Genomic DNA, 261,543 nt, shown 5'->3' with positions numbered 1-261,543 from the left:
TATAATTAAATTGTGTTCTATTTATGTCAGATTACAATAAAGAGCTCATATTGTTGAGTATGTATTAACGTAGTTTGACCCTTAATTGGATATATGGAAACAGTTTATTGCAATAAACCTCTTGGTCTTTGAGCAGTCGTAATAACATAAATATAAATACAAACGCATGCATATAATTATACATAGAGATTTATACAGGATTAATCGCACAAACTACATCATAAATGAATAAAATAACACGAAAATAAAACAAAGAAAATCATTCGCATGTATGAGGAAGGCACAACTCCAAAATACCCTTTAAAGACGGATGATTGTTATACAAAGTTTACTGTAAAAATAATAATAATAAAAATTTTAAAAAATAAAATATTTTAGACAGATAGGAGGCATCATTTATTTAGTTGACAATGTGATACTCACATACGGACACCGATCCGTGAGCGGCGGCGACCTGTCTCCGTGCAGTCACCGGTACAGCTGTCAGCCACCTTTCTCACGACCTTTAAAACTCGGTCTCCAATGAAGTGCCAGATGATTAGAATCACCCCAAACACACTGGCACCGAGAAGTCTCTTCGAGCCCTCGCCGCCGTAGTGGTAGTAGAGGGCGTAGCCGAAGTAGGCCCAGTAGAGGAGAAACAGGACGACTTTGATGACGATCCAGATCTGTTTGTTATAGGAGGTCGCACAAGAGCTGATGCCCTGTTGGACGACCAGAATGCCTCTAGCGCAGCAGTTACCCTCATCCTCATCCTCATCCTCACCCTTATCCTCAGCCGGGTTCACATGCACGTTGTCAGGGTCTGACATCTGAAACATAATTCATCTCTTAGATGAAATTTCATGTATTTCATTCATAGAACACCGTAATCTTCTAGTTTTAATATTCAGAGTATATTCTCCGAACATAGTTTACGTGTCATAACAGTTTGAGAACTCTTAACTTTCCATCATGATGTTCATGGTAGGAATGTCTCCCTCCCTTTTAGTGATTTAATTAATTAGTTATCGCGACCTGTAAATTGACGATCATATGTTGTGGCATGTTCGATTTTGATGATATATGCTACTTACAGTCTTGATATTGACATACGGACTTGATTTTGATAATGTATGCTACTTATGGTCTTGATTTTGATAATGTATACTACTTATGGTCTTGATTTTGATAATGTATGCTACTTACGGACGTGTACATCGACACTTCCAAATAAACATTTGCCATGGGTTTACTTCACAATGAAGAACATTAAAATATTAGTTTAAATAGCACAAATAATAATAATAATAATAATAATAATAATATGTATGTATGTATATATGTGTGTGTATATATATATATATATATATATATATATATATATATATATATGTGTGTGTGTGTGTGTGTGTGTGTGTGTGTGTGTGTGTGTGTGTGTGTGTGTGTGTGTGTGTGTGTGTGTGTGTGTCTACTATGCTAAATACATTTACAAAATAAACATTTAAAGGGATACCACAAACAATAATTAAAAACAACAACCAACCTCGTATTTGCTACCGCCGATATCTGGGACATACGCCGTGTTTTCACAACCATCATTTCCATCAGGGCCGTATCCAATACTGTTTCCAAATTTCGTCATCTCCATGTCTCAATCTACTGGTCCTCTGCGTGTTTTTCTAGATTTGTGGGATCCTCAATAATCTTTGAATTTTATTTTTGAAAAAAATTTAATGTTTTGATTAAATAAAAGTGAAAAGCCATTATAACTTATCCATCCAATATACTTTATATATATATATATATATATATATATATATTTATTTATTTATTTTATTTTTATTTTTTATTTGTTTGGGGGGAAGGGGGGGGGGCTTAAAATGTCACCTGTTTTTATCGCAAGGCCGCCACTGAACGCTGAAAACACTACATGCTATACATGTTCAGAGCTATTTAAAAACGTTCAATTTTTGTATTGGTTGACGTAAATTCTAACAAACTACAAAACGTTCGCCGTGCTATTTTTCGTTAGGTAATGCTCGACTACTTTATTCAATACGACGTTCGAGCTGTTAGCTTATAAATGGATCTTTACTTAGAGTCTTTAGTTCAAAACGGATGACAAACTGTGTTTCGAGGCGTCCCCAGTCCGACATCCATGTTGTTTGCTGGTGCGTCTTTGCACAAATAAAACTGTTATCTTCAAATGGAGTGTTTATTTTAACAACGTCTTGTACCTCTGTTATCTGAAATTCTTTAATATCTAAGTAACAGCTAACTGAACATCATGTTATAACATCGACCCATCCATAAAGTACGTACGCTCAGAGAGAGGGGGTGGGGGTGGTCGGGCATAAGTACGCGGAGTTCGCTGACGACGTAGCCCAGTGATAAAGCGTTCGCCTGATGCGCGGTCGGTTTGGGATCGATCCCCGTCGGTGGACCCATTGACCTATTTCTCGTTTCAGCCAGTGCACTACGACTGGTATATCAAAAGCCGTGATATGTGCTGTCCTGTTTGTGGGATGGTGCATATAAAATATCCCTTGCTACTAATGGAAAAATGTAGCGGGTTTATATTTAGATTATATATGTCGACACTACCAAATGTTTGACATCCAATAGCCGATGATAAATAAATCAATGTGCTCTAGTGGTGTCGTTAAACAAAAACAAACTGACAGAATACATACCCTAAAATCAATTACTGGTGTTTCATTCATTTCATTTCAACTTATTTTCGTGCTTATATCCAATTAAGGTTCAAGCACGCTGTCCTGGGCACACACACCTCAGCTATCTGGGCTGTCTGTCCAGGACAGTAGGTTAGTTGTTAGTTGGTTAGTGGTTAGTAAGAGAGAAGAGGGTGTAGTGGTCTTACACCTACCCTGTGAGCTCTTAAGAACTCGTTCTGGGTAGGAGCCTGTACCGGGCTGCGAACTCTGTACCTACCAGCCTGTAGTCCGATGGCTTAACCACTGCGCCACCGAGGTCAGTATTACTGGGGTAAAGTGTATGCAATCCAAGCTCCTAATCGTATCCGATGTACTCCTCGGAGTGGAAGATAGACGTACACCTGTATGCCATGGGGGATGGGGGTGGTAATGATCAAATGTACAAAAGGTGTACATGGGTGAAGGGGGATACAAACCAAATCCTCGTTTTTGTGCACACATATGCGTACGGGCTCTCATTTTTGTAGGGGTGGGGTGGGGGAGACTGGCTTTTGCCCGAATTAAACGAAAATGCATGAATCTGGACAACATTTATTTATATTACCAATGGTTCATTACTACTACCAAACAGCTATAGACGATTGCAAACAAATCTCTACACATTTTTACATGGATGACAACTAAGTTTAAGAGTAGAATGATAGAAATACATGGTAAAAAGGTCTGAGGTTAGCAAATTTTGCCCAAATATCCGCATCATTTTTGCCCGAATTTGAGGTTTTGATTCAGTACTGGTGGGGACAGTTTCCACCCCACTCCCTGTCTCGTACGCTTATGTGCGTACACACTTTATGGCAAGCCCGTAGCCAGGGGAGTTCGTAGGGTTCGAACGAACCCCCCCTTTTTCTGAAGTGCCCTTTCAAACTAGGCTAGAGCCCCCCCCCCCCCCCCCCCCCCCCCCCGAGTCATGTCCTGCCACTCTGAAACATGCTGAAACCGACAATGTGCTCGCAAGTGCCCTTTTAATACTAAAAAGAACCCCCCTTCAAAAATCCTGGCTACGGGCTTGTATGGATGGCCCCTTGCGTCCAGGAGAGTCTTTAGGCTGGGTTTAGGAGTTTGCCTAAAGTAGTTGTTACCCAATAGCCGATGATTAATAAATCAATGTGCTCTAGTGGTGTTGCTAAACAAAATAAACTTTAACTTTAGCAGTTGTCAGGCTACAGTCATCATTCAGCCCATACAATCGACTGATATAATATTAAACATTAACTTTAGCAGTTGTCAGGCTACAGTCATCATTCAGCCCATACAATCGACTGGTATAATATTAAACATTAACTTTAGCAGTTGTCAGGCTACAGTCATCATTCAGCCCATACAATCGACTGGTATAATATTAAACATTAACTTTAGCAGTTGTCAGGCTACAGTCATCATTCAGCCCATACAATCGACTGGTATAATATTAAACATTAACTTTAGCAGTTGTCAGGCTACAGTCATCATTCAGCCCATACAATCGACTGGTATAATATTAAAAACGTGTGTTTGTTGCAAATTAGTTTTAACTTTGAAGACGTTGACCGCATGATACCGTCATTGGCGTAGTCAGAGTGTATATTTGGGGATACCGGAATGAGAAGGTTGCACACACGCCAACTACGAGCCGTGTTATGCCGTGACAGGCACATTTAAAAGGTGGTAGATAACATCGTTCAAAACGTTCATTATTTCTCTTAATCCATTTTTCATTAAACTTTTAACTTGTCAGCAGTGAATGGTTGGCATTCAGAGGACCCCTGCCACCACCACCCCTAAATTTTGCGATAGTTATAATTTTATTATATATTAATTTTCTCTCTTTTTTTACAATCACCCTCCAAACCTCCTCTAAAGTTCCCCTGGCATTCCACCTCATGTCACTGGGGCCCCCCATTTTCTGGATCCGCCACTGGCATTAAATATAATACGCATGCTAAACGTGCAATCTCAGATTCCAGGTTTAGTATTCGACAATCGTGGTTGTATTCCATCTGAATACATGAAGTTGCAGGGGTGTAGGCTGGGGGGGGGTCGGACCCCCCTGCCCCCCCCCCCCCCCCCCACACACACACACACCCGCTGAAGCAAATGGTCCGTTTTCAGAACTAAAACATACAGGTTTATACATATGGAGTTTCTGGTGGTGCAAAAACAAAATAGAAAAGGTCCACTTGGTTCATATTCGAACACCCCCACCCCCCACCCCCCACCCCCCAGGTCCAGCTCACGCTACGCCCCTGAGTTGCGTACTTTCACTAGGCTACTACCAAGTTTATACGGCTCAGATTACACGTTTATTCAATGATGGTCTCGTGGTCTAAAGCGTTGTATTTGTTTATAATGTGCAAAGGTTAGTCAGTTGAGGGGTTGAACCGTTGACCCGAAGTTCATATTGCATTGTTTGCATCCGTAGATTCTTGATAAATAATCTACTGTTAGAACAATATTGTGACGTCAGTACGACTCAGTAGTCAAAAGGTGTGTTGTCAACTTAGTGCATTTTCTGGTCGTAGTAGTGGGAGTGGACTGCTTATTTTAGCATGAACATCCTGGCTAATCTGAACGACAAAACCGTAATCCGCGATCAAGACTGTATATCTGCACAATGCAGAGTCGAATGGGCATTTGGCAAAATAGTGGTTGATTCCATGAATCTCTATCTAGTGTTTCGTCTATAGGAGGACTGTCATTTCTAATATCCTTTACTGGAGTTTTCATCATTCTTGCACCGCTACAAAGAGGACTGCCACTAATATAATTTTGTACTAAATCAAAACTAGCTCAAGTCAGAGTTCATTGGAATAAATACAGCTGTGATGATATGCACTCATGAATCACTGTAAAACTATTTGTTATATCAGGTGTTGGTGAAAAGTGAGGATATCCTGCCACATAATTTATTTCCGTATGCATGTATGCAGTACCCTATATTAACAAACTTACCAAATGATTGACATCCAATAGTTGATGATTAATAAATCAATGTGCTCTAGTGGTATCGTTAAACAAAACAAACTTTTAACTTTGTATACAGTCCCTATCAATGCTATAACATTGGGCACATTCACAGATGTGGCAGCTACTTCTCTAAACAATGTTAAGAAGAAGAAAAAAGTAACTGTCCTGGTCTTTTGGATCAAAGGTCATTTCCAGTTCCCCTCGTGTCTCAGGAGGTGGTCAAAATATGGACTTTTGATACAGTCTGGTGCAAATTGTCTGTTGTCGGTCTGCGAGGGGGTAACTGGGATATCGATATATTTAATTTTAACCACTTACTAGGGACTAGTATATATACTAAGACCACCCCCACCCCACCCACCCCCCCCCAAAAAAAAAAAACAATTAATTTTTTTTTTTTAAATTAAAAACCAGCCAACCCAACAAAACAAAACAATGTTTAGCAATTTCGTAAATGTGCTTAAATGAAAGACAACTCGTGACTTTCAAAGTGAAATCAGATCCTGGATTTAATTCATGCATCATTTATCAGTATAAGTAACAGGAGATTTTCAATACAGAATGAAATGCTTAACTGTCACGTCCTTGAATGTAGCTTGGTGATTAGTATACAATGTTGTGGTACCAAATTGCCGATCGTTTTGTTTGTCGGTTGTTGGGGAATTTTGGTGTGGGTTTTTGGGGAGATTGGGGGGTTGGGTGGTGTGGGGGGAGTTGTGGGGAGGGTCTTAGTTTAGTTTTTGGATACTTTCAGTTCTCGAATCTGGGTCTCACTACTGGAATGCAGTTACTTACGTCAAAAAGGTGTTACAATAACAACAATAATGGAACTAAAACTAACCCGTATAAAATATGTAGTATTTAGATTGTCAGTTTAATTTGTTGGCCATCTTAGACGTCATCATGAAAAACAGAAAATGGTCATCTAGACATTCAAAGTTTGATCCTATCATACTAACTTTACCAAAATCAATAATATCTTCGTTTGAGGTTTGAAAGACTTTTAAAAAGTCTTCTTGCCTTCTGGACTAATAGACACATCATACTTATATCATTGGTGATTGCTCTTTTGCTGTCTTCATATTTGTTTGTGACCGTCCTTTCGTCGTGTTTACATGATCATCTAGAGGTCTATAGTGTCAGCAAATATGTGTCCGTGTTCCCGAATCCATTAAACTAGACCTACAGGCGAGACTCATTTATGTTTTATTATCGTTATCACAGAACGCTATCGATAACAGTAAACATTGACAATTGGGTTTCGTTTCTTTTTTGAAGTAGGTGAGGGGTTGGTTGGTGCGATAATGTAGTGGAAACCATACCAAGCAAGATAAATGACTACTAACCGGGATGGAAGCATTCGTGGTAAGGTCATAGAAAGAAATATTAATAATAAAGTATACATTATTATGCTTTCCTTTCTGGGGTTTTTCTCTTTTTTTTTTTTAAATCAGACATTAAAAACTTTTCAGTTAGTTTACAGGCTTCAGTATCTTAACCAAACTGCAATTATATTTGTCATTAAAACTGTTTTACTAACAACTGTATTCTGCATCTTGTAATGAATGAATGAATGAAAGAATAATGAATGAATGAATGAACAGATAAAAAGCGCGAATAATATATCGCCTATTGGGTGTGACACGTTGTAACTCATTGATGTTTGTTTTACGACCGTCTATTGGACGTCTAACATTTGGTCAATCTGACATGTAGTCTTGAGGGGGATTGCCGCTACGTATGCCCATTAGCAGCAAGGGATCGTTCATATCCTTCTATAACATGTCACAACATGGGTATTGCAGTACTTATTTCTGGTGTATGTCATAACCTTACACTCACCACACTCCTGACAAATATCTCGACGCCATATAACCGTAAATTAAAATGTTTTGAATGCGTGCGTCCTAACACCTTAACTAAAATATTTCTTTCTTGACAAATGGTTAAAGAATGTCGAATATTTAACCTACATTTAACTACGAGATAACTGTCAACAAAGACATGAAGTACACGATGACTATTAACCGGGATGGAAGTATTCGTGGTACGGTCATGGAAAGAAATATTAATAATAAAGTATGCATTCTCATACGTTCCTTTTTTTTTCCTTTTCTTTTTTTTCTTTTTTTCTTTTTTTTTTAATTCAGACATTAAAACCTTTTCAATTAGTTTACAGGCTTCAGTATCTTAACCAAACTGCAATTATATTTGTCATTAAAACTGTTTTACTAACAACTGTCTTCTGCATCTTGTAATGAATGAATGAATGAATGAATGAATGTTTAACGACACCCCAGCACGAAAAATACATCGGCTATTGGGTGTCAAACTATGGTAATGTAATGAATGAATGAATGAAAGAATACTGAATGAATGAATGAATGAATGAATGAATGAACAGATAAAGAGCGCGAATAATATATCGCCTATTGGGTGTGACACGTTGTAACTCATTGACGTTTGTTTTACGACCGTCTATTGGACGTATAACATTTGGCGTACGTTTCGTAGATAACCTTTACAGACGAATTCGACTGGGTATTAAAATATTCATAAGACAAACCAATACGTGCTGACGCATGTGTCAATAATTAGGCCTACCTCCGATGCATTCATTGTCAGAAAGTTTACATTTTGTCTTTACTTCATACACTGAACACAAAAAGCAATCCGGGTTGCAGACGTCTGTGATAATTGCACTGCATAAGATGTTAGAAGATATAATTTTGAAGTCCTTACCTTGGTAAAGAATGAATGAATTAATGTTTAACGACACCCCAGCACGAAAGATACATCGTCTATTGGGTGTCAAACTGTGGCAGTACCTTGGTAAAGAGAAAGATAAAGGTTCCAGTGACGACATGAAGTGTGACGCGGCCTACGTGCTTAGATAGCTGGGTTCAAATACCCTGCAGCGCCGAGCACCATACGGATATGAACGAGGTTACAGTTTACCTCCAGTTTGACGATTTAATTAAAGGGACATTCCTGACTTTGCTACATTGTAAGATTACTCTTATATATTAAATATATTTTCTTGTTTAGAATATCAGTGTCTGTATATTCAATGTGTTTCTGGCCGTCTTAATATTTGTAAGAAGCCCAAACTGGATTTTGTCTTCAAATAGTTTCGTACGTACGAAAAAATATATTTTAGGAAATAAAATGAAATTTAACCTCGTACAAATATCAGAACGATCAGAAACATATTTAAAGTACAGACCCTAATATTTTATGCAGAAAAATATATCTGACATGTAATTACAATCGTTAAAAAGTCTCTGTTAGTCGATAACTTCTTAAAAATTGCAGCAAACTCGGGAATGTCCCTTTAAAGGTGCTAGGCTGGAGCAAGGGCCGAATAACTATTTGTGTCATCTACGCCATGGAGCAAGGGTTTAGGTCATTTATTCATGGTGTCCGTATTTAAGTCAGAATATAGTCCGATACATTTGCCGTCAACAGTTTGTAATTTAGCTCAGTTCAGGACAGATGTATCGGACTAGTATAACAAGTGATCGATTCATCCACTAGTTCTCACAGTCATTTTACTGACAACCTGAACACCAAAACCATAAAGCATTCAAGTTCGTATCCCTGCTTAAAGTAACCTAAAGGTTGTGACGGTATGCGCCTATGGATGACTGCCAGGCGTTTCGTGTATAGGAGAGTGACTGAGAGTCACTTTATAGAACGAGAGATGTTGCCTACTTCATCTTGTCGAAGATTGCCACTACCATAACTAATTCAACAATCTCAACCTCACTGTATTTAAGGTATTCCATATCCGTTACGTCTGATACGTCATCTTGTGGAAGATTGTCACTACCATGGCTAATTTAACAATATCAACCTCATTGTATTCATGGTAGTCCATATCCGTTACGTTTGGTACTTAATCTTGTGGAAGACTATCATTACCATGTCTAGTTCAACAATCTCAACCTCACTGTATTTAAGGTAGTCCACCTCCGTTACGTTTGATACGTCATCTTGTGGAAGACTGTCACTACCATGACTAGTTCAACAATCCCAACCTCATTGTATTCAAGGTAGTCCACATCCGTTACGTTTGATACGTCATCTTGTGGAAGACTGTCACTACCATGACTAGTTCAACAATCTCAACCTCATTGTATTCAAGGTAGTCCACCTCCGTTACGTTTGATACTTCATCTTGTGGAAGACTGTCACTACCATGACTAGTTCAACCATCTCAACCTCACTGTATTTAAGGTAGTCCATCTCCGTTATGTTTGATACTTCATCTTGTGGAAGACTGTCACTACCATGACTAGTTCAACAATCTCAACCTCATTGTATTCAAGGTACTAGATATCCGTTACGTTTGATACGTCATCTTGTGGAAGATTGTCACTACCATGACTAGTTCAACAATCTCAACCTCATTATATTCAAGGTAGTCCATCTCCGTTACCTTTGATACTTCATCTTGTGGAAGATTGTCACTACCATGACTAGTTCAACAATCTCAACCTCATTGTATTCAAGGTAGTCCATCTCCGTTACATTTGATACTTCATCTTGTGAAAGACTGTCACTACCACTAGTTCGACAATCTCAACCTCACTGTATTCAAGGTACTCGATATCCGTTACGTTTGACACCAGTTCTGGTGTTTGATTGCGGTTGTGGCGAGATTTTACTTTCGACAGGACAAAAGAAATAGCAGCGCATGTCACAGCATGGGTATTGCAATACATGTACTTATTTTTGGTGCATCTCATAACCTTACACTCACCACACTCCTGACAAATACCTCGACGCCATATAACAGTAAATAAAAATGTGTTGAGTGCGTACGTCCTTAACTAAAATATTTCTTTCTTGACAAATGGTTAAATAAGGAACGTCGAATATTTAACCTAATTACGAAATAACTGTCAACAAAGACACGAAGTACACGATATTAACATCATTTGAACCATATTATTTATATTTATTGTTGTATTAACAGCATCAATCGTGTTTACAATGCAAAGTGTTGCGATATGAATATGAAGCGATTCTACTGTAAATCTTACTCAAGAGCATGTCTGTAGTAAAGCATCTGGAACTGTTCTTAATCTGGAGTGTATTGCCTTTTTATCCAGTTTGGCCCTGAGAGTTGAGACTAGAGATCAGTCTGTAGACATGTTGCTTGGTAGTTCACCCTCAATTACATTAGCAATATTCCATTGATTTAATAAATTAGAATAATATTCACCTTCAGTAAAATAACGTTTTATCCCTTATTGATTTTCTGACGGGGAGGGGGGGGGGGGGGTCTAAGCTGACAACAATACGAAAATCAGGCGCGTGTGCAGACAATATTGGTGGGCGGGGAGGGGGTAGGGGAGAAATCAAGGTTCTCGTGAGCCACGTTTCTAGGGAGGTCCGAATCATGCCACCCCGGATAAAATTCCCTTGAGAGCCTATATATCTGTAATAAAATGTTTTCAAACAGTAATGTAATAAATCGCTTTGAAACTGATCAGCCCTCGTTCCCTACTTCACAGGGTATTTCAAATTGCCTACACTGTTCAGATATCGTTTATCATTCAGGAAGAAAATATATGACAACCAAACACATTATGTAACCAAACAATCAATATAAGCTAGAGATAAAACTTACTGTCAGTTAAGGTTAGGTTGGGGTTTTTTTTAACCACACCACTAGAGCACATTGACTTATAAATCATCGGCCATTGGATGTCAAACATTTCTCAGTCATATAATTCAAGTATTAGAGCCTACAGGTGACTTGTGAAGCCTCTAATAAAGATCAAAGAAGAAATCCGACTGTAAAATTTTTTATATATATATATATATATATATATATTAAACGAATTAAAGTAGGGCAACTGCTTGTAAACAAAATGTCATATGGAATGGAATGTATTTATAACCCGATAGTCATGTTTGTGCATGTGGCCTCAGACCACAATTAATTTCGCTATATGTTTCTATATAGCCTTAGTGGCTATAACATTTTTATTAATATCAGCAGGCCCGTGAAGTTTTGTATGTACCTTTGCCTGCATGGGGGACACATACCCTGAAAAGGACAACCCCTGTTGTCCAGCTCTTTCTCCCAGCATATTGGTTTAAACAGACACACCCTCTCTACCAGGCCGGAGTACACCCATTTTACACAAAAAGCACTACTTTTGCATGGGCCGGAATTACCACAAACAAGTCTTCAATGTCAGCAAGTTACACATGTTTACAAACTACATGCTATCCACTGTCACTTCAGTCAAACAGTTGCCACTTCATAGCTGTCTGCCATGAAATAATCACAGTCAAACAGCAGACTACTTGTGCGGTAAAAATTCCGGATTTTGGACAACCAAATGGGAAGATAACTGTAATCTGAGGCCATGTGTTGTTTTTACTGTTCTTTGTTTTGTTTTTGGGTTGGTGGTGGTGTTTTTCTTTATCAAATCATAATTTATTATTTGTTTTACTCTTAACCATAATATAAAGGAGGAAATATTTTATTTAACGACGCACTCAACATATTTTTTATTTACGGTTATATGGCATGAGACATATGGTTAAGGACCACACAGATATTGAGAGAGGAAACCTGCTGTCGCCACTTCATGGGCTACTCTTCGATTAGCAGCAAGGGATCTTTTATATGCACCATCCCACAGACAGGGTAGTACATACCATGGCCTTTGATATGCTAGTCGTGGTGCACTGGCTGGAACGAAAAATAGCCCAATGGGCCCACTGACGGGGATCGATCCCAGACTGACCGCTTTACCACTGGGCTAAGTCCCGCCCCTACAATATAAAGTGTATCTGACTATCTCGGCGAGTAGCTCATCAGAAATGAGTGCGAGTTTGTGAATAACAATGAGATTATCAGACGATTCATTTATAGCACTAGATGAAGATAGCCTTGTCTTCCGTGTAGATATGTCGTTATGAGATGCCTGGGTAGTCAGGCCGGACACTCACAAACTGCCATGTCATGCACGTGCCAGCCGTCCTTATCTCAAACAAGAACTAGTTCACTAGTGTCGGGGTCGTATATCTAAAAACAGATTCATTTTGCGGCTGGGGTGGACATGATCCTTCGACTTCACACGGACGAATAACTGTTTTATTCCTGTCTAAAGATAAGTCAAATACATTATTGGTCTACTCTGGGACGTAGCCCAGTGATAAAGCGCTCACTTTAATGCGTGGCCGGTCTAGGATCGATTCCCGTCGGTGAGCCCATTGAGCTATTTTTCGTTCCATCCAATGCACCAAAGGCCATAGTAAGTGCTATCCTGTCTCAGGATGGTGCATATAAAAACAAAGTTGCTATTAATGAAAAAATGTAGCAGGTTTCCTCTTTAAGACAATATGTCAAAATTACCAAATGTTTGACGCCATATAGCCGATGATTAAAAAATCAATGTGCTTTAGAATGTCGTTAAACATAATAAACTAAAATTTTGATCACTGTTTTATTAGAGGGGTGGTAGAATGCTCGCATGAGGTGCATGGGTTGTAGGATCAAACCTGCCCAGCAGATATATTGTTATATTAACGGCTGTTGTATGTGTTGTCCTGTCAGATCTAGAAGTGGATATAAAAGATCCTTTGCTGCTAATAGAAAAATATAGCAGGTTTTTCTAAGACTATGTAAAATTTATCAAACGTTTTGTCATCCAACAGCCAATGATTAATAAATCAATAAGCTCTAGTTGTGGTGTTAAACTAAAACTTTACAAAAAATGACAAGAGATCTTTTATAGCCCACAGAAGTGATAGTACATACCACAGCATTTGTTACATCAGCCATGGTGCACTGGCTGAAACGAGGTTGAAATAAATGAAAAGGTTTGTTTGTTTTGTTTAACACCACCACTAGAGCACATTAATTTATTTATCAAACATCTGGTTATTCTCATACACAATTATCAGAGACAACCCGCTAGATTTTTCCATTAGTAGCAAGGGATCTTTTATATAGACCATCTCACAGACAGGACAACACATACCACAGCCGTTGATATACCAGTCATGGTGCACTGGCTGGAACAAGAATTGAATGAAAAAAAAGAGGTTTTTTTTTTTACCAACATCACTAGAGTACATTGATTAATTAATCATCAGCTATTGGACGTCAAACATTTGGCAATTTCTGACTCGTAGTCATCAGGGTGTATACTACCAAATCAAATCCCATAGACGACAATAGTAACATATGTGGCTAAAACTCCTACCTGCAGCGTATCAATCGACATAAACGCCACGGATATAAATACTACCACCCCTCACCCTTAAAGTGAATCAGAAAAAACTGGGGGTCAATTTGCTCGTTTCTGAGATAACGGGTAGCGTCTATGACTACCCTAGTTCCACACAAAATTTGAGTACTTTTTTTTACAGGTACCCCATACATGTTTCAAGCACAAGGCTACTTGACACATTGGTACTAGATGAAATAAAATTGCATTTTTTTTTTTACCCAGATGAAACCATTATTTTTTACAACCAACACACTCACATTTATAACCAATGACAGGACTTGTGGTGTTCACTTCTCTATCAAAAGTTCGGTGCACCTCGAACTTTGACCCAGCCGGAAGTTATTTGGTTTAGTACTACCATCAGAGGAAAGCCACTACATTTTTCCTAATGCAGCAAGGGATCTTTTATATGCACTTTCCCATAGAAAGAAATGTTTTATTTAACAACGCACTCAACACATTATTTACGGTTATATGACATCAGACATATGGTTAAGGACCAGACAGATTTTGAGAGGAAACTCGCTGTCGCCACTACATGGGCTACTCTTTCCGATTAGCAGCAAGGGATTTATTTGCACTTCCCACAGGCAGGATGGCACAAACCATGGCCTTTGTTGAACCAGTTATGGATCACTGGTCGATTCAAGTGGTTTATACTTACCCATTGAGCCTTGCGGAGCACTCACTCAGTTTGGAGTCGGTATCTGGATTAAAAATCCCATGCCTCGACTGGGATCCGAACCCAGTACCTACCAGCCTGTAGACCGATGGCCTAACCACGACGCCGGTTTTCCCATAGAAAGAAAGGCACATACCATGGCCTTTGACCAGTTATGGTGCACTGGTTGGAACGAGAAAAAAAAATTCACTTGAATGGATCCACAGAGGTGGTTCGATCCTGCAATACAAGCACCTCAGGCGAGCACTCAGTCAAGCTAAATCCCGTCCCTGATTGAATGAAGACACAAAGCTAATACAGTAAAATTAATTAACACAAAATGAAAGCATCTACATTTATTACTAGCTTACAGAAAGATACAATGTCTGCAATAACCCGTATAGCTAAAAGAAATCAAACTATCCTTTCTACAAAGACAAGTGAATTCACCTGTTACATACAAGTTATATAAAACACATCATAAAAAAAATACACAGAGTGTTCATCGCAGACAGGCATTGTGTTTAGCTACACTTTACCGACAGTTATGTCAGGGGTATTTTCATTGGTCCAGTCAAATGTCAGTTGGTCACATGATAACATTGTCTTTGGTTAGATCTACTGACTGACACTAAGTATCACTGACCAGTATGATCCGATTCCACTGGATTGACAGAAAAACAAATTTCTGTATATATCTACTTTTGGTATCGCAAGCAGAAGCATACATTTAAAAAAAGAAGAAGAAGAAACAGACATCTCCTCAAGTCATTATACAAAGTGGAATCAATCTATAGTCCCTCCCACAGGGAACACCCTTTTTCATGCTATGGAATTTACTACAAGTTATTTATTTCTGAGCTATTTGTTTTCTAAATTGCACACAAAACAATTGTAAGCTTTTGTTATTTCAAAAACACTTTTACTTTTCTTCTTATGCCAAGCCAAACTAAAATTATTTACAGAAAACATTTTTGTAGGATGGGACAGAAGAAGTTTGTTTTATTTAATGACACCACTAGAGCACATTAATTAATCATCTGCTACTGAATATCAAACATTTGGTCATTCCGACTTGCAGTCATCAGAGGAAATCGGCTACAATTTTCCATTAGCAGCATGAGATCTTTTATATGCACTTTTCCACAAACAGAAAAGCAAGTACCAGAGCCTTTGACCATTTGTGGTGCACTGGTTGGAACAAGAAAAAACACAGTTGAATTGATCCACCAAGGTGGTTCGATCCTGTGACACAAGCACCTCAGGAATGGACAGACTGTAATGTGGCTTCCAGGAAGCCTAATGAAATGCATCAGTATACAGTCCCGGTTTAGACAGATTTCACTCGAGCACGACTGTCTAATCATTCCCGTTTACACAGAAGCTGGTTTGTTTAACTGTAGTTGATTATCATAGGCAAACCTTGGTGCTTGTAGTCCAAGAGCCTCGTTATGCATACAACCAATATCTATAGTCCGTCCCACAGGCAACATCTTTTTTCATGCTATGGAATTAATTCAAGTTATTTATTTCTCAGCCGACTGTTTTCTAAATTGGACATAAAAACAGCTACGGCTCTTTTATATGCACCATCCCACAGACAGGATAACACATACCACAACCTTTGATACACCCGTTGTGGTGCACTGGTTGGAGCGAGAAATAGCCCAATGGGCCCACTGACGGGGATCGATCCAAGACCGACCACACATCAAGCGAACACTTTACCACTGGGCTACATCCCGCCCCTACCATCCTTCAGAGCAATCAAACATCTTCCTGTATTTGTCCCTTTGAAATTGCCTTGCTTTAGGCTGATCATTAAGATATCGGTGAATCTGTATTTCAGCTTTTAAAATACATTGAACACAAACAGGGTAAAAAGAAAAACAGGAAAAGAAATTATGTCTGACTCCCAACCAATGCCCCTCAAAATCCACTTAAAAAAAACAAAAAACAAAACACATTACAAAAAAAAAAAACAGTTAAGCATGACTCATGTTTGCAAGTTGGTCAGATAACAGTAAGTACTATATTTTTGAAGGATGACTTTAGCAATTACACATGGCTCAGCATTCGTACACATACTTAAGTCAACGTTTGCTACTTATCTACATACATGTGCTTTAAGTATATAGATAAAAAGAGCACACTGATTAATTAATCATCAGCTATTGGATGTCAAACATTTGACAATTATGACAGTCAGAGAGGAAACATGGTACATTTTCCCCATTAAGTTCAGGTCAGGTCAGGTCATAGGTTTTAACGTGCACATTCAGACAAGCTGTTGGAGCACACGGCTGTCATGGACGCAGGTGTTGACTTTCACCGGCTCCTCTGTCTAAGAGGAATTTTTTCAATTAGTAGCAAGGGATCTTTTATATGCAACATCCCAGACAGGATATCACATACCATGGCCTTTGATATATCAGTCGTGGCTGGAATGAGAAATAGCCTAATTCATTTCTAGACCGACTGCACATCAGGTGAGCACTTTACCAGTAGGCTATGTGATGCCTCACATATAGAGATAAGTATCATATTACATTCACTCAAGTACATTGATGAATACAGAGACAATGGTCTGAATGTTCACAGCGATCTTAATAAATATTAAAATCATACAATGATAAATTGGTGGTCAAAATACAAATGTAATACGACTGTACATGCTAAAATTGAAAAGAAAGAATACAATTTAGAAGCCATATAAAACATTATGGGTTCACTTCAAAAATACAATTTTTGTGCTGCATTAATTTGTAAATTAAATTATACCGTTTACAATGTATTTTCATACATGTACATCTTTTAAAGCATGAGACAAATGTTTGCACTATCAGCTAGATAAAGCAAAATAATAATTAAAAAACGCACACAAAATTTTATTTCAATAACAATAAATATATATACACAAGTTATGTCTATAACTTTATAAAAATAAAGAAGAAAAGAAGAAAAAAAAGAAGAAAAGAAGAAACAAAAGAAGAAAAAAAGAAAGAAAATGAAACACTGTGATTTACAAGTATATGTACACAGTCTCTACATTATTTTAAACCATTCTCTGGCTCTACATCAGTAAATGTTTCATACGGGTATTTAAACAAAGAACACTGGACAAGAATGGACCATTTCGTATATATTATAACAGTTTGTACACTGATGAACTGGAAGGAATTCTGAAGGACTAGTACATTTTGGTTGGTACTAGACAGACGGACTAAGAGAAATATTTTCCATTTCTACACCACTGCTAACAATGTACTAGTGATGGGTATTGCCAAAATTTTCGTATTGAGATATATTGCAAAACAAGAACCCTGAATTTCAATACATACCACAATATATTGCGAAGACCTATTCTTAATAATTTGAATTTATAAAGTGCTCAACTTTCATTTACATTTTCTATAACTTAATAAAATGATGCACCAGTCAATCAAGATTTATTTTGTGAGAGAAAAAATAACATGGAACGAAACAACTTGGCATAGATCATGTGTGGCACTAAATTAGAAATGACCAAATGGTTAAAATAAAAATATCCAGTAAGCATTGTCATTGGCAATTATTATTAAATCTTCAAATACTAGCTTATATATAATGTATATATAACATGAGACTAGACTGTAGACAGAATCAACGTAAAGCATGGCCCCTTACCCCAGTTCATGACCTTCTTATAAGGGTTTTCTCTCTCTTAAATTGGGGAAGCGCAAATAAAAGATCCCTTGCTGCTAATCGGAAGAGTAGCCCATGTAGTGGCGACAGCGGGTTTCCTCTCAAAATCTGTGTGGTCCTTAACCATATGTCTGACGCCATATAACCGTAAATAAAATGTGTTGAGTGCGTCGTTAAATAAAAAACACTTCTTTCTTCTTCTTTCTCTCTTAAATTGGTTGTTTTTCTTTGAAAATGTATGTGTTACTAATACACATACAAAATAATTAAGTGCAATATACATGTACCAGTATGCTAGGAAAATATTGCGTTATGTATTGTTAAAAATGCATATTGCGGTAGATCAGTATACCAGTTATACTACACATTTCTACACTGTACACAAAATTGAAAATAGTAATGTATGAACAGTATGGACAGGTACAGGTATGCATGAAGATAAATATATGAATGTATGCATGAAGACGGGTATATGCATGAAGATAAATATATGAATGTGTTCAAGACAAACATATGAATATTCATTAAAAATGTGCAGAGAAAAAATGTCTACATAAAGACAAATGTATGCATGGAGACCTGTACAAATATATACATGAAAAATCTATGTACATGTAATATGTCTGTATGTGTGTGCACATGCATGCATGTACAGATGTCTGGACAAACATCAATAAATATGGTGACACAATGTCATTTCTTTGAAGCTGCTAATTAAAAGAGGAAAAAAAAGAAGAAGAAAAAGACTACATTCATAATATAGTGAAATATCAAGGCCATTTTAACTTCAATGCATATATGACATTTTAGTGAATTAAATGTCTGGTGTTGTAAACAATAAATGAGTATTCTTTCAGCTTGTAAATACACCCAATCGCTTCCCCCACCCACACCATGATTTAACACTAAGCACAATCTCCCCTCCTCCACCATCATAAGTGTTAAATGATTTAACACTACCCACCCCCTCCATCATAATTATTTAACACTAAGACCAACCTCCCTTCAAATATTATTGAATGCTTTAATCCCAAACATACTTTCAGTGTGAACATAACATAATTTTGCCAGCATTATTTTTTTAAAAAGGTGTTTGTTTTGTGTTCCCTCATATAATTTGGAAAACATCCCCTGACACCCCCAGTCCCACGTGTTAAGTACTTTGTGAACCACTTTGATATATTATAGTTCATATCAGTATATGTGTCAGCATAATCTTACTCCTTTCACGAGATGGACACAGAGATTTCTAAACAGAACTGATATAAAGTTCAATATTCCATGAATCCACACCAAGAAAGCCCACATATACAGTAAACTCTGTGTACGTGAGACGCACTTTTCCTTTCTTCGTTTACTCATATCTTCATCACGACGTGTTCGTCACATCAACCATGGGTTTATGCTGCACTGTAACACCTGGAACCAAATAGGAACAGCTTTTATACATGTACAACAAATAAATAGTAGAACATATAATTTTGACATTAACTAAGTATAAACTGTATTACATTGATGAATAGTGTGAACATGGTCAATCTCACCACCTGATTTCCTTATCAATGTTAGACACATGGTCTTCAGTTTTAGAAAACAAAATAACTGCTACATGTAGCATGAGAATTATTCCTTTTTAGCATTTCTTTTATTTACTTTATTTTCGTGCTTGTCACCAGTTAAGGTTCAAGTGCAAGGCCCAAGGCAAACCCATCAGCTATCTGAGCCATTTATCCTGGATAGTGGGTTAACAGTTAATTCATGTTAATGGCTGGTGAGAGAGATGTCGGTTTAATGGCCTTACCTCTCTTCAATGCGCCATTAAAACTAGCCCTGGGTGTGAGCCAGTACTGGACTATGAACCTCATACCTATTAGCCTTAAGATTCATCGACTGGTTCATGTTTTCCCAACTGCAGTACTTTGACATGTAAAGTCAGCAAACACCACTGTCTTAATAACATACAGCAATTTAAGACCTATTTCTACTTAAGTGTTTCAGGCCATTATTGACATCACATAAAATGTGTTGGCAAAACACTGCATTTGATATATTGGGTGTGGCATTAAAAACACACACACACACACACACCCCACCCCGTCACTGCTGCATAAAAAGCCGTGAATGTAAAAACCCATTTTGGTGTGTTTTGTGTATAAAGCCAATGATAGAACATCATGATGGATGGACAGCAAGTGCCATCTACCAGAGTTTATTGCCAAGATGGAAATAGTTCAGAAGAGAACTGAACACCTCATTTGCTGGTCAGTTAACTGCAAATAAAATGGGGGCATAAAAACATAACCAAAATGCGTAAGTGGAACCAATGAACGAATGAATGTTTAAGTGTTTAACGACACCGCAGCACAAAGAATACATTGTCTGTTGGGCATCAAACAAAAGTAAGTGCATCATAAAAGTTCAAAACTTAAAATACAGCGTAAATCACAAGTATATTAAAATTTAGAGTAAAATTATGGATATTTTAAAAATTAATAATACTTGAGGATGGAATCAAAGTGATTTTATGACATTTCTACTAGAAAATATATCTTTTCTAGTTTGCTTAAGATGATTGCACTCTACCAAAATGTTACACACTGCCAGAGCTCACACCCAGGTGGAGGATCCTTCTTCAGAATACATATTTATGACCAATGCGAGCACAACACAAGACAATTTGATCCTTCCTGCACTGCCTATAGGAAGGCGGATTGCCACTCTTCCAGGACTGGCTTGACAATATGAAGTTTTTCTCAACTGTTCCAATCTGAAACATCCTGCTAAAGATTGACTAACTAACCCAGTGGGAACCTGTTACATCTCAGAGGGCTCAAAAGACCGAGCTACATCTCAATACCCTGATCCTTAGCTAGAGATGACCTCTATATTTAACAGTAAAACACCCATCACTTTGTTACATGAAGGGCTCGAAACGGCCTGTGTCCAGGTCGCCAAATGCGACCAATGTCCTGTTTGGGCGACTTAAATATTAAAAAAATAATGGCGTTAGTCACCCAAATATTATTGTTTTTTTAGAGCTATAACACACAAGCCACTATTAATATTTGTATTCCACATTACAATCTTGCTCGTGATTCGTTTACTATAATTTGCCAACATGCATTATTATTTTTTGGTTCACCATATTTTTGGGTGAGTTTCGAACTCTGTACATGTATAACAAAGATGAGTATCACCTACCAGTTTTTGTTGGTGAAATTTTGAAAACTGATTTTGAGACACCATCATACAGAGAGGATGTTCCGCGATCACCTTGCCTCATCTTACTGAAAGACAGACAAAAAACAACTCATGTCAAGTGGCAGTGACGTAAAATATAAGAAAAACACAACACAGCTTTCATACAACAGATATAGCTCTTTTAAATAACATTTCCCACTCACAGGCAGCTCATAGGCGGCCAGTGAATGAAAGACCGTCTTTATAAAAATGAACAACAAAAGTCTATACACCCAGTGATTGACTGGTAGTTCAATAATATAATCATCCAGCTACAATCTGTGAAGTCACTACGCTCAGTGATTGCCTGGTAGGGCAATAATATGATCATCCAGTTACAATCTGTAACGTCATTTATTAACAAATAGAATTACGAAAGCCACATAAAAGTACTACTGATATAGCTATACATACACAGTTAAACTTGGCATCTTGTAATTAACAACCACAGCTGCAGCACGTCGACTTCGCTTGGCATCTTCATTACTGAAACAAATTTAGCGATATAAAAGAATAAGGAAACATTTAAATAGTAACAGCAATTATTACCCATATGGTTAAAAATATCTTGGTGACACATCCCACTAGAATGCCAAGTGGGACATAACACTTCGACATCACACGATGCCGTCATCGATTGGTGCATTACAATCTTACAGGAACGTCAACTAAATGCAGGGCTCGGACTTAAGAATTTGTCTCCTGAATGAGTTCTAGTTCAGATGAATATATGCATGGAACTCACAGTGCCACATACTTATTTTAATGAATCATAAGGAAATGTTTACAGATGGATACTCATGGGACTTACAGTGCCACATGATAATTATTTGTGAACATTAAAAAAATGTCACCCGTACTTTTCAGAATTATTTTCCTCATTCGTGTGGTTCTTCATTTGCGCCAACTTCCGCTTCAGAATCTCAAGGCTGGAACTCTGGAATAAAAACATTTTAATTAGTGATAACCTACAGAATCTCAAGGCTGAAACTGGAACAAAAACATTTTAATTAGTGATAACCTTCAGAATCTCAAGACTGGAACTCTGGAACAAAAACATTTTAATTAGTGATAACCTTCAGAATCTCAAGGCTGGAACTCTGGAACAAAAACATTTTAATTAGTGATAACCTTCAGAATCTCAAGGCTGGAACTCTGGAACAAAAACATTTTAATTAGTGATAACCTACAGAATCTCAAGGCTGGATCTCTGAAACAAAAACTTTTTAATTAGAGATAACAACAGTTCAAATAAATAATGCCAATTTTGATAATGAAAATCTATTTTAAAAATCAGGTATAGAAATTCTGTAGAATTAAATGTCTCTACACCATCTGGAGAACCCAGTCGATTTCCCGTCTAACCCAGTGCCTCGCAAAGCATGCGTATGCTGTTCTGTCTGTGGGAAAAGCACATATTATAAAAGATCACTTGCTGCCAGTGATGTTGCAATTATCAATTATAATAAAAAACATTTAATCGGTTTGTCTCTACCAATGTGATGATTGATTATAAAAATCCATAATTGATTGTGTGGAACATTTTTTTAACTGTATTGTTCCTCCAGTTTAGACAAAACTGATGGAAATATGTTACAGTTTGCTTTCATGTGTAAAAAAAGATTTTTTTTTTTTTTTTTTTTTGATTAAAGGTAAAATTAGCACTTTGTAGGTTGAACACGACAATAGGTCCTTATACTTCACGTCCTTCATATGTTCATATATTTCTAATCGAAGGTGTAATCAAAAGTTGATTGGTTGGTGAAAACCTTATTAAAACCGATGACTGATGATGAAATTCCAAAAATTTGGCCTGCTAAGAGAAAATATGGCCTGCCAGAAATAACACAGCACCGGATGATTTGAGGGTTGGGGACAGTGTGTGAAAATTAGGACCTCTGAGCTGTATTTTAGAGTATCATAAAATTCAAATATAACAGAATCATGAGCTCGGTCTCAGCTAAATATTAGACGAATTGATCATACATACACCTGTCTCATGAAAAATGACCTGCGACTTTTTGATAATTATAGCAGTTGAATCTTTATTTCACTCGCTGGCTCTAAAAAATGGCCTGCTTTTCATAGACCGCTATATGGAAGCTATGTAGTGGCAACAGGTTTCCTCTCCCACTACATAGACCAAGTGTAAATTACACATGTTCAGATAGCAAATAGCTGCAGTTAAAAAATGTGCTATTAAACATTACTGTCCTTTCCTGCTTAGGATGAAAGAGAAACAAAGTATCCGAGTAACGGCACAGAAAGTTACCGGACACCTGCCACAAAACGCATTTATTCTTACCTGTCGAACTTGGTTGTCCCTAATACCGGAGCTGCTGTCTTTGTGCGTTTCCCCAGCCTGTGGAGAAGCTGTGGCCCGAGGACTGACCCGCAGAGAAGCTGTGGCCCGAGGACTGACCCGTAGAGACACTGTGGCCCGAGGACTGACCTGCGGCGTCCATCTGAACGGAACCCCGCGACTTGGCTGTTTCATGCACTTACTCGGGGAATCCAATGACTGCTTGGCTTTCTTCGAGCCTTTCACTGCAGTCATCTTCACATTCTTTTGTCTGTCAGAAGTATCAGCTACACCTTTTGTTTTAACTTTATTACCAGGACTATCAGAGTTGGAGAGTGAGTCTGTATTTGAGTTTTCGTCTTTGTCAAGAACTGTCAAAAAGTTCATCACCGATCTCTTCTTGGCAAAACTGTCAGAGTGCTTGGCCAAAATTTCTTGAGATTCCTTCGAAGTGGTCTTCCTGCAAGCCAGGGCTTCAGGTTTCTTCTTTATGACATACGCCTTTGGTCTTCTCTTATTTTCTTTACTCTTGTTACCTTCAGCTTCCGAACAAGCACTTTCTTCTACACCTCCACACACTGAAGTAAGTGTTGTTTCCAAAGAGGCGTCATTACCCTTGGTATCACTGACAAGTCTCTTTTTGCTCTTACTACGAGTCTTCGACAAACTTCGTCTTTTCACCGACCTGCCACGAGACCTAGCCTTGGATTTCTCTGCACCTTTTGGTGACCCAGCTACACTGCTTGGCTGTGAACACTTGCTACTCTCGTCATCAGAGGTGGTGTCTGTGGTTTGAGGAGGGACAGCATGTTTACCACTTCGACTGCGACTTCTGTAGGCTTCATCAACGTGCGACTTTTTTCTGCTCCGACTTGCTGATCTGGATACAGCGCCGCAACCTCTTGACCGTCTGCCTGAAGCTGTTGAGCCGACTGAACCCTCTGGACTACCCTTCAGTGGCAGACTGTAAACCGAGCTGGTAAATGGAACACTCATCTTCAGTTCATCTGTCACCAGTTCATCAGTCTTGCCTGATTCTGTGTCTGTCACAGTTCTTGGCCTGTTGTTCTGTTCAGAATCTGTTGTATTCACCACCTCTGAGGACTCTTCATTCTGCGATGATGTGTTGTCATCATTTACTCTTACTCCACCTCGAGTCAAGCTTTTTTTTCTCCGTGACCTCCCATGAGAACGAGCTTTAGATCTGTCTGCTGCAGGACCTTGTGGTGATGCATCTACATTGCCTGGTTGTGAACTGTTGTCGGTATCTTCATCAGACAGTGTATGTTCAAGCGGGACAGCCCGTTTACGACTCTGACTACGAGTGCGTCTCGTTACCAAACTGTGTAAAGATCTGCTCCGATTTCTCAGTCGTCCTGGACCGTCCTTCAGTGGTGAACTGCAAACTTCTGGATCGGGAAGCAGCATGATTTCAGTTCCCCCAGTTTCCGTGCCAGGCTGTTTACAGGTGGAACTAGATTCGATGTCTACCCTTGAAAGATTTGACCTGCTTTTCACATGCAATTCAGTGTTCTGTTCTCCGCATTCATCATTTACCCTTTCACTCTGTGCCGACTCAACATCACTGCCATCGACCATGGTCCCGCTTTCACTGCGTACTTTTGACAAGCTTTTCTTCAGGGTCCTGCCACGAGACCGAGGCCTGCGTTTTTTCTCCGGACTTTGTTTTGGTCTCACTGCACTGCTGGACTGAAACTCCTCGTCAGAACTTACTTCCGTGTAATCCACTCGTTTGCGGCTACGGCTTCGCGTACGTCTAGTGTCGCCGCCTGTCGCTTTTGAAGACTCGGCCGTACTCTTTCTTCTCTTACTAACTGACTGAGATGAATCTTTCAGAGCTGGGCTACCCTTCAATGGTAAACTGTAAACAGGGCATGCATCAGAAAGGAGTTTAACCGTTGCCACAGTCAATGATGTTGCCGGTTTCGTTGCCTGTGGTTTTCTCGTGATGAGCTCCTTGTTCCCATCCTTTGTGTTATATCGAGAACCAGCTTTATCCTCCTCAGATACACACTTATCATTGCTGTCCAACATGTCTCCAGAAAGAGCTTGTTCAGACAGACTATTCTTATGTGAAGACTTTCTGTTGGAAGAGCTAACTTCTGTATGACTCGTATCGTCAGTAGATTCTACAGTCTGCGTCTTTGTTTTTGTTTGAGATTTCCTGCTCCTCTCCTTTACTGGCGGGTCTGAGTCTCCGTTTCGCTCAGTGTCGTCTGCCGAGTCCTTGGTGTGTGTCTGGTTACTGTTCTTCTGACTACCAGACTGTAATCCACCGCCATCGGTTTCCTCTGTACCTGTGAGGCTGACTTTCACCGTCGACTTTCTGCTGGAACTGCCATCATTCTCAGGTTTTTCCACATCTTCAAGTGCTTCAATCTGCACCTTCTTTTTGGTCCGTAGCTTCTTAACCTTCTCTTTGCTTTTATTGTCATCATCATTTTGAGAACCATCCTCAATCGTGATTCGACTCACACCTTCAGAGTCCTTGCTTTTACTGTTAATGTGTGTTGCTTTTGTTTCTGCATCACTTGACTTCCTACTGGTAGCTTTAGCCTTAAGTTTCAGTAGTCTTTCTTTATATCCGTCAACAGTGGTCTGCGTGGCTGTTACAGACTCGTTCAAAGAAACGTCAAACACGGATGACTTCTCTTGAAGATGACTGGGCGTCTTGTCGTGAAAATCAAATATATTCTTTGGATTTGACATGTCCGTAGCGATGGCTTGCTTGAGCAGTCGTAACTTAGACTTCGACCGGACCTTAGATGGTAATTTGGATGGGATAATCTTTCTTGTGCCATCGTTTTCCTTCCTAGATGCTGCAAAGGTGATCTTCCCCGGTTTAGACAGTCTTAAACAAACTGGGGGTTTGCTTTTCTTTTCTGCCGGATTGTTCATCTCGGAATTAGACTGAGACAGCGCGGTAACATCAATAACTCCAGTCAACTCCATGTCACTGTTAAAATATATCGTATTTTCATCTGCCCCATCTGGGCCGTTACCAACAGAACATTCGTCACTAACAACACTTGGTTGTTTGAAAATGGCTTTGTCGTTAAGTGATGGTTGGAAAGTAGCAGATGCGATAGGCAGTTTAGTACTGGATTTGCCCTTACATGGTGCTTTAGAAACGCTGAATGCATTGGGCTGTTTAAAAACACCTTCGTCAGAACACACTGATTGAGAAACAACTGTGTTGGGCTGTTTAAAAACCGATTGGTCATCACACAATGTCTCAGATGTATCTATTCCCCTCTCATCACTTTCCAAATGTTTTGCATCATTGCCGTTAGAGCGCACTTTACGTACACAGAAAGTTTCTCTTTTGTTGTTGGGGACATCTACAGATGCAGTATTACAGGATAACTTCTTGTTGTCATCAGTAGTTTCAGCGGTAGATGCCGGTAGAATAAAAGTCCCTCGTCTGTCAATATTCTTTTCCGTACCAGATACAGTAGCATGACAAGTTGGTGATGATAAGATAAATGTTCCCCGTCGGAGTTTCTGTTGAGTCTCGCCGTCTGTCAATGGAGTTGGGTTTTTTACAATTGATTCTTGTGCATTCCTCTTATCTGTGCACAAGGTGTCTGCAATTTTGACAGCTGTTTCCGCATTCGTAGTCAGTTCCATCTGCTCTACTGTTTCCTTTAGCACATCACTACTGCGTGGAACAACCATTTCCATATCTGCCTTGTGGACATCTTGTTTGGAAGATGTGTCAGTCATTTGTTTATGATCCGACTTTAACACTCGCTTGGGAATGCCGTAGTCTCGTTTTTCCTTGGCTATTATCCCAGTTACACTTTCATTAACACCAGACTCCAAAACTGTTCAAAAAAGATTTTTAAATCATATATATATTCATATATAAACACACAAGTATAATGTGCAGAATTATGTCTTACTGATTTCCTTTCTTTTGAACCCCTCAAAACCTGACACTCTGTAAACCAGACATTTTTAGTTCCTTTTTAAAGATCACTATAGATCGAAACCCCTGTAAACCTGACTTTTTACTTGGTGACATGGTTGTCCCATTTAGATGTGTTTCAATGTATATTTAATGGAAGAACAAGCATTTTGATCACATTACAAGTTATGACTAAGCATTCAGGGCTTTAGATCTCACTAATATGGGCACACCAGGTTTGTTCTGACAACAGTGAGGTCTTTTTGATGCAGTGGTGTTATTAACAGAAATATATTTCAAGTCAATGTTATTTAATTCTTTAAGCTTAACAATGCAGTGATTTTAAGGACAAATATTTTAAGATTTGGGCTCGATTATTTTGGTCACTTTACTTTGGTGCAATCTAAAATCTAAATCTCTGGCATTCTTTTCATTCTTTTAAGTTTTTTTTAAATTGCAAAGTAACAATTAGATCATCACTGATTAGGTTAACTTTAATTTTTTGAAGAAAAAAAATGGTAATAATAAATTTATTTCCTGTCAAGTATATTAAAAATTGGTGTATCATAAATAAATACTGATGGTGATGATCTATCCCAAGGGGTTAACTAAAACATTATGTATACTCAAGCTTGCAATGATATACGAACGAACGAACCAGCAGGCAGGGAACTTGCGAGACACCGAAGAGGTGAAGCGTTTATCATGGACTGCTCCAAGATCATACTCATTTCAACCCGGCTCACGCTGTCGGTTTCAACAGTGTCCAAGTCCTTTTCTGCTGTGCTGCTCACGTCCTCCCTTGAAGGAGGACTGCTGTTCATGAGAGAGGGTCGATAGACCACTTCCCTGACAAATGAGAAGAGAACATTTGTTCTGTAATAACAGATAGCAACAACAAATAATAACTGCATCAAAAATCAATTCATATTGTCAGAAGTTGACTGGGAACATACAGGCAGCACATTCAACACAAAACATTCAATCCCACATTACAACTTGGTATGAAATACAGACATTACTACGCTAGTAGTGCATTAAATTTGGTCTATAATTTGATGTGTTCCCTTATTTCTTTCCATCAGTATATATGAAAAATAGTAGACTCCATCTGGCTCCTAGATGGAAACGTTAATGTTGAGGGCTGTGGCGTTCACATAAATTCCTAACATTTCATGCCTTCATTTGAATTTCTAGATTAGAATTCTATTTACAGGTTTTATAGACTTTCCTGAGCCAGCTGGCCTTCTTTCAGTCTTTAAAAATATGAGACATGCAGACATTTTACTGAAAACTGCATATTCTGTAACCTTAAATAATACTGAAAGAAAGAAAAAAAAAAAAAAAAAAAAATATAGTAAAATATTTCAAGGTTAGATAACTCTTGTGACAGAAAGGCTAAGCAACAAAACTATTCTATATGAAGGCTATTTCTTTAGCATTTATATAGACTGCAGGCCTTTGAGAATTGAAAATTTGGGAAATCTATGCAAAAATAAATTTAGGAAACATATCTCCTTGCATAACTTATTAGGTCCATGTACATGATGTCCTACATTTAATAGGTTATGCAAATTTTTAAAAAACTTGAGGCATTTTGTCTTTTATGAAGGAAGTTAGTCATGTGACTGGAACATGAAGGAGGATACAGTAGAAGAATTTTAGGCCATCCCATTGGCTGTTGAAACCGGACTACTCCTTAGGGGAATATGCATTTAGCTTGAGGATAGGTGAAGTCGAAACGAAATAGATTTGCCTGTGTGACACACAAATGAAACAATTGTTCTCGCAATTTCCAGAGGCATGTGTTCAATGGCCTGTCAAACATTATAAAACCACCTTGGCCCCATTCCATGAAACAATCTTAGTGCTAAGATCACCGTAGTGCATAATGTGATCTTACCACCAAGATTGCTTCAAGGAACAGGGCCCAGGAAAATAAATCTTGATATAAAGTTTGTGTTTAACGACACCACTAGAGCATTGATTTATTAATCATCAGCTACTGGATGTTAAACATAGTAATTTTGACAGTCGTAGAGATGACACCTGCTACATTTTTCTAGTGCAGCAAGGGATCTTTTATATGCACCATCCCATAGACAGGATAGCACATACCACGGCCTTTGATATACCAGTCGTGGTGCACTGGCTGGAACAAGAAATAGCCCAATGAGAAATCTTGATATTAGCTCTACATAAAGCTACACACAAGGTATCATGAAAAAAAAGGCTGAAAAAACAATGCATGGGCCGCACTGACAGAGACAGAACCTAATATTCCCTCCAGATGGACTGGTTGGGGACGAATAAAACAAACCACAGTGACGTTGTTGTTGGTGTCATTAAAGAGCAATCTCTTTTTCAACATGAATGTCTATAAATAGAATTCAATGTGTACCTTTTGCTTCGACTGGGCATTGGTGACCGATCATCGTCGGATGCTATGAAGCCAACTGATGAACCTCTGGGCTCTGAGCCATTGGAAAGTCGCGAAGAGAAGCAGTCTTCCATGGCTTGTTGGATACACATCCCACCATCAAACAGGTGCTGGCTCGTCTGGTGTAGCAGAGATTTCAGATGCTGCAGCTTGGCCTAAAACACACAAAATTAATATAGTTTGTCAAATGTAAATATTGAAACTGGTAATTGATGGGGTGAGGGTAGAGAGAATTCAAAGTTAAAGTTTATTTTGTTTAAAGACATCACAAGTGCCGATTGATAATTCATCATTGGCAAATGGATGTCAAACATTTGTAATTCTGATATACTACCTCATAGAAAACCTGCAACATTTTCCATTTGTACATAAAATTTGTATTCCTTGTCCACATAAACAACTTATGCTTACCATACGGCAAGAACTGTCTTTGTATTAAAAGAACTTGAAAAAACTGAATAAATTAACTCATCAAAGTTAGTTTGTTTTATTTAATGACACACCACTAAAGCACACTGATTGTTAATCATCAACCATTGGATGTCAAACATTTGGTAATTCTGACATATAGTCTTAGAGAGGAAAAACGCCATATTTTCCCCATAAGTAGCAAGAGATCTTTAATATGCACCATCCCACAGGCCATAGGATTTAAAATTTCATAGAAATACTTTTTTGGTTCTGTGCCTTGTGATCATGGGAACCCATCGGAAATTGTTTTTAAAAAATAATTATATATATATATTATATTTTGTTGAATAGTTGTACTCTACAATAATCATGGGAAACGAAATTTCGGTTCTGTGATTTTACTGACACACTACCAACACAATAGTTTCCGTGAAATCCGAAGGCCTAAAACAGGCAGCGTTTGACAAATGTTTCATAAAGTCACTAGCTCTTACATAAACCTTGGCTAGTGCCCTATGTATTATAGTAATGCAGTTAATACTAGCCCAGACCAAAACTTCACTAGCCGGGACGCGAGGGCGAGTGGATTTGTCCAACCCTGGACAGGACAACATATACCACAGCATTTGATAAACCAGACGTGGTGCACTAGTTGGAATGAGAAACGACGCAATGGGACATCCAACGGCAGTGTTCGAAATAAACACTTGTCCGTTTCTCTCGACAAGTGAAAATGTTCAGTGCAGTTTCATTTTAAGCAGTCAAAAACATTGTGCTTGCACTTGAATAAAACTAAACACTTATTTGGACAAGTTTAAATATTGGCAGACAAGCCGATTTCTACATGTACTTGTTCGGTGGACTAGTGAAAATTTCTACTTATTTCTATCGCTGAACGGGGATTGATCGTAGACCAACACCAATCAGACAAGTGCCTTACCACTGGGCAACATCGCGCCCCATTTACCCCATCTCCTAATATCGAGTATTAATAAAAAAAGGAAATGTTTAACGACGCACTCAACACATTTTATTTACGGTTATATGGCGTCTGACATATGGTTAACAACCACACAGATATTGAGGGAGGAAACCTGCTGTCGCCACTTCATCGGCTACTCTTTTCGATTAGCAGCAAGGAATATTTTATATGCACCATCTCATAGACAGGATAGCACATACCACGGCCTTTGATGTACCAGTCGTGGTGCACTGGGTGGAGCATGAAATAGCTCAATGGGCCCAATGATGGGGATCGATCCCAAGAGTATTAATAAGGCTTATTAAGCACCTCAATCCTGCGATTGGCTTCGATCTCGAACTGTTCATCTTTGAGCCCGGCCACCCTGGACAGTGTGGCCACTCGCTGCTGTAGCTCCTGCTTCTCCTTCTTCTCCATCATGATTATCTCATTGGCCATCCGCAGGTCAAGGCGCACCTTCTCCAGAGACTGGGCCAGCGCCTTGTTGTTGGCACGCAGGGTAGCCTTGACAACCGATGTGTTCACTGAATAAACAACAAAATAACACATTTAGCCCAAAACGAAACAGCCAAACAAATACAACAAAGTGTTCCAAGTGCTCAACCAATGCATTTACAGCTAAACACATTTTTAAAATAATAAAAAAAACCTCTCTGATCTGAACCTTTCTATAGACGTGTAACTAGTTGTTTTTCTTAAATACATTTTTATAACAACTCATTTAAAAATTAAGTAAATAAAATGCTATGTTGCTAAAGTAACTACTCAAATGGTGGAGCAAAGTCAAAGCAAAATAAATACTTTTTTTTTTAGAATTACCGTATCACCAAAATGAACACTAATTATACAATTCAATACTGTTACTGCAATTCAAAAACAAAACACCCAAAAAACTTAATATTCACATATATGTATATATATGTGTGTACATATTCAAAAAATACAACTTTACAACAAAATATTACTATATATTCAGGTATATACATATGATGTACCTTTATGTATATTAAGAAAGAAAGAAGTGTTTTATTTAACGACGCACTCAACACATTTTATTTACGGTTATATGGCGTCAGACATATGGTTAAGGACCACACAGATTTTTTTAGAGGAAACCCGCTGTCACCACATAGGCTACTCTTTTACGACAGGCAGCAAGGGATCTTTTATTTGCGCTTCCCACAGGCAGGATAGCACAAACCATGGCCTTTGTTGAACCAGTTATGGATCACTGGTCGGTGCAAGTGGTTTACACCTACCCATTGAGCCTTGCGGAGCACCCACTCAGGGTTTGGAGTCGGTATCTGGATTAAAAATTCCATGGGATCCGAACCCAGTACCTACCAGCCTGTAGACCGATGGCCTGCCATGACGCCACCGAGGCCGGTCTTATGTATATTAAAAAGTCAATTTCAGGTATGGGGCCTAAACCCCACCCAACTTCTAAGTAATTGATTTTGCATTTGCGTAAGGTGAGGAGTGTGTTCATTAACAAATTAATGTAATGAGGCACCTGTTCATAAATCCTAGATCAGCTCCTGAATTCAAACAGACACATGAATACATGTGGTAGTCTGTCCAAACCACATCCCATACAAAATAATTTGTCCACAAAACAGAATCCATTTTATGAAATGTATTTGCATGTGCTGAAAAGTGTACTGCCTACCCCAACCACTTGGGGGTTATAATGCATACTTACTGATACTGTTTTTATGCATGGTAATATTTTTGGCATAAACACTCGAGTTTATTGATGAATTAAGATGAAACTTTGGCTTCTTCTTCACAATTCTTTTCAGCTTGGGTTTCTTCTTACTTCCAACATCATCTGCAATCTTTGTGACTTCATCCATTTCATCCTGCAAATATCAAAGAAAGTTTGGCGACAAAAGAATAATACAAGTAGCAATGTTCCTATTTCAAACTACTTCTTTATCATCAATTTGCACCACCTGATAATAGATCAATATAATAATACACAATTAAATATTCATTACATGTACAAGTGTATGTTTTAGTAACTTTATGTTGGGGAATAGTTTATCACTGATTTTTCAACCAACATTTGTATGGGACGTTCATTTTAAACAGGATAAGTAAATAGAGAGCCATTGTTATGTAGCATAACAAGGTATAGGGGAAGTGGAAATTAATGCAGAGACCTGCAACCCTTGCTCAGTTATCCAGGACTGTATGAGGAATAGCATGTGTGGTCGGGAATGCTGGTCAACTCGCCACAAAAAGGTTACCAACTCGCCCCCAGTGTTTGCAATTGTGAGAACGATAGCTTCGTTCGTGTGTTGCTTGAGCAAATCTAATTTTGCATAACCTATTTTTTGTTCATGAAAAATTTTGGGCACCATTTACTTAGATATAACAGGTTACGCAAAAAGGAAATGGGTTACTGGATTTATTTCTGCATAACCGATAAATGGTTATGCAGATTTTCAATTCTCAGAGACCTGTTTGGTCAACTCGCCCCAAATTTTAACTTTACTGTCTGTAAATAAGTTTGACTATATCATTAAAAATGGACATCTACAACTTTGGTGTATCATTTTATTAATTAATATTACAGTGAAACTCTGGCATAACAAACCCTTTTTTCTCTCTTATTAAAACTGGTCTTATATTGGGGAGGTCCTAATATCGGATAAACAATAACATTATTAATAATGACGATGTAGTTTGATAGGGTACGTATCTTATAATTATTCTCCCAGTTTGTCTTCAACTATTGGCATTTACAAACTTAAGGTTTTGCAATGAACTGTAAAGGCTCCTTTAAAGTTGTCAGTCTGTACCCTCAACTATTTCCTTAATGCACAAAAGAGATTGAAAGCAGTCTCGACGGACAACACTGTCTTGAGGATCATGTATGCTTATCATATTGCACAAAAATAGTAGAAATATGCGACTTCTTGGTCACGCAAGAGAAGCAAGACAGTTGTGAACAAGTAGTGGCTCTTTTTCCTTTTGTCGTTCTAATGTTTTGTCAAAAGACCAATTAGTAAACTACACATTGCGTATATGTCATCCATGCAGTTTTAGTAGCTTCAGCTTATCTGTTCTGGTCTGGTTACAGCAAACAACAGCAGTTTAATATGATTGTCCATTGCTCCTGTTACTATTGTGACATTGACAACTTTGAACTCAGTGAATGTTCTGGCGTGAAGCATGTTGCAGTTCCGTCAAAAGTAATTAATTTAAGTTTACTTTGAATGCAATAAGGAAGGAAGGAAATGTTTTATTTAATGATGCACTCAACACATTTTATTTACGGTTATATGGTGTCAGATATATGGTTATGGACCACAGATATTGAGAGAGGAAACACGCTGTCGCCACTTCATGGGCAACTCTTTTCGATTGGCAATAAGGGATCTTTTATATGCACCATCCCAGACAGGGTAGTCATACCACAGCCTTTGATATACCAGTCGTGGTGCACTGGCTGGAACGAGAAATAGCCCAATGGGCCCACCGACAGTGATCGATCCCAGACCAACCATGCGCTGTACCACTGGGCTACGTCTTGTCCCCTTGAAGGTGATGAAGTGGAGCCAGTTGACCAATGTGAGTTTCTTCTTTCAGCATTTGGACCATGTGCCAAAATAACCATGTTAGAATCAATATACCAAGTTTAATATGTGTGGTCAAACAAATATGCCGCTTTCCACAAATCATTTAAGTTGAAATTACGGAAGGAAATGTGCAATCCATCCTTTCAGCCTCAGGTCAGGTCATAGAATCAGTCACTTCGCACCATCCTGCCCGGTCATTTCGTACCAGTATATAGCAAGTGAATATATTACTTGCATATACCTGTATAAGAAAATATATATCTACAAGGGAAGCAGTTTATTTACTTTAGCAAGTCATCATTAAACCAACTGACCAAAGTGTGCTTTTTGTATTTACCTTTTAATAATTATAATAATAAATTAATTTGGGAAAGAGTTCAACCCGTACCCTAGCCCGAGTACTCTGACTGTAAGAGAGCTAGACGGACATTTGGACATAAACACGCTCTCATTACAGTCAGAGACCAACCTATGTCTTTTTTTGGCAATTCCTGACTACCAAACGGTAGGCAACGAGTCCCGCTCTAATACCACAACAATCCTATGTTTGACGTCAAATACCTTTACATCAATCATTTTCGAGTTAAGTGATAAAAAAAAATCCACATATTAATCACTAATACACATACTACAGAAAGAAACCCGACAGCACCCACATTCAGCTATGCTTCGTGACACTCCGTCGCAACAATTGCAAAGCTCGGCGATCTATTTCGAGACGTAGACAACGTGATCGCACACTGGGCGATTCCGCCTTGTGCAGCAGTTACAGGGGCCGTCTCATATCAAGCAAAGTTACAACATGGAAGAGTTGGCTAATGCCGTTTTGGATGAATTTGGATTTCATTACGTCATTAAACCAAAACAATTACACATTATTGATTCCATTTTGAATTTGAAGGATACATTTGGGGTGTTATCGACAGGATACGGCAAAAGTATGTGCTACGTACTGCCTTCTCTTATGAGACGACCCCTGTAACTGCTGCACAAGGCGGAATCGCCCAGTCTCGAAATAAATAGCCGAGCTTTGTAATTGTTGCGACGGAGTGTCACGAAGCGTAGCTGAATGTGGGTGCTGTCGGGTTTCTTTCTGTAGTATGTGTATTAGTGATTAATATGTGGATTTTTTTTTATCACTTAACTCGAAAATGATTGATGTAAAGGTATTTGACGTCAAACATAGGATTGTTGTGGTATTAGAGTGGGACTCGTTGCCTACCGTTTGGTAGTCAGGAATTGCCAAAAAAAGACATAGATTGGTCTCTGACTGTAATGAGAGCGTGTTTATGTCCAAATGTCCGTCTAGCTCTTACAGTCAAGAGTACTCGGGCTACCCATACCCCTCTATATCAAGGCTTTAAAGACTAACCCGGGCGGATATTATACCACAGGTGGTGTTTGCATCGTATAGATTTGTAATGTAATGTTATTTTACAAAATAAATTACCAGGGTGATAGTACGTCTGACATTACACATTTTTGTTATGGTACGAAATGACTTTTTGCAATCGTACGAAATGACTTTTTGCAATCGTACGAAATGACCAGGGACGGTGGGGTACGTAACGACTATGGTAGGAAAGAACTAGCAACCAGGTCATACTAGGGTTCAACGTGTACATCCAGAGCAAGCTGTTGTAGCGCACGCCTGTCACGGACGTAGGTGTCGACTTACGCCGGCCCCTTCGTCCAAGGCTCTTATCTACTATCCCTCCCCCATCCCTTTCCCAACTCGTCTCATGCGCTTCTGAACTTATGAGCAACGTCGATTAAATTGTGCTCTTAATAATTAATTCTAGGTTTTTAGATGTGGTTATTATTGTATACTATTACCATATATGTATTGCAATATGTAGTTTTAGTACATAACACTGTAATGTAAACACATTACTCTTCAACACCTGTAAACAAAATTTGGTAGGTCTAGTTTATAAATGACCGCTATTACGCGCAATGCATAACGGGAGCTTACATCCGGTTATGTTTTTTTTCAAAATCTCGGTCTTACTAATTATCGGAAAGTGCATGTGGATTTGGTGTTGAGTTTAAAGCGACAGACCCAAGTTTTTAAACACTACACGTATTGACACTATTAAAGCCGTTTGTTGATAATTGAAATTAGAAGTACTTACATTTTATTATTTAGAATATTTATTTTCGTACACCTGAAGGTTTTTGCAATACCCAAAGTGCATTTCTAATAATTCTAAAAACGTACGTTCGCCTAAAAAGTAATGGGTATCGAGACAAGCTCTTGTTGGCTTGCGGTGAACTCGTATGGAAAACGTACTCGTATGGGGGGATATGCAGTGAACTCGTATGGAAATCCACAAGTGAACTGGTATGGAAGACAAATTACTTGTATGGAAATTACAAACTGATATATCCAATACTGTATAGCAACTTGTGTGTAGTTTTTATGCAGAGTTCGACAAATCCGCTAGCCCAACGTCCGTGGCTAGTGGTTTTTAAGTTTGGGCTAGTGAGAAACGCAAAACATGCATGGATTGTTTACGGTTTCTGTCGCAGGAAATAAGTCTAATGACATGCGTGTTTTGATTATAGGTGACTGCCGTTGACACACAAGAAGCATGTAGGGCCTATACAAAACAAGTGTCAAAATACACATTTAAGAGAAATATCAAAGTATATCTGCATATCCATACATCCCCTTCGAGTTCACCGTTATTTTTTCTATACGAGTTCGTTTTCCATACAAGTTTTCCATTCATACGAGTTAGTTTCCATACGAGTTCACCGCATCCCCTCTTGTTAGGCCTACTTTTTAGATGGTATTTCCCTGTTTAAACATCACAGACTTTAGCTTCTCACTGTTATAGCCTTATCCAAATATGTGTTGCAATTAAGTTTGTAGATTAACTAAACTTAATTAGTGTCCATTTTCACAGTCTGGCACTAGGGTCTGCGCCATTATATAGGCCACCAAAGTATTCGTCCGATATATTTTGCAGTCAAACCGAATCTAATAATTCAGTTTGTCAAAAAATATATCGGATTACCTATAAGTCTGGGATTGGCACTGGCGTAGGAAGCGGGGCAAGGGATAATATGCCCCCCCCCCCCTCCCCCTCCCCCCGATCCAGTAGCAGCAGCGTTGGTTTATATAGAGAATAATACATGAATTGTCGTTAGATACCATTTATCTCACGAGTTGTTTTAAAAGGTATATCTAACGAGCGAAAGCGAGTTTGATACGTTTTATTTTAAACAACGAGTTGTGAGATAAATGGTAGCTAGGCTATCTAACGGATACAAATGTATTATTCTCTAGACCTACATACCCTCAAAACAAAACAGGTTTTAAGTAAATGTTAACATCTTTTTCGAGTACAAATCATTTACAGCCGTTGCACTTGTAGCTAACTTACGCGTCACAGACCCATGATTGTCAGGTTAATTATACGTCACAATGTAATCGATTTCCATCGTGTACGTAGTTTTTCATTGGATGTATGGCAGCTAGTGGTGATCTGGTCATCACCTAGGAGCAGCCAGTCGTATGTCTATACATTTTTATCGCGCGTACGTGTGTAAACAACTCATGGTGCTTTCACCAACCGGTGTCTAAGCAACATATATGTGTCTGCGTGCGTGCGTGCGTGTGTGTGTGTGTGTGTCCCACACACACACATGTATACACTTTTTGGCACCTTCCTACGCAACTGATTTGTTTTAAAAGTCATCGCACGGCCGGTTGATACTTGGTTCGCACTCCAGGTACCGCGCGCCTACCACCCAGGATGATTTTTAACGACTCAGTGGGTAGTCACTTTTATATTTCTCTAACATAATTTTTTTAACCTATAGGCCTACATTATAAACGCAAAAATACGTGTGTAATGTGGTTCTGTGGTTCATACTGTACTTCAATGTACGAATTTTTAAACTTTAACAAAATGTTCTATGCCTTCTAAGCTGTAAACGTTTAAAACATAATTTATTTACTTTCTTCTTATTATTTTTTATACAAACTAATTATAGCGTGTGTCCTAAGAAATAATAACACACACACACACACACACACACACACACACACACACACACACACACACACATATACATATACATATATATATATATATATTATGTTAGAGACTTTGCAATATTAACATATTTTTTTAAACATAATAATAGTAATGTAAAAACAACAACCCCACGGTGTTTATTTATTAATTTTAATTGTGTAGAAAACAAATTGTTGATACTTATGTTAATCATAGACCATAAAAAAAAAAAATCATACATTATGATTAGGGCCTACATGGTTACAATGAACAGTTCTAAGCCAAAGACAAAAATCTAAAATGTAAATACGATTTAGTTTAAACGCCGGTAATATGTAAATGAGAAAATGTATCTGGTTTATAGTGTACTATATAATAATGCGTAGCATACCGATTTTGTTCAAAATGTTATATGTTTACTTGGAGTTTTAATTTTTGAATGGGCTAAGGAAGTCTGCCTTTAGATCCAGTGTAATAAAAATTTGAAAGTTATAATTGAATTTTAGTTTTAATAAAAAGAAACACTTTCATTTTTATAACAGCACTTGTTTGTCTACTAGCACAATACAACTGCATGCAAAATGTGTTTGGGTTAATGACGCTGACACCAACCAGAATCTTTAAATTAATTTAGTGACCGTCAGTCGCAGTCACCGATTCCACGATCCAAAACCGAACCGAGGTTGCAAGACGAAGAGTTCCGAGTAAAATGAACCTTCCGAATAATTCAAAGCACTCTCGGCGATTAGTTCCGATTGGTTCCGCGTGTGACAGGTGCGTAATCACGTGGTATCAACTCGGCAACTGCAAAGATGGTGTAATTTAGCGTAAACAAAGTTATTTTCTGACTTTTTATGCTAACCATAAGTTTTCGAAAACGTCTCTGACTTTTGCATACGATTTTATGTGATTTGAAATACACAACTATGACTTTTACGTCCAGGGATGTCAAGGACGTTGCAGACCTTGTAGCTAGGAAGCTGTGAGTTTAATACACTATGAACACTATGTGACTATCTGAATGAATCCGGGTCGTTCGCCCTTATTCCTATTCGACCCCGAGTCGTTTCGCCCTTATTCCCGTTCGCCCCGAGTCATTTCGCCCTTAGAAAGAGACGTTTCGTCCTTAGAAAGAGACGTTTCGTCCTCCATTATGAGTCGTTTCGCCCCTATGTATTGGGAGTGGTACTAGTATGTAATATTTGGTATATACAAATAATTTTACCCATAATTTTGTCGTAATAGTCACCAAACAGGCAACAAGGTTGTAGACTTAAAGTAAATTCCGAAACAAAATGTTGACAACTACAATAAATTGTTTCTACTTTTATTTTTCGTTAGATTTTACCAACATTTTGTCCAGACAGAAATCTTGAAAAAAACAATTACAATGACATGGATTCCACATACTAGATGCTAACCATGTCATCTGTATTGACTTCGCTGAGATCGCAATGGATATCAATGGATATTACAGAGGCCAATTTCGCAAATTTGCAAAAAAGTGGTCACCCCCCACCACACGCACGCGCACGCGCACACATACACACACCAAAGCACTTTATAACTAATATGTCCTATCGACAATATTAATGTGTAGGCTAGTCTTTGTACTTATTAATATAAAATACATCAGGCCCGTAGGAACTGGGATGGTGTGAGGGGAGGGGTTCTTTAAAATATTGCACATAATAACATATACATATAAATGGTGTTTTAGGTTGATAAAGGGTTACAAATTGATAACCTATACTGATTTGCAACTAGAGTCAATGTTTACAAACATAAACATGAGGGCGAAACGACAGGGCGATTGGGAATGAGGGTGAAACGACCTGATACCATCTGAATCCGCACATCACATATTTTCGTACATCTCGCCGTTAAGCTAGTTCGCCCCCCTCCCCCGGTCACCGTCAGTTTGCACCATACTAGCTCTCTCCCAAACAAAACGTCAGAGTGTTCGCAATGTATTGTCTGTTTGCCCCAAGTAATATATGGTATTAGATTTTATATTGTTTTTGCTCTGCCCATGCAAATAAATAATTCTTATTCTTCTTATTGTTGGCTAGCCCATAACAAAAAACCATTTACCCCCCCCCCCCCCCCTTTCCTTTAGGATTTCTGCAATTAAAACAAACAAAAAGTGTTACAAAAATTTGTCCTTTAGGCAATTTGTTGCAATTAAAACAAACAAAAAGTGTTACAAAAATTTAACAATAAATTTTTTTTTTATATTTACTGAGTAACTGTTAATTACCATACACTTGGTCTCATTTGTCCCACTATTATGAAAAAAAAAAAAAAAGAGGAAAATGTGTTGTAAATACCACTTACACATACATTGAATTTCAGGATATATTTTTTAGGCTCCTGCCAGAATTGTAAAGTGTTGCAGTACAGATATTTTAGGATTTCATCTGGGGTGTCGTTAAACATTCATTCATTCATTCATTCTGATAATCTTGGATTTTCAAAAACATTGAATCCTGCTAAATTTGCAGCCTGCACATGTCTTGAACATAAAGAAACCACATTACAACCCCAATAATTTAGAAAATGTACACAGCAAAAAGACATGCCAATGAAAAAAAAACCTGAATATAGTCCCAAGACAAAAGAGTGCCGTGGTGAATTAAAAAGTCCAAGGCATTGCCGATTTTTGTGGGCAATATTACAGTGGTTGCATTCTATTGTGGTTATATATTTGTGTGCACTCTTATTAGGTGCTAACTATTATGTTATTTGTTATGGGGTATCTAATGCAATCAAGAAGGAAACAGGTAGACACTAAGCACAAGGTTTATTCTCACTTCGAACTCGTGGTAACCAGACCTGTCAACCCTCCCGGATTCCGCGGGAGTCTCCCGGTATTTGATCAAATCTCCTTTCTCCTGTGCGGGAGACAGTTTCTCCTGTTAAATGACATTTTTGTAAGCATAAAAAAAAATCGATCCTCTTTCGTCAAAATAACAGAAGGGAAGTAACTCTGCCTTTTTTTTCTCATTCGAAAAATGTCGACTACTTTCGGTTTCCGAGAATGTAACAGGCCGAATTGTCCCGACTGTTTAACCTTTGCCGAAGTGAGAATTGTGGGATAGCCTATTTATATTGTTAAAAAAGCACATGGAGTTTATAAAATGACGTGTTATTATAATGTTTGTTGTCATCGTAATGGCTACGAAGCGTGTTGCCGCTAATTCAACAGGCTGTGTATTGACATTCAGTGTTGCTATATAAAAAAAAAAAACTATCCAATTTAGTTCTAATAACACCTCTGAATTGTAAAATGTCTTCCCACTGGATTACATAATGCAACTATGACGAATCTGAACTGCCAGACTCACGAGTTGACAGCGATACACACGATGCATGTTAAAATCACATGTCACAGCAAGACAACGAAAAGACCAATTAGCTGTATAAACATACTTGTGTCAGTTAATTTTGTATGTTTGTGCGGTAAAATGTTGGTTATAAGGGTACACTTCAAGAAATTATTTTTGTACAATTAAAAAATGTTGTGTTTGACATTGACATAAAGTTACTCATGGAAATGGGTATAATTCCGGTATATTTCACACGATGTCCGTAATGAGGTTTTACTTATGATTAATGAAAATAAAATGTTTATTGCATCATTATAATGATTTTAAATAAGTACCACGCCACCGTTCCTCATTATAGTAAAAACTGAATATTAATTTATAAGATTTATATAAATTTGTTTTTGGTACTTAGGTACACTAACCACAAATGATAATGTAACGCAACCTGTAAGGCTAAGTGTAATACCGTAAATGTACTAATTAATTTTTTTTTTTCTTGTTCATGTTCTTAACATTTTTGGATAAAATATTTTTTTTTTTTTAAATATGTTTTAAATTATAATATTTAAACTTAAAAAAAAAAAAAAAAATTTTTAATATATATATATATATATATTTTTTTTAATGCCAAGATCTAAGGTTAAGAAGTATATATGACATTATAAAGTATTCATATAACTTATTGTAATAATGTTTTTTTTAAATCTTGCGATTTTGGGTTAAATTGTGTGAATTTAAAAAATCTCCTGCTTTTTGACAAAATCTCCTGCTTTTTCAACACACACCTCCTGCTTTCTCTTGACTAAAGGTTGACAGGTCTGGTGGTAACCGGCCTCGGTGGCGGCGTGGCAGGCCATCGGTCTACAGGCTGGTAGGTACTGGGTTCGGATCCCAGTCGAGGCATGGAATTTTTAATCCAGATACCGACTCCAAACCCTGCGTGAGTGCTCCGCAAGGCTCAATGGGTAGGTGTAAACCACTTGCACCGACCAGTGATCCATAACTGGTTCAACAAAGGCCATGGTTTGTGCTATCCTGCCTGTGGGAAGCGCAAATAAAAGATCCCTTGCTGCCTGTCATAAAAGAGTAGCCTATGTGGCGACAGCGGGTTTCCTCTAAAAAAAATCTGTGTGGTCTTTAACCATATGTCTGACGCCATATAACCGTAAATAACATGTGTTGAGTGCGTCGTTAAATAAAACACTTCATTCTTTCTTTCGAACTCATGGTGACAACAAGATTTCACAAGATTACAATCTCTAAATCACTAACATATAATTTTACATATCGATATACTAACCTACCAGTGTTATACCACCATTAGTAATGCATCACTCTGGATAAGTTAATTGACAGGGTATGCACTTGGGATTTTCTTTGACTGGCCAATCGGGCCACTCACAGCAACATTTTGACTCGCCCGTACAACTTTTGAATGGCCCATGGCCGAATTTCGTTAAAACCCCCCCAGAAAAAACTTGGAATTATTGTCATTGGCATCGTTCACAGTGACGATTGAGTGTTTGGAAAAGGTGACTCGGTATATTCTGTAAGAATCTAAAACGTTTGTAAACAAAATCTTTTCGAAACATAGCGTAGCGGAATGTGACAAGTTGTTCCGATTGAACCTTTAGGTGACCGAGGTTTTCCGAATACATAATCAAAAATGGTCACTATTATGTCCTAAATGGGTTTGGTTGCGCAGATACTAATAAGAAACCAGTTGAAAACAATAAATAAAAAACCACTTTCCGATCTCATACAAACATTAGTTATTTGCATTTTGATACATATTACAACATGCGGAAATTTTTGGTCGCCTAGCAGGCGACACGTGATAAGGTTTTAACTTGCCCGACGTTATTTTGACTCGTCATGGGCGATCGGGCGACCGACCGTAAGTGCACAGCCTGAATTGACTTGTACTTATTACAATCAATTAGTTGACAAAATATTATGTCAGCCTCCACATTAAAATATAAAAAAATTATTTCCAAAAGTTTTCCTTCTTTTTTTAATGTTAGATGAATCTGAAGTAATTGACTAAAAGCACTTAGGGTGTATAAGCATTTTCTCATTTTAATATGTTTTGTTGTTAGAATTTCTACCTTTATTGTTTTAGTTTTTTTGTATCTTTGTCTTCTGTTTTTTTCAGGGAAATTTATATGAATTTGGAAAGACGTGAATCTCGATTCAAGCCTGAAGGTTACTATAGAACCACACCAAAAATGGTTAGTACGCATGTATTCGTATACAACAGGGCTTGAACCGAAGACTTTGTTACCTACATGTATGGCAATTTTAGGCAAAATGCTCACCTATAGTAATTTTGTTGTATGTTGTATTAACTGAGAGCATATTTCTTCCTCGGAGAAGTATTACCTATTTAGAGTAGATGACACATATCTTGCATGTTCTGTTACGTAAGAATGTGTTTCTTCCTAGGAAGAGTATGACCTACTGTTCCGAGTGGATGACAGTTTGGCTAAGAATGACAAGACTCGACTTCTGCTGGCCAGCGGAGGAAAAGGTCATCATAACCGAAGTCCAGGAGGACCCAAAGCCAAGGTTGTTATCTCTTCTGGATTAATGACGTGATCATTGGTGTTAAACTCATGCTTATGTTTTGTTATTTGCTGCACTCCAAAACAAATATTGTTTTAAAAATTCCAATATTTATTATATGGCATCCAGTGGCATACACATGTATGTGAAAATATCAGTGAAATCAGGGCTAGCTCTGGATGTGTAGAAATTTCACCAAATTATCAATTAAACTTTAAAAATTGCAGAAACCCATGATTATTTTGAATAAAATATCAATCATTACATGAAATAATTTTGCCAAATTAAAATCAAATTCGCCAGATGTGTTTAAAATTCACAATGGGTGAATTTGGCAAGTGCCAGAGCTTGCCCTGGAATAGTAATTATGCTATCAATCACAAACAAAAAATACAAATGGAAGTTGCTACCTTCATAGTAATGTACACCATGTAACGGACTAATAGACTTTTAATAAGCAGCCATATTTCTAAAGAGCATTTCTAATGAACCAAGGTGCAGGGATGACAACATTCTCTATACTGTGTAATTAGAAGCTTTGGATATTTAAAATTTGGTAACATTTGTATATATATAAAATATATATATAGATATATATATATATATATATATATATATATATATATATATATATATATATATATATATATATATATATATATATATTATTTTATATTATATATATATATTTATATATATATATATATATATATATATCCTCCAGAGATAAAAATTGTTCTGGATTAATAATCATCTGTACAGTTTTACTGGGTTTTCCACTGCATACATTCTAAATTGGGGGGGGGGGGGGGGGGACACCATTTTGGACCATTGTACAACCCTAACCCTAGAGCCAATTTCAGTATCGGACGTTCAGTATTAAAATTTGAACAGTTTGTTTTCTAACCCACTTTAATCTCTTCTTTTAAATAAGCATGAGGTGACCACTGGTATATTTCTCAACATAAAATATATAAAATTATGTTTCAGAAATCCAAAGCATTAGCTGGCCAGAAAAAGAAAGGTGGCACGGAAAAGAAGACCTCGAAGACGAAAGACTCGAGCAAGAAGACGGAGAGTGAGACAGTGCATGACGAAGCTGAGCCAAGTGAAAGCCATGGTTTAGTGGTGGCAAATGGTGATGCAGAAAGTGAACGAGGTTCCTCTTCATATTATCTTCGTATTCGTATATCTTTATTATAGATAATACTACAGTATAGGACACTGAGCTGAAAATATCAATACTCATTTACCTTTTACAATTTAATATTGTATTACAAATAGGTCAAATTTACAAAGTTTGTTTTTGTAATCCCATTTACATGCATAACAATGAATAACATTATTTTGTTTGTACGTGCCAAATTTAATTATGCTAATCATGATCTAACTCATTTGGTAGAGTGCTCGTCTGAGCTACTCCAGCCAGTACACAATATTTGACATCTAGGTAATCAATGTACCCTAGTGGAAACTTTACTTTACCTTGTTGAAGATTTACTTTACTAGTGAAAACTTTACTTTACCTAGTGGAAACTTTACTTTACATAGTGGAAACTTTATTTTACCCAAGTGGAAACTTTACTTTATCCTAGTGGAAACTTTACTTTACCCTAGTGGGAACTTTACTTTACCCTAGTGGGAACTTTACTTTACATAGTGGAAACTTGACTTTACATAGTGGAAACTTTATTTTACCCAAGTGGGAACTTTACTTTACCCTAGTGGAAACTTTACTTTACCCTCGTAGAAACTTCACTTTATCCTAGTGGAAACGAACTTTACTTTATCCTAGTGGAAACTTTACTTTACCCTAGTGGAAACTTTACTTTACCCTAGTAGAAACTTCACTTTATCCTAGTGGAAACTTTACTTTACCCTAGTGGAAATGTTACTTTACCTAAAGGAAACTTTTCTTTGCCCTAGTACTATTGAGTCAACTTCCTTGAATAGTGATAGTTTGTGGGATTTTCTCTGACTAACTGTGTGAATATATGAAGAACAGTGTCATCCTTGTTTTTGAATAAAGTTGGGTACATTTAGTGTTGGTATTTTGTAAGACCCTTTCCTTGGCTTATGTGAAAGCAAAAGTAGGACTACCGTATATCTTCGCCTGTAAGTCGATCTCGGCTATAAGTCAAGTCCCTAATTTCAAGCCCTGAAAACTTTTTTTTTTATTGACCCGTTTATAAGTCGACCCATGAATAACAACTTATAAATATTGAAGTATTTCTTATTTTCAGCACATGAGAAGAATAATGTACAATATTTGAACAAAAGAAAATTATTTTACAAACTTCGATTTTCACGTTTTGTACATAAATACGCTCTCATTACAGTCAGAGACCAACCTATGTATATTTTTGGCAATTCCTGACTACCAAACGGTAGGCAAAGATTCCCGCTCTAATACCACAACAATCCTATGTTTGACGTCAAATACCTTTACATTGATCATTTTCGAGTTAACTGATACAAAAAAATCCACATATTAATCACTAATACACATACTACAGAAAGAAATCCGACAGCACCCACATTCAGCTATGCTTCGCAGACGTAGAATCACGTGATCGCACACTGGGCGATTCTGCCTTGTGCAGCAGTTACAGGGGCCGTCTCATACCAAGCGACGTTACAACATGGAAGATTTGGATAATGCTGTGTACTAATTCCTGTTCTACGCAGCCGTCCACTTTTATCCTCGAAACGTTCTTTACAGCATGCACATTCCATCGCAGAAACACAAAAAGAAACTAATCCATGTTGTAACGTCGCTTAGTATGAGACGGCCCCTGTAACTGCTGCACAAGGCGGAATCGCCCAGTGGCGATCACGTGATCTACGTCTCGAAATACCCCCAAGTTATAAAATAATGTTTGACTTATAGGCGAAGATATACGGTAGCACTTTTTATTCATTATTGGGAATACAGTAAAATACATTTAGACGCTCATGGTTAATAATTTTATTATAAACTTTAAATGAATGTCAGTGTAAACTGCGATGTAATCTTGTTGTGTTAGGAAAGAATGAGGAGAACTGTAAAAGTGAGGATGGTGCTATAGAACTGAAGGAGGAAACAAAGGATCATACACATTATAATCGAGAACGGGATAAGGAAACGACGGGTCAGAAAGCTGATGATGATGTAGGCAAGGACGGTGAAGCTAAGGATGAGATGTCAGATAATCCAGGAACAGATAAGAAATCCAAGGATCAGTCCGGGAATACTAAAACTAAAGGCAAGGGCTCGCAGAAAGAGAACAGAATTAGCCAGAAACAAAAAAGGTACATGTTTGTTTGTACACAGAAATGTTTTATGGTCTAAAATTTTAACCTTCTGACTACTGAGATTTTTTGCCGGACGTCACGCCAGTCGACATACTGTACACTGTATACAGTGCATTCTTCAATTCATGGTTCTCGCCGTTTTGCACACGACACTCACCGGAAATGAATTATACAGTTTCCTGTAAACATTACTTTACACAATGGCTGCTTTAGTTTTCTCTTTTTTTCGGCAAGCATTTTCGCTTGACAACAATGGTGGCACGTGGCAGTGATTTTCAGGGATTGATAGCTGATTGTGACAGCTGATTTGATAATAAATTTGATTTGTTTTACCAACAACAAAAATCACCAAATATTGGGGATATGAATCGTAGTTCTTTAAAAAATAATAAAAAATGCGGGTCAAAAACCCACTGTTATTGGGAACAATTGGACATAAATACTGGACAGCTGGCCACAAATGCTTGTAAGTAAATCAGGCATTGAAATAAGCATTGTGTCTGGTAACCCATTTACAGGTTACCATACAATATAGCCTGGTAACCTATAGGTTACCACAACTATATGAAAGTTAGAATTGAATTCCTGTTATCGGTACGACTAACAAAATCTGGTAGTAAATTTATCTAGTAGGTGCTGCTTAAATGCGGATTGCCGAAATTGCTTTGCAATTGCACAAGTGCACACGAACATGAGTGCAATTTCGTACGAGAAAACGAAATGCGGAAGTATATCCATCTAGTGGACGCTGCTTAAACGCCGAATGACTATAATTGCTTGCAAGTGCACGTGAACATCGATGCAATTCCTTACAAGAAAATAAAACACGGAAGTCCAGAATGCATTGCCTGGTTTACATTCGGAAACGCAACTACTGTTACATTGAAACTTTTGTCGAGAACGAATCACCGTTCTCGAATTTCCTTACATGTTGTAACATCCCGGTAACCTGAACGACCGTTCTCGACTTATTTCGATGCCTGTAAATGCAACTTTTAAGATTTTTTGCCTCATTTTAATCAGCATTAACTGATCTAAAATATAAAAATTACAAAAAGCCACGAAAATAATACTTACCAATTCAGATATGAACTTTATTTTATGTATTTATAAAACATTTAAGTGAATATATGTGAGTAAAAATTATAAACTTGTACCCACTCAACGTGGTTTTTGTCAAAAATTAATCCAGTAGTCTAAAGGTTAATCACTTTTCCTGTTATGTGCTGACTGTAATATTGGTACTAAGTGTGGTAAAAAGATGGCAAATACATTGCAGGCACGGCGGAAGCAATAAGACTGAGATCGAGGGCGCAAAGCAAAGTTTCCAGTGGGTTCGGGGGTACACTTGTTTCAGCCAGTGCACCACGACTGGTATATCAAAGGCCATTGTATGTGATATCCTGTTTGTTAGATGGTGTATATAAAAGATCCCTTGCTACTAATGGAAAAATGTACCGTAGCGGGTTTCCTCTCGAAGACTATATGTCAGAATTACCATATGTTTAACATCCAATAGCTGATGATTAATAAATCAGTGTGCTCTTGTGGTGTTAAACAAAAGAAACTTGAACTTTTTTCATATATTAGGTTTTATCAATGTTGAAAAGAGTACTACCAAATTTAAAAACATGTTTAGAACATATTAGGATTCATAATGAAATAGAACTATATTCCTTGTATTTATCCCCTCCAACAAAGGCTTCCAGAAGACGAAAAAGATGGAAAAACATTGGTCGGGCTTTACAGCCATAATTATAATGTATCTTGTATATGTACGTTATTTACTTTCATTACAATCAGACTTTATGTGTGTGTATTTCTTGTATTTAATTATTATGTGGATGTAAGATCAAATAGAAATGAAAATGAAACAAAAAAGAAGAAAAAGGTTTTATCTGTGTTCACATTTGTTACAGAAATGCTAACACCTATAACTTTAACACATACTGTCTTTGCCATAAGCAAAATCAAGGTAAGCTGCAGATCACTCTTCTGAATTGGTGCTAGGCGAGCAATCATACAAAGTTTCAAATAAAATGCATCAAATCTTTTATTGTAAGACGATCAATTTGTCACTATCTAAAACTTTCTAGGTGAGTGGAGGGGAGTGGGAGTCGTCACTGGTCTTTCCTGGTGAAGATGGGGCGAGACATAGCCCAGTGGTAACGCGCTCGCTTGATGAGCGGCCTGTTTGGGATCGATCCCTGTTAGTGGCCCATTGTGCTATTTCTCGTTCCAGCCAGTGCACCACAACTGGTATATCAATGGCTGTGGTATGTGCTATCCTGTCTATGGGATGGTGCATGTAAAAGATCCCTCTTTGCCAATTGAAAAGAGTAGCCCATGAAGTGGCGACAGCGAGTTTCTTCTTTCAATATCTGTGTGGTCCGTAACCATATGTCTGATGCCATATAACCGTAAATAAAATGTGTTGAGTGAGTCGTTAAATAAAACGTTCCTTTCCTTCCTTCCTGGTGAAGACTGATATACATGTTTGATGTGTGTTTTATTGGCAGAAAGAAGAAACCACTGATTAATCCGAAGCTGACCGACCCCGCCCTTCATGTCGTGCCTATCCGTGAGGTTGGCAGACTTACCAGTTTTGCCAATAACCTTTTTGTAAGTGACATTTGTGAATTACTTACATAAATTGTAAGTCACACTTGAAACAGTTTATTACCCCAGTGGTCACTCATAACAGGGAAAATAATTTCCATATTTCAGTGGAAAATATTCTACATTGGTCTAACGAACAATACTATTGGAGGATTTGACACTTACAAACAAATTATCTCATCAGTACTAAATATGACGTCATCACGATTTGGCAAACACACGATGTCATGTAGTTTAAAGAGTTTGCATTTACAGCTCTATGTTTTTGGTGTTAAATTTATAACAAAATATCATTTTATATCATACTCAGAACAGTGCATAAAGTGGTTTACATTGTTTCTATACATGTACGTTCATGTGTGTCTAAAATAAAAGCTTTTAGAGAAAAAATAGCTGAGGTAATAAATAGAATAACAAACTCAGTACCAGTTATTATCAGATTTATGTCCCTCATAAAATAATTTTCATTTGTGACTCGCTAAAGCTTGTGACAATTGAAAATTATTTCACTCGGGACAAATTTGATAATAACTGGTAACTTGTTTATTATCCTCTATTTAAGCATTAGACCAGATGAATCAGTTAAAAACTAGAGTTAAAGTGTTTTGGGGTGTTTTTTTAAAGGAGTGTTATCTTAAGTTTCAGTGTTTTAGTTGAAAGTTGTACTTTGTTCTTCTATTTTGAGAATTGGTGACTTGAAACATTGAATAAATTTAATATAGCTTATATTAACGGTTAACACTGATCCAGGTCGAAATGTAATTGTAGGAAAATTCAACCTTGTACTGTTCTTTTGATTTATCCTACTACATATATGCACAAAATTTCTAAATATATTCATGTAAGTTAAATTTGGTGAATTTGTTGTATATTTTGTAAAAAAAGAAAGAAAAAAAAGGTTAATTCAAAATGCAGGTTTTCTCCAAACTATTTTTGCCAGGCAAACTGTGATGTAATCAAAACATTTATTGACTGAGCAAGCCTGTTATTGTTTGCTTGTTTTGTTTTTGGTTCTAAGAGTGAGCAGCCAATTGAAAAGCTACACGTCATCCACCGGTACCGCCCCAACAGTGACGACATCCCCCACCTGACAGAGAACGGCAGGGTGCAGAACTACACAGACCATGTGGGGGCGGCTCTCCACTCTGTGAAATACATTGATTATTACCTGAAACAAGGTGAGAGATTTACCTGTATTTTCCTGTTTGACATCCCCCACCTGACAGAGAACGGCAGGGTGCAGAACTACACAGACCATGTGGGGGCGGCTCTCCACTCTGTGAAATATACTACTCAAAAGAATTTAAGGGTCAGACGATATTTTCGACATTATTTTCTGAATGTCAATTATATTAGCTAGACCATAATGTCACGCATGGTATTGTTCCATTTTGACGAAAGTGGGTCTAAGCAACCCATAAATGAATTAAAATCCACTGTCATTGACACTGTCGACTAGTTCTAATGGCGAAAACATGCTTACATTTGCACGTAAATTAGGGCGAAAGCGAAAGGTCTGCTAAGTGCCCATAACTTGCTTTTTCACAAAGCGCTTCATTTGCACGCTTTGCACGTGTATTCCATGTTCCCAATGCTGAATTTCCGTATAATTGGAGCTTGCGTTCGTGTACGGTGCACCCTCCAAATTCGACAATGGTACGACTTCAACTGACTATCAAAGATCGAGGAAGGGCTATTGCTTGGCTTCAGGATGGCAATACGCAAAGAAATGTTGCTCTGAGACTTGGTGTCAGTCAGAGTGTCGTTGGCCGACTGTGGCAACGGTACCAAGCAACGAATTCTGTTCGAAATCGTTCACGTTCGGGAAGACCCCGAAGCACTACAAATAGAGAGGACCGCTACATCACCAATATGGCTCTACGTCAACGCACAACCACTGCACGCCGATTACGTGACAATCTGCGGACTGCGACTGGAACTCGAGTGATCAAACCATACGCAATCGTCTGAGAGCCAATAATCTACGCTGCCGTCGCCAGGCTGTTCGACCACCACTCCTACCACGTCACAGAACGGCCAGACGTCACTGGTGCACGCTTCATCTGCGATGGCAACGTGTTCAGTGGGGTCGAGTGATGTTCACTGATGAGTCCAGGTTTAGTCTCCAGTTCAACGACGGTCGGGTTCGTGTCTACAGACGTCCTGGGGAGCGCTTCGCTGACGTTAACGTTAGACAACGTCACCGGTTCGGTGGTGGCAGCGTCATGGTGTGGGGCGGCATCTCTATCCACCACAGGACCCCCGTCTATGTGGTGGATGGCAATCTGAATGGAATCCGCTATCTGAATGAGATTATCCGGCCGTTGGTTCTCCCAGGCCTTCAGCAGATTGGCGGCGGGGCAGTTCTGCAGGATGACAATGCCAGACCCCACCGCGCCAGGGTGGTAACGGACTTTCTCAGACAACAAGGTATCGCCAGGATGGATTGGCCAGCATATTCTCCTGACTTGGCCCCAATAGAGAACGCCTGGGACGAATTAGGCAGGAGAGTTCGGGATAACCATGCCCCTCCGGCCAACCTTTATGATCTGGGTCAACTTCTTATGGCAGAGTGGCAGGCCATTCCCCAAGAGTTCTTCAGACGTCTGATCAACAGCATGAGGCAACGATGTGTCGAGTGTATTCGCGCCAGGAGTGGATTCACACACTATTAAACGAATGTTCTAATGTGTAAAATCCATGTTTGACAACCTTCAACTTTGACAGCATGTCATGTGACTTTCTTGTATACAGTGACGTTTATTTGTGTTTTTTTGTAAATATGGAGCAATAAATAAAAAATTTGGTGTAGTTTACATCATCAATCTAATACACTCAGAAACTTATTTGGTTATAAATTTTTGACCCTTAAATTCTTTTGAGTAGTATACATTGATTATTACCTCAAACAAGGTGAGAGATTTACCTGTATTTTCCTGTTTGACATCCCCCACCTGACAGAGAACGGCAAGGTGCAGAACTACACAGACCACGTGGGGGTGGCTCTCCACTCTGTGAAATACATTGATTATTACCTCAAACAAGGTGAGAGTTATACCTGTATTTACCTGTTTGACTTGGTGAAATACATTGATTATTACCTGAAAGAAGATAACAATTTCAACTCTGAAATATGTTGATTACCAGTATTACCTGAAAGAGGGTAAGAATCTTGACTTTACCCGTAGTTACCTGTTTGACTTGATGAAATACGTTATTACCTGAAAGAAGGTAAGAATTTTAACTTTATCCATATTTACCTGTTTGACTTGGTGAAATACATCAGTTATTACCTGAAAGAAGGTGAGAATTTAGACTTTTATCTGTATTTACTTGTTTGACTCGGAAAAACATCAGTTATTACCTGAAAGAAGGTAAGAATCTAGACTTTACCTGTATTTACCTGTTTGACTCGGTGAAATACATTGATTATTACCTGAAAGAAGTTGATAATTTCCACTTCACCTGTATTTACCTGTTTGATTGTGAATTACATTGATTATTACATGAAAGAAATATTCCTTTCCTCTCGTCTGTTATCTGAAATAATATAATAATTAATATTTGGTGTGTTTTTATGCAGGTCTTCAGACAGGGAAGAAAGAATATTCCAAGAGACTTCAGGAACTTAAACCAGCAAAGGTATTAACAATCTACTTGTTCCTATAAAGAGATATTTTCCCTATAGCCAGGACTTCTAGATTATGGTAGCCCCACTCCCATGGCTAGTGATATTCAATGTTGGGCTAGTAATTAACTACTATTGCCATGCCCGATGGCTAGTGAAATCTTTTTGGATCAAATGTTGCAGTTAAGTCTATTTTGTAAATATGAATATTCTGCCCCCACCCCAACCCCCAAATGTTAGTGTTTTTAAGCTCTATCTCCCTCTTTAGGTGACATATCTGATTATTACTATTGTTTAGTAAAATTATATTAACTTAAAGTAAAGTAGGGCTAATGAATTTTTAATCGTGGCTAGTAAATTTTTAAAATCACTGATCCCATAGCTAGTGAATTTTATAAAAATTCTAGAAGCCCTGCTATAGCCCATGTCACAGGTAAGATTATGTAAGATATTTTGTGTGGGTTTCCATGAATCTGGTTATTAGAATGATCTGTGTGGAGACTCGGATCTATGGATCAGGAAGATCCAACTGTGGGCAACAGCTGCTCCAGTTAGTCAGTTAGGTGATTTAAAAAGAAAACTTCTAACATTGAATGTATGTTTATTAACACTAAATATGCTTGAAGGTAATCCTGAACACTTTGTTAGATCACTTTCATTTTGTGCTGTTCACATTATTACCACAAAGATTTTGTGTAGTTAAATTATGAAATCCATTCAGTAATTTCTATTGCGGTCTGTATTTGTAGGTGACTGAGAAATCAGAGGAAACACATTCTGACAACCGTGCCGTAATGTCGGATGGAAAAAGGAACAAAACCAGTTCACAAAGGTAACTAAGGTTACACTTTACATTCGTGGAAACATGCATTTAGGATTCAAATAAGACACCTTTACCTTTCACTATGACATCTTAAAAGTTTAGTAAGACACCTTCACAGTCTACTAATATACTTTACATTTTAGTAATGCACCTCCACAGTTCACTAAGACAACTTCACAGTTTGCCAAGACATTTTCACAGTTTTCTAAAATATCTTTACAGCTAAGACTTCTTCACAGTTTCTTAAAATAACATCTCTTTACTAAAACATCATCGTTTTCCAAAACATCATCAGTGTTTACTAAAACATCTTCACAGTTTACAAAAACATTTTCACAGGTTTTATAGAAAATAACTAGTTAATGACGTCGGATATCTGCTTTATCCTGTGATGGTAAGAATGGGAATTTTTCATTCGGCCTGAACAGGATAAAGCCGATATCCGACGTCAGTAACTAGTTATTATTTTTATTCTGCAGACCGTAAAAATTAAGGGAAAATGAGCAATTTTGTAAGCTACCTATGCATGTGACGTCATATGAGTGGCATCTAAAGTCATATTCTGCTAGTATACGTTTATGACTTTGCTTTAATCGGTCATCATAATCTGTCAATAGAAACAGTGGTTGCAGGATAAAATGTCATCTTCACATTTTACTTGACACTTTTTATTGACTGATTAACAATGTTTTAGTCCATTTATAATCGCACCTATGTATGTACATAAACTTTTATTTTTTCTATCGTACTATTGGAAGAGTTTATAAATATACAAAAAAAATTAAGGTTTCTTTAACATTTAAAAAAATTTCTTTCTTTTTTTAAAAGTTGATGGTTTCAAGACAAAAACTAAGACAAAGACTTCTCTTTTAATTACATCTACACATTTTGATAGATACCTGTATTGTAATCTGAGTTCGAAACAGTAAATTTTTACTAATTCAGAGTTTTTATATAAAAATATTATAAATGTTAAGAAACGACAGAAGACACATCAGTAATGAGGGGAGGTATTTCACATCAATAATCATCCGTGGTTTACATTTTGTTTTCATTCTAGTTTTTGTCTAGAATTTAGTATTTAAAAAATTACCTTTTTATCAGCCACATATAGATGTTTCCGATAATGTTGCATTAATCCTGAGTTTTCGGTTTTCTATTTGTTGTTGTGTATTTTGAACTTTTGTGTACACGTCTTGCACCGTCACATGCATGTTTGTTACAACAACAGTCACTGTTCACAAATTCACTGTTATTAATCAAAGCTATATGATTTACAGGAACAAGAAGACGTTATCACAGGTAAACAAAGTTAGATTTGAGATTAGTTGCAACTGATGCTTCTGACTCTGCTTGCTAGAGTTTTGCAAAAATAGAGTTTAGAGTACAGCTTCCTGTTTTTTTAATAACCTCCATTCTGAATGATGACTACAAAAATACTGTCCTGTGTTTCTTTGTGCATGTTCTTTCATAAATCTTCCTGTCCTTTGGCATCTGAGGTGGGAAGGAAGGAAATGTTTTATTTAACAACACACTCCACACATTTTATTGACGGTTATATGGCGTGGACATATGGTTAAGGACCACATAGGTATTGAGACAGAAACTCGCTGTTGCCACTTCATGGGCTACTCTTTTCGATTAGCAGCAAGGGATCTTTTATATGCACCATCCCACAGACAGGGTAGTACATACCACGGCCTTTGATATGCCAGTCGTGGTGCACTGGCTGGAACGAGAAATAGCCCAATAGGCCCACCGACAGGAATCGATTCTGGGGTGGGATGTAGCTCAGTGGTACACCCATTGCCTGAGATGTGAATGTTATAGGATCAATCTCCCGTGTCAGCCAATACCTCACGACTGATACATCAAATGCTTTGGTATGTACATGTGTATCATTTGAAAAGTGCATATAAAAAATTCTTTGCCACTTTATTGATGGGAGTAGCTTATGTTGTGGTAGCACAGGGCTCAAGCTTAATCATGGCATCATGGCACTGACAGCAATTTTTTGTTGATTCATTTCATTTCAATTTATTTTCGTGCTTATATCCAATTAAGGTTCAAGCACACTGTCCTGGGCACAACCCTCAACTATTTGGGCTGTCTGTCCAGGACAGTGGGTTAGTGGGTTAGTGGTTAGTGAGAGAGAAGAGGGTTTAGTGGCCTTACACCTACTCATTGAGCCTTTAAGAACTCGCTCTGGGTTCGAGCCGGTACCAGGCTGCGAACACTGTACCTACCAGCCTGTAGTCCGATGGCTTAACCACTGCACCACTGAGGCTGGTGCCATCTGTTGAAGGGACTATGTTTGGTTTTTATATTTGTTTTAAAAGTTACCATTTAAAAATTGCCATAGACAGACTCAAAATTGCCATTAGTGAGTATTTCACCAGTACTCCTGGTAGCAGGTTTCCACTGTCATGTTCTCTCAATCAAATGTATAAATAACCATATCGTAGACACCAAATAGCCATGGTTTAAAATGTTCTGAGGTGGTGTTAAACAAACAAGCCTTTCCTTTCGCGTAGTTTTCATCATGACTAATGGCCTAGACAACAGTGCTTTGTAATGTTTCCACAATTTTTTTTTATTATTTACTTTCGACAGGTATTTTTCATACTTGGTGACATATAATCATCCTTGTATCAAGATTGTTTCCACTTCCATTTTGTATCTTGGTGGGTTATTTTGTATACCAACCAGTGCCGAACATCTGTTATATTAAATAATGCAGTGTGAATTGTCCTCAGCAAGTAGCAAATGTTTCCAAACCATGTGACATAATTACCAGAGGTTTTCCTCCAAAGTCAGACATTCTGTTTACTTCTTGTGCATCTACTTGCATTGTTTTATATTTATATTTATTCAAATTTGGCATACTGATTATAAATTAAAGACATTAAAATTCACTGATTGTCTTGATAATAAATGTCCTAAAATTTGTATTCTCTGTAAAAGATCATTGTATCAAATACTTCTTACTACTTTAATTGCTTCCCAGTTATTTCTATTAAATAACTTAGTTAAATTTTTAGAATGTTTATCATAAACGTATTGTCCCAGTAGTACTCTAAATTCATGCAAAACATATCTTAACAAAGCAAGTGGTACAGTCAAACCTCACTTAAGCGGTCACACGAGAGTAGAAAGAAAGAAAGAAAGAAATGTTTTATTTAACGATGCACTCAACACATTTTATTTAGGGTTATATGGCGTCAGACATATGGTTAAGGACCACGCAGATTTTGAGAGGAAACCCGCTGTCGCCACTACATGGGCTACTCTTTCCGATTAGCAGCAAGGGATCTTTTATTTGCGCTTCCCACAGGCAGGATAGCACAAACCATGGCCTTTGTTGAACCAGTTATGGATCACTGGTCGATGCAAGTGGTTTACACCTACCCATTGAGCCTTGCGGAGCACTCACTCAGGGTTTGGAGTCGGTATCTGGATTAAAAATTCCATGCCTCGACTGAGATCCGATCCCAGTACCTACCAGCATGTAGACCGATGGCCTAACCACGACGCCACCGAGGCCGATCACAAGAGAGTAGATAAAAGTGGCCGCTTAAGCCAGGTGGCCGCTGATACAGATTGCTACTTATAGTCTTTAAAACATTTGTTGTTGTTTCTAATTAACGGATGTGTACTTCACAGTTGACTATAAATCAACTTTTGACATGTCGCCTCCTTCAGAAAAAAAGCAACTGGAATGTATTAAATTAACTGTTCTCAATAAGTTTGTTTTATTTTTTCATTTAATTATTTAATTCCTACTTCATGAGGTGTATTGTCATAGTAAGTCAAACATCAAGCATAGCCTGCCCAGAGGCCATTAGATGCATTCCAATGTCATATTTTCTTAAAGGAATGCTAAAGCAAGGCTTTTGGACTGGTATGTTCAACGATACATAATGCACATTATTGCTTAATATCAACAAGTATAATCGTATAGTTAATTAATAAAACGGTTAAATGTGATGGCTATTATATATAACGGGCGCAGCCATTTTGCACCATCCCAGTGAAGATGCCCTCTGGCGAGCTGGTGGTTACGTAATACCTAACGTGTCACGTCAGGAATTAGTCTTCAAACTGAAGGAACAAAACATACCTGATTTTTGCGGATGCATCGCAATGTTCTGTAATAATATCCATCCCAGTAACACAGCAATGTGTATATGTTGCTTATTGTTCAATACAAAATAAACCACCATTGTCAAAGTGTTGAAATAACTGCATTATATTTTGTATATAAATTAACCCACGTACTGAAATAATAGTTGGAGTGTTTTCTTGGTTAATTGGTCTTTCCTTTCCGTGGACTGTACCTGTGGTTCTTGATTGGCAGGTGTATATTTAGATGGTCCCTAGACACTGTGTTTAGACACACTAAAAAGACGTGCCTCTTTTATTAAGATCACAGGGTATTGGCTGATAGCCACGCGGACACCCCTCAAATCATAATGGACATTATCACTTTATTACTGTAAGTAATTCTGTAAAACCCTTGATTAAGTAGACTTTCCCATCTAAAATCACAAAACTGACCAATTACGTAGTCCCAAAGAAAAGAAAATTATCACTTGGGTATCGTGAGTGGTCATTTTTTGTTCGAACGTATCCTACCAATAGGCCTAAAAATATGCATTTTTTGTTTGGATTTTTTAAAAGAAAAAAAATACTATAACTTATACTATCAAGTCATTTATGTTGTTTTACAAGTCAGGTTGATGAAAGCGAAGCACCTTGTCGTAAATTAGAGCGTTTGTTTACACTGTGCATAATAGAGAAGTTGGACCTGAGCTGACGTCACTTCACCCCAAGCTATACCACCGGACGTCACAAAAACGAAACAAAATGGCTGCCCCCAGTTAGCAGGAATAATCATGGTTTTTTATTAATTCTAAAATTACGCGTTTTTCATTTGTTAAAGTGTCAGTATGTGTTGGTGGTTCGGGTATGCATCTTTTCAACACATAAGGCTCTTGTTTAGTCTACCTTTAATTGATACACAGTTCAGATGTCTGAACTGAATGGGTACTAGTATTCCTGAAGTTGTGAAGATCGGTTATTTGCTGCACTTTAGGCTTCTTGCTGTTGTTAAAATATCCCTTTTATATAACAGTAAACATTTACTGTGGTCACTTAACATAGGTATTTGAGCAATTTGGGATCCGATCTAGGTGGCCTGCTGACCTCGTTAGACAGGTGACCACTTATTACAGGTGCACATTAAATCATTATGGGAAAAGTTTAGCCGCTTAAGGCAGGTGACCGCTGATTACAGATGGCCGCTAGGACAGGTTTGACTATACTAAGATTCTTACTCAATATACCTCTTGCTTTGTTATTTTGTTTACATATATTGGTCTAAATTTATTAAGCATGTTTTTCTTAAACACAGGTGTTTAAGCATTGTAAATATATGCAGTTACACATCTGTAAGACAAAAAACAGGCTTTGTAAATTCGACCAATTAAAAAAATATAGTTCTTTTTTAACATTATTGTTATCTTATTCAGTGTAAAAATGTCTTTCTTACTAATGCTTACTGTTACTATTTGCTTCTATATAAATCTGTTTCTTATTGTTGTAGATTAAATATTATTCTGTTTTTATTTTTAATTGTGTCTCCCTAATATCTGACTGCTTTGATACTTGTTGTTTTCCTGTGAGTTCCAGTAAGTTATGTTGTAAATATAGTTTGAGGAATGTCAACGCCTTGCTAATCACCTGTTATTATCAAAGACATATCTTCTATCAATACTGAAAGACCAGTACTGCTTTTTATATGCCCGTCTATTATGGTATGACGTTGTCTGTCTGTCTGTCTGAACATCCGTCTGTCTGTCAATGTTTTCTTGTCCGGATCATATCTTGCATACAGATGCATACAGGACTATCAAACCTCACATGTAGGAACAACTTGGGATGGTGGTGTGTCGCGTACTATTACTAGGTCACTGTAACCTACTTTTCATAGTCTACTGCACGTAACAGTAAATCCTTGTTCGGACCATATCTTGCATACATATGCATACAGGACCATCAAACTTCACATTTAGGAACAACTTGGGATCGGGGTGTCGTGTACTATTACTAGGTCACTGTGACCTACTGTTCACGGTCTACTGCACATAATTGTAATTCCTTGTCCGAACTATATCTTGCATACAGGACCATCAAACCTCGCATGTAGGAACAACTTGGGATGGTGGTGTGTCACATACAATTACTAGGCAACTCTGATACAAATAAATCAAATAATTTGTCTATATTCTGAGGCAATTTTCTGAATTGAAAGGGCTACTTATGAAACCAGATTATACATAGAGGTTATTACCAGAGTGTTTTTCGGTATCGTCAATATCATATATTAAGAATTAAAATTGTATTATGCGAGCCTCTGTCGAGCATAATACATTATTTTTATTCCTACTATATGATATTGACAATACCGAAACACACGAGGTAATAATCTCTTTATTATATAATCTCAAGCTTAATACCACACATTTTTGTAAACTGTACACACAACTTTAATTCCAGTCCGCCATTACTAGATATTCAAATGATGTAAGAATATTTGGCGCGGTGTCTTTTTGAATTGAAATGACTCGAATGATGTCATTTTGGATGTCCTTACATCAAAAAAACTAGTGCATAACATTTTTTATTTTCTGAATGCTGGACAGCTTTCAGTGTAAAATTGCTATTGAAATGTTTTTATTTTATGACTATGAATGCATACATCAGTTATGGAGTGTTACCCTAGTACGTTTGCTGAAATGTCAATAAACCTAGTGTTGTGACCTCGATTAATTTACATCTAATTTGCAAAGTTATCAAATTCTTAAATTATGTCATCTGAAAAATATCACATACTTTGATTGCACTGAAAATGAAAGATATATGATGATAAAAAAAAATATCTGTTAATTTAAGCTACTATAAACATTAGGACGATCAAAAGGTCACTGGATGTAGAGACACTGATGCTCTAAACCGAAAAATGTATTTAAAATGTTATTTTAGTGATTACAAAGGCTGTATTAGTAAGAAGCCTCTAACAGTTGTAGCAAACTTGGGGCAATTCCTTTAAAATGTTTGCATTTAAAGTTGATTGATGACCTTGTTGTGTTTTTCAGGAGAAGAACTGCTCAGATTACAGCTGACCCTCTATCTCTAGTGAGACGCGGGTCGTCCTCATCCTCAGGTTCCTACACAAATACCTCTTCTTCCTACAACTCCGACTTCACAACCTCTTACGTCTACAAAGAGTCTTCGTCATCATCCTTCTCATGTACCCCACTGACTGCCTCCCACTACAGCTTAGTGGCCCCACTGTCGCCAAACACATCACTTCCAACCATCAAAACCGCCTGGATGTCAACTCCAAGACCTTCCAGAGACCTGATCCCCACACCGTACTCTTCCAGAGATGATATTCCTGCAGGACACAACTTGTTTGACAACAGGCCAGTGTTTACCGATGAAGACAGTATTTCGTTGTCATCATTTGATAGCAAGTTGTCAAAGTATATGACTTACGCACAAAAGTATTACGACACAACCACGACTGATTTGGTTTCGAGATCCGAGACAGAAACAACTAAAAAGGACATTATGAGTGTTAGACCCAAACGTCAAGGAGCAAGACAGAACATTACTGTGGTGAAAAAGGATAATGAATCCAGTTTGAAATGTACCTCCCTTATTTGTGATAAACATGCCAACACAGATTGCCTCTATGATGAGGATTATGATGGCAGCGTTGACTCCAAATGTTCATCTGAATACCGAGGTTATGATGAAGACATCCATCCACCAGATCCCGACGCATGGAGAGGCAATCAAGGTGAAAGAAAGAAGTATCTGAAAGAAGAAAGCAGGGGCTCTGTAACAGAAGAGTTCATGGATACCAAATTTTCCTTAGTGACTGAGAAAGCAAATTATTATAGATCTGCATATGCTTATGTTCCCGAGGAGCGTGGAAACGAACAAGAAGTTGGTGTTTTCGCTGAAGATGGAGATCCTTTCTATGTTACTGCTGAGCAGTTGTCAGCTGAAAAAGATAAGATCCTTGAAAGCATTGATAAAACCTGTTCATCATCAAGAGGAGTTTTACCAAAATTAAGGCAGTCATGTTGGAGCAGTAGTGGATTGAATGCTGGTGTTGCAGATCCTTTGGGTGAAGACGTTACTGATGTAGGCAAACAAAATGAACCTTTACCCCATGGAAGAGGCATCAGAAAAAGTGATCATCCAGAAGTAGAAACCGAAAGATCTCTTTCCAGACTGAGCAGAGGCTCATTTGAAAAAGACGTATCTTTTGATCAAAGACTGAAAGATGACTTCTCCTTACCAGCAGATCTTCCAGTAGGTGCTGAATGTGATGCAGTTGTAGCTAGTCATCATGTTCAGTCAGTCTCCGTATCTCTTGATCAAAGAATGAAAGATGACTTCTCCTTGCCAGCAGATCTTCCAGTCAGTGCTGAATATGATGCAGTTGGAACCAGTGGTCATGTTCAGTCAGTCTCCAGTAGAGCATCTGTAGAGAAGGATATTCCAGATGATCAACCACTTGAAGCACAATACACTCCACGAATTCCGTCACCTGTCCAGAGAGAAAATGAGAAGAGATGTGAATCTAGTCTAAGCAGAGCATCAATTGGTCCTGTATCAGAAAGTGAGCACAATGGTTTGTCATTACCAGATAGGGCCAACACTGATGAGCAGATTGAAATGGAGGAAAAGAGATCAGAATTTGAAGGCAGTCGAGATATATTGCCTGTATGTCCACCATATCAGGAGGAGACAATTTCTGCTGAAAACGATAAAGCAGCTGTAAAATCTACAGAAATTACAGATTATGTTCCAATGGTAATCCTTGAATCTATTAGATCTGATTTTGAGAAATCACCCGAAAAGAGAATGCAGATGCATGATGATTCAGAAATAAAAAGCTATCCTGCTGAAAACTACGTGCCCTCTCCAAGATCCAAGAACATTTCTGCTGATAAACCAAAAGTTGTGGTTGACTTGGAACAAAAGAAGAAAAAAGAAAATGTAACTGTTAGTCTTCATAGTGATCTTACATCAGTTGATACATCTACTAGGGAAACACCGAAAACACCATCAGACAAGGGCCCACAAAAGCAGACAGATTACCCAGACTCTACAGAACCAGTAAAAACATTAGATTCTGTCAGCAGTACAAGACTAGTCAAGTCTGTAGACAGCAGAAGTGAAAGTCATGCAGATATGTTGAAAGATAACACCATGGACAATATTCCAGATTCAAATGATGTCAAGCAAGAAAGACGACATTCATCTGCTAGCATTATGTCTCTTAATAGCTCAGATTTAGGTGATCTAAAGCCAGGCGGCATCCCAGCTCCTTCGAGGAAAAGTTTGAAAGAAATTATGCTTAAAACAGATTTAGAAAAGGGAAACAGTAGATCATCCTCAATGGCAAGTTTTGCTTCATCAAGAGGAGCAGACAGTGAAAAGATCTCTGACACAAGTGGTATGTCTGTAAATTCTCGCATTTGCTCTGAAAGCAAAACACCAAGCAGGGGATCAGACAGTCTGCAGAGCAGCTTACTGTCATCAAGTTCCAGTAAGATATCAGTGAAGAAGAAGCTCCTGCCTCTGGATACCCATTTATTGTCATCCTCTGGACAAACACTGACTAGAGGTGTTGAATCAAGAAAACAAAGAATGAGAAAGCATAGATCCAGCAGTAGTAAAATATCGACACAGTCATCAACAGAAGAAGAAACAACTAGTCAGCAGACTTCAGTTAGAGTGTTAGGAGATGAGAAAATAACTACTGAAGAAATGGATGTTGGAACTAAATCCATCAGTCAGCTTTCATCCTCAGAAACATTAACACAAGAGCCGGAAAAAGAAAGTGCAGATACCCAGCAAACTCCTGATGTGATTGTGACCACAGATAGTATAGAACATGTAGTTGCAATCAGGTTTTTAGAAGATATGCAAGCTAGTTCTGTTGACAGACAGACACAGAAAGAAGACATTACATCAAATGTGACCTCTGACTCGGCCGTAAATGACAATCCTACTTTTAGTTCTACCTCCAGTGAAACGACTGACAAGGATGATACAGAACAAGGCTCCATGATAGCAGTACGCTGGAGCACTACCTCAAAAGATGACCTCGGCTCCACAGACGTTAGTACAGACGTCAGTACATCTTTAACATCGTCTACATTTTCTGATCATACCGATATTTCTAGAGGTACTGAGAATGAAGTTGAGGGTCTAGTTATTGATATTAACAGTAAACGCCCTCTGACTGAATGTAGTTTGGAACAGAAAAAAATCCCAGAAATGCGTATTCAAACATTAAAATCTGAAACTGATATCCAGATATTGTCAGAAAAAGTGGAAAGTGATGGACCTTGCACAAATGTGGAATTGACATTTAAAACAGCAGTGCCTTTTATTAATGGAAATGACCAAAGTGTTTTATTAGATACTGATATATCAGAATTTGATAAAAAGCCAGATTTTGTGCTCTGTTCATCAACAAGGAGTAGCCCAAGAAGTGTGTCTGCTGTGGAGCAGGTGCAAGATAACCAGTTCACGGTTGACATCCATGCAGGAATTCCAGTATTGGTGTGTAGCAGAGGCTCTGAAATGGGGGACACCTCAGACAGTGAAAGTCAGCTAGAGGAGGTGGCTCTCCAGCTGCAAGCATTGCACCAGAAACAAGCAGGACCAGTGTCTTCAAGAGAATTAAGTCCAAGAGTTGAAAGTCGTTCATCATCAAATCTCAGCCAAGCTTCTTTGACAAAAGTGAACCTTCAACAAAAGGAAATGGAAACAACTGCTGTTCCATGTATCAAAGATGACTATGAAAGGCCTACCATTCTACCAACTCTGTCGTTACATTCCACTGCTGCTGATACTACCAAGGAGATGGTAACAGGTGAACCCTTATCTCTTCTGGACTCTGCCAAATATGAAGACACTGCATATGCTCATCCAGTTGGAAAGGTTTTTAATCTGCAGGATGACCAAGATGTAAAGGGAATTGTTGTTGATCTGAAGGAACAAGATCCAGAGAGAATGGAGGTTAATATGAAAGACTATGATCCAGCTGGAATGATTTTTGATGTAACTGAAGAAGACCCATGGGGATTGGTTTTTGATCTGAAGGAACAGGATTCAGAAAGGGGAGAAATTGTCAATCATGAAGAATCCGATCATGAAGACCACACTGAAAATGTAAATGCATCTCCTGATTTTGAAAAGAAAAATGAATATCGGACAAAATTTGAAGAAATGGGTGATGTTCAACCAATCAACACAGGGGTTATTGAAGATAGTCTGCCTGAGCTGGAAGACAGAGGGGAGCTTTCACATTTTTCAGACAATGGTATTTTTGTCAGTGGGGAAGACCAGTCCTCTCTTAATATGGTATATAAAGTGGACAACACTAACATTCCAGAGGAACTGAGTGAGAAATTGGAACCAGAAGCAATCAGTGCAGCTGGGAAGAATGATGAAGTGCATGCATGCACAACAAATACTACAAATGTAGAAACTATTTTAAAGAATGAGATTCAACCTTCAGCTGATGCTGAAACTTCATCTGATGTTTTGGATTCCACTAAAGAATCACAATTCAAGGACGATGATATTTTGATACAGGCTTTGGCCAGTACAATTAAGGCAAATATCCAGAAGATTTCTGTTAGTGAAGTTAAAACATTTGAAGAACCATCATCCAAAGAGGCAACAAATGATGATACTTTCATAGATATTGGAAATGTTTCTTTAGTAAATGGAACTAGCCAGGATCAAACAGAAGCATATATTTGTGTTGAATTTCAGGAATCGGTACAAGATAAAGAACATCCAGGCATGATTGACGCTAAATCCTCTGACCAAGGTAGCAATGAAATATTGCTAATAAATCTCTATGTAGACGGTAAAAATTTGGATCAAGATTTTGTTCAACAACAAAATGGTAATGTTCAGGTTACATCAACACCAGAAACAAGAATAAGTGAGCAAAGTATTTCAAGTGCTCCACAGAATATAACAAGTCAAGAAATATATGATGCCACTTTCATGACAGCACTGCCCATTCAACAAAGTCTTGATGAAAATGAAATTGTAAATAAGATCCTTATTTCACATTCACCAAACACGGATCTAAATGAGCCAGCTATTCCAGATTCCTCACCATTAGATGTTGAACAGACTGCTTCGCTTTTGCACGAAGATAATTCAACTTCAGTAAAACTGACACCACTGCATGATATGACACTTATTAAAAAGATGGAAGAAAATGTACAAGATTTTGTTTGTTCATCTCAGATGGAAAGTCCAGAATTCCAAACAACCCAGAGTGAAATGCCTGAACAAGAAATGGACAAACAAAAAGACACAATTGCACCTTCACCACGAGCATGGAACATGATACAAGAATGTCCACCTGAGACGCACCTGGCAAAAATAGAGTCTTTTTTAGAAGTGAAAACATATCAACAACATCAAATATATCAAGATATCATTTCACCAAAAAGTGAAATATGCGAACAAGACATGAAATCTGTACTAACAACAGAAAAATCACCACCTGCATCTGAAGAATATTCACAAAATGAAATAAAGAGAGATGAATCTTCACAAGACCAGATGGAACAAGACGTAGCTTCACCAGAAGCAGAACAATCTCCACAAAATCAGATCAAGCAAGATGTTGCCCTTTTCCCACAGACAGATACACCTTCATACAACGTGGTGGATTTGAACATTACTCCTTTACCTCAGACAGACAGATCTTCAAGTGTCAAAATAAAGCAAGACATCGCCCCTCCACCAGAGATAGACAAACCTTCACAAGATAGTTGAAACAAGATGTCATCCCTTCACCACTGACAGACAAATTTACACAAGACCGGTTGGAGCAAAATATCATCCCTTCACCACAGACAGACAAACCTTCACCACTAACAGACAAATCATCACCACAGACGGACACACCTTCACCACTAACAGACACACCTTCACCACAGATTGACAAACCATCACCACAGATAGACAGACCTTTACCACAGACAGACAAACCATCACCAGAAATAGATATACCTTCACTACAGACAGACATACCTTCATCACAGATTGACAAACCATCACCACAGATCGACAAACCACCACCACAGATCGACAAACCTTTACCACAGACAGACAAACCATCACCACAAATAGATAGACCTTCATTACAGACAGACATACCTTCATCACAGATGGAGAAAGTAACACCATAGATAGACAAACCATCACCACAGACAGACACACTTTCACAAGGTAATTTGAGGCAAGATGTCATTCCTTGACCACACACTGACAAACATCGCTAATAACACACAAATGTTTACCATTGACAGATAAACCATCACAAGACTGTTTGAAGCAAGTCATCATTCCTTCACCACAGATGGACAAACCATCACCACTGACACAAACCTTCACCACTGACAGACAAACCTTCACCACCAACAGACATACCTTTACCATTGACAGGCAAACCTTCACCACAGACAGACATGCACACACCTCTGCTAGACAAACCTTCACAAGACTGTTTGAAGCAAGTCGTCATTCCTTCACCACAGATGGACAAACTATTTAGAGCAAACCACCAAATCTTCATCACTGACAAACTTTTATCACTTGATGGACAAACCTTTAAAAGATCATGTGGAACAAGATACCATTCCTTCATCACAGACGGACACACCCTTGGGGACAGAAAAATCTCCACAAGATCAAGAAAAGCAAGATGTGACTACCTTGTTGTGTGCAGACAAACCTTGACAAGACCTTCACTACATGCAGGAACTTTGTCACTAACAAGAAGAAAAGACCAAATTAAATGAGACATCACAAATCACCCTTGCACTTGAAAATTGGAGGAAAACTCGTCACCAACAGAACTGTTGTTGACAAATCAACTGAAGCAAAATATTACCTCCATCACATATGTATAATTCAGACAACATAATGGACAAATGTTGTGGAAATGCTGCAGCCAGAAATAACATTAAATAATTTTCAATTCAAATAAACAAGTAACAATAGTTATACAGTTGAATATCAAACAAATATATTGATGGTGGTCACAATTTTCTTTGAGGATTAGAAAAAATGAGGTGTGGAAATTGTAGGTGGTGAAATTAGATGCGGCATGTGATATTACATATGTATTACTAATTATTATGTGGTTTGTAACATAGGTGGGAATGTATTGTATACTGTGGTAATGCATTACCAGTTAATATTTGCATCATGCATGTTGTTATTATTAACGCAATGTAAAATTTGTCAGGGACAGTGTTTTAATAGTTATAAGTATTGTAACATGATATTGTTATTGGTTTTGCTGTTCAGCACATTTTGCAAATTTATATCAATGTTGTTTTTTGGTTTTTTAATTTTGAAAACCATGTCTGTTGTAGAATTAATTTGTTCCATTGTGATAATTGTTCGATACATGAAACAGCATGTTTACAAATCTACATTTGCTTGCAGGAAGCATGTTTGTTAATATTTTCAAATCATTACTTGCTGCTTTTGACATTGTATTTTTATAATACTTATTTGCACTGATATAATTCTCAAATAAAACATATTGTTATAGAAATATTAGTAGCAACTCCTACCCCACTATGATTTTTTTTTAAAGTCAAACATCCCAGCCTCTCTGTTGGCGATGTCTTTGCAATAATAATACTACATTGTAGTATGGTGTATTTTAATGGGCATCACATTTCCATCAACGGGCCAACATTAATGTCACAACAAAAACAGTTTCAATTATAAGACAGTTATTTATTGCCTGGTCGATACAACGAGATTCGTCTTTGAATGATGTCCACAATTTTCTTTGAGGATTTGATGTTTCTGTGTCCACTTTGAAGTGTGTAGTTTTATACATTCATTGTCAATAGAAAGTGTGTGTGTGTGAGAGAGAGAGAGAGAGAGAGAGAGAGACTGATGCCATTATTTTATTCTTCACAATTTTGTTTTCTTTCTTTCATGGTTGCATAACTAATCATATTATTATAATTTATTTTAGTTTTATTTACGGTACTGAGGTCGACCTTTAACCAGAAGATAACCATATTTTTATAACCACAAAAATTTCAGGGTCTTTCACTTTTACGCCGCCTTTTTAATCAAACTATATACATCTTCTATTTAAACATTTGACGAAGCACAGTTGTGATTATGGATATGTGTCACTATGAAATTAGTGATTGTGATTGTTTCTAATGATATACTATTGAATTTTTGTTTTGCTGTGCTAATAAAACTGTTATTAACCTACTATTTTTGTTTGTTCATTTTGGGATTTTGGATTAGGACTCTAGCTGAAACATACTGGGTGTGTTATTTGGTGTCTGGGTGGAAGGATCGTATCCTCTTGGTGGATCTCAGATTTGCGCGCCCCCCCCCCCCCCCCCCCTTTAAACCTGTGCCCCACAACTTGTACATCGAAAGCTGTGGTATGTCTGGGAAGGTACATATAAAAGATTCCTTGCTGCTATTAAAAACAAATGTAGCGAGTTTTCAGCAACTATGTATCACAATAACCAAATTGTTGACATCCAATAGCCCGTGATTAATATCCAATGCGCTCAAGTGGTGTGGTTAAAACAAACTTCTGGGTGTTTGTGTCACGGGATAATGGTGTGAATTTGTTGTCCAGCATGCTGATACACCGTGCGTTGTTGTGGTGTGCATTATTAAGAGGTGTCCTAGATGCAATACATTTCTTCTTGCCCACCAAGAAAACAAAATGTAGATTCTTGGTGTCTTCAATACCAGTCAGATTTTCAAGGATGTTCCTAAAAGCGTGTGTATGCCCGTTGGCTCGTCAAAACAAAATGGATATTAAATTATATCTCTACTTGGATGTGGGTACACGGGGTGTGCACTGTACCTTTTTTTTCTTCTCATTCACAGACGCAATCTAATTAAAATTAGCTCCACTATTACATGTGGATCTAAAGACGGCCAGTTGGAGCTCATGTCCACCCATCAAAACCTTACTTGCAGAATCCTGCCAGTGATTTAAAACTAACGACACTGCGTAGTCCCAATGTCCAGGTAACATTTCGTCTGTAAATAATAATTTAAATATTGACCAATCACACTTCGCCTTATATAACGTTATTTGGGAGCATACAAATTCAAAAAATATCGGGCGAGTCTATTTTAGTGGCCGCAGTACAGCGAACCAATACGTACGGGATGGGTTATTAGTCTTCAATTTTACATTACAAATTATTTATTTATTTATAAAAATTAAAAAAATCTAAATCAGTCTTCAGTTTTACATTACAAATTATTTATTTTATAAAATAAAACATGTTTTAAGGCATTCGTAATTCAAACGAAACATGTCGTATACCCTCAGGATAATTCGGAATGTTTTCAAATTATTTTTAAATCACTGTCTGGATTCTGCAAGTAAGGTTTTGATTGGTGGACATGAGCTCCAACTGGCTGTCTTTAGATCCACATGTAATAGTGGAGCTAATTTTAATTAGATTGTACAGACGCTACCCATTTTGATGGGTTTGGCCAAATATAAAGTCGTCGGCCAAGGCATTCACTACTTGGTTCAATAATAATCTTTTCTCCTTTTGTCCCAAATTCTTGTGTCTACCCTGTTAGCATGGGCGGATCCAGGAAATATTTTTAGGGGGGGACCAAAAAAGAAGGGCACATTGACTCGTCAAAAGGGCACCTTACTACAAGTTTTGATATTTACAATTAATATGAATTCCTACAGTTCTACGTCATAATATACTAGCAATAATGAAGTAAATTGGCGTCACTCGCGTTAGAACCTCAATGGGGCCCCATTGAGACTCAATAACACAGACACATATCTGCAAGCTTACGCATGTACACGAAAATCTTGATTTCATTTATCTACAATATAATTATTGTTTACTTAATAAAAAAAAAATTCTACAAACAAAAAGGGCACTTGGACATTTTGAGGGCACTTGAACAATTTTTTTTGGGGGGACGCGTCCCCCTGGTCCCCCCCCCCCCTTGGATCCGCCCATGGTTAGTCAAAGAAAGAAAGAAATGTTTTATTTAATGACGCACTCAACACATTTTATTTACGGTTATATGGCGTCAGACATATGGTTAAGGACCACACAGATTCTAAGAGGAAACCCGCTGTCGCCACTACATGGGCTACTCTTCCGATTAGCAGCAAGGGATCTTTTATTTGCGCTTCCCACAGGCCGAATAACACAAACCATGGCCTTTGTTGAACCAGTTAAGGATCACTGGTCGGTGCAAGTGGTTTGCGCCTACCCATTGAGCCTTGCGGAGCACTGACTCAGGGTTTGGAGTCGGTATCTGGATTAAAAATCCCATGCCTCGACTGGGATCCGAACCTAGTACCTACCAGCCTGTAGACCGATGGCCTGCCACGACGCCACCGAGGCCGGTACCCTGTTAGTCAGGTCATCTGTTGATGCCACATTATATATTAAGATCGATGTAACCAAGCATGCATGCTATAACGCAGGGCCCCGTTTCACGAAGCGATCTTGGCGCTAAGATCACATGTGATGCACTTACGGTGATCTTAGCGGAATGGGGCTCTGGGCCCCGTTCCACGAAGCGATCTTAACACTAAGATCACCTTAGTGCATAAGGTAGCTATGCATTTAAGTGATCTTAGGGCTAAGATGGCTTTGTGGAACGGGGCTCTGGAACTCTGAACGAAAACCGTTAACCGCGATCAAGACCGTGTCTATGAACATCGCATAGTCGAATGGGCATGGCAAAATAGTGGTCGATGCCACGATTCTCAACTTTGTCTTTGTCTATAGGACACCCACTCCCGAGGAATCATTTACTGGACAATATATCCTTCCTGTAGCGCCACAAAGAGGACTGCCACTCCCAGACCAGGGACCTAACTTTATAAGCAATGGATAGAAGCTCTCGATCAGTAGTCTGTAATATAACAATCAATTAAAATCGTCAGAAAGTATCATTTGAACCACTGATATTTTCTTTTCCCACTGGAAACCGGAAAAAGATCAAAATGACGCAACCTACATTGCACGGCCTTCCTCATTTTCAGATTTCCTACATGGATTTCGGGCCTTAAAATCGTATATAGGTCTATCATGTGTGTGGATTTTTCAAATCGAATCCATGCAATAAAGGACAAAAGAATTTTCTGATCTTTATTTTGGCACAATGTAATGACATAAATTGATTGATATGAAGAATAATTCTACATAATTCATGGATGACTATTTCAAACTGCATCTAACCAACACATGTCTGTGTAGCAGTTCTCTGTGCTCAGCAACATTAGAAGAATTGTATATAGAAACAAGTAGCATCCTTTTCTCATTTTTCAAACGCCATTCCGCACATTGTCATTCTATTTCACATGTACTGGTCAGTCTAATGTGTTATTGACTTCGAATTTTGGGCATTTGAATAAAACGTCTAAAATTGTATTTTGTCATTTCTAGTACATGTATGTACATGTATATATGAGTAACTTTGATTACAAATTAGTGAAGTCGCTATAAACCTATTTTCATGTATACATATATACCGCATGGTTATTTGCAAAATTACCGAAGGCTCACAGAACTGGATATATCTGGTTAAGTTCTGGTTTTGAAAAACTATTTTTAACGTCTCAAAAATTCTGAAAAAACCTGTAAGAAAGCAATTTTACTTACATGTATGTATTCAAATTATATCGCTTTGCATCTCTGTTATACATGTATGTCTCCCCCCCCCCACCTCCCCCCACCCCCCATAATTAACTAATTTTAAAAAGAAGAAGACAAAAATCTAAATAGTGGACCACTCATTTTCGCAAAGAGTGGATATAAACAGTTCTGAAAGTTAGCACTTGGTATTTCCAACTTCATAAGAAACTGATCACTTTTGGAACATCATAACAATATTCTCAATACATCCAAAGTAAGAAAAAGGCTTGAGCTACTGTTATCACTTTCACCCGAGGCAGGAACTGTGACTAAAACAATGAAGAGTTGGAAGAGGAAGAAATATTGCTGAGTTCACTGTGGCCGCCTGTGGTTTGTTGCGACACACCGTGGCACTCCGCCGTTAAGAGACGGATACTCGAATACCAGATCGTTCCGCTTCTCTCGAATATCGCGGATTTCTCCTTCAAACTCCTGAATAACGGTATCCTGCAAATACAGAGAATGCAGATATATTCGTATTAACACTCCTCAAACTCCTGAATAACGTTATCCTGCAAATACAAATATATTCATATTAACACTCTTCCCACCTCAAACTGAATTTATATAACGGTATCCTGAAATACAGTGATTATAGATATATTCGTATCAACACTCCCCCCCCCCCCCCCAACTCAAACTCCTGAATAACGGTATCCTGAAATACATTGAATACAGATATATTGGTATTAACACTCTCTCCCTCAAACTCCTGAATAACGGCATTCTGTGAATACAAATAAATTCGTATTAACACTCTCCTCAAACTCGCGAATAACGGTATCCTGAAAATACAGTGAATACAGATATATTCGTATTAACACTCTCCCCCTCAAACTCCTAAATAACGGTATCCTGAAATATAGTGAATACAGTGTCCTAAAATACAGAGAATACAAATATATTCGTATTAACACTCTCCCCCTCAAACTCCTGAATAACGGTATCCTGAAATACAGTGAATACAGATATATTCGTATTAACACTCTCCACCTCAAACTCCTAAATAGCAGTATCCTGAAATACAGTGAATACAATATTCGTATTAACACTCTCCCCCTCAAACTCCTGAATAACGGTATCCTGAAATACAGTGAATACAGATATATTCGTATTAACACTCTCCACCTCAAACTCCTAAATAACGGTATCCTGAAATACAGTGAATACAAATATATTCACTGTGTGTGCGTGTGTGTGTGTGTATGTGTGTGTGTGTATGTGTGCGTGTGTGCGTGTGTGCGCGCGTGAGTGCTTCCCCAAGGCATATTTCACTTAATAATATTTCTGTTTAATCCTCAAAACCGTGTGAATATTTTTTAGATGTATATGCCAGTGGCAGTATGTTATAAATTTAAAATGTAATTTTTATTCATTTTTAAGTCCTCTAATTCAGTATTGTACACGTGTAGGCTAATTACACTTACCGTCTTAGTACCGTCCCAACCGATATAGACTGGTGTAATGATCTGCAGTCCCCTCAGTTTAGTGTTGTATACGTGTAGTCAGTTACACTTGCCGTCTTAGTACCGTCCCCACTGATATAGACTGGTGTAATGATCTGCAGTCCCCTCAGTTCAGTGTTGTATACGTGTAGTTAGTTACACTTACCGTCTTAGTACCGTCCCCACCTATATAGACTGGTATAATAATATGCAGTCCCCACAGTTCAGTGTTGTGTACGTGTAGTTAGCAGGGCCGTAGCTAGGATTTTTTGTTTGGGGGGCAACTAAGTTGTTAATAGTCTAAAACTCCTTTTCTTTAAGTTTCTATAATGCTTTCCAAATTTTTTCGGGGGGGGGGGGCAACTTCCCCCCTTACCCCCTACTAGCTACGGCCCTGGTTAGTTACACTTACCGTCTTAGCACCGTCCCCACCAATATAGACTGGTGTAATGATCTGCAGTCCCCTCAATTCAATGTTGTGTACGTGTTTCTCCTCTTGTGTTGCCTTGATGGTCATGCCAGTCTGAATCAGACGAGCGTTACCAGTCAACTGAGGACTGTTTTCGTTATGGCGGTTCCGAAATATCTCTACCTGCGAACGAAACCAACAGTAATTATGTGCCAAGGACGGTGCAGAGCAAAATTAGGCACGCTTATAAGAATTTGAAAATGAACTATATGAATTGAAAATATAATTTTAATAATTTGATGTTGTATGAAACTTTCACCATCCAGTAACTTCACCCAAACATGACATAGGCTGTGCTACAAATTGCTTAGGAGTTAAATTCTTTGACTCTTCACTTGTTGTGAGCAGTATATATTTGATGAGCAGGCCTAGTAAATATTAATTATTTGATGAGTAGGCCTAGTATATATTAATTATTTGATGAGTATGCCTAGTATATATTAATTATTTGATGAGTATGCCTAGTATATATTAATTATTTGATGAGTATGCCTAGTATATATTAATTATTTGATGAGTATGCCTAGTATATATTAATTAGTTGATGGGTCGTAGGGGAACACGCATAATGAATCAATGTCAGGGCTTGAAACGGCCTGTGGCCAGGTCGCCAAATTCGACCAATGTCTCGTTTGGGCAAACATTAAAAAATAATTTCGTTAGTCGTCTAAATAATATTATTTGGTCGATCTTCTTTAGAGCTATAACCTATGAGCCACTATTAATATTTGTATTGCATATATTTATTTCACATTAAAATCTTGCTCGTGGTTCATGGTTCGCTTACCTTAATTTGCCAACATCCATTATTATTTTTTGGGCCACCATGTTTGGCGAGTTTCGAGCCCTGACATTGAATATATCCTAAACTACTGTTTTCTCGAAATTACACCTTCAAGAACCACTTGTCTGAATCATCATTCAATTCATTTTAACTTATCTTCGTGGTTATATCTAATTAAGGGTCAAGTACGCTGTCCTGAGCACACACCTCAGCTATCTGGGCTGTCTGTCCAGAATAGTGAGTCAGTTGTTAGTTGTGATTAGTTAGTCAGAGAAAAGAGGGTGTAGTGGTCTTACACCTACCCACCGAGTCGTTAAAACTCACTCTGGGTGGGAGCCGGTACCGGGATGCGAACCCTGTACCTACCAGCCTGTAGTCCGATGGCTTAACCACGACGCTACCGAGGCAAAACGTCGAGTTTTAAACTCAGCTGTCAGAGTCCAGCATGGTATACAACTGTTCATAATCCGCACCACCACGACGCACGCCATGAGGTTGCGACTTACCCTGCAATCCTGGCTGTGTTTACTGATTAAAACAAATCACAAGATCCGAACACCACAGGGGCGTTTAACCCACACAATTTAAGTAGTAAACAACATCGCGCCTTTGGCGTGAACCGCGCTATGCCGTCTTTATAGACAGATAATAAGTATTCACAGGCTGCAGTCTTATCAAATTTATTTGTGTTACTTTATTTCATTCACTAAGAATATTTTAATTGTTTTGGATACAAGAAATATAGTATGTAGGCCTATACGTTTGGACATACAGATTACTTTATATAATGTATTAATATGCCTATTGCCAGTGCACCACGACTGGTATATCAAAGGCCGTGGTATGTGTGTTCTCTCTCTCTCTCTCTCTCTCTCTCTCTCTCTCTCTCTCTCTCTCTCTCTCTCTCTCTCTCTCTCTCTCTCTCTCTCTCTCTCTCTCCATTGTTGTTGTTGTCGTCGTCGTCGATGTTAGATAATACTGTTCTTACTGTAAAATATGTATTGTTGTTCACTTTCTCGTCGCTCTGGAAGTAGTCCCCGGACGTTCCCCCAGCGCCCCATGGTGTCGGGTTGACGATCAGATAGTGCAGCTTCCCGCCAAACAAATACAGGACCTCATAGTCGTGCGTTCCACGTGCGTACAGCAAAATACCGTTTTCCTGCACAGTCCGGAACTCCAGTTTGTAGTGTGCACTGCGTAGTAACAGCAAATTGGTATTATTACGCACACGTCAAATATGTGTCATTCATTCACACACATGCACACTCTTCGAGAACACAATAGGTTTACACTCAAGAAGCATTACTTTTATTATATATATAATTACTATATATATATTATTCTATCACATATTGAAAGCATCCAATGGAACTCGGATCATGGGAACATGCTGTTAGGTGTAAGCCAATCAAATTAATGTTGAAAATAACGTAATCAAGCATGGTTGTGCTGAATAGTCATGTTTGGCACTGAGCAAAGACTAGTTTGGCAGCGAGAGCTAAAACTAACTCCTTTAAAAATGTTTCCCGGCATTATCTTCAATGTAGATCATGGTTGATATTCACATTTTTACTGAATGATCAGTATAATTAATACTAATATGCCAGTATTTCATTGGTTGGCTTTTTCACACACACACACACACACACACACACACACACACACACACGCACGCACGCACACAAAGTGTGTGCGTGTGTGTGCGTGTGTCTGTAGGACAATGAATACAGGTAAATGTGTTAATTTTATTATATTTTAAGTTCGGTGTTATTTTTATATTACTTATTGGTACATACCTGTAAGAAATGTTGAAGTTCTCTGGTTCGAACTCTATGTGTGCAGTCCCTCCGAATGAGAAGCAAGGCCCCTTGATGGCCGAAACTCCCACGGTCTTCAAAAAAACCAGGAGAAATTAACAGTGAATCAAACACTTTGATTGACCATGACGTCATAGACTAAGTATACGACTAGTGTTTACAATCACCGGTCCTGCCATATTAGTATGGTTATGGCATCAATAATAGCTAGGTGTTTGACTGGTGGGCAATGGCTTCGTCTCACTTCTGGCTACAACGATGGAGAAGTGTTCAAGCACGTCTGTCCTGGGTATAATCGCTAACCGCCAGTGACTGTGTCCGAGACTGGCGTCCATCGCTTAACTCGAACCGGCCTCAGTGGTGTCGTGGTTATGCCATGGTTCGCAGCCCGGTACCGGCTCCTACCCAGAGCGAGTTTTAACGACTCAATAGGCAGGTATATGACCACTACACCCTCTTCTCTCTCACTAACCACCAACCACTAACAACTAACCCTCTGCTCTGGACAGACAGACCAGATAGCTGAGGTGTGTGTCCAGGACAGCGTGTCTGAACCTTAATTGGATATAAGCACGAAAATAAGTTGAAATGAATGAAATGCATAAGTGACAAAGTGAATATATATTACACCGACCACTGCTTCACGACTGGTAATATTGTGGTATGTGATGTTTTGTCTTTTAGAAAAATGCATATAAAATAGTTTTGCTACTATTCGGCGAGAGTAACTCTTAATGTGGCAATGACGGGATTTAGCCCAGCTTATGTCACAGAATCGAACCACATCGGTGAATCCATTCAACTGATTGGGTTTTCCCGTTCCAACCAGTGCACAACAACTGGTCAAAGACCATGGTATGTGTCTTCCTATTTGTGGGAAAGTACATATAAAAGATCGCTTGCTGCTAATGGAAATAGCGTGTTTCCTCTGATGACTATGTCAGAATTACCAAATATTTGACATCCAATGGCCAATGATTAATTAATCAATGTTCTATAGTGGTGTCGGTAAACAAAACAAACTCAGTGTGGCAACAGCAGATTTCCTACGCCATTACATCCTAGTAAACACTGTCGTATTCAAGTTGAGGTCCAGCCTCGTGAACATGCTAATCTTCAGCCAGTGCGAGTTGACATTTGCGTCGAAATTTAAAGCGATCGCCTGGGGTGTTTGCTGTTTAGGATCGAACCCCCTTCGGTGGATCCATTTATTTTCTCTTCCCGACCAGTGTCCCGCGATTAGTATATACATCAAAGTTTGTTTTGTTTAACGACACCACTAGAGCACATTGATTTATTAATCATCGGCTATTGGATGTCAAAAATTTGGTAATTTTGACATAGTTTTAGAGAGGAAACCCGCTACATTTTTCTATTAGTAGCAAGGGATTTTTTTATGCACCATCCCATAGACATGATAGCACATACCACGGCCTTTGATGTACCAGTCGTGGTGCACTGGCTAGAGCGAGATATATTCATCAAAGACCATGGTATATGGTATAATGTGAACGACAAAAACCGTAATATGTAACCAAAGCGGTATCTCTGCACAGTGCAAGGCCAAAATAGTTGTTCATTCCATGAATATATCTAATGCATCGTCTATCAGAGGACATCCCTTATTGAAGAGGTACTTTACTGGAGATTTCATCCTTCATGCACCGCCACAAAGAGGACTGCCATTCACAGACTTGTATACTAAATCAAAACTGGCACAGGACAGAGCTCTTTGGAATAATACAGAGCTCTGTGATGACATGAAGGATGAGCATATCCTGCCCCGTCACGAGCACTGCCACCATAGCTGTCAAGTCCGTCACTTCACGTAAAAGGATGAAGGAAGGATGGTAATATTTTATTTAACGACGCACTCAACACATTTTATTTACGGTTGTATGGCGTCAGACATATGGTTAAGGACCACGCAGATATTGAGAGAGGAAACCCGCTGTCGCCACTTCATGGGCTACTGTTTTCGATTAGCAGCAAGGGATCATCCCACAGACAGGATAGTACACATCACGGCCTTTGTTACACCAGTTGGCTGGAACGAGAAATAGCCAATTGGGTCCACCGACGGGGATCGATCCTAGACCGACCGAGGATGAAGCAAACGCTTTACCACTGGGCTACGTCCCGCCCACGTAAAATGATGAAAAAATAAATATTTCACTAAAGAGATGAAGACGTATTCACACGTCGGTCCTGTCTCTAGGAAAGCGCATTTAAGGGTGTATACTACCAAATCAAATCCCATAGACGACAATAGTAACATATGTGGTTAAAACTTCTACCTGCAGCGTAACAATCGACATAAACGCCACGGATATAAATACTACCACCTCTCACACTTAAAGTGAATCAGAAGAAATTGGGGGTCAAGCTGCTCGTTTCTGAGATAACGGGTAGCGTCTATGACTACCCAAGTTCCGCACAAAATTCGAGTACTTTTTTTTACAGGTACCCCATACATGTTTCAAGCACAAGGCTACTTATTTTTTACAACCAACACACTCACATTTATAACCAATCACAGGACTTGCGGTGTTCACTTCTCTACCTCGCACTTTGACCCGGCCGGAAGTTATTTGGTTTAGTACTACTTTAAAGGATATATTTCTGCTAATGTCCCATGGTTAATTAACCAATGTTAACTTTATATTTCCCTATCTATCGTTATCCTCAAAGCTACCTTTCCCCAGATAATTTTCAGTATTGAAATTCGCGGGACACTTGCCAGATCTTTAATGGCTGTTAATTTGATCACGGACGCTTTATACAAATGTTTACAATTTATCACACGTTTTTGTTGCTAGATGGTATTTTGTTTATAAATTCTAGACATCTATTCATAGATCCTAATTAAACTGTCGGTCATAGCCCAGGCCTTCTAGAATACGGTGGCCCGATGCCCGAGGCCAGTGTTTTTTGGATTCGGGCCAGTGAAAGTTACTTTGTGCAATCCCGATGGCAAGTGATAACAAAAACAAACAAAAAACAAAAAACAAAAAATCTACAAAGCTACATCCTACGATCATACAAAAACAAAAGAAACATCTACAAGTCACTTCTTTTGATTTGCTATCACATGCAATATTTCACTAACAAATAGTTTGCCACCAGTAATCTCTGACCCATCCATGACATCAATATACCTACTGATGTAACTTTATTAAAGTTATAAAGTGTAAACATTGGAAAAACAAAAGTTCATTGTTTTGCCACCATTTTTGTTTTTGACACTGGAATCCAAAGATTTGTTACTCTAATACTAATAATATGCAAAACAGTAACCAGTCTTTTATTAGTTTAAAGGTTGCATGTCACTATTTACAAATACTTTAAATGTGTAAATTATTAAAGGGACATTCCTGAGTTTGCTGCACTTTTTAAGATGTTATCGACTAACAGATACTTTTTAACGATTGCATTTACATATCAAAGATATTTTTCTATATAAAATATTAGTGGTTGTATATTAAACGTGTTTCTGGTTGTTCTAATATTTGTACTAGGTTAAATTTCATTTCATTTCCAAAAATATAATTTTTTCGTACGTACGAAATTATTTGAAGACAAAATCCAGTTTGGGCTTCTTACAAATATTAAGACGATCAGAAACACATTGAATTTACAGACACCGATATTCCAAACCAGAAAATGTATTTTATATGTAAATTTAATCGTAGAAGTATTTTATTGGTCGGAAACATCTTACAATGCAGCAAACTCGGGAATGTCCCTTTAATTTAATTTATAAATATAACATAAATTGCAAAAAAAGTTTTTTTTAAAAGGTTAGGAACACAGTATCATGAAATAGATAAATTTAATAAAGTACCCAAATTGAAAAATTACTAATATTGTGTAAGTGTGTTGGGGGGGGGGGGGGGGGGGGTGTTAAGCCTTAAACTGCAATGCATGTACACTTTATGCTAATAAAGGTTCTTAATTCTTTCTTTTCTCTTTTGTTTTTTGAGGGGGTGGGTGGGTGGGGGGGGTGAGTTCCCATTTATAAGTAAATAAATAATGCTGTTAATTGTTGTAATATCTCGGTAACATGGATTATTTTTTATAACTTAGGTGGTTTTAGTGGAAATAATTAGTTAAAATTTTAATAGGTACGGTAACTTTTTTCTAAACTGATGAAAATTATTTGCATATTTTTCTAAACAAACCATAAAGCATGCCCAATGAGCCTATGTGTTGTGTAAATTGACAAACTGACTAAACAAGATCTCAGTATGAAAAATGGGCAAGTGAATTTTTCACCATGGCCAGTGAATTTTCAAATCCACTGGCCCTATGGCAAGTGAATTTTAAAAATATTCTAGAACCCCTGTAGCCATATCAGGCAGGTATATATTGGGGGTGGGGTGAGTCTACTTCTCCACTCCTAACATTAGGGACATAACATTCGAGCAAATATTTTAAACTCTTGATATTGAACATCAGGCACAACTAAGAGTGAACAAATGAACTTTTTTGGCCAAAATATTTTGACACACATCGTGTATATTTGTACTGCCAAGGTACCAAATATAAAATCAGTGATCCTACTCACATTCTACCAATACATGTCCATAATTCTGCCAAGACATGTCCACAATTCTGCTAAGATATGTTACAATTCTGTCAAGACATGGCCACAATTATGTCAAGACATATTCACAGTTCTACAAATGTTCACAAGTATGCCAAGATATATTCACAGCTCTACTAAGACATATTCACAGCTCTACCAAGACATATTCACAGCTCTACCAAGACATATTCACAGTTCTACTAAGACATATTCAGTTCTACCAAGACATATTCACAGTTCTACAAATGTTCACAAGTATACCAAGACATATTCACAGCTCTATTAAGACATAGTCACAGCTCTACTAAGACATATTCACAGTTCTACTAAGATATGTTCACAGTTCTACCAAGACACCTTTGTAGAAATAGCCTAGCCACGGATCCAGGATTTGTTAATTGAGGGGGCCCAAAACCCTTTAATGTTTTTAAAAATAGAATTAAAGGTCCTTGACAGGTGGACGGGATAAGTTTGCATTTTTTAATGTATTTTGTAATATATATTATTTGGCCAAAAATAGGGGAGCCCAGACTCCTTGGAGCCACGCCTGAATCCGCGCCTGTAGCCCAGTTTATAAAGCACTCGTCTGATGCGCGGTCAGTCTAGGATCGATCCCCATCAGTGGGCCCATTGGGTTTCCCAGTGCATCATGACTGGTATATCAATGGTCGTGGTATGTGCTATCCTGTCTGTGGGATAGTGCATATAAAATATCCCTTGCTACTAATCGAAAAATATAGCGGTATCTTTTCTAATGTCAAAATTACCAAATGTTTGACGTACAATAGCCGATGATTAAGACATCAATGTCCTCTAGTGGTGTCGTTAAACAAAACAAACTTTAAAACTTTAAAAGTTCTGATAAACAAGCTAAATTTTAAATATCCAAGAATGTCCCCAAGAGCATTTGCCATTATTTTATAAGTTTCTGCTCACCAAATTTAATTTTTGGATGTAAATTTCAAAATTGTCCGCTTAATGCTTAATGCTCGAAACTCTAGTGGTATATGAGCATGTAAAAATTATTCGCACTCGCACTCACCAACTGTCTGGTTTCTGTACAGTTTCAAGTCTAATAGGTCAACTGGTTATCAATGTTGCGCTTGCGCTCGCTGTCACTGTCGGTATCAATCCACTTGCCCCGCCCACCCCAATGAACATTCATAGATTATACCAAAAAACACAACTTAGTTTCAAAAACAAACCCTCATTTACAACAAGAACAATATGTCAATTACTCTTTTAAAAATAATAATAAGCGGCGGAAACGACAACAAAGAACGTAAATGGTATTAAAACTGTACTCACGAGTAAGTAAAGAAATATAGGTAACAAAATCATAATTCCGTCAGACAAAGGAAAACTTCTTCGGTGGCAAATACCATTAAACTACGCCCCGAAGTGACCTTTAAATAGCCTAAGTTAACTGTGGAAATGTTTACAACCCCCATTCCTTTGGTGTGTGTGGGGGATGTGGGTACTTTGAGAGTTAGCGAACTGACCAGGCTATGTGATGTTTGTTCTGATCTTGTAGATAGCGCGGGATGCTATGGTCTTAGGAACTATGTCGGTCAGGAAGGAAACGGTTATCACTAAAACCAGAGAGATTTTACGTCTCAGAAATTGAAATTAAAAGTGATGTTTTCGGTACGACAGATTGCTAATACTATTACATCAATGGATTTAAATCATAAGTTTTCAGTTTTTTGTTTTTTTAAACAGTGTGGTCATGAATGGTAGAATAAAGTTATAAAAGTTCAAAAATTATTTATTTTATGTATGAATAACATAAAAATGGCAAAACAATAGTAAATATTCGTTTGATATAACATAGTACACAATGAATCTATGGACATGATTAATAATTTCACATATCATGATTCTGTATAATATTGCTGATATTTTAGAGGCCTTTCCAGTTATGAGCCAGGCCCAAATATTTAGCACCCTGATTTTAATCGTAATACCTAGGGGGAAAACTCCCAATTCGCCATAAATTATAGGGTACTCTTTTTAAGTCTCAGTATGTCTCTTAAGAAATTTAATTTAATTTGTTCGGAAGTTATTTGGTTTAGTACTACCTATACTGACAAAAATTGAGGAAACACTTCGTATTATAGATCACATTGTATTCTTACTTACGTTTTAAATGTGTCATGTTCTTTGTATTACTCATATATAATGAAATAAAGAACTGAATTGCATTCACTACTGGCGTCATAATGTCTGTATAAAATACAAAGGCGTGTCGTGGGGTTGAATATCGGGAACACAGTTGACTTTCTGACACTACGAATGAATTTCCCCCCAGTAATTCATTGCCGTTAGTGTTGGTGTGATCCCTTTCTTTTTTTCATCATTCATTCATTTATTCATTCATTCCAACTTATTTTCGTGCTTATATCCAATTAAGGTTCAAGCACGCTATCATGTGCACACACCTCAGCTATCTGAGTTGTCTGTCCAGGACAGTGGGTTCGTTGTTCGTTGGTTAGTGGTTAGTGAGAGAGAAGAGGATGTAGTGGCCTTACACCTACCCATTGAGCCCCAAAGAACTCGCTCTGTACCTACCAGCCTGTAATCTGATGGCTTAACCTCTTTTCATCAATATATTATTTATGTCAACTCGTTACGTAAGATGAAATTTTGATTACCCCCCCCCCCCCCCCCCCCCCCCCAAACAAAAAATAATAAAACGAACATATGCTCAGAAATCACTCCGGCTCACCCTCGTCCACAAAGAAATTCAAATGGTTTCTTCTGTGAGGAACGGTTACGGCTTGAATTATATGGGATTCTAAAAGACTTTTGACGACTGAATTACCTTTAGAAAGTTACCATGATAAATTATCAAAATCATGTAAATGTTTTCCTTTTCGCAGTCTAAAGCTATCACTTCCCATCTTAAACAATACCCATAATCTTACATACACGTGTGTCACTGTGTGTGTGTATATGTGTGTGCGCGCATGCGTGCGCGTGTGCGCATGTGTATGTGTGGGAGTTAGTGTGTGTCTATGTGTAGTATTATATAAAACAACACGCACGCACGCATGAACGCACGCGGTATATATTTAACGATATTGAATAATTGAATTTCAAAAATTCAAATCGTTTCCAAGAACTGTTGCTAAATATTCGTTCATTTGAACATAGGCGTACCGTAGGTCTAACCTTTTTAAAGATATAACCAAAACTGACCAGATTCGAATCTGAATGTAACATAATGTGCATATGATATAATTAGACGAAACTTTCTTTGCAGCCCATTCCATAATCTGTGAGAAAATGGTATAACATTTATTAGTACATTTGTTTTGGAAGTATATGACATTTAATCAAAATTTAAACGTTTTTGTTTTGTTTATCGACATCACTAAAACACATTGGTTTATTAATCATTGGCTATTGGATGTCAAACGTTTGGTAATTTTACATATAGTCTTAGAGAGGAAACCCGCTACTTTTTTCCATTAGCAGCAAACGGATCTTTTATATGCACCATCCCACAGACAGGATAGCATGTACATACGACGGCCTTTAATACACAAGTCGTGGTGGATAAGATATACCAGTCTGGATAAGAAAATACATACATATATGATTATGTGAACATGAAATACCGTGTTCAATACCATTCAATAAACAATCTCTCGTCTTTAAAATAAATAAATAAATAAATAAATAACATTCAGTAACAAATCATACATTTATAATACAAAAATAACAATGCAACCATGAGCTTAAGGGTATCCTTTGTAACCGATTGTGGGATTCACCCTTAACCTACATTTTAAAGATGCAGTTTTTCATTCTTCAGGATTTTCATAAAATAAAGTCCGGTATTTCAGACGGTTTTAAAAAAAAGAGTCTGTTTTCTTTAACGACACAACTAGAGCACATTAATTATGTGAAACATTTGGTTATTCTGACATATAGTCTTAGAGATAAAATTCGCTAAAATTGTTCCATTAGTAGGAAGGAATCTTTTTTATGCACCATCCCACAGACACGATAGCACATACCACAGCCGTTGATATACAAGTCGTAGTGCACTTTCTGGAACGAGTTCAGACGTTTTAAAGGATAATGCATATATACAGTAGGCCCCTATATGTTTATCAACTGTGACATTGCGGCTTGTATTAACATTAGGCGGATGCACTTGTATGCACACTTTGTGGTCGTTTGCAAATAAGCATTTAGCGACTCACGTACGTAGGCCTACCTAAATACGAGCCCACGTGTTTTCTGAAACAATGTTCTCGCCATTTGCCGTGTTCACATATTTTCACAATCTGTAGGATTTGTGTGGTTATAAACAGTTTCTGCATTTTTAGAAAAAAATTATTAAAAGTACGTCTTAAATTCTGGCGCGTGTGCAGGGGGAGGGGTGGTTCCTTTTTTTTCTTTTTTTCTCAGTATATTTTCCGGGTGAAGCATGATTCGAACCCCCTGTAAACTTCTGTCGCACAGTTTAGACCCCATGCTAAAATCCCTGCACATGTACCTGAAATTGTACAAAAGTGTGTTAAAATTTTATATTTTTTCCTAGCTGAAAACAAATTCCTGTAAACTTCAAACACAAACATAAAATTCAAGCACCTTTTCACGCGCTAAATTAATTATTGAATTGATATGAAAGACAACTGAATTGAACTGAACTGAACTTAATCGAATTGAAATGAATAGAACTGTACTGAACTGAACTGAACTGAACTGAACTGAACTGAACTGCACTGAATTGAATATTGAATTTAATCAACTCTCCAACATCCAGAAAGCAAGCCTAATAGGCCTACTCAATTTTTGACAGACAATAAATTTCTTCTTAAACTAGAAAACAAGTAACTTATTATTTATAATTTATTAATTTATTACTTATAATATACACATTAATAAAATAAACAATCTGCTTAAAATTAGCTCCACTGGTTAATAACTAGACCAGTAGTAGGGCTAATTTTAATCAGATTGTGAAAGAAAATAACTAAAATAATTGATTGAAAATGTAGTGGTCAATGAATTTACAACGCTCTGCGTTTAAGATTTTGTGAAGTTATCTCCCTTTCATAAAACTAATCTCGCGAGATTTTACGATGACTCACAAAGCAGTTCTTTCTTCCGCCCTGGAAATGGGCTAACTGCAACACAAAACATTGTGAAAACATGACAAGAAAGCGCTTTATTTATTTCCTGCCTCGATAGCAGTGATTAAGTATGGTTTTTGACACTTAACAGTATACTAGCAGCTTGATAATATAAACCCGCACCCATGCAAAATATGGGAAATTCGGAATCCAACAGCCATGACCACCGTGGGCTTGAACACCGAAAACCATCGATGCCGATGCCAATACGGTTACCAATGCCGGAGACCGCCGAGTTGGATAAACGGTTCACGAAGGTCTTGGTAAGTGTGTCTGTGAAACCTTCGTATTGTAGCTAAAACAGTTCAATGTGTTTCCTGGTCGTAAAACTGTCACAATCATAAATCGTACAGTTTTATTTTTTAAACGTCCTCGCCAGTTAACTTCATGTATAAATTGAGTGTTAAAACTTTTAACACACATCATATTTTTTTTCAGTATGACACAGAATTAACACATTTATGTCTATTTAAATTAATATTAATTATTGCTAAATGTTTCACTTGCTAGCATGCCATTTATAACATTCATTTGTAAACAGTAGAGCTCCTAGAACACTGATTAGAGATCTGTTCAGTCAGCTGTCACTGAATCTGTGATTATCAGATTATCTCATTTGCTTTGTTTGGGACATGTTGCTTTGCATTCTAATCTGTCCTTTTGATAGAGGAGACAGTGACAGCTGTCATTAGTCTGAGACATTATGTAATTACATGGCTTGAACTTATTTTTGGCACCAATGACAATTGCTGTACTTGTGAAATGAAGTGCTGTAGGTAAACCGTCAAGGACTTTATCGATGGCATTTTTTTTCCTGCTGGATAAAAATTATTGCCCGCAAAGAGTCAAATGAAGGCAGTGTTCGAGATTAACGGTATCCCGATATCCCGGGGATACCAGAATTTAATTTTGGATACCAGACCAAGAACCCAGTATACCACCGGGATGCCATATAATACTAAATTCTCAAATAGGATACCAGATTTTGAAATATTAGTATCCAACTGGGATACTGCCCCAAAATTTAATCTTTAACACTGGAAGGGCTTATTTACTTATCTTCATGTTTGCTGCAAAAGTTACCCGTGTAACATTGTGATAGGTAAGCATATAACAAATTCTTAAGTTCAAACCTATAATTACCATTCATATTTATGTTACTCAGTTTGGCATCCTTGTTCAGTGTTCGAGATTAAAATTTTTGGCCAGTATCCCAGTTGGATACTAACATTTCAAAATCTGGTATCCCACCTGAGAATTTAGTATTATATGGTATCCCGGTGGGATACTGGGTTCTTGAAGTCTGGTATCCAAAATTAAATTCTGGTATCCCTGGGATATCGGGATACTGTTAATCTCGAACACTGTTGTTTGCCTGATGCATGGTCGGTTTAGGATCCATGTCCGTAGGTTTGCCTATTGAACCATTTCTCCATTTGGCCAGTGTTCCACAACTGTTGAAATAAAGGCTGTAGGACATACAATGTAACATGCATGTAGTATCCTGTCTTTGGGTTAATGCTTTATAAAAGATCCCTTGCTGCTCATTACGTAATTGAAAAGAGTAGCTCATGGAGTGGCAGCAGTGGGTTTCCTCTAATTATCTCTGTGATCCTTAACCCAATGTCCTACACCATATAACCATAATTACAATGTGTTGAGTGCTTTCAAAGTTTCTTTTATTGTTCATAACATAGGATCAAGATGTAACTTGGTGGTAGAGTGCTTGCCTGAGGTGTGGTGGGTTGTAGGATCAATCACCCTCATTGGACCTCACCTTTTTGAGTTTTTACGCCTATCTCCAGACCAGAGCTGGGTGGTATACTGTCCATACCATTCAGTATTGGTATCATGTCAATACCGATTTATTTTAACGAGCAAATTTCAAAATACAGAAATTTCAGTACTGAAAAAAGCACTAACAATATATCTAATGAACGCAAAATGGGTTGGGTATAAACCAGACGAGGGCCTTGTGTATGAAATTTAATTTTATTTAGAAGAAATTAGTCTGTGAGCCTTAACTCAGACATGCATTTAAAGCCAAGTATACCGCTCAATATCGGTATAGGTATTCGTATTGTGTCAATACCAAATACCGTTCCAATTCCGAAGCAGTGTTCGAGATTAACGGTATCCCAATATCCTGTGGATAGCAGATTTATATTTTGGATACCAGACTTCAAGAACCCAGTATCCCGCCGGGATACCGTATAATGTTGTTTTGTAATTTTTATTTTTTGTTGAAACAAAAAAGTCATCATTTACCATTGTAGTTAAGTAACAGTAGTTTCAAGCTCGTACCTAATGCTACACCATAAAAATATAATCTCACTGAAATACACCGAAAAGGCAAGTAGCCATTATAAAATGTTTTTAACCAATACAGCCTTTTTCTATTTACTAAAATTAAAATTGGCTTGCTTGATATTTGAATATTAGGTTACCATATCCAAAAGTGGGATGCTAAATTCTCAGCTGGGATACCAGATTTTAAAATTTTTGTATTCAACTGGGATACTGCGCACATTTTTTAATCTCAAACACTTCGAGGTAAATCATCCCCAAAATACGCACCTCAAATTATTGAGTATACCGTACCTCAAATTTCAATGCCACCCAGCTGTACCTCTCAACCAGATCTTCATGACTAATACATCAGCAGTAGCGGGTTTCTTCTTTTTGTCATTCGACCAAATGTCAAAAATAACTCATGTTAAATTACAAATGGTTATGAATAGTATGTAGTTTACTGTGTGCTCCAGTTCCGTTAAACAACCATTCCTTTTCTTTGTTGTCACACAAATCACTTTTAAATTTTTTGCTATAATTCACAGATGTATGCATATTTCCTGAATGTATAATAGTACTTAATAATCATGACATTACGTCCATTTTTCAGGCTTCTATGGATTTACCACCTGACAAGGCTAAAGTTTTGAAGAGCTACGATGATGAAAAGAAGTGGGATTTAATATGTGATCAGGTGAGAACCAAATATTTGTTTACTGGTTTATATATTTATCAGGCATTGAAGTTAGGATCTTTGTTTGTAGATTCTGTAAGAATCATCTAAACATTATTTAATACACTAGATATAACAAGTTAAGAGCCACATTGACATTGTGTCTGAGGGGCGTAGCCCATTGCGGTTAATGGATGACGGAATGGCTCACTTGCAGGCATCTCGCTACTTGTTTTATGGATTCAAACATGACAGGGCTAGACCACAGTCCAGAATGCTCAGTTTACGTTTTTGTGGCATCATTTCCAAAGCCAGATTGCAAAGACATTTATACCCTCCTAACCGCAATCAAACCTGAAAAGTGTTAACATAAAAAAGGAGTTTTACATGTACCATACAGTTTTCAGGCAGGTGCCCTGCTTAATCAGAAAAAACGTGACTTTAAAAAGTAAAAAAATCTTGGATTTTTTTATACATTTGCCATATGCTTTTTACCGGCAACCAAACAAGCTGTGAATAAAAGGCTCATGAATGTACATGCAATCTGCAATGCTTTATTAATGTCTGTAACCTACTTTTCATTACCTATCACCGCCCCTAATTTTTTGTTAAATTTTTGAAAAAGTAGTGTAAAATTTGATACTGGCCCTTAACTTGTGACCAGCATAGATACAGGTTTCTGTCGCATAAAATCACACTTTTACCCAAAATTCACGGAAAGATGGAATCCTGCTTAACATGCAGCACGTATACATATATGTATCTATAAGTTTCTACATTTGTATGCAACAAATGTTCAAGTATGCTGACATGGGAATGTACATGTGTGGATATCAGCACTGAAAGTAATCCTGTTGTCATAATATTTACATATCATTCCAACATAAAATTTAATTAGTAAAAAACAAAACCACAAGCTTCTTTCTGCAAAGAAATTATGGTAATAATGCTCATTTAATTGAAAGTTTTAAGTGGAAATGAGTGGACATCTGGTTGTCATGACTGTCATGCTTCAAAGCCCTTGTTTGGCTGTTCTGAATAGTTAATGTGATATAGTAGATTACTGTTTTCTGATTACTTTAGGAATTGTAAGCAGATGTCTTACCATGATCTGTGCATTCTTTAATAATTTGGCTGACGCCATATAACCATTTTAAAAACCCCAACATGCATGCTGTAATTAAAGTAAAAAGTATGAGAAATGACTTCTTCTTTCCGGGGCGAGACGTAGCCCAGTGGTAAAGCATTCGCTTGATGCGCGGTCGGTTTAGGATCGATCCCCGTCAGTGAGCCCAATGAGCTATTTCTTGCTCCAGCCAGTGCACCACGATTGGTATATCAAAGGCTGTGGTATGTGATATCCTGTCTGTGGGATGGTGCAGATGCATGCACATGTACAGTCTGGCACCAAAGTAAAAACATGGACATACATACGACAAGGTGCCAGGTGAACTATCACACAAAACAAGTTGGGTTCTTGGTGTGCAATCTAATTAAAATTAGCTCCACTATTACATGTGGATCTAACAGCAGCCAGTTTGAGCTCATGTCCACCAATCAAAACCTTACTTGCAGAATCATGCCAGTAATTTAAAAATAATTTGAAAACATTCCGAATTATCCTGAGGGTATACAACATGTTTCGCGTGAATTACGAATGCCGTAAAACATGTTTTATTTTATAAAATAATTAATTTGTAATGTAAAACTGGAGACTGATTTAGTTAGTTTTTTAAAAAAAAAAAAAAAAAAAAAAAATTGTAAAATTGAAGACTGATAACCCATCCCGTACGTATTGGTATAGTTTGCTGTACTGCGGCCACTAAAATAGACTCGCCCGATATTTTTAGAATTTGTATGCTCCCAAATAATGTTATAAACGGTGAAGTGTGATTGGTCAATATTTAAATTATTATTTACAGACGAAATGTTACCTGGACATTGAAGTAAAATTCTGAATTAATTACTTTTGTGTCATTAATATTGGTTACAAATTGGGTGGGGTTTTTTTGTTGAGAAAATTATATCCTATTCCATTCTGAAAAAAAAGAGGATACGTGCAATGCAGATCTATATAAAAAACCATTTAATTTTGTAAAATTATTTCATGTTGAAAGGTAATCGCCAAGACACTGAAGTGATTGGTTTGTGTAATTTTCTTTGTAATCATTTGAAAAACAATTATGGTCAGTCATGTAACCGAAAACAAACAATATTTTGTGTTGGGCCTCAGGATAACGTGTGTGTGTGTGTCGTGTATCAGGGTTACAAGACTACATATATATTGGTTTTCATCAGAAACTGACAGTAGATCTGAGTTACTTTTTTTTTTTTAGTTGGAAACACATAACTGCACTCTGTCAACTATGAGTACAGTGGCACATATATGCATCACTGTGTGGGTAAATACCAGAATAGACCAGACACCCATTCATTGTCCACTGTTAGTATTACAGAATACACACTAGACTTACAGTATGCAGTGATAAAAACAGTTTTTAATACCTTCAATGGGTGGGTTTGGGATCAGTCGCCGTCGTTGGGCCCATGCATTGGGTTATTTCTTGTTTCAACCAGTGCGCCACGACTGCAGGACACAACCTTTGTTCTGTTTGCGTGTCGGTCATGCAACTTTAGAATCACGACAACCGCCAATCAGTTACGTGATGAACAATTACATTCTAAAATTAAAAGTACCATATATCAGTAATACAAGTGAAAATCAGGTGGGTTTTTTTTTAAGCACCATGCAATATAGCACAGAATCAAAGTTCAAATGTTTTAGGATTAGGTAGGCTTAACTTATGAATTGTGGTTAGAAAACAGTATTCATGTCACCAAACGATCGTTTACATTAGGCGTAGTAAAAAAAATAGTTTGGTTCTGGACCCTAAACTTTTTATCACCTGTTTTATTTAATAATCCATTAATATCAATCCTAATTTTCATCGACTCTAAAAACAACAACTGCAGAGAGATGCCACGAGATCTGTTGGTCCAAGATCTCGTTACCAGAAGACCCGGAACACTTCGCGCAATTTTACTTCCAAAGAGTTCCAAATGAAAAGCTTCCGAGAGCCATTCAGAACTACTCGTACATTTCCACGAAATACAAGTGTAGCGGAATGTGACGAGGTGTTCCGATTGGATTCACAAGTTCCGAGTAGTTCCGACTGAGTACGAGAACACGTCTGAGAGCATGTGGTGTCAATGGCGTCTTCCATTTACAGAGTAGAATGTCAAAAATGTGCTCATTCAAATCAAATATTATTTAAATCAATTTCAAATGAAACGACATTCAAGGAATTTTTTCTACCATTCACCCTACCGGTGTCAGATTTCATTTTCAAGCCAGCTGTAAAGCTGAACTAAAGGATGACAATATCGCGGTGGACGATTCAAATGTCACTGTTGGCCAGCTGGCCAAGCGTTTTTCTATTAAATTTACATTAATACCGAAGGTGGTTGGACTAGGTTTCGACATGTTTTTTTTTTTTATAGAAAATAATTAATGATTCTCATTAGAGTATGTATTGTCAAAGAAAGAGCTTTTAATATATTAATCTGCTATACTATTCAGGAAATATTAGCTCGAAAATGGGGGGGGGGGGGGGGGGGGTTCCCTACCTACCTACCCTATTTGTTTGTGGCATGTAACAGGAACCAAACAATTTTTTTTTCTTGGCCTTAGTAAAACTCAAGTGAACTGACTTTGGTTACCTAAGATTCTGAAATGTTGTCCCCTGAACTGGTATATCAAAGGCCATGGTATGTACTTCATATTTAGAGCCCTGTCATGGGTTACAAGACACTACACACGTTTGTTTTTGTCAGAAATTAATGGGAATAGATCCGAGTTACCTTTTCTTTTAGTTGGATACATATAGCTGCACTTGGACAGATTTCAGTACAGTGACACATGCATGTAGCAGTGTGGGTAAATACCAGAATAGACCAGACACCCATTCATTGTCAACTGTTACAGAACACACACTGGACAAACAAGTCGTTTTTAATACTCTGAATGGGTGGTGTGAAGTAATGTGTTGCTCCATAACTGGGAACAGGGCTGGATTTCCTGCACCACTTACACAAGTTACAGGGTGGTTGGTGAGACTTTTCCATGAACGGTGGTGTTGGTGTGCTCCGCTACAGACAGTGCACCGCACTTTACTATGTTTCTGTTGACAAGTGTTAAATTCTACAAATAGGTTATGTCAGCAGCCCAGGCCCTCCGTGACTCACTCACAGTGGTAGATTGTACATGTACCTACGCATAATGTAGACTGTCACAATGCTGTATTTCACATTGTCCTGTGTGATACAAATTTATTTCACAGTTGGGTGCGTGTGTGACAGTACAATGCATGAGATACAAATTATATTTCACTGTAGGGTGGGTGAGGTACATAAAATAAGCCCTGCTGTGTACTAACCCTAGATTTACCTAACACTTCACTGTGTTACTAATTGTACATCACCTTTTAACATATGATGGCTGCTAGTAGATCTCATTAATGAGGAGCTTTATTAAATCTTTATAAATTAGTATTCATTGTTAATCCTGGTCATCATTGTGTAATAATACTAATATTAGATATTACAAATTGTTTGTTGCAACTATTGTATTAGGTCTGCTTCAGAGGATGCAAGAAAGATTGCTGATTCATGAATAAAAACTGTTAATCTCTTTAAGGAAAAATATGTATACACATGTGGTATTCCATGTAGTGCTAACAGATGTACAGTTTGTTACCGAAGCTGTTTATTGTAATTATTGTATCATTATTGGCTCGTTCTTATGAAGAGCTCTCCATTCCTCACAAACTATAACTCCATTAATTGATATAAATAAAACTTGTTTATAGTTATTCCTATGGGTGTGCATTACAATGCATACAAATTGCTTTAATTAAATATTTTAATAACATTTTTAAATATATACATGTATGTATTCAAAAACATTATTAATATTATTTTTAAAATTAAATTTTTAAAATTTTAAAACTTTAATCAGATTGAATTAATGCAATAAGTGTATGGTAGGCAAGCCATTTACTTATAAATGAAAGTCTTTGAAATGTAATAAAAGTCTTTAAATTCTCGTATTGTGTTAATTATTTTATTTTATTGTTAATTTTTCTTCAATCAACATCAGTATTATGACCTTCCTTCTGCTGGCATAGTTACATCATAACACGATACTTTTAGTTACAAGGTTTAACCTGTCATGATGCATGTGAAAAAAATTCCCAATTTCTTGCCATGGAAAGCAACGTAAACGAACTGATCTGGTATTTTTATCGCATTCTATTGTCTTTGACCGCTGTGTAAAAGTCTTTGAAAGTCTTTGAAAATGGTAGGTAAAAGTCTTAGAAAGTCTTTGAATTTGTTTGGTATTTAAGGCTATGAACCCTGATGACTTGAACACTGTCAACTCAAACCTCACCTCCTAAACCAGTAATAAGATCAATACGGGTGCAGAGGGGTGTGGGTAATGATCTTTATGGGGACTAGAGAGGCCTGTACCCAGAGGGGTGCATCCAGTGAGCACGCATGCACATACGTACACACACACCATCTTGGATCAGTGAGATCAATTTTTTGCATGTAACAGAGATGGTATTTTACAAAAAGTTAAGTTTGTTTTGTTTAACAACACCACTAGAGCACATTGATTAATTGATCATCAGTTATTTGATGTCAAACATTTGGTAATTCTGACACATAGTCATCAGAGGAAACTCGCTACATTTTCCATTATGCATCAAGGGATCCTATATATACACATTCCCACAGACAGGAAACCACATACCATGGCCTTTGACCAGTTGTGGTGCACTGGTTGGAATAAGAAAAAAACCCCAATCATTCTTTTACAATGTCATCACTCACAAAGTCCTTTTTCAAGAGTTACACACACCCAAAAAGCCTGCGTACGGAACTGCTACAGTGCTAGTAACAGGGCTCGAACTTAAGAATTTGTCTCCCATGGCAAATTTGAGCCTGCCTATGGCAAATTTTTTAAAAGTGACATTTGCAGCAAATAAACCTGACTAAAAGGCTATCTTGTCATATGTAGACAGCTTTTAAATGTGTAAATGTTAAATATTGACAGACAATATACACCAGATGTATACATTTCGCCATTGTTGAGGAGCTTTATCAACGGCACAAAAGTGCCATCGGTGATGCTCTCTACCTATGGCAATTGCCATCGGTGCCGCCGTTAAGTTGGAGCCCTGTAGTAATGTTTCCACCATGTGCTAATGGAAGTATTTTTAATACCTGTCTTGAAGCTTGTGAATGGATCTAGTTCACTGAATGTACACACGTGCAGGCGTGTGTGTGTGTGTGTGTGTGTTAGTACTAACAGATGTGCATGTCCAGTTTGTTACCAAGTTGTGTTCCCCAGCTGCCATGTGGTGGGCTGGCCATGAACAGTCTTAACATCCTGTAATACAACTCCAGCTGTTCCAGGCAGCCTGGTCTGTGTGTTCAGGCATGAACATAATGTTTTCTTGTGACCATTGAAATACACCAAATACACAGTTATGAAGAATTTTCCGGGAAATACACCAAATACACAGTTTTGAAGAATTTTCCAGGAAATACACCAAATACACAGTTACAAAGCATTTTCCAGGAAATCCTTTCCTAAGCCTGCTGTACATACTGTTGTTATTTGTCTTTCTAATAAAGTCTCATCAATGGTAATATTTTTGTACTGCAGGGCTCAAAATTAGTTGGCGTTTTAACATAGAAATTCTAGATAACTTTGAAAATCTTTAGCCAGGTAATTATTTGATTAACTGTAAAATTTATCAAGCTTTGGCAAGCATTCAAGAGTTGAAACTTCACTTATAAATTCGGAGGGATAGTTAAAACAAATAGCCACTGGCTGTTGTCAATCTGAAACTAGCCCTCAAATGATTGCATTAAGCATTTTTGTTTTTTTTGTTTTTGAAACTATACAATTTTTAATCTCTAAAATTTATAATCTCCTTTATAGCCAGTAAAGATTCACTTCGGGCCACAAGACAGCTGTCAGTTTTCAACACTGAATCCAGAATTGCTTGTTTGGCTCATTTGACCAATCAAGAGTTCAAATTTTACTCCCAAGTACAATTACTGTACATATTATAGCAATGCATGTGCAGCACTGTTTATAATATTGTTTTATAAGTTTACTGTATTTATTTAAAAGACTTAATCATTAAATATAACCATACACAAAAGATTGCTAGGTTTACTAATGTTAAACCTTTAAACCATTGTACTAACTTAAGTACGTTTCCTGTGGTGAAGAGGGACATGCCCCCCTCCCCATCAAACGTTTTTTTTGAAACTATTAAATTTGATAAAATCATACATAAATACATACATACACATGTACAATGTACATACATGTACATATATACATACATGTACATATATAGTTATACATAGTGTGGGTTGGCTCCCTCAGTATACGTTGGTTGGCCCCTGCCAATATACAATCCTGGCTATACCAGTGATACTTCCATCTCAAATAGTCAGACAAAATAGAATATGTATACTTCATTTGACATTTGTCATTTCAATTTTATATTCACTGTTAACATTAATGTTAATTAACTAGATGTGTATTATATGCATTGTAATGTATTTATGTATGGAACATGCTGTGGAATGATCTGCAATCCAAATAAACATTTGTATTCGTATTTCAGGAGCAAGTCCATGCTAAGGACCCCCCACATGTATATTTAGACAAACTGAAGACATACCTGGACCCACGAGCAACCCGCAGTTCTCGCGTAAGTACCGTGATATAATAGTGTTACAGTATCACTGTCTTTTGGCATGCTTTTTGAGCATACAGTGAATTCGTACAGTTGTTGGTCAACCTCATCTGTCAGACATGTTCACGTATTGTCAGTACTTTGTCTAGGTCATGCAGTGTTTGTTACCCCTAGCTGCAATTTCATTTATCAAGCACATTTTGTAGTTAATTTAGGAAGCATATTACTTTGTGTAGAAATGTCATATATATATACAATACACAATCATTAATATTGTGATTTTGTTACACAAAAAGTGTTTAGCATCTACCTTATTATTATATTAATGCTTTTAATAGCCTTTAATTAATTTTTTAATATTTGTTTTTGCCAGCATATTTTTTAATTGCAGAAATTTATTTAATATTGTAACTATTAGCAGTTTGTTTAATCTTCACCAGTGCATTTTTTATTCAAGACTTGAAATTTAAGTGTCACCTTTCATATTTATTAAAACCAATCAAAGGGACATTATTGTAATTTTCCACCCATTTTATGATATTTACACCTAAGTCATACCTTTAACAACCAATTCGAAGATCTAGTTATAAATATATTCCTTTTATTGGGGCACGTGTTCAATAAAATCAATATGTCTTCTGTGTTAAATCTATTCTCTGTTGGCGGAACACCATCTGGTGCCATTCCATGTCTATCATGGTGTAGCTGATCTTAAGTGTTTTAAATAATGTAACAATGGCTTGCAATGATTTTTCCAACACCTATTAATAGGCCAATATTGGTTGCCAACAGGTTTGATTGAATGGTATTCAAATATGTAGACATGACTAATGTAGGGATAAACTTGTCAGTGGAAACCTACAGGTATGTATTGTGGTAGCCCACATTGTACTTTGTAACAGTGTGTGTATACACTGTGTATAGATCTGAAGTGTTGAAATATGCACCTTGTAATATTGACTGGCTGTATAGACAAAGTATTTTAAAAGCACACATTGTTATGTTTTTAATTTATCCAATGTTCATGAACGTATTTTTATTTATTTATTTTTTAAAATAGCAATACATTGATGAGAACAATAATTGGCGTACATTTTCAGTTGATGTTCGCAGTTTGTTGACACGAAGAAGAGGAAGTCCTGTTTTAATGTGTCTATTTATTTCACTGTATAAGAAGTGGAAGCCCTGTTTTAATGTGTCTATTTATTTCATTGTAAGAAGAGGACTCCTGTTTTAATGTGTCTATCTATCTATTTCCTTGTACCTTTCAGCAAAGAGTGTATATGGCCCTACACAACATGGTAACGTTTCCCCAGTGCACTGACAGTGTATGTCCTTTTATATACGTAAACTGTTTACAAGCCAGACTGCCGCTTTCAGTGTAGAATGTAGAACCAGAGGGTGAATATTAATATGGTGTATAACATTGGTTAAAATAATTACGGTGGATGCTAGCCTAAGTGCATGCCTTTATTTATATTTAAGAACATTTTAAATATTTGTTAGGTTCCTTGGATGAATAATAGTAACATTTTTGGCAACACTGAAATATCTTTTATACTACACCCACATTACTTACAAATGTACATTACCGGTACCTACAGATTTCAAAAAAAATAATTTAACTTTCAGAATTTTCATTGTAATTGGTGAACATTCTCCATACAAATGTTGAGGTTTCCCAAAAACATTTGCTGACATATTCACAAAATCAGCAGCTATTGATGAATTGTGGTCTCCAGAATCTACTGTACATTTTACCCCCAAACCCACCACCCATTGACACGTACAGTTGCTATTGTGTCTGCGAAAGTGGATAAAATCCTTTACTGCTAATGGAAAAAACATGTGGCGTATTGGATCTGAAAACTACATGTGTAATGTAGATGTATGTGTCAGAATGTTCAAATCTTTGACATCCAATAGCCGATCAGTGATTAATTAGTGTGCTTAGAGAGATGTTAAACAAAACTCTGCATTCTAAACCCATGTGCTAATTATTAATAGAACGTACAAGTGGCCTACATACATGTAATTTAAAGAGATTGTCCTGAGTTTGCTGCCATTGTAAGGTGTTTCCCACTAATAAAACGTTTTGATGACTAAAATTATGTACTAAATATATATTTTTAATTTACAATATCAGTTTATCTGTGTATTCAATGTGTTTCCAATGTTTGTAAGTAGTTCAGCTGGATTTGGTCTCCCAGTAATTTCATATAAAAAACTGTATATTAGGAAATTAAAAGTTTTACCTAGTACAAACACTAGGACGATAAGAAACACATTTAATATTATATAGCCACTGATATTTAAGTAGGAAAAAGAAAGTTTTTGATGTGTAGTTTTTGTCATTAAAATGTCTGGTAGTTCGCAATATCTCAGCAATGACAACAAACTCAGTCTCTTTAATGTTTTCTTGTTGAACTCAAAATTCCCTCACCCAATAGCCGATATGTATTTTTGTGCTGGGGTGTCGTTAAACAAACATTCATCAAAATTCCCAAGTTTATATAACAACGATGCTAAATTTCCCAAAGTCCAAGCTATAGGTGTCAGGCTACTTGTACATTTGAGAAATATAACCCAGAAAACTGTTTTCAACTGAAGAGAAAGGGCTAGTTGTAAAATCTGTAATCTAAGGATGGAGCAAGCACTTGGTGAGTGCACACAACAGCTGTGATTCTGAGTTGAGGGAGTGTGTGCTTTACTCACACAGACATAACATGAGATGTCTTACTAGAAATATGATCACCTAATTCTGTCTCTAGTGGCCACATCAGCTGGAGACCCCATCCCCCTTACACACTACACAGTCCACAGTGTTCTGAGATCACAGTTCATAATGCTTGTATACATACATGTGTTACTTTTTTAAAAACTGATACACATAAATATGACCTGTATTATTATCTTTCTCTTCAGCAAAGATTTCGTATACAGCTACACACATTATTTATATCGCTGACTGACACCGGTCTTAGTAGATGTACATACATACAGGTGTACAACAAGGCTGGTGAACAGTCCTATTTTAATGGTGCACTTGTAGTGCAAGACACACAAATATATTAGGATTGGAACGCAACACGTGCACACGCACACACACACACACACTAAAATACAGTTAAACCCATCTAATTCGTACACCCAAGAAACCTTGAGTAAAATAGTCCAGTTTTAAACGGTACATATAGATCCTGTAAAGAGAGGTTCTGTTTTGTACTGATATTTACAAAGGGCCTGTGAAAAATGTCCAGTTATCGAACAAATTCTTGTTTACTAAGTGTCCACTTTTGAGGATTTTTACATACATTTTCTTCTTGTCAGTTCAGCAAATATGTATATATTTTAGAGGGTGACATATTTAATCTAGATAATACATAAATATCTATTTTAATAAATATTTATGTTAAAAACATTTTAAACCCTCAACATGTACTAGTTGTTATGGTTACCAGTATATTCACCCTCTGTTCTATGGTTGGAGTCAGCATGTTTATGGCATGGCCGGGGAGACGAATCTTCCGATATGAATTAATCGATGTGTGCTTCTCATCCTTTCAAGATTTTTGTTTTTACTCTTCGCTTGAAGACTTTAGTTGCTTTTTTTTTGTGACTGATATTTTGACTGGAAGTTAAAACCCATGTGGTGTGGTTTGGTTGCTGTTTGTGACTGATACAATACGGTTTTGAATCGGACCACACTGTTGTGTTATGGCTTTCCAATTCAAATGAATAACATCTCTTACTGTGGATAGCTTCTTTAGAGAACCTTTTACAACCTCCTCTTCTCAGTGTTAAACCTTACTGAAAGAGACTTCTGAGTTTTCTGCCCCTGTAAATGATAATTAATTGAGTCTTTTTAAAGACTAAAGGGACATACTGAATACATTTTTCAAATATGAGTGTATACATACATGTAATGTGTTTCCAACCCCTGAAATTGTTACAGCAGTTGACAATGCTGTGGCGATTGCCATGGAGTTTTTAGTTCTCCATGACACTTTTGCACTGGATTACAATATATATTCTCTTTTCATGGGCATGCTTCTTTTTTGCCATGGACATTTTCTTAAATGCAGTGGTTGGTTTCTGGTTGTCCTGTTGTTTGTAATAGTTAACCCAAACTTTGTTTTGAACACTTCCTATTTAATATACTGTAGAATACTTTATTTTCGCGTTTTTCGCGCGTGAATGAAATTCGTAAAAATATATTCCATGCGAAAATAAAGGCCGACAAAAAAAATTAAAAATATGTAGTCTCGTTCAACTATACTGCATTAGTTTGCGATGTACGAGGCTAGTAGTAACAAAGCGGTGCTCCACGAGTCTACACGTGTTCAACGACGGAAGTAAACATGCATTATCACAGTATATTAAAAATGTGGAAGTGAGAAAATCCACACTGGGGTATGTTCAGATGTTTCACAATTTTATTCATAGTACACATTGCTACTTTGCTCTAATCACAAACCGCTTTGAACTAGTATTTTGATGGCAATAAATATTGTTTCAATCAAACTTAAGTTACTGAGTACTAGTAGCTTGTGCCTTCAAATTTAGTTTTTATAACAATTATAAGGATTAAGAAAAACTGCACGCGGTAAGCACCTTCTGTAAGCTTATTAACTTGTAAACAATAAAGTCTGGATTGGTTAAAGCAGGAAAACTATTGTTTTATGTGTATAGCACTCGCGTGTACATGTAGGATTAGTTCTACAGATTAGCGTAACAACCGGCAAAACTAAGTTCCGTTTTTAAAATAAATTATTGACATCTGTACTTAATTTTTTTTATTGATGGGGGTTGGGGGATTCGCGAAAATAAATGTTCGCGAATTGACCCATTTTCATTAAATCGCGAAAATTTGATCCCGCGAAAATAAAGTATTCTACAGTATATATATTAAAACATTGATTGGGTGGTAAAATCCAATTTGGACGATTACCAATATTAGGATGGCAAGAAACACCTTGAATTTACAGATTGTGATGTTCTAAACAATTTTTTTATATTTAATATGTTATTTTAGTCATTGAAACGCCTATTGTTTGGAAACATGCTCCAGTGGCAGTAAACTCAGAAGTGTTTTTAAGCAGCCATCGACATTAATTTGACAGAATGGAATGGTGGACGATTACGGTTGCACTCCGCCATTCACTTTTGCATGCATTTCAAAACCGTTTCTGTGTGAGAATATATTCTGTGAAAAATAGGACAGTGTTGAAAAGGGCTTCATGTATGTGACATGATTTTAGGAAGTACAGTCACTTGATAACTAACATGCCAAAAACAATCAATATAGATTCACAACAATTGTTTTTTGTTTTCCATCTGTAAGCCAGAGCACCACCTCATTTAGATGTTATGTATAAGTGGCAGCATGCAAAGCTTGTTATAAAAATAACAAGTAACTTCAAACCAGTGGGTTACTTAAATACTACAGAGGTCAACTTAATTGTAATAATCAAATAATAATTTCTTTAATGAAGACCAGGGTTTGTGCCAGAGGATAAAATGTATACCACCATTCCCAAAACATTTTCTGATTTTTTTTTTTTTTTAAAGTAAACCTTTTGACAAAAGTAATTATTCTTATCATTACTGTATGATTTTCTTAACCCTAACACAAAACTTAACCAATTTTCTTTCTGGGGGATGCAGGGTTGACTGTGTTGACTGTGGTTGAATTGAATTCCACAGTGCCACTGCCATACCCAAAAAATTCTTTCTGGCAGAAACACTGAAGACCTATTCCTTAAACTGGACTGTAATGTATTAGGCTGCTACAGGACGTAATGGTCAACACAGGGAATGGTAGTGAGCTGCCTTGTATTATTTTCAGTTTGTAGCCATTGTGATATGTTTAAAGTCGATGTAGCCTTTTAAAATAATAATTACAAGATGCACTTTCTTGCAATTATTGGAAAACATTTCTGACAAGCAAAATATTTTTGATGTCTAAACTTACATATTAAATACATTTTCTTCTTTAGGATGCCAATGTCTGTATATATCCAATGTGTTTGTGGTCATGTGCTTTACATTTTTTTTTTTTATTTCATTTTCATTGATGCCTCGACCAGAAGCGGTCAGGCCCTTTATAAGGGCCCTATGGGCAACCTAGGGAGACACCACAGCATCGTAAAGGTCTAAAATTAACGAGCTACTCTCGATTCACTAATATTGAAACCTATATTAGCTTGGCCATTTACCTTTCGACCGACCGTTCAAAATTGCGCCAAATTCCCTCAATCAAAATTGCTCACCCTTTTCTCTTTGGCATTTAACTGCTCCATTCAAATTCCATAGCACCACCACCACCACCACCACCCGTCTGCTACCGATTTGATCGGGTGCTGGTGCTCCCTTGCACCTGCCAGTGCAGGCGGTCCCTCCTCTCCCCTCCCCCCACCTTTCCTGTCATGGACGGAGGAGCCAGCCAAGGCCGGCTCTTGTGCCCACGATGGGCGTGCGCTACAATAGCTTGTTCTGAATGTGCACGTAAAACCCTATGACATGACATGACATCATTTTCATTTTAACTTATTTTCGTGCCTATATCCATTTAAGGTTCAAGCACGCTGTCCTGGGCACACACCTCAGCTATTTGGGTTGTCTGTCCAGGACAATGGGTTAGCTGTTAGTTGGTTAGTGCTTAGTGAGAGAGAAGAGGGTGTAGTGGCCTTACACCTTCCCACTGAGCCCTGAGAACTCACTTTGGGATTGTTTATAGCAGTCACTTTCCATTTTACTTCGTAATATAATTTTTGTTCATACATACTGAATTATTGGAAGGTAAAATCCACCTTTGGCTACTGCAAATATTAGAAAGACAACAAACACTTTCTTTATATAGATACTGATATTTTAAACAAGAAACTATCTTCAAAATGTAATTTTAGTAATTAAAAAAAGATTCTGTATGTTGTAAACATGTTACAATGGCAACAAACTTTGGATATAGTCCCTTTAATTCACTGTCTGTCTGAAAGGTGACAGACTGAGAATAGACACTTTACTAGAATGAGGTGGATAGCCTGGTTCCTCTGTAGTAATTCTCTCTTGTTGTGTGTAATCTTTGTGTGGCCCTGCTGGTCACTGAGCAGTGTTGAAAGACATTCTCAGATTTTTGATAGGATTTTCGTGTTATCTGATCTTGCTTTTGTGAAGGCTTGGCCAAACCACAGTGAGATTCCCAGCTTGAGAAAATCTGCACCACCACATGTATAAACCCATAGCCAGGCTTTTGATGTGCATGGAGTATATTACCAAAATGTGTATTCTGTTGTTTTGATTATTATTCTCTGGTAGACTTATAAATAATATGTTACAGGGTTCCGAATTCATTTTGTGGAGTGGGAAGCAGTCTTTGCTTCTCAGGTTTTAAGATGAAAGCAAATGATGGAAATTGAGAAGCAAAACTTTATAGAAATTAGTCTCAAAGTTAGCCTTTTAGTGTAATGATTATAACATCAGTGTGGAAGATAAAAAGAGACAAACATAGATAAAGCCATAAGATTTTTCAATATATAAGATTTTTCAATATATATGTGAAATACTGTCAAAAAGATGGGGAGTTTATGTTCCTTGTAAAGTTTGTTATGAGAAATCATATTGTGTACTTTGAGCTATATTTGCTGCCTGCTTCTTTTTTCCCCCCAGTTTTGAGCCTTGCTTGATAGCTGAATAGAAAATTCAGCAAATGTCAGATTTAAATTATGTAGGTTGAGTGTGTTTACCAAACTCTTGAATTATTACCAGGAATGACAGGATTTCATTGTGTTCTATCTCACCACATGATCTTGTTTTAAATTTACCAGCCTCGGTGGCGTCGCGGCAGGCCATCGGTCTACAGGTTGTTAGGTACTGGGTTCGGATCCCAGTTGAGGCATGGGATTTTTAATCAGATACCGACTCCAAACCCTGAGTGACTGCTCCGCAAGGCTCAATGGGTAGGTGTAAACCACTTGCACCGACCAGTGATCCACAACTGGTTCAACAAAGGCCATGGTTTGTGCTATCCTGCCTGTGGGAAGCGCAAATAAAAGATCCCTTGCTGCCAATCGGAAGAGTAGCCCATGTAGTGGCGACAGCGGGTTTCCTCTCAAAATCTCTGTGGTCCTTAACCATATGCCTGACGCCATATAACCGTAAATAAAATGTGTTGAGTGCGTCGTTAAATAAAACACTTCTTTCTTTTGTTTTAAATTTTGATTTATATGTTTAACAGTTAGCCATGTTTTACATAAACAGGTCTTAAGCTGTCCTTTGCCAATTTGCCAAATGCAATTTAAGGTTAACAGCCTTGTACATTGGGACTATTTTTTTCATTTGGCAACTAAAAGAATTTCATACTATCTATATAAAAACACAAGTAGACATCATCTGGCTCCTAGATGGAAAAGTCAACATGGAGGGCTGGTTGAATTTGGTGGATATATGCCATTACCAATTCGCCAAAATACTAATAAAAAAACCCATATGTCATTTGTATCTGTATAATTATTTATAAAAATAATTCTGTTTAACTTTGTGTAAATGTTAACTGAATTTGGCTAAATTTTTTTAATAATCAAGTTTACCCTATTGCTATTAATGTTTGACATCGAGCTTAAGCCCTATATTAAAAAAATAAAAATTAAATAAATTACATATTACTAACATACATACATATACATATACACACACACACACACATACACACACACACACACACACACACACATGTAATCATTCATTAAATTGGACAAAGAACTGAGGGGTAGAATACAGAAGTCTTTCCATTTAGTGTGTGTCAGTGATTTACTGCTAGACAGGAAAGTGTTTAATTCTGTAGTTACGAGTTCATGTACATATTATGTTTATTACCTTATAACTGTTCTTCCTGTTAAACCGTGACCCACATGATTTGTTTTGGAAGGATGGAGGAAACTAGAAGTTAGCATGACCCTCTCAAGTCGAGTACTGTGATTAGTAAATATCACCAGGATGTCAAGTGCATGCTCAGAAAATGTTACTTTCAAAACGTCTACATTTTCAAGTGTCGGAAAATATCACACTTGGTCATGTGGTGGTTTAACCATCAGCTCTAAGGCTGGAAGGTAGTGGGTTCACACCCAGGTACTGACGTCCACCAAGATTTAGTTTAAACAACTATTTGGAGAGGTTTAACTTTTAACTTATTTAAGGCCAGTACACAGACTTCTCTCGCATTAAGGGCCAGGATGTAGCCCAGTGGTAAAGTGCTAGCTTGATACGCGGTCAGTCTAGGATCGATCCACGTCGGTGGGCCCATTAGGCTATTCCAGCCAGTGCACCACGAGTGGTATGTGCTATTCTGTCTGTGGGATGGTGCATATAAAAGATCCCTTGCTACTAATAGAAAAATGTAACTGGTTTCCTCTGTAAGACTTCATGTCAAAATTACCAAATAGCCGATGATTAATAAATCAGTGCTCTAGTGGTGTCATTAAACAAAACAAACTTTAACTTTCTCTATCAGTAAGAATTATTAACCCAAGGCTGTTCTTGAAAACCCCCCAGCTTAAATAGTATGCCCAAGACACTGCTTATAGACCTCAAACACAAATAATTTAATTTAAAAAGTACATGTATGTATTAACTGAATGCATTATTTATTGACATTTAATAGCCGGTGATTAATAAATCAATGTGCTCTAGAGGTGTCTTTAAACAAAACAAACTTTAAACTTTATTATCTACAATGTACATGCACAGGTCAACATGTCGGGTTTTGAATTTGGAGTAAATTTTTTTAGGATTCCGTCAGAATTGAAAATATGATGTAATACAGATATTTTTGGATTCAGTCTCATAATCTTATGCATCCAACCCAAAATCTGAGATTCATGAAACCATGAAATCCTGCTATATCTACAGCCTATAATATGTATACCTGTAATTGGTGTTAAATGACTTCAATTTAATATAGCGCAATAAGTATAAATTGGTGCTGAAGACCGTACAAGTGGTCTTTTATTATTTCTACCTCTGACGTAACGTTTCTGAGATAACTTGTCAAGTCTGGCAGGTAATCTCTGTGACATGTTACCTGGCCGTGTACTTGTGATCTCGTTTGTTTTTCTCTCATTTCACAGTGTACTTTTGATGACCTTTTCATGCTCACCGGCCGTAACAGATCAACTTGTAGACCATGTACATGTACATTTTACTGAATACATATCTAGACGTAGATTTAATCAGTTAATGTCAAAGTTTTGTATTTATCAACCCCCAGTCACTCACAACGTGTAAAATATTTCTCATATTTTCTTAGTGAAAAATATTATAGATAGTGTCATTGGTGTGACAATTTGATGCTTAACAATCAACACACTTTAAATTGCATCAAAATTGAGGCAATAAACATTATGCCCGAAATAAGTATGCTGAAAATAAACAAGCCAAAATTAAGTACAAACATGTTAACCTCGAAACATTTCACTTCAAAACCACTTGAATGTAATTAGATTAAAATAATTGAAATGCATTTCTGAATATCTACAACTCCTTACCAGCTGTTAAAAACATTACTGCACTAAAAAGAACTCTTCATGTTCAGAAACAAACAAAAAGCCTGTTATGCCAAAATTAGTGAGATCTAAATTACCTAAAACATGCAATGACTTTTTCAGCATTAAATATGATGTCATCACTATTTGGCAAACATATACAAAATGACATCACATAGTTTAAAGAGTTTGCATTCTTAAATTTGCCCATAATTTTTTTTATTTTAATACAGATGTACATGTATAATCTTTTAGATTTTTTTGTAAACTATCCTCCGGGTCTGCTCTTATTGTAAACTTTAGGGTTATAGGTTTAGGGTGAGGATGACATTGCCTCTTTATATCAGTACTATGTGTGTGGGTGAGGAGGGGGAAATGAGGCAGATATTTTATTTTCAAAGAGATTTAACAACATGAGTGTTGTTTTAGTTTATCATATACTTACTCTTTGTGACACCCAATAGCCGATGTGTATTTTTGTGTTGGGGTGTCGTTAAACATTCATTCATTCATTGTAGGATTTAATCATCTTCATTGCCTTATTCTCTTATTTGTTTTTTTTTCTGTTCCAACCAGTGCCTCACAACTGGTATATCAAAGGCTGTGGTATTTGCTGTCTTCTCTATGGAAAAGTGCATATAAAAGATCCCTTGCTGTTAACTGAAAAATGTAGCAGGTTTCCTCAAATATTCAAAAAGTATCAAAATGTTTGACATCCAATAAAGAGCCCATATTTAATCAGCCAGTCTGCTCTAGTGGCGTCTCTTTTAAAAAATCCCCACACAACCTCCCCCCACCCCTGCTTTTAATGAAATTCAACTTTACTGGCATCAAGTAGACTTTAATCTCCACATTTTAATGAATAAAACAGGAGACCCCACATTATGCACACGGATGCTGTAGACTGAAAACTGGAATTACATTTCCCCAACCAAAAGACACAAACAAACGTAAAGTAACTGGAGCTGAAAGATTGTTGTCATTGCAATGATTATAAAAGGCCATTAATTTCTAACTTAAAACCACAACTGAAAATGACAGCTTGTTACCATGGTAACTACATGCACTTGACTCCCAATCATGTACATGTTTCACATTTTTAAAAATTCATCATCCACCATAATTAACACTAAATTGCCTAGAAAACATATTTCTGAACATAGATCTTGGTTTCAAAACTTTCCAGTGAGTATGTCCCTGAACCTCCTACAGAACTCCAGAGAGCATATCCCTGAACCCACTACAGATCTCCAGTATGTCCATGAACCCCCTACAGATCTCCAGTGAGCATATCCCTGATCCCCCTACAGATCTCCAGTGAGCATGTCCCTGAACCCCCTACAGATTTCCAGTGAGCATATCCCTGAACCCCCTACAGATCTCCAGTGAGCATGTCCCTGAACCCCCTACAGATTTCCAGTGAGCATGTCCCTGAACCCCCTACAGATTTCCAGTGAGCATGTCCCTGAACCCTTACAGATCTTCATCCAGTATGTCCATGAACCCCCTACAGATCTCCAGTGAGCATATCCCTGATCCCCCTACAGATCTCCAGTGAGCATGTCCCCGAGCCCCCTACAGATCTCCAGTGAGCATGTCCCTGAACCTCCTACATAACTCCAATGAGCATGTCCCTGAACCCTTACAGATCTTCATCCAGTATGTCCATGAACCCCCTACAGATCTCCAGTGAGCATATCCCTGATCCCCCTACAGATCTCCAGTGAGCATGTCCCTGAACCCCCTACAGATTTCCAGTGAGCATGTCCCTGAACCCCCTACAGATTTCCAGTGAGCATGTCCCTGAACCCTTACAGATCTTCATCCAGTATGTCCATGAACCCCCTACAGATCTCCAGTGAGCATGTACCCGAGCCCCCTACAGATCTCCAGTGAGCATGTCCCTGAACCTCCTACATAACTCCAATGAGCATGTCCCTGAACCCACTATTGATCTCGGTACCTTTGAGATAAACTCAAATTGTCCTCATTAGAATTCTGTTAACCCTTTATAAAATCCTGGATACGTCCCTGTTATTAATAGAAATGTAATTTCTGAGACTACATGTAGTATTGTTTGCCAATACTACCATACTTGTACTCTGCAAAGTTAGTATGCCTTTTATTGTAATGGGAGGAGGCCGTAGCCCAGTTGTAAAGCACACGTCTGATGCACGGTCGGTCTGAGATCGATCCTTGTTGGTGTGCCCATTGGGCTATTTCTCATTCCAGCCGACAACAATCGGTATATGTAAAAATTACCAAATGTTTCATATACAATAGCCAGTGATTAATAAATTAATGTGCTCTATGGTGTCGTTAAACAAAACAAACTATACCTTCATTGTAACGGTTTTAAAATGTACAAACAGTTAATTATGTGTTTCATCTGCAATGTACTCCCAAGTGTTGTTTTTTTCAGTTATGGCCTGAAGGTCAAGGGATTGGCTTGTGAAGTGTTCAATGAATCATACAGACTGACTGATATTGTCATTGTTTACTGTACCTAAAGGGTCATCCATAAAATACTTTAAATTATAATATGGTTATTTAAATTAACAACACACACACACACACACACACACACACACATATATATTATATATACAGTTGGCAATATATTCATTGACGAAGAAACCATATTTTATTTTATTTTATTTTATTGTAGTTTACTGTATGCTTTTTTTCTTTCAAGATAGAGCAGGTAAAATTCAATTTCTAAGTGTTTATAAATTATATATACCTGCTCAGAGGTTTTATATTTTGTCACATGTTGTTGGTAAAGAGTCCCATAGGGTTCCAGATTAGATAATGTAAGACTACAGTGCATCTTGTTTAAATTAAGTCAAGTTCATCAAAACAAAGAAAGTGGGATGGAAAATTAAAATACTGGAGAAATATGTTATGGATATTTAATAGTTAAAGGTTTGTTTTGTTTAATGACACCACTAGAGCACATTGATTTATTAACCATTGGCTATTGGATGTCAAACATTTGGTCGTTGTGACACATAGAGAAAACATGCTACATTTTTCCCATTAGCAACAGGAGTGGGACATAGCTCAGTGGTATATTGCTAACCTGGTGCATAGTCGGTTTAGGATAAATCCTTGTTGGTGGGCCCATTGGACTGTTTCTTGTTCCAGCCGGTGCACCACGACTGATATATAAAAGGCCATGGTATGTGCTATCCTGTCTACTAATCGAAAAAATAGTCTCTAAGACTATATGTCAAAATTAACAAATGTTATCCAGTAGCCGATGATTAACAAATCAATGTGCTCTAGTGGTGTTGTTAAAAAAAACTTTTCCCACAGACAGGACAGCACTTACCATGACCTTTTATATACCAATCATGATGCACTGGTTGGGATGGGGGAAATGCAGTCCTCTACTAGGTGCGTCATCTGCTAGGTGAGTCATCTGCTAGGTGAGTCATCTGCTAGGTGAGTCCTCTACTAGGTAAGTCATCTACTAGGTGAGTCTTCCACTGACTGAGCTAGATGCTCCTCCATTTTTAAAAGTACCTGCGTCCACCTGAAGGCATAAGTCCCATGTTTTAAAACAGGAGGAAAATCTTGCTGCTCAAGAGAAAGGTGTTTGATTGTGTGATAAGTAAGAAGTTCAGTCTATCACCTTGTAGTTGTATAGATCCCAAGGGTACATCTGTCCTTGTGCCTCAGTCAGCTGATTGTATCTGAGATCTGCACCCCTCTGATAAGATAGATCATAGATGTACCTCACAACACAAAGTCTTTTCTTGTGTGTGAACAAGTACAGGATAAAACAGGAGGCAGTATTCATAATATATGCACTGAAAGAAAGAAACGTTTTATTTAAAGACACACTCAACACATTGCATTTAGGGTTATATTGTGTCAGATATATGGTTAAGAACCACACAGATATTGAGGGAGGAAACCCGCTGTCGCCACTTCATGGGCTACTCTTTTCGATTTACAGCAAGGGATCTTTTATATGCACCATCCCATAGACAGGATAGCATATACCACAGTATTTGATGTACCAGTCGGGGGTGCACTAACTGGAACGAGAAATAGACCAATAGGCCCACAGACGTGGATTGATCCCAGAGGTCCGACCGCGCATCAAGTGAGCGCTTGATCCATGGGCTACATCCCGCCCCACATGCACTGATAGTCTACAGTTTACTTTCACAATGTTCTAATTGGCTACAGGTTACCAAATGGAGGGATTATTTTGTCTAATTAAGAATTAATTAACTGTACAGTCGGAAGACATGAATTGATGGGTGAGGGGATGTCGGTTGGTGGGGATAGATCCCTTTCACAATGTTCTAATGTGGCTACAGGTTACCAAATGGAGGGATTATTTTGTCTAATTAAGAATTAATTAACCGTAGTCGGAAGACATGAATTGATGGGTGAGGGGGTGTCGGTTGGTGAGGATAGATCCTTTTCACAATGTTCTAATTGGCTACAGGTTACCAAATGGAGGGATTATTTTGTCTAATTAAGAATTAATTAACTGTACAGTCGGAAGACATGAATTGATGGGTGAGGGATGTCGGTTGGTGGGGATAGATCCCTTTCACAATGTTCTAATGTGGCTACAGGTTACCAAATGGAGGGATTATTTTGTCTAATTAAGAATTAATTAACCGTAGTCGGAAGACATGAATTGATGGGTGAGGGGGTGTCGGTTGGTGAGGATAGATCCTTTTCACAATGTTCTAATTGGCTACAGGTTACCAAATGGAGGGATTATTTTGTCTAATTAAGAATTAATTAACTGTACAGTCGGAAGACATGAATTGATGGGTGAGGGGGTGTCGGTTGGTGGGGATAGATCCCTTTCACAATGTTCTAATGTGGCTACAGGTTACCAAATGGAGGGATTATTTTGTCTAATTAAGAATTAATTAACTGTACAGTCGGAAGACATGAATTGATGGGTGAGGGGGTGTCGGTTGGTGGGGATAGATCCCTTTCACAATGTTCTAATGTGGCTACAGGTTACCAAATGGAGGGATTATTTTGTCTAATTAAGAATTAATTAACTGTACAGTCGGAAGACATGAATTGATGGGTGAGGGGGTGTCGGTTGGTGGGGATAGATCCCTTTCACAATGTTCTAATGTGGCTACAGGTTACCAAATGGAGGGATTATTTTGTCTAATTAAGAATTAATTAACTGTACAGTCGGAAGACATGAATTGATGGGTGAGGGGGTGTCGGTTGGTGAGGATAGATCCTTTTCACAATGTTCTAATTGGCTACAGGTTACCAAATGGAGAGATTATTTTGTCTAATTAAGAATTAATTAACTGTACAGTCGGAAGACATGAATTGATGGGTGAGGGGGTGTCGGTTGGTGGGGATAGATCCCTTTCACAATGTTCTAATGTGGCTACAGGTTACCAAATGGAGGGATTATTTTGTCTAATTAAAAATTAATTAACTGTACAGTCGGAAGACATGAATTGATGGGTGAGGGGGTGTCGGTTGGTGAGGATAGATCCTTTTCACAATGTTCTAATTGGCTACAGGTTACCAAATGGAGGGATTATTTTGTCTAATTAAGAATTAATTAACTGTACAGTCGGAAGACATGAATTGATGGGTGAGGGGGTGTCGGTTGGTGGGGATAGATCCCTTTCACAATGTTCTAATGTGGCTACAGGTTACCAAATGGAGGGATTATTTTGTCTAATTAAGAATTAATTAACTGTACAGTCGGAAGACATGAATTGATGGGTGAGGGGGTGTCGGTTGGTGGGGATAGATCCCTTTTTATTAATTATAATTCCCATGTTTGTATTATTGGGTAGTCTGTACGTATACTAATTATAATACATGTAACTTAAAATAACAGTACTTTTTATGTTTAAATGAAAACAGTATTCTGCCATAAAAAAGAAAGACAGGAAAAAAACAAAAAAAACCTCAGAAAGAACACGATGATCTACAAATACCAAAAAGTATATACGCGCACCTACATACATGTAATAATATTCTAAAATACTAAGTCCATTTGACGGGTTGAAAAGGAATGTATCAAATCATTGCTGCACATACTGGTCCAATTAGAGAGAGGAAGTGCACTGGGTTACTATAACTGCTCGTCAGGATCACTCGTACAGGCCATATGGCACAATGTGCTACAACTGGTATTACACGGGGCCGAGAAATTCTTCACGCTCATAAACGTGGTGCTAGAAGTAGAATGCTGTGTGATAGGAAAAAGAAAGTCTGTTCTTTTGTAACCTCATGTTTGTAGGTTTCAGTCAAAAAGACATCACCTTGATGGAATCGGAATACCTTTCAAAGTTAATCATTGCTTTCTTGTCTTTTTTTATAAAGAACAGAGCTAGGACTAGGTGTAGCAGGACCCACCTAGCCTAAAGTAATGGGGTGGGGCGGAGAAGGGCGGGGGGAGTAAAATATTGGGTATACTTGACTGATAATGCATGTACATCTCCAGCTAAACAAAATGTACATTTAAAAACTTTTATTTTTACCCCTGCCTCAGTTGCATGTAAGTACGACTTAGGTCATTTTAAGTATGCGTACACATGACCTTTATGATATAGAAATTGTGTGTGTGCATGTGTGCGTTCACAAAATAATAAAAACACAAAAAAAAAAAAAACGAACAAAGGATCATTTACTGAATTATTCAGTGTCATCCCTTTCCAGTTTTACTGGATTATCTCTGAATGCAACACTTTAATCACCCATATCCCCCCCCCCCCCCCCAACCCCCCTAAAAAAACCCCATACACCCTCAAAACCAAAACCAACTAAAAACAACAAAGATTAAAAAAAAAATAATAATAATAAATTAAGCAAAACACTTAACAGGGTTTTGTTTATTTTATCTATGAAAATAAAAAACACTATTAAATAATTAAATTATTTAATTTAATTATGTATGTCTCTTAAGTTACATGTATTTTTTTTTTTTAACAGCAGTAATATTTTTTTTTTTAATAATTCATATGATGTTACACATGTTGCAGGGTTTCTAGAATTTTTATAAAATCCACTAGCCATGGGATCAAGTCATTTTGAATATTTACTAGCCACGATTAAAAATTCACTAGCCCTACCTTACTTTAAGTTAATACAATTTTACTAATAGTAATAATGTTGCCTAAAGAGGGAGATAGAGCTTAAAAACACTTAAGATTGGGGGATGGCAGTGGGGGCAGGATATTCATATTTACAAAATATACTTAAATGCAGCATTATCTAGAAGCCCTGATGTCGTTTTTTTGTGTTTTTTTCATTCACTGAAGTAAAAATGGTTTACTTTTTGTTCACATCTAGATTCCCGTGCCTTTCCTAGTGAGTACACGCCGCGACCTGCCGTTCTCTGCTTGCCGTAGTGTCTGTTGTTTTCTCACTGTTGTCAGTTCGGTCACATAACTGCATCTGTCCATGTATCGCAGCTGAACGGTCATGGACGTCACACAACTTGGCATCTTGTTTTGTTTTACACACAAATATACACATGGATTTGAATTATGTGAAAGCAATTTGATGTAAACGTTTATATATATATAATATATATCAAAAAGCAAAGTTCATATGGTAATTAATGATTGCACATGCAGAAATATATTGTAATAGCACACATATATACACATTGATTTCTATAGTGTAAAAAGAACATTAAATTTTTTATATAAACATTTTTATAATAGAGAGAGCCAAGTTCATATCGTAATTGATGTCAGCACATGCTAAAAGATATTGTAATTGTTTAAATTTTTTCGTTGTTTGTTAAAAGAGATGTTTTTTACATGTAGATGATTTACACAATTATTAAGTCAATGTTGTAACTTCGTGTATATATATATATATATATATATATAGTTATATCGCTAATGAACAATGATAGTCCAGTAATACACAGTGCAGTTTTTCTTTATCAAAGAAACTGTCAACCTATGGAATTATGTGTTTTGAAACTTCCCCTTTCAGGCTGATGAATGTTTTTTTTAACAACATACATGTAGAAATTTTGTTTTTGTTTTTTGTTTTTTGTTTTTTGTTTATTTATTTATTTATTTATTTATTTATTATTCCTAACTTCAATTATCCATACGTTATAAGATGCAGAAAAAAGCAGTTATTTGGCAAGACTGACAAAAGGGAAATAACTGGATTCTTTACTTCTTCTCATAAACATAGTCTGCAGCTTGGAAAGTTTTGTTTCTTTCTGCCATGAAACAAGATACAGCATAATACTATACTACACTTGTCGGTGTATTGAACATAATTTTTGCTACTTTGTAATTTAACTTAGAACATAGAACAGATGTACATGCAATAAAAAGTTGTCTTTTTTTTAAATCTTGGGTTCTGGCTTATCAGATAAATTATATTGGAAGCACTTTCCTCGCATGTGTTCAATATACCTGTCTTTAGAAACACACATGTTCTCTGTACTGGAGTTTTCTGCAATAAAGAAATTCCTGTCGTTAGCTTTTTTTTAATGTGGTTATATGTGCAGAAGTATTCCTGAATATTTGTGCTTTATTTTATTTGCAAGCAAAGTAGTAGTTTTTGTCACTGAAGCACTAACTTGAATCATTTCTAACACATGTATCTGTTACTGCCAGATTTGTTTTATTCCTAACATGCTCCGGCTGCACCTGACCCAGGCAGTACAATGATGTGTGATGTAATCACCATGGCGATATATTACTGAAAACACGTGCCGGTTTGCGGGCCAGTTTGCATGTATTTTAGGGCCTAGTACATTCAGATTTTTTCCCCTACATAGGTCTGACAATGCAGTTGTTAAAGGTAGGGTTTCTGCCACATGGTAAAATTAGGTACCCTAAAATCTTGGAAATTAATGTATATATTTTTATAATTTTTAGATAAATGATGGTAAGAGAACTGGGGCCTAATTCACAAAGGTCTCTTAGGCTCTGCTAGACAACAAAGCATTCTCTTTGCAAGTCTTTTAGCATTGCACTGCAAGATCGCAAAGTTGCGAGAGTTTAGTGAATTAGGCCCCAGCTGTTTATAATTTGTCAAAGCTTATGAAATGCAGTGTGTTCAATTTGAAACATTTCTAAGGCATAATAACGTAGTATGGGTAGAGTACTTATGGTCTGTATTGTTTTTATTATGTACCCTCAAATTATTTTTTGGCAGAAAGCCTGAAAGGTACATACCCTCTCCCCTCCCTCCATCCAGGAAGTTTGTTATCTTTGAAAGCAGGATGCAGTTTGAGAAAAATAGATAGTTATATTTATATCTACCAAGTACAGTCCTGTGTAAGCATTTAAAGTAGGGTGATGATATAGTTACAGTAATAGTATTTAGAATTACCTCCTTGTATCCATGTGTTCCTGGTTGAGTTAAAACTTAGTTTCTAGCTATGTATGAATATTCATTTGTGCAGCTGTACCCATGTGTTCCTGGTTGTCCCAATATCTATACAAGCTTAAAAATGGTGACTTGGTGTGATGGTTTGGTTTGGGCCAAAATTTTGATGAGTTATTATAATTAATGTACTTAGAGAAACACATCCAACAGAATCATAACAGCTTTTTTGTAGGTGCATAATATTTAATTAGGTACACGTGCATGTATGAATAACACGTTTCTCTCTCATCTTTAAGTAGGACTGAGCCATCCCATGAAAGACAGGTGATAGATATAAATTCTGTTTTATGAACTACCTTGTAATTGCTTGTTTAGCAAGGGGAGCTAACTGTTGTCATCAGACAACCGTTTCAGATTGATATTTTGTTATTAAAACCTGCTTATTTTGTTAGAAGATGTGTTAGTATTGTGTCTCTACTAGATGTGAGCAGTCTGACCTCGCATGTTCATTGCTTACTATGTGTACGTGAACACCGTTACTGTTGTTTACATCTACATCTGTGTGTATTCAGTGACTGTTTATTGTGATTTGCTCACATTCATTACAAGTATTTTATACTGAATATACATACATGTACCGGTATGTAGTTAAATAATCACTCAGTTTATTGCATATACTTTTCTTTTTTTCATATCTAAATTTGTAGATATAAGTATGTAGAAATATGTACCATACATGTGCTTTTATAGGTTTATATGTTTGAAGTGCACCAAAGCAATGCCATGGAGATTGCAGTGACGTTTTTACTTTTCTGTGATATTTATTTTGCTGTGGAACTTTCAATTTTCTGTCAACTTTCCTTAACATATATTTTTTTTAAATACTGATAAATTAAACTCTTCTTACACATTTTAAAAATGCCGAGGAAAATTCTATGGCGACTATTTTTCCATGACATTTTCTTAACTATCAGAGTTGCTAAAGCTTGTTTCACAAGTTTTCACAATCACGTGCATGTACACGTAGCGAACATATATTCTAATATCTTAACGATGCTTGTAGTACACTTTCTGGTACTCAGGATTGCACTGGACTAAGTTTAATCAAACAACATTTATAAATCGAAGTTTGTGTGTGTCAGTGTGTGAGTGTGTGTGTGTGTGTGCGCGCTTTGTGTTTGCTCCTTTTAAATACTTACCCTTTCTTCTGAAAAAACCCTCATTCCTGACTATAATAGCCAGTGACAGACGTACTTTGTTGATGTCTCTCTCTTTGAATTGTTGTCACTTCAACTTAACTGCTTGTACCTACATGTAAATGCATGTATGTTAGTTTACAAATAAAGTAACTATGTTTTGTGATTATCATACAAAAAAAAAGAAAAAAAGAGAAGAAAACAAAAAGTCAAACAGAAGTAGAAATATTAAATTAATTAATTAAGACAACAACAACAACAATATATATATATATATATATATATATATATATATATATATATATATATATATACACAGTTGTATATAAAATTGCCTATTACAAACTTTTGAAGTTTTAAATTGACTTTGAAATTGATAAAAGAAAATGATATTTAACTGTTAATTGTAAATATATTTTTGTCTCTAACTTAATGTAACACATACGTTAAATGACAAATTACTTTTTGATATGCACGGGCAGACTTGTAACATTAGCATTAAAAAGATTACCATATATACTGTTTTTAGTTACTAATAATATGCAATATATATATACATATAGGATATATTGTCTTACATTACTATATTAAAGAGACACATTTATTCAAAGCATGCATTAAAACCATACTTTAATCTCTATTAGGTGGTATTCAAGTATTTTATTGGTATTGTTGCCTCTATGTTTGAAGTATTTCACTGTATAATGCTGTTATGATGTTACATTTTAAAGTTTTATTTTCGTGTTTTCAGAAGCGAAAGATTCTTGGCGATTCTACGTCGACACAAGTTCTCAGGGATCTTGAGATATCTTTACGGACCAATCACATAGAGTAAGTTTGTTCTTAATGGACCAATCACATAGAGTAAGTTTGTTCTTAACGGACCAATCACATAGAGTAAGTTTGTTCTTTATGGACCAGTCACATAGAGGAAGTTCACATTATACTTATGCATACATGTGGAGAAAACTGAAGTATCTGTCCTAATCAACAACAAAAACATGTCTTTCAAGATTATGTGTGTGTGTAGATTATTATAAAATGCATGCTATATTGAAGGTATACTACTCAAAAAAAGAAACGCAACCTTTTTATTTCTGACGGTATGACTACATCTTTATGTTTAAAATTGAAATAAATTATGGCACATTATTCCATGCATGCCAAACAACATTAGAACGTAAGGAACATAAAAACAAATGCAGCTTTCGACATCGAGTTTAAATGATGTCATTTTTGTTCATGAGGCCTACGTGCACAAACTGCACAAATATATCATGCTCAAAATGCACGTGCAACACGGATGCACGTTGGTAGTGGTAGGGTTTTCCTTATTTATGCATTTGCTGTTGGTCAAACGCTCTGTCTGTAAGTCATGCCACGTCTTACTAATGACCAGCGAAAAACATTGCAATCCCAAAGGCGAGATATTTAATAAACGTGCAACGGCTAAACAAGTCTCTCCTTCTTGCAATCTACCGATTGCAATGTTTTTCGCTGGTCATTAGTAAGACGTGGCATGACTTACAGACAGAGCGTTTGACCAACAGCAAACGCATAAATAAGGAAAACCCTACCACTACCAACGTGCATCCGTGTTGCACGTGCATTTTGAGCATGATAAATTTGTGCACGTAGGCCTCATGAACAAAAATGACATTATTAACCGGATGTAGCGATCTTGCGCAGCCGTTGGTACACTTGGTCTACCAGATTACAACCCAGATCTGGTAGACCAAGTGTCCCAACGGCTGCGCAAGATTGCTACATCCGGTTACACCATTTATGGGATAGGTTATTGACAGCAGACTCTACCACTGCAGCCATACTAGGGTTGTGAAGAATATCAGATCAGACTGTAAGGAACCGCCTAAGACAAGATGGTTTACGTCCAAGACGGCCCACTCAAAGGATAATTTTGCCGTCACATAATCGTATCCTAAGACTCCAATGGTGTTGTAGATTTTGAGTATTGCACAGGGACCAATGGTGGAGGATAGCTTATAGTGATGAATCGCATTTTATGCTAAACAGAGCCGACGGATGTGCAAGGATATACTGTCGTCATAATGAACGTTTTACGATTGTATTCAGAAAGCGGATCGCTTCAGCGGTGGGAGTGTCATGATGTGTGCGGTCATTTGTTTCAACGGAAGGACTGACCTGGTACATATCCAAAGCAATTTAAATGGCATTAGGTACAGAGTCAACACTTTAGCTCCACATGTGATTCCATTTGTGAACGCAAATAACATCATTTTTCAACACGACAATGCTCAACCCCATACGGCTAGAGTAGCAATGGAATTCCTGCAAAGAAATAATGTCGTTACACTACCTTGGCCCTCTAGATCCCCAGATTTGAACCTCATCGAACACATATGGGACCACTTGGATCGACAGCTGCGACTACATCAACACCAACCTCAGATGCTACAAGAGCTTGTCCAGGCATTGCAAGAAACGTGGACTGCAATACCCCAACATGTTATGCAGACTTTGGTAATGTCCATGGGCAGGCGGTGCCAAGCAGTGATCGACACATTTGGTGGCCATACCTGATACTGATTTGAACTGACCGTGACATTATTTCTTTGTTCATGTCATTGCTAACGTGAATGTGGATGTCCTTGCCAAGTTTCGACATTGTCAGTTCTCTAATGTTATTTCTACATCCAATGGAAGATCATAAACGTAACATACCTAATTCAAAATTGCTTTTTTTTTTTTTTAGTAGTATACATAGTATTAAAATTAATTTAACACCCAATAGCTGATGTATTTTTCATGCTGGGGTGTTATGAAATATTCATTCATTCATTCATTCATTCATTCATTCATTTTTATAGTTTGTTTTCTATCATAGATCAAAGTCATTACTGGTAGCATATTGTAATTCACTTCATTTGAAAATTATATGTAAGAACTTATATTTGATAACCTGTACATATATATTATAGCACCAGGGCTCGAACTTAACGACGGCACCAACGGCAATTACAGTCGTTGAGATATAAATTGCCATAGGCTGGGAGCATCACTGACGGTAAAGCTCCCAAATAATGGCAGAATATTTTCATCTGATGTACATTAGTTGCCAGTATATAACATTAGTACATTTAAAATATGTCTACATACAGCAAAATAACCTTTCCGTATTATTATTTTGCTGCAAAAGTCTTCTCTTTTTTTCAATTGCCATGGGCAGGCTTTAAATTGCCATCAGTGGTCCATTTCACTAGCTGCAGTTTTGTTTTTAAATTGCCGAGGGAGACAAATTCTTAAGTTCGATCCCTGTAGCACACTTTTTTCTTTTTTTTTAATCCCACTGCCCCCTTTCCTTTCTCATTTCTTCCTGATCTGGCAGCACCTCCTATCTTTCAACTTCTTTCACTGTCCACCTCAACATCTCAGTCCTTGTCTATTCAGCTGTGACAGGTGCTTGTCTCTTGTGGCTATGTGTGCCACACAACTGCCATTATGGAACACACTTAAATTAAAGTAACTTTTTTTTTTTTCCCCCCTGTTACAGATGGGTGCGAGAATTCCTAAACGAAGAGAACCAAGGGTTGGACGTGCTTGTCGACTACCTGTCTTTTACGCAAGTTGTCATGAGGTAATATAGTCTGGCTAATCACAATAAAATCTGAGGTTCTGTGTGTTGGTTTAAAACCAGAAGAATGGAAAATAATATTTATTAAATGATGCAACAAAAAAATTCCAATATGTTTATTGCAATAATAAAACTTTGTTAAAAAATGAAATAATTACTAAATTATGGCAATTTTTTATATATTTGGGATACCCCCTCCCCCCAATTTCCTTCATGGGTATTTGGCAGGCTTAGTTCATCTTAATTACTGTGGGAACTGTAATCTTAGAAAAGTTAACAAATTAAAATGATCTTATACTTGAAGTAAAATTTCCCAGCTACATATATACTTTAAGAGAACATCATTGTGTTAACAGTTACAGTTAATTATTCTGTTGAGGGGCGGGATGTAGCCCAGTGGTCCTCGTCGGTGGGCCAATTGGGCTGTTTTTTGTTCTTGCCAGTTCTATCAAAGGCTGTGGTATGTGCTTTCCTGTCTAGGAAAGTGCATGAAAAAGATCCCTTTCTGCGTTAGGAGAAATGTAACGGGTTTCCTTTGTTGACTACAAGTCAGAATTACCAAATGTTTGACGTCCAGTAGGCAATGATTAATTAATCAATGTGCTCTAGTGGTGTCTTTAAACAAAACAATTTTTTTTTTTATTCTGTTGAAAACACGCTATGTTCATTGTTTCATTCATTCATATACTATAATAATTAACCTTTACCGTGTAGACGAGAACAGCTCCTGTCCCAGGAAAAGACGGCGAGCCTCGACTCTGGGTTAAGTCGGAGTCCCAACAGGAGGCTGAGGAGATCGAACACCCTGGGCTCTCCCCCCCGCAGTTTGAAATATTCCAGCAAACTCAACATGGGGGAGGCCCGTGATGATGTACACGTCTGCATAATGTGCCTACGAGCCATCATGAACCACCAGGTGATTTCAGGGTGTATCACAAGTTGTCGTAATAATGCTGTGTTCATTAGAAGTCGTAAATATCATATTTCCCAATTCACACGTTGTAAAGAGCGTTCATTGGTGAAGGAAGCTGTGAACACAAATTGTGAACTGGTGTATGATTTTCTGTCTCGATCTTTACAATTCATGGAAAAATGGCAGAATATAGACCATCCTTTCATCTTGTCTATAAATTATCTGAATGCTCTGCGCTTGGTGAAGTCGTGTTCATATTTTGGAACTTGAGAAATTCATAAAATGAACAGCATGTAATTGGGGAACTCATTCTTTTAAAACATTTTTATTCAGTTATTATTTAGGTTGTAAATTGTTATGCTGTTTGCTAAGTCATGAATGGTCAGTCTTGGGAGTAATAGTAATAGTGTCTCATGTTATATCTGGATGATTGGTCTTTTGATGAGTGGTTTGTACGTGTAGAAGTTTGTATGTGTAGAATGATTATATATAGCAATATTTTTGTTTATCTCATATTTCATGTCAACATTCTTTATCATGTGAATTTATAAATACAACATTGCAAGTACTTTATGCAAAGTAGTAAACATGTTGAATATATGAATTTTTTATGTTTGTAAATGTCATGTTTAATTGGTTAAATCTGTGTTGATAACTGTTGTGAAATATTTCTAATGTGATGTGTTTGATTTGTTTTGCAGTATGGTTTCAACCTTGTGATTTCCCACAGACAAGCCATTAACTGTATAGCTATGAGTTTGAATCACAGAAGTTTAAGGTGAGATGTTACAGTAATTGATAACCCACAGTAAGTAATGATCCCTTATGATTTCTTGGAACCACTTCTGAGGAAAGATTACAGTTGCAACCGGCCTCGGTGGTGTCGTGGTTAGGCCATCGGTCTACAGGCTGGTAGGTACTGGGTTCGGATCCCAGTCGAGGCATGGGATTTTTAATTCAGATACTGCCTAGACCCTGAGTGAGTGCTCTGCAAGGCTCAGTGGGTAGGTGTAAACCACTTGCACCGACCAGTGATCCATAACTGGTTCAACAAAGGCCATGGTTTGTGCTATCCTGCCTGTGGGAAGCACAAATAAAAAATCCCTTGCTGTCTGTCGTAAAAGAGTAGCCTATGTGGCAACAGCGGGTTTTCTCTAAAAAAACCAGTGTCAGAATGACCATGTGTTTGACGTCCAATAGCCGATGATAAGATAAAAAATCGGTGTGCTCTAGTGGCGTTGTTAAATAAAACAAACTTTACTTTACAGTTGCATACCCTTGTTTCAACCCGTGAAAATGGGCACTAAATTTTGGTTAATCTACAAACTTGTAACATCTTTGAATAAGTTAAAATTGAGTGAAACAAGTAAAAGTAAAGTTTGTTTTATTTAACGACGACACTAGAGCACATTGATTTTTTATCTTATCATCGGCTATTGGACGTCAAACATATGGTCATTCTGACACTGTTTTTAGAGGAAACCTGCTGTCGCCACATAGGCTACTCTTTTTACGACAGGCAGCAAGGGATCTTTTATTTGCGCTTCCCACAGGCAGGATAGCACAAACCATGGCCTTTGTTGAACCAGTTATGGATCACTGGTCGGTGCAAGTGGTTTACACCTACCCATTGAGCCTTGCGGAGCACTCACTCAGGGTTTGGAGTCGGTATCTGGATTAAAAATCCCATGCCTCGACTGGGATCCGAACCCAGTACCTACCAGCCTGTAGACCGATGGCCTGCCACGACGCCACCGAGGCCGGTGAGTGAAACAAGAGTCTGTGACATTAAAAAATAGACAAGATCTCCATAAGCGTTACTTCTCCAAGGTATACACATACATGTGCATTTTTTAAAATAATGAAAATTCATTTTGTGGTATTAGAAACACCAAGGTGACCATAAACACTTCAGACATATGGAATTGGATAATCTAAACAACGAAATCAAAGTAATGTCTTTTTTTCTTTGGTAAAAAAAACCCTCTCTAATAGAGAAAAACTATGCTGTAGAGTTTAAAAACCAGGGTCACTTTAAATTAACCCCTACTTTTCAATACCCTGCTCAATTTTGTAAAAAAAAGAAGAAATTATCTAGTATCATTTTGGTGTGTAATACAGTGTGAACTGCATGTCTTGACGATGTACCTGGTTTATTTTGCAGGACCAAGGCTTTAGTTTTAGAGTTGTTAGCCGCAGTTTGTCTTGTCAGTGGTGGACATGAGATTATCCTGTCAGCTTTTGATAACTTCAAAGAGGTAAATGTTTTTGTTATGAATATTGCAATGACTTGTAATATTACACATGTATTTGTGTTGGTAAACGAGAGGTAATGGGTAAATATTTATTCTTTAGGGGTAAATCTTTCATTCGCAGTATCATTTTAATTCTCATTATTTGATATTTTCATAGTAACAATACATATTGTAACTATTTTGTGGACTGAAATAAACTCTCATGTGAACAAGAGGAACATGACGAATGTGATAATGCAGTTTGTAATATGGATATTTTCAATTTTAAAGCAAATGGAATTTTAATAATCTTTTGGAAGTATGCAATTGATTTAATTGTATTTACAGTTCTTTTGTTCGATTTTTTGTTTATTTATTTTATCTTTTTTAAAATCTTTTTTCTTTTTTTTACAGATGTGTGGAGAGGGTCCACGGTTTGAAACACTAATGGATTATTTTAAAAATTATGAAGAATTCCACATAGACTTTATGGTAAGCATTCAGCTAATAAGATGTACATTTGTACATGTATTTAACTTTATGTAAGATGTACATGTATTTAACTTTATGTAAGATGTACATTTATTTAACTTTATGATAAGCATTCAGTTAATAAGATGGACATGTATTTAAATTTAGATTTATAACAGAATTCCTGATGTGGAAAAAAGATTTAGTTGATGATAGAAATATTCCAGATTAATTTCTTCGTATTAAAACTTTATGTGTACATAAAAGATGTGATGTTACCGTATATCGCTGTGTATTAGCCGACTTTTTTATACAAAAATTATCAAGTCAAAGGCTGGGGTCGGCTTATCTAAGGAGTCAACATTTTATTGGAAATGTAAAGTTAGAATAGTGACGTCACGGCTCGACTCGATCTATTGTCATTACTGTGCTCTGCATTTCCGCTTTCATAAAGGTTTAATATTGCATTTTAACACAAGCTATTACAAATAAAAGATATTAAAATTGTATATATATGTTCATCTTTAATAAATGTTGGTGTTTAAAAGTTATTTAGTAATATTTATCTGTTTAAACAACAATAAATAGTGACCGATCAAAACAATTTCGGAAAACTTCGCAGGTCACGTGTCATTACAAAACTGCTTACTAAACCGGTGAACACGTTAATTGTTCCAGCTTCATTTGTCTGGTTTGTCGGCTTGGGATTAATCGACACGGGTGGTTGGGTATGGTAGGGTATAGCCGACTAGTAATGAAAAGACCGATTAGCACAATCAACAATGCAAACAGTCACTGTGTTTTTAACGTGTGGCTGCAATCAAGAATGTTTAGGTATATTTCGCTATTTTGGTACTTATATTTTACGAGAAATAAATTAACCGGACACCGTTTCTATAAATAGAAATCGGCTACTGCTTCCGGATAAGTTTGCTGTGACAAATGACATTTGAAAGCAGATGTACTTTGTCATTTTGTAGACCACACAGACATCTGACTTGGTTAGTTTTATATAGGGGGGTCGGCTTATATACAAGGTCTATAATTTTAAAGCCGATTTGGAGGGTGAAACTAGGGGGTCGGCTAATGCATGGAGTCGGCTAATACACAGCGATATACGGTAGGTGAAATTTTAACATAGTAAATAATTCTTCTTGTGCATGCAATTAAATTTGTATTTAAAAACATTTTTGAAGAGGCTTTGACAGGTCTTCATTATAATTATTTTTGCTCTTCCATACATAACATTGTTGCTTTTATTCAGGTTTTTTTTTTTTTGTAATGAAAGTCTTCTTTAAAGCAAGCTTGAAAATGCAGTAACAGTAGCCATCAAAGATCACTGCCTTTTGCCTGTTAACGAACTCTCTGGCTTTATGTCTTGGTTTTGATTTTGTTTTTTGTAAACCTAGTAGCCAATGTAGTTTTGTCCTGGAGTGTCGTTCAAACATTCATTCATTCATTATGTCACTGACGGTGGTTATCTTTCATCATGCAGGTTGCCTGTATGCAGTTTATCAACATCGTTGTCCATTCTGTTGAGAATATGAATTTCCGCGTCCATCTTCAACACGAGTTCACTGAGATCGGCTTGGACGATTACCTGGAGGTAGGTGTGGTAGCCAGACACACACACACACACAGACAGACAGACAGACAGACAGACAGACAGACAGACAGACAGACAGACAGACAGACAGACACTCACTCACTCGCGCGCACACTCACTCACTCACTCACTCACTCACTCACTCACTCACTCACTCACTCACTCACTCACTCACTCACTCACTCACTCACTCACTCACTCACTCACACACACACACACACACACTCACACACACACACACTCACGCGCGCGCGTGCACACAAAAAAGACAAAACTATTCTTATATTTCAAAGAAGGCCACTTTATGGTTTGAAATCTACATAATTGGGTTTTTTCTTGTCATGTTGTGTTTTTCATATTAACTCATTTTCTGCATTATGATGATTAACATTACTTCTTTTTTTTTTAGTGACACCATTCAATCAAAATGGAGTAAATCAGCAGAAAGTTTGTAATTATTTCAAATTAAACATATTTTCAATAGTAACCTGTTAATAGCCAAAAGGTATAAAGTTATATTTAAACTGTCATATTGTAAGTTCATTAAATTGTTTTATAATACATAGAAAAGTGTTATATTTCCTATTAACCAAGTTAAACACTATATTGACAGAAACTTCGCCATACAGAGAGTGACCGGCTGGCAGTCCAGGTTCACGCCTACCTGGACAACATGATTGACGTCGCCCAGCTCCTCGAGGATTCCGAGACGAAGACGGAGGCGCTGGAGAAAGTGGCCGAGTTGGAAGATGAAGTTTCACATGTACGTTACATAGCACCATCTTACAGTTTGGTGGCTTAGTAGATCATTTTCACATGTACGTTACGTAACACCGTCTTGCAGTTTGGTGGCTTAGTAGATAATTTTCACATCATGTTAATGTCCGTCTTTTTTTGCACCGATATTACTTTTCACATTACGAACCTAAGCCATATCTTTAATAATTTTCTTTTAACCTTTTGGAATATTATAGCTTATTAAGGACTGGATAAGGATTTCGTAGAGGGAATAAATGACACAAACTCCCATTTTTTATAAAATAAAAGAATGACCAAGCATACATGATTGTAATAGGATATCATATTTTGGCTCACGTTATCTGTGATACTTGTTTCACAAACATTTTAAATGGCTTACATTAGCAAACATTGCTTAAAGATGAATTAACAGTAATTTAACTGCTTAATAGCAACATTACCAAAATTCAATAATATGAAAAAAATATGAATAACAAATGGGCTGTGATGACTATGTAGCTGGTTCAGTAAAGTATTTTGAAGATAATAGAGGTTTATATGTGTTTATTACCTTTTCAGGATTATTTTGTCTTCAGAACCAATGTCTTTTGCTGCTAAGCTAGTTTTTATTGTTGTATTTCAGGTAAATGAACGGTTGCAGGAAGTGGAGGAAGAGGCTCTGAGGAAAACAGGTATGGTGGATTACTCTAAACACACAACTAATATAATAATTGAAAAAAACGTTCCTGTTCATGTATGGCACAAAGTATGTTTAATGATAATGGAAAAAATATTTTTGTTAATTCCTAAACACAATTACGTTGATTTCATCATCTTTGTCAAATTTCAGACTTTACCGTTGGTTGAGGCCAGTTTTATTTGGTGCCCAGGAAACGTTTTCCTAAGTTTAATTACCTGCAACCCATCAACTTCATTTAATGCCTGTGTTCCTCATTTCAATCTTTCACCAACAATATAATGTATTAAAAGTTAAGCATGTAGAGTTTGTTTGTTTCTTTAAAAAAGGTATGAGTTTTTAGTGGATGCAGTGGGATGTAGCTAAGGAGTATAGCATTCATCCAAGCTGCAATAGAATAGATTGCCCTCGATGGACTTATTCATTCCTATGACTAGTAGATCAGTCCTGTCTATGTGAAAGTACTGCTTTTTTTTTAATGAAGTAGCCTGTGTGAAATATTTGGTTCTGTTTTCAGTGGAACTGGAGAAGCAACTGTCGGACGCACTAACGGAACTGGAGTCAATGAAGGTAATGGCTGTGTAGTGGTGAAGAAGCCCACCTTTTGAGTATATTTGGTCGTTAAAGTGCAGGTGTAACATACTCGGCATTTAAGCCTTTGTTTCTCATATCACCAAATGCTAACTAAAGCTAATTTTTATGAAGATGTTTCATTATCAAATCGCCAAGAAGCTAATTTGAAATTTATTACTAAAAACATGTGTTATAATAAAGTGTTAAATATAATTTATAGCTGTTTTTAAAAGTAATACATGACCAATAAATGAATATATCATAGATTTGGTCCACAGTATTCACTAAATTGCTGTGGTTCTAATTAAATTGTGGTGGGAGCTAGTCAGGTAGTAGAGCACTTGCCTGAGATGCTTGGCACATAGGATTGAACCCCCACATTGGCCCCATTATTTGACGCCCAACAGCTGGTCTCTATTTTTGTGCTGGGGTGTCGATAAACATACATTCATGGGTTCAATCTCTTAATGTTTGTTTTTTTACCATCCCATCCCGTGCTCCATGACTGGTATATCAAAGGATGTGGTATGTACTGTCCTGTATGTGGGAAAGTGCATATAAAAGATCCCTTGTAGTAATGGAAAAATAAAGCGGGTTTTCTCAGAAGTCCACTTGTTAATAAATTAATGTGCTATAATAGTGATGTTATAGAAAACAAACTATTGGGAAATATCCCTTGTTGCTAATGAAAAAATGTATAGTGTCAGTGTTTCTGCCAGAAAGAAATTTTTGGGTATGGTGCTATGAAATTGAATGCAACCACAGTCAACAGGGAGTATGGGGGCCTCCCCTAGAATGAAAATGGGTTAAATTTAGGGTTAGGGTTAAGAAAATCATACAGTAATGATAAGATTAATTAATTTTATGAAAAAGTTAACTTTAAAAAAACAAAATTTGGGTATGGTGCCATACCCGTTTTACCCTCTGGCAGAAACCCTGAGTGTGTTTCGTCTGAAGACCACATGTTAATAAATCAAGGTACTATAGCAATCCTGTTAGGTTAGGTCAGGTCTTAGGTTTTAATGTGCACATTCAGAACAAGCTGTTGTAGCACACACCTGTCATGGATGCAGGTGTCGACTTGTGCCGGTTCCTCCATCCAATAGTGCTGTTAAAGAAATGAAACTTCCTAAACTAACGAAACGTCTTGTGTGTTTGGCAGGACATGATGAAGGAGCAAGAGTATGAGATGAACACCCTGCGACTGACGGTCAACGAGAAGGACGAGGAGTCTCGCAAGAGACAGAGCATGCTGGACGCCAAGCTACAGGAGCTGGAGCACCTCCGTGTCCAGGTATCAGGTGAGATGGTCACTCCATGTTAACACAGTGCAGTGGGGGGCTGGGGTGTCCAGTGTTATACAGTCACAGTGTAGTGGGGGGAGGGGGGGGAGAGACAGAGCATGCTGGATGCCAAGCTACAGGAGATGGAGCACCTCTGCATCCAGGTCTCAGGTGAGATGGTCACTCCATGTTAACACAGTGCAGTGGGGGGCTGGGGTGTCCAGTGTTATACAGTCACGGTGTAGTGGGGGGAGAGACAGAGCATGCTGGACGCCAAGCTACAGGAGCTGGAGCACCTCCGCGTCCAGGTCTCGGGTAGATGGTCACTCCATGTTAACACAGTGCAGGGGGGGCTGGGGTGTCCAGTGTTATACAGTCAGTGTAGTGGGGGGAGGTGGGGGGAGAGACAGAGCATGCTGGACACCAAGCTACAGGAGCTGGAGCACCTCCGCGTCCAGGTTTCGGGTGAGATGGTCACTCCATGTTAACACAGTACAGTGGGGGGCTGGGGTGTCCAGTGTTATACAGTCACAGTGTAGTGGGGAGGGGGGTGACAGAGCATGCTGGACGCCAAGCTACAGGAGCTGGAGCACCTCCGCGTCCAGGTCTCGGGTGAGATGGTCACTCCATGTCAACACAGTACAGTGTGCTAGCCTGTGGGCAGAAGTACATATAAAAAAAAATCCCTTTGATGCTTTTTCACAGAACTGGGTTTCTTTTTTATGTCACAATTAGGATGTTTTATGTCTAAATAATATTCCTTTGGTCTCTAAGAAATAAGAAAAGGGCAGCACATTAAGCCCAACAACTGGTATGTCAAAGGTCGTGGGAAAAGTGCGCATATAAATTTTCCTTGCTGCTTATGGAAAAATGTTAGAGGTTTGCTGTGAAGAATATTTGACACCCATTAGCCAATGATTAATAAATCAGTGTGCTCTAGAGCTGTTTTTAAACCTTAAACTTTTTTTTGTTAAATGGTTTAAGTACAGTACTGTTTTTCTCATTCCAACCAGTGCACCACGACTGGTATTTCAAAGGCTGTGATATGTGATACATAAAAAAAATCTGTTGCTACTTATTTGAAAAATGTAGTGGTTTTCTCTAAGAATATATGTTAGTTACCAAATGTTTGACATTAATAGCCGATGATTAATAATATATCAATGTGTTCTAGTGGTGTCGTTAAACAAAACAACTTCAACTTTCTTTTTTAAACATTAAATGGTTTAAGTTCTGTACTATTTTTACTGGCGACATGATGTAGTTATAACATGTTGTAGCATGTTTTCTAATGAGACATATTGGTTTGACCTATTGAGAAATTCCATACTTACATTGACGCTGTTTTGTAAGGAATGGTGCCGCTTGCTAACGGTAAGATTGAAGCGGGTAAGTTGTTAGTTTTCTGTTTGAATTTCTTCAAGTTTTTACGTTCTCCCATTCCAGCAAGGTTCATACACCTGTGTGTAGTGAATTTAGCATGTGGAGAAATTCCTTCATTGTATTGTTTATCATCTATCATTATAAAACATCGAACAGCATCATTTTAGTACAAGGCAGCATACATTTCCTATATCTGCACTGTCTTTTTTTTTTTTGTCCTGCCACAGAATCCCTCTACCATAACAGTTTCATCTAGGAGCCAGATGGCACCTACTTCTATATTTATATAGATAGTATGAAATGTTTTAGTTGCCCAATGAAAAAAGTGGTCATGTATGTGACCAAATCGGCGACAATGAACAGGGCTGCACAGTAGTTTTCCTTTGTGCACAATATCTTAAACTGTTTATAGCCTTAAAATAAAATAAAAAGCCAGTTACGTTTTTTTCTTCAGCATTTTCACAGCAGTTGTAAAATCTTTGACAGAAAATGAATTATGTACTTACCCCTCGGCCCGTCTTCATTATTCTTTACCTGATAATTTAAAATATTTGATCATAATCCTTAATGCTTGTCTTGTCTGTTAGATTTTGATTTAAAAACAAATGGTGTTTCTTAAGCAGTTAATAGTTCTAGCACTGAATACTTCGCTGTCAGATTTCAATAGATATCATATGTACATTTACTTTCTAACACAAGCTTTCATTGCTCAACCCCTGCAATTAAGAAACTGTCGTGGAAAAATAGTTGTCCACTGCATTTTCCACAGTAATTTTTTCCCTTAACATGTTTGCAACACTAGATTGTAAGTAAATCTGAATGATGAGTTAGTTATTTGTTTTGTTTGCCAATATGCTGTAAGACTTATTTATACCAGTGGCGGTATTCTTGACATAACAGGTATGTGACATAACAGGTAACACTTGAATGACACGTGCACGTTCAAGAACAATGGGGATGCAAGGTGTCAGAATATATTTAATACGATATAGAATTAAAATATTTTATTGTTTTGATTAGGCTACCAGAAAAGGTAGCATATTTTGCCAATATAAATGATGGAGAAATTTTGATGAAACTATTGGAATGATCTCTCTCTATATATGTATATCTACAAATATCTCATCATCAGTCTGACCAAAACACTTCAAGTGACTTGTAGTTGTGTATCTTGAACATTTTATTGAAAATAAAACACCCGTAATGCACCTTAGCCATGGTTCAATGATGTATAATTGGTCCCCCCCCCCCCCCTGCAATCTAGTAGTCCCTGCAATGCACATGCTATGAACAGTTAACACAGTTCAATGACCTAGTTGATACTTGCATAATGCTGGTAATTTATATGTGTTTATGATCATGTCCGATGACGCTGATATTCAGATACTTAGTAATAACGGTGTAGTTACTATTTTAATAGTTAGTTTTAACCTGTTTTCAGTTCACTAAGTATATTTTATTTTTAACAATAAGGGGGGGGGAAAATCCAATATAGTCCATGGCAAAAAAAATGCTGCACATAACGAAAAACTCTGCAGCAATCTCCACGGCATTGCAAGTTGCCGCGGGCAATTGCAGGGGTTGATTGCCATTCTTTGATAGTTTAAAACTGCATTCTCTCATTCTTGCATGTGTTTTCATTGTTAATCTTTGATAGACCAGGGTTTTAGATGTCACAAACGTCACAGCAATAATACTTGTACCCAAATTAAGTATACCCAGAATAGCATGCCAAAACCAGTTGACCGTAAAACCAGTCACTTCAAAATTACTAAAATATAATCACCTCAAAATAATGCAAAATGCATTTCTCAGTATTTAGTGTCATAGTCTCTTCAGCCCTGTTAATAAAATTGTAACATTAAAAAAGATCTTGCTGGTTTAAAAAAATGTTAAAATAAAATTCAAATTCCAAAAAAATAATTGTAACAATGAAAAAGATCTTGCTTGGTTAAAAATTCAAAAAAATTAAATAAAAATTAAAAACAAAAATTTGTAACATTAAAAAAGATCTTGCTGGGTTAAAAATTCAAAAAATAATAATAAAAATTCAATTTTTTTGTTGTTGTAACATTAAAAAAGACCTTGCTGAGTTAAAAAACAGAAAAGAAATATATATATATATATATATATATATATATATATATATATATATATATATATATATATATATATATATATATATATATATATATATATATATTGCTGTATTAATGAGATCTAAAGCCCTGATAGACGTGTGGTGATTCCTGCACTACCTCTCCAGGCTTTCTGCCAGAAAATCATTTGAGAGTACACAATAAAAATACAACCGACCACAAGTGCCCGTACCAGGTGGTTATGGGTTTGGAATCTTTTGAAATTCAACAATGCATTTGATGTACTTTGATGCATTTTAAACAACAGTTCTCTTTCTATAATGTTTTAATTTTAAAAAATTTAAAATTTAAAAATTAATTTCCAAGATTTTAGGGGACAAAATTTTACCCTTCGTACCCTGTGGTAGAAAGCCTGCTCTCACTGTGTATTCTTGGTAGACACACTGAACATTGGAATCTTGTGCTATTAAAGGTACTTAGACCTCTTTCTACATTGTACAGTATTTGTCTGAATTTTATTTCTGAATATGTAAGCATCTATAGTTTAGTCTTGACACTTCATAACCCAAAATTTTCAAGTCGTATCTGGAGATGTGTAAATGTTTATGTTCTTGATCAGTGAAAATGTTCTAACATGTCATGGCAGGATCTGTTAGCTTAACATATTTACAAAATCCAATGTAAGTAAAATTCTGGTTCTGGCCAAATGGTCAAATCAAGACACTATTTTGAGCTTCTGTAGATATTATGTCAACGAAAAAGACACAGATGTACAGAGATGAATATTTTATGTGTAAAACATGTTTGAGCCCAAAGTACTGAATACATTGTTTAAAGAGGACTGCATGAGTACCTGTAATCATGGTTAATCTTTCTATCAGTCTGACCAATCATTTCTGGTACAGGGCTCGAAATTAAGAATTTGTTGCCTACGGCAATTTTTTAATGTTTTTGCCATAGGTAAAATGCTCACCGATGGCAATTTTGAGCCTGCCTACGGAAATTTTAAATTGGTACAACAAAAGTAGCTTTTGCAATAAATATAAAAATAAAATAAAATAGTCGGCAAAAAACTGCCATCAATGAAGCCCATGATCGATGGCAACTCCAGGGCTAGCTCTGGGTGAGCAAACCATTTTGCCAGATTGTGTAATGAACTTCAAAAATTGCAGAAATTGTCATTTATTTTCTAAAAATTGTCAATTATTACATAAAATTATTTTGCCAAACTAAAATAAAATTCGCCAACTGCTTTCAAAATTCATGACTGGTGAATTTGATGAGTGCCAGAGCTAGCCCTGCAAATCATATTTACAACTACAGCAATTGCCGTCGGTGCCGTTGTTGAGTTCAAGCCCTGCTGGTAGTGAAAAACAGAATGACTTCATTTTCATACAACCTTTCACCTTTCAATCCTTAGTAGACACAAAGAGAATGACTGGTTGTTTGTACAGCCTTTTATTTTTAATCCTCAGCAGATAAATGAAATGTCTTTAGTTTTATGCAATCTTTTGCTTGGAATCTTTAATGGACACAAGCACAATGACTATATTTTTTAACTTTTAATTGATGTTTATGTTCGTACAGTGTTTGACTATTAATCACAGTAGTGTATTGTAGACACAAAATGAATACTGATTGTGCAGATCTGTTGGTGTTGAGCTAGAGTAAATACACCTGCCAATTTTACTTTGCTGGTGAAAAGTGTATTGATTTTAACATATATCCATCAGTCATTTGTAAATTTAAAAACTGAATGGCTTCATTCTCGCACTCCACCTTTCACTGGATTTTAGTGTTAGATGAGTTAAACTTACATTTTGTGTTAATATACACTGGTACCTGTGTTTTGTAAATTAGTCATGAATGATGAAAGTAAAAGTTAACAAATGAATATTTAACAACATTCCAGCATATAATTTGGATAATAAAAAAATACATACATTTGATACCAGTCCAGTACAGCAATTTTGAGAAGTTTAAACTACTGTTCACCAAATTACCAAATGCAAAATTCAAGTTTAAAATTTGTTATGCTCAAACTGATGGGTTTTGTATGACATCACGTGATATCTTGTAACACAATATGATTTCAGTCACTACTGCAAGTCATTTATACAAAAATTGTAACATGGAATGCCACTATAAATTCTAACACTGTTATGGAAACTATCGACTCTGAATATAGTTCCTTTTAAACACTGATTCTATAGGTTCACAACACAATGTAGACTTGTTTTGTTTTTGTTACGAAAAGATGCATTTCTTTTCATTTACTTCATAAAAATAAATGATACTAATTATTAGTTTAAGTTGAATAGCTGTTTGGTTTTCATGCATAACAGTGTCAGTACAGTGTCAGGGTATGACAGATTAGTTCTTCATCCCGTTTCCTAGTCATGTGTTTGACATGTGAAGTTGTCAGTGCATAGTTGTCATGTACAACAAGACTGTGTTGTTGATTTTTACGTAGTTTGTCGTGTTATTTCTCTTGTTGTGTTTCTGTTTTTGCATGCAGTTCAGTAGTTTCTCAAAGTAAATAATATGGTAGAGTTAAAAGCACATGTAGATACATTTTGTAAATAATGGTTTTGTTATTGATAAAAACATTAAAAAAATAATTTAAGTACACATACTGGTACCTGTATGTTCATTTAGTTTGCAAATAATTATTTTTCCATAATGTGCAGTGTGCGATTTTGAGGAGAGTCGAGGTGCCCAAGGCTTGCAAAAATCATATATGACTCTCTAGCTTGGTTAGCATCATAAAAAATATTTGTACAAATTACATTGATTCTTCGAAATGACACAGTCAACATATATCTCAAAATCCTGGGAAACCACAATATTGAATAGCGATCTTTTCCATGGTTTCATGCAAAACATTTAGTGTATCTTCTGTTCTACTGGAGACGCACGGCAGGGCTCGCTGGGTTGGTGGTGGGCTCTTAGGATTTGTAAACATTTAGTGTATCTTCTGTTCTACTGGAGACGCACGGCAGGGCTCGCTGGGTTGGTGGTGGGCTCTTAGGATTTGTAAACATTTAGTGTATCTTCTGTTCTACTGGAGACGCACGGCAGGGCTCGCTGGGTTGGTGGTGGGCTCTTAGGATTTGTAAACATTTAGTGTATCTTCTGTTCTACTGGAGACGCACGGCAGGGCTCGCTGGGTTGGTGGTGGGCTCTTAGGATTTGTAAACATTTAGTGTATCTTCTGTTCTACTGGAGACGCACGGCAGGGCTCGCTGGGTTGGTGGTGGGCTCTTAGGATTTGTAAACATTTAGTGTATCTTCTGTTCTACTGGAGACGCACGGCAGGGCTCGCTGGGTTGGTGGTGGGCTCTTAGGATTTGTAAACATTTAGTGTATCTTCTGTTCTACTGGAGACGCACGGCAGGGCTCGCTGGGTTGGTGGTGGGCTCTTAGGATTTGTAAACATTTAGTGTATCTTCTGTTCTACTGGAGACGCACGGCAGGGCTCGCTGGGTTGGTGGTGGGCTCTTAGGATTTGTAAACATTTAGTGTATCTTCTGTTCTACTGGAGACGCACGGCAGGGCTCGCTGGGTTGGTGGTGGGCTCTTAGGATTTGTAAACATTTAGTGTATCTTCTGTTCTACTGGAGACGCACGGCAGGGCTCGCTGGGTTGGTGGTGGGCTCTTAGGATTTGTAAACATTTAGTGTATCTTCTGTTCTACTGGAGACGCACGGCAGGGCTCGCTGGGTTGGTGGTGGGCTCTTAGGATTTGTAAACATTTAGTGTATCTTCTGTTCTACTGGAGACGCACGGCAGGGCTCGCTGGGTTGGTGGTGGGCTCTTAGGATTTGTAAACATTTAGTGTATCTTCTGTTCTACTGGAGACGCACGGCAGGGCTCGCTGGGTTGGTGGTGGGCTCTTAGGATTTGTAAACATTTAGTGTATCTTCTGTTCTACTGGAGACGCACGGCAGGGCTCGCTGGGTTGGTGGTGGGCTCTTAGGATTTGTAAACATTTAGTGTATCTTCTGTTCTACTGGAGACGCACGGCAGGGCTCGCTGGGTTGGTGGTGGGCTCTTAGGATTTGTAAACATTTAGTGTATCTTCTGTTCTACTGGAGACGCACGGCAGGGCTCGCTGGGTTGGTGGTGGGCTCTTAGGATTTGTAAACATTTAGTGTATCTTCTGTTCTACTGGAGACGCACGGCAGGGCTCGCTGGGTTGGTGGTGGGCTCTTAGGATTTGTAAACATTTAGTGTATCTTCTGTTCTACTGGAGACGCACGGCAGGGCTCGCTGGGTTGGTGGTGGGCTCTTAGGATTTGTAAACATTTAGTGTATCTTCTGTTCTACTGGAGACGCACGGCAGGGCTCGCTGGGTTGGTGGTGGGCTCTTAGGATTTGTAAACATTTAGTGTATCTTCTGTTCTACTGGAGACGCACGGCAGGGCTCGCTGGGTTGGTGGTGGGCTCTTAGGATTTGTAAACATTTAGTGTATCTTCTGTTCTACTGGAGACGCACGGCAGGGCTCGCTGGGTTGGTGGTGGGCTCTTAGGATTTGTAAACATTTAGTGTATCTTCTGTTCTACTGGAGACGCACGGCAGGGCTCGCTGGGTTGGTGGTGGGCTCTTAGGATTTGTAAACATTTAGTGTATCTTCTGTTCTATTGGAGACGCACGGCAGGGCTCGCTGGGTTGGTGGTGGGCTCTTAGGATTTGCAAACAGGGAGTCCTTACGACACTTAAATATTTTAAACCAAAATCCCACACTGATGTGCTGAATGGAATACTGCTAAATTATCTTAGCATGACTAGAATGTTTCATAGAATCATTTAATGCTGTAAAATATAACTTGTAAATAAATGCATTTAGTTTTTGAGGTGTGTGTGTACATGTATGTCGAAAATAAACATTAAAAAGTGAGAGAAAAAAAACACCCACCAAAATTTATTATTAACAATAATTGAAATTTAAATGCATATACCTTTTACATGGCCAGCCTGAAGACAATTATTGCAGGTTTTATTAAGTGGTTTTTTTGTTTGTTTTTCTTGTAACAGTTAAATGTTAAATTCATGATATCAAGTCACATAGTTATAAATTTATTAAAGGCCACATTTTGTATTCACTCAATTATCTAATATTTAATGCAAAGTGACTTCACTATAATAACTGATACATGTACAATGTATATGTAGGGTTAAAAGAATGATTTTTGTTACTCCATTACTATTTCAGCAGTGTTCGAGATTAACCATATCGCGATATCCCGGGGATAGCAGATTTTAATTTTAGATACCAGACTTCAAGAACCCAGTATCCCGTTGGGACACCATATAATGCTGTTTTGTAATTTTTATTTTTCATTGAAACAATAAAGTAACAGTAGGTTCAAGCTCAAACCTAATGCTACACCATAACAATATTTCCTCACTGAAATACACCGAAAAGGCAAGTAGCCATTATAAAATGTTTTCAACCAATACAGCCTTTTTCTATTTACTAAAATTAAAATTGGCTTGCTTGATATTTGAATATCAGGTAACCATATCCAAAAGTTTAAGTGGGATACTAAATTGTCAGATGGGATACCAGATTTTAAAATGTTTGTATTTAACTGGGATACTGCACAAATATTTTAATCTCGAATACTGTTCAGCTTTGTAATTTTAAAGTAATGAGTAGGACAATTCTTGATAGTAATTATTAGTACCATATGTATTGCATTACCAAGAAGCTTAACAAGTACTGGCAATTCTGTGTTGATACCTTATCTTTCTTAGTACATGTTGTATATTCTAGATTATCTATCTTAGACATTTTAAACTGTATTATGCTCTGTTTTCTATATTCTTCTTTACCTTGGTCAGTAACGTAACACTGTCTGCATCATATTTAAAGTATGTTTACCAGTCATAGTTTGGTTATAATGCGTAGACCTGTAGATAACTGATCTTAATAAACTGTAGGCTGGCATTTTCGTCTTTGCTACCATTTGTAATCTGTTAATTACATGTATTTAATATTTCTTGTGAGCTGTTATGGTAGCACTATGCCAAATATTAAATCCAGCTGGGTCAAAGTTTTATCACAGATAACAGTTTTGTTGATACAGTTTGAAGGGTATCTCATTTTTAAAATCTCAGTCAATACTACCAATCCTGTCATTGGTGATAAATTTGACAGTGTTCTTTTTTGTCTGAATTTATATATATATATATATATATATATATATATATATATATATATATATATATATATATATAGATATAGATATAGATATATACATATATACATACACATACACGTACACGTACACGTACACAGACACATATAGATATAGATATAGATATATATATATATATAATATATATATATATATATATATATATATAGCCATGCCATGGGCAATAAATGTGTGCAATGTCATTTCATCTAGTACCAATATATCAATACCTGTGTGATTGAAACATGTACCTGTAAACCCAAACACTACAAATTTTATGCAAAACTAGGGATGTTGTAAAAACATCCAGTTATATAAAAAAAATGAGCCATTTTCTTCAGTTAATACTTTGGGGGAGGTGTTACAGTAATCATATTTATGAGTCATGGTTTGCTTGATATATCGCATATAGTATTTTTTATTCACATACATTAACATTGTCACCTATTGGATTCTATTTGGTATAGTACAACCGTAACTAGTTTGGCAATTAAGCTTTTTCGACTTCAGCTGGATTGCCAATCTCTGTTGTAAGCCATTGGCTGACTGCTACTCTGTAAACTGTTGACCAGCTTACGGTAGTCACTGACTTTGTAGGAGGCTTGTTAGTGGCTGATCTTTATATTATGCTGTAGTTGGGCTATTTCGTTTGGTCAAGATTGGCTTATTAACTGTAGTTGTCCTCCTGCCCCTTCCCTCGATGAAACTGTCTCCATAAACCCCATACCTTTCAAGACATAGAGGCGGGATCTATCTGAGTCAGTAGAGTGCTTGCCTGAGGTGTTTGCATCATAAGATCGAACCCTCTCAGTGGACCCATTCTCGGATTGTGTTTTTTTCCCTGTCCCAACCAATGCTCCATGACTGGTATATTATCAAAGGCTATGGTTAGTGCTGTCCTGTCTGGAAAGTACATGTAAAATATCAATTTCTGCTCATGGAAATTTTTTTTTTTAGCTGGTTGCCTCAGACTACATGTACATGTCAGAATTACCAAATGTTTAATATCCAGTTGGTAATGACTAAACAATTAATGTGCTCTAATGGTGTTGTTAAACAAAACAAACTTTTAACTTTCATCACTGTATTAAAATTAGTAAATTTCTTGATAATGTTATGTTGAAGCTAGATGAATAACGACTTACAGAATTGGTATGTTGAGGACTACATTTGTTATTTTACTGGTGAGCTACACGTTGGTGGTAGGTGACATCTGTTAGGTGTGGTGGTTTAGCTCAGTGGTAAAGCACTCGCCTGATGTACGGTCAGTCTAGGTTTGATCCCCATCGGTGGGCCCACTGTCTGTTCCAGCCAGTCCTCCACAATTGGTGTAACACAAAGTCTATGTACTATCCAGCCTATGGGATACTGAATATAAAAAATCCCTGGCTACTAATCAAAGAGTAGTCCATTTGGGTGATGGCATTGGGTTTCCTTTCTCATTATCTGTGGATCTTAATCATATGTCCGACACCATATAACCGTAATTAAAATGTGTTGATTGCATCGTTAAATACAACATTCCATCCTTTCTGTTAGTGATAGGCTGCGTTTGTTAGGCAGCTGTGGTGTAAACTTCAATAGTGTAGTGGCTAACCAGTTGGTTGCATAAGGCTTAGCGGCTATAGCTTGCATAAGGGTTTAAACTATCATAAAACTATGTTTGTTATAATCTACAGTTGAGCTGTCCTGTTGACTGTTAGTTTGTGTATTATACTTGAAGGATAAATAGCTGATACTATGCATGTGTTGCAAGTTCGCTAGAAGGCTCCTATAGTGCATATTTTAAAAGATTCTAGATTGTTAACTAGTTCACAAGTACTACAGTTCAGATGTGTAGATGCTGACTAAACATCGAGATTAATAATTTTGAGGACTTAACTACTAGTCTACAACTGTATGCACATTGTGGCCATGCATTGTAATTCTAAGTAATAACATGTTCAGGAGGGCAAGTGTTTACCGGGACTCATTAACAATTTAGCATGATGTACAATGAACGGTGATGATCACCCGCAAACACTTGACCTTCAGAGTTCTGAATGTGCCATTTGATGCAAAATATGTACTTATAACATTACATCTTTAGTAACAGAGCTCTGTTCTCAGTGATACCATCTTTTTTTAACACTGACACAGACTTTAAGTTGTGAACTAAATTTACAATTATGGTTATTCAAATAAAACTCACATTTTGAACTGTCACCTAATTGTTTTTGTTTTTTGTTTTTTTCCTACAGATGATCCTGGTGCGCCCGGACTGCCGCCTGTTCCAATTTCCATACCAAAAGCTGTTTCTCCACCACCCCCACCTCCCCCTCCTCCCCCACCACCACCCCCATTTTCAGGAGCACCTCCACCGCCTCCACCACCAGGAGCTGGAATACCCAATGTTGCAGGTAAAAACAGAACTAATCTTTTGATAGTTGATTCAGGCATTTTGCTTAGGCAGGTTTTGAAATAAATCGAAAACAGTCGTTCAGATTACCAGGGGGTTTACCATATGTGAAGAAAGTCTTGAACAGTACTTCGTTGTATTGTGAGCTATACTGAAACACAGGAAGGTACTGCAAAGCATTGACCTATATTTCAGATCAGAGTGTTTTAATATTAACCCTCTGTGCTGGAAGCAGCATCTGCAGTTAAGTCACCTTTAATATGTTTGATAGCAAACAAATTAATTTCAAATACAGTAGAATCTCCTTGCGTCAAACTCGAAAGGGTCAAATACACAGCAATGCTTGAACCAAAAAATTATGTCCCGAGTTGCACTTACTCGTCGTTGACCGAATGGTTAGGTCAAACTACCTGATGGGTCGAATACTTTCTCGAGCATCAACTGGTTTGAGCCAACAGGATTCTACTGTATTTATATTTATACATTACTGATAACAGCTTTACAATAATAATAATAATAATAATAACAGTAGTATTCTGTATTTTTATTTATACATTACTGATAACAGTTGTATAATAATAATAATAATAATAACAGTATTCTACTGTATTTATATTTATACATTACTGATAACAGCTTTACAATAATAACAACAGTATTCTGTATTTTTATTTATACATTACTGATAACAGCTGTAATAATAATAATAACAACAGTATTCTGCTGTATTTATAGTTATACATTACTGACAACAGCTGTATAATAATAATAACAGGATTCTACTGTATTTATATTTATACATTACTGAGAACAGCTTTACAATAATAATAATAATAATAACAGTAGTATTCTGTATTTTTATTTATACATTACTGATAATAATAATAACAACAGTATTCTACTGTATTTATATTTATACATTACTGATAACAGCTTTACAATAATAATAATAATAACAACAGTATTCTGTATTTTTATTTATACATTACTGATAACAGCTGTAATAATAATAACAACAGTATTCTGCTGTATTTATAGTTATACATTACTGACAACAGCTGTATAATAATAATAACAGTATTCTGCTGTATTTATATTTATACATTACTGATAACAGCTTTATAATAATAATAATAATTGTTACAGGCTGTGAATTTAGCATGATTCTGTGCTGCCAAGAATCCCACATTTTGGGTCAGAAGTGTAAGATTATGAGATGGAATTCTAAAAACAAAAAAGATCTGTATTACATCATTTTATGATCTTTCTAGAATCCTAAAGAAATCCCCAAATTCAATGCCTGATTACTCGGAAAAGATCTAAACACTATAACAATGTATGTGTTTCAATCAGTCTGTTATTAAAATATTGATAAATCCTGTAAGGGGATGACTATCAACTCACTAGAGTAACCTCTTGACTACGCAGTAAACATTGTTTATTTCCTGTTTTCTTTCAGCCATGACAATAAAGCGTAAAATACAAACAAAATACCGACTACCAATCCTGAACTGGACTCCACTGAAGCCGCAGCAGGTTAAGGGAACGATATTCTCCGATCTGGACGATGAGAACCTTTATGAGGTAATTCACTGCTGTTTAATTTACTTAATTACTTAATTAGTGCTGTGATGTTAATTATGTCCTGTCATGAAATTGTTACAAGCTAGAAAACTTATTAAATTGTGAAGATCACAACAGTTTATAAATATAAAGTTAAGAAATGGAAAAGCCCATCTGGTAACACAGGGCCGGCAGTGGCTGAGGAAGATACAATGTTGGCCAGAGATTTAATCCCAGTTTGCAGCTCATTTAGCAGAATAAATTAAGACTAATTATTGACCTCTTCACAAACAGAGGTGGGATGTGATGGTAAATTGCTTACCTGATGCATAATCGATAGGCACATTAGGCTGTTTCTCATTCCAGCCAGTGCTACACAACTGGTTAACAAAGACCGTGGTATGTACTATCCTGTCTGTAGAATTGTGCATATAAAAGATACCTTGCTGCTAATCGAAAGAAGTAGCCCATGGAGTATCGGCTGCAAGTGTCTTCTCATATATGTGGTCTTTAACTATTAAAGGAAACCGGACACCAAAAGACATGTAGTGTGTAATGGATTAAGTTAGCGTCAAAGACCGCATTACTCTAACGCCCGGCTCGCTGCGATGCACCGATCAGCTGCGCGTCTTAGGTTTGGGGTAAAAACGGAGTGGGCGGGATTATGCATAGATCTGAATGAAAGCGAGGCAATACGTCATCGGTGAGAGTTACCAAGCAATACCGGTACACATGTTGATTCTTTGGTTGTGCCTTTTAGTCGTCTTTTTTTCTTTGTTTTTTTTGTCTCCAGGTTTATCGGAAATTTAATTTACAAGATAATTAGCGTTATTATATACTGTCGATGTAATTATATGATGGTTAACTGCGCAGTGTTTAACTGCAACAGTAACAGCAATGCATCCCAAGAAACGGCCAACATCATGGTTTCGATTTCCAAAAAGTTGTTTTAAAACATGGACGCTTTATTGTCGTCGAACGGGCTTTACACCAACTAAATACAGCAGGTTATGGTACATTTACAATGTGAAAATTAAAACAAGTATGTACTTAAGATATACATTAAATAAAGGTATTGCAATTTGTTCACATACAAATATTTAAACTTCACATTTATTTACCTATAATTACCAAATTAATTTTCACCGACAGCCCATAACGACTCCATACTAACGTCTCTTGATCTAGTTGGTTTGTTAACCTGATAACAAAACACCTTCAAAACATGAATTATTACGTTAGTTAACAATGTTTATAGTCAGTTCAGTATATTGTCATTAAAATTAAAATGCTAACACTTTGGCAGGAACAACATATGTACTGTAGCCAGAAGGAATGATGGTTAATTAGTTTTAAAGCTAATGTCGATTATTAAAGCATAATAAAATTGTACTTTTCAATGCTTTCTGTATGTCATATTAAAAATACTCTACACCATATAATTATTTTAATACCTACCCTGGGTTTCTGCCAGAGGGTGCGGAGGGTAAACTTACATGTATGTACTAAAAAATCTCAGAAATTAATGTATGTATATATATATATAATGTTTTATTTTTTCGATAGATTATAGTAACATAATTGCTGTTTAAAATTTATAAAAGTGCATGAAATAAAATGTTCAATAAAAACCCCCATTTCAAACATAACCACCCAATATACTCCTTTGAATATATTTAGTTTTTACAGGCCCGTAGGAACGACTTGGGGGGGGGGGGGGGGGGGGGGGCACTGACGGACCGGGTATAAACTCTACATCAGATTTTGGTTACAATGGCAAAAATTAATGTGATAAAGAAAAGCTCACAAGTGGGGGGCACCCTCCCCTTCCCCAGTTCCTATGGGCCTGTTTTATTACGTACCCTCAAATTATTTTCTGGCAGAAAACCTGGTACCTTTGGCAAAGGTTGAAACAATTGGTTGTCTAATTTTCGACTGTTACCATAAAATAATATAATTAATCACTTTTGGCATCTAGCCATTTAAAGCAAAATTAACAATAGTTACCACATGGAATAAGCATCATATATTATTTTGTTTTACCTGTAATATATTTTACCTGTAATATATTTTCATCAGGACTTCCTTCTTCCTCCATGAATGATTAAAGAAAATAACACTGGATATATTGTAATTATTTTTATTTTATTCCAATATATAACAAATGTGTTTTATGTCAGTATGTGGAGCAAACTACCTGAAACAGTTGGTTTGAAATCATGATTACAAAATCCTAAAGATAAAAGGAACTGGTTCCTAACCTCACCCTCTACATATTATCTACATTTGTATAGGCCTGTAGGAACGATATTTGAAGTGGGGGGGGGGGGGGGGGGGGGGGGATACAGTCTCTAGTGAGGGATACAAACTAGATTTGTATCTTTATATCATCTTTATTTATGCAAACCGGCCTCAGTGGCGTCGTGGTAGGCCATCGGTCTACAGGCTGGTAGGTACTGGGTTCGGATCCCAGTTGTGGCATGGGACTTTTAATCCAGATACCGACTCCAAACCCTGAGTGAGTGCTCCGCAAGACTCAATGGGTAGGTGTAAACCACTTGCACCGACCATTGATCCATAACTGGTTCAACAAAGGCCATGGTTTGTGCTATCCTGCCTTTGGGATGCGCAAATAAAAGATCCCTTGCTGCTAATCGGAAGAGTAGCCCATGTAGTGGCAACAGCGGGTTTCCTCTCAAAAATCTGTGTGGTCCTTAACCATATGTCTGAAGCCATATAATCGTAAATAAAATGTGTTGAGTGCGTCGTTAAATAAAACATTTCTTTCTTTCTTTATTTATGCAAAGTAGTGAAAATTTAAAACATACATTTTCATCCTAGAGTGTGTGATGGAGAACAAGCCCTAGGCCCGCCCCTCCCCAGTTCCTACAGGCCTGTTGTATTTTATATTAATAAATGCAAAGACTACATAATAATATTGTCGATAAGTTGTAAAGTGATTGTCAGTATGTGGCAACAGTATAATATTTTCCAACATTTCTGTGTTTCTGTACCCGGCTGTGGACAGTTTCGGCAGACTGGTAACACATTTTCTTAATAATTAAAAATACACGGTTTAACCAAACACATTAAAACTTGGAGGGTAACTAGTTAAGAGAACAAAGTTTTTTGTTAAATTATTATTTCTTGCTTTGGTGAGGAGGGGACGCTTTTTGCAAATTTGCAAAATAGGCCTATGGAATATCCACTGACGTGTCATATTTACATCTATGCTGAACAAGGTTTATGATGAAATATTATAAAATTTTGTGTGCTTTTCTTCTAATTAGGTCCATTTGCTTCAGTTTACATTAAAAATGCCATAAAAAAAATTATGTTTAAAAAAATGATTGTATGCTAGTCTATGACCGTGTGGCTTCCTCGTCTTTGTCGGCAGTTGATTCATCCGAATTTTCGTCTTAAGACAACATTTCCAGGATTAGGGACGAAGTCTCTGATAAGTGGTTCAGACTGATATGGTTTGATGCCATTAGCACAAGTTGGACACAATTCTTCGTCACTCGAATCGCTAAGTTCGTCCACGCTGCTTGGTAGTTTCTTCAGTTTCCCTCTCATCGATGACGTCACGGGTCTAGCTCATCAATTGTCAACAGTTTCCGGCAAACATCGGAGATTGGCGAAAACCACCCCCCCTCCCAACCAAGACTGGCACGCTTAACTTAGTCAATAAGGGGAGCACGGTAGTTGCGTGTTGTGGTTTATGACGGCAAACAATTCATTACGCTGTATATATGGTTTGGTGTCCAGTCTCCTTTAATGTCTGACGCCATAAATAAAATCTATTGAGTGCGTTATTCAATATAACATTTATTTATTTCTTCACAAATACTAGAGTAGAAAATATGTTGGCATTGTATGTAACGACCGTATTTGACTATCTTGCAGGTGATAGACTTTGGTGATTTTGAGGAGACGTTTCGACTGGGGCCCATCGGTCATGCGCGGAGTTCGGGCAGTGAAACACCCAAGCTGTACCAGAAGAACAAGAAACCCACCAGCGTGTCGCTGCTGGAGCCCAATCGCCTGCGCAATGTCGGTAAGAATCTCTAGTGAAACAGCTCGATAGAAAACGTCTGCTTGAAACATCCTCCTCAATGTGATAATCTCCGTGTGTACACTTACTGACTTATTTAAATGCCTATATCACATATGACGTATCCTTCGAGACATGAGGGGGCAGGATGTAGCCCAGTGGTTAAGCACGCGCCTGATGTGTGGTTGGTCTAGGATCGATCCCCGTTGGTGAGCCCATTGGGCTATTTCTCGTTCCATCCAGTGCACCACGACTGGTATATCAAAGGCCGTAGTATGTGCTATCCTGTCTCTGGGATGGTGCATATGAAAGATCCCTTGCTACTAATGGAAAAATGTAGCGGGTTTCCTCTCTATGGCTGTGTCAAAATGACCATATGTTTGACATCCAATAGCCAATGATTAATAAATCAGTGTGCTCTAGTGGTGTCGTTAAACAAAACAAACAAACTTTCTAGACATGATTGCTGGATTGAAAACATCTGTATGAGGTATCCTTCCAGGGATTTATCCAGGTGTTCTGTGGGTCCGAACATAGGCCTCTTCCCAAAAGAAAGTGGCATAGAAAATTCCCAATTTCTATACTCAATGTATTTATGTAGTCATGTCTGTTCTAATGTGAGAAAGTCCTGCATCAGTCCCTGCCTTCTTCATGTGATAATCTTCTAGTAACTACTTACTGACTTACTTCGATGCCTGTTTACTCATATTTACAAATCACTTGTCTCAGGGGACAGTATTTCAAAATCATAAGATGCCAGAACTCTGTTGATGTGATTTTCATCTAGGTAACCGATTATTTGGTTACCAAAATTATATTTGCATAGCGAATGAAGTTCTGATGATCCTGTACTTTGTAAGTTTTAATTTTAGAACGTAATTGTTCCGTGCGTAACCGATTGACAGTTTGTGTAAAATTAAAATTGCATAACCATCATGTGAACAGAACGACGGTTCATGTGAAAAATTGTTCTCTGTCGTCTGAAGTTGAATACATCAGGGGTGGGAATTCTCCTCTGATTTGCGTTTTTTCTCTCATGGAACATTGCGTTTCCTCTCATTTTAATCGTTCTTGTCCCCGGACCCCTCTAGATTTCCTTTTTTTACATTTTACCACCCCGGACCCCTCTAGATTTCCTCTTTTTTACAGTTCACCAATTTCCACCCCGATACATAGAGTCCTGAATATTATTGAATTCTGAAAATGTCTGATTATGTCCAGAGTGAATTAGATCATTAATCTGTGCTTGTTTTGTGTAGCTATAACGCGCCGGAAGATGGAGATGACAAACGAGGAGATTGTGAAGGCCATCCACAACGTGGACTTGAAGAGGCTCTCACTGGACATGGTGGACATCTTGCTGACCATCCTCCCAAACGACCAGGAGGTACTGTACACAGTTACGACCATATGCATTATTTGTCTAGTGTGGTTGGGGGAGGGATCTAGCTTGGTTGACAGATTGCTTGCCTGAGCTGCTTGCACCGAAAGATCGAACCACCTCAGTGAAGACAGTTCACTGGACATGGTGGACATCTTGCTGACCATCCTCCCAAACGACCAGGAGGTACTGTACACAGTTACGACCATACGCATTATTTGTCTAGTGTGGTTGGGGGAGGGATCTAGCTCGGTTGACAGAGTGCTTGCCTGAGCTGCTTGCACCGAAAGATCGAACCACCTCAGTGAAGACAGTTCACTGGACATGGTGGACATCTTGCTGACCATCCTCCCAAACGACCAGGAGGTACTGTACACAGTTACGACCATACGCATTATTTGTCTAGTGTGGTTGGGGGAGGGATCTAGCTTGGTTGACAGATTGCTTGCCTGAGCTGCTTGCACCGAAAGATCGAACCACCTCAGTGAAGACAGTTCACTGGACATGGTGGACATCTTGCTGACCATCCTCCCAAACGACCAGGAGGTACTGTACACAGTTACGACCATACGCATTATTTGTCTAGTGGGGTTGGGGGAGGGATCTAGCTCGGTTGACAGAGTGCTTGCCTGAGCTGCTTGCACCGAAAGATCGAACCACCTCAGTGAAGACAGTTCACTAGACATGGTGGACATCTTGCTGACCATCCTCCCAAACGACCAGGAGGTACTGTACACAGTTACGACCATACGCATTATTTGTCTAGTGGGGTTGGGAGAGGGATCTAGCTCAGTTGACAGAGTGCTTGCCTGAGCTGCTTGCACCGAAAGATCGAACCACCTCAGTGAAGACAGTTCACTGGACATGGTGGACATCTTGCTGACCATCCTCCCAAACGACCAGGAGGTACTGTACACAGTTACGACCATACGCATTATTTGTCTAGTGGGGTTGGGAGAGGGATCTAGCTCAGTTGACAGAGTGCTTGCCTGAGCTGCTTGCACTGAAAGATCGAACCACCTCAGTAAAGACAGTTCACTGGACATGGTGGACATATGTTGACCATTCTGTCAAATGACCAGGAGGTACTGTAGACGGTTACTACCATATGCAGTATCCAGTTACTTCGGGTGGGATCGAGCTCGGTTGATGGAACGTTCGCCTGAGGTGCTTGCATCGTAAGATCTTGTTGACCATTCTGTGTAATGGCCAGGAGATTACCAACCTGTTAGTCCCATACATATTCTGATCACCCACTGAGAAATCAGCTTTTTTCAAATTACTAGGTTTTGCCAGAATGTACATATAAAATACACTCCACACAAAAAGTTGAGCAACAATCTGTAAACCATGAGTGTTGTATTCAGGAGTAGATAACTCTTAACAACCTGTATAACGGCCAAATTCACATTTGGGTATGTTGACTGCATGGTCAAAGTTTAATACTAAATCAAATTATTTCAACAGTATACCTTATTTTCATATTTATTTTGTTGTTGCTTAACCTCTAGTAAAGAGTATGTGTAAGAATGGGAATCTAAACACTTTCAAGACTGAGTTATTATTTGCACAGATGAGTTTATTTTAAGATTTTGAACAAAAAAGTCAAAAGAAAATTTATTATATAAAAAAAAAGAGTGTTTTAACGGTTGGAGAGTATTGTTTGAATACTTTTTAGAAAGAAAATATTTATAGAAGTGGATGATAACTGTATATATAATATGTTGTTTAACATCTATATAATATGTTGTTTAACATCTTGTGGTAAACACTTGTTTTGCAGCATAAACTGTACCGTGATTATGAGAGAGAGAAGAAACCTATAGATACCCTGTCTGATGAAGACAAGTTTGTCATGCAGGTAGGTTTACAAACAGGAAGTAACTGTAAGAATGATTTGACACAAGTTTGTCATGCAGGTAGGTTTACGAACAGGAAGTATCTGTAAGAATGATTTGACACAAGTTTGTCATACAGGTAGGTTTACGAACAGGAAGTATCTGTAAGAATGATTTGACACAAGTTTGTCATGCAGGTAGGTTTACGAACAGGAAGTATCTGTAAGAATGATTTGACACAAGTTTGTCATGCAGGTAGGTTTACGAACAGGAAGTATTTGTAAGGAAGTATCTGTAACAATGATTTGACACAAGTTTGTCATGCAGGTAGGTTTACGAACTGAAAATAGCTATAAGAACGATTTGACACAAATGTGTTCCTGTGCTTTCAATCAAAAGTGTGCAGTATATTAAGCTATTTTTCTTTTCTTTTTTGATTTTACCGTCCTCGGTGGCATAGTGGTTAGGCCATCCGGTCAACAGGCTGGTAGGTACTGTGTTCGGATCCCAGTCGAGGCATGGGATTTTTTATTCAGATACCGACTCCAAACCCTGAGTGAGTGCTCCGCAAGGCTCAATGGGTAGGTGTAAACCACATGCACCGACCAGTGATCCATAACTGGTTCAATAAAGGCCATGGTTTGTGCTATCCTGCCTGTGGGAAGCGCAAATAAAAGATCCCTTGCTGCTAATCAGAAGAGTAGCCCATGAAGTGGCGACAGCGGGTTTCCTCTCAAAATCTGTGTGATCCTTAACCATATGTCTGACACCATATAACCGTAAATAAAATGTGTTGAGTGTGTCATTAAATAAAACATTTCTTTCTTTTTTCTTTTTTCTGTTTTTGATTGAGTTTAAGATGTATTCATGCTTTGCCATAATGGATTGCCAGTTTTTAGTTAGAATTATAACACAAGCAACCACCACATATCTAAACTGTATCATCCCACAGATCACCATAGCATCAAAGGCAGTGGCATATGCTCTCCTATCTGTGTTCAAGTGCCTTACTGCTAATGGAAAAATGTAGTGGGTTTCTTCTCGAAGACTATGTCAGAATTACCAAATGTTTTAACATCCAATAGCCGATGCTTAATAAAATCAGTATTCTCAAGTGCTGTGGCTAAACAAAACAAACTTAGCGTCTTCAATTGTATTTTGTGCACTCCAGCCAGTGCACCACGACTGGTATATCAAAGGCTGTGGTATGTGCTATCCTGTCTATGGTATGGTGCATTTAAAAGATCCTTTGCTGCTAATTGAAAAGCAGGGTTCACACAGGTCATGGAAAGCATGGAAAGTCATGGAAAATGAAATTTTATTTTCCAGGCCTGGAAAACCTGGAAAAACATGGGTTTTACGGGAAGGTCATGGAAAGTCATGAAAAATCGGTAAAATTGTGACTTTTCAACTTATATCCAATTGAATCCACCTCGGCTGCGATAAAAATAGGTGTTTTACGTGTGAAAGTTAACAGATTCCAGTTTTAACTGCCCGATCCGGTTTTTAGCACAGTCGATTGTATGACTGGTATTGTTAATTCTGTTACGCTTTTACTTGCTTTGCTTAATACAAACAACTGAGAAACGGTTGAAAAGGTGGTCTTCTTTTGAATTTTTTTTACAATAAAAACGAAAGAACAGGTTAGTCAGGTTTTTGTTATTACAGTGAATCACAATTATCATGCCTGGAAAATGTCGTTTCAATGACAATTGGACTACAGATCCTTCTTACGAAAACTTTTCAAGCATATTTTCTAGATTATAAGTAATGCTTGTTGATTTAGCAATGCCAATGGTCATGGAATTTTTATAATTTAGTCATGGAAAGTCATGAAAATGTAATGGAAACTCAAGTCCAAAAAGGTGTACGAACCCTAGAAAAGAGTAGCGTATGAAGTGGCGACAGCGGGTTTCCTCCCTCAGTGTCTGGTCCTTAACCATATGTCTGACGCCATATAACCATAAATAAAATGTGTTGAGTGCGTTGTTAAATAAAACATTTCCTATTGTATTTTGTGATAAATATTATCTTGATTTATTTCAGATGTGCCGTGTTGAGAGGTTGACACAGAAGCTGACAATTATGAGCTTCATAGGAAACTTCTATGACAACATCCACCACCTACAACCGGTAAACCTCGATTTCTCTCTCATATGACTTTGATGTGGTGCTTTCAGTGGAAAGAACTTCATTATGTAGATTGTTTCACTGCTAGCAATAATTGAAGAAATTTGTTAAGTGCTACAAATTATTTGCAATCTAAAGTCAACCACAAATGATACGAGTGCTCCGCACAAGAATAGCCACAATAATAGCCATAATAATAGCCGCGATAATAGCCACGATAATAGCCGCGATAATGGCCGATTGTAAGACAACGTTAGTTTCATCGGTTGCTATGCAATCGACTACTCTAGTATGAGGTACTCGTATCATATGACCTTGCCTTAAGTGGTTTAACATTATTTTGTTTTCGCTAATTTGAATTATGATATGGCTTTAATTATTGTATGCTGTACAGTGTACAGATAAAGTAATTTTCCAAAGAAACTTAGATGATTATATTGATTTAATACTTGCCCTTTTCTTCAATTTCTACTTTAAACATTAAAAAATTATTTTCAGTGTTTATATATTCTTGCCAAAGTGCCGTGTATATAAAATTGTGGGCCAATTAATGTCCAGTTGTCCACTTTTGAGGATTATCTGTTTTAAAAAATAATTATTATAATTATTGTTCTTTTTTTTTCATTTAGTAACAACTTAGCAAAAGTAATTAGAAATGCCCAACAAACTCAATTAAATATTTTCAAAAACATGTTTGTCCATCTTAAGCCCAGTTCTCACTTGAACGATTTTTCGTACAACTGCTGTGCGACTAAAAGATTGTACAGCCGTGCGATTCCCGTACGAATTACCTAGGGTTCTCTCCTCCCTCCCCTCCTTCCCCCCCCCCCCCCCCCCCCCCACACACACACACACACCCAACCCCCACAGTCTCACTTGTGCGACTGCCTTTCTGCACCGGGCTCGCATGAGATTTGCACAGGTTGCACGGAAGTCTGATGGATGTCGCACAGGAGTTGCAGGGGGTCCGCTGGGAACTCACGTACGACTGCCGTGCGACCTATCATACTGCCGTGCGACTGCTTTGGAACCTCTATGCGACCAATGCAAACTGTGCGAACCTAGAGACAGTCGTATGATAATTTTAAACATTTGAAAAATGTCGCACCGGCATGCGACATGTCCGAAATACACATGACACCCCTACAACGTGTGCGAATCATCAACATACTGCCGTGCGACTCCCGCACGCCCTGTACGATTTGGTGGTTGCACGGAATTTGCGTAGAAAATCGTTCAAGTAAGAACAGGGTTTTATGAACTTCCATAGGAATTGTAACAGTTCCACAAATGATATAGAAAGTGATTTTTAATACTTAGTAGCAATTCATGCAAGCAGTTGTAGACCTTAACATTTATAATACATGTGCTTTATGCTTGTTGGTATGTCAGGAAGTGATTTACTAATTACTTAATTAATTAAATACTTTTCAGCAAGTGAATGCCATCATAGCTGCTTCAATGTCGGTGAGAAGCTCACAGAAAATCAAGAAACTTCTTGAGGTAACCTGTACTTATTGTTATTATTTAAAAACAAAATTGTTTTGGTCTGGAAGAATGTAAAAAAACTCTTTGTTTGCTATGCTTCTTGCTACATTGCTTACTTGAAGTCACAGTCCCTCTATGTAGTTCCTCAAGTATACCGGCGTCGTGGTTAGCCATCGGTCTACAGGCTGGTAGGTACTGGGTTCGGATCCCAGTCGAGGCATGGGTTTTTTAATCCAGATACCGACTCCAAACCCTGAGTGAGTGCTCCGCAAGGCTCAATGGGTAGGTGTAAACCACTTGCACCGACCAGTGATCCATAACTGGTTCAACAACGGCCATGGTTTGTGCTATCCTGCCTGTGGGAAGCACAAATAAAAGATCCCTTGCTGCCTGTCATAAAAGAGTAGCCTATGTGGCGACAGCGGGTTTCCTCTCAAAATCTGTTGGTCCTTAACCATATGTCTGACGCCATATAACCGTAAAATAAAATGTGTTGAGTGCATCGTTAAATAAAACATTTCTTTCTTTCTTTCTTTTCTCAAGTATATAACTTCTATTTAGTGCAAAATGTATTTGGAATACTACAAACAACAGGCTGACCCAGATGATTTAAAGACTTTGTTTTGTTTGAAGAATTAAAAACAAAATTCAGTGCCCTGTGCATATGTCTTAGACAATAAGTTTCAAATAATGTGTAACTACATTATTTAAAAAGCATGCTGTAAAAGCCAAAAGTATTTTTAAACTGTCTACTAGTAATAACTAGGGTACATGTGATTAATAATATAAATTATATTATAATAATTGTTTTGTTTTACAGATTATTCTTGCGTTTGGAAATTACATGAACAGTGCTAAGCGTGGGGCTGCCTATGGATTTAAGCTGCAGAGTTTGGACATGGTGGGTTACCGTTAGATACCATTGTGTTTGATTTAAAATGTGCTGAAGTGTCATTAAATAAACTTTTCTTTTGCTACAATTAGGTAATACTCATTCATAAAAGTTTATTCTTTTGTAAAAAAATTCATATAGTTGTAAAAACCTTAAAATATATATTTTTTTATTTCAAACACTGTGGTTTCTTTGCTGTAGTTGGTGGACACAAAATCTGGCGACAAGAAAGTGACTCTGATGCATTTTCTGGTGCTAACAATACAGGAGAAGTTTCCTGATCTTCTCAACTTCGACTCAGAACTTCGCTTCATTGAGAAGGCTGCTGTTGGTAGGTATTGCACTAAATGCTGCACTAAATACATGTTTTCTTTGGGGGTGGGGTGGGGGTGGGGGGTGGTGGGAGGAGGGGGTGTTATGGTTTGGAGGTGGGTGTTTCAGGGCTAGCTCTGGGTCAGCAGAAAATTTTGCCCAATTATTTATTAAACTTAAAAAATTGTATCAGAATATCAATTACTACATAAAATTATTTCACCAAATTAAAATAAAATTCACCATTTGTTTTTAAAATTCGCAATTGGCGAATTTGGTGAGTGCCAGAGCTAGCCCTTGTGTTTTTTAATTATGAAGGTTGTGGTAGGTCAAAATTAGTTGAAACTATTACACTCTGAAGAAGACTAGTGGCTTAAAATACAAGAAAATGACTGACATTTTTAAAATTTAGTTTTTATTCGTTTTTTTGTTGTTACATTATGTGTGTATTGATCAATACACTGAACGCAACTGGATGTCATTATCTGGGTACAATTTTATTAATAATAGCGGTCTCTCATTTACAACTATTTATTTTGGATGGCAAAATGTTCACTAATAAAATGGATGTTTTCTTTTTTAGTTTCCATGGAGAACATTTCCACAGATATCCATGAGTTGGAAAAAGGTTTTGATTTGACAAAGAAAGAGTACAACGCCCGCAAGGATTCCAAGGATTGTCCAGTAATCCTGAAGGATTTCCTGGTCAACTCTGAGGAGCGCTTCAAGAAACTTCTTGCCGATGTGAAAACAGCTCAAGTATATAACTTTATCTTTTATACAGTTTGTGTGTGGCTCCTGCTGTGTCCACTATAACATATGATGTCTCTGATATTTATTAAAACTTCACATAAAAGAAGGAAGAAGAAATGTTTTATTTAGTGATGCACGTTCAACACCTTTTATACTCCATCGGGCAAATGGTTAAGGATCACACAGATAATGAAACCCGATGCCGCCACTACATGGGCTTTTTTTTAAATTACTGGCCTTGGTGGCATCGTGATTAGGCCATCGGTCTACAGGCTGGTAGGTACTGGGTTTGGATCCCAGTCAAGGCATGGGATTTTTAATCCAGATACCGACTCCAAACCCTGAGTGAGTGCTCCGCAAGGCTCAATGGGTACCAACCAGTGATCCATAACTGGTTCAACAAAGGCCATGGTTTGTGCTATCCTGCCTGTGGGAAGTGCAAATAAAAGATCCCTTACTGCTAATCGGAAAGAGTAGCCCATGTAGTGGCGACAGCGAGTTTCCTCTCAAAATCTGTGTGGTCCTTAACCATATGTCTGACGCCATATAACCGTAAATAAAATGTGTTGAGTGCATCGTTAAATAAAACATTTCTTTCTTTCTTTCTTTCCATCGGGCAAATGGTTCAGGATCACACCGATAATGAGAGGGGGAAACCCACTGCCGCCACATAATGGGCTTTTCTTTAAAATTTAACAGGAATTTTAGAGTTAGCACGACCTAAAACCTGTTTCTATCTATGTTTTTTTTTATGAAAAGCTCACAGAAAATCTATACTTTTTAAGATGTTACAAAAAATTTCAGATATTTATTTTTAAATAATTATTGTTAGTGAAGAAAAATGTTATAATTTCTTGATAATTGTAGCATTAAAAAATCCCAACAGATATATATGCTTTTAAGTGTTTAATGTTTGTTATACTTTTTTTCATTACAAATGTGATGGTATAATATTCCTTTGTTTGCTGTTTTACAGGATGCTTACAAACGTGTAGTTGAACACTTTGGTGAGAGTACAAGATCTACATCACCAACGACGTTCTTTTCTATATTTGTACGATTTGTTGCTTCATTTAAGGTAGGCAGCTGTCATCTTTATATCTTATTTAATTAATATCAGAAATATATAATTTCAAACTACATTCATTTATCTTGATTTGCTTTGACTTAGTGTCCTACTTTATATTAAAAAAGGATTCTAATCTTGTTAAATGTTGAGTTGGTCATCTTTTATTCTACAGAATGTTCAGAATGTTGAATTTGGACTACTTGTGTATATATATATATTGAGTATATTTTTGGGCTAAAAATCCTCATGGTTGACCCAATTCTACCAAGGTCAGGGAACGTCATATCTGATAGCGTCACTTTATATGGGCAAGTTGTCTTACTGAGCGTTATTGTTTATGGACCAAAACTAATTCAAAATAAAGTATGAAGTTTTAGTGTTATTATTAGCAAGTATCATACAAATTTGATTATAAGTATTATCTCTTATTTCTTTTATGTTCTGGGTATGAACAAATAAAAATCATCCACAAATTTATGTGAGAACGGCTTCGCCGATTCATACAGTTTGCAGATGATTTTGTTTTGTTCATACCCTGATGAACGTAAAAGAAATAACAGACAATCCTTAAAACAATATGCTATTGTTTCAGTTGAGGTCATCTGCTTCACAAGTATAAAATGATCAAACATTTTGTAATCACAATGCCTCATTCTTGTTTTTAATTTTTTAAATTAAAATGATTGAAAGTTTCTTCCATACTACTATACAGAACAAAGTGCACTTACTGACAACACTTCTTGTTTTTATTTTTTAGGACGCACTTCTTGAGAATGAGCGTAGGAAGAAGTTGGAATATGCAAACATGGTGGAGCCAAATATGTCCATGGCTCTGAAGAAAGATAAGAAAATGTCACAGGTGGGCATGTCGGTCATTGAGTCCATTAGGCCTATTAAATATCCCTTGTTGCAGATTAAAACTGGTTTTAGTCGTTTAATAGTTGAACCATCAAACTTAAGGCTGCTAGTTAATGGGTTTGCATCAGTCTGTACAGCCCCCCGCTCCCACCCAGAGTGATTTTTAACAGCTTAATGGGGAGGTGTAATACAGCTGGTGATGTTCCATTGATGGATTATATGGGGAATAACTGGTTACTGTCTTAAGATATTGGCTTTATCCTGCGAAGGTTAGAATGGCGAATGCAGCGAGGCTCTGCCGAGCTGCATTCCCCATTTGACCTGAGCAGGATAAAGCCATTATCTTAAGACAGTAACCAATTATTTCTTTCATCTTGCAATCCTACTGGAATAGTAGGAAAATCATTAATTATTCCATTTTTGTGTACCCAAATAGAGTTTCGTCAACCTAGAAAGGCTTTTGCCGTATGACGTCATTTTTTCTAAAAGGCTAGCTACATTCTGTGACATTCAAAAAGCGTTTCAAAACTCTAATTCATAAATAAATATACAAGTTTTGTATTGTTATCGCAAAAGTAAAGTTATTTGTATTTACTGTACTTAAACAAAAGATTTAGAGAGTATGTTTATTGAAAATCTACTCTGAAATACTCGAGTCAAGTCGGGCTTATGACACGTGACCTATATTTTTGGTCACTGACCAAAAATATAGAGATTTATGTAGTCATCATATCTTGCCAATGTATACAGTGATTGCGGGATAAAATAAAATAATTGATCAGTTCAGATCCACTGATGTGATGATCAATTATGAAGACAGTGGTATGTGCTATCCTGTACATGCGAAAGTCTGTATCGAACGCTGCTGCTATTGGAGGGGAAATAAACAAGCCTTGAGAATGTAGTGTTTAAGCCACTGATCTTAAGGCCGCAAGAAACCAGGTTCAAATCCCAGTACTGGTTAACACCCAGGGCGAGTTTTAATGTCTCAGTGGATAGGTGTAAGGCCACTACACCGACTTCTCCGTGACTAACCACTAATAACTAACCATTAACCCACTGCTATGGACAGCCTAGATAGTTGAAGTGGGTGTCCAGAACATAGACGACGATTGATTCTGCAACCCATTGCTCTTCAGATGAGTTTGTTCTGTCCCGGACCAGATCCACTCACTCACACACACTCACACACACACTCACTCACTCACTCTCTCTCTCTCTCTCTCTCTCTCTCTCTCTCTCTCTCTCTCTCTCTCTCTCTCTCTCTCTCTCTCTCTCTCTCTCTCTCTCTCTCTCTCTCTCTCTCTCTCTCTCTCTCTCTCACTGACTCACTCTCTGACTCTGACTCTGATGAGGACGAGTGCTCAACCGAATAAGTAGAATCGTGCCCCTGTCTTGCGACATACATATTTAGATAAAACTTGCACCAGTTTTCTGTACTCTACATGTAACGGTAGCCAGATTTCTCTGACGATTGTTATAATTTCAGGAGGCGATGGTTTCCGAGCTGAAGAGTCGCAACCGACAGATCAAAGACAAGAAACTGCTCAACAAAGACGAGGTTTACCATGGAGCCCTGGAAGACATACTGCTAGGTTTGTGTTATTACTTTGTAGAGTAAAGCAGATAACAGTTGAACACCTCCACTTAGTTCTTTGTATTCTTCGTAGCATGGTTAGGTAAAACACCCAACAGCGATTCCTGAGTGCAGTCGTAACATTGTCAAAACTTATTGTTGGACTCTACCTTGTTCAGAGATACAATTTTGAAAATGTTATGGTTTTGTTGAACAGATTAAGATATTGTATGTCTTTTTAAATTTTAAATGTTGGGATTTAATTACCTTAAGTTTCTGTTAAGTCAAATTTCATCACATCTCTTCAGTTGCTATTTGAATTGATTTGATATCACATTTTAAACATTTTCCTTAAAGGCGCAGGCCCTAGTTTCAACCCGTACAAATGGACACTAAGTTTGGTTAAGTTACAAATCTGTAGCACATTTGGATAACATTACCAGGGAGTGAAACAAGAGCCTGTGACGTTGAAATGGTGAAATACTGTTAAAAATAGACTAAAACTTGACTCCATAACTGTTACTTCTCAGACACATGGACGTTTTTAAAAATATAAAAAGTGCATTTTGTGACATTTGAAATACCAGGATGACCAGAAAAACATTGGTTGTATGGAAATTGATAATCTAAACAGTAAAATATAAGTAAAGTTTGATTTCAGTGATCGTGAACGGCTCTAATAGTGAAAAATATGCCTTAGTGTTTAAAAACTAGGGTCTGTCCCTGTAAACTTTGTAATGCTTGACAATTGGTCTCTGAAATAACATTTTCTGCAAACTGATGTTGACATCCAAATGTCTCTCACTTACAAACACAGACCATGCAGAAAGGGTATACTTAAGTTGTTCAATATATTATCATACTTATACACAAAGTGAAAACTAGCTCGAACCCATTGACAAGTAAACACAGAAGGTACATACATGTACCATGTATAAAATGATACGCTGTGGGGCTGTTTCGACAGTATGTGTCATGTTTATCTGATGAGGTTTATCTAATGGAAGTTCATATTTGTTTGTTTGTTTAGATTTGAAGAACGAGCCGTACAGACGTGCGGACGCTGTCCGTCGCAGTCAGAGACGGAGAGTGGAGAACATGATCATTCCATCGACAGGACGCAGTGAGATCTTCTAAACCACGCGTGCTGGTACTGACGTGTGTTTGTACTGATGTGTGTTGGTACTGACACCTGTTTGTTCTGACGAGTGTTGGTATTGACACATGTTGGTACTGATGCATGTTTGTTCTGACGCATGTTGGTACTGACGCATGTTGTTCTGACGCGTGTTGGTACTAACACATGTTGGTACATGACACATGTTGGTACTGACGCGTGTTGGTACTGACACTGTTGGTACATGACGCATGCTGATACTACTGTGTAGTGCAGATATGACCGGTCCTGTATGGTGATAAGTCGGAATCGGTATTGATGCCACTTGCATAATTAACCAGGTTGTCCGTTCCATGGTGCCAGAAGCAATTTTAACCCTTTGAGTGGTGAGACGTCTTCCTCCAATGCTGGTAGTACCTGCAGTCATGTCTGGACTAGAGGAGGGTCGGTAGTAACTCTTCATATTTGTGGATGAGGCCTCTGTGGTGAAACAATCACATATACAAATTAGCAGTTTGCGTCATGGTGCTTCACTTTGAAACTGGAAATTGCACATACACAATATATGTTGAATTTTACTGTATATTAATAAAACAAACGATAAATCCATTTATTAGGAGTTGGAGATGTATCGACAGGCTGATGTCATCCGGCTAAAGCTCCGTGCATTGTATTAACACAAATTGTTGTCTGTTGACTTAGCAGGCAGCCAAGTTAGCAGGAGTTCATGCTTCCATAAGATTACAAGATGGATTCCTGCACATAATTTTCACGATTCTGGCAGGATTGGAGAAAAAAAATCCACCAAATTCAATGCCTGGTTAGTATTTGATATAAATGCTTCATTTACCCCTCACATGTCACAAATAACCATTGACCTATACCAAAGCATAAGACTTTAAATACATAGTAGTCCAAAATCTTATTTTAAAAATTATTGTTATTAGCATTCGTACTTTGATGCAGAGTGAATTGTGGCTTTTTTTTTACTGTTATTTAACAAGTTACCTGTTCTTACTTTTAATTCCCATTACCTCCTTATGCTAAGCATGTTAATAGTCTTCTTTCTAAACTAATTTATCTCAAATTTCACCAAGCAGTAAAAATTATATCATCTTTTCACAGGAAGTAAAATAATTATTTATTTATTATTATTTTATTTTTTAATGGTTTTTTTGTTTAAACAAATAAATTATTACTAGTATGGATATCATGATATCTAATATATTTTAAATGACATTTAGTGCGATTGTTTTATACCCCTTTTTAAGAAATCTGATTTCGACAATTTTAAATAACATGGTTACCTTACCGTGACATCAATGTATATGTACCATGTGTGTGATGTATGTGACACATTTTAATGCATTGTAACGTTGTAGACATACAGTGACATGCGTCATACATGCAAGTGAATACGTATGCTGAACTATTGACAGTTGACAAATGGCTGGAGTGTTTATGTTTAATGTTAGCTGTTAAGTATAAATGTAAACATGTCACTTGAATTGTCACCATGCCGACAAGACCGACACAACCTGCTTTACATGCCGTCCTATGTCTTCCAATACATGTTTTAAATGTGCAGGTTTTTGTGAATAGTCTTTCTTGTTAATGACCTACTTAAAGAGAAATTATTGGGAATTTTATAAGGTTTTTTTTTTTCTAACACCAGGTTTACAGGCTCTGTTGTGCATCTGCTATATCAAAATTTACAAAATATCTTTCCTTTTTTAAACTAGTTTGAAGCACTAATTGATTACTAGTTTTTATTACATACCCATTTAAATCTTATTGCAGTAATAATAGCCAATGATTGCTGGTTGCTGACTTATTTTAACAAGCAAGACTTACTAACTTCTATATATTTATATGCCGACATTATTTGTCAGGACATAACAAATGGATGATGATGATTAGATGGATGGTGAAACCACAGTATTTCCTTTCCTTTTGGTATAGTACTGCTTGACGGGGCCGTGCTCCACACTTCCTGTCAGTTGAGCTTTCTCTGTATTACCAGAGACAGGGGTACACGGAACCTGCAGTGTCCGTCTGGTAATCATCCCCCATGTGGGGTCATACAGTCGGGAGACACACCCATAATCCGTGAAGTGGGTGAAACTGTGTATGTGGTCTTACACCTCCCCCATTGAGCCTTGTGGTGCACTCACTCTGGGTTTGAGCTGGTACTGAATGAAAAATGCCCCTTTGCCTCAGGTGGGATATGAACCCAGTACCTACTAGCCACAAGTCGATGGCATAACCACTAAAGCACTGAGACTATAAAAATGTGTCCCAATTAAGCTTTTATAAGAAAATAGGAATTCTATAACAATGAAATGTACACGACGTCTCTGTACTATTTTACAAGTCCTTGTGTTGTTAATGGATTTCACTTTTAAAGACATTATCCCTAATTATAATGTAGTGAATATTCTTCTTTTTTCACTATTACCATTAAATTACACATTATTACTGCTTAAATTATAAATTTTTGGCAAATCGGTGAGTTTTTGGTTATCCCTGTTCTTGTAGTAGGTCCAAACTGTAACACTTTATGTGTAACGAAAAGGTTACGTATCTCAGAAACTGGAGTCATCGACTTTAAATAGGTGCTAACAGAGCTTGTGAATTTGGTTTCAGAAATAAGTGATCAGTTCTTCTTTACCAAATTACACTGATCTTCTTTTTGTGCTGTTCAGCTTTGCTTATATTTGTGTAGTTGCCAATGGGATCAGTTGCATATCAAGATGATAAAGTACGCAGTTTGGTTTTATTTTTTTACGGCTTTATTTTTAAATCTGTTGTATGTTTGTCCATCTCACAATACTTAAAAATGGTTTATTTGGTACCTCCCCCACACCTTTCGTCTTGTCTTTACAAAGTAAAGAGACTAGGTGACTTTTCCAGCGATGACTTCAACTTGTGTGTAGCTTAAAGTTAAAAGTTTTGCAGTTAGTGCCACATTGAAGTTATGTCCTCCATCAGTGAAACTTGGTTTGTAGTTACATCTACAATTGTTCACCTCAATGCGCGATTTAAAAAAAAATTAGAAATTTATTAAAATTAAACTTTAATTCATTTTTTTTTTTTTTAAGTTTAAAAAAACAGACATGCATTGAGATAACAGTGGTAGGTGATACATCTCGGGCCTAATTCACAAAGGTCTCTTAGGCTCTTCTAGACAACAAGTTGCAAGAGTTTAGTGAATTAGGCCCCTGATCTTGTTCCAAAATAAGTGTCGATACATAATTGGAGAAAAGAATATGTCCAAATCACACGTAGTATAGATTTAACTAAACTATTTTTGATGCTCTTTTTACGCATTAAAAACTAAATATTTAGTTTTGCTAGACTTGAATTTTAGTGTATTTTTACTTTTGTATATGGAAAATAGTACCACCCATTTCATTTGACTACCAATTTGCATACTTTACCTACTAATGCATCTTACTTTGAAAGATTGAATGAAAATATTTCAAGACATGAACAGAATTATGTACTGGACCCCCAGAATATTTTTGATAGTTACTTTGTTCTTCCATATTCAAAATTTAAGTAATTCTTCATGATGTGTTTTACGAATTGTAATTCGTTTGCAGACCGCTAAGTGTGAACAGTTGGGCCAATCTATAGTCATTCTATCAAAATGTTTTTTTGTAAATAATTTCAATTTGGATTGACATAAGAAAAGTAAAAGTGTTTTGGAAATAACAAAGAAATACCATTTGTGTGTGCAATTTACAAATCAGTCGGCTCGGAAATAAATAACTTGTAGTAAATTACATTGTATGAACAAAATGCGATCCCTGTGGGACGGACTATAGGATGTTAGTCATTTCCTAAACCAGATTCATACACAGGTTTTTTTTTCAACTTCGAAAGAGTGGATTTTTGTACCAGCTTAAAATATTTTGTTTGTTTGTTTGTGTCTTCTTCTTTTTTTGTAATATGTGCAATTTTATATTCAGTGCTTTCCACATTTATATGTCTGTTCAAGTGAATAGTAAAACGGGTATTGTAAATTAAAAATTGATTTTAAAAAGTTTGTTCAAATATTCAGACATTAAGTGTTGATGAAAATTTGTTTTGTAAAAAACGGTTTCATTCTGTTTATATTGATTTCAGTATTTCCAACACAGTTTACTATTCACTTTAAATATTGTAAATTTTCATCATCATCAAGTTGTTTCATACGTGGATATTCATCAACACTTTTTATTAGTTTGCCTTAAAAACCTACTAGCTTTATAGGTGGGTATAAATTATAATACAAATTTACCATCCCCCCATTTGTTACATCTGTTTTGGTAACTGGTAGTATTATTATCTTCAATAACAAATTATATATTACACAATTTTATATATGGTTATTCTTGGATGTTTGTCCTGTGACAGAAATTTGCAGCTCATGTGTAAAACACACAATGAGGTGTTAAAACTGGAGACTTTCTGTGTTACATAGTATTCACAATATTGATATGTGCTATGTTTCACTGATGTTAACTGTGCAAGTATAAATTATTTAAGTATTAATATTATACATATAATAATATTGAATATATATGTTTACTGTTATAAACAAAACTAAGGTAGCTGATTATATGAATAAAAGTACAATTATTTTTTTTATGTTATAACCACGATTGACATTGAAAAGGTTTTTAACAACAATTTGCTTTCGTTTCTAATAAAAATTTCCCACCTGTTTTCATAAACAATTTAAAGTTTTTTCAATATAAAAAGTCTCCAAACGTCCTATACAAAATAAAATGGTTGAATGTGTTTTTTAATTAATACACGACCATGTCACAGTTTTGTTTGTGTAATTATTCCCAATATGTTGTTATCAACATCTATAAGAAATTATTTTTAATTTTTTATTACCATTTACAGGTGCTTGATTCTATTACTAGACATTTTGCGAGAGAAAAATACATGTAAACTGAGATGGAGATGGGGCCCTTGTGAATTTACAGATTCAGTTTAAATTTTTCAATCAAATACAATTGACATGTTATCTGGTGAAGTCCGTAATTTCATATCACCTAGTGCAAGCTTGACTTGTGATATGATTAGATGTGAATCATATTTGAAAGAAAACGTTAAAACAATTTGTATTTTTAATTTACATTTGTTAATTTTCTCATGTAAATGTCTAATAAATGTCCAATTGTTTGTATCCCCCACACCCCCGCACACAATTTGATGTACTGATAGTGTATTTATTTCTCATATTGTACATATTTTGTTTTCTTTTTATACTAGAATCGTTTATGATCTGTTTTCATCATTTGTGTGATATGTATATTCTGATATTCGACACGCTTAGATATGTTAATGAAATCTGTCATATTTTCTATGTAAATTATCTTTAAGTTAGTTTTATTCTCTGTTACGTTTTTTTTTTTTTTTTTTTTTTTTTTAATTCCTCTTATGCCAAAATAGGTACATGTAGCTGCTCAACATATTATTCGGCTCTTTATCTGACCTCCAGTCTATTTGTCTGACAGGTTATTATTAGGTTTTTTTTATTGCACACGTCTGTCCATCCATTTCACCTGCCTTCGAATTTTTTTTAAATTGTAAGTCTGCAATTAAAAAAAAGGCTATCTTGCGCTTTGCTCTGTTCTAACTAATGAAACCATATTAATCAATATTCTGTTCTAATAATTAAATGGAATTCTTAACAAATGTTTACTCTTTTTTTTTTCATTTCTTTTTTTTCAATAAAAATTGTGATATTAAATTATTGTAATCTCTCTATGGTAATACCCATCTCATTCTGAGAAACCATACATGTTCAAAAGTGAAATGATGGTATAGGAGATATCAGAGTTTAAATGCTTATGGGCTTGGAATACTAAATACAACATGATGTTGGTTTTAGCTGTCGGTAATGTCACAATGACAAGAATACATCTGAACATACATGTTAACTGTTTTTGGGTAATGCTCAACACATATCTCTACTTAATTAAAACTTGGTTAGCATTAAAGGAACCTGCATTAATGAATATTGATGTATATACATGTAACATTGTAATATGATTTACTACTTCTTCAGCATTCAAAATTTAATCTAGTACATATAAACATATAAGACAGTTATAAAGTATTGTTCCTTGATTCAAAATAAACCATTTATCCATTGCTTTTGTTATATATATATATATAATTACAAAGATTTTGGAGTGAAATATTTGGTAGTGTTAATATTGGTGTCTGACAATCTTTAATGAAAATAGCTCAAAGCAAATGTTTTAACATAAACTGAAAAACTCAGATATGTGCTCAAAACTACAAAACACGATAGCTTACATTTTTGTGCTTCTACTGTGCACACTTTTTTATCTTTGTTTTTAACTATAATATTGTTTTAATGTTGAGGTGTGATGGCAAAAGATGTTAATAAAAGACATTATTATTTATCTCAAGTAATACATTTTAACGTTGAGGTATGACAGCAAAAGATGTTAATAAAAGAAATTTTTACTTATCCCAGATAATAAATTTGAACAGGTGGACTAATGTTTAAATATTTCAGCTGGTATCTTACATAATTAAGTTGTGCCACTTAAAAAGACTTGATATCACAATTCAGCAGTATCAGATATTTGGATCTCAAACTATGAAAACAGCAGAGCAACTATGGTACTGACAGTTTACCGGTTTTTAAACAGTTTGTATACCCAGTGATGGTCAACTAGTATTTGCACAATGTGCCTTTTATTAATATTTAATCCCATAGAATTATAACATTTTATCTGTTTGGTATTTTAATATTAAAATTGTCAGGAGTTTACTATGGTAACACGTTTCCTACTAATAAAGCAGTTTTGAAGACTGAAGTTCATGTTAAATATGCTTTCCTGTTTAGAGATCAGAATTGGTATGCTCAATGCATATTTGACAATCCTAATGTTTGTAGTAGACCAAACTTTGTTTTATTTCTTGATATAAATTTATTTCATGTGTATGAAATTGTTGGGAGGTTGATGGTTTACCCATGCATGGATGTAGTACTACACATCCGGCAAGAGAAGACAATTCTGCAGTGGCTGTTATGACTGGTTGTATAGCATATTGGTTGTGCTAGCACTAGGTAAATATGAATAATATAAATTTAAAAAATGCTATGTTTTGGTTACTACAAACATTAGGATGACCAGAACTGTTGGATATACAGCCACCGATATTCAAATGTACTTGTAACTAATTTTAGTTGTTCAAATACTGTTAGTCGGAATCCTGAAAAACGGTAACAAATCTCAGTTCAGTTTGTTAAAGGAAAATAAATATAAACAAAACATGCATTTTATTTCGAATATGGTCTCATACAACCGAGTTAAAATGCAAATTAAAATATTTGCTCACCTAATCATTATGCAATCGGCTTATGTTGTTAGTTTTAAAACGTACACAACAATGAAAGTAATATTTTATTCATGTACATAATATGTGTCAATGAATCCCCCCCCCCCCCCCACCTCCTCCGTTGTTTAATTCCCTTGGTGTTTATATTGACCCATAATATGGTGAAATGGTGTGGTAAGCTTCTTAGTATAGCATTTGATGTGCATGTATATTTGTATAAAATGTACAGTGAAGACTTTTATTACTGGCATAAGAAGAAACAGCGTGCATTCATAGTGTTTTCAGTAGTTTGTATGCATTTACATTGTACCATAGTTCTCATGTTTTCTTTTAAGTTTTTTTTTTTTTTATATTGGAATATCCGATAGGCCTTTGCTTTGCATATTATGTAGGTTTTGTATACCGATAGAAGGAAATAAGGGAACACTTGGTGTTATTGATCATTTTTAATTTATTACTAGCGTAGTAAAATCTGTATAACATACAAAAATATCATGCGAGGTTGAATATTGGTAATGTGGAACTGAATGTCAGTAACACTAGCTGTTAACTTCCTGATATTAAGGATGAGAGTTTTAGTTGCAGTCAGTCTTCTACGTTTCTATTCAAGTGATCCCTTATTTCTTTCCATCAGTGTATATCATTATTTATTCCATTGCTTTTATGAGATGTTCGATTCATTAAAATGGATACTTGACTGGCAAGTGTTTAATACAGGATTTATCCTTAAAACAAAAATTATTACTGTGACATATGTCGAGAGCTTTTCCAAAAATCTACATTGTGGAGTGGAGTGAGGGTTGCACCGCCTATAAAATTAAAATAATAATAATGGGTGGGAATTGGTGAACTGTAAAAAAAGAGGAAAGCTAGAGGGGTCCGGGGTGGTGAACTGTAAAAAAGAGGAAAGGACGATTGAAATGCGAGGAAACGCGATGTTCCATGAGAGGTAAACTGTGGATCCGAGGAGAATTCCCACCCTTGTAATAAGGATTTATTGGGATGAATTCCAGTAGACACACAAGCACTATAAAATAATTTAGATGGCTTAGGCCTACCTCCTCTGCTAGAAAAAAAAGAAGAGAAAAACACCCACCCAAATGGTCAGAAACTTATAAATAATCTGGAATAGATTCAAGATGTCTAATGTCTACAGTGGTAATAGACGGTAGTAAAATATTAGGTTTTTTTAAAATCTGAAAGTGCTTCAGCTAGATTGCATAGTAAGCTTATCTTTCACGTTGGCCATTTGCTTTCATTTTATAGATCACCTATGTATGTATGTATGTATGCTATGTATTCATTAATTTGTTTTTACACGAGACTGTCCCGAGTTTTACTGCCATTGTAACATGTTTGACTAATGGAACACTTTCTAATGACAAAAAGTACAGATTACCAGTAAATGCATTTTTATGTTTATATTATACGTAATCTGTATATTGAATTGGTGGTTGTCCTAATGTTTGTAGCAGTCCAAACTGGACTTTACCTCACAATAATTTCGTATGTATGAAAAATATATATTAAGAAATAAAATGAAGCTTGAGCTAATACAAACATTAGGATGATTAAAAACACATTAAATATTCCCACATCAATATCGTGAACAGCAAAATGTATTTTATATTGAATTTTAGTGGTTAAGAACAATTACAATGGCAGAAAACTTAGAACAGATATTTCAAACCTCAGAAGCTAAAACCGAAATGATCTGTAATGTCAAGAATTACAAGAATTTGTTAAAAGAGATCTCCAAGACAAGAAAAGGGCCTAAGGTAATTTGTTCCTTCTATAAAACAAACAGTGTTGATCATGTTTCGCAGAAATCACCTTGTGCTGTGAGAATAAACCAAAATGCAAACTCCTTCAGCTCTTGCTTATTGATTTCAGAAGTGGGACATAACTGTTTCCTAAGTGTCCATGCTCATTTAATTGAGGAGAAGGGTGGAATTCAGGGGTTTAATTTACAAAGCTCGCTAAGCAACATCAGTCATTACATATCTTTTGGTATTGCACTGCGAGATCACAAATCTGCTACAGTTTAGTTAATTAGGCCCCAGTTTCATAAGTTAAACAAAACTTATCATTAGCTATTGGATGTCAAACATTTGGTAATGCCGACATACATAGTCTTAAGAGTGGAAACCCACTTCATTTTTCCCATTAGTAGCACGGGAACTTTTATATGCACCATCGCACAGACAGGATAGCACATACCATGGCCTTTGATATAGCAGTCATGGTGCACTGACTGCAGTTTCATAAGTGTCAATGCTTAATTAATTGGAGAGTGGGATGTAATTCCCATTTCATAAGTGTCCATGTTGATTTAATTTGCAAATAGGGTGGAATTCTTTAGAAGGGGGATAGAAATTGGTTTAAGTGTCCCTGCTGATTCTGTTTGAGACTGGTATGGAAATCAGTTTAATAAGCATCTATGCAAAATCCATCATCTTGGATCCATGGATATTTCAGTCAGTGTGCAACAATAATACACACTGAAATATCAAAAATAGGTATGTATTGTCCTGTGTGTGTGGAAAGACACCCCAGTACATGGTCTAGAGATTTTCTTAACAATTCCAAATATTTTTATCAGCAGTTTTGTCAATGTCCATCATAAAGTACTTGTTTTTTTTTTTGGTTTTTTCAAAGCACCACATTCATTTTATGGACATCACAAACATGTGGATGATGCTAGTATAAATGGTTAAACTACAGTACTTCCAATTCGATATGGGTACTTGACCGGGCCGTGGTTCAATTTCATTGCAACTTATTTCCGTGCTTATATCCAATTAGGATTCAAGCATCCTGGGCACACACCTCTGCTATTTGGGCTGTCTGTCCAGGAAAGTGGATTAGTTGTTAGTGAGAGAGAAGAGGGTGTAGTGGTCTTACACCTATCCATTGAGCCCTTAAGAACTTGCTCTGGGTTGGAGCCGGTACCGGGCTGCAAACCCTGTACCTACCAGCCTGTAGTCTGATGGCTTAGCCACCGAGGCTGGTCGTGGTCTAAGCTTATTGTCATTTGAGCTGTCTCAGTATAACCCGAGATTAATGGAGTCTTCAGTGTCTGCTCTATTCTCATCCCCTATGTGGGGGGGGGGGGTTGGGGGGGGGGGGGGGGGGGGGGGGGGGGGGGGGGGGGGGGGGGGGGGGGGGGGGGGGGGGGGGGGGGGGGGTCATACATTCGGGCGACAAACCCATGAACTGGTTCATAGTCTGTGTACTAGTATATGAAAAAAATAATCACAAATACATGTATGTACATGATATATTAAGAAAATTCAGAAATTTTACTGATATTATTAATGATTGTTCATAGTATCCAGCCAGTGCACCACGACTGGTATATCAAAGGCTGTGGTATGTGTTATCCTGTCTGTGGATGGTGCATATAAAAGATATCTTGCTGTTAATTGAAAATGGCCCATAAAGTGGCGGCAGCGGGCTTCCTCTCTCAATGTCTGTCCTTTACCATATTTTCTTCCTATTCTCATCCCCGTGTGGGGGTCATACATTTGGGAGACGCCCATGAATTGGTTCATATTCTGTGTACTAGTATATGAAGAAAATAATCACAAATACATGTATAAAGTTAGTTTGTTTTGCTTAACGACACCACTAGAGCACATCGATTAATTAATCATCAGGTATTGGATGTCAAACATTTGCTAATTCTGACACCACGTCATCCGAGGAAACCCGCTACATTTTTACATTAGCAGCAAGGGATCTTTTTATATGAACTTTCCCACAGACAGGAAAGCACATATCACTGCCTTAAACTAATTATGGTGCACTGGTTGGAACAAGAAAAAACCCATCAGTTTAATGAATCCACCAAGGTGGTTCGATCCTGCAATGCAAGCACCTCAGGTGAGCACTCGACCGACTGCGCTAAATCCTGCCCCCAAACATGTATAAATACTTGTCAGGATATGACTTAACAGGTCCAGACCTGAATATGTATGCAGTGACATCTATGAATTATAAATCTATATGCAGATAGATTGAAGCAACTTTCAACACAACCATTGTAGGTGTCTTTTTATATGTACAGGTCCAAATTATAGGCAAAGTCGCTTCTCTCTCAAACGTTGAGAGGGCAAAGTATCGAAGAGGAGGGAGACCATGTAAAAATCTTAAAAGCAAGAATAAAATATGCAAAAGCCCATTATTTTAAAATGTTTTGAAGATGTAGAATTTAGTGTATAAATAATGTGTAATCCTTGAAAAATGTAATGCATCTGTAATTCATAGAAATGTAATGCATCTGTAATTCATAGAAATGTAATGCACATTGAAAATGAAAACAGAACCCAAACGAATATAGGAAAAACGTTAATCTACCGTTCGTGTCGCACCCAAAGGCTTATAATTTGATGAACTGGTAAGTGCTCAAAGACCATAAAGTCTATTTTAATAATAATTTCAAGATGCTAGTATTTTTGAAATGTTGGATAGTAATACTCTGTTCTTGTTTTGTTCGTATTCCTCACATGAAACCGATTTCACTTGCTGGCGATAATAATTTTTATTACATACCTATTCAGTGTTACTATAGTGATAAAGGCCTTTTGAAGCCGTGTAATAAATTTATTCTGTATCGCACATATGTGCAATATGGACCAGAACTTTTAAACGTGGTCTCATGGTCTATATTCTTGCACAAAATAAACTTGTGCAATAAATAGAAAGCAAAAACAACGTATGTGAATTCTGTATATTTATTGTCATACAGAGTTACAGATAGGGTAAATGTAATTTAGTATAACAAAATTTAAACAATCGGAGCTTATAACTGGCCATTTACCTACTCATTGTGATCAAGTGACAGTATTATAATTATTACTGCAAAATAAGTGACTTGTGAATAAGTTTCCATTGAGCAAATTAAGTTTTGATTAAAAAATATTGGATATACAAGTATAAAAAATAAAGAGTAGACCCCATTACAAAACCTGATTCAAAAGCATTTCTGCATATGGAAGATATTCCAGTATAATCCCAGTGGTCCAAAAAAATAAATATTCCTTGAAACAATATTTAATTGCTTATTGAAGTTATAAAAAGGGAGATAACCCTGAAAGCATGGAGAGAGAGAGTGCGTTTCCACCCTCAAAATACAGCACTTATAACAGGAAAAGGATTTCTTGTCCATTTTTCTTATAGACTAGTCATGAAGGGAGACAACTCTGAAAGCACTTGGGGAGTCTGTGTCTTCATCCTCAAAGTACAGCGTTTATAATAGTCAAAAGTGTCCAGACCAGTTTGCTGATAGACATGTCATAAAGGGAGACAACCCTGAAAGCACAGGGAGTCTACTCCACCCTCAAAGTAAACCACTTATCATGGGCGAGGATGTCTGGTCCAATTTGCTCATTGACTAGTCCTGAAGGGAGACAACCCTGAAAGGGTCGTGTCTAGTACGGGCAGTCCACGTCTCCACCCTCGAAGTACACTGATTTAATCTGACTGTAATAATTGAGCGTGTCCGGTCCGTTTTCCCGCCCGATTCCCGACTTCTTGAATCCTCCGAACGGGAGTCCGACTGGGATGAGGTTGTAGTTGTTGACATACAGACTGCCGGCCTCCATCCCAGCTATCACTCGGTGGGCTCGCATCAAGTCTCTGGACAAAAGAAAGGAATATTTGTCTTTAATAACATGTCCGCACATTTTAAACTACAACTGTTTGGTGTTTAACATGTGGGAGACTGGGATCTAAACTACTACTCTAAAATGGTTATTTAGGAAGCTTGGTCCAGATAGAAGAAACTCACAACTGAGACTAAAGCAGAAGATCTTTTATATTCACTTACCCAGACAGCACAGTACATACCACAACTTTTGATGTTCAATTTTACCCCGATTCCCACATAAACACTAATAAAGCATAAAGCACAAAAACAAAACGGTTGAGAAACCAATCACACACATAATATAGCAGGAACCACTTAACCCCACACCCCACACACCCGGCACAATAAAAAAGCCCTGCCCCACCCACCCCAGAATACAGTTCTGGAATAATAATGAGGACTGCCCCACCCACCCACCCCAGAATACAGTTCTGGAATAATAATGAAGACTGCCCTAATAAAACTAAAATTTTAATTGTAAAAAAAAAAAAAAAAAAAGACAACCCAAACCTGTCTGTTTACAGTAATTCAAATTTGTTTTGTTTAACACCAGAGCACATGGATTTATTGATCACACGCTATTGCTTGTCAAACATTAAATAATTCTGACATACAGTCTTAAAGGGAACCCACTATATTTTCCATTAGCAACAAGGGATTGACATACCAATTTTGAACACTGAATCGGAGAATGGGTCCACTAAGGGGGTTCGATATTACGACCAAAGCACCACAAGCGAAGCGAGTTCTCTACCGACTGATCTAGATCCCACCCCACACAAATCACCAACAGTGTTTTATCTTTAACACTGGTTTAACATTCTTATTTGGTGAGGGCGGGATATAGTGCTAGCCTGATGCGCAGCTGGTCTGGGATCTAACCCTGTCGGTGGCCCCATTGGGCTATTCCTCGTTCCAGCCAGTATATCAAAGGCTGTGATATGTGCTGTCCTGTCTGTGGGATGGTGCATATAAAAGATCCCTTGCTACTAATGGAAAAATGTAACAGGTTTCCTCTCTAAGACTATATGTCAGAATTACCAAATGTTCGACATCCAATAGCCGATGATGAATAAATCAATGTGCTCTAGTGGTGTTGTTAAACAACCAACTTACTTGTGGTATGTACTATCCTGTCTGTGGGATGGTGCATATAAAAGGTCCCTTGCTACTAATGGAAAAATACAGCCCGGACTATATGTCAAAATTACCAAATGTTTGACATCCAATAGCCCATGACAATCAATGTGTTTAGTGGTGTCGTTAAACACAACAAACTAACGTACTTGGTGAAGACGCCACCGGCCAGACCGAACTCTGTATCGTTAGCTCGTCTCACCGCCTCCTCCTCCGTGTCAAAGGTCAAGATGGACATGACGCTCCCGAACACTTCCTCCTTGACCACCGTCATGTGGTCCGCACAGTCGGTCAGCACACACGGAGACAGGTAGTAGCCTCCCTTTAACCGGGCGTCGGTGGGCGTCACTCGCTCTCCTCCATAGACAACTGTTGCACCCTGAAATAAATTTAACAAGCATTCTGAGAGTACTACCAAAGCAATACATGTCCCCTTCTGGGCCCAACAACGTTTTGTATCTCTTACGTTCAAGGCCATAGGTCTTTGAAAAATTGGTAAATCGCCATTAAAGTAACTTGATCCATAACAGTAAAGCTATACACAAAATTTGAGCTTAATATCTCAAAGCATGGTGAAAAACCCCATCTGGAAAACAATATGTGGGACGGACGAACAGAAAGATGGATGAAACCTATTGTCTTCTGAGTACTACTGAAGCAATACATGTCCCCTACCTGGCCCAACAATATTTGTATCTCAGAGCCATAACAGTCTCAAAAATGGGTAAATCGCCATGAAAGTGAAACCTGATCTATAACAGTACATGATAAAACTATACAAAAAATGTCAGCTCAATATCTTGAGGCATTGCAAAAAAACAAAAACGCACAAAAAAACAGAAAACAAATTTTCTTGAGGCAAAGTGAACAAGGGCTGACAAGCCAAAATGGTTAGGTCCACTTATTGCGAAATAAGAATATAAAATGTAGCAATTGTTTTCTTATATATTAAAAAAAAACTTTTCAGAGGCAATATATATATGTATTAAAATTATTGTAAAGCTATATAATTTTAATAAATAAATAAATAAATAATTTTCCTGAATTTTAAATTGCCAAAACCTATGTCTTTTAAAAAAACAACTCATGACATTAGACATGCCCAGTTCTGGCTGTCAACCATTGTGAAGTTATTGAGGAAAAATATTTTCATGAAGGCCATAACAAACTTTACATCATACACACGTACCTCTATCCTGGCTAGTTCAACATTTTTGGCTGACAGCACTCGTAGTTATTGAGGAGAAATATTTTTATGAAGGCCATGACTAACTACACATCATACACACGCATCTCTTTCTGGCTAGTTCAACACTTCTGGCTGACAGCATTTATAAATTTATTGAGGAGAAATATTTTTGTAGTGGCCATGACGAACTACAAACACACCTCCTTCCTGGCTAGCTGAACGTAACGGAGAGTTTTCTCCGCCTGCTCCTGGCTAATAGTTGCGCCCACCATCGTGTCCTCTTCATTCGGGTCGCCAATCTTCATACCCTTTGTTCTCGTTACAAGCTTTTCCAAAAACTGTGCTAAAATGTCTTTCTGTACAAAAACTCTTGTCCCATTTGAACAAACCTTAAAGAAATATTTATGAATTAAATCTGTATTTCAGGAAATACCAGTGAGCATAAAATATTGAAGTGATACAACTGCTAATATTTCATGACATCAATGTAAAATAATAGGTAAAACATATTAAACTGGAAAAAAATATACTCGGTCAAAAAAGAAACGCATAGGCGATAAGGAAAGAAGAAAAGTGTTTGATTTTACAAAATATCGGGTTTTTTTTTTTTTACAATGATGCTGAATGACCATGTTTGTTAATGTTCCTGGAATGGGACAGCATGCCCAAATGCACCCTAAACCAAATTTAATGCACGTGCGACAATTGCAGGAAATCGGCATGAAATGGTCAGATTTTGGCAAATGCATGTGAAACTCGGAGAAAAAAGATTGGGGCAGTGACGTGTATTTAAAGCTGCAATGCTCGCAATGATGCCTCATTTCCATTTCGACGTAGACGAGTTACAAGATGCCAAGACTAAGCCTGATGAATCGAAACATTGCAATAGGCCACCTCCAGTCGCACGCCACATGAACATTCATAAGAGCATCATTTCACGTCTCTGGGACAGGTACCAGCCGTTTCAATCAGCTGAAGACCGGCCCAGAAGTGGAAGACCTCGCATAACAACTGCAGCACAAGATCGCTACATCCGGGTTCTGCACTTGCTTCACCGAACTGCCACAGCAATGAACACTGCTGGACACATACCTGGTTTCAGAAAGGTGTCTGCACAAACCATTCGGAACCGACTTCGAGAAGCTGGTTTACGGGGTAGGAGACCGTATGTTGACCCCGTCCTGTGACGTCAACATCGACATTTATGTGTTCGCTGGAGCACGAATGTACAGGGTGGAACTTGGGAAACTGGCAGTGAGTATGGTTCAGCGATGAGTCATATTTCCTTCTACAGCGACGTGATGGACAACGTGTTTACAGACACCGCAATGAACATTTTGCCAACAACTGCGTTGCCCAAGTTGACAGATTCGGTGGAGGGAGTGTCATGATGTGGGGAGCCATCTTATACACTGGCAGAAGTAAACTTGTGTTTGTACAAGGCAACCTGACAGCTGTACGCTACCGGGATGAAATTCTTCGCTGTCACATGCTTCCCATTTTGGATCGACAGAGAGAACTCTTGTAGCAAGACAATACCAGGCCGCATACGGCATGTGTAACAATGGATTTCCTACAAAATGAGAACATTAATGTGCTGCCATGGCCATCAAGATCACCAGATCTCAACCCCATTGAACATCTATGGGACGAACTGGACAGACGTGTACGCCAGTGTGACCTGGAGCCTCAGACACTTCTGCAACTGTCACATGCACTGCAGGAAGAATGGGCTAGGATTCCACGTGCCCGAATTCAGAGACTCATTCAGTCTATACCAAGGTCATAAATAATGAAATTATGCCACTTTCTATTAACCTTTAGACTACTGGATTAATTTTTAACAAAAACCACGTTGAGTGGGTACAAGTTTATAATTTTTACTCACATATATTCACTTAAATGTTTCATAAATACATGAAATAAAGTTCATATATGAATCGTTAAGTATTATTTTCGTTTTTTTTTTTTTTAATTTTTATTATTTTAGATCGGCTAATGGTGATTAAAATTAAGCAAAAAATCGAAAAAGTTGCGTTTACTTACGGGCATTTGTGGCCAGCTGTCCAGTATTTATGTCCATTATTCCCGATAACAGTGGTTTTCTGACCAGAAATTTTTTTTAAACCCGAACTACGATTCATATTGCAATATTTGCTCATTTTCGTTGTTGGTAAAACGATCAAATTTATTATCAAATTAGCTGTCACAATCAGCTATCGATCCCTGAAAATTACCGCGACGTGCCGCCATTGTTGTCAAGCGAAAATACTTGCCGAAAACCACTTTTTGAACTCAAAATTTCAAGGTATTTTCAATTGAAAAAAATCAAAACAAAAACCACCATTTTGAAAAAAAATCTTTTTTCTTTAATTATATTTCCGTTTCCGGTGAGTGTCGTGTGCAAAACGGCGGGAAATATGAATTGGGGAATGCACTGTATACAGTGTACAGTATATCGACTGACGTGACGTCGGGTGAGATATCTCGCCTGCAGTTGTCAGAAGATTAAAGAGATAATTCCATGAATATTTTGCCTATGTGTTTCTTTTTTGACAGAGTATATATAATTTTATACTTTATATTTATGAAGGTGAATTTTTTTTTTTTTTGGAGGATATAATATTTACTTTAAATTAGTCTTTCTCCACATACATTGATCATAAAAAAAGATCCATAAATTAGGTATGTTATAAAACAGAAATCATGAAATGAGAAAGATAATATTTGGTCAGTCACAGGGGCTTAGCTTCCATTTATGCAGGTACGCAGCTGCGTACCACCTGAGATTACAAATATATTTTTTATTATTAAAATATATGATGTAAATGTGTGTATGCTATATGCCAATAGCGTTTTATTCCATCTCTGAAAAAGTCTGCGTACCACCTGAAAATCCCAAGCTAGGCCCCTGAATCACACCACAGAATCAACATATATGTGAATTACCTGCCCTTGATTTGTGAAATTAGCCATCATGGCACCTTTAACAGCGTTGTCGAGATCCGCATCAGAGAAGATTATCAGTGGAGATTTACCACCGAGTTCCAGTGTGATGTGCTTTATACTCTGAAATTAAACAGAATACACACAACATTTCTAACTAAATACTAAAAACTAAATCCTTTTTCCACCCTATGGCATAAACTAGGTGAGGCAAATACTTAAATGTGTAATATCCTAACTTTACAAATGCATTATTTTGCTGTTTTTACATTTATGTGTTGTAAATAGTTGTATTATATTTCTTTTTCTATCTGTAAATGGATAGATTGAATTGTGGATGGATCAACTGGTAGATGGATGGATAGATCGATGGTTGAATGGATGGACAAACAGAAGGATGGACAGATGGATGAATGGAAAAATGGAAGGACTGATAATTGGTTGGATTGATGGATGAAAGTATCTACTACTTAATAATACAGGGTTAGTTGGAATTTTATTATAAGATTAAGGAAAACAATTAATTAAATGTGGTTTGATTTCGGCTGTTGGGAAGTTTTCAACAGTCCATTGGAATTGTGGCTAAGTATCAGAGGTAAAAGATGTCAGGTTATGTATGAAAAGAAACAAACACACTCCATGCCTCATACACCATTCTCCCACAGTGGTATAAACATTCATATCATAAAATGAGCTCAAGTCAAAACCAATGTACTGCTCACTTAGTAATCATAGATTTATTTTAAACTCGAGAAAACAAGCATTCTGAGAGTACTGCTAAAGCAATATATGTCCCCTACCGGATCCAACAATTTTTCTTGTCTCCTAAATTCAAGGGCCATAACTCTGAAAAGTGGGTAAATCACCATGAAACTTCAAGTTGATCTGTAAAGCTATATACAAATGATGAAGATATATACAAAATTTCATCTTGATATCTCCAGGCATTGCAAAAATCCGGAAAACAAATTTTTACATCTCCTAATTCAAGGGCCATAACTCAGTTAAAAATAGGTAAATCACCATGACATTAAATTTGATCTGTAACAGTACGTGATAAGCCTATACACAAAATTTCAGGTAAAAATCTCAAAACATGTGGGACAGATGAACAATCAGACAGACCACAATAAAACTTATAGTCCCCTCCAGTTGGACCGGTAGGGGACCAATAAAGTTTATATTTCATGTACCTCAGCACATCCTGCCATGATTTTCGATCCGGTGTTCACACTTCCTGTAAACGACATTTTGGCAATCTTCGGATGCCTCACCAACAACTGACCCGTTTCACCAGCACCCTGGAATACATAAAACGTTTCATACAAACATAAATCTGTAACATTTTCACATTTAAATTTATTTTCTGATATGAAATTAAGAATACTAAATAAGGGGCCATTAGACACCATTTATCTTAAAAGCTGTTTCAAACTTTTGGGGCACACTTATTGTGGGCACACCCTTTACCTTTGTGACTTTGGTGTAATCTAAAGCCCTGCTGTATGATCTCATTAATAACACAGTATTCTCTGAAAGAGGTGGGTAAACATTAGAGAATACTAAATGAGTGGTCAAATTGTTTCAAAACATATCAAATGAACAAAAGCAAGTTTAGTCAAATTTAATGTTAGACACCTCCTAGTCAAGGAGGAAGATTGCAATGTTTTGTTTAATGACACGCTCAACACATTTTATTTACGGTTATATGGCGTCAGACATATGGTTAAGGACCACACAGATATGGAGAGAGGAAACCCGCTGTCGCCACTTCATGGGTTACTCTTTTTCGATTAGCAGCAAGGGATCTTTTATATGCACAATCCCACAGACAGGGTAGTAGATACCACAGCCTTTGTTATACCAGTCGTGGTGCACTGGCTGGAACAAGAAATAGCCCAATGGGCCCACCGATGGGGATCGATCCCAGACCGACCGTGCATCAAGCGAGCGCTTTACCACTGGGCTACGTCCCGCCCCCTCCTAGTCAAGTGTTGATTAATCAATGTGCTGGGGTGTCATTAAACAACAAAAATTGCAAAGTATATACTTACTGACACATTTTTATCAAAGAAAAAAAACTTTTAAAATTTTACCGGTTTGTTTCATTTAATAGCACCACTGAATCAGCTACTGATGTCAAACGTTTGATAATTCTGACATATAGTCTTCAGAGGAAAGCCACTACATTTTTCCATTAGCAAAAAGGGATCTTTTACATGCACTTTCCCACATACAGGACAGCACATACTTCAGCCTTTGTTATTCTAATCATGGGGCACTGGACAAAACAGAAGAAACAAATCATCACAGAATGGGTCCAACAAGGGTTTTCGATCCTACGAACCAAGACCTCAGGCATGTCCTCTTCCAACTGAGCTAGATCCCACACCCTCTCACCATTACAGAACAAGTACAGGAATAGTTTCTTGGGTACTGCAAAAATGGGGAATTCCAGAAAAAAATTGGATTTCTCGAAAAATGGGGAATTCCAGAAATAACTGAGATTTCTAGAAAAATCTGAGAATTTCCAACTCCAAGTCGTACATACTTGTATCACATTGAAGCAGCCGTCAGGAAGTCCAGCCTCTGTGAATATTTCTGCCAGCATGACTGCGGTGAGCGGAGTAAGTGGCGACGGTTTGAACACCATCGCATTGCCGCACACTAACGCTGGAGCGGACTTGAAGGCGGCCATCTGGAATGGGTAGTTCCATGCACCAATCCCTCCTACCACGCCCAACGCCTCACGGATTGTGTACGTGAAACTGTCGTTAGCAAGCTTCATAAACTCGCCTGATAGCGGAAACACAAATTAAACCAATCTGAAACAATCTTTGCAAAAGTAAATTTATGTACTGCACTTTTAATTTTCACGGTAGTAATATAATATCATCAGTACGCACTACTTGTCTTAAGTTATTATAGTAGTAAATGTGATATTATGCAATTATTTATCTTTAGTTATTATATCAGGGCATAAAATTAGATTTTTTTCAGACAAACGATATGTCGTTCGTGTGGTTTTAGTGTTTGCACAAACAATTTTCTCCAGTGGTTCAGATACAAATGAAAAGGTTAACCGGCAACGGTAATCAAATGAGAATCTAAGATGGGCGATTTTCGTAGCTTTTCTCCAAATTCTTATCATAAATACTAAATTATTATTATTATTTGGTATGCTGGGACTGACTTGAAAGCTGCCATTTACATTTCAGCACACTACCCCATCGGTTCTGGTACAGGGGAGTACTTGTTGGTGCCAAACAATAGTCTGAACGAGGGGTCTGAACGGAAAGACCCAAAGTTCTGCAAATCCTCGATCGATCCAATCGATGCTGCAACTCAGTGTTTCATCATGTTCTAATTTCCACTTCGTTATTTTAAAGTCCCTTATTAAACGTACTATTTTCTTTGCTGTGTATGTCATATTTTAATATAACTTTACATAATTCGCCATTCTCGTTTGTATTAACTGCGAAATCATCGGAAAACCACCATTTGTTGAAAGTTTTTTGACTAATGGTGTCCTATTTGCGTTTTTTCACATTAGGTCCTGACATTTTACAACTCTATAACTAAATGCCAGGCTAAGGTGATGTCACGTTTAATAAATACTCATAAACCGCTTTAATTTCCAAACCACGTATTGTTTTTCGCATGTAGTGAAATTATCAAAGGGAATGTGCAACTATATTACTAAATGTTATTGACACTTCTAATGACAGTGCCGACTTTGTAATTGACAGCAATGTCGAGTTCAAACGGATACATTGTTTTTTTCTCACACCTGCAATGCTAGGCCTGTTCTCTTATTATTTTATTCCAAAAATAGTTATATTAACCAAAACACGTCAGTTTACATTTTTTGACAAGTGATTATAGTTTTTGCATGAACGATCTGTCGTTCGTGTCGATATTGGTTTTGCATAACTGACAGACGAATGACAAAATTGTACGTGCCAAATTTTATGCCCTGTTATACTGAATGTAATATTATTATTATGTGATATTCATTTTAAATTATTTTTATAGTAAATGTGTTGTATACTCAACAATATTAATAGAGCCAGTAGACATTTTGTTAATTCTTCGCCAGCGTCAACTTATCTTAGCATGTTTTGACCACAGATCGACTCCTAAACACTGTTTCAGTAAAATCTGCCCCATGATACATGTAAAATTCTTGCTCACTGGGATTTTCATGCATTTGTAAAAATTACCGAAATGTGCATTTGGCTAACATTAGTTTCAATTGGTTTGTTACAATACTTGTGATTTAGTTTATTCTGAATTGTTGCTTAAATCATTAAGCTTAAGAACATGTCACAACATTAGCATCGTATGGAAGAATCTGTGTTTGTTTTTTATTGTTTTTTGTTTTGTTTTTTGGGGTTTTTTTTACTGACGTCATATAACCGTAAATAAAATGTGTTGAGTGCGTCGTTAAGTAAAACATTTCATTCCTTTCCTTCCTGTATTTGTTTTCACCATATTCAAAGAAAAATACTGAAAATATAGGTCTACTGGCTCTTAATTAAATCTGTTGACTACACAATATTTATCTTTAATTATCATGGCAGTAAATGCGATATATAATATTTATCTTTAATTATCATGGCAGTAAATGTGATATATAATATTTATCTTTAATTATCATGGCAGTAAATGCGATATATAATATTTATCTTTAATGATCATGGCAGTAAATGTGATATATAATATTTATCTTTAATGATCATGGCAGTAAATGTGATATATAATATTTATCTTTAATTATCATGGCAGTAAATGCGATATATAATATTTATCTTTAATTATCATGGCAGTAAATGTGATATATAATATTTATCTTTAATTATCATGGCAGTAAATGCGATATATAATATTTATCTTTAATGATCATGGCAGTAAATGTGATATATAATATTTATCTTTAATGATCATGGCAGTAAATGTGATATATAATATTTATCTTTAATTATCATGGCAGTAAATGTGATATATAATATTTATCTTTAATGATCATGGCAGTAAATGTGATATATAATATTTATCTTTAATGATCATGGCAGTAAATGTGATATATAATATTTATCTTTAATGATCATGGCAGTAAATGTGATATATAATATTTATCTTTAATGATCATGGCAGTAAATGTGATATATAATATTTATCTTTAATGATCATGGCAGTAAATGTGATATATAATATTTATCTTTAATGATCATGGCAGTAAATGTGATATATAATATTTATCTTTAATGATCATGGCAGTAAATGTGATATATAATATTTATCTTTCAAGATCACGGCAGTAAATGTGATATATAATATTTATCTTTAATGATCACGGCAGTAAATGTGATATATAATATTTATCTTTAATGATCATGGCAGTAAATGCGATATATAATATTTATCTTTAATGATCATGGCAGTAAATGTGATATATAATATTTATCTTTCAAGATCACGGCAGTAAATGTGATATATAATATTTATCTTTCAAGATCATGGCAGTAAATGTGATATATAATATTTATCTTTCAAGATCACGGCAGTAAATGTGATATATAATATTTATCTTTAATGATCATGGCAGTAAATGTGATATATAATATTTATCTTTAATTATCATGGCAGTAAATGTGATATATAATATTTATCTTTAATGATCATGGCAGTAAATGTGATATATAATATTTATCTTTCAAGATCACGGCAGTAAATGTGATATATAATATTTATCTTTCAAGATCATGGCAGTAAATGCGATATATAATATTTATCTTTAATTATCATGGCAGTAAATGTGATATATAATATTTATCTTTCAAGATCACGGCAGTAAATGTGATATATAATATTTATCTTTAATGATCATGGCAGTAAATGTGATATATAATATTTATCTTTAATTATCATGGCAGTAAATGTGATATATAATATTTATCTTTAATTATCATGGCAGTAAATGTGATATATAATATTTATCTTTAATGATCATGGCAGTAAATGTGATATATAATATTTATCTTTCAAGATCACGGCAGTAAATGTGATATATAATATTTATCTTTAATGATCATGGCAGTAAATGTGATATATAATATTTATCTTTAATGATCATGGCAGTAAATGCGATATATAATATTTATCTTTAATGATCATGGCAGTAAATGTGATATATAATATTTATCTTTCAAGATCACGGCAGTAAATGTGATATATAATATTTATCTTTCAAGATCATGGCAGTAAATGTGATATATAATATTTATCTTTCAAGATCACGGCAGTAAATGTGATATATAATATTTATCTTTAATGATCATGGCAGTAAATGTGATATATAATATTTATCTTTAATTATCATGGCAGTAAATGTGATATATAATATTTATCTTTAATTATCATGGCAGTAAATGTGATATATAATATTTATCTTTAATGATCATGGCAGTAAATGTGATATATAATATTTATCTTTCAAGATCACGGCAGTAAATGTGATATATAATATTTATCTTTCAAGATCATGGCAGTAAATGCGATATATAATATTTATCTTTAATTATCATGGCAGTAAATGTGATATATAATATTTATCTTTCAAGATCACGGCAGTAAATGTGATATATAATATTTATCTTTAATGATCATGGCAGTAAATGTGATATATAATATTTATCTTTAATGATCTTGGCAGTAAATGTGATATAATGTGAATACTGAACCTGTCAGGGTCGCAGCCAGACCTCCGTAGTACTGAATAGTATCAGCACAGCCCAGAATGTCATATCGAGCCTCCCAGATTGGCTTTCCAGTGTCCAACACTTCCACTCTGGCTATCTCTTCACTTCGGGCCTAGGAAAAACATGTCACAATACATGTGAGATACAAAGACATCAGATACGTGTGGTATATGCATAATATATTAAAGGGACATTCCTGAGTTTACTGCAATTTTTAAGATGTTATTGACTAACAGAGACTTTTTAATGATTATAATTGCATACCAAATATAATTTTTTCTGCAAAAATATTAGTGGCTGTATATTAAACATGTTTCTGATCGTTCTAATATTTGTACTAGGTTAAATTTCATTTTATTTGCTAAAATATTTTTTTTTTAATGTACAAAATTATTTGAAGACAACATCCAGTTTGGGCTTCTTACAAATATTAAGAAGACCAGAAACACATTGAATATACAGACACTGATATTCTAAACAAGAAAATATATTTAATATGTAATTTTAATCGTAGAAATATTTTATTAGTCGGAATGACCTTACAATGCAGCAAACTTAGGAATGTCCCTATAATACTACAATCATAGATGACCAGGTAGGTATTCAGTGTGCTTTACAGATTTGATAGTGGGACCAGCACAAAATTAGTTTGCTGAAATAACAATTAACTAGGCAGCCATTGCTAAAATAATATGGTTCTAAGAGTTGCTATTACAACTTATTTTTGTGCTTATATCCATTTAAGTTTCAAGCACACACCTCAGCTATCTGGGCTGTCTGTCCAGGACACTGGGTTAGTTGTTAGTTGGTTAGTGGTTAGTGAGAGAGAAGAGGGTGTAGTGGCCGGCCTTACACCTACCCACTGAGCCCTTAAGAACTCTCTCTGGGTTGGAGCTGGTACCGTGCTGCAAAGCCTGTACTTACCAGCCTGTAATTCGATGGCTTAAAAGCTGCACCCACCGAAGCCAGTTAAGAGTTGCTAAAGCATTTAAGGATTCTAGGAGTTTCTAGGGTTCAAGGAGTGTCTTGTGTCTTGGGTACTAAGTACAGCAGACTTACTCTAATGATATCGGCCGCTTTAATCAGAATGCTGCCTCTCTGGAAGGCTGGCTGTTTTGACCACGATGTGAACGCTGTCCGCGCAGCAGCAACCGCACTGTCAACATCCTCTGCCCCAGCACCAGGAACATCTCGGAGAATCTCACCTATATAGTGGCAGAACGGAGAACTCTCAGTGATTGTATGAGATGACAAAAATACAACTGAGTAAAACAAGGATGTTTATTTTTAATTTATTACTCATTTTTTAATCGTTTAAATTCTTGTGGTTAATAAGTATCCAAAATTTTTATCCCATATATATTTAATTAATACAAAGTGTGCCCAACAAATATCAAAACAAAACAATTAGAAACAATGACATGATTAAAAGTTATGGGTTCACAGAAGATAATAAAATATCTTGTGGAGTAATCAATAGTTGTGTGCATGTCACAATTTACCAACAAAAATGAAAAACATTTTGGTAAGTGATTGACATCATTTGTTTTTTCATCAAAGAAAAGACTGTTTTCATTAACACCAAATACAAGGATCCCGAAACGGAAATTGCTATCATGTAAATAGACTGGAGTGCGCGACTATTTATTACGTTTCACGTCAAAAATGGGTTCTATTTAAAAACTTGCTATGGCAAATGAATTCGGCAGTGGATATTAATAACAAATAATTCCTGTTAATTTTTTTATATTTTAACTCTGTAATGTCTAAAATCCATCTCAGAGGACACAATTTTTCAAACACTATATCAAACCCTCACCTCATCTTTTTTATCCAGCAGGCCATATTTGTTTTTTGTAACAGGACATATTTCTTCAGCCCTCTACATTGCGACCGATTTTGTCACATATGCGACCATTATTTTCCTTAAATGGCGAAAAACACACTTCATATTATCTACATAAAAAAATACAAGTAGGCACCATCTGGCTCCTAGCTGGAAAAGTTAACGTAGGGGCCAGGGTCCTAATTCACTAAACTCTCGCAACTTTGCGATCTCACTGTGCAATGCTAAAAGACATGCAAAGAGGATGCTTTGTTGTCTAGCAGAGCCTGAGAGATCTTTGTGAATTAGGCCCCTGTTCTTTTGGGCTCTTATTCTAGAAAAATAACAGCAGGCCATATTTTACTTCCCATTTCAAGCCCTGTACCTATATACATTCATTTCATTTCAACTTATTTTTGTGCTTATATCCAATTAAGGTTCAAGCACGCTGTCCTGGGCACACACCTCAGCTATCTGTCCAGGAGAGTGAGTTAGTTGTTAGTGAGAGAGCAGAGGTGTAGTTGCCTTACGCCTACCCATTGAGTCGTTAAAACTCGCTCTGGGTGGGAGACAGTACTGGGTTGCGAACCCTGTACCTACCAGCCTTATGTCCGATGGCTTAACCACAACACCACTGAGGCAACAACAACAACTGTGATTCTCTATGTGACAGACCGGGGCGAGATATAACCCAGTGGTAAAGTGCCTGCTTGATCGATCCCTGTCAGTGGGCCCATTGGGCTATTTATCGCTCCAGCCAGTGCACAACCGATACATCAAAGGCCGTGGTATGTTCTATCCTGTCTATGGGATGATGCATATAAAAGATCCCTTGCTGCTAATCGAAAAGAGTAGCCCATGAAGTGGCGGGAGCGGGTTTCCTCCCTCAATATCTGTGTGGTTCTTAACCATATGTCCGATGCCATATAACCATAAATAAAATGTGTTGAGTGCATTATTAAATAAAACATTTCCTTCCATGTGACAGACCTGTAGCAGGCGCTATCAGATGAAACTTGTGCCCAGGATCCTTGGTGGCTGACTCTACTCGTGTCCCATTGATGTAGTTCAGGGGCTGATGAACCTGGGCACTTGCTGAACTGTGTCGCATAAACACAACAGTAATATAACGTGAGCCACATTTCAACTTCATCACTACCTGTGAAGAGAAATTTAGACAGATTAAATACTCCCTTTCAATAATGTTCCAGTTAAATATGTAGGTGCTGACAGGTTTCTTCCTGTAGGGTGTGTATTAGTGGTTAATACGTCAAATATTTGTTATCAGCAAACTTGATAATGATTAGAGCGGGAATTTTTGCCTACGTGCTGGTAGGCAACAAATCTGTGTTTTCCGCTCGACCCAAGTCCAGAATGCCCAGTTTACGTTTTGGTGGCATGGTTATCCCAAGCCAGATTGCATAAATATCTCAGGAATTTAGCCAACTAAATTCTGGACTGAAAAGCCAGATTGCAAAGAAATGTGTACCCTCCCAAAGGCGTAGCGCACAATGCAAACAAAATCTGGGAATAGGTTGTGGCTGTCTGTAATTGTTCTATAAAATATCCTCTTCTCTTTTTTAGTAATTAAGTTTCCACAATAAAGTGGCGTGCGTAATGCTAAATTTTTCCTGGCTACCCAACCCTAATCAAAGAGAGATTCGTGTGCACCATGCATGCAGTTTTTAAGACAGGTGCCCTTCTTAGTCAGAAAAAAACCTTTTAAAAAGTCAGGCCTTGGCCCAACCTCCTGGGAAATCAACCTCCATAAAAAATTTAGGGCTGACCTAGAGAACTCTGTATGGCATATATTATAAATTTAGAAACGCCCGATCAAAAAATGGCGATCAAAATTTATAACAAATTTTTATTTATTAATTTTTATCTTATTTGATCAAATGGTGCATCAAAAACATAATTTTAAAGCCCCCGTATCCCCATTGGCTTAACTTCAAAATTGACCTAAGTAATTTCTGCCCCAGATTGGGCCCCTGGCCTCCAGAGGTCGAACCCGGGGTGGACATGCTCAAAACCGTAGTGGTATATGTCATAATATGAACATGTTAAAAACATTACATTAATGATTACGTTAAAAAGTCATTTTTGATTTTTTTTTTTTTTTTTTTTTTCGAAAAAGTAAGGTAAAATTTGATACTGGCTCTTAACTTGTTGTGACTAGTATAGGCTATTTAATTAGACCCGTGCAATCGTCGTTATTTACGTGTCACAAGATTAACGTTGACTGCAAGTCGAAGTCGGAAGTGCAAACAGTGCACAATTTTCTGAAGTCAAACGATTGTTAACTAAACGGATTCTGCAAGAATGCTGTAGTGTCATCATTAAACAGTCAAAGTTTTAACTTGATGTACACTGTTTTGCAATGCATATCCTAGTCGATCTAAAATAAACATGACAGAATTGTCAGAAATAACTCACAAAAATACTGAAGTTGAACAAGAAACTTCAAAGCGTGTACAAGGGAGACGACTCTGTTTACAATAGGTAGCAAGATGTCGCTCAGTGGTAGAGTGCTCATCCGAGATGCAATGGGTCGAAGGATCGATCACCCTCTATGGACACTTCAGCTAGATTAGACCCAGCAGCACCTTGTTATTGATGCCTCTTATAATTAAATAAATAAATAAAAGCCACAATCATTTTTGAAATGAGTTTGTTGAGCCAGAACATTACAAAAAATAATAATTAAAATAATATTAGGCCTAATTATATCATTCACGTTAGGCCTACGATACAGATCAAATGAATATGGATGTACCATTTTAGCAAGATCTCTTGCCGCTTATGGAAAAATGTAGCCTTCCTTTGAAGACTACATGTCAGAATGTCCAAATGATCGACATCCATGAACTATTAATAAAGGGACATTCCTGAGTTTGCTGCATTGTAAAATGTTTGTGACTAATAAAATATTTCTGCGATTAAACTTACATATTAAATATATTTTCTTGTTTAGAATATCAGTATTTTTATATTGAATGTGCTTCTAGTCATCTTAATATTTGTAAGAAGCTCAAACTGGATTTTGTCTTCAAATAATTTCGTATGTATGAAAAAAATATTTTAGGAAATACAATGAAATTTAACCTAGTACAAATATTAGAACCACCAGAAACACGTACTTTTAATATACAGCCAGTAATGTTTTATGCAGAAAAATATATCTGATATGTAATTACAATCGTTAAAATGTCTCTGTTAGTCAATAACATCTTAAAAATTGCAGCAAACTCAGGAATGTCCCTTTAATAAATCAATGTGCTCTAGCCATCCCGTCAAAACAAACTTTAATTTTTAACCTATGACAATGTGAAATCTACTCTAAATTTGAATCCTGTATCTGGTTTGTTAATGGGAATGTCTCTTCATTTCTAGCTTTTCACCATTTGTATGTTTAATTGTTTCATCCAAATGTTTATGAATTTACACTGAAATGATTAGGTACTGATACTTAGATTAACAATTTCCTTAAGCTAAAGCAGAATAGACATACTGTTACATAAAATCATTTCCAATTAGTTTTGGGGTTTTGCTTAAATGTTTAAGAAAGACTGAAATGATGATCGCCGACTGGCAAGCACCGATACGTAGATCAACACTTTCCCTTGAAACCTAATGTAGGGTAGAAGACAACATAAAATCATTTCCAATCTTGTTTTGGGTTTTTGCTTAAATGCAATTTTTTTTTTGATGGCTGATGAATTATCACTTGTGAAATGTGTTTGTGGACTTAAACAAAGATCATCGGGGCAAGACATAGCCCAGTGGTAAAATGCTCATGTGAGGCACCATCGATCTAAGATCAATCCCCGTTGGTGGGCCCATTTCTTGTTCTAGCCAGTGTTCCACAACTGGTGTAGCCTGACAAGCTGTTGTATGTGCCATCCTGTCTGTGGGATGATGCACATTAAAGATCCCTTGCTGTTCATAAAAAAAAGAGAGAGTAGACCAAAGTGGGTTTGCTCTCTAATTATGTGTGGTCCTTAAACAGATCTCTAAATAAATAAAAAAAAGTTAAATGAGTCATTAAATAAAGCATTTTTTTGTTCCTTTGACAAAGATTACAAATTCAAATCACAGGGCCGTAGCTAGCGGGGGAAAAAAAAATCCAGAAAACATTATAGAAACTTAAAGAAAATTGTCTTCTGAACCGTTTAAGGAGTTTTAGACTATTAACTACTCAGTTGTCTCCCCCCCCCCCCCCCCCCCCCCAACACAAAATCCCAGCTACAGCCCTGAATCATAACCAACAAGTTAGTTCTGGTAAGATAAATTTATTAACACTGAAACAAAGTTGTCAAATACAATGCATTTATTACACTGCTTACATGATAGTGTATTAAAACTGAAAACAGAAGTTTTGATATCTCACTAAAATGTCTCACTATTAAAGAGTTCCAAAAATGCTGGAGAATACTTATACCATGTGGTTTTGCCAGTAAGAGGTGGGCGTCTAAAGTGAAGAATATGTAAATGTCGTGAACGGCTTTACTGGTAATTAAAACACACGTTAACGTCTTCATCCAGTAAATATTTGTCAAATTTCTGCCTCTTGCAGTTATTCAATTTGCCAAGTCCCATGTAATTGTTCTTTACATCTTGTGGGTCTGCTACAAATGTTTTCTTCATTCATACTTAGCTTTTAAAATCAAATTGTATTTTGTTGATGGTGATACAAATATTTTTATGGAACAGTCCTACACATATTGATTCATATGCTCATGAAAACAGCTTTTTGATGCCAATAACAGAACAATGGTTAAAGCATCAGGATCCTTGGCAGGCACTTGTACAGGGTGAGGGTTTCAGGGATCGAAATACCTCCCTGCCCAGGCACATTTTATTTTTTCTTAATATATTATCCAGGTGAGCAAGATTTGACCCCCTCTTATAAACTCCGGTCACCAGTCTAGAACAAAGGCATAGCACCCATTACGCACTATTTTTCATTCCAGCCAGTGCTCCATGGCTGGTATATCAATGGCCATGGTATGTGCTATCCTCTCTATGGGATGGTATATATAAGATACCTTGCTACTAATGAAAACATGTAGACGGTGTCCTCTCTAAGACTATATGTCAAAATTACCACATGTTTCACATGCAATAGCTGATGATTAATAAATCAATATGCTCCAGTGGTGTCATTAAACAAAACAAAGATTAACACATTTTTTAACTTTCATCCAATAAATTTTTGTCAAATTTTGGCCTCGTGCAGCGATTCAATTTAACATGTTCAATGAATTCCACTGCATTTGGTGATGTCGATCTGATAACCAATGATAAAATTGTGTATCAATAGGAAAACTGGCAACAGCCACATGAATCAGAGCTCAAATGCTGGAAACTGAGCATGTTGTGGATCCAACAAGTCTGCGAGGAAATAAATAGTCCCAGCCATTCCTGAAATATAAAAAGATAGAGCTGGAATTTGTGTGTTTGCATGGTAAAAAGAAAAAAGAAAATGGGCACACAGTGGACAAAACACACTGCAACTTAAAAAAATTAATTAAACTCAAGAAATAATCTTAATCAAATTATACTCGAAACATAATCACAGTAATTCACGTATTATGATTTTCAAATACATGTATACATGTATGTCTGAAAATACAAGCAAGTAAAATATTCTAAAGTCTAACCGGAAACAGAATGAGAATCCCAGTTCAGGCCAGTAGGAACTGGGGGTGGGGGTGGGGTGGGTGGGGGTGAGCCTTTTTTTTATTTATCACATTAATGTTTGCCATGGTAACCAAAATCTGATATAAAGTGTGCACCCGATACTTCAGTGCCCCCCCTACCCCCCGCCACACTTTAATGATTTAATGCTGTTAAAACAAGAGGGGACAAACAGGGTATATATGTATGAACTCTATTAACTTGCCTATATCCAATGAAGGGTCTGCAGCAACGTCCATCACACACCTGGTTTCTGGCAGGCCAGTGGCCGGGCATGGGACAGAATGAGATATAAATTAAAGGAACAATTTTGAAATCTTATGAAAATAATAAGGGGAGAATAAATAATTTTTAAGCATCAGCCGAAAAGAAAAGAATATCAAACAGTGTGTATGCTCTCTCATTTCGTGTGATAAAATTATTTGGTCTCCCATTATGTATACAATGTCATCACAAAGCATCAGATAACTGACCTTCAAACAGTGAAAATGGCCGATCAGGGGTTCTACATCCATGCTTCCCATAGTCAAAACACCATTCAGCAAACTAGGAAACAAGAAACAATGAATTATTATTATTTTTTAATAATTAAATGTTCTTTGCATCTATACACTTTACGACAATCTGATTGGTCCAGAGGTGCTTATTTTTTTTTTATTCATATCTCGATGAACTGAAAAAACTTAAGCCATGCCTACTCCCTCCCCCCTCCCCACTGACTCGCACTACTTTTGTGCAACAAGTTGGATTATTCAGGCAACCATATTTATATATTTTGAAGAAAATACACGTGAAAGCTACAAAAGCAATAATAATTTTAAAAATGTATGATAAATTGATGGAAAATGCTATAGATCTATACGCATTGATTTAAAAAAAACAAAAAAAACAACCTCTTCGCTAATCATGACATGAGACTCAGTCGGTGGCCAAAGAAATCATGTAGGAAACTTCACGCCTGTAACTTACTTGTAAGCAATGTTCTACAGCTGTTGGCGAAAATTAAACGGTTCCACCGACAGCATAAATGTTCCCTTCATTCACTTTCATAAAATATAAACTAAACACGAATAGGACAATTCCTTCCAATATAACGAAATGATCTCTAAAAATGCACAGCAGCTAGATGAAATGGCGTCGCTTATCAAGATTACCATTTACAAAAATCACCTGATTCAAATAATAGTGAATGAACGTATGCATTCTTACGCGACATAAGTATTAATGAAGTTTACACAAACAATACTACAGGCATATTTAAAGCTAAACAAAATAAATTCAGTTATGTATTGTTAAGGTATGCATATAAATTTTATTATAAGATTTGACCGCAATTCTTTTTTAGTTCATGTAAGTATGAACCGAAAAAACAATGTGCACTTTTATATGACCCGCCACGCGGGGTCATACAGTGTGCACATCATTTTTTCGGTTCATACTTGCATGAACCAAAAAATAATTGCGGTCAATTCTTAAATAATCTTATTCTCATATATAGTAATTTGTCACCCATCGAAATATACATAATTGTTCTTAAGCTAAAATTGTATTTATTCATAATAATAAACAAATCACTGATTTTGTAAGTATATTTTAACTGCACTGGCGTAGGAAGTGGGGGAGGGCAAGGGTGGCATGTGCCCCCCCCCCCCCACTTTGTAGCAGCAGCGATGGTTTTTATATAGTTATACATGTATTTATACATACATGTATATGTGTGTGTGTGCCCCCCACTTTTGGCACCTTCCTACGCCCGTGAACTATATAACAAATATAATGGATGTGTTGGATGTTTATTTTTTTTTTTATTTTTTTTTAACACACTTTGTATGCCTTGTACAGGTAAGCCATGTCACCAGTCAGTTTATACATGGTGAGGAAGGCGTACGCGTTGCCGGCCAGCCCATGACAAATCCCGTAGCCCTTCTTCAACAGACCGCGCTGCCAGATGACCTGGGCACAATCTTTAGCTGCTTTCAAGTACTTCTCATCCTTGTAGGTCTGTGAAAACAAACATGTGACAGTCGTTAATATCACTATCATGTTAAAATTCTATTACTGTACTTTTTCTCACTAAAAATAGTTCATAAAAAACAAACATGTGACAGTTGTTAATATCACATTCAACTACAACATAATTTCGTCAGTAAAACTTAAACGTAAAAAAAAACAAAAAAAAACAATTCTCCACGGGTGCAGTCTCTGTGTATTTCCCTGCACCCACCTGGCATCCTCGTCCTCTGCCGCTAATAAAGCTGGTCTGACCCACGGCACTAACTAACAACAGCCAGTAGGAGTGCATAGTAGGTGGTTACAAGTGCCTCTTAACAATGCCAGAAGTAACTACTGAACACTCCCCGAAGTGGTCAGACTAAGCCCACAGCTAAAAAAGCTGATGGGGAATGGCAGGTGTATGGCACAGATAGCCACAAGAGATAAGCACCTGCTGCGGTTGGAGATACAAGGACTGGGATGTGGAGGTGGACAGCAAAAGAAGTTGAAAGATAGGAGGAGTTGCCAGATTGGGAAGAAATGAGATGGAATTCAAAGGAGAGAAAGGAAAGAGAGCAGTGGATTACAAAAAAACCCCACAAACATGTGACAGTCATTAACATCACATTTAACTACAATATAATTTCATCAGTAAAACTTAAAATTCTATTGCTGTATTTTTTCTCCCTAAAAATAGTTCATGGAATAATCATTTAATAATATACCTGCATTCATAAGAATCTGTTACACAATGAACAAAATCTATGTGTTTTAACTTGTATTATCATTTTGGAATGACCTAAGAGAATAGTTAGCTGAAAGATCATTACTTATTGTCTTAGTATAAATAAATATGCAGGAATGAAAATGACATTTGACCAAACAAATCCTGAAAAAATTGCTGTCTTTTAAAATAGGCCCTACAAGTGATTTGGAGAGAAATTTCATTAAAGACAGAAAAAACAAACAACAACAAAAAATCCCAACAACAGCAAACCACCACCAAACAACCACCTGGACAGGAGCAGTTTTGGTGTAAATCTGAAGTCCTGAATTCTGCATATACAATACATTCCAAGGACATTTATTCCAAAAATATTTTGTCAGATTATTAAAGGTAAAACTTTTGTTGTCATTCTTTTACCATATGTAACCAGCACATTTATAACATTCAACAGTGTCTGCGAAATAAAATACTAAGTTAAACTTTAATAGGTGGCAGACATTATGGATATGTAACTGACCTTGTAGGCGAGCACAAACATGTGTATCCACCCTGGAGCGCCATGACACCAGTGTACGAGTTTGTCCGTGTTACTCCCGATAGACGACGGACAGTTGCCGGATGGGAAACGCAGCGTCAACATGTAGTCAATGCTTGGTTTAACCAGCTTATCAATGTCAGGCTGAAGCGATGAACTGTGGACCTGATCGGAATGTTAGAATATCTGATTCAACATTATATCTGATCTACTAATTCAATATTATATCTGATCCACTAAGTAGAATGTCGGAATATCTGATTCAATATTATATCTGATCCACTAAGTAGAATATTAGAATACCTGATTCAATATTATATATGATCCACTAAGTAGAATGTTAGAATACCTGATTCAATATTATATATGATCCACTAAGAATGTCGGAATATCTGATTCAATATTATATATGATCCACTAAGAATGTCGGAATATCTGATTCAATATTATATATGATCCACTAAGTAGAATATCAGAATATCTGATTTATTATATCTGATCCACCAAGTAGAATGTCAGAATATCTGATTTATTATATCTGATCCACTAAGTAGAATGTTAGAATACCTGATTCAATATTATATCTGATCCACTAAGTAGAATGTCAGAATATCTGATTTATTATATCTGATCCACTAAGTAGAATGTTAGAATACCTGATTCAATATTATATCTGATCCACTAAGTAGAATGTTAGAATACCTGATTCAATATTATATCTGATCCACTAAATAGAATGTCAGAATATCTCATTTATTATATCTGATCCACTAAGTAGAATGTTAGAATACCTGATTCAATATTATATCTGATCCACTAAGTAGAATGTTAGAATACCTGATTCAATATTATATCTGATACACTAAGTAGAATGTCAGAATATTTGATTTAATAATTAGACTTAGAGTATTTTTACATGCCCCTATACCACTAAGGTTTCAGACATGTCCATCCTGGGTCCAGTCTCTGGATAGCCAATTCAATAAGTTGAAGGTTAGAGTATCTGATTCAATAATTATAATGTTAGAATCTCTGATTCAATACATATAATGTTTGAATATCTGATTCAGCATATTGGTTGTTACTGTTAGAATATCTGATTCATCAAAAATAATATCTGATTCAACAAGTAGAATATTATATCTGATTTAATGAGAAGAATGTTAGAATATCTGATTCAGCAAGCTGCATATTAAACTATCTCATTAAATAAGTTAAATGTTAAAATGTGTGATTCAACAAGCAGAATGTTAAAATATCTGATTCAATGATTAGAATGACTGATTTACTGAGTAAAATGTAAAAATTATCTAATTCAAAAAGTAAAATGTTAATATATTTATTTAATTAGTATAAATTGTTTGAATATCTGATTGGAAAAGCAGAATGTTACATTTGATTCATTAAGCAGAATGTTAGATGAATGTTTGATTTAAAAAGTACAATATTAGAACATCAGATTTGATACGTAGAATGTTTCATGATTTTCTAATTAAAACAACAGAATGTTCAAATTTTGTAGCTGAAAAAACAAACCCACCAAAAAATCAAACACCCACCATCATATAGAAGATGTGAAGGGTTAGTTAAGGAACACAGACAATGTTTTTGCTAGCCACTGAGCCTGACTGTACCTGCATGAGCGTGTAGAAGATTCCCGCCAAGCCGTGGGCGGCCCCCAGGTAGTGTTTGTCATGCCACGCGAACATCAGCGGGTGGCTCCACCCGTCCCTTTCGCTCATCGTCCGTCCTGACCTCAGAACCAACTTCACAACCTGCAGCGACAGAAATTAACATCAGGAAAAACATATATTAAAGTGTGTTTTATTTAACGATACCACTAGAGCACACTGACTAACAAATCATTGGCATCTGGGTGTCAAATGGGGCGGGACGTAGCCCAGAGGTAAAGCACTTGCCTAATGCAACTGATATATCAAAGGCTGTGGTATGTGTTATACTGTCTGTGGGATGATGCATATAAAAGACTGGAGGTTCAAAAACAAGGAAGAAAATGTTTTATTTAACCATGAACTCAACACATTTTATTCACGGTTATATGGTGTTGGACATATGGCTAAGGACCACACAGATAATAAGAGACGAAACCCGCTGTTGCCACTTCATGAGCTACTTTTTCGATTAGCAACAAGGGATCTTTTATATGCACCATCCCACAGACAGGATAGTACATACCACAGCCTTTGTTACACCAGTAGTGGAGAACTGGCTGGAATGAGATATAGCCCAATGGTCCCACCGACGGGAATCGATCCTAGATCGATTGCGCATCAGGCGAGCGCTGTACCACTGAGCTACGTCCTGCCCTGGAGATTCACTACATTTTTGCACTAGTAGCAAAGGATTAGTAGAAGTGAGAAGACAGCATTGTCAGATTTGATAAATGCACAAACCTTTGTGATGTGAGTGGAGTCCATAGCATCAGGACCAAGCTGTTTCTGGACAAACAACAGAGAGAAGAGATAACCCACTCGGCCAAACAACAACTCATCAGGCAGCGAATCGTCTTCAAGTTTGTGCTGCAGTCCCTCTAAACTAGAACACAATGTGATAAACTTGGTTATCATAAAAGGAATCCTTTACATGTAATGCACTTTCTCAGACAGGACAGGACATGCCAGGGCCTTTGCAGGGTAGCTCTGGCACTCGCCAAATTTGCCAACTGCGAATTTTAAAAACAATTGGCGAATTTTATTTTAATTTGGCGAATACATTTCACGTAATAAATGTTATTTTGTTAGAAAATAACTGGGGTTTTGCCATTTTTATAGTTTAAAACGTTGATTTGGCGAAAACGTTTGATCACCCACAGCTAGCCCTGCTTTGATATACCAGTCATGGGGCACCGGTTGGATAGGGAAACACCCCATCAGAGGATGGTTCCACTGAAGAGATTCGACCCTGCGATCAAACCATCTCAGGTGAGCACTCTACTGACTGAGCTGGATCCCACCCCCTGCTGCAATATAATTAATATTGTTTTTCTCAAAATGACATAAATGGATATAACGCATTTTATAAATGAACTCTTTAAATGTAACATCATTAACATTTGAACAGCTGTTATCCAGAAGTATTTATGTCAAACGTCTCCCCTTTTTTCCTGAAAAGGAGAAGTAACTTTTTCTACTTTTTTAATTTTAGATTATGGCCAGCTGGAGTGTAACAACTCATGACTGATATTAGTAATAACAATATGAATGTTACCGACTCAGGCAATCCTTGCTTTCCTTGTTCTTGCCAAGTCTGCTGTAGATGACCGCTCCCAGAGCTAACGGCCCCGCATCACCACACAGGAAAGACATCTTTCTGTTCTTCAGGTGTCGAAGAGGCCGTTTGATGTGGTCAAGAGCGGTTTGAAGGAACGAGGAATCCTGGGATCTGCCGAGAGTCTTGTAGAGGTGGAGATACAAGAGAGAGATTCCTGTCACAAACACGGAGCCATTGATTTGTAGAAAACTTTGATTGTTTTCTCTTTTCATGAATACTTAACCTGACCTCAAACTAAAGACATTTTCCCTTCGAAGCTTCTATTATGTGACCAGAACAATGGCTGGGATGGGCACTCTTTCAATGTGTCCATGTCCACTAAAGGTTCAGGCTAACCCATCCAGGATTTAACCTCCGACTTCGCTAGTGGCCAGGGGTGGGATGTAGCACAGTGGTAAAGTGCTCGCTTGATGCACAGTCGGTCTAGGATCGATCCCTGTCGATGGGCCCATTGGGCTATTTCTCATTCTGACCAGTGCACCACGACTGGTATATCAAAGGCTGTGGTATGTACTACCCTGCCTGTGGGATGGTGCATATAAAAGATCCCTTGCTGCTAATTGAAAAGAGTAGCCCATGAAGTGGCGACAGCAGGTTTCCCCTCTCAATATCCATGTGATCCTTAACCATATGTCTGACACCATATAACCATAAATACAATGTGTTGAGTGCGTCGTTAAATAAAACATTTCTTTCTTTTTTTGCCAGTGGCCAATTACGGGACAGGAGGATGTGACCAAAACAGGAAGCAGAGGATTCATTGGAAGATTTTAAGCCATAAGAGAAGGGTGCAATTACAAAAAATACACTGGAACCTTACAAGCATTATATAAATAAAACCCCTCAAAACTGGACCCTAAAAACCAGACCCTCTTTAAACCAGATACCTCATAAACCAGACTTTTTGTTGATCCAGTGGATGTCTGGTTTAGAGGGGTTTCACTGTATATTATGACAATCATCCCCAGCAACATCCAACCGATCAAGATTATATGAGAATATGTTTAACCCCCTCCCTAAATACTGTAGGTCCCCTTTTTAAACATTGCACCCCCTCCCTAGAAAAATCCTGCATCTGCCCCTGTATAGATAAGTAATTGCTGACCTCTTAAAACCACTAAGATTTCAAAACTGGAAACAAATTTATTTCATAGCATAATTAGAAAGACAGTTTATAAAAACCAAATGTCATTGACGTCTACCTGTACACGTAAATATATACAATGTACATACCTGCTGATCCGGTGTAAACTGAGTAGTCATCTGGGTCAGCCTCGACTAGTCCAGCGTGAAGGCGTTTTAACAGATCTTCGATGCTTGACGAAATGTTTCGCGCAATGTCTGGCGACAACTAAAACATAGTAGGCCTAATGTTTGTTTTATTATATACCACTCAAAAGAATTTAAGGGTCAGACGATATTTTCGACATTATTTTCTGAATGTCAATTATATTAGCTAGACCAATAAATGGGTCATGCAGATTTTCAATTCTCAGAGGTCTGTCTATAGTATGCAATTATAGTCGTTAAAAACCTCCATAAATGTAAGTCATAGAGATTGTTACATGAGCTTGTGTATCGTACTGATTTTACAAAATGAGTGTCAGGTTTTTTGTATTGCCCAATTGAGTGCGAAGGTAATACATGAATCCTGACATGAGTTTCGTAAAATCAGTATGACTCACATGCGAGTGTAATAATTTCTTTATTATCCATATTATTATTGTTTTCTTTATGAATAACAAGACCCAACTCAAAATGTTTCAGCCACAACTAGAAGACGAGGATATGACGTCATATTTCAAATGCACATTCTGAGCTAGGAATGTTATGACGTCGCTTCCCAAAATTATGTCATTACACTTGTTATTACACGTGTGCTTCGTATGATTATTAATAACTCAGTTATGATGAACCATGTGGATAACAAAGAAACATCTTACAATGGCAACAAACTCAGGATGTCCCATCTCATGTGTTTTACAGTTTATACATGTGTGTGATAGAACAATTTTTTGTGAGTTTTTTCACGAACCTTTCCATCTGTTCCAAGGAGTTTCTCTCCACTGTACTCGGAGTATGGGTTGGGGAACTCTCTTTGTTCCATCATGTATCAGACACTACTCAGTCCTGTAACAGGTATACTGAAAAATAAAAATTATATTTTTTCATATTTAGCATATATGCATGTATTTGTAAACAAGAGACCAAGTCCACTGACAACCACACTGAGGCTAAAACATATCTACAGTCTGTTCCACATGCCTTTTTTCATACTATATGTACTACTACTCACTACTACAAGTTATTTATCTCTGAGCCGATGTTTTTTACAGTCCGTCCCATGGGGACTGCCTTTTTTCATATGATATTTACTACAAGTTATTTATTTATAAACAGACTAGCTTTTTTCATACGATATTTACTTCAAGTTATTTATTTCTAAACAGACTATACTGAAATTATTTACCAATTTTTTTTTTAAGGAAGATGGGATAGGGCCTATGTCTAAGGTCAGGAAAATGTAGACAAAACATAATTTTCGGAATTTTTATTTGCACTTAACATTTTTGGTCAATTGAAAATTGATTGGCAACTACTGTTTAATGTTTTATAATTGTGTAGCAATCTCTGCTTTAGTCATCTGAAATTTTAAAATTGATGTTTTTTAACACTAGCCCTTCCCAACATATAATTTTAAAGGAGAGGGTTAGAGTAGCAGACACTCAAAACGATAGCAATAAAATCGTATGTTTACTTTGAAAGGCTTAAAGCTTTTTCCTTTTTATTTTTGTCAGGATAGTAGATTTTTAGCACAGTATATAAATTTATTTTGTTGATAACATCCAATAAAATTCGGTTTGGTCCTGTTTTCTGTTCTTTTAGGTAATTAATCCAATCCATTTTAATTTTTATTATTTTAACCACGTCGGTCAAATGAATGTGCATTCAAGAGACACGTTATGATTGGACATTCGTTATATTTACTGCACAATATAGTACAAATAACTATTAAAAGGACACTGCACAGAAACAGTAATTGCGTTTAATAAAATTCCATCAAAACATTAGCAAAAATCCCAGCTTACTCTGTTACACTCGGAACACCTCGGCCGATTACGGTTTTCTTCCGAATGCCTGACGTACCATAATATTCAATATAGACGTACCATTATCATGTCCTGTGGTGAGATCTTATGACCATTATTAGAGCTTTAAAAACGTAATTGCCAGACGTTTTCTTTTAACTAATATTAAAGACAACTTTTAACTAAATTAGCAAAGATAAAATTATCACCAGAGTTTTATTTTGTACCCCGTTTTTTGTGTCCCCTTCTTTATTATTTAGGAATGGAACAGTAAATTTGCTACGCCTTTAATTGACATTTACGCGTAAAGTAACAACAGTTCGTTGGTCGATGAGGAAATCGCCATTTTTTGTGTTTAGAAAGTTAGAAAACTTTTGTAAAGTGCATAATTAGTTCATAAATATTCAGGAAATATTGTACTGTGAACAACATTTCAGCTGTCGGGTATGTTTCACTAATTAAGTAATGTTTTAGTAGTTTTGTTTTGTTTGCGAACGTACAGGCGTTACGGGCAGTTCTGGCCCGAGTACTCTGACTAACTTTAGTGTAAGAGAGCTAGACGGACATTTGGACATAAATACGCTCTCATTACAGTCAGAGACCAAGCTATGTATTTTTTTAGCAATTCCCGACAACCAAAAAGTTGGCAAAGATTTCCGCTCTAATACCACAACAATCCTATGTTTGACGTGAAATACCTTTACATCCATAATTTTCGAGTTGATTGATTAAAACAAATTCAGATATTAATCACTAATACACACACAACAGAAAGAAACCCGCCAGCACCCACATTCAGCTAAGCTTCGGCAAACTCCGGACAGCAGAATTCCAAATTCGCTGACCTATAGACTATAGTATGACAATGCAATGTTCACATGATAGCCCACTCAGCCATTCCGTCTTCCAGGGGCTGTCTCAAAACGACAGTGCCCAACAATCACCAAAAAAAGTTTGTTTTGTGTAATGACACCACTATACAGCACATTGATTCATTAATCATCGGTTATTGAATGTCAAATATTTGGTAATTTTATCACTGTGTTAGAGAGGACACCATTAGCCAACTCTTCCATGTTGTAACGTCGCTTGGTATGAGACGGCTCCTGTAACTGTTGCACAAGGCGGAACCGCCCAGTGGGCTATCACGTGATCTACGTCATGAAGTAGGTCACCAAGCTTTGTAATTCTTGCGACGGAGTGTCACGAAGCGTAGCTGAATGTGGGTGCTGTCGGATTTCTTTCTGTAGTATCAGTATGTGTATTAGTGATTAATATGTGGATTTTTTTTTAATCAGTTAACTCGAAAATGATCAATGTAAAGGTATTTGACGTCAAACATAGGATTGTTGTGGTATTAGAGCGGAAATCTTTGCCAACTTTTTCATCGTCGGGAATTGCCAAAAAAATACATAGCTTGGTCTCTGACTGTAATGAAAGCGTATTTATGTCCAAATGTCCATTTAGCTCTCTTACAGTCAGAGTACTCGGGCTAGGGCAGTTCCGGATCATTTGCACTGACTGGGCTAGTTACAAGTAGGGTTGGGGCCGCAGACACTGGAGGTAAAACAGTAATGATAGCAGTTGCCTGTTGATGTGCTGTTGAACATCTCGAAAAGAACCATTTTAAAAATAATAAACAAAAAAATTTGCCCCCCCCCCCCCAAGTGATTTTTTTTCTATCATGGGGAAGTAACTCCGTTTAGCAAAATATGACAGACTCCCTTAAAAATTAAAATTTGTTACATATCTTGTGTTAAAATACCATCATTAACAATTAGAAACACACAAAATAAAGCAGAGAGAGATTAACGGTGAGACTTTAATTTTCAGGAGCCTGCATTGGAGACTAAGAAAGGCTGTGTTATATGCTTTCCTCTGTGGGAATGTGCATGTAAAATGTAGTGGGGGGATTCCTTTGACATCCAATAGCCGATGAATAATTAATCAGTGTGCTCTATTGATATCGTTAAAGAAAACAAACTTTTTTGAGACTAAGAGTAAGACTTACAAGTGGCAATATACCAAATTCGAGCCCTTTGAAACACAAAGTTTTAGATGCACCCATTGATTGCAAGCATCACACAGAGTCCAATTAACCAGGACAACATATTTTTCATCTTTGAATTCATGTCACTGTCACATTGTCGGGCACTGTTTCCTTAGACAATGTTTTCTTGTTTACACTGCTGTTTTTGCTTGGAATAGGGTCTGGTATAGGTAGAATAAATGATGGAAGTTTTTTCAGCTATTTGAAAATGTGACTGATCGGTGTCCCTCCAGTTTTTGCAAGTTGATCTTGACCATATGTTTGACATCCAATAGCCGAAGATTAATAAATCAAAGTACTGTAGTGGTGTCATTAAACAAAACAAAGTTTTTCATTGGTTCTGTGCCTGCAGTCTGGAGAATTTTCAGTGAGCACTGAAGACACAGACAGCTGGTTGTTAATGACAACATTAGGATCTAAAAGATACAGATCTGTCTGTCTTCTGAATCCTAGACATTACATACTTCTCTGTGATGTTTCTCCTCATCATAGCACATTCAGCATGCAAATATCACTTGGATGGGAACAAAAAGCCCCACATACAGTGGCTGTGTCAGGCGTGGAGTAGGAACGGACAGAATCGTATTGTGCTCTCTAGCCCACTCTATAAACTTGTGTGAGATTTATGTGGCTGGCATTCATAAGTCATAGAGCAAAAGCTTCAGATCACAATTGGAACCCATGGCAGTGTACAATTTTGAGGAGAGTCCGGGAGCCCGATCCCCAGGCTTCAAAAATCATATAGGACTCTCTAGCGCTAGCATACGAGCCCACATGGCTCTTAAACTTCTTTGTACAAATTACATTGATTCTTTGAAATGACATAGTCAACATACATAGTTTTATGCAAAACGTTTAGTGTATCATCTCAGTTCATCTGTTCTACTGAAGACACGTGGTAGGGCTCACTGGGTAGGTGGCGGGCTCTCAAGATTTGCAAACAGTGAGTCCTCATGACACTTAAAAATTTTTTAACCAACTAATTTTTTAATGAAATCCATAAATAGGATATTGTTCGACCAACCTATCTCAGAGATCTATACAAACTTCATTACTTGCTGGGTGTACACTTTTGTGATAAATCAGGAGACATTGGTTTTCCTTTAAAAATTATAAAATGTGTAATATTTGAGCCAACTACATATATACTACTCAAAAGAATTTAAGGGTCAGACGATATTTTCGACATTATTTTCTGAATGTCAATTATATTAGCTAGACCATAATGTCACGCATGATATTGTTCCATTTTGATGAAAATGGGTCTAAGCAACCCATAAATGAATTAAAATCCACTGTCATTGACACTGTCGACTAGTTCTAATGACGAAAACATGCTTACATTTGCACGTAAATTAGGGCGAAAGCGAAAGGTCTGCTAAGTGCCCATAACTTGCTTTTTCACAAAGCGCTTCATTTGCACGCTTTGCATGTGCATTCCATGTTCCCAATGCTGAATTTCCGTATAATTGGAGCTTGCGTTCGTGTACGGTGCACACTCCAAATTCGACAATGGTACGACGTCAACTGACTATCGAAGATCGAGGAAGGGCTATTGCTTGGTTTCAGGATGGCAATACGCAAAGAAATGTTGCTCTGAGACTTGGTGTCGGTCAGAGTGTCGTTGTGGCAACGGTACCAAGCAACGAATTCTGTTCGAAATCGTCCACGTTCGGGAAGACCCCAAAGCACTACAAATAGAGAGGGCCGCTACATCACCAATATGGCTCTACGTCAACGCACAACCACTGCACGCCGATTACGTAACAATCTGCGGACTGCGACTGGAACTCGAGTGTCTGATCAAACCATACGCAATCGTCTGAGAGCCAATAATCTATGCTGCCATCGCCAGGCTGTTTGACCACCACTCCTACCACGTCACAGAACGGCCAGACGTCACTGGTGCACGCTTCATCTGCGGTGGCAACGTGTTCAGTGGGGTCGAGTGATGTTCACTGATGAGTCCAGGTTTAGTCTCCAGTTCAACGACGGTCGGGTTCGTGTCTACAGACGTCCTGGGGAGCGCTTCGCTGACGTTAACGTTAGACAACGTCACCGGTTCGGTGGTGGCAGCGTCATGGTGTGGGGCGGCATCTCTATCCACCACAGGACCCCCCTCTATGTGGTGGATGGCAATCTGAATGGAATCCACTATCTGAATGAGATTATCTGGCCGTTGGTTCTTCCAGGCCTTCAGCAGATTGGCGGCGGGGCAGTTCTGCAGGATGACAATGCCAGACCCCACCGCGCCAGGGTGGTAACGGACTTTCTCAGACAACAAGGTATCGCCAGGATGGATTGGCCAGCATATTCGCCTGACTTGGCCCCAATAAAGACCGCCTGGGACGAAATAGGCAGGAGAGTTCGGGATAACCATGCCCCTCCGGCCAACCTTCATGATCTGGGTCAACTTCTTATGGCAGAGTGGCAGGCCATTCCCCAAGAGTTCTTCAGACGTCTGATCAACAGCATGAGGCAACGATGTGTCGAGTGTATTCGCGCCAGGGGTGGATTCACACACTATTAAACGAATGTTCTAATGTGTAAAATCCATGTTTGACAACCTTCAACTTTGACAGCATGTCATGTGACTTTCTTGTATACAGTGACGTTTATTTGTGTTTTTTTGTAAATATGGAACAATAAATTAAATTTTTGGTATAGTTTACATCATCAATCTAATACACTCTGAAACTTATTTGGTTATAAATTTTTGACCCTTAAATTCTTTTGAGTAGTATATATCCACAAGCAATGATGGTCGCATTTAAAGACTTGGAACTTGTGACTGCAGTAGGTTTTAGAACTCCTTTTTTCAGCCACATCCTTATCACCAGGGCTGCAGAAAATACTCATCCGCTCGTCAATGTTAGTAAAAATTCTATCGAACGAATTAAAAGAATGCAACTATATACCAGTCAGACGGTCTATCTGTCTTTTTGATTTCATTTGCAATGTGATGGTCTTAATAATGTTTTGTCAGTATATCTATATCTATCTATATATATATATATATATATATATATATATATCATTTGAAGTGAAGTCACTGTATATTATATTTATAATATTGTCAATAGTATATTGTTCTAATAACTTCTATGGACTAATAGAAATTCTGGGGGTACTAAACTTTAGTTGGTTCTGCAGGGCACAATATTTCACAAGAACTGTTGTTCAGTTCATGTATTGGTTATACAACTTTAAAATCATGAGAACCGTCAATCGGTTATGTGGTGAACAATTACATTCTAAAATTAAAAGTACCATATATCAGTAGTGAAAGTAAAAATCAGTTTATATTTTTGAACCATCAGTGTAACACAGAACCATAGTTCAAGTGTTTTAGGATTAGGTAGGCCTAACTCATCAGTTATGAGAACTATATTCATGTAACCAAATAATCTGTTAAATAAGTAAAACTCGCGTAAACTGACTTCCGGTTACCTAAGATTTTGAAATATTGTCCCCTAGTTCTGGTCTGGCAGGCTAGTGAAATATTTTTCCATTTCTGCACCCTTGCTTATCAACCGGCCTCGGTGGCGTCGTAGTTAGGCCATCGGTCTACAGGCTGGTAGGTACTGGGTTCGGATCCCAGTCGAGGCATGGGATTTTTAATCCAGATACCGACTCCAAACCCTGAGTGAGTGCTCCGCAAGGCTCAATGGGTACCAACCAGTGATCCATAACTGGTTCAACTAAGGCCATGGTTTGTGCTATCCTGCGTGTGGGAAGCACAAATAAAAGATCCCTTGCTGCTAATCGGAAAGAGTAGCCCATGTAGTGGCAACAGCGGGTTTCCTCTCAAAATCTGTGTGGTCCTTAACCATATGTCTGACGCCATATAACCGTAAATAAAATGTGTTGAGTGTGTCATTAAATAAAACATTTCTTTCTTTTTTCCTTGCTTATCACACTTAGTAGTTGACTTGAATTGTGTGCTCAGTATAAATATAAGTTTTGTCGACATTGTAAATTTATACAATGCAGCTTTCCTGCTGTTTTATTTATATCCATTACTGTTATCAGCTGGGAGAAATACTTTGTGAAAGCTTAAGCTGTGGCATAATTAACTCTCATATATCAGTCTGTGCTTCTCGGGTGGATCAATTGAATTTCAGGTCACCTATCAAAGAATCTGTTCAACCATCCATTAGACAGGCACTTGTCAGGTTGCAAAACAGATAAGAAATAGGCATAGTCAATCACTAACGTGACTATTCAAAACTAGCCAAATAATGAAATATGTGATATATGAGTAACCAGTTTTTTCAAGTATTGAACATTTTCCAGTACCAGTTTTTTTAGGTGTATATAATTTTCCCGATTTCCTGTTACCAGGAGTTTGAGTTGGTTTACCAAAATGTTTTTAAACCTTGTACATTATATGTGTACAGTATGCCACACGTACGTATTTTAGTATGCAGTCAAAACGGCCCCAGAATGAAATGGCCCTGAACATGTATGCAAGTCAAAATGGTCAAAGAAAAAAGTTAAAACGGTCAAAGGAAAAAGTTAAAACGGCCAAAGGAAATAGTCAAAACAGCCAACGGAAATAGTTGTCGTACCATAACACTAAATTAATTCTCATTACTAATTATAATAATGTTAACTGATATAAGCAATATATCACAAGCAGTCCAAAAATATATATATAAAAACAATAACATCTCTGGTAACACTTTATTGCACATTTTTAACAGAAACTCTATCACAATAACATTTTATTACACTAATTTACCACATAAATAATAATAATAATAAGAAAAACATACACACACAACAGCTCATTATAAAGACATTTTGCCTATAATTCAAAATCCCCCCCCCCCATTTACCCCATAACATTAACTCTACCCTGGGTCAGCCCACTTGTCATACCAGCTCAACGAGCTACAAGGCAATACTGTTTATCTTGCATGGATGAACTGATGTCCTTCTCGAGCTTTTTGTTTTACACTTTGGCTGTTTAAACATTTTTTAAGGGTCATTTTGACTTTTACACTGTGGCTGTTTTGACTTTTCTTAAAGGCTGTTTTGACTTTTACACTGTGGCTGTTTTTACATTTTTTAAGGGCCATTTTGACTTTAACACTTTGGCTGTTTTGACTTTTTTAGGGCCTTTTTGACTAATTATTATTATTTTGTACTGGGGCTGTTATGACTACGATTCCATATTTTGAACTGCTTTCTAAATTCCAGGCCGGTAATAATGTCTCAAATATGTAGTGCAAGTCTTTCGTTTGGTGTTTCAAATATTCTTTTAGGCTTCTGAAACAAGATCAAGAATATTTTAAGTCGTAAGAGTAATAAAGAAGAAATTCAATTAAATAAAACCCAAAACCTAGGGATCTTTTAATAGTTTTATTAAGAACGAAATATTACCTTTCACTCTTATTATTGATTTTGTCACAATGCATTATCATTTTAAATCATAAAAATTTAATTAAAATTTATCAAAATGTGTACATACATGTACATCCAAATGAATATACATGTACATCCAAATGAATCTAACAAGATCTCTATTAAGAAATGAGGTTAGTAGTATCTGAGGGCCAGGTAGTACGATATGTGTTTAATTGAATATCTTCTTTATTACCTTTTGTAAAGAAACATAACCCCTTCTTTTTTATATTAGCCCGATAAAAAACAAAAGTAATGTTTTCTAAATGAAAGAACATACATGAATGTACTTTTAAAGTTTCAATAAGTTCTTTTCTAATGCATTCACCCCCTGTAGTCACTGACCTACAAGATAGCACATGCATGTATGTAAATCACTTAATGCAAGGATGTCAGTAATAGGTGGTTGCTGGCAATTTGTTGTCACCTATTTTATAATATAAATATTCACCAGGGCCCTGTTCCAAGAAGCGATCTTAGCCCTATGATTACTTAGGCACATAGTATTCACAAAAGTTGATCTTAGGGCTAAGATCGCTTCATGGGACGGGGCCCTGGTATAGAATTACAAAGAGTAAATACTTCCCGACTGAATGTTGGTATTTTTACATAATTTACAGGTGCATGTTAATTAATAACCGTATGAAGTGCATTGGAAAGCTCATGCCTGGTTGGTTAATATTAAACTTAACTAGTACATGTAGTGTCTGGTGAAATTGCGTTGTTCTTGTGCTTCAGTTATTTATTTAGGTCACCTTTCCTTCGTAGCGTCTGTTATATATCATTTTCACTTGTTGTTTCTTTTGTTAATGACATCTCTGTGTCTACTCCTCTCACTCCCATTTACATAAACAACACATGTAGTGTCACTCGTCTCAGGAGATCACCGGAGATGTCGCTTAATGTTGTAAAAATATAGTCACATTACTGTAGGTAAAGTTACATACATGTACATACATGTATGTAAATTTAAGTTGTGTATTAATAGTGTCTCTTGCTAATAATAATATAAGAAAGCCAGTGTCAAGTAAACAAGATCTGGTTCATTATTACCTGTTAGCATTACTATATATATATATATATATATATATATATATATATATATATATATATATATATATATATATATATTGGCATGAATAATTCATTGGAGAGTCTTTTAGTACTTGGGGAAAAATTATTTATTATTAAAATTAAGCTTAAGCAACCCATGTAAGATGTGTCAGCATTCGACAGTGCTGCTGTATATGTGTATGTAAAGTAAAATGCACTATCCTCAGCAATTAGTTCATGTTGCTGAAGAGATTTTGGTATACATGTACATGTAGATGTCTAAAATACAAATGCTGAAGCAAAGTGTATCAATGTAGTCATTTCAAAGCAAATGACTTAGGAGATCTGCCTCCACGTTTTGTTTTGCTGAGGCAATTTTCTGAATTGAAAGGGCTACTTATGAAACCAGACTATACATAGAATATACTATTATAACTGTTTATGAAATGCTGTTACCAGAAGAGATCTAAATCAAACTGCAGGTGTTGAAATTATTATTAGCCTTGTCAATGTCTGCCTCAGGGGGGAAACATCTTGGAAAGTTCTGTTTCTCTGCCGACAGCCAGCATGACAGTTTTATATTTGCACATATACATGTGTATGTAATCAACACAATTCTCATTCAATTCTCTTTCTGTCTTGTCTGGTGGTGGGAGTCGGTTGAAATTTCATCATTGGTTGTAACCAGTTGGATCAACTTTTGATTGAACGATCAGTTAGAATTATATAAGAAGGCTTTGCATTACAAAGAATATGCTGCACCTACTGTCATGTACGTAACTGTTTTATATTATTTCTTGTATGTATACATGAAAACACCATACCCAACATATTTCCATCAATTCCATCATTTAAGCTAGAGAACATTAATTATAGTTTTTTATTTATGGTTATCTTTTTATAATCGATCATCATATCGGTAGAGCTAAACCAATCAATTTTCGATTATTCTCAAACACTGAAACATCACTAGTCTTGTCTGACTGATCTAAATCTTTATCTGCAGTATATGCTATAGAAGCATTACGAGGGCTACACTACATGTAGTAGTAGTAGTATATGGATTTTTATGCACCTTCTGGGAGTTCCTAAACCCCGAGCCAAGTTTTGCATAACCCCTTTGTCAATATACATTATGTTTAAGACATTAACATGGTCATGATTGGTTATATGCAAAAATGAAATGGGTTACCAGATTTCTTGTTGCTTAACCCATAATCCCACTAACACAGTTAACTTCCTGACGCTATGAATGAGGGTTTTGGTTGTGGTCACTCTTTGCTGTTGATTTTGGAATAATCCTTAATGTTTTTCCATCATTGTATTATTATATTGATGTTGAAAAAAAAAAATTTCGACACCTATTCCCCAATCATTGAATGACACAGGTTAAAAGATGCAAACTGTTTTTTAATAACTTAGTTTCAAAATATTGAAATGGTTTTAAACTTGGTTTAATATACTTAATCTGTGATACTTAAGAAAATATGATTTCAAAATTCATTTGTTGAAAGTATTTGAAATAACATCTTGAGCATTTGTTCATAGGTCTAAGTAAAACGGTCTTCTTGTCTTGAGGTATCATAATCTATTTGTGTTAATGTGCTGTTGCTTTTTTGGGGGGGGGGTTTCTTCAGGAATTCACATTTCACTGATAATGTTATTACTATTGTTTTCCCCCCTCCAACCCACGCCCCTCTTTATACAGCCACCTTCTTTGATCCCTCCCTCATATATTGAATATCATTAAAATTTAATTATTGGAGTCGAGCAGGTCTTTGAATGGTCCTGCATATGAATCAATTTTGTCCTGCCTATATTACACAATTAAACTTCAGGTATTAAATACACACACACACACACACACCACCCCCCCCCCCCCCCCCCCCCCCCCCCCCCCCCCCCCGACCCAGGGCAGTGTCGGCACATCATCTGTTTGGGGAGGTGGTTTGGGTAGGATAAATCTATGCTGTGGCCTACATGTAGAGCTGTGTGTGTGGGTTTTTCAAGTGATTGTGGCCTCATTCTCAGGTGATAAACAAACCAGCATTGTTTACCATCACACCATGGCACACAGCCTGACGGATTACTGGCCTGTTCAACAGTCTTCTGTTCCAATGATTTCAAGTTCGCCTCTGTTTGCAGCTCTATATTTAACTTTGCCCCAGGCCCATTTCCAAAGGCTGTGAGGTGTAAAACATGACACAAACGTATTTCCTGAGTCTCTACATGTTGTTGGATATAACACAGTGAGAAAGGAGTCCCATGATAATGCATGACAAGAATACATTTGTATGTACAGGACAACTATAGAGATTAATATATGAATATTACATGTGTGTGTATGTACAGGTGGCTTGACAAAAAATACATGTGTATTCATAAATAACTATTCTAGTATTCATAAATCACCACATGTTATACAGCACTGTACATTTATAAAATATGCTCAGATATACATACATTATACATGTATGCATGGGTTACTGCATAATACTTAATAGAATTAAATAATAATCAGTGTTATAAATATATTTTATATTACTTTTTTTTTTGTATATGTGTCATGGACATAACTTTGTAATTTGTATGTACATTGTAATTTGTATGTCTTTGTATGTCTGTGTTGGCTATATGTACTTGCTCAACTTATTGCTAGATTTGAAAGAAACATTAGTTATGAATTATAATTAATTAGTTTGCTTCTTACAGAGACATAAATTGTACAATAAAATGGTTAAACCTTACAAGGCTTGGGGACAATTTGTTTATTTGTAGAATATTTCAAATATTTGTATAAAAGTATGGATTTCCTTTAATTACATGTATAATGCCATTGGCATTGTAACGGTAATCTTGTTTTTTCTCTCATCCCCATACAAGTGATATTATTTTAAATATATTTAGTGCTAAAGATCATATTAAAATGTACTAAAATATATATATTTCATTCAAACAACAAACCATTCAAGGGGTACATGTAAATCTGAAAATATTTCTATAACTGATAACTACATGTACTAAGCCCCGCAATATTTTCAGTACAAGAAGTAACTGTAAATACACATAACTACAGATACTTGTACATGTATGCTACTTTAAGGACTAAATTTACGAAGCCTGTTTTTTTCTTAAACGTTGGCATTTAAGCATTGTAAATGTATGTAGTTATACGTGTGTAAGACATAAACAGGCTTTGTAAATTCGGCCTTAAAATATTTTAACTATTCAATGTAAAGTACATACATGTATTAATTAATTTATTTATTATTATTCTTTAATTACAGGCATCCAGCCTATCGATGGCAGCAAGAATCCATAGTTTGTACAGCTTGTCCAATCTACAGTGTTTAAGTTTCTTACTCTGGTAGGTTAATCTGTGATAAACTGCAAGAATCCATAGTTTGTACAGCTTGTCCAATCTACAGTGTTTCTTCATTATTTGTGATGCATTATCTGACGTAGTTAGTTACATTTGGGCATATCAGAATCAATGATTTAAGTAAGAAGTTGTAGTTAATTGATGTAAATTAAAAAAAAATTAAAAGCTGTAATAGCCAAACTATTTTACTATTTTCCATGCCTATCATGGTCGGTGTATTTTTTTAAACTAATGTTATTTTTATAATAGTATATGTGTATTACTAAACACAGTCTTACTGTTTACAGACTTGAGACATGATGGAGGTTGTCGTCATAGTAGCGATTGGTGTGTTGGCTGCCATCTTCCTCGCCTCGGTTGTCGCTCTGTTTTTCGTCTGTCGTCAGAAATATTGTCGACATGTTGATCTCATCACGGCTCAGCACAAAGAAACAAGGTATTAGTTACTTGCATCAAGTTGTAAATTGAATCCCAAAGATTATTACTTTAACCATATATCTGACGCCATATAACCGTAGTTAAAATATGTTGTCATCAAATAAAAACATTCTTTCCTCCCTTCCTTCAAAAAATTATTAACAATTTGGTGAATTGGGTCAGAAAATTTATATCCAAGTTCATATTTCAATTAGCCAAATAGCCAACATGGCTGTAGATCTACAAAAGGCTGCAATTTTTATACGCTAAGTCACTGTGACCTACTTTTCATGGTCTACTGCATATAACAGTAAATCCATGTCCGGAGCATATCTTGCATACAGATGCATACAGGACCATCAAACCTCACATGTAGGAACAACTTGAGATAGTGGTGTGTCACACATAATTACTAGGTCACTATTGGTCGAAAACAAACTGTTCATCCATCCCATTGCAAAAATTTCACATAATTAGAATTGAATCATACCCGTAACATATTCATTAATATCTATGGTTTTCTATCAAAAACTCACTGGTACTTTTGGATAATTAATAATTAAAAAAATTGCAAGAATTGTGGAGTGTTTAGTGCTATGCAAGAGCTGTTTCCTGTCTGTCTCTTTGATGAAAAGTTCAATGTTGGGTGAATGTGGCATTAGACCCTAATACTTCCTACCAACTTTTAAATTTTCCGCACCACTTTGTATGTGGATTGCTTTATCTTTTCACCACCTAATGCATAATCATCTTCGCCATTCTAAACTGACGATCAAAAGAAAGTATACCAATTATTTTTATGATAAATAAACACAATACATGTTCATGGAAGGTTAGATAGGTTCCAGTATTGTTCGTTATAATGCAATCAATGACGAATAGTCACACATTGCTGCGTTTGGGCGATGCCGCACGTGCGTCACAACAGCCATCGAGGACCACCATCTCCGCATCTTACACTTACATGGCTGTTAACTGTCCGTCGTGAGACGGATTTCCGTCGTCGGAGAAATAGTGGAAATTATTTTTTTAGTCTTTTTTTTTTTTTTTTAAATAAGAATCACTTGGGCTGTTTTCGGTTTCCGTAATGTCAACCCGATCACTTCGGCCGTTTTCTTTGCCCCACTGACCCCCCTTTAGGTACCTAATCGGATGGGTATAATCTACCATACATTTTGGGGCTGATGAACGTCCCCATTCCCCTAACGTAAATTCCCAATCCAATATCAAACCTTTTCCCAATTACGATCCAACAGTTTCCCAATAAAGATTCCCAAAGTTGCTCTTATGACGGATATTTGAACTCATAAAAATGTTTTAAAATTTAGCTAATTGTATTTTTTTTTTTTTTAAACTGACATCGAACAAGTTTCGGTTTGGTTTTCCGATCAATTACGAACACGTGACGAACAAGTCTGACCTGGATATGCAAATTAGTTTTATCCTGTTTTGATACAGTCTGTTGTGTCGTAGGTTTTAGTAATAATGCCTACATTGTCTGATATAATACAGTTTTGGTAGAAGAATACAACTTTTTGTTTTAATTCATCCATTTGCGTTAACACATTTGGGATCTATCGCAACATGCCCAATCATCTATTTACATAGTCCGAACGGACACAGAAAGTAAAGTACTGACTTATAATGTGCACCCTGCACTATCATTTGCTGTGCTATTTTAAGCAGACGATCTTATTTTGTAAAAAGGTGTGTACATATGTTGCGTAATTTTTTTCAAATATTTTATTATTATTATTATTATTTTTTAAATCATTTTTGGTATGGTTTTGTAACAAAAAACGTTACTACAGTAGTTGTAAATTAAGTGAAAAAACCCACCTTTAATTTAAATGTGCTACTCACTCCCTTTGAAGTAATGGCCGTACCCGATATCACATCATATGATGAACAGCACGTGCGAGTTTGAACACTGTTACAATGTAATAGTTCTGTTGGGAGATATTAGATTGCGTATTATAGATATTGAAACTTAATGAAGTTGATCCGGTCAAATATAACATTTACCGACAAGCGATATGTTACTTCTTTATTATTTACGATTGAATAATGGGATCATTCGAGAACTACGCAACGTGCACTAAGGAGTGGGGGAATTATGGGATGTGACAAAACGTAATTGGGGGGGGGGGGGGGGGGGTATTGTGCAACGTAATGTTAATTCATAAAGTAAAATGCAACCAGTCATTGCCATTTTATTTTAACATATATGTATTACTAAAGACCCCAAAGTAAAATATGACACGGTCACAAAACGTTACAAGGGGAGAGGGGTATTGAAACTGCAAGATTTTGCGTTACGTATTGTTAAATGACACAAAGATCAACAAAGGACTATTCAACATTAGCGTAATGCAGAGTTCGACAAATCCGCTAGCCCGACGCCCGTGGCTAGTGGTTTTTAAGTTCGGGCTAGTGAGAAACGCAAAACCACTAGCCCGCAGGGCTAGTGGTTTCTCACCCCCTCTCCTTATCGCTCGATCTTTTTTTTTTTTTTTTTTTTTTTTTTTTTTTTTTTTCTCTCGGCTGAAATTTCTTTTAATAAATTTGATTGTGACGTTTGTCATAGAATAATATCAACAACATCATCAGTATATAATAATACTCCACTTGAAATAGGTCTGCAAACTGCAGTAACATGCTATCTCTACATCGTTACGGTTACAGCATGCATTGTTTACTTTTCCGTTTCAAGTTTCTGGCACAGGAAATCAAGTCTAATGACATGCGTGTTTTGATTGGTTGGACACGTCACGTGGTAGTTAATCTCGCACATAATTATGTTTTAGGCTAACTTGGAAATGACCAATCGCGACGACAGGTTAATCTCAATCAAACCCCAGTCATGCTTTGAATTTCAGTGTTTGTTTTATTTACCTATTGTTTTCTAATTTAACACTTCGCTTACATATGGTTATCGGCAACCAGGAAAACAATTTACTTTAATGGTAACCGCACATGCAATGACTCGGCTTGGGCTATTACGTTTGGATAATGTCTCACATCTGCCGATACAAGATAATACCTTTTTTGTTCATCAATTAACAACGGATTAGATGTCGCCGTTCTATTCTTTTGATATCGGTCTGACATGGGATAATGCCCTGTATTTGAGCAATTGGCAGTACCGTTCCTGGCGACATGAATAGTAGGCCCTAAAAGCATAACCCACTACCAAATACACTCAACCATCTATTACCGTGTGTCACACTGTCGTACCCTCATTTAAATTTAATTATTTTGATAGTGGTTTTAGATACCAACCCCGGGAGTGGGCAAAAGCAAAAACGGGACAATAACGATGGATCACATTGGACAAAAGACCAAACGTACAACACGACAAAACTGAAAGTTACAACATAATTTAAGTGTTTGTTTCATTTTACTGTTATACTCGTAAATGTGTAATCTTACAAAAATTTGATAAAAATCCTGTTATAATTGATCAAGAATTTGGGCTAGTGCTTTATCTTGGTGGGCTAGTGGTTTTCACAAACCCACTAGCCCTGTGGCTAGCTAGGCATTGGCTTTTACCTCAATTTTTAACGACCCCCCCCCCCCCCCCACCAGGGCCACCCGATGTAAATGTATTTGAATATTTGATTTGCCGTCTAGCGGTCAAGCCTAAATAAATAATATCGGGTAATAATAACTTAAAAAAAAAAAGGGCCGGCTTTGAAAGAAAACCCCCAAATGTGCTAATTATAACCTACTACACAATTGCCCCCCCCCCCAATCGAGAAATGTTTACCTTTTCACTTATTAATAACTTTAAAAAGGTTCCTGTGTTATAACCTACTACACAATTGCCCCCCCAATACAAAATCCTGCCTACGCCACTGCTATTTCCATTAATATAGGTTCACTGCAGGACCCATCAAATTAATGTTTTTGTCCAATAAAATAAATAACATGGTGTGGGATGGGAGAAATACAGGTTTAAAGTGGACTACAATTGTCATATAAAACATTACCATTTTGAATGCCCTGTTCCTTGAAATTTCAGTCACAACATTTTACTTTTGTTAACAGCCATGCACTTACGTAACAGATTCCTCACTATGATGTCATCTGCAGCGACTGGCCTTGGACATGTCATCAGTCGTCACACTATACGTCGTCGACTATGACAGCATGGTATCAGGGCCTATCGACCATTCAGAGGGATGACATTGACAAGGCAACATCGACTTAGATGTTTACGTTGGGCATGTCAATTTCAACATTGGCAACATCGGAACTGGCAACGTGTACTCTTTTCTGATAAGAGCAGGTTCCAGTTATTCGGAGCTGATGGCAGGACTCGGATATACCGACGTGCAGGAGAGAGAATAGCTCCGTGCTATGTTCAGGAGACTGAACCGTTTGGTGGTGGATCTGTGATGGTTTGGGGCGATATCTGTGGCCAACAGCGGACAGACCTTATTGTCATTGACAGAAATCTGTCCGACGTCGGGTCCATGCTTGCATACTTGCACATGGTGGACATACACGCTATTGAAACATGTTCTTTGTGGTTAAATTTATTCACCTTCGTTATGAGTGGTCCTTTATGAAATCGCACATTTCACCCCTAGTGCTGTTGTAAACTGTGATATTATCATTTTATGGGTTTTATTGAGTATACTCGTGTTTATTTATCGCCAAATTATTATGCTTTCAAAATATAACATTTGCATCAACTTGTGTTTTGTGTTGTTTTTAATACTTTGAAAAAATAATTGGTATACTTTCTTTTGATCGTCAGTTTAGTTATCAATCCATAATGACAACAGTCTGTATTCAACATGACACTGATGTTTACATTGTGTGTTTTACTTGTAGACCTGACGTCCAGTTGATCACGTCTGACCAGGGTCCGCAGACAGTGACTGGTGTGGAGCTGGATGACGTGCAGTTTACCAACCCAAACATGGAGGAGATTCTGCAGGACGGGAGATGGGTGGATGATGCCACGTACGTCCGTTCTCTCTCTCTCTCATAGCGCATGCTTGCTTTGATTTAACTTAATGGGAGATGGGTGGATGACGCCACGTACGTCCGTTCTCTCTCTCTCTCTCTCTCTCTCTCTCTCTCTCACAGCGCATGCTTGCTTTGATTTAACTTAACGGGAGATAGGTGGATGACACCACGTACGTCCGTTCTCTCTCTCTCATAGTGCATACTTGCTTTGATTTAACTTAACGGGAGATGGGTGGATGACGCCATGTACGTCCGTTCTCTCTCTCTCATAGTGCATACATGCTTTGATTTAACTTAACGGAGGTGGGAGGGAAGAGGATGTAGCCCAGGGGTAAAATGCTTGCTTGATGCACAGACGGTAGGCCCATTGGGCTATCTCTCATTCCAACCAGTGCACCACAACTGGTATATCAAAAGCCGTGGGATGGTGCATATAAAAGATCCCTTGCTACTAATGACAGAATGTGGCAGGTTTCCTGTCTAAGACTGCAGGTCAGAATTACTAAATGTTTGACATCCAATAGCCGATGATTAATAAATCAATATGCTCTAGTTGTGTCGGTAAACAAAACAAACTTTTCTCTTTTCTTTTTATATGACTTAACTAAGACAAAACTATCATTATATTCAAGATTGTAGAGAGGTTTTGTAATCCTGTCCCAAAAACTGATCCACTGAGAAATTTTCATTTCTCATATTCATAATCGTATAAGCATAACATTGTGTTCTAAAGCATGCAGGATCGGAATTGGGAAACAGTGCATCATATAAGATGGTGAAATTACCATCAAAGAATGCATAAAAATTTAGGGCAGATCTGTTGGTCTAGTTGGTATTGGCATATTAAGATGAGATAAAATCTGACTGCTGTGTGTTGAGCATCATGTCAAAATGAAATGCTGAAACTCGGCCGAGATCCCAAGTCCTGATTCCCAGAGCCTGATTCCCGTTAGACAACTACAAGAACAGGAAACTGGAATACTTGAACTGATGACGTAGAGCATAATAGCACATTATTATTGATTTATGGACTGGATAATAACACCTGTGTATTATGAGATCAAATTCTCCAACTAAAAATAAAATGTTATTTGTAAAGAAAAAGATGTGTAAATTAATTATAAAAAAGACCTAAACTAACAATAACACAAAGATTTATTTACCCCATAACGACTTCAAATAATCATTGTTCCATTCTTTAATTTTGTTTGCAAAATAACAAATACTTTTTGACTTTGCAGTATTATCTGCATGTACAAGTCTTATTATCCAGTTTTTAAAGCCATCTTTTTGTATCTTAATATGCTTCTTAATATGTAAATATTCATGAATGATCATGAAAAGTGTGGCTTTGAAATTTGTTTGCAAATTGTTGAGAGTCGATTGCTATGATCTTTGTTTCACAGATACAATAATTATGATATTCAAGATGATGTTTGATTGTGTATTTCAGTGGCCTGGTTCCACACTGTATTTCCATACTGAAGACTTGTCATCAGCTGACGGAAAAACTGGTTGGAATGACGATGGGCAATGCTCAGAATATTCGCACCCAAGAGACGCTGACCGATATCGTGGCGGTGGCCAAGAGGATTAGTCCGCGGGTGGACGAAGTGGTCAAGTCCATGTACCCTCCGCTAGACCCAAGATTGCTGGAGGCCAGGTATTCCATTGGATGTTCTCCTCTTCTTCTTTTTTTGTTCAGTTCATTTATACTTAATTTTTATGCTTATGTCCAATTACGTTCCAAGAACTCTGTCCTGTGCACACACCTCAGCTACCTGGGCTGTCTGTACAGGACAGTGGGTTAGTTGTTAGTGGTTTGTAAGAGAGAAGTTTGTGTAGTAGTCTTACACCTACCCATTGAGTCGTTAAAACTCGCTCTGGGTGGGAGCCGGTATTGAGCTGCGAACCCAGTACCTACCAACCTTATGTCCAATGGCTTAATCACTACCCCACTGAGGCCGGTGGATGTCCTCAAATCCTATCCTGGGTGAGACGTAGCCCAGTGGTAAAGCGTTCGTTTAATGCATGGTCGGTCTTGGATCGATCTCTGTCATTGGGCCCATTGAGCTATTTCTCGCTGCAGCCAGTGCACCACGACTGGTATATTAAAGGCTGTGGTATGTGTTATCCTGTCTGTGGGATGGTGCATATAAAAGATCCCGTGGGATGGTGCATATAAAAGATCCCTTGCTGCTAATTGAAAAAAGCAGCCCATGAAGTGGCGACAGTGGGTTTCCTCTCTCAATATATGTGTGGTCCTTAACCATATGTCCGATGTCATATAACCATAAATAAACTGTTGAATTCTATTCTGTTTATATGAGAGGATAGGGCCGACTCATTTGGGTTTGTTGTATCACTGGTACTAGTTACTAACATGTATGTTGTTTCAGATGCACTTCCCTTATACTGTACTGTTAAAAATATATTACTATATAATTATGCTTATTATTTAACCTTTAGACTACAGGATTAATTTTTAACAAAAACCACGTTGAGTGGGTACAAGTTTATAATTTTTACTCACATATATTCACTTAAATGTTTTATAAATACATGAAATAAAGTTCATATATGAATCGGTAAGTATTATTTTCGTTTCATTTTTTTTAATTTTTATTATTTTTAGATCGGCTAATGGTGATTAAAATTAGGCAAAAAATCGAAAAAGTTGCATTTACTTTAGGGCATTTGTGGCCAGCTGTCCGGTATTTATGTCAATTATTCCCGATAACAGTGGTTTTCTGACCAGAATTATTTTTTAAACCCGAACTACGATTCATATTGCAATATTTGGTCATTTTTGTTGTTGGTAAAACGATCAAATTTATTATCAAATTAGCTGTCACAATCAGCTATCGATCCCTGAAAATGACCGCGACGTGCCGCCATTGTTGTCAAGCGAAAATACTTGCCGAAAACCACTTTTTGAACTCAAAATTTCAAGGTATTTTCATTTGAAAAAATCAAAACTAAAGCCACCATTTTGAAAAAAAATCTTTTTTGTTTTATTATATTTCCGTTTCCGGTGAGTGTCGTGTGCAAAACGGCGAGAAATATGAATTGGGGAATGCACTGTATACAGTGTACAGTATGTCGACTGACGTGACATCGGGTGAGATATTTCGCCTGCAGTACTCAGAAGGTTAATAAGGATGGGACGAAACCCAGTGGTAAAGCACTCGCTTGATGTGCAGTCAGTCAGGAATGGATCCCCATCGGTGGGCCCTTGGGCTGTTTCTCACTCTAGCCAGTACACCACAACTAGTACACCAAAGGTTGTGGTATGTGCTATCCTGTCTGTGGGATGGTCCATATAAAAAAGATCTCTTGCTACTAATGAAAAAATGTAGCGGGTTTTCTCTCAAAGACTATATGTCAGAATTACCAAATGTTTGACATCCAATAGCCGATGATTAGTAAATCAATGTGCTCTAGTGGTATTGTTAAACAAAACAAACAAACTTTTATTGTTTAATATGTACTGCATATAGATAGGTCATCTTGTTTCAGGTGTACTGCCCTCGTGCTGTCCGTGAGTCACCTTGTACTTATCACCAAGAATGCTTGCCGTCTTGTTTCAGGTGTACTGCCCTCGTGCTGTCCGTGAGTCACCTTGTACTTATCACCAAGAATGCTTGCCGTCTTGTTTCAGGTGTACTGCCCTCGTGCTGTCCTTGAGTCACCTTGTACATGTCACCAAGAATGCTTGCCGTCTTGTTTCAGGTGTACTGCCCTTGTGCTGTCCGCGAGTCACCTTGTACTTATCACCAAGAATGCTTGCCGTCTTGTTTCAGGTGTACTGCCCTGGTGCTGTCATTGAGTCACCTTAACATGTCATCAAGAATGCTTGCCGTCTTGTTTCAGGTGTACTGCCCTCGTGCTGTCCGTGAGTCACCTTGTACTTATCACCAAGAATGCTTGCCGTCTTGTTTCAGGTGTACTGCCCTCGTGCTGTCCGTGAGTCACCTTGTACTTATCACCAAGAATGCTTGCCGTCTTGTTTCAGGTGTACTGCCCTCGTGCTGTCCGTGAGTCACCTTGTACTTATCACCAAGAATGCTTGCCGTCTTGTTTCAGGTGTACTGCCCTCGTGCTGTCCTTGAGTCACCTTGTACATATCACCAAGAATGCTTGCCGTCTTGTTTCAGGTGTACTGCCCTTGTGCTGTCCGCGAGTCACCTTGTACTTATCACCAAGAATGCTTGCCGTCTTGTTTCAGGTGTACTGCCCTGGTGCTGTCAGTGAGTCACCTTAACATGTCATCAAGAATGCTTGCCGTCTTGTTTCAGGTGTACTGCCCTCGTGCTGTCCGTGAGTCACCTTGTACTTATCACCAAGAATGCTTGCCGTCTTGTTTTAGGTGTACTGCCCTCGTGCTGTCCGTGAGTCACCTTGTACTTATCACCAAGAATGCTTGCCGTCTTGTTTCAGGTGTACTGCCCTCGTGCTGTCCGTGAGTCACCTTGTACTTATCACCAAGAATGCTTGCCGTCTTGTTTCAGGTGTACTGCCCTCGTGCTGTCCGTGAGTCACCTTGTACTTATCACCAAGAATGCTTGCCGTCTGTCTGGGGTGCTCGACTGGATTGATCAGTCTCTCGCAGATGTTGAGGAACATTTACAAGTAAGCTCGGCCTAAGACACATGTATTCCTGTAGCTTTGCTATTACTAATAACTAATGCGGGACTAGTTGAAAGGTTTCTCATGTGCATGCAGATAGAGTACTAACAGTTAATTTTTTACCAATATATCAACATATCAGATGGTTCAGTTACCTTACCCAGTACTAATAAAAGTGCGCTGTAAGCTAATGTCTTTATTTTTTAGAAACTTGATGCTGAGGTTAACCTTAAAGCCACTGGGGGTGAGGTGTAGCCCAGTGGTAAAGCACTCACTTGATACGTGGTTGGTTTGGGATCGATCCCTGTCAGTGGGCCCATTGCACTATTTCTCGCTACAGCCAGTGCACCACGACTGGTACATCAAAGGTCGTGGTATGTGCTATCCTGTCTATGGGATGATGCATATAAAGGATTCCATGCTGCTAATCGGAAAGAGTAGCCCAAGAAGTGGCGATAGCGGGTTTCCTTCCTCAATATCTGTGTGGTCATTATCCATATGTCCGACACAATATAACCGTAAATAAAATGTGTTGAGTGCCTCGTTAAATGAAACATTTCCTTCCTTCCTTAAAGCCACTCATCTTGATTAGTAGGCAGTGTAAAATATTTTAGGCTTCATTGCAGCTTTGTTACTTTTAAGTTACACACTACAGACCAAATTTACGAAGCCTGTTTTTCTTAAATGCAGCTATTTAAGCATTGTAAATGCACATTGTGATACACAAACAGGGTTTGTAAAGTTGGTCTTACAAATTTTACAACTTCTTGACCATTTAATTAAATAAAACATGTTGGTAGGTTCAGATACTTGTAGAAATCCAAAAAGCATTTTATGCGAAAGAAGAAAATTAATATTTTAGGAGCTAGAGTCGGTGAATTCCTGATTCCTTGTTTGTTTTGTGATGTAACTAACACCAATAAAAACAAACCCAGCAATTATACAACAAAATTCTATCTAGTAAATATATTGAACAACTAAAATAAAATGCATTTAATATAAAATATTTATTTAGTTTAATTTATTTAAAATTATTCAACTTGAATTCAGGCAGTTGTCTATTACAATTACCAATGTCTAGTTAACAATTTGGCCTATTTTGACAGTCTACATACCGAAATAATTGTATCATGAAAAACATACATAGTAACACATTTGTATTTCTTTTGTTGTTCAGTGTATTTTGATTCGGGTTACCGCAAGATATTTATACGTTGATCTGATCCGTTTGTGTGTTCTGCTTACAGACTCTACCACGTTAACAGTACTGATCTTTACACACTGTCCTGTGTTGGCTAATATTACTAATAGTTAGCCATGTTGGCTAATAACACTAGCATTACCAACAGTTAGTTGAGTTGGCTAATAATACTGACATTATTAAAAGTTAGCTGAGTTGGCTAATAATACTAACATTACTAACAGTTAGCTGAGTTGGCTAATAATACTAACATTACTAACAGTTAGCCGAGTTGGCTAACAATACTAACAGTTATCCGTGTTGGCTAATATTACTAACAGTTAGCCGAGTTGGCTAATAATACTAACATTACTAACAGTTAGCCGAGTTGGCTAATAATACTAACATTACTAACAGTACTAACAGTTAGGCGTTATTCTTGTAGGAGATAAGGCATGCAGCTGTTCATGAAGTGCATGTACACTCGGGTCACGGTCAGTATCAGCACTGAACAGGTGTGTCCAGGTGTGCACTATAGTGACACTGCTCTTTCCACTGTTTTCCTTTGTCTTTTCACTTCCTGCTTCTTTCATATTTCTCTTTGTGTCACACCTGCACTTTAGATTCTAAATACATGTATTTGTTGATGTGCTAACTGTACACAGTGGGGGTTTGAATGGGACAGTTGCACTCTCAGAAAAATACCAGAAAGTGGCTTTTTTGTTTAAAATTGTCGTTTGTGTCTGCCTGGAGATGACCCTCTACTACTGTCCCCAGATTTTTTGTTTAAAATTGTCCTTTGTGTCTGCCTGGAGATGACCCTCTACTACTGTCCCCAGATTTTTTGTTTAAAATTGTCCTTTGTGTCTGTCTGGAGATGACCCTCTACTACTGTCCCCAGATTTTTTTGTTTAAAATTGTCCTTTGTGTCTGCCTGGAGATGACCCTCTACTACTGTCCCCAGATTTTTTGTTTAAAATTGTCCTTTGTGTCTGCCAGGAGATGACCCTCTACTACTGTCCCCAGATTTTTTGTTTAAAATTGTTCTTTGTGTCTGTCTGGAGATGACCCTCTACTACTGTCCCCAGATTTTTTGTTTAAAATTGTCCTTTGTGTCTGTCTGGAGATGACCCTCTACTACTGTCCCCAGATTTTTTTGTTTAAAATTGTCCTTTGTGTCTGTCTGGAGATGACCCTCTACTACTGTCCCCAGATTTTTTGTTTAAAATTGTCCTTTGTGTCTGCCTGGAGATGACCCTCTACTACTGTCCCCAGATTTTTTTGGGGGGCGGCACAGAGCCCAGTGGTAAAGCACTCGCCTGATGCGCAGTCAGTCTGGGATTGATCTTCATCGGAGATTGGGTCATGGCTTGTTCCAGCCAGTGCTCCTCAACAGTTGTAACAAAGGTTGTGGTATGTATTACCCTGTCAGTGGGATGATGCATATAAAAGATCCCTTGCTGCTAATCGGAAGGAGAAGCCCATTGTGTGGCGGCAGGTGGTTTTCTCTTTCATTACCTGTGTGGTCCATAACCATATGTCTGATGCCATGTAACCGAAATTAAAATGTGTTTAGTGCATTGTCAAATAAAACATTCTTTGCTTCCTCTCGGATTGTTTTTCATTGCCACTCCACTTATTTTAGTCATAAGTCTAGGAATGACCCTAGATGGATGTTGCTTGCTTTGTATTTTTAATATTATGTCTTAAATGTGTTTTGCTGCATTACTTATTTCTATAATAGGTCATGTGTTGGCTAGTATACAGTAATCGGTGTGTTTTTTTCTTTTTCTAATATACAACTTATAATTTTTAATCATTTCATTGGGTATGGGATAGGGCAGCTTTGCTATGTTAAATGTGCTTTTATGTTATGTAATTTTGTTTGATACTAATTTACATATTTTATCATAAATAAATCAATTATAATAAATATTTTATTAATGCTTAGGTTTTAAAGGCATACTGTCACAGATTTAAGGACCTTATTTCTCTAAAAATTGATAATAAATAAAAATTACATTAATTGTTGGAAACCAAATCTAGCTATCGCATCACCTTAACTGAACCATGATGGAGTGAAATCCATGTCATCCCTCTCGGCAATTTTAGTTTTTGAATTATGGACCATTGCCATAATTCAATTATTTTTAAAAAATGTCATTAATAAATGGAGCATGGTGGTTATGAAGGTGGTTGAATAAAGTACATTTAGGGACAACTCAAATTATATTTGTTCAGGTAATACTTTGGTCAGTGGTCTGTGACAATATGCCTTTAAAAAAAAATTATAAATATTTGAACCATTTAAAAAATTTCTAGAAATTGTCAAGAGAGAAATTGCTTTTATAATTTTTATAGCGTGATGTTTAAATAAAATCTATTCGAAACAGAGAACTAATGTGAAATTAAAAAATATATGCTGCCTGCAGTAAATACGACCCAATGCATCTTCATGGACAACTACTGGTAGGATTTGCTGCCTGATGGAAGACTATTTTTTTAATCCAAACTTAAACCAGTGTCTCCCCACTATCATACTAACAATTAAAATCATTGAATCCCAACGGGACTTGTACAATTTTAAATAATTTTGCAGGTAAAAAGCGACTTTGGTAGGCATGTCCCCATCCCCTTATCTTAAGAAGGGTTAGATGGGTTAACAAATGCCATGCTATTTCAAAGCCTCACTCGATGAAGGCTTCCTGGGTGCTAATCTCTGTACTGTTTGTTTGATGTTGTAGGTTCTACGTGAGGCGAGTCTAAACAATGAGTTTTACCACAAGCTGCAGTCGGATTGCCAGAGTCCAGTGATGGAGAACCAGCCAGAGGTCGTGACCCACACCTTGACTCATGCCAGCAACATTTCGCAGGTCTAACTGACCGATTCATCCACTTCTCATTCTAACCAAACTCAAAACATCGTCATGGATCGCTTTGCACATTCTGCTATTCATGTAGCACCAAAACATTGTAGCCAGAATAGTCATTTGGTAGAGTTTTGTGTGTATTGACCATTCATTTATTCATACATTCTCCATATAGTTAATTTTAAATTTCTTAATTGTTTTATACGAGAATTTTAAAAAAGAATGGCTGAAAATGTGTTATATAGCTTAAGGGATTTAAAAAAAAAAAAAAAAATCTGTTTGAAAGTTAAATGCAATCAACTTTTGATATGAATTTGGTTTCTTTCTTCAAACATCCCATAAAGCTCTTCTTTCTTCATGTTGGCAGTTCAGGGCTTCTAAAATGATTTTAAAAGCACCATACCAAGGGACATTTGTAGATTTGACATTGGTTATTGATAAAGTACTTGCCTGATATGATAACATTACACAAGTTAAAAAATCAAACAAAAAACTACAAAATATATTTTTTTAGAATAAGCAAAAACCTCCCACCTGGATTGCAGGATGCAACAGATGCTTGATTACATTTAAATGCTAAAATAGATCACCATGACTACAACTGGTAAACAATGCCTGGCGTGTGATGCACATCATCTAATTATCAATTAGCAAGCAACAAGGAATTTTTTACCATACGAAATAACATGACTGATTATATTAAAAAGTAATTATTTTTTATATTATTAAACATTTTTTTTACAAAACTTATAAAAAAATTATGTTGATAAAACAAATCGGTCAACATTTTTCTGTAAATCTCTATAAAGCTTAGATTTTTTGCATCATAAATATGATAAACATAATTAGAAACTTGTTGCTTTGCTTGGGTATTATTTGTTACAGTAAGCGGGAAAACACCAAGATGTAACCAATATGACACCTGAGCTATTGTTAGCGACTTGTTTCGAGGGCTACGTACCGATATGATACCTGAGCTATCGTTCGCATCTTGTTTCGAGGGCTGTATGGCTGATAATGTGAATAAGGAGAGCTCAGCATTAGAGATGGTACAGTACTGTCTTGGAAAAGGCAAAACAATTTCAAATTCACCATTTTGACAAAATAAATTTAGTGAAATTTGGTAAAAGCTTTATTAAGCAGTTTAGTGATTTTGTTTATCAAGGTCAGTGCCCCAGGAGGATATTTCTCTGGTATGTAGCTGTATTATTTTGATGGTTATTTTAAAATATCACAATTCATACATTAAGTCATTTTGTAAGTGATAATTGCTACGACCAGGAAATAGTGACTCTTAACGACCTGTGACAGCTGATTCAGGCAATGACTGGAGTTGGTCTACTTCAGTTATAGAGATAATGACCATACATTAATCTTGATATGCTACAGCCAGTACAGTGATTCTAATGGTGATTTCTACTACAACAGCTGGTAGAGATAGTGATTGTAATGTTGATCTACTACAACAGCTGGTAGAGATAGTGATTGTAATGTTGATCTACTACAACAGCTTGTAGAGATAGTGATTGTAATGTTGATCTACTACAACAGCTAGTAGAGATATTGATTGTAATGTCGATATACTACAACAGCTAGTAGAGATAGTGATTGTAATGTTGATCTACTACAACAGCTGGTAGAGATAGTGATTCTAAGGGTGATTTCTACTACAACAGCTGGTAGAGATAATGATTGTAATGTTGATCTACTACAACAGCTAGTAGAGATAGTGATTCTAATGGTGATTTCTACTACAACAGCTGGTAGAGATAATGATTGTAATGTTGATCTACCACAACAGCTGGTAGAGATAATGATTGTAATGTTGATCTATTACAACAGCTGGTAGATGGTGTTGTAATGTTGATCTACTACAACAACTGGTAGAGATGGTGATTGGAATGTTGATCTACTACAACCACAACCAGATAATGATTGTTATGTTGATCTACTTCAACTATTGTAATGTAGATGGTGGTGGTTTGTTGCTGAACGAATGCTATGCAGCTAGCAACTAGCGTTAACAGTGCCTTTGTTTTTAATGTGTCATATATTTGTACATTGTTCCAAGTACTTAACGTTACTTTAATTCATGGCTATTGTAATTTTCAACTTGTTGATGTCTTGTTAAAAGAAATTTCATTTCAAGGATGCAAATCCAAAAAATATTTTTAACTCCATGTATTTATAGAATATTTTATGACAATTGAGGCATTTTTTATTTTGAGATGCTGTTTCATCTATGCAATACTGTATTCAGAGGGTAAACTTTTGTCAAATCACATATTTTACCATATCTATAATGTTTATGCTGGTTGGCTTTTGCCGTATAACTTTAATATTCATGATCAAATGTCAACGTGTGGACAAATGAATGTATTTTATTTACTTCAAAACATTTATTTTGTCCATTCAAGTGTACTTAATATGCCATAATGTTATACAGAAGTGGGTGCATTTCCAAATACATTCTGTGTGGTTATTTCACTTGAAATAGCTTTTACATATCTCCTAGATTTTAGTGTATTGTTTTAAATAACTTAGTAACAGTTCTTCAAATTTATGTTTAATTAGTTAATATACAAGAACAGTGTCTGCCATAGTATAAAATGATGCTTTAATTTTAATTACTGTGGCTAATGTCTTGTTTAAATAATGTTACTTGTTAGTAAAATATGTTAAATAGACTATTTTTTTAACATTAAAAAGATATTTTATTTACATCTGTCTGTCTGAGCTTAAAAACAAAGTATAAAGATACCCGAGACGAGATTAAGTTGTTTAATTTTCTTCTGCGTAGCATACATTTTAATATTGTACACTACTATGCAGTTCATAATTTTGATATTTATGCAGTCATATTTAATTCTGTACATAAATATATACTCATTTCATTCTCAAAAATGTGCACATTTCTACAGCGAGATTTATTATTTGATTCATAACACTTCTTTGCCTTTTGTCAGTAGAACATTTTCTGAAGTGAACACGAGTGGTATTAATGGAATTTATGATGATCAAACTTTGTTACGTTTTGTCTCGCCTTTACAAAGTAAAAACGTGAGCTTATACATGTTGGTATTACGGTACTTTTCCAATGGTGGCAACAGTGACATCAACTTTTATGTTAAGGTTTTGCATTTAGATTCATTTCTCTCAAATTACAAGTCCTAGATCAGTTGTGACTATGCATGTTCAAACAGTGTATCAAATTTGTTTTATGGTAGGTGAGACATTAACTCCTGCAGAATTCTTGTTAATAAAGCATTCATTTGCAGCAGTGTACGTTTTTGAAATTGTATTATGCAAGTTTGCTGTACTCGTGTAAACTAACGAAAAGATTGTGCTATAAACATTTAGTGAAATCTTGTCATACAGTATTTAACATTGGTAAAAAAACAACAACAAAAACAACAAACAATTAAACAATAAAAATTGTGGTAAGTTATTAGGTGAAACTTAGCAGGTTTTTAGTTAAAATATGGATAGTATTTACCGGTAAAGTCAGATTTTTCTTCAACAGATGATAGGTGTGAGATACTAGTGTGTATATAAACTAGTAGTTTATAGTATATACTTCTTAATGTTCGTTATATTTATTACCATGGTGTAACATGTTTATGTAATACTTGTGCTGTAACATTTTCTGTACTTATCTTAATAGAATTTGAGGCTTTAAGTGATAATAGAATCTTGTGCATGAAGTAATTTCAAAATAAGTTTTGAAACCAATGCTAAATCTTGACTATGATTATAGCCATCTTAATAACCTACTGAGATGCTGTTGATCCTGAAATTAATGCAGTCATAATATTTTTGAAAAAAAAGTTAATAATAAATTTACTTGTTACTTCTAATTTTCGTTTTTATTAGATCATTGAAACAAAACAAAAAAAACAAAAATTAATATACTAGTACATTTTGTATTTAAAAAAAATTAATAATCATGGTTTCATCATTTAATGAAGTACATGTATTATGCAAGCAATTTTGAATACAAAATTTTGTGATAGGGGAATGTCCACCCACTGTTGAGTTCACCCCTGATTTTTGCCTATCAGGCTAAATATACGTAAAGCAAAAATGACCAAAATGTCCGGCCATCTGTTGCTGTTGGCACAAGAATTACAGGTCTATCTGTTTGCTCTGGATCAACATATTAAGTATTAAGCTGCTGCTGTTGGGCATTTGAATGTCAATTTGCTGGTAAAAACATGAAAAAAATTACTAAACAAAAGCTGACGTTGAACAATAAATATTAAGAGAGGTACTGGTAGGTTAGTTTTCACTAATGTACATAGAAAATAGAATGTGAGCGAGTGACCTGGTTAATGTCTCATGTCATATTTAGCAGTATTACCCCATTACGAGATACTACTCATGTTTCACCTTTATGAGATACTACTCATTTTTCACCTTCATGAGATACTACTCATGTTTCACCTTCATGAGATACTACTCATGTTTCACCTTCATGAGATACTACTCATGTTTCACCTTTACGAGATACTACTCATGTTTCACCTTTACGAGATACTACTCATGATGTTTTTATGTTTAGTTATGTAACTTAGAGAAGATGTACATTTCATTGTGGAGATTATATATTAGATTAATAAGTATTAATCTTTAAAAACACAGTCCTGAGGTAGCTGTCATCGTAACTTACAGAGACTTTTTAACAATTAAAAAGTTTTAAGGTTTGTTTTGTTTATCGACATCACTAAAGCACATTGATTTATTAATCATCGGCTATTGGATGTTAAACATTTGGTTATTCTGACATATAATCTTAGAGAGGAAACCCACTACATTTTTTTTATTAGCAGCAAGGGATCTTTGATATGCATCATCCCATAGACAAGATAGCACATATCATGGCCTTTGATGTGCCAGTCGTGGTGCACTTGCTGGAGCGAGAAATAGTCCAATGGGCCCACCGATTTTAATGATTAAAATTATATAATTCATACATTTTCTTCTTTAGATTGTCTGTGTCCATACTCGTACATACAGAGTTTTTCGATCTCATCATTCTAATGTTTATGGCCCCCCCTCCCCCCCCAAAAAAACCCCACCCCAAAATGTTAGGACATAAAATGAAGTTTCAGCTACATCTATTACAGACATTAAACGCTGATATTGTTAAGAGGAAACTGTAGCTAATATGTTATTTTAATTGTTAAAAAGTCTCCGTTAGTGAGAAACATCTTATAATGGTTTCATAAAACAAATGATTGCTACCCTAGGGTAGATAAACTATTTTATATTTATTCCGTAGCTTGGTTTGGGAGTAGAATTAATGTTTTGTTTTGTTTTTTAAATTTGTTTTTTCTTTTAAAATTTAATGTAGATGCTATAAATAATAGAATTATACAGTTGTCTTTTCAGATTCTTTTGTATTATTACTTGAATTCGTCTATTATATTATATCTTTTTCAAAAGTTGTTGTTTTTTTTCAAATAAATTTGTATCCATTTGAATTTTTTCCCCACCATTTTCATATAAAACTATCTGAAAAATACTTTTATCTTATGAAAAGTAACAGAATGTTACTTTATAAAATTTAATTTTTATGAGGCTTTACGTTCTTCCATTAAAATGATTCCATTTTTGATATTTATTTTGAAATTAACATACCTATTTTATTTATTGTCTTTATGAACCCTACTACAAAATCATTTGCCAAAGAATTTACATTATGTAAAATTGTTAAAATCAGTATAATCATATTAATTTTGTATATAATATGTAGCTTTTTATGTAACTGGAATCTTTTAGCAAGGTAAAACAACTTAAAATATTGTATTATATAATAACAATCTTTTTGTTGTTATACAATTTACTTGATTCTAATTGGCTGACATCACCAAAAAGGTAAAATAAGAAAATGGCGTCATTATGTAAAATGGGTCTTGGAAAAGATGTTAGAAACTAATTTATGTTTATTTTTAACTAACGAAGTGGTGTTGTTTGTAAATATAGGAATTGTTTGTATGGTTTTGTTAATTTCACCGATGTATAACAGTAAAAAAAAAAGTAAAAACGGTTTCACTGCACTATTCATTTCATGCAATTTGTGACTGTTATACATGACATTGTATAGATAAATTCTCACCAAAAAATCACAAACAAGTGTTATATTTACCCTTAGCTGTACTTAATTATGAGGAATAATGGTATTTTTACTGGCCAAAACTATTTTTTAAATATGTTTTATCTTTGTCTTTTCTTTTAAAATTGTCATTTTGATAGTGGTTTAAATGTTTTCATAATACCTTGTGATTTTGTTGTATACAGATTATAAAAATCAAATTGCTGAAACATGTAGTATAAAAATCAATTACATTAAGTTGTAGAATTAACATTAGCCTTTTTTATAACAGTAATTATTATATTGTGATCAAACTGATCTGTTGGTAAATATGTACCCACCTATTATTGTTGTACCCACCTATTATTGTTGTTGTTATTATCAGGGTAAACCATACAATGTTGTGCATACTTTTTTACTTGATAATTTTCTTGCTGGTAAAGATGAAATTTATTGACAAAATTATTAATCATGCAGTTAAATTATCACCCATATTAAGAATGAATAGAACTAAATTATAACTTGTTGGCCATAGGAAATACAGTACCAGCGCAAGGCACTAATTGTATTTGTTGATTTGGAAAGGGAAACTATATTATAGATTACAGCATATATGTATTTACAATGTTTTGTCAAGTTGTTTGTGAAAGAAGTTGACTTCTGTGTCTGCTCTTCATTAAACAGTTTGGGGATATTTTGTTTTACTTGATTATTGTCAAAATAATTATGAATTTCTCTGTTATGTAAGTATATTTTTACAGAATATAGAAACACAAATATACTTTCATGTTTTTAGATTCATTTTGGCAAATAATGTTTACATTCCAGGTTATCATTTATTACACCATGTCAACATTCCTATATCATAAGAGTTAATCGCCCCTTCTATTAAATTTTTATCGTATAATTGCAGTAAGGTTCATGTATTTTGTGCAGACATTTGTATGTACACAGATATGGTTTGGAGTGCATGTTTGGTGCTTAACTTTCTTGCAGCTGGTTTTAGGAAGTATTTGTACATAGGTCTGCTTATACTGTGACTGTTTTGTGATTACTATTTCATGTTTACTCAATTTAAGAAGAAAAAGTCTATACTGATTGAAAGAAATAAGGGATCACACTAACACAAACAGAAAAGAGTGACTGCAACAAAACCCTTGTCCATAGTGTGAGGAAGTTAACCATATTACCGACATTCAGTGCCATATTACATCTTTTTATTCTGCAACTACCGTTTCTATTGACAGAATATGATAATGGATAAAGCACTTAAAAGCAGTCATATCCTGTGACGCCTACATTACAAAATCGCTCATTTGACCACTAGATCATCGTACAATGTGGCTGAAATAACTTTTCCCCTTAATGTTTATGGTCTGCAGGACAAAGATAATAACTAGTTACTAACGTCGGATATCTGCTTTATCCTGTTCAGGCCGAATGAGAAATTCCGCTCAGCAGAGCCTCGTGGAATTTCCCATTCTGACCTTCACAGGATATTTGGTCTACAACACCAAGTGTTCCCTTATTTCTTTTTCTCAGTATAGTTTGGGAATTCAAGTGACCATTTATACTTTCATTTGATTAAAATCCCCAAAATAACGTATTTCCGTGTGATCGTATGCCGAGATACCTGAAATTAATATGAAACTTTTTATTGGATACTCGATATCAAAAATTAAATCAAAATTACTAATGCTTGGTGACTGGTTAACATCTCATCACTATTCACTTATTGTTTTATGGTTGTTAATACTTGTAATACTCACACGTTTAAAGATATTTGAAACAAAAATGAACATTTGGATTTTTGTTCGATGTAAAGTGTGGTGACTTGTGTTATGGTCATTAATTCCCTGCTATATCTATATATATTTTTTAAGATTTTCATTGTACTGAAAAACACCTAGATTGAAAACGAACACATTATCATTTGGTGTAAAATGAACATGCCCGTTTGTGGTGACTTGTTAAATTGCGGTCAGCGTAATGTTTGTTATTGTTACTTGTAATACTCGCCTGTTTTTTGTTGATGTATTTTTGTGTTGAAATGTCTGGGTGAAGGTCACTCATTATACTCTTTGCGGAGTGCTAGCTCAACAGATGTTTTCTGATATTGTAGCAGTGTGATGCCCTGATGAAGGTTCAGAAAACAAAGCAGCATTCCAGTGGATTCTATACTTATCTGATTACGGTTTCAGCATGCTGTCTGGGCACACACCTCAGCTATCGGGTCGGTCTGTCCAGAATAGTGGGTTAGTGCGAGAGAAGTTGGTATAGTGGTCTTACACAGGTCTGCCCATTGAGTCGTTAAACTCGCTCTGGGTTGGAGCTGGTCCTAGGAGGCGAACCCACTACCAACCAACCGTAAGTCTGATGGCTTAACCACTACACCACTGAAGCTGGTGACAACCAACAATCTGTCCCTCCAAGTTATACGGATAAACGGAGTTAGTCTTAGGCCGCAAACTGTATGAAAACAAGCCAGTTATCAATGGGTTAAAACATTACCAACCAACATGAATAAATAACCAAGGTTCATGCTTATAAAACTTTTAAAAAGTCCCGATTAAAACTTTAACAAGGTGTCCAGACTTTTAACTCCATGCTGCTCATGTGGAAAAGATTTTGTTAAAGCCTTAAAATCTAGACTAAAATTTTATGTGCCAGGATGGGGTCAGGACACCATCGTCTGATGTATTCTCAGCTTAAGAAGGCATATTTTTTAGGTACCCGTAATGTAAAACAAGTATTCAAAAAGTATTTTATAGGTGAAGAAAATAAATGTTTTTAAATCTTCACTTTATTTATGAACCACAGTTGTCCAAGATTGTATGTGCATGATGGGCTATTTTTTACAACCAATTCTCATCTTGTTAACAATGGCTAGCAATTGCTGACACATGCAGGGTGACTGCAATACATTTTATAGTGGAATAAAAAATATAAATGCATACATTATGTTTGTTCTTCTTTAAAGTTCCTCAGCTTGTTGATTACCTCTACATTTAGAAACACAGCTGGACCATAAATCCTCGGGTAGAATCCCACGATATTCTGAGACCCAGCCTCTATTCAGCCATGGGGCAGGACGTAGCCCAGTGGTAAAGCACTCGCTTGATGCACAGTCAGTTTGAGATCGATCCCTGTCGGTGGGCCCATTGGGCTATTTCTCGTTGCAGCCAGTGCACCACAACTGGTATATCAAAGGCCGTGGTATGTGTTATCCTGTCTCTGGGATGATGCATATAAAAGATCCTTTGCTGCTAATGAAAAAATGTAGTGGGTTTCTTCTTTATGACTGAAAATTACCAAATGTTTGACATCCAATAGCTAATGATTACTAAATCAATGTGCTACAGTGGTATTGTTAAACAACAAACGCACACTATTCAAAGTAGGCTTCTGTTTTCTAACGTAGCTTTGTTGTAAAATCATCTTACAATGTACGCTTGCAAACTTTTTTGCACTGGATTAAAAATTAAATACTCAATACTGTATTCTGTGTAATATTAAAAAATTTATATATATTCCATCTATACAAGTACTGTATGCGAGTTTGTCTGGTGAAGAATAAACACATTTCCATGACAAACAAATTCGATGATTAAAAATAAACATTTATTGCACTTTAACTAACAACAGACCAATGGTTATGTTGGATCGAAGTTCACTAAGCAAACCAGTCTATGAGGAGGAAATCGTTCTCGGCACAGCGGACATTCAGCCTGGAGAAGAAACAAACAAAAATGTGTAGTTAAATACTTATCTTGATTTTATGCACTTAATGAGCTAATAAATGAGCTATTTAGAGATATGAAATTAGCTTCCATTTCGTATCATGTTTATGTCCTGAATGAAATAATTTACATTTGTCATAAGCTTTATTGAGTGATAAAATTATAAACACGAGATGAAAACGCAGAGAGTTTAATATCCTATTCATTACCCATAATCTATTTTAATTTATATCACTTATCCAGTAAGGTCTTGATGTTTCAATCGCACAACAATGAGGTGTTACTTCCCTATTTACGTTTTAGTCGGACACAACACTGATATGAACCATGGTATTTTTAACCATATACATGTAGTTAATAATATTGTATATTCCACCCAGCAGACTGCATAAAAGCTCTGAATTAGTTTTCTAAATTGAAATGAATATTTTAAGACAATTATCTTTTACGAACTCTACGACAGGTTTATTTTAAATTGACCTTGGTTTGACACCACTCGTGAATACAGGCCCAGCAGAAGAGATGGCCGCACGGGGTGGTGGTCGTGGATCTTCTCGACTCCAGGCACAGGGAACACTTCCGAACAGGCGGAACAACGTTCAGTTCCGAGGTTCTACAACAGTAAATTCAAAACATGCAATATAATATATATGTCACAGGACAGTGAAAGGAATAGAATATTTGTTTCAAGACGTATTCGAGTATTTGGCATCCATAGGCCACTAATATTTTTAGGCCCCTCCTCCAGTCCACCTCCAAAACTATAATCGTAATACCAGGCTGGAGCACAAAAAACATTCTTGCCCACAAATTGAATTTGATGCCCTAGACCTAGTCGGCCTGTGCACTAATACGGCTCCGACTACATGGTGTAACACATATGGTCATTTTGATATTTAGTTGATAGAAAGAAAACACATTGCTGCCACATATGCTACTCACAACCATAAAGCAGCAATGGGTCTTTTATAGGCATTTTCTTAGACAGCCTTTGATACACTGGTTATGGGATATTGATATTGCGATTAGACATACTTCCAAGTCCACCGGGGGGCAATAGATCCTGCGACCCATTGCACCTCAGGTGAGCAACCCAAAACAGTACTGAATAAACAGTTCCCTGAATAAAAACCTATTTTAATCCCTTCATCTTTAACACCCAGTGGACTCATTCTAAACCAGATTCATGAGACACTGACGAAATGTACCAGTATACACAAATTGCTAGATTAGATCAATATAACCCAACCTTTTGTCACTGGAACTTTGAGATTGTGCTAGCTTACCCAGACATCTAGGACATGTGTTTATAAAACTTTATGGAGTCTAGACTCAAATCTCTAATGATGTTACAAATACAATTTGTATGGTGTTGCAATAGTGATAGTCTTCAGCCTGGACTCTAAAAAAAAGTCAATACGTCCCACCATCCCCACACACTTTCCTGTCCTGGACGGAGGAGCCTGCATGGGTCAACATCTACACCTACAACAGGTTGCTCTGAATGTGCACATTAAGCCATATGTCCTGACCTGAACCAGGCCAGATTTCACAGATGTCAGTTTGGATGGAGTCCACTGTACGTACATACCTGTGACTTAACGCTGATGCATCAGTTTGATCAACTGTCTTCTGTTGTAGTTTCCACAAAGTGTACAACTGGAGCACCAGACTTCCTGCCAACTGTGCCAAGGACAGCCAGCCGAGGATTTGGAAAGTTCTGTTTGTGTTGGATGTCGTCCTTTGGTGTGACATGTACTGAATCTGTAATATTAATAACAAATACAGATATCGAAGTACGTCAAGCATGTGGAAAGTGTGGTTTGTGTTGGATGTTGTCCCCTGGTGTGACATGTACTGAATCTGTAATATTAACAACAAATACAGACATCGAAGTAAGTCAAGGATGTGGAAGAAAGTTTTGATTATGTTATCCTTTGGTGTGACATGAAGTGAATCTGTAATATTACTAACAAATACAGACATCAAAGTATGTCACGGATGTGGAAAGTTTTTTTTATGTTGGATGTCATCCTTTGGTGTGACATGAAGTGAATCTGTAATATTAATAACAAATACAGAAATTGAAGTACGTCAAGGATGTGGAAAGTTTTATTTGTGTTGGATGTTGTCCCCTGGTGTGACATACTATACTAAATGTTCATTTTCAATATATTGTAACCCCACAAATAAGATGTACAGCATTACCCATCCAGTGACACAAGTGACAGATCAAATTAACAAGATAAATACCTGCCTAATTATTGTTAGCTTAGTGAATTACATGTGCAGACCTCGACATAAGCAATAGCAATTGGCAGTGTCACTGCACAAACCGTTGCAAATTTGGTAATAGCATTTGATTATTATTGGGTATTTACTTTGTTATTATTTGTACAAAATTGCCATCATAAATTTCAGGGGCTGCGTGAGCTTGGATATGCTTATGCCCTACTTACATAATGAACTCCAGAGATCCGCTTAGCGAGGTGGTAGAATGCTCCGTGAAGATAGAACACGGCGAGGTGGCTCCGATGTAAGATGGTGATCATGTGTTTTAACACTGGTATCGAACGCAGGAGGAACTGCTGTGATTCCTCCGAGACGTCAAGAGACGCGGTCTGTAGGTGGCGCTCCAGGTTTTCCAGCACTCTCCGCAGAGCGTATGGACCCAACACATGCAGAGTGATCATGAGAACACGTTTCTATAGCGAAAATAATGAATTTTTTGTTAATAAAAATGAGGCCTCTGAGAACTGAAAATTGGAATAATTAAACTGTTTATGGATTGTGCTAAAATAAGAAAACTCATTTTGTTTTACATCATGACAATGTCAATGATTTCCTAAATTTAATACGCCAATGAGAAATGGGTTACATAAACTATTATTGCAAGGAATGCACAAATGCAAATATACTTCTTGCAATTGTCAGAGACCTGAAAATATTTTGGAGTACACAATTTGTGGGATAGTTTTTTTAAGCCACAAATTGACTTTAATAGCAGCTGTAGTAGAAAAGTTATTTTTTACACAGCCCCTGGAGAGGACACTGCAACAAAATTTTGGTATCAAAAATCTATTTAAAGACATCTAATTCGCTGTTCCACAGTGATGACCCAGACACCAAAAACATACAGACCACTGAAATATACACTTAATGAAACTGATTGATCTGTGATGGATGTTAAATGTGCAACCACTACTGCACCATATACTGAAATTCTAAAACAATTAAAATGTCTTATAAATCTTTCTTTTTTTTGCAGATATGTATGAAAAAGAATATATTAAGTCTTATCTGTTAAAGATACCACCTAATTAATTTAATTTAAACAGACCCAACTCTGTTTTGCTAATTAGAAATGTTTTGAAAGACCTTGACCCCCTGCTATATATGTAGGTACCATCCTGCACATCCCAAATATTAACATCAAATCCTCACCCATGTGACTGGCAGTTTCCTCAGAGAACCATCCACCTGAATGATGTTCACATATTCCTCTCCGACTGTCTGCAAACCTGGGGCAGGAGAAGAATACAGGCATTAGTATTATACAATTTTAAAAATCTATCACATAATTTGTACTTAAGCTTGATCTTGAACTGTTTGAGCTTGAGCTTGAACTCTTTGTGCATGGCTGTATACCACTAGGCTTTCAGACATGTCCATCACGGGTCCCGTCTCTGGCATGGCCAGGGATCTGATCTGGGACTGAAATCATCCTTAAGAAAAAACAGTCAATACCACTCGCAGACAGTTCTTTTCTTTTCTTCTTCTTCTTTTTTTTTTTTATCCCACTGCCCCCTTTTCTTTCTCTCGTTTAGATTCCATCTCATTTCTTTCCAATCTGGCAACTCCTCCTATCTTTCAACTTCTTTCGCTCTCCACATCCACATCCCAGTCCTTGTCTCTCCAACCATGACAGGGGCTTGTCTCTTGTGGCTATCTGTGCCACACACCTGCCATTCCTCATCAGCTTTTAGCTGTGGGCTTAGTCAGACAGTTCTTACTTTCACAAGATGCTCACAAGTCTCTGAATGTCTAGACTGAGATTGTGTCTTTTGTACATGTATGAATACACATGGTACAGGACCTAAAACAGGTCATGTGCTTATAAAACGTTTTAGTCATACATAATACATGTGTGTAACATCAGCAGAGATCCGAGTGTAGACTTAATGTTTTATAAGCATGGGCCCCACCCTCATGAAAAACATGCACAGGACCATTTAACTTACATATATACATGTAGTTTTGTACATAGAACTTGTCACCCTTTCTTTCTTCTTTTTTTTTTACTCATGTACAAGGTCACAATATGTTAATAAAAATAAATTAATTATCCCAATTTTCCATTCTTAGTGGCCTGTAAATTTATACTATGTACAGCTTTGCCCTGAATAATATTTTAATACAGACAAGTCTCAAAAACACAATATTTGGGGAGGGGGAGGGGGAGGGGGTGTAGACATGGGATCAACCCTAATTAGTGGGCCCATTGGACTAGTTTCTCGTTCCAGGCAATGCACCACAACAGGTAAATCAAAGGTTGTGGTATGCGCTATCCTGTCAGTGGGATGGTGCAAACACATGCTAATGGACAAATCTAGTGGGCTTCCTAAGACTATATCATATGTCAAAATTACCAAATGTTTGATATCCAATAGCTGATGATTAATAAATCAATGTGATCTTATGTTGTCATTAAACAAAACAAACTAACTTTTAAAATATTATTGGTTACAGAACCATACACATGAAATGCATAGATCTTGTTTCTCTTTCTCCATGTTTTTACCTGAAAATGTGGTCAGCAGGAAATAGCCGAGGTCAGCCAAAACATCGAGCTCTCGTCTCCAGTATATCCATCTTCTCGGACCTGCACAAAAACACACAAATATGCAGGCTTTCTGCCAGAAAATAATTTGAAGGTACATAATAAAAACATAACAGACTGCAAGTGCCCCTATTACGTATTTAACCGGAACATTATTGAAAGTGGGTGCTGTCAGGTTTCTTTATGAACTGCAATGTGTGTATTAGTGATTAATATGTGAAATATTTGTTATCAGTGATCTTGAAAATGATCTATAGTATATGTAAAGGTATTTAATATCAAACATAGGATTTTTGTTGCATTAGAGCAGGAATCATGGCCTACTATTTGGTAGGCACAGATTGTGCAGTTTTGATATACAGTTTGCTCTGGCCACAATGAGAGCGTATAACTGTCCAAATGTCTGTCTTGCTCTCTTACTGTCAGGGTACTTGGGCTATCCTAAGATAAGAAGTGTTTTATTTCATTAACATACATGTGTCCTACACAACATGTAGTCATCTACTGTTTTTGTTAGATGATAACAAATGGATGGTCAGTGTTCTCGCTGGGTGAAAATTAAAGCAGGGCGGCCACGCGGCACCACACCCTTCAAAACAAAACAAAAAATGGTGATGGGGGTTGCTTGCTTACCATATATTGTTGTGTGTTGGTCAACTTTGTGGAAAGACACTCCTTATTTTGCCTCTCAGTATTTAGTACAAAAACGTTGATACTAATACAAGCCGACTCATCTTTTAATTAAACAGAAGATGTTGTTGGTCTGACATTCACGGGCAGTTCCAGTTTTGCCCATTGGGTCCAGGCAGTGATCTTTTTTAATATCTGTCCAAACTCATCCATTTGTCAAAAATTATAAAGTCATAAATGTAAACTACTCTTGGGTTTTTTTTTTTTTTTATGTATTCAGACAGATGGATGGATTTAAAATGTCAGGGCTAGACCTAGTTCATAAAAATAAACTCGAATGTAAATGCACAGTAATGTCAAACATTCGAGTTTATTTTTATGAACTAGGCTAGCCCTGGGTGGCTATTTTTGTTAACCAAAATATTTGCCAATCTTCCATTTCTTTCGCCAATCTAAATATGTATTCGCCAATTACATTTTGGCATTTCAATTAAAATATTTTGTTTTTAATTTTGTTCTTTATGATAATATAGTACATGCTAAGATGTACTTATTATTCAGTTTACGTCTTGTATGAAACTGTTTTAGGGGATCTATTTTTATTTTTATTTATTATGTATATGGTGCTGATGCAGGGAAATTAAGTGGATTTGTTTTAACCATCACTGATCAGTTGTGTTGTCATAATATAAATATATTTGCCTTTGTCATCTTCATAATTTCCAACACCTCAAAGAAGTCTGTACAGACTGTAGATCTCCAACCTCCAAAGGAGGAATGCACATGAAATAAGAAGGCATACTAATTGATCGACTCGACGTTTTAAATAGAATACCTGCCAATGTCTGAGCAATATCTGTAACTGAAGATCTAAGAAAGTTCAAATAAAAATCATCTTTCTGATGTGATCGAATAATTTCTGGAATCCCGGCTCTTTTAAACATGTTAACTCCGTCAAACACTGTTTTTCTGTTTTGGTTGGAATTTCCTCCTAAATTGTGAGATCCTCATCAATGGCGCAGGTTACACTACACTTCAGGTTCCAATCGGATAGTGTCAAGGTGATTTTTAGTTGTGAAATCTTCCTGTGGGGCTTGAACCAACCCTTCCTCTTTAACCTCCTTGTATTAAATTTTAGTAGAATTAGCTTTAGTAACGTTTATTAAATAATTCTTTTGGACTAGCCCATCAAAAATTAAAGCGCCGTTATATGTCAAAATTTGTTGTGTAATAAAGACAATAGGATTTAATTTTTTTTTGCGCATCTGAAAGCGCCTCAGCCCCCTTTTTTCTTTTTTTCTTTTGTTGGATTAAATTCTAAAAATTTCTAAATTGTCCAATTAAATAACTACCTCCAGTCCCGAGTCAGGCCCCTGATCATATCAGAGACTTTACTCGTGAGAGGCGTGTTCGAAACCCCAGTGGTACATGAGCATGTAAAACTAGTGGCCCATTGCCCATTGCACTTTCGTTGTAATCAGAATGTAATACTATGCTGGAATAGTTTTAGCCTGGTAAGTACCGAATTCGCATCTCGGTAGCGGCTCCCACATTATTAAAAAATTTTTTAGCGTCTCATAATATTTATAATAACTATGAAAAACAAAACTTTGGCAAGTCGTCGAACCTATGGATCCAGTTAAAAAAAAAAAAAAAAACCCACCCCAAACAACAACAACAACAACAACAAATCTAAGCAAAGTATGATTTCAGTTTTCAAAAAAGGTCTCTAATAGTAAAAAATATGCCTTAGTGTTTAAAAACTAGGGTATGTCCCTTTAAAAGATCTAATAGATTGTGTGTTTTGTGTCATTTGGATGAGATTGAGGATGAGTTTCATGCCATTTTATTGTGCATTTGTTACAATGGTTATAGAGTTTTAAGAAATATTATAGAATTTGTCCTTCTATGTTTAAATTGATACAGTTCTTCAGGTACTAATGACGCACGTAAACGAATTATGCAGGCTAAGTTAAGAACACATGTATACAAAATGTTTAAAAGAAGATCATTTACAGTTGTACATAGTTTCAAAAATGACACTTTGTGTCATGAAATTTTATACAGAGTTCTATACACATTTTCTTATATATATATATATATATATATATATATATATATATATTCTCCTTATCTGTTTTTAAACCACCATCAATCACGCCTGTAAATTGTTAATATACATGTATGTCAACTGATGAGCTTTACCCTTAAAGGTAGACTAAACTCCAACAAGAGCCTGATGTGTTGGAAAGATGCATACCTGGACCACCAACACATACTGACACTTTAACAAATGAAAAACGCGTAATTTTAGAAGTAATAAAAAAAACCCGTGATTATTCCTGCTAACTGGGGGCAACCATTTTGTTTCGTTTTTGTGACGTCCGGTGGTATAGCTTGGGGCGAAGTGACGTCAGCTCAGGTCCAACTTCTCTATTATGCACAGTGTAAACAAATGCTCTAATTTACGACAAGGCGCTTTGCTTTCATCAACCTGACTTGTAAAACAACATAAATGACTTGATAGTATAATAAACTATTTAACTAAATATATTTCAATTTGCATCAATATAACGAAATGGAGTTGTAGTATTTTTTTTTCTTTTAAAAAATCCAAAGAAAAAATGCATATTGTTAGGCCTATTGGTAGGATACGTTCGAGCAAAAATGACCACTCTCGATACCCAAGTGATAATTTTCTTTTCTCTGGGACTACGTAATTGATCAGTTTTGTGATTTTAGAAAGGAAAGTCTACTTAATCAAGGGTTTTACAGAATTATTTACAGTAATAAAGCTGGAAAAGTCCATTACGATTTGAGGTTATCACACAATACCCTGTGATCTTAATAAAAGAGGTACGTCCTTTTAGTGTGTCTAGACACAGTGTCTAGGGACCGTCTAAATATACACCTGCCAATCAAGAACCACAGGTACAGGCCACGGGAAGAAAAGATCAATTAAGCAAGAAAACACTCCGACTATTATTTCAGTACGTGGGTTAATTTATATACAAAATATAATACAGTTATTACAACACTTTGACAATGGTGGTTTATTTTGTATTGAAAAATAAACCACATATACACGTTGCTGTGTTACTGGGATAGATATACAGAACATTGCGATGCATCCGCAAAAATCAGGTATGTTTTGTTTCTTCAGTTCGAAGACTAATTCCTGACGTGACACGTTAGGTATTACATAACCACCAGCTCGCCAGAGGGCGTATTCACTGGGATGGTACAAAATGGCTGCGCCCGTTATATATAATAGCCGTCACATTTAACCGTTTTATTAATTAACTATACGATTGTACTTGTTGATATTAAGCAATAGTGTGCATTATGTATCGTTGAATATGCACACCAGTCCAAAAGCCTTGCTTTAGCATTCCTTTAAGGTTAATAACCGGCCTCGGTGGCGCAGTGGTTAAGCCATCGGACTACAGACTGGTAGGTACAGAGTTCGCAGCCCGGTACCGGCTCCAACCCAGAGTGAGTTCTTAAGGGCTCAATGGGTAGGCGTAAGGCCCTCTTCTCTCTTACTAACCACTAACCAACTAACAACTAACCCACTGTCCTGGACAGACAACCCAGATAGCTGAGGTGTGTGCCCAGGACAGCGTGCTTGAACCTTAATTGGATATAAGCACGAAAATAAGTTGAAATGAAAAATCAGGTTAACACAGAACTGAAAATATGTTATGCGTGATTAGATTACCAGCTGTGGGTGGGCTTGGTTAGATAAACTAACGTCCGGGGATCTCAGCAACAGACAGTAAGATCGCTTTTTAATCAGATTCGAAAGGCAGCGAATGTTTCTTTGACGACAGACTAACACATTGTTTAATCAGCGGGGGTTAGGCGTCTGTCAAATGAAATTTGCGACAATTGGTTTAAATAACGGTTCCTCTTGTAATTGCGGGTGACGCTTTGAAAGCCCATGCCGTTATTTCTCTGAATGCAAATAGCTAAGCATAAGCATGTTAAAAGACGAAACGAATAAAAATACATATTTCAATATGTTCACAAATTAACTTAACATTTGACTAACGAAATGTTTTTCAGCCAAACTATACCCGATGGTGCGGGACCTTGTTAATTATCTATGACCGATGTTGGGCCATCTGACTGAAGAACACAAATCCGCGTTAAATCATTACATTTAGTTTCTGTTTGTTTCGTCTGTTTTACATTATTTATTTGATTTGTTTTACACAGTCTTGGAAATAAATTGCAATCAGCGATGATTGTAGTAGTTCTGCTGTATAACACGGGCGTAGGAAGGTGCCAAAAAGTGGGGGCGGGGGGGGGGGGGGGGGCGGCACACACATAAATACAAGTATAAATATATTTTAAAAAGCGCTGTTCCCATGCCCCCTCCCCCACCCCCCCCCCAGCTTCCTACGCCAGTGGTACTATAAGTTGTAATACTCCCCTCATTCATACTACTCCCCCCACCACGTTATATATTTTCCTACCGACCCATAACTCTACACAGTGTGGTTGTCCTCCCCCCTCCCCAATATTGATTGCTCCCATATAAAACACTGGTTACGCCTACCACAGCTCACGTGTTATTACATCGCGGGGGACAATTCACATTTTATCATGGAACATAAATGGAGGTTTATAAACGAAATTATGTGATAAAAGTTATAAATTTTATATATGTACTTACGATATTGCTTTTTTTTTTTTTTTTTTTTTTTAATCCGAATGCTGGATAGCTAATGAATTTCAGTTAAATGTTGATAATTTTATTACTTCTATTATACCGAGACATAAGAATAGACACGCATTCACCTCCTGAGGTTTTTTTTCTTATTCTTTTTTTCTTTTTGGAATCCTGGAATACCTGTAAATGGTACTGGACTAGTAACTACTCTAGGGCGGGCGTCGGTAAAGCGTTCGTCTGACGTGCGATCAGTCGCAGGATCGATTGCCATCTGGGCACGTTTTTTGGTCAGTTCCAACCAGTGCTTCGCGGCTAGTACATCAAAGGTCGTGGTATATGGGAAAGTAAAAGATCCTTGCTGTTTTATCGGTAGGAGGAAACTATATGGCGACAGCGCCTCTCTCTCTCTCTCTCTCTCTCTCTCTCTCTCTCTCTCTCTCTCTCTCTCTCTCTCTCTCTCTCTCTCTCTCTCTCTCTCTCTCTCTCTCTCACCATTGTTTGTGTTGTGTATAGTCTCTCCTCTGCCTATATATCCCTCTCTCTCTCTCTCTCTCTCTCTCTCTCTCTCTCTCTCTCTCTCTCTCTCTCTCTCTCTCTCTCTCTCTCTCTCTCTCTCTCTCTCTCTCTCTCTCTCTCTCTTAAAAGTGTCTAAACAACCACCAATACACGGTCAAATGTATTAAGCAAGGCTAAACGCCTTTATCTGCCGCACGTTTGACGTGTATGATCTGGTATCTCAACTGATAAAACTTAGCTGAAACACCATATCATTTCACTATAGAATATCAACATGAAACTGCTGTTTCTTCTCACTGTTTCTCTCTTGTGTAAGTTTTTGTCTCTTATTATAAATTAAAACGACGAAATAATTATTGCCAGGACCCTCTGTAATCATTAATTAGAACAAGCATATACAATTTTGCTTTCAAAAACAGGGCGGGATTTAGTTCTGTCGGTAGAGTGCTCGTCTGAGGTGGTTGGGTCGTAGAATCAAACCCCTTCGGGGGGCTTATTCTTTGATTGAAATTTTGCCGTTCTAACCAATGCCCCAAAGGCTGTGGTATGTGCTGTCCTATCTGTACCGGCCTCGGTGGTGTCGTGTTTGAGCCATCGGACTACAGGCTGGTAGGTACAGGGTTCGCAGCACTGTACCAGCTCCCACCCAGAGCGAGTTCTTCCAAGGCTCAGTGGGTAGGTTTAAGGCCACTACACTCTCTTCTCTCTCACTAACCACTAACCAGACAGACAGCCCAGATAGCTGAGGTGCGTGCCCAGGACAGCGTGCTTGAACCTTAATTGGATATAAGCACGAAAATAAGTTGAAATGAATGTGGGAAAGTGCATATAAGAGATCTCTTGTAATTGGAAACTATCATGAAACCAGTTACCTCTGAGATTATATGTCAGAATTAACAAATGTTTAACAACCAACAACCGATGATTAATGAAATAACGTGCACTAGTGGTGTCTATAAACAAAACACACATTAACGTTTTAAAGACATGTATTTTAACAGCTGCTAACAACATTATCAGTTGATACCTTACAAGGCATTAAAGGGACATTCCTGAGTTTGCTGCAATTTTTAAAATGTTATTGACTAACAGACACCTTTTAACAATTGTAATTACATATCAAATATATTTTTCTGCATACACTATTAGTGGCTGTATATTAAACGTGTTTCTGATCGTTCTAATATTTGTACTAGGTTAAATTTCAATTTATTTCCTAAAAATATGGGGTTTTTGTACGTACGAAATTATTTGAAGACAAAATCCAGTTTGGCCTTGTTACAAATATTAAGACGACCAGACACACATTGAATATACAGACACTGATATTCCAAACAAGAAAATATATTTAATATTTAAGTTTAATCGTAGAACTATTTTATTAGTCGGAAACGTGTTACAATGCAGCAAACTCGGGAATGTCCCTTTGAGTTCCAGCAATGTGCTCACGATTCCGGGTTATATAGTTCCAGCAATGTGCTCACGATTCCGGGTTATATAGTTCCAGCAATGTGCTCACGATTCCGGGTTATATAGTTCCAGCAATGTGCTCACGATTCCGGGTTATATAGTTCCAGCAATGTGCTCACGATTCCGGGTTATATGAAGTTCCAGCACATGTGCTCCCGATCCGGGTTATATAGTCCATCCGCAATGTGCTCACGATTCCGGGTTATATAGTTCCAGCAATGTGCTCACGATTCCGGGATATATAGTGTCATGGTGCCAGTGCCACAAAGCTAAGTTTCAAAATAGGAAAACAATTTATTTATGAACCTGTATCACTAGTTTGGTTCCGTTTTATAAATATACCTGTCCTGACTCGAGCAAAACCAAGTTTTAACTCACATATTTGTCTTTTTCAAATAATGTGTTTGAAAGTTCGTTTCCACGAGGAATGCATCTACCAACTAGTCGGACAAGTAATAAACATGTTGTTTAAAGTTTCACAATTTTCACAACAGTATACCATACTATACTATACTGAATACCAAAAGAAACGCGAATATAATTTTCAGCTGTAAAACATTAAAGGCTTGCTTTGTATGAAGAGATTAGCACATATTGAGATTCAAAAGAATTACAGGCTGCAGTGGTGGATCCAGAAAATCCTCTCTTGTTGTTGTTGTTGTTGTTTGTTTGTTTGTTTGTTTTTTGTTTTTTTGTGGGGTTTTTTGTTGTTTTTTTTGTGGGTTTTTTTTTGGGGGGGGATGACATGTGACCGAAGGGCACAAACGTTCCCAATGGGATTCCTCGGATTCTCCAATGTAAATAATGAATAAAAAAAAAAAAAAAGTACAACTGTCACAAAAATGTTGTTCTTTCTTGGGCCCCTGCGCGTGCTGTAACCTCACCGTGGTGCAGGGGTGTAACATTCTCTTTGAGAATGGCCAATACAGCACAAATTGAAGTTTAGAGTAAAATTCGGTGTCCGTAAAATTCTTTGATATTTGTATTTGTATTTTTGCACAGTTCTTTACACTGTTTTTGTTTGAACCTTGAATTTTTATATTGATGTTGATCATCACTTTATTTTTGCATTACCATAGTTTGACACCCAATAGCCGATGTATTTTTCGTGCTGGGGTGTCGTTAAACATTCATTCATTCATTCATTCATTCATTCTTTCTTGGGGGGCGGGCACCTGTGGCCCCTTAGATCCGTCACTGGGTTGATATCGTTTACCTATTCTATTAGATACGTGTGCAGGATATTGTGCAGGGGTGTGGGGTCTGTATTATGGCGAGCAAAGTTTATAGCCAAATTAGTATGGTCGAGCCATGCTAGCCGGTAAAACACATCAAACAAAAATAAAATTTGACCCTCCCCCCGGCTTCCCCCTTACACGCGCCTGTCTACTTAACAAACTTATCATAACCCTGATTTGCATTTCTTTTGCTGTTGAGTATATAATCTCTAACCGCATACAGGGGGTCGGATGTGGCCCAGTGGTAAAGCGCTCGCTTGATGCGCGGTTGGTGGCCCATTGGGCTATTTCTCGTTCCAGCCAGTACACCACGACTGATATATCAAAGTCTGTGGCATGTCTGTGGGATCGTGCATATAAAAGACCCCTTGCTACTAATGGAAACAGCTTGTTCTGAATGTGCACGTAAAACCCTATGACATGACATGACATGACTATGGAAACATATAGCGGGTTTCTTCTCTAAGACTACATATCAAAATTACAATGTTTGACATCCAATAGCCGATGATTAATAAATCAATGTGCTCTTGTGGTGTCGTTAAACAAAAGAAACGTCTTCTAACACACATTACATCTTTAATTGTTTTTCTTGCACAGATATAGCGCTCTGTTCGGGCGCCCCCGCCCAGCTGTGTCCGGCGTCCGAGATTTGTCCACTCAACTCACAAGCAACCTGCAGGTAACAATATGTGGTGTAGTGATTAAAGCTTCAACTTTAAGACTGGTAAGTACTGGGTTCCTATCTCGGTACCGACTCCCACTAAGAGCGAGTTTAACGACTCAAAGGAGAGGTGTAAGACCACCCCCACTTTCTGTCTGTCTGTCTTTCTTCTCTGTCTCCTTCTGCCTGTCTCTCTCTGCCAGTCCCTCTCTCTCTCTCTCTCTCTCTCTCTCTCTCTCTCTCTCTCTCTCTCTCTCTCTCTCTCTCTCTCTCTCTCTCTCTCTCTGTCCCTCTCTGTTTCTCTCTGTCTCTCTCTCTCTTTCTCTCTCCCTCTCTCTCACACGCACACACGCACGAGTACACACCCACACACACACACACACACACACACGCGCGCGTACACACACACACACACACACACACACACACAATAACAACTAGCTATATTAGCTATACCAATAGTAGCTCAGTGGGTAGAGCGCTCGTCTGACGTTTTCGACCTATTGTCTCTGATTGGTTTTTCTTTTTCTTCTCCCAATCAATGCTTCACGACTGGTATATCAAAGGCAGTGGGAAAGTGCATATTAAAACTCCCTTGCTGCTAATGAACAAAAGTAGCGGATTTTGTCTATTTGTCACAGCAACCAAATGCATGACTTCCAATGGCCGATGATTAATAAATCAATGTGCTCTAGTGGTGTTGTTAAACAAAACAAACAATCTAACAAACAAACAAACAATACACCCCCCAAAAAAAAACCGAAAAAAAAAAAAAAAAACCAAAAAAAAAAAACCCCAACAACAACAACTGGATCAAGCTTATTTCTCGACAGCCTGCGTTTCCAGCACAGCGTGCTTGAACATTAATTGGACACACGGACAATAACTTGAAACTTAACATCTGTATATAAAAGATTCTTTTACCTTTAACACCTGCGACGATAAACGCAGTAATTACCTGTGGAAATGTATTTTTAATTATGTCTCAAATGGCCTGCTTGACCTCTATAGTCAGTTAATTGTTTCCGAGTTCCAACAGACGCAATTTCACAAACCTTTCACAGTATACCTGTTCCACTGTCGTCCATTATTCGCAAATCTAATGTTCAACATTCACATTACGTTTATGTCATGGAAAGCCAAGTAAAGGATCACACAGCAGCTTTTATTAAGCTATGACAGTTTGGTTTCTAAAATGGTTATTTCGACAATTGGCCAGGATCACTTAATTTCTGTTAAAGGGACATTCCTGAGTTTGCTGCAATTTTGAAGATGTTATCGACCAACAGAGACTTTTTGACGACTATAATTACATATCAAATATATTTTTCTGCATAAAATATTAGTGGCTGTATATTAAACGTGTTTCTAATTTATTTCCTAAAAATGTTTTTTGTACGTACGAAATTATTTGAAGACAAAATCCAGTTTGGGCTTCTTACAAATATTAAGACGACCAGAAACACATTGAATATACAGACACTGATATTCTAAACAAGAAAATATATTTAATAAGTAAGTGTAATCGTATAAATATTTTGACCTCGAACATTGCAACATCATTTAAATCCAAGATAGCCACTGCAATATCAGTCAGAACAAGGAAATTGTAATTTATCGTATTTTACATTAAAGGTACTTTCCTGACTTTGCTGTAATTTTAAGATGTTATTGACTAACAAAGACTTTTTAACAATTGTAATTAAATATCAAATATATTTTTCTGCATAAAATATTTGTCGCTGTATATTCAACGAGTTTTTGACCGTTCTAATATTTGTACTAGGTAAAATTGCATTTTATTTCCTAAAATATTGTTTTTGTCGTACATACGAAATTATTTGAAGACAAAATCCAGTTTAGGCTTCTTACAAATATTAATACAACCAGAAACACATTGAATATACAGACACTGATATTCTAAACAAGAAAATATATTTAATATGTAAATTTAATCGAAGAACTATTTTATTAGTCGGAAACATCTTACAATGCAGCAAACTCAAGAATGTCCTTTTAACTAGGACAAGATTTTGATGTTAGTGATAACGTTTTTTTTTTCAGTTTCAAGGGAATCATTTATAACAACCTTTTGTAACTGAGATATTGCACCATCATTTAAATTCAAGATGGCCATGGAAATGAGCACCAAGAGAAAGAAGTCGTCATATCTTACATTCTATTTTACCCCTTTTACTTTTAATACAGGATTTTAGGATGCAAGAAAATAAATTTTGGTGTGCACTTTCTAATACTAACAATTTTGCTTTATTGACTGAATCGAAAACGCTACCAAAATTGCCACATTATATGTTTTGCATCACCAAAGACAATCCTTCTGAAACCAACTCCTACAACCCTTTTTTATATACATACGACTCCAATTACATGACATGGCCAAGAAGTTCACAGTGCCAACCTAGCTGTAATAAATGTGTATTTGCATGCAAACCACAAGTGATTGATGTTTAGTTTTCACTATTTTCCCGATCAAAACCATTTGTCTCGGAAAATGTGTAATTCATCCAACATTTTTCACCATAACATGCAATATGTTAACAGGAGTTTTAACACGTTAACCTAAGATTCACATTTACGATGCTTGGTGTCGTTAAATAGATTGACGACCAAGTGTTGAAACAACAATATATTAGACACCAAACACCCGAAGTTTAAAATGTGTTGAGGTTTGTTTTAAACAAACATTCGGGGCGGGAGGTAGCCCAATGGTAAAGCGCTCGGCTGATTCGCGATTCGTCTAGGATCGACCCCCGTTGGTGGACCCATTGTGCTATTTCTAGTCCCAGCCAATGCACCACAACTAATATATCAAAGGCCGTGGTATGTGCTGTCTTGTCTCTGTGATGGTGCATATAAAAGATCCCTTGCTACTAATGGAAACATGTAGCTGGTTTGCTCTCTAAGACTAAATGTCAAAATTACTAAATGTTTGACATCCAATAACCGATGACTAATTAATCAATATGCTTTAGTGGTGTCGTTAAAAACTTTAATTTTTAACTCTAAGGTATAAAGATAGAATAAAAGGATAAAATGCAAAAGCGAAGTACTGGATTTGAAAACCATAGTTTTGATATGCAATGCTGAAAACAAACGAATTTAAATATTTAATTTGTTTTAAACTATGGCCATTAGTATTAGGTGTCTAATGTGCTCTAGTTGTGTCGTTAAACATACATTCCTTTCCTCTGTTTTGCAGACTGCACTGCTGGGAGGCAAACGGCCACAAGGAATGTGTGTACCGGTTCTTCACTGCTCATGGCAGCATGGCTCACTGTTGGGAGTAACAGCCAGAACCATTCCACAAACCAGACCACTATGACCGCAATAAAATGATCGTCGTCTCAATTTAGAAGGTTTTTTTTCTTATTGGTCACCTCTGTCAACTAGCTATATGTGTACCAAAATGGAATCTGAATGTCCCTAACTTTAGGTCTCACTACACAGATCACTTCCGGGTGAGAGTTCATTGATCACGGTCCACTATAGTTCCTAATTGCGACACAAGTTATGGTTAACATATTCACTTCTAGAAAATGGTGAAGACTTAAAACAATATGTATGTTTAATGGTAAGCCTTCTGCTGGTATTTTGCCCATATTATTTTGTAATATTGTACATTGACCTTTAAATCGGTTAATGAACCACCTGTTCGGACCGGTATTACAGCCAGATGCGGTCATATAGCAAACAACTGAGACGAAAATGTTCTCAATTTTGGAGCGAAAATAAATGCTTATATAATGTATGTTCGCAATGGTGTATGTTGTTAGTGCCAACGAGAACAGGTTCTATTGGCAATCTTCATTTGAAGTTGGGCAATTTAATATGGGTTTCAATGGCAGATGATATCTGTAGTGAGACCTTAAATAAAATATTAAATACTGCAATGCCTGCCATTCGTGGCATGATCTGAACTGATGACATTGTGACAGGATGCTGATCTAATTAGGATGAACATGTTTGTGTAGAACTAGAGTAGTCAAAGTAACTTCCTGTTACCTCAGAAATTAATGGCAGTTATATGTTCCATTTTACTTCAAAGGTAAGATGTGGTTGTATTTATATTTGAAAGGTTGCATATATCAGCTTTATATCATTACCATGACATTTTGATTTGGTGTTATACACCCTATGACCTAGATGGTGTAAATAAAATATACTCCTGTCAATTAAACGGTTTGGGGTTTGGGCAACAAATCTACATTTAGTCTTCTTCCTACATTGTACATAAACTTAATCATGTAAACTATTATAATTTGTGAAGAAATGTGAACCGTATCTCTGCACAATGCAGAGTTAAATGGGCATTTAACAAAATAGAGAGGTTGATCCCATGGATCTCTAGCTAGTGCCTCGTCTACAGGAGGACAGCCAGTCCCGAGGATATCCTTTTCAGCATAATACATCCTTCCTGCACCACTTAAAAGAGGACTGCCACTCCTAGAAAGAGGAAAAAAAGAAAGAGGGTAAAGAGGGACGCCCATGTAGTATGCTATATATTAAGTAACCAACATACGAACGAGCTATATTGTGAGCATTTTGACACCATATAGCCGATGTATTTTTCGTACTGGGGTGTCGTTAAACATTCATTCATTCCTTTATTGTGAGTATAATATTATGAGAGGGCGTTTACCTATTCCCAATGTTCCAAGTAACAGCGGTACCACCCTGTATTAGGGTCGTATTTGGTGACGACGTTAACCGGCCTGGTTAAGCCATCGAACTTATGGTTGGTATGCATTATTATTGGGTTCGACTCTTGGTATCGGCTCCCACCAGAACACGCTTAACAACTAAAGACAGTGCAGACAGTTGGGGTGTGTGCCCAGTACAACGTGCTCGAACCTTAATTGGATATAAGCACGAAAATAACTATAAATGAAATGAAATGACAACGTTAAGACCTCGTAAACCAGAGATCAAAGATATCATCATCTATTTCCACCCAAATCTCGTCGCCTCCATGCAGTCCGTCAACTTGCTTTGGTCTCTTCCCACTGACATGTGCTAATGAAGGCATATTAATTCCTTCAACGAATGAGAAATTGAAAGACTTAACAAGTGTTTACGAAACAAGGGGATTTGGCGTGACACAAGTGAAAAGCCAGACGTCACCAGCAGTGGAATGTAAACCTGGATGAGTAGCAGACGACACGTCTGATCACATAAAGGCAAGTAGCAGACGGCATGGCTAATCGTATCAGGGCCTCTCAAAGCGGACAAAGAACCATATTTCAACGTCGTGGACAATCATCCGGATACCGTTGTATAATAGTTCAGAAGAAAAGGTCACCCATATTGAACTTTGGAATGAGGTGACTACATCTTAAAGACGATCAACGGTTTTAATGCATTGTGTAGTCGACTTAACCGAGGGACTGCAAGTGAATGAGTTAAATTCCATTCATGTTTTTATTTTATTTTATTTATTTTTTGGATCCGTATCGTTAACTGTTTTCATATAGTTTTGTGGGGGCGGGATGAAGTCTGATGCGCAATCGATCTAGGATCGAACCTCGTGAATGGGCCTCTTGTGCTATTTCTCGTTCCAGTCAGTGCTTCACAGTTGGTGTAAAAAAAAGCCGTGGTATGTATTACCCTGTATGAGGGATGGTGCATATAACATATCCTTTGCTGCTAATCGAAGTGAGTAGCCCATGGAATTGCAGGAGCATGGTTATCTGTGTGATTGACTGGTTAATTAATTAATTAATTTATTCATTCATTCATTTCATTCATTCATTCATTCATTCATTCACCTTTTCCTTTTTGTTATATACCTTTTTAACCTAGAGGAAAATCCCCACACAACTTAACAAGCACACGTTTCACAATTACAAGTAATACATGTAATAATGATTAAAAAATAATAAGAA

The 261,543-nt window shown here is 36.9% G+C and overlaps 9 protein-coding genes across 20 annotated transcripts in view; 3 read left to right on the top strand and 6 right to left on the bottom strand.

The window, feature by feature from the left end:
- LOC121382111 (solute carrier family 28 member 3-like) overlaps positions 1-8,583 on the bottom strand; it is a 22,447-nt gene extending 13,864 nt beyond the window's left edge. Inside the window, exons 1-3 of one of the 2 annotated variants that reach the window (XM_041511613.1) lie at positions 8,489-8,583; positions 1,526-1,686; positions 424-812 (exon numbers count right to left, since the gene is read on the bottom strand). In XM_041511613.1, the coding sequence (XP_041367547.1) occupies positions 424-812; positions 1,526-1,630 (494 nt within the window). In that variant the 5' untranslated portion in view covers positions 1,631-1,686; positions 8,489-8,583. Of the gene's footprint in view, positions 1-423; positions 813-1,525; positions 1,687-8,402 lie in introns of both variants that reach the window. The other variant, XM_041511612.1, reaches the window with a different exon arrangement.
- Positions 8,584-18,473: 9,890 nt separating this feature from the next.
- Positions 18,474-37,104, bottom strand: LOC121382204. The gene is made up of 10 exons (XM_041511728.1): positions 36,996-37,104; positions 33,275-33,434; positions 31,882-32,096; positions 30,141-30,334; positions 28,398-28,588; positions 23,812-27,656; positions 22,367-22,443; positions 21,921-21,992; positions 21,468-21,553; positions 18,474-19,685 (listed from the first exon to the last, which is right to left on the bottom strand). Exons 1-10 carry the CDS (start codon positions 36,996-36,998, stop codon positions 19,636-19,638), a joined length of 4,893 nt encoding a protein of 1,630 aa, XP_041367662.1. The 5' UTR covers positions 36,999-37,104; the 3' UTR covers positions 18,474-19,635.
- A 2,896-nt stretch (positions 37,105-40,000) lies between these two features.
- On the top strand, positions 40,001-70,823 carry LOC121381250 (myb-like protein X). Of its 2 annotated transcripts, XM_041510487.1 has the most exons (11): positions 40,001-40,169; positions 44,672-44,747; positions 44,962-45,084; positions 46,072-46,240; positions 48,108-48,372; positions 50,895-50,997; positions 52,013-52,172; positions 54,578-54,636; positions 55,372-55,454; positions 56,726-56,747; positions 62,603-62,769. In XM_041510487.1, exons 1-11 carry the CDS (start codon positions 40,114-40,116, stop codon positions 62,627-62,629), a joined length of 1,143 nt encoding a protein of 380 aa, XP_041366421.1. In that variant the 5' UTR covers positions 40,001-40,113; the 3' UTR covers positions 62,630-62,769. The 2 variants fall into 2 exon arrangements, with proteins under 2 accessions (XP_041366421.1, XP_041366420.1); XM_041510486.1 differs by lacking the exons at positions 40,001-40,169; positions 44,672-44,747; positions 44,962-45,084; ... (1 more) ...; positions 48,108-48,372; positions 50,895-50,997 and having other exon boundaries at positions 52,100-52,172; positions 62,603-70,823.
- A 2,887-nt stretch (positions 70,824-73,710) lies between these two features.
- LOC121380947 lies at positions 73,711-84,808 on the bottom strand. Its single transcript, XM_041509990.1, has 5 exons — positions 84,681-84,808; positions 78,764-78,858; positions 77,956-78,160; positions 76,127-76,306; positions 73,711-74,716 (listed from the first exon to the last, which is right to left on the bottom strand). Exons 1-5 carry the CDS (start codon positions 84,711-84,713, stop codon positions 74,582-74,584), a joined length of 648 nt encoding a protein of 215 aa, XP_041365924.1. The 5' UTR covers positions 84,714-84,808; the 3' UTR covers positions 73,711-74,581.
- A 3,687-nt stretch (positions 84,809-88,495) lies between these two features.
- On the top strand, positions 88,496-172,826 carry LOC121381139 (formin-like protein). 5 transcript variants are annotated; one of them, XM_041510286.1, is made up of 30 exons: positions 88,496-88,785; positions 91,425-91,508; positions 99,200-99,286; positions 117,124-117,141; positions 121,087-121,166; positions 123,868-123,951; positions 124,663-124,864; positions 125,563-125,639; positions 127,026-127,119; positions 127,510-127,587; positions 129,062-129,172; positions 129,786-129,935; positions 130,554-130,602; positions 131,125-131,177; positions 132,343-132,481; positions 133,817-133,852; positions 144,390-144,548; positions 146,007-146,131; positions 150,017-150,167; positions 151,424-151,551; positions 153,329-153,406; positions 155,430-155,516; positions 156,948-157,016; positions 157,822-157,902; positions 158,095-158,224; positions 158,789-158,964; positions 159,935-160,036; positions 160,785-160,886; positions 162,375-162,480; positions 163,492-172,826. In XM_041510286.1, exons 1-30 carry the CDS (start codon positions 88,648-88,650, stop codon positions 163,596-163,598), a joined length of 3,081 nt encoding a protein of 1,026 aa, XP_041366220.1. In that variant the 5' UTR covers positions 88,496-88,647; the 3' UTR covers positions 163,599-172,826. The 5 variants fall into 5 exon arrangements, with proteins under 5 accessions (XP_041366220.1, XP_041366218.1, XP_041366217.1 ...); XM_041510284.1 differs by lacking the exon at positions 117,124-117,141 and adding an exon at positions 100,543-100,599 and having other exon boundaries at positions 133,817-133,837; XM_041510283.1 differs by lacking the exon at positions 117,124-117,141 and adding an exon at positions 100,543-100,599.
- A 2,854-nt stretch (positions 172,827-175,680) lies between these two features.
- On the bottom strand, positions 175,681-193,022 carry LOC121381337 (4-trimethylaminobutyraldehyde dehydrogenase-like). The gene is made up of 10 exons (XM_041510613.1): positions 192,903-193,022; positions 191,457-191,625; positions 189,701-189,846; positions 188,624-188,753; positions 184,432-184,676; positions 183,074-183,181; positions 181,884-182,003; positions 179,135-179,323; positions 177,895-178,124; positions 175,681-176,598 (listed from the first exon to the last, which is right to left on the bottom strand). The coding sequence occupies exons 2-10, from the start codon at positions 191,617-191,619 to the stop codon at positions 176,391-176,393; spliced, it is 1,539 nt and encodes a 512-aa protein (XP_041366547.1). The 5' UTR covers positions 191,620-191,625; positions 192,903-193,022; the 3' UTR covers positions 175,681-176,390.
- A 1,720-nt stretch (positions 193,023-194,742) lies between these two features.
- LOC121380729 (lanC-like protein 2) lies at positions 194,743-206,027 on the bottom strand. Of its 5 annotated transcripts, none has more exons than XM_041509682.1 (10): positions 206,010-206,027; positions 204,747-204,855; positions 203,945-204,062; positions 202,649-202,865; positions 201,835-201,976; positions 201,055-201,195; positions 199,403-199,585; positions 197,991-198,167; positions 196,640-196,712; positions 194,743-195,890 (listed from the first exon to the last, which is right to left on the bottom strand). In XM_041509682.1, the coding sequence occupies exons 2-10, from the start codon at positions 204,819-204,821 to the stop codon at positions 195,814-195,816; spliced, it is 1,203 nt and encodes a 400-aa protein (XP_041365616.1). In that variant the 5' UTR covers positions 204,822-204,855; positions 206,010-206,027; the 3' UTR covers positions 194,743-195,813. The 5 variants fall into 5 exon arrangements, with proteins under 5 accessions (XP_041365616.1, XP_041365615.1, XP_041365617.1 ...); XM_041509681.1 differs by lacking the exon at positions 206,010-206,027 and adding an exon at positions 205,801-205,915; XM_041509683.1 differs by lacking the exon at positions 206,010-206,027 and adding an exon at positions 205,882-205,900.
- LOC121380730 (transmembrane protein 98-like) lies at positions 205,851-236,561 on the top strand. 2 transcript variants are annotated; one of them, XM_041509688.1, is made up of 7 exons: positions 205,851-205,898; positions 217,600-217,679; positions 217,982-218,130; positions 222,954-223,085; positions 224,545-224,754; positions 227,603-227,723; positions 231,645-236,561. In XM_041509688.1, the coding sequence occupies exons 3-7, from the start codon at positions 217,991-217,993 to the stop codon at positions 231,777-231,779; spliced, it is 738 nt and encodes a 245-aa protein (XP_041365622.1). In that variant the 5' UTR covers positions 205,851-205,898; positions 217,600-217,679; positions 217,982-217,990; the 3' UTR covers positions 231,780-236,561. The 2 variants fall into 2 exon arrangements, with proteins under 2 accessions (XP_041365622.1, XP_041365621.1); XM_041509687.1 differs by lacking the exon at positions 205,851-205,898 and adding an exon at positions 206,136-206,244.
- A 4,907-nt stretch (positions 236,562-241,468) lies between these two features.
- On the bottom strand, positions 241,469-248,189 carry LOC121381361 (peroxisome biogenesis factor 10-like). Its single transcript, XM_041510646.1, has 7 exons — positions 247,910-248,189; positions 246,406-246,486; positions 245,049-245,125; positions 244,064-244,309; positions 243,196-243,368; positions 242,085-242,217; positions 241,469-241,592 (listed from the first exon to the last, which is right to left on the bottom strand). The coding sequence occupies exons 1-7, from the start codon at positions 248,016-248,018 to the stop codon at positions 241,518-241,520; spliced, it is 894 nt and encodes a 297-aa protein (XP_041366580.1). The 5' UTR covers positions 248,019-248,189; the 3' UTR covers positions 241,469-241,517.
- Between the last annotated feature and the right edge of the window lie 13,354 nt (positions 248,190-261,543).

This window comes from Gigantopelta aegis, chromosome 9 (assembly GCF_016097555.1).
Source record: "Gigantopelta aegis isolate Gae_Host chromosome 9, Gae_host_genome, whole genome shotgun sequence".
Classification (NCBI taxonomy): domain Eukaryota; kingdom Metazoa; phylum Mollusca; class Gastropoda; order Neomphalida; family Peltospiridae; genus Gigantopelta; species Gigantopelta aegis.
This window is presented reverse-complemented; position numbering and strand designations above follow the sequence as displayed.

Coding starts and splice junctions, on each gene's coding strand:
- LOC121381337 (XM_041510613.1), bottom strand. CDS start 191,619: ATGAAGTTGAAATGTGGCTCACGTTATATTACTGTTGTGTTTATGCGA. Junction 184,677..188,623: donor TCTGGCTGCGACCCTGACAG/GTTCAGTATTCA, acceptor TTCCGCTATCAG/GCGAGTTTATGAAGCTTGCT. Junction 179,324..181,883: donor ATTTCACAAATCAAGGGCAG/GTAATTCACATA, acceptor TATTTCTTTAAG/GTTTGTTCAAATGGGACAAG.
- LOC121380729 (XM_041509682.1), bottom strand. CDS start 204,821: ATGATGGAACAAAGAGAGTTCCCCAACCCATACTCCGAGTACAGTGGA. Junction 199,586..201,054: donor TCTTCTACACGCTCATGCAG/GTACAGTCAGGC, acceptor CATTCCGATCAG/GTCCACAGTTCATCGCTTCA. Junction 195,891..196,639: donor GCCATTTTCACTGTTTGAAG/GTCAGTTATCTG, acceptor TTTATATTTCAG/GAATGGCTGGGACTATTTAT.
- LOC121380730 (XM_041509688.1), top strand. CDS start 217,991: ATGATGGAGGTTGTCGTCATAGTAGCGATTGGTGTGTTGGCTGCCATC. Junction 223,086..224,544: donor AGATGGGTGGATGATGCCAC/GTACGTCCGTTC, acceptor TGTGTATTTCAG/TGGCCTGGTTCCACACTGTA. Junction 224,755..227,602: donor CCAAGATTGCTGGAGGCCAG/GTATTCCATTGG, acceptor GTCTTGTTTCAG/GTGTACTGCCCTCGTGCTGT.
- LOC121381361 (XM_041510646.1), bottom strand. CDS start 248,018: ATGTTTAAAAGAGCCGGGATTCCAGAAATTATTCGATCACATCAGAAA. Junction 244,310..245,048: donor GGAAACTGCCAGTCACATGG/GTGAGGATTTGA, acceptor TTTTCGCTATAG/AAACGTGTTCTCATGATCAC. Junction 243,369..244,063: donor GGATCTCTGGAGTTCATTAT/GTAAGTAGGGCA, acceptor TTAATATTACAG/ATTCAGTACATGTCACACCA.
- LOC121381250 (XM_041510486.1), top strand. CDS start 55,424: ATGGAAAAAGGAACAAAACCAGTTCACAAAG. Junction 55,455..56,725: donor AACAAAACCAGTTCACAAAG/GTAACTAAGGTT, acceptor TATGATTTACAG/GAACAAGAAGACGTTATCAC. Junction 56,748..62,602: donor ACAAGAAGACGTTATCACAG/GTAAACAAAGTT, acceptor TGTGTTTTTCAG/GAGAAGAACTGCTCAGATTA.
- LOC121380947 (XM_041509990.1), bottom strand. CDS start 84,713: ATGATTTTGTTACCTATATTTCTTTACTTACTC. Junction 76,307..77,955: donor ACAACAATACATATTTTACA/GTAAGAACAGTA, acceptor TTTCGTTCGCAG/GTAGAGATATTTCGGAACCG. Junction 74,717..76,126: donor GTGGGGACGGTGCTAAGACG/GTAAGTGTAACT, acceptor CTGTATTTGCAG/GATACCGTTATTCAGGAGTT.
- LOC121382204 (XM_041511728.1), bottom strand. Junction 32,097..33,274: donor CATGCATAAAAACAGTATCA/GTAAGTATGCAT, acceptor TTGTTTATTCAG/TGAACACATCGGTTGTCAAG. Junction 27,657..28,397: donor CGCAAGTTCCCTGCCTGCTG/GTTCGTTCGTTC, acceptor TTTTTTGAACAG/TTTTGGAGTCTGGTGTTAAT.
- LOC121381139 (XM_041510283.1), top strand. CDS start 88,648: ATGCAAAATATGGGAAATTCGGAATCCAACAGCCATGACCACCGTGGG. Junction 123,952..124,662: donor TTTACGCAAGTTGTCATGAG/GTAATATAGTCT, acceptor TTTACCGTGTAG/ACGAGAACAGCTCCTGTCCC. Junction 127,588..129,061: donor AATTCCACATAGACTTTATG/GTAAGCATTCAG, acceptor TTCATCATGCAG/GTTGCCTGTATGCAGTTTAT.